General features: G+C 43.9%; 3 protein-coding genes across 7 annotated transcripts in view; 2 read left to right on the top strand and 1 right to left on the bottom strand.

Moving 5' to 3' along the window:
- The first annotated feature begins 2,170 nt into the window (after positions 1 to 2,170).
- On the top strand, positions 2,171 to 134,872 carry LOC121580860 (glypican-1-like). Of its 3 annotated transcripts, none has more exons than XM_041895968.1 (11): positions 2,171 to 2,295; positions 2,404 to 2,923; positions 64,039 to 64,197; positions 81,169 to 81,396; positions 81,644 to 81,807; positions 106,705 to 106,870; positions 108,552 to 108,682; positions 119,807 to 119,932; positions 120,353 to 120,483; positions 120,686 to 120,861; positions 133,828 to 134,872. In XM_041895968.1, exons 2-11 carry the CDS (start codon positions 2,764 to 2,766, stop codon positions 134,034 to 134,036), a joined length of 1,650 nt encoding a protein of 549 aa, XP_041751902.1. In that variant the 5' UTR covers positions 2,171 to 2,295; positions 2,404 to 2,763; the 3' UTR covers positions 134,037 to 134,872. The 3 variants fall into 3 exon arrangements, with proteins under 3 accessions (XP_041751902.1, XP_041751901.1, XP_045080766.1); XM_041895967.1 differs by having other exon boundaries at positions 2,382 to 2,923; XM_045224831.1 differs by having other exon boundaries at positions 2,171 to 2,923.
- A 9,693-nt stretch (positions 134,873 to 144,565) lies between these two features.
- On the bottom strand, positions 144,566 to 159,762 carry LOC121580861 (protein FAM227A). Its single transcript, XM_041895969.1, has 15 exons — positions 159,600 to 159,762; positions 159,278 to 159,345; positions 159,125 to 159,185; positions 158,866 to 158,966; positions 158,278 to 158,421; positions 151,721 to 151,819; positions 151,493 to 151,597; positions 151,191 to 151,320; positions 150,583 to 150,803; positions 150,018 to 150,111; positions 149,714 to 149,796; positions 149,274 to 149,431; positions 147,320 to 147,472; positions 144,942 to 145,014; positions 144,566 to 144,717 (listed from the first exon to the last, which is right to left on the bottom strand). The coding sequence occupies exons 1-15, from the start codon at positions 159,718 to 159,720 to the stop codon at positions 144,622 to 144,624; spliced, it is 1,707 nt and encodes a 568-aa protein (XP_041751903.1). The 5' UTR covers positions 159,721 to 159,762; the 3' UTR covers positions 144,566 to 144,621.
- A 27,060-nt stretch (positions 159,763 to 186,822) lies between these two features.
- The window catches only part of LOC121580862 (ephrin type-B receptor 1), a 345,283-nt gene continuing 286,703 nt past the window's right edge, over positions 186,823 to 245,402 (top strand). For all 3 annotated transcript variants that reach the window (XM_041895973.2, XM_041895971.1, XM_041895970.1), the window contains exon 1: positions 186,823 to 187,070. In XM_041895973.2, the coding sequence (XP_041751907.1) occupies positions 187,007 to 187,070 (64 nt within the window). In that variant the 5' untranslated portion in view covers positions 186,823 to 187,006. The remainder of the gene's footprint in view (positions 187,071 to 245,402) is intronic.

The following is a 245,402-nucleotide window of genomic DNA, read 5'->3' as shown; positions in this document are numbered from 1 at the left end:
TGACACAGAACATCTAACTGTGCTACTAAAGTATAACAATACAATTAGCCACAAGAATGCAGAACAGTTAATATTACAGTACTGTAGCAATGTTATAAAACAGCCGCCATTCATTTCTACTTAGAATAACTATTATGTGTGATAAGAGAGGGTATGAGGGAGTGTGTCTAGATATTTGTGGGTGTACTGTGTGATACGTGAGAGGACAGTAGCTAATCGTAGAAGTGATCTAGTCACATGGAACACCTAATAAGAATAGGGTGACAGTAGCTAATGTATTCATAAACAATATAATGTGATTACAAATAGATGCATGAAGCAGGACGGATATGACTATTTATGACGTATGGCACACTTTCTCTTTCTCTATCGTTCTCTCTCTCTCTTTCTCTACCTCCCTCACCCTCTCTCAATCTTTCCGTCCTTCCTTTAGTTTCCATCTTTCTTCCCCTACCTCACGCTTACTCGTCCTCTCCTCACTCACTCTCTCTCTCTCCCTCTCTCTCTCTCTCTCTCTCTCTCTCTCTCTCTCTCTCTCTCTCTCTCTCTCTCTCTCTCTCTCTCTCTCTCCCCTCTCTCTCTCTCTCTCTCTCTCTCTCTCTTTTGTCCCCACTCCTCTCTATCTAGCCTCCATTCCTCTGTCTCTTGTCCCCTCCTCTCTCTCTCTCTCTCTCCCACTCTCTCTCCCTCGCTCTCTCCCTCTCTCTCTGAGCGAGGGCCAGTTTTCAGACTAGGAACGTTCTAAGCCACATCTCCATCAGGAATTCTGAGATCAAACAAGGAAAAGCATCTTCACATTCAATGATAGACATACACATCATTATACAGTATGCTTCACAGTATGGTTATGTGCCTGTAAGTCAGCAGAGATGCATTTTGTATATAAACCCAGAAAGAAATGTAGGGTTAGTTGAATACAGACAGGCTTTAGAGAGGAAGGTGTTAGAGGAACACAGGACAGGTAAAGAACTGAAGTGTGTGAATACACAGTTGGCTGGTGAGAAAACCAGTGGGATGCTCTGTCACTGACGCATTCGCTCAAATGCCTAGGAAACCATAGCCCATAAAATACAAGGACACCACACTTACAGTACATAGCCACACAAAGGGAAATACCACTTAGAGATGTGCATGAGAAGGACAGAGAGAGAGAGAGAGAGAGAGAGAGAGAGAGAGAGGAGAGAGAGAGAGAGAGAGAGAGAGAGAGAGAGAGAGAAAGAGAAAGAGAAAGAGAAAGAGAAAGAGAAAGAAAGAGAAAGAGAAAGAGAAAGAGAGAAAGAGAGAGAGAGAGGGGAGGGGGATTGGAAAGAAGTACAAATCTGTGACACCCAAATGCACAAGACTCTTCTGTCAGGTGAGTATCCACAACTGGCAATGTTCCAAAGCCCCCCCAACACACGCATGCACGCACGCACACACACACACACGCACGCACGTACGCACGCACACACAAACAAACACACACACACACACACACACACATACACAGCAGAGACAAGGGAGATAGTCAGAAGGGGACAGGACAGATAGACAGTGTTTGGGCAGGTAGCAGCATGCTCCCAGTCTGTAATTGCACCTTGAGGAGTGATGACACAGACAGGCCCATGCACACGGACGCTAGCTGCTGATTGGTGGACTGGTACCTGAGGGCAGCTGCTGATCCACTTGTGACACCTGAGGCCTTCAAGCTGTCAAGACACATTGTACACATTCCTTTAGTATGAAAAAGTATGAAAATGTATGCACTCACAAACTGTAAGTCGCTCTGGATAAGAGTGTCTGCTAAATGACTAAAATGTAAATGTAGACATAATGTATGGATAAGTCCACATGTCTATTGTAGCCTATAAGGTATTTTCAGTGTTGCATTTAATCATTCAAAAGATATTATACTGTGTAAACATCCCTAAAAACAAAATGTATCTAATGAACCAAATTAGACTAGGCAGGTGAGTAAGGTTAGTGTCCCAAGGAACAGCTATAGTCTCTCTCTCTCTCTCTCTCTCTCTCTCTCTCTCTCTCTCTTTCTCTTTCTCTCTCTCTCTCTCTCTCTCTCTCTCTCTCTCTCTCTCTCTCTCTCTCTCTCTCTCTCTCTCTCTCTCTCTCTCTCGTCTTTCTCTTTCTTTCTTTACCCAATTGTTCTTGTCTCTTACATTCTGTCCACCCCCCTTCTCTCTCTCAAGCTCTCTCTCTCTCCGCCTCCTCTTCATTCGACCGAGTGGCAGCGCTGGGAGAGCATCGTTACCTTTACCGCCGTTTTACCGCGCGCTCATCTGCTGACAGCTGCCATCTCCGGTAATACCATACATATACTTTCTTTTTCGTTAATGTTCACCTGTTCATTTTCTGGAATTTTGTAGATTCATGATTTGTCTGCACAGTGTTTCTATTGCCTTTCCTTAGGTGACTGCACAGTGTTTACCGAATCGCCTTCCCAGAGGCGCAGAGAAATTGTGTGAAATTGATACAGTGGTTGATTTATCTACATTGAAACCCAAAAGCCCCTCGAGCTGCCCTGAGAAGAAACGGGACTGCTCTCCCCCTCCACACACACACGCTCCGGGTGCAGCACTGCGCAGAGACCGGACGCAGCGAACCAACAGGAGAGGGGACGTGCACAGCGACAGTAGCGAAGCACAACGTAACTGAGGAGTTTGGACAAAAGGCTGGCATCAGATGAATCCCGTTGTTTAGGACTTAGCTCAATTACACTACACCCCTCTTTCGGATTTGCACTTGGTCGTGTGACGGTAATAGGGTAGGATGGATTTCCCCTTGCTTATGGCTCTGGTGTTTTGCGCGCTGACGGTCCCGGGATTCGGGGATATGGGGAGCGGAAAAGCTCAGAGTTGTTCGGATATCCGACAGTTCTACAACGGCAAGGGATTCAGTCTGAACGGAGTGCCCCAGTCGGAAATATCAGGTAGGCTACTGTGTCTATCACTATAATGCTGCTTTGTGTATCCAATTGACTTTGTGTTCATGGAGATCAGAACTGTATTTGTGTATGAAATAGATGATTACTGTAACACCTGACCCCTTGATAATAGGCTAAACCACTGTAGATTATTTACAGTTCTGAGAATAAGATAGGTAGGCTTGTAAGTAGCCTACCTAACAGATGAAAATTATGTTCCAAAAATATGTTCTTTGCAGCACCGCAAACTCTGCTTCCTCTGCAAATATACTAGGCTACTTAGGTTCACTCAGGTTTGCAGGTTAAACTGATAGTTATTGTGCTTCAGCATTCATTGTCACCCCCTCAGAAACGGTAGGCTATGTTAAACATGCCATGATTTAAAAACGTTGTACTGGTCCTTTACAATTTGTAGCCTACTGCAAAGTTTTTGTAGTGAAGCAGAAAATGTCACTTTCAAGTGGAACCACACCTTGGATTTGAAAAACACTAAGTCAAAAGAACCCATTATTCACTTCTTATTTGTCATCAGCTTGTTGGCTACTTCTAGCCAGTAGTGATCATGCATATCCTTCATGTCTGAGTATCCCGCGCTGCTCTGCCTTTCAACCAGTCTAATAATTCCCCTTGCAGTGAACCTCAGCCCCCCCTCATTCTATTTCTCTCTCTCTCTCTCTCTCTCTCCTCTCTCTCTCTCTCTCTCTCTCTCTCTCTCTCTCTCTCTCTCTCTCTCTCTCTCTCTCTCTCTCTCTCTCTCTCTATCTTTCTCACTCTCTGTCATTCTCTCATTCAACCATGGTGGTTAGTTCAGCCTGATCACTAGAAATAGACTGGGCACTGGGTGCAAACTTGTGATGCTCGGACCACTGAGCCACCACAGTTCACAATGCTCTAGCAAGCCTTGAGACTATTTGATGTATTTGATAGAAAAGTGGTGCGTTGTTTTTAATAATTTTGTTGTAGCCCTTTACTGCAGTCAAGTGACCAAATCGCCCTCTAGTGGCCTCATGGGTGGAATGGTATTAATATTTTTCATTATTTTATAATTCATAAACATTATTTCAAAAAACCCGCCGGAAATCCGATGTTTTTATGTCAAATGGTTTTGTTATATTTCAGTCTTCTGTGATGTATATAAAGTGTAATATTGTGATGCAAACTCAAAATTGAATACATTTCAACTCTATATTTGACATGGCACAGGTGTCTTCTTCTTTTTAAGCCCATAACCGTGTGTGAGGTATATACTTTTGTTTCAAAGTAGATTTGTTTAAGACTACCAAGAAACACTCTGTGTGACCCTGATTTAGCCCACTGCAGTAAGATTAAGCCTTCCCAAAACCATAGCCCTAACCTTAACCACTTGGAATTAATACCTAAACTTAACCCTTTGAGTTGTTTCTGTTTTAACCCTGTAACCACGCATAAATAGCGGTTCATCCATAAAACGTCAAATTTCAAAGGGAAACTATAAGATCTTGTTGGGTTAGTTACTACACTGTGCTGGTTCCCAGTCCGCACTCCAGCACAGTGAGAAAGCAATCACATAGTTACAGTATATAGGCCAGCCAGGTCCCGAAGACGTCAGGAGATGCCTTCAAAACCCTCAGGTAGGGGCAACGGTGAGCACTATTACCATCAAGTAGGCTTGGGTATGCGTTGAGCTCTGTCTCCGAGGGTCGCGGGTTCAGTCCCAGTGCTAGACACTTGTTTTTTATTTGAACCCTATCCCAAACCTTAACCCTTAACATAACCATTTGTAATTAAAGCCTAAATTTAACCAGCCATGAGCCGCCTTTCCAGGAGGCTCAACTGATCGACCCTGGCAACTCAGGGTGTCAAAAACAACTTTGAAATTTGACATTTGGAGTAACTTTGAAATTTGACGTTAGGAGAAACGTAGATAAACGTCAGAATCTGAAGTCAAATTTGTCAAACTGTGAGATCTTGTTGTATAGGCTATAGTCAGCTACCGGAGGGAGCAATACATTCATTTTATGTACGGACCTACTATTTACAATGATATAAGGGCAGAAGAATGGCCATGCGTCATGGCACTTTAGAACAGTAAGGTGCAGGAGACTTGAGTGACTCACTGTGCTGTCAACTGTGTTTTAATTCAACACTGTTCAAGATACTGCAGATACAGTACTGTATATTAAAGAGACAATGTGGTGCAATGCAGGACAATTGCAATAATAATGTAGGCTATTGGCACATACAGTATACAATATACACAGATACCCATAGTTTACGGAAGTGTTAGTATTATAGAAGTAATAGTACAGTATGTACTTTCTTCCCATACTACTATATGTTCAAGCACTACTCTTCCCAAAGACGTCTTTATCACTATGCTCAATCCATAGCCTAATGCTAAAGTTAATCACTATGTGATTGTGATTGCTAAAATGAGTCATGTGATTGCTAAAATGTGATCGACCACCTCGATTCAGTCTTATGTTGCAAAATTTGAAATTGTGTTTTTTACATTGGATAAAAGTAGAGCTACAAAATGATATTTCATACACTGCAGTTGAGGAACCATGGGAAAGTAATTCTGCTTTGAAAGTTGATAAACTTGTAACCCCACTTTTGAGAAAATGGCCCTTGAATGTTTTGGTTTACCTACTGGAGAGCTCTTCTTTGTCTACACCTATTCAGCATCGTTTACACCCTCTTAAGCCTTAGCCCCACCCATCTCTTTAAGGATTCACATGTGAGGCCATGTGCTAAACAGAGTGAGTAAGGTAGTGTAGTAAACAATCAAAGATTTCAAGACTAAAAGTGGTGAAAGTTACTAAAATAAGGAAAAACTCCAGAAAGAAATACACTTTATTTAGTCCTTGGCCTATATCCTAATCCAGGGTTCCCCAATTGGCGGCCCGCAGGCCGAATTTGGCCCGCGGGTGGTTTTATTTGGCCCCCAAGTTTTCTGAGCAAAAAATTGAGAATTTTTTATATTTTTTATTGTTGGACACAATTGACTAAAAACACCAGGAAATCAGCTCCAGAAATTTTAATTTAAGAAATCTGTTCCGAAATATTCCCATTCATAATAGAGAGAAACATGATTGTATCCAAATGTAAGCAAGGTTTGAAATGATTATGTTTTTGTCAAACATTATATCTGTTTGGGCTTCTTGTTGTCAATTTGCCGTCTACAAATGATTTGTAGTTATGTTCCGGCCCCCCGACCATCCGCTCAAGAAAAAATCGGCCCGCGTCTGAATCTAGTTGATGATCCCTGTCCTAATCTGACTTTGGTGCACGTCATGTTGTCCTTCACATTACTGTCTCTGGTAAACACAAACTATTTATAATATAATCTAAGTTTATTTATCACATGCACAGGATACAGAAGGTGTAAACGGTACAGTGAAATGGTTACTTATACATTTGCATAGTAGCAATATAAAAAAATGAAAGTGTCCAGATGATGCTTACCCAGACACACTTTGATGGGTCATGTGAAATAAATGCTATAACCACCCCCAGCCACATCTAGCTAAGTGGATGGGGTCACTATTGTCTAGACATGTACACCTGTTCATGAAATACAATAGATGGCTGTAATTACCCCCAGACACCCCTTGCTAACTTGATGGGTAATGTAACCATCTGGTGAAGTGGAGTCTTTTGTTTAGACATGTAGCTAGCTAGCTAGCTAGCTAAACAATGAACCATAATAGCAACCCATACAGTATTAATACAAACGTATTGTCATAGCTAGCCGTCATGCATGAAATGCTGTAGTATGAATCTGCAGGTAGCTAAAGCTAACCAAATAAGTTCAATGTTAGTTAGCTAGCTAACATTAGGCTATAACTAGCAATGCAAATGGGTTTCTGAGATATTAATAATATTACTACACAGATCATACACGTAACGTTAGCTAGGAGCCAAAAAGCTAACGTTCACTAGCTAGCTAACAGTATGTTTTCACTTGCAATTAAAATGACTTTCTGACAAAAATAGAAATGTATAATATCTGAAAATGTAGCTAGACTCTTACCCGTATACATGGATGAACACTTCACGGCAGACTAGAACCCCTTTAGCTAACTAAGTAAGATGTCCTGTGTCGTTTCCATTTTGTTTGTACAGCTTGTTTGGCCCGCGTTGTGTCAAGTCACTCTGGTTCACACTGACCGTATGCAGAAATTAGCCCACAACTTTTCCCCACTGATCTTTGTCAATAGCGCCTGCTAAATTCAGAGCAGGAATGTTGTGGAGATCAGTAGCTACACTTTTGCAGTTCTCCATGGCTAACGTTATATCTTTCAAAAAAGCTGCGGTAGCAAGGATTATCTACACCTACTGGACAGCTCATGTTATAGACAGAAGCATGCTACATTGCAGACAAATCCGAAATCGTCTCTCGGCATGTCCAGCCAATACATTATCTCAGCCAATCATTGCTAGCGGGAAGGTTCCTGTCTTTTTCCATGGCTAAACCACCTAGGCTCGTAATTTAACAATTGTATTCGTATTTACAGATGGCATACAAGTTTGTTATTAAGGCACATGAAAGTGTACATGTTCCAGAAGGCATTTCTAACAAAAAACACATTTTGATAAATGAATAAAAAAACATTCAAATGCCTCTCCTGTGAAGTAGTGACGTGTGACATATGCCTAGCTTCCTGAAACAGGTCACAAATGTGATTGTGAAGTGTTTGTAAATTACCTGTATTAACATGAGAGAGGGGGATGTAAATGTGATGAAAGTGTCAGGGTCACTAAGTCATACATCATAAACCCGGGAAGTCCCTGTGCTAATGGGACAGTCCTAATCAAATTGATTAACCATACTATATAAATCAATGGGCGGAATTAATGCCAGGGCCAGTCGCAGTGACAACTATTTTTCTTCTAAATGTCTAATCCATTGTGTTGAGAACAAATCTGTCTTCTTTTGACAGTAAATGTTTTCTTTCTTTTTTTTTGGTGCTGTGGACCTTACAAATGTGCAGGGATCATTTCTAAAAGAGACGTTAGTCTCAATATGACTTCCCTATTGAAATAAAGGTAAATAAATAATAATAATAATAATAAATCTGAGGTCAGCGAGAGAGAGAGAGAGAGAGAGAGAGAGAGAGAGAGAGAGAGAGAGAGAGAAAGTAGACAGAGAGAGAGAGAGAGAGAGAGAGAGACAGAGAGAGAGAAAGTACACAGAGAGAGAGAGAAAGTAGACAGAGAGAGAGAGAGAGAAAGAGAGAAAGAGAGAGAGAGACAGAGAGAGACTGTGAGAGAGAGAGAGAGAGACAGAGATTGTGAGAGAGAGAGAGAGAGAGATTGTGTGAGAGAGAGAGAGAGAGAGAGAGAGAGAGAGATTGTGAGAGAGAGAGAAAGTAGACAGAGAGAGAGAGAGAGATTGTGAGAGAGAGAGAAAGTAGACAGAGAGAGACAGAGAGATTGTGAGAGAGAAAGAGAGAAGGAGAGGGAGAGGGACGAGAGGAGAGGACGAGAAAGAAAGGAGAGAGACTGCAACAGAGAGAGTGAAGGGAGAGAAAGAAAGAGACAGAAGAGGAAGAGCGAGAGAGAGAGAGTTTATATCAGTCATATCTCTGTACCCTCTATGCTAACTAACATAAATAACATCTCGGTCTGGCATATTAAACAGCTCAGTGATGTAGCCAACATTTTGATTTATAACTCCCAATTGTGAGACACCTGAATGTTGCATCTGACCTGTGACATTTCTTCCCGATCATTCTTTCTTCCGCTGGAGGGACTGTAAGGACTGTGGGCTTGATCAGACTAATGTATCGGCTGAGACTGGCTCAAGGTTGCATGCCCAGTCCATCATTGTGATTCACTCTGGGAGAGAGAGAGGAGAGTTGGAGGAGTGGTTAGAGGGGCTAGTGGCTAGATCTCAATACAGTAAAATTGACGACTTTGCTTTCATAGTATTTTTGTTTGTCATCATCAGGGCCTTCTGTTTTTCCTGGTCTGGTCAGGTCAGGGGGTGGGGATAGGGAAAACTCCTGGCCTTATTCATAAGCTGGTTGGTGAAGGGACTAGATAGGTTTCCACCATGTTGCTTAGACCTGTCATGTTTTGTCAGATCAGTGATTGTGGAGGAAAGGACAAAATGGAAGGCAGATAGTAAATACTATTGAGACACAGCCGCTTGCATCGTCAGAAGATAGGATAGGCAGCATAGTAATTAGCAGCGGGTTAGCAGAACTCTTATGGATTTCACTTTCCATTACATACCTAGTAAAAACACATATCAATAAATCATACTTAAGTGGGTATTTCCATTGTTATTAGCCTACTGTGTAAGATTTATGTCATGTAAAGTGCACATTGTCATACCTGATAATCATCACAGATTTCCACTGTGTTTACTGTGAGTGGAGGTAATGATTTTGTTTGCATCATACCACATCACATGCGCCTGCACGCACACACACACACACACACACGCACACACACACAGAGACACAGACACACGTTGGTTTTACTATCCAAGTGGGGACCCATAAAATGCATTCCCGTTCAAAATGCTATTTTTCCTAACCCCTAACCCTAACCCTAAACCTAACCCTAACCTTAAACCCACACCCTTAACCCTAAAACTAAACCTAACCCCTAACCCCTAAACCTAACCCTAATCGTAACCCCTAACCCTAATTCTAACCCTAACCCTAATTGTAACCCTGACCTTAAACCTAACCCCTAAGCCTAAAATAGCATTTTTCCTTTTGGGGACTGGTGAAATGTCCCCAATTGATATAATTGTCCTGGTTTTACAACCCTTGTGAGGACCTTTGGAACCCAAAATGATAGTAAAGTTAGACCACACACACACATACACACATACACTCACACATACACACATACACACACACACATACATACACACACATACATACACACACACATACACACACACATACACACATACACACACACACATACACACACACATACATACACACACATACATACATACACACACACATACACAAACACATACACACATACACACACACATACACACACACACACACACACACACACATACACACACATACACACACACACACATACACACACATACACACATACACTCACACATACACACATACACTCACACATACACACATACACTCACACACATACATACACACACACACCCACACACACACAAACACACCCTGCCTCTCCTTCTCATTACCCTCATGATGGCTTAAGGATTGTTTTGTCTTTGACAGGATGACATACACTACCGTTCAAAAGTTTGGGGTCACTTAGAAATGTCCTTGTTTTCGAAAGAAAAGCAATTTTTTTGTCCATTAAAATAACATCAAATTGATCAGAAATACAGTGTAGACATTGTTAATGTTGTAAATGGCTATTGTAGCTGGAAACGGCTGATTGTTAATGGAATATCTACATAGGCGTACATAGGCCCATTATCAGCAATTGTGGGTTCGATTACAGGCTCAAAATGGCCAGAAATAAAGAACTTTCTTCTGAAACTCGTCAGTCTATTCTTGTTCTGAGAAATGAAGGCTATTCCATGCGAGAAATTGCCAAGAAACTGAAGATCTCGTACAATGCTTTGTATTACTCCCTTCACAGAACAGCGCAAACTGGCTCTAACCAGAATAGAAAGAGGTGTGGGAGGCCCCGGTGCACAACTGAGTAAGAGGACAAATAATAATAATATGCCATTTAGCAGTCGCTTTTATCCAAAGCGACATACAGTCATGTGTGCATACAATTTTACGTATGGGTGGTCCCAGGGATCGAACCCACTACCCTGGCGTTACAAGCGCCATGCTCAACCAATTGAGCTACAGAGGACCACATTAGAGTGTCTAGTTTGAGAAACAGGCGCCTCACAGGTCCTCAACTGGCAGCTTAATTAAATAGTACCTGCAAAACACCAGTCTCAACGTCAACAGTGAAGAGGCGACTCCGGGATGCTGACTTTCTAGGCAGAGTTGCAAAGAAAAAGCCATCTTAATCTTTTCTTTTTATTGGCCAGTCTGAGATATAGCTTTTTCTTTGCAACAACAATGGAAATACCCACTTAAGTATGATTTATTGATATGTGTTTTTACTAGGTATGTCATGGAAAGTGAAATCCATAAGAGTTCTGCTAACCCGCTGCTAATTACTATGCTGCCTATCCTATCTTCTGACGATGCAAGCGGCTGTGTCTCAATAGTATTTACTATCTGCCTTCCATTTTGTCCTTTCCTCCACAATCACTGATCTGACAAAACATGACAGGTCTAAGCAACATGGTGGAAACCTATCTAGTCCCTTCACCAACCAGCTTATGAATAAGGCCAGGAGTTTTCCCTATCCCCACCCCCTGACCTGACCAGACCAGGAAAAACAGAAGGCCCTGATGATGACAAACAAAAATACTATGAAAGTATTTAACTAACTGATCGACAGAACCATACTTCAAACCTTGATTCATCAAAGCTTACATTGGGTGTCTGGTCGATGTTGTTTAGCCCTTAGACATTTCTGGTATTTCAAAGACCCTTGATGCAACCTTGTCTTTGCTGTTTTTGTACCATTCTTCAAGCCCTTATTTTATTCAATGACTGTCACTTTAATCAAGAGAGTCTGGTAGGCTTAATACAGTTGTCAGCATTTCAGGATAGCGCCCCCTAGCTGAGATAGTAGCCTTGGTGGTGGTGGTGTGGTGTGTTCGTGCATGCATGTGTGCATGCTTTTGAGTTTGCACGTGTGTGTGCGTGTGAATGCACACTCGCGCACACTTGTCGGTGTGTGTATGTGGCGTGAAACAGAATGCAACTACACAAACGTTCCCAGTGGCTCAATGTCACCTCTTACTGGGGCTAATGATATGCTAATAGTGGCTGTGTATCTGCTGCCCTACACACTGCTTTCAGCCCAGAGGTTAAATACAGACAGACACTTGTTCCCTCCACTGGAACACTAGCACAACACTGAGGACCAGCTGACGACTCAGAGATAGTCAACTATCACATGCTAAGCTATATGGAATGATTTTAAGAAAGTCATACCAAGGATCATTTAGCTGTTTGATTTTGAATTTTAAGACCCCTTGAAGTATCCCCCCCCAAAAAGAAAATGTTTTTCTATTAGCCCATACAAACACATTGAACAACAGATATTCCCCCAAAAAATCTAAAGGAAAATGTGTTAAATGCATGTAATAAAATACAGAAATAAATGTTTCCTGATCTTTCTTATATCTCTGAGACACTTCAGAACAGTCTCCATATACCTCCAATCATTTTTTCAACTGGTACCTTAAGACCAGTATTGTGAGGCCTGTGGGCATCCTAGAGAAAAACAACCAACATGTACAGTACAAGTCAAAAGTTTGGACACACCTACTCATTCAAGGCTTTTTCTTTATTTTTTAAAACTATTTTCTACATTTTAAAATAATAATGAAGACATAAAAACTATGAAATAACACATATGGAATCAAATAGTAAACAAAAAAGTGTTAAACAAAGTGTACTGTATATATATATATATAGTTAACTTTCTCATTTCCTTTCTGTGAGTGAAGATTGCTTTACTTGACTTCAAGATAATGATTAATAAGGATAATTTGTAGGTGTATGTTAGCATATAGCGAAGTGGCTATAGTCATCTGTTGGTGCATGATATTCTGAGATAAAAGGACTGCCTAGTGGGTGATTCCACGCTATCGGGAGTGGAAAATATTTTTGGTATCTCAGATTGCTCTGGCAAGTCTCACATAGAAACTTAATTTGAGAGGAAGGATGTTTCACATGCTTTTTACATTTGTATCACAAACATTTTTCTTTGAAAATCGTGATGAAAGTGGCCATTTTAGGCAATTTTTAGAACAGTACTTGCCTCCTGTAACACTATGATCTGTGAACCATACATGATACGGACAACATCTAGGTGTCATTCTACTCCTTATAGTGTGCTCTAAAATATGCATAAAAAATATCACATTCATTTATTCAACATAAAAAATATGAATATGAATATCTCAAAACTACCCTTTTTGATTTTGCTTATTTTTAGACATATACACTATATATACAAAAGTATGTTGACACCCCTTCAAATTAGTGGATTCGGCTATTTCAGCCAAACCCATTGCTGACAGGTGTATAAAATGGAGTACACAGCCATGCAATCTCCATAGACAAACATTGGCAGTAGAATGGCCTTACTAAAGAGCTCAGTGACTTTCAACGTGGCACCGTCATAGGATGCCATCTTTGCAACAAGTCAGTTCAGAACATTTCTGCCCTGCTAGAGCTGCCCCGATCAACTGTAAGTGCTGTTATTGTTAAGTGGAGCACCCGTACAGAAGCCTAAGATCACCATGCCCTTTGCCAAGCGTTGGCTGGAGTGGTGTAAAACTCTCCGCCGTTGGACTCTGGAGCAGTGGAAACACGTTCTCTAGAGTGATGAATCACACTTCACAATCTGGCAGTCCGACGGACGAATCTGGGTTTGGCAGATGCCAGGAGAATGCTACCAGCCCGAATGCCTAGTGCCAACTGTAAAGTTTGGTGGAGGAGGAATAATGGTCTGGGGCTGTTTTTCATGGTTCGGGCTAGGCCCCTTGGTACCAGTGAAGGGAAATCTTAACGCTACAGCACACAATGACATTCTAGATGATTCTGTGCTTCTAACTTTGTGGCAACAGTTTGGGGAAGGCCCTTTCCTGTTACAGCATGACAATGCCTCCGTGCACAAAGCAAGGTCCATACAGAAATGGTTTGTTGAGATCGGTGTGGAAGAACTTGACTGGCCTGTAAAGAGCCCTGACCTCAACTCCATCGAACATCTTTGGGATGAATTGGAACGCTGACTGCGAGCCAGGCCTAATCACCCAACAGCATTGCCCAACCTCACTTATGCTCTTTTGGCTGAATGGAAGCAAGTCCCTGCAGCAATGTTCCAACATCTGGTTGAAAGCCTTCCCAGAAGAGTGGAGGCTGTTATATCAGCAAAGGAGGGACCAACTGCATATTAATATCACATTTCCAGAGTGAGCTCTCTGGTACTTTTAATGATATGACCCATTTTATACGTAGAATTTGACATCATAGGTCATCATAGCCCTCCTTTAGGATTGCACAGTCAGCAAATCACCAGCAGAGAGAGTTCCCTTAGAATACATTTCCTGTTCACTGTATTGGTGGCGCTCATAAAATGTATCATACCTTCAGAACTAGCAGAGAGCCCACTCTGGAAATGTGATGTACTTGTAGAGTATATTGTTCCAAACAATATGTCTTAAAATAAACAAAATCAAAAAGGGTAGTTTTGAGCTATGAATATTATTAAAGATACACTATGCAGAAATCGCTCCGCCATTTACTGGTTGCTAAAATTCTAATAGTTCACCTAATTTCAGTTTATGTGACAAAACAAGCAAGTGTAGTGTAGATAATCATTGTGCCATCTAAACCGCTGTGAAATATATTTTCCATAACCAAAAATATTGTATTTTCAGCTGTTTGAAGCTGGTGTACAAAACCAAAAGTAACTAAACTTAAAAACTAAACTTAAGAACAGGACGCATAAAAATATCACACATAGAACAGATCTATCGCTTCTTAGACTTGCTTTCAATGAGAAAAACAGATCTGTAACACACATTTCAATGTGAATTTGGTCGGGTCGCCCAAAAAGTTACATATTGCAGCTTTAATATCTTTAATGTTGAATAAGTGAATGTGACATTTTTTATTTCAGAATCTAGACATACTCCATATTTTAGAGCACACTATAAGGAGTATAATGACACCAAGATGTTGTCTGTATCATGTATGGTTCACAGATCATAGGGTCTTACAATAGGCATGTATCGTTATAAAAAGGGCCTAAAATGACCACTTTCTTCATGATTTCCCCAAAATTGTTTGTGATGCAAATGTAAAAAGCATGTTAAACATCCTTCCTCCCAATGAAGTTCCTAAGTGAGAATTGCCACCTAAATCTGAGAAACAGCTGGAGTGGAATCGCCCTAGTGTCTCTGTCTGACTCACTGTCTGAATAGCAATAAATTATTTAGCAGTCTGTGAGTTGTGCATTGATGTGTGTGAGCGTGGGTGGGTGTAGGAGTGTGTGTGTTTGTTTTTGTGTGAGTGAGTGTGAGTGTGTGTGTTGGATCAGAAGTCCCCACAATAATATTAAATGAACAAACATTTAACCAACTGGGGACATTTAGTCAGTCCCCAAAAGGAAAAAGGCTATTTGTAGGGGGTTTATGGTTAAGGTTAGAATTTGTGTTAGTGTTAGAATTAGGGTTAGGGGTTAAAGGGTTAGGCTTTGGAGTTAGGGTTAGGGTTAGGGTTTAGGTTAGGTTTTGGGGTTAGGGTTAAGGTTAAGGTTAAGGTTAGGGTAACGGTTAGGGTTAGGTTTAGGGTTAGGTGGTATTGTGAGTCCCCACAAGGTTAGTTAAACAAGACTGTGTGTGTGTGTGTGTGTGTGTGTGTGTGTGTGTGTGTGTGTGTGTGTGCGCATGTGTGAGTGTGTCTCATCATTAATCCTCAGCAGTTGAAAGTCAGTGTGCTGCTGTGAATTGGTGTGTGTTTATACTGTGTGGTGTACGTTCAGGAGTTGTTATAATGCTGATGTCGGTAGTCAGTCTGTTGAAGCATTAAACCGTGATGGTGTGCCGGGAGCATGAAACAGACTGTGTGTTTGGTCTTCTCCAGAGGGGAACAGAGGAGGTTAGGGAGCTCTGCTCGGCCCTTCAGGTTGGAAAGGCTCTGGCCTGCAGGTTGGGGAAGAGAAGACAGGAGGAAGAGAGGAGAAAGGAGGGATGGAGGAGGATGAACGATGGGGGAGGAGGACGATCCTTGATTGTTCCTGCTCTATGTTCCACATTGGGAAAGAGAGAGGATAGGGATATTCGATGAATAGATAAAGAGGAGGGGTGAAGAAATGCTGTTTGCCGTTATTCTCAGTCAGGTCACCCGAGCGCTGTTACCTTGAAGTAGGTTTTGTTTGCTAGGGTGTTGTGGACGGGGTTAGCGGATAGGTGTTAGCATCTGCCTCTGATTCCTAAGGTTGCAGGTTTGAATCCAGCGATAGAAAGTTGTTTTTGAGATTTTGATTTTAAGCCTATCTCAAACCTTTACCCTTTCCTTAACCATTCAGAGTTAATGCCTAACCTTAAGATTTCGGAGTTAATGCCTAAACTTAAGCTTAAACACTTCGAAATTTGTCGTTTGAGAAACATGGATGAACGTCTAATTCTGACGTGAGACTGTGAGAGTAGTTGATTACTCTGGTGGTTCTTTGACAAAAGAGAGAAGGTATGGAGGTGGTCAACTAACAGACATTGACAGACATTGAATCTCAACATTTATCCTGCACTGTTCAAATATAAGTGCTTTGTAACACTAAAACTAGTGGCATCTGAGCTGCCATCAACTTTAAGGAGACCAAACCTTGACTGTGCTGTTCCAGGCGGGTAACTGTCATAAGGGCTCCTCTGTCTTTTCTGACGACTGGGACTGTCAATTCCTATTCACCCTACTTCTTTTTTCTTATTTTTCCTTCATTCTCATTTTCATTGCCCCCTTTTGCTCTTCAGATGTGAGAGTGGGACTTCACAGATTCGGTTATGACCCCTGCAGATGCAGATACAGATGCAAACAAGCACACACACACACAAGCAATCACGCACACACACACGCACACACGCACACGCACACGCACACACACACACACACACACACACATAAAGCACAGAACAGCCTCCTGGAGGGCCACAACATTTCAGAGGAGTGCTGCCCAGCATGGTTTACTTTGTGTGTGGGTGTCAGTGTGACTGTGACTGTGAATGTGTGTGTGTGTGTGTGTCTGCAGGGGTGGCAATGTGTCTCTGCTTTTGTTTTCAGAGGAATGGGTTCTGTCAAATGCAGAATTGTACCCCCTCATTCCAGCAAGAGGGCTCGACAAAGCCTATTCCCCCTCAGGAGACTGAAAAGATTTGGCATGGGTCCTCAGATCCTCAAAAAGTTATACAGCTACACCATCGAGAGCATCCTGACTGGTTGCATCACCGCCTGGTATGGCAACTGCTCGGCCTCCGACCGCAAGGCACTACAGTGGGTAGTGCGTACGGCCCAGTACATCACTGGGGCCAAGCTTCCTGCCATCCAGGACCTCTATACCAGGCGGTGTCAGAGGAAGGCCCTCAAAATTGTCAAAGACTCCAGCCAACCTAGTCATAGACTGTTCTCTCTGCTACCGCATAGCAAGCGGTACCGGAGCGCCAAGTCTAGGTCCAAAAGGCTTCTCAACAGCTTCTACTCCCAAGCCATAAGACTCCTGAACATCTAATCATGGCTACCCAGACTATTTGCATCACCACCCCATCTTTTTACGCTGCTGCTACTCTGTTAATTATTTATGCAGAGTCACTTTAACTCTACCCACATGTACATATTACCTCAACTACCTCAACTAGCCGGTGCCCCCGCACATTGACTCTGCACCGGTACCCCCCTCTATATAGCCTCCCTACAGTTATTTTATTTTACTTCTGCTCTTTTTTTCTCAACACTTTTTTGTTGTTGTTGTTTTATTTAACTTTTTTATTAAGAAATAAATGCATTGTTGGTTAAGGGCTGTAAGTAAGCATTTCACGGTAATGTCTACACCTGTTGTATTCGGCGCATGTGGCAAATAGATTTTGATTTGATTTGTGTCGACCCTGCTCCTCTCTGCCAGAGAGGTTGTATGTGAGTGTAAGCCAGCCAATGCAATCTTTTTTGGATCATGTCCTTGCTAGCAATATTCTCAGTAGAATAGCTGAAAATCTGAAGTGACAAGAAGTAATATTACTTTTCTCTATGACAGTATGACTTTCCTCTATGACAGTATTACTTTTCTCTATGACAGTATTACTTTTCTCTATGACAGTATTACTTTTCTATTACCTTTCTTTTACTGCTCTGGCATGTGCTCTAGTCCACGATAAACCCTACCTGGTCAACCTTCACATAGTTACTGCTTCCCCCATGTCTAAACTATATGGCAGCAAGTCTTTCCATGGAAAATGTCAGCCCTGAAGGTTGCCTTGGGGGACGTGGCACCCCGCCTTAAACAAGGCTCTAGGGGATACACTGTAAGAGAGCATAGTAGGTCCACAGAGGAGGAGGTGTGTAATTTACGCTCACACACACACACACACACACACACACACACACACACACACACACACACACACAGCAGCAGTGCAGTGACATTGACCATGGTGACCCAGCCTGGCTCGACCCCTCACGTGTGATGCCATGTTTGACGGATCTCCTCCGGATGGTGACAGCCTTCAGGCTCTACGTTTCACTGGAGATGGATACGGCGAGAGAGAGAGGGAAGGAGAGAGAGAGAGAGAGAGAGAGAGAGAGAGAGGGAGATAAATGAAGAAGTAAAAAGCTAGAGGTGGAGACATGGAGACTGTGGTTATAATAGGGTTTGGTCTGTGCTGTGTGATCTGATATCAGACTGCATGGTGTCTGTGGTTATAATAGGGTTTGGTCTGTGCTGTGTGATCTGATATCAGACTGCATGGTGTCTGTGGTTGTAATAGGACGTGTGTCGGCCAAATCCCCCCTCTGTGAATATATGCACACTCTTTACTGGATTAGCCATGTCACCTTAGCTCTACAGACCTCCTTTCTCTCTCTCTCTCTCTCTCTCTCTCTCTCTCTCTCTCTCTCTCTCTCTCTCTCTCTCTCTCTCTCAATTCAATTCAATTTCAATTTAAGGGCTTTATTGGCATGGGAAACGTGTGTTAACATTACCAAAGCAAGTGAAGTAGATAGTAAACAAAAGTGAAATAAACAATAAATATTAACAGTAAACATTACACTCAGAAGTTTCAAAAGAATAAAGACATTTCAAATGTCATATTATGTATATATACAGTGTTGTAACAATGTGCAAATAGTTAAATAAACATAAACATAAATAAACATAAACATAAATATGGGTTGTATTTACAATGGTGTTTGTTCTTCACTGGTTGCCCTTTTCTTGTGGCAACAGGTCACAAATATTGCAGCTGTGATGGCACACTGTGGTTTTTCACCCAGTAGATAAGGGAGTTTATCAAAATTGGGTTTGTTTTCGAATTCTTTGTGGATCGCTGTAATCTGAGGGAAATATGTGTCTCTAATATGGTCATACATTTGGCAGGAGGTTAGGAAGTGCAGCTCAGTTTCCACCTCATTTTGTGGGCAGTGTGCACATAGCCTGTCTTCTCTTGAGAGCCAGGTCTGCCTACGGCGGCCTTTCTCAATAGCAAGGCTATGCTCACTGAGTCTGTACATAGTCAAAGCTTTCCTTAAGTTTGGGTCAGTCACAGTGGTCAGGTATTCTGCCACTGTGTACTCTCTGTTTAGGGCCAAATTGCATTCTAGTTTGCTCTGTTTTTTTGTTTGTTCTTTCCAATGTGTCAAGTAATTCTCTTTTTGTTTTCTCATGATTTGGTTGGGTCTAATTGTGTTGTTGTTGTTGTTGTTGTCCTGGGGCTGTGTGGGGTCTGTTTGTGTTTGTGAACAGAGGCCCAGGACAAGCTTACTTAGGGGACTCTTCTCCAAGTTCATCTCTCTGTAGGTGATGGCTTTGTTATGGAAGGTTTGGGAATCGCTTCCTTTTAAGTGGTTATAGAATTTAACGGCTCTTTTCTGGATTTTGATAATTAGCGGGTATTGGCCTAATTCTGCTCTGCATGCATTATTTGGTGTTTTACGTTGTACACGGAGGATGTTTTTGCAGAATTCTGCATGCAGAGTCTCAATTTGGTGTTTGTCCCATTTTGTGAATTCTCTCTCTCTCTCTCTCTGTCCCGCTCTCTGTCCGTCCCGCTCTCTCTCCCCTCCTCTCTCTGTCCCCTGTTCCCTCTTCAATGCAGACTGATTAACTTGAATCAGATTCTAGTTAATTGTTCTGGGGACAATAATGTTGCCTGTGTGATTGATGATCTAATGTATCCTCTCGCTTCTTATTTTTTTATACCTGTATTGAACACCTTAGGTTGTAGCTACATGAATGAAACAGGGCTAGATTGTTTGTCGGCCTACTACATTTAATGTGTAAATACTGTAAGACTATTGCCATATTCACAACATGTCTCAGAGTAAAAGTGCTGTTCAAGGATCACTTCAGCCTTTTAGATAATAATGAATAAGATTATATGGACAGGGGGGACCTGATCCTAGATCAGCACTCCTACTTTACTTTACCCAACCCCTGTTCCCATAGTCTAGACCAGGGGTGTCAAACATACAGGGTCCAATCCGGCCCGCAGGTGTGGTTTGAGTAAAACAAAAAAGAGGGGGTGAAACGAACTCAATATACTTTAAAATGACTAAAGCCAAATCGAAACTGTGTAGAAATGATAATGGACCTACATTCATATAGTTTCTTGACTGTCCAGCTCGCTAATAATCACTAGCATCGAGAATTCCAGAAACGATGGATAGGTGACAATTTTTAGCAGATTGTAACGGCAAGGAAATATAACCAATTCTCCGGAGCTCGTTGAAGACCGAATGCACCACCGGGGAAAAATGAGTTTGACTCCCCCTGGTCTACACAGAGCATGTATGTAAACTGTCCAATATATAGCTTGTATGTAGACCAAGACCCTGTCTCGACAGATTACATCATACACACACACGCACACACACACACACACACACACACACACACACACACACACACACACACACACACACACACACACACACACACACACACACACACACACACACACACACACACACACACACACACACACACACACACACACACACACACATCATCTCTTCCTTCCTCTAATGGTTTCACAAACCCTCTTAATTAGGCCTCTTCACACATGCAGATGTTCTCCCTCTGTCGTTAGGGAGACAGTGGGGAACGTGTGTGTGTGTGTGTGTGTGTGTGTTGCGAGGGCTGATGAGGCACCTACTGTACCAGTTGTCTCCAGGGTGTACTGAGGAGGCAGTATGAAACAACAGGGTGTTTAACCCCACCTTTATAGAGAAGCACATTTGCTGGCAAACTTTTCTGAAGGGTCACAGTAGCCTACTGGGTCATAGAACCTGAATTCTTAGTCACAAGGGTTAGATAAGGCTACAAATGGCTAATACTGTTATAATAGTGATACAATTGGTGAATATGTAATGAATGCTTCCTCACACACACGCATGCATGCACGCAAAACACACATACACACACACACACACACACACAGCAGCAGTGCAGTGACATTGACCATGGTGACCCAGCCTGGCTCGACCCCTCACGTATGATGCCATGTTTGACAGATCACCTCCAGATTGTGACAGCCTTCAGGCTCTAAGTTTCACTGGAGATAGAGACGGAGAAAGAGAGAGAGAGAGAGAGAGAGAGAGAGAGAGAGAGAGGGAGAAAAAGAGAAAGAGAGAAAGAGGGTGGAGCTACAGAAAGATAGATACGGGGGGGTGAAAGGAGAATGAGATGGAGAGAAAAAGCAAAGGAGAGATAAAATACAGGATGGGAGAGAGAATAAAAACAGAATGAGAGAGAGAGGGAGATAAATGAAGAAGTAAAAAGCTAGAGGTGGAGACATGGAGACTGTGGTTATAATAGGGTTTGGTCTGTGCTGTGTGATCTGATATCAGACTGCATGGTGTCTGTGGTTGTAATAGGACGTGTGTCGGCCAAATCCCCCCTCTGTGAATATATACACACTCTTTACTGGGTTAGCCATGTCACCTTAGCTCTACAGACCTCCTCTCTCTCTCTCTCTCTCTCTCTCTCTCTCTCTCTCTCTCTCTCTCTCTCTCTCTCTCTCTCTCTCTCTCTCTCCGTCCCGCTCTCTGTCCGTCCCGCTCTCTCTCCCCTCCTCTCTCTGTCCCCTGTTCCCTCTTCAATGCAGACTGATTAACTTGAATCAGATTCTAGTTAATTGTTCTGGGGACAATAATGTTGCCTGTGTGATTGATGATCTAATGTATCCTCTCGCTTCTTATTTTTTTATACCTGTATTGAACACCTTAGGTTGTAGCTACATGAATGAAACAGGGCTAGATTGTTTGTCGGCCTACTACATTTAATGTGTAAATACTGTAAGACTATTGCCATATTCACAACATGTCTCAGAGTAAAAGTGCTGTTCAAGGATCACTTCAGCCTTTTAGATAATAATGAATAAGATTATATGGACAGGGGGGACCTGATCCTAGATCAGCACTCCTACTTTACTTTACCCAACCCCTGTTCCCATAGTCTAGACCAGGGGTGTCAAACATACAGGGTCCAATCCGGCCCGCAGGTGTGGTTTGAGTAAAACAAAAAAGAGGGGGTGAAACGAACTCAATATACTTTAAAATGACTAAAGCCAAATCGAAACTGTGTAGAAATGATAATGGACCTACATTCATATAGTTTCTTGACTGTCCAGCTCGCTAATAATCACTAGCATCGAGAATTCCAGAAACGATGGATAGGGGACAATTTTTAGCAGATTGTAACGGCAAGGAAATATAACCAATTCTCCGGAGCTCGTTGAAGACCGAATGCACCACCGGGGCAAAATGAGTTTGACTCCCCCTGGTCTACACAGAGCATGTATGTAAACTGTCCAATATATATCTTGTATGTAGACCAAGACCCTGTCTCGACAGATTACATCATACACACACACGCACACACACACACACACACACACACACACACACACACACACACACACACACACACACACACATCATCTCTTCCTTCCTCTAATGGTTTCACAAACCCTCTTAATTAGGCCTCTTCACACATGCAGATGTTCTCCCTCTGTCGTTAGGGAGACAGTGGGGAACGTGTGTGTGTGTGTGTGTGTGTTGCGAGGGCTGACGAGGCACCTACTGTACCAGTTGTCTCCAGGGTGTACTGAGGAGGCAGTATGAAACAACAGGGTGTTTAACCCCACCTTTATAGAGAAGCACATTTGCTGGCAAACTTTTCTGAAGGGTCACAGTAGCCTACTGGGTCATAGAACCTGAATTCTTAGTCACAAGGGTTAGATAAGGCTACAAATGGCTAATACTGTTATAATAGTGATACAATTGGTGAATATGTAATGAATGCTTCCTCACACACACGCATGCATGCACGCAAAACACACACACACACACACACACACACACACACAGCAGCAGTGCAGTGACATTGACCATGGTGACCCAGCCTGGCTCGACCCCTCACGTATGATGCCATGTTTGACAGATCTCCTCCAGATTGTGACAGCCTTCAGGCTCTAAGTTTCACTGGAGATAGAGACGGAGAGAGAGAGAGAGAGAGAGAGAGAGGGAGAAAAAGAGAAAGAGAGAGGGAGAAAGAGGGTGGAGCTACAGAAAGATAGATACGGGGGGGTGAAAGGAGAATGAGATGGAGAGAAAAAGCAAAGGAGAGATAAAATACAGGATGGGAGAGAGAATAAAAACAGAATGAGGGAGAGAGAGAGATAAAATAAGAAGTAAAAAGCTAGAGGTGGAGACCTGTACATCAGACTGCATGGTGACTGTGTTCGTAAAAGGGTTTGGCCTGTGCTGTGTGATCTGATATCAGACTGCATGGTGTCTGTGGTTGTAATAGGGTTTGGTCTGTGTTGTGTGATCTGATATCAGACTGCATGGTGTCTGTGGTTATAATAGGGTTTGGTCTGTGCTGTGTGATCTGATATCAGACTGCATGGTGTCTGTGGTTGTAATAGGGTTTGGTCTGTGTTGTGTGATCTGATATCAGACTGCATGGTGTCTGTGGTTATAATAGGGTTTGGTCTGTGCTGTGTGATCTGATATCAGACTGCATGGTGTCTGTGGTTGTAATAGGACGTGTGTCGGCCAAATCCCCCCTCTGTGAATGTATACACACTCTTTACTGGGTTAGCCATGTCACCTTAGCTCTACAGACCTCCTTTACAGTGGGGGAAAAAAGTATTTAGTCAGCCACCAATTGTGCAAGTTCTCCCACTTAAAAAGATGAGATAGGCCTGTAATTTTCATCATAGGTACATGTCAACTATGACAGACAAATTGAGAAAGAAAAATCCAGAAAATCACATTGTAGGATTTTTAATGAATTTATTTGCAAATTATGGTGGAAAATAAGTATTTGGTCACCTACAAACAAGCAAGATTTCTGGCTCTCACAGACCTGTAACTTCTTCTTTAAGAGGCTCCTCTGTCCTCCACTCGTTACCTGTATTAATGGCACCTGTTTGAACTTGTTATCAGTATAAAAGACACCTGTCCACAACCTCAAACAGTCACACTCCAAACTCCACTATGGCCAAGACCAAAGAGCTGTCAAAGGACACCAGAAACAAAATTGTAGACCTGCACCAGGCTGGGAAGACTGAATCTGCAATAGGTAAGCAGCTTGGTTTGAAGAAATCAACTGTGGGAGCAATTATTAGGAAATGGAAGACATACAAGACCACTGATAATCTCCCTCGATCTGGGGCTCCACGCAAGATCTCACCCCGTGGGGTCAAAATGATCACAAGAACGGTGAGCAAAAATCCCAGAACCACACGGGGGGACCTAGTGAATGACATGCAGAGAGCTGGGACCAAAGTAACAAAGCCTACCATCAGTAACACACTACGCCGCCAGGGACTCAAATCCTGCAGTGCCAGACGTGTCCCCCTGCTTAAGCCAGTACATGTCCAGGCCCGTCTGAAGTTTGCTAGAGTGCATTTGGATGATCCAGAAGAGGATTGGGAGAATGTCATATGGTCAGATGAAACCAAAATAGAACTTTTGGGTCAAAACTAAACTCGTCGTGTTTGGAGGACAAAGAATGCTGAGTTGCATCCAAAGAACACCATACCTACTGTGAAGCATGGGGGTGGAAACATCATGCTTTGGGGCTGTTTTTCTGCAAAGGGACCAGGACGACTGATCCGTGTAAAGGAAAGAATGAATGGGGCCATGTATCGTGAGATTTTGAGTGAAAACCTCCTTCCATCAGCAAGGGCATTGAAGATGAAACATGGCTGGGTCTTTCAGCATGACAATGATCCCAAACACACCGCCCGGGCAATGAAGGAGTGGCTTCGTAAGAAGCATTTCAAGGTCCTGGAGTGGCCTAGCCAGTCTCCAGATCTCAACCCCATAGAAAATCTTTGGAGGGAGTTGAAAGTCTGTGTTGCCCAGCGACAGCCCCAAAACATCACTGCTCTAGAGGAGATCTGCATGGAGGAATGGGCCAAAATACCAGCAACAGTGTGTGAAAACCTTGTGAAGACTTACAGAAAACGTTTGACCTGTGTCATTGCCAACAAAGGGTATATAACAAAGTATTGAGAAACTTTTGTTATTGACCAAATACTTATTTTCCACCATAATTTGCAAATAAATTCATTAAAAATCCTACAATGTGATTTTCTGGATTTTTTTTTCTAATTTTGTCTGTCATAGTTGACGTGTACCTATGATGAAAATTACAGGCCTCTCTCATCTTTTTAAGTGGGAGAACTTGCACAATTGGTGGCTGACTAAATACTTTTTTCCCCCACTGTATCTCTCTCTCTCTCTCTCTCTCTCTCTCTCTCTCTCTCTCTCTCTCTCTCTCTCTCTCTCTCTTCCTTGCCCTAGAGAACGCCTTAGCTCTCTCTCTCTCTCTCTCTCTCTCTCTCTCTCTCTCTCTCTCTCTCTCTCTCTCTCTCTCTCTCCGTCCCGCTCTCTGTCCGTCCCGCTCTCTCTCCCCTCCTCTCTCTGTCCCCTGTTCCCTCTTCAATGCAGACTGATTAACTTGAATCAGATTCTAGTTAATTGTTCTGGGGACAATAATGTTGCCTGTGTGATTGATGATCTAATGTATCCTCTCGCTTCTTATTTTTTTATACCTGTATTGAACACCTTAGGTTGTAGCTACATGAATGAAACAGGGCTAGATTGTTTGTCGGCCTACTACATTTAATGTGTAAATACTGTAAGACTATTGCCATATTCACAACATGTCTCAGAGTAAAAGTGCTGTTCAAGGATCACTTCAGCCTTTTAGATAATAATGAATAAGATTATATGGACAGGGGGACCTGATCCTAGATCAGCACTCCTACTTTACTTTACCCAACCCCTGTTCCCATAGTCTAGACCAGGGGTGTCAAACATACAGGGTCCAATCCGGCCCGCAGGTGTGGTTTGAGTAAAACAAAAAAGAGGGGGTGAAACGAACTCAATATACTTTAAAATGACTAAAGCCAAATCGAAACTGTGTAGAAATGATAATGGACCTACATTCATATAGTTTCTTGACTGTCCAGCTCGCTAATAATCACTAGCATCGAGAATTCCAGAAACGATGGATAGGGGACAATTTTTAGCAGATTGTAACGGCAAGGAAATATAACCAATTCTCCGGAGCTCGTTGAAGACCGAATGCACCACCGGGGCAAAATGAGTTTGACTCCCCCTGGTCTACACAGAGCATGTGTGGGGCGGCAGGTAGCTTAGTGGGTAAGAGTGTTGTGCCAGTAACCGAAAGGTCGCTGGTTCTAATCCCTGAGCTGACTAGGTGAAAAATCTGTCGATGTGCCCTTAAGCAAGGCACTTAACCCTAATTGCTCATGTAAGTTGCTCTGGATAAGAGCGTCTGCTAAATGACTAAAATGTAAAAATTTAATGTATGTAATCTGTCCAATATATAGCTTGTATGTAGACCAAGACCCTGTCTCGACAGATTACATCACACGCACACAAACACACACACCATCTCTTCCTTCCTCTAATGGTTTCACAAACCCTCTTAATTAGGCCTCTTCAGACATGCAGATGTTCTCCCTCTGTCGTTAGGGAGACAGTGGGGAACGGGTGTGTGTGTGTGTGCGTTAGGGAGACACTGGGGAAAGTGTGTGTGTTGCGAGGGCTGATGAGGCACCTACTGTACCAGTTGTCTCCAGGGTGTACTGAGGAGGCAGTATGAAACAACAGGGTGTTTAACCCCACCTTTATAGCGAAGCACAACTTTTCTGAAGGGTCACAGTAGCCTACTGGGTCATAGAACCTGAATTCTTAGTCACAAGGGTTAGATAAGGCTACAAATGGCTAATACTGTTATAATAGTGATACAATTGGTGAATATGTAATGAATGCTTCCTCACACACACGCATGCACACACGCACACACACACACACACACACACACACACACACACACACACACACACACACACACACACACACACACCATCACTACAGGAGTAAGTAGACTCTCTAAGTTCCTAACTACTGCTTCCTCCCCTAGGAGGACCCAAGTCATTCCCCCAGTCTGAGTCTCCTCACTTTGTTTAGTGTGGTTGTGTATGCCATACCAAGCGGCTCTACTCATTTTATTGAGTGCAGTCAATGTGATCTACTCTCCCTCTTTAATGTTCTCTCTCTCTCTCTCTCTCTCTCTCTCTCTCTCTCTCTCTCTCTCTCTCTCTCTCTCTCTCTCTCTCTCTCTCTCTCTCTCTCTCAATTCAATTCAATTTCAATTTAAGGGCTTTATTGGCATGGGAAACATATGTTTACATTGCCAAAGCAAGTGAAATAGATATTAAACAAAAGTGAAATAAACAATAAAAAATTAACAGTAAACATAACACTCACAAAAGTTCCAAAATAATAAAGACATTTCAAATGTCATATTATGTCTATATACAGTGTTATAATGATGTGCAAATAGTTAAAGTACAAAATGGAAAATAAATAAACATAAATATAGGTTGTATTTACAATTACCACAGTGAATTATTATAATGTTTGTTTATGTGTCAATTAATCCCATAAGGGATGGGTTGCCAGTTGGCGAAACGACACGAAAATAAAATGTCATTCATTCATTCATACAATGGTGGTTGTTCTTCACTGGTTGCCCTTATCTTGTGGCAACAGGTCACACATCTTGCCGCTGTCATTGCACACTAGTATTTCACCCAATAGATATTGGAGTTTATCAAAATTGGATTTGTTTTCGAATTCTTTGTGGTTCTGTGTAATCTGAGGGAAGTATGTGTCTCTAATATGGTCATACATTTGGCAGTAGGTTAGGAAGTTCAGTTTCCACCTCATTTTGTGGGCAGTGGGCACTTAGCCTGTCTTCTCTTGAGAGCCAGGTCTGCCTACGGCGGCCTTTCTCAATAGCAAGGCTATGCTCACTGAGTCTGTACATAGTCAAGGATTTTTTAAATCCCCCTCCCCTTCCCTCCTTCACTCCCTCCTTCCCTCCCTCCCCACCCCTCTCTATTTGCATCTCCTCTCCCCCCTCCTGCAGAGTTGTCTCTCATACATATTTTACATCTCTAAAACCAACCTCCTCAACTCAAGATTTGTGCACAGTTGAATGACTCGTGTGATTTTGGTATCAGTGTGTGTGTGTGTGTGTGTGTGCGTTCGATGTGAATGTGTTGATTTCTACTTCATTTATTTGTATGCCTGTGTGTGCATGTAGTTTGTATGTATCTTTGTGCCACTTCAAGTGTGTATGCAGTGTGTATGCCATAGGCGTAGTGGTAGAGCATCCAGGGAATGTGTGTGCGTGCGTTTGTGTGCATGTGGGCGTGCATGTATACTGTATGTGTGTCTGTGTGTTAGAGGCCTTAACTACATAAAAGCCTGTCTCTGTAAATCTTTCAGGCTCTCGCTGTCTCCCTCCTGAGACACATGGAGCAAGGTAGGAATGGAGGGAGAGAAAGATGGAGATAGAGAAAGAGAGAGGGTTACAGCTCGCGTTACAAAGCCTTCTCTCTTTCTTTCTCTCCATCTTTCCCTATTTTTTCTGTGCCTCTCCCTCTACCCCTCTACCCCTCTCTCCCTCTACCCCTCTCTCCCGCCATCCCTCTACCCCTCTACCCCTCTACCCCTCTCTCCCTCTACCCCTCTCTCTCTCTCTACCCCTCTCTCCCTCTACCCCTCTCTCCCTCTACCCCTCTCTCTCTCTACCCCTCTCTCCCTCTACCCCTCTCTCCCTCTACCCCTCTCTCCCTGTACCCCTCTCTCCCTCTACCCCTCTCTCCCTCTACCCCTCTCTCCCGCTCTCCCTCTACCTCTCTCTCCCCCAACTCTCTCCCTCTACCCCTCTACCCCCCTCTCTCTCTACCCCTCTCTCGCTCTACCCCTCTACCCCCTCTCTCTCTCTACCCCTCTCTCCCTCTACCCCTCTACCCCCTCTCTCTCTACCCCTCTCTCCCTCTACCCCTCTACCCCTCTCTCTCTCTACCCCTCTCTCCCTCTACCCCTCTCTCCCTCTACCCCTCTTTCCCTCTACCCCTCTCTCCCTCTACCCCTCTCTCCCTCTACCCTTCTCCCTCTACCCCTCTCTCCCTCTACCCCTCTCCCTCTACCCCCTCTCTCCCTCTACCCCTCTCTCCCTCAACCCCCTACCCCTCTCTCTCTCTACCCCTCTCTCCCTCTACCCCTCTCTCCCTCTACCCCTCTCCCTCTACCCCTCTCTCCCTCTATCCCTCTCTCCCTGTCTCTCTCATTTTCTCATTCTCCACTCACTCTTGTCTATCACATATCCCCCCATCTTACTCTTTCTCTCTTTCCCTTCTTTTTGTCTCTCACGTTCTGTTCATCCCTCCTCTCACAATCACACCTCACCCTAGAGCTGGGGTGTCAAACTCATTTTGCCCCAGGGGCCCCAACACCCCAACACCACAACCCAACCCATCAGCCCAACACCCAAACACCACAAGCCAACCCAGCAATTTGGCCTGACATCACTCTCTCTTCTTCATGCATTGGACACACAGGTCATTTCCTCCCCAATGACTGCACCGCGTCACAGGGCCAGCCAATGTGTGTGAGTGTGTATGTTTATGTGTGTGTTTGCATGTGTGTGACAGAGTGTATGTGTCTGTGTGTGTGTATGTGTGTGTGTGTTTGTGTCTGAGTGTGTGAGTGTGTGTGGTGTACTCCAGACGTTAAACTCAAATCAATCACATCATCCTTTTTCAAACACGTCTCCTCCCTTCATCGCTTCTGCCTGAGTTGATTATTATCTTTCAGATTTTGGCAGGCCAGTAAAATCAAACACTTATTAAAGTATTGGTATGGGTGGGTAGGTTCAATTTGGCTGGCGCTTCTCTGCTACCGCTGTGTTTTGCCTGTCTCAAATCTTTTAGGCAGTGAGGTGTGTGTGTCTGTGTTTGTGTTTGTGTGTGTGCAATATCCTGTCTCTCCCTCCTCTCTCTCTCCACTTTCCCACCTCCACAGAGGATATTGAAGCATAGATATGCATCAACGGTGTTGGCATATACAGTGCATTCAGACACTTTCACTTTTTCCACATTTTGTTACGTTACAGCCTTATTCTAAATACTTTTTTAACTCATCAATCTACACACAATACCCTATAATGACAAAGGGAAAACAGGTTTTTATAGATTTTTGCTAATGTATTACAAATAAAAAACAGAAATACCTTATTTACATAAGTAATCAGACCCTTTACTATGAGACTCGATATTGAGCTCAGGTGCATTCTGTTTCCATTGATCATCCTTGAGATGTTTCTACAACTTGATTGGAGTCCACCTGTGGTAAATTCAATTGATTGGACATGATTTGGAAATGCACACACCTGTCTATATAAGGTTCCACAGTTGACAGTGCATGTCAGAGCAAAAACCAAGCCATGAGGTCGAAGGAATTCTCAGTAGAGCTCCAAGACAGGATCGTGTCGAGGCACAGATCTGTGGAAGGGTTCCAAAAAATGTCTGCAGCATTGAAAGTCCCCAAGAACACAGTGACCTCCATCAATTTCAACAAGCATTTTGCTACGGCTGGCCATGCTTTCCACCTGGCTACCACTACCCCGGCCACCAGCTCTGCACCCTCCGCTGCAACTTGCCCATGCCCCCCCCGCTTCTCCTTCACACAAATCCAGACAGCTGATGTTCTAAAAGAGCTGCAAAATCTGGACCCCTACAAATCATCTGGGCTAGACAATCTGGACCCGTTCTTTCTAAAACTAGCCGCCGAAATTGTCGCAACCCCTATTACTAGCCTGTTCAACCTCTCTTTCGTAACGTCTGAGATCCCCAGAGATTGGAAAGCTGCCGCGGTCATCCCCCTCTTCAAAGGGGGGTGACACTCTAGATCCAAACTGTTACAGACCCATATCCATCCTGCCCTGCCTTTCAAAAGTTTTTGAAAGCCAAGTCAACAAACAGATCACCGACCATTTCGAATCCCACCGTACCTTCTCCGCTATGCAATCCGGTTTCCGAGCTGGTCATGGGTGCACTTCAGCCACGCTCAAGGTCCTAAACGATATTATAACCACGATCGATAATAGACAGTACTGTGCAGCCGTTTTCATTGACCTGGCCAAGGCTTTCGACTCTGTCAACCACCGCATTCTTATTGGCAGACTAAATAGCCTTGGTTTCTCAAATGACTGCCTCGCCTGGTTCACCAACTACTTCTCAGATAGAGTTCAATGTGTCAAATCGGAGGGCCTGTTGTCTGGACCTATGGCAGTCTCTATGGGGGTGCCACAGGGTTCAATTCTTGGGCCGACTCTTTTCTCTGTGTATATCAATGACGTCGCTCTTGCTGCTGGTGACTCTCAGATCCACCTCTACGCAGACGACACCATTTTATATACATCTGGCCCTTCATTGGACACTGTGTTAACAAACCTCCAAACGAGCTTCAATTCCATACAACACTCCTTCAGTAGCCTCCAACTGCTCTTAAACACTAGTAAAACTAAATGCATGCTCTTCAACCGAACGCTGCTTGCACCCGCCCATCCGACTAGAATCACTACTCTCGACGGGTCTGACCTAGAGTATGTGGACAACTACAAATATCTAGGTGTCTGGTTAGACTGTAAACTCTCCTTCCAGACTCACATTAAGAATCTCCAATCCAAAGTTAAATCTAGAATCGGTTTCCTATTTCGCAACAAAGCCTCCTTCACTCATGCTGCCAAACATGCCCTCGTAAAACTGACTATCCTACCGATCCTTGACTTCGGCGATGTAATTTACAAAATAGCCTCCAACACTCTACTCAGCAAATTGGATGTTGTCTATCACAGTGCCATCCGTTTTGTCTCCAAAGCCCCATATAATACCCACCACTGTGACCTGTACGCTCTTGTTGGCTGGTCCTCACTACATATTCGTCGCCAAACCCACTGGCTCCAGGCCATCTATAAATCACTGCTAGGCAAATCCCTGCCTTATCTTAGCTCATTGGTCACCATAGCAACACCCACCCGTAGTCTGCGCTCCAGCGGGTATATCTCACTGGTCATCCCCAAAGCCAACACCTCCTTTGGCCGCAATTCCTTCCAGTTCTCTGCTGCCAATGACTGGAACAAATTGCAAAAATCTCTGAAGCTGGAGACACTTATCTCCCTCACTAACTTTAAGCATCAGTTGTCAGAGCACCTTACCGATCACTGCACCTGTACACAGCCCATCTGAAATTAGCCCGCCCAACTACCTCATCCCTATATTGTTATTTATTTTGCTCATTTGTACCCCAGTATCTCTATTTGCACATCATCTCTTGCACATCTATCATTCCAGTGTTAATACTAATTGTAATTATTTTGCACTATAGCCTATTTTATTGCCTTACCTCCATAACTTGCTAAATTTGCACACTGTATATTATATGTATTTCTGTTGTATTTTTGACTTTGTTTTGTTTTACCCCATATGTAACTCTGTGTTGTTGTTTTTATCGCACTGCTTTGCTTTATCTTGGCCAGGTCGCAGTTGTAAATGAGAACTTGTTCTCAACTGGTTTACCTGGTTAAATAAAGGTGAAATAAAAAATAAAAAAATTCCTAAATGGAAGAAGTTTGAAACCACCATGACTCTTCCTAGAGCTGGCCGCCCCAGACAAACTGAGCAATCGGGGGAGAAGGGCCTTGGACGGGTGGTGACCAAGAACCCGATGATCACTCTGACAGAGCTCCAGAGTTCCTCTGTGGAGATGGGAGAACCTTCCAGAAGGACAACCATCTCTGCAGCACTCCACCAATCAGACCTTTATGGTAGAGTGGCCAGACGGAAGCCAGTCCTCAGTAAAAGGCCCAACACAGCCCGCTTGGAGTTTCCAAAAGGCACCTAAAGGACTCTCAGACCATGAGAAACAAGATTCTCTGGTCTGATGAAACCAAGATTGAACTCTTTGGCCTGAATGCCAAGCGTCACGTCTAGAGCAGGCACCGCTCATAACCTGGGCAATACCATCCCTACGGTGAAGCATGGTGGTGGCAGCATCATGCTGTGGGGATGTTTTTCAGCGGCAGGGACTGGGAGACCAGTCAGGATCGAGAAAAAGATGAACAGAGCAAAGTACAGAGATCCTTGATGAAAACCTGCTCCAGAGCTCTCAGAACCTAAGTCTGGGGTGAAGGTTCACCTTCCATCAGGACAACAACCCTAAGCACACAGCCAAGACAGCGCAGGAGTGGCTTTGGGACAAGTCTCTGAATGTCCTTGAGTGGCCCAGCCAGAGCCCGGACTTGAACCCGATCGGACATCTCTGGAGAGACCTGAAAATAGCTGTGCAGCGACGCTCCCAATCCAACCCGACAGAGCTTGAGAGGATCTGCAGAGAAGAATGAGAGAAACTCCCCAAATACAGGTGTGCCAAGCTTGTAGCATCATACTGAGTAAAGGGTCTGAATACTTATGTAAATGTGATATTTCAGTGTTTTATTTTGAATACACTACCGGTCAAAAGTTTTAGAACACCTACTAATTCAAGGGTTTTTCTTTATTTTTAATATTTTCTACATTGTAGAATAATAGTAAAGACATAAAAACTACGAAATAACATATATGGAATCATGTAGTAACCAAAAAATATATTTTATATTTGAGATTCTTCAAATAGCCACCATTTGCCTTGATGACAGCTTTGCACACTCTTGGCATTCTCTCAACCAGCTTCTTGTGGTAGCACCTCGAATGCATTTCAATTAATTAATGCCTTCTTAAAAGTTAATTTTGTCAAATTTCTTCCCTTCTTAATACGTTTGAGCCAATCAGTTGTGTTGTGACCAGGGAAGGGTGGTATACAGAAGATAGCCCTTTTTGGTAAAAGACCAAGTCCATATTATGGCAAGAACAGCTCAAATAAGCAAAGAGAAACAACAGTCTGTCATTACTTTAAGACATGAAGGTCAGTCAAACCCGGAAAATGTAAAGAAAGTTTCTTCAAGTGCAGTCGCAAAATCCATCAAGCACTATGATGAAACTGGCTCTCATGAGGACCGCCACAGGAAAGGAAGACCCAGAGTTACATCTGCTGTAGAGGATAAGTTCATTAGAGTTACCAGCCTCAGAAATTGCAGCCCAAATAAATGCTTCACAGAGTTCAAGTAACAGACACATCTCAACATCAACTGTTCAGAGGAGACTGTGTGAATCAGGCCTTCGTGGTCGAATTGCTGCAAGGAATCCACTACTAAAGGACACCAGTAAGAAGAAGAGACTTGCTTGGGCCAAGAAACACGAGCAATGGACATTAGACCAGTGGAAATGTGTCCTTTGGTCTGGAGTCCAAATTTGAGATTTTTGGTTCCAACCGCCGTGGCTTTGTGAGACGCGGTGTGGTTGAACGGATGATCTCTGCATGTGTATTTCCCACCGTAAAGCATGGAGGAGGAGGTGTGATGGTGTGGGGGTGCTTTGCTGGTGACACTGTCTGTGATTTATTTAGAATTCAAGGCACACTTAACCATCATGGCTACCATAGTGAGTGCATACATTTTCATACTATATGTGTTATTTCATCGTTTTGATGTCTTCACTATTATTCTACAATGTAGAAAATAGTAAAAATAAAGAAAAACCCTTGAATGAGTATGTGTTCTAAATCTTTGACCGGTACTGTACATTTGCAAATATTTCTAAAAACCTGTTTTTGCTTTGTCATTTTGGGGTATTATGTGTACATTGATGAAAAAAAAAGAAATATATTACCCATTTTAGAATAAGGTTGTAACGTAACAAAATGTGGAAAAAATGAAGGGGTCTGAATACTTTCCGAATGCACTGTAAGTCAATACATTGCATTCAAGGCAAAAAGGTTGGTGATAGAGCTGCAATGGGTAAACTGGTGAAAAACTCAGACAGACAGACATACAAACAGACAGACAGGTGACATATCTACTCACAGACAGACAGGCAAGCAGGCAGGCAGGCGGGCTTACCAACTCTAAACTCTACCCTAATCCCTAACCCTAACCCTAGCTTCATGTCCACATCCCGGCTCAACCCTAAACCTAGCCGTAATTCTAACCCTAGCCCTCCACATCTGGCTCAGCTCTTAGAGTTAGGGTTGAGCTGGGGGATGTGGACAAGAAGTTAGGGTTTAGCCAAGATGTTGAGATGAAGCGAGGGTTAGGGTTAGGGTTAGGGTTGAGCCGGGAGTTGATAAGAAGCTAGGGTTAGGGTTGAGGCTAGGTTTAGGGTTGAGCTGGAATGTGGACATGAAGCTAGGGTTAGGGATAGAGCCTCAACCCTAGACATAACCCTAACCTTAATCCAATGAACAATTATTGTCTGCATATATGTCTGTCTGTGTCTGTTTGTCTGTCTCTCTGTGTCTGCCTGTCTGTCTGCCTGTCTGTATGTTGGCTTGTCTGTGGGAGAGAGGAGGGAGAGAGATGAGGGAGAGTGAGAGAGAGAGATGAGAGGAGGGGGAGGCAGGGAAAGAAGGAGAGAGAGAATGGACGGGGAGTAGGCAGAGAGAGAAGGGAGAGAGTGAGGGAGGAGGAGAGAGAGAGGGAGAGGGTGAAAGAGGGACAGGGAGAGAGGAGGGAGAGAGAGATGAGAGGATGTGGAGGGAGGGAGGGAGGGAGGGAAAGAAGGAGAGAGAATGGCGGGGGCAGATGGAGAGAGAGTGAGAAGGGGGAGAATAAGGGAGGGGAAGAGGGGGGAGAGAGAGCCGGAGAGGGTGAAAGAGGGGAATGAAGGTGGAGGGGGTGAAAGAAGGGGGAGGGAGAGAGAAGAGAATGAGGGGGGTTACAGAGGAGGTAGAGAGTGAGAAAGAGACAGACATGAGATACACAAGAAAAACGTAAACCCTGTGACTCATCTTTTCCCATTGACTGCAATGTATTGAGAAAAACGTTAGCTACTGTGACATTTTACATTTTTGCAACGTGCCAGGATGACGTTTTCCTATAATATCATGTTGGTAGTACCCTAGTGTTCCTGATCAGGTTACATTACCAGGAAACACTCCTGGCCCTAGTCTGAACCTACTGTTCCTGTGAACAGTCCATAGAACCTGAACCTAAACCACTGAGTGCTGTCTTTCCCATTTACATTACAGTGATTGGTGATGATTACCGTTTGCTGCTTTATCCCATAGTGACTGCTTCTCATTGAGTTTCTGGGTGGGTGTGATCAGCATGCGAATGCCGCAGTGTTGTAGACTAGAGCGTTAGGCTGATAACTCAAAGAGAGCCCTTCCATAAGTAGGACACTGCTGTAAAGGGATGCGAAACCAAACCACTCCAGACATCTAGTGAAGATACACTCAACGACGAACAAGAAACCACTTTTACCTCTCTCTTTCTCCCTACCTCTTTTCACTAATCCTTTCTTTAAAAGCACTGTCTCTCCTCTCTTTCCCTCTCCATCTGCCCACTCTGGTTTCTTAACCGTTTTTAACAGATACAAGTGCTTATTCTATGTGACAGCCTCAGAGTCTCTGTCGACTGTATCTGACAAAAGACACGCTGCATCCGCTGTTAGGAGCGAGAGTGTTGAACGCCGCCCTAGTGCTGCCTCTTCCCACTGTAGGCTTCAATGTGAAGAGACGTCTCATGGGAACACAGCGCCTAATGCATTATTATAGAACTATAAATATAGATACAGCCCCTAGACGACGATTATGCTACTGCCTGTAGATAATGATTTTTTCACAGTCCATACCAATGTTCAATGCTCTTCAGTGCTGTCATGGGCCCACTTTGGCTACTTCCCTCTTGTGTGTGTGTGTGTGTGTGTGTGTGTGTGTGTGTGTGTGTGTGTGTGTGTGTGTGTGTGTGTGTGTGTGTGTGTGAGAGAGAGAGAGAGAGAGAGAGAGATAAAGGGAGAGAGAAAGAGACGGAGAGAGGGAGAGTCTCTCTGAAATTCTCACTGAACTGTCCAACGTCTGATTATTCTCAAAGTTGGACGGCAATGGAAATTGGTTAGTGTTTTTCTTAACTGCCCAAAGGGTGTGTATAGGCTGTTCTCTCCCTTCTTTGACTCCGACCCTCCTACTGAGTACAGCATGTCTACTCTCCAATGAAATGTGTCCTTTCTGTAAAGAGACAGTCAGTGCTGCTGTAAAGGAACTGGGCCTCCTCCACAGGAGGAGCCAAGACATCTGTCTTGGCCTGGATGGTGTAGTAGTTAAAGGACTACTGCTGTTCCAGTGATACAGTGATGCAGAGCTGGTGGGAAGGAAAGTCCCTGTGATGGCTGTACTGTTAATGAGACTGTCCATGGGTTGTGAAAGTTAAAGGAAGCTGTGTTCTTTTTAGTGAGGGATTCTGTGAAAATCTTTCTCTCTTTCTCTCTCTCCCTTTCTCTCTCTCTTTTGGTTTTGATCTCTCTGATTCTCTCTGTATCTGCCTCTGCCTGTGTCTCTCTCTGTCTCTTTTTTTTCTCTCTCCCTCTTTCTACCCCCCCCATCCTCTCTCCCTCTCTCAGTCTGATCTCCATCCCTTCTCTCAGTGCCTCTGCTTCACCACTGTACAAACCCCCTTTTTTTTAAAGCTTACTGGAGGTGGGAACAGACCTGCTCTTTATTGCTGGCCTTCTTGTCATATGAGCACTGCTCAACGCTGTGTTATGGTACTTTTAGTGGTGCTTTTGTGCCCCCAGTGAGTTTTGTACCCTCATTATTTCTGGGCTGCTGGAGAAAAATATACGTAATACTCTGTAGTGGTTACGATTTTGCTAAAACTTTTAAGGGAAAAGTAACACAACAGAGGAAAGTAATGCGAAGCAAAACTTATCTCCTCTCGCATGACTCAACGCAAATACTGTAAAGTTCAACACCTAGGCTGTGTTACAAGGAGATACATTTGAACCAACACAAATTATTTGCTTGACAAATGGCCAGACCTTCCTACTGAATGAATGAATAAATGAATGTTCGTAAATACCCAGAATCCTCTCTGTGTTGTTGTGGATGATTGTGGTGGTCACTGTGTCTCCAGGACCTGTAATTGGTCTTAGTGTGTGCAGACATGCAGGTGTGTCTATTTCTCAGTTGAAACTCAACTCTTAGTACAGTTTCAGCAACATATGTCAAGCTTTCCTCACTTCAAATTGGTATTTGGTATTTTATTAGGATCCCCATTACCTGTTGCAAAAGCAGCAGCTACTCTTCCTGGGGTCCACACAAAACATGAAACATTACATAATACAGAACATTAATAGACAAGAAAAGCTCAAGGACAGAACTACATACAAATGATCCCACTGCGTTTAGTTATTTCATGTAGCCTACAGTAAAGATATGGATGGCATTGATAGAAAGTCTGGCTAGTTAGCAACAAAACATCAGTGAAGTCAGGGTTATGCAATCCAGTCTGGACATGTAGAGAGAGGCTGCAGTTTGAAAAGATTCTCATTACTGTAGACACATAATGTAGCGTTACTACAAAGAGAAACACACTCACACACACACACACGGACACACGCACACACACACATACACGCACACACACATGCACACACACACACACACACATGCATCATTGTGGTGTTCCTGCTTGACTTTCGAACCACCATCCCATCCTTCTCTCCCATAGACTCCCAAAGAAAAAATACCCCTTAAAGATCAAATGTCGCATGACCTGACATGCTCCTTCTGGCATGGCTTGGTTGCATCTGACAGATTAGGAGTTAATTAAAAGTGTTCTTTTGTCCATTCAGTGGCATTCACTGATGCCAGTGTGGCATGATCGCAGGGAGTGACTGGTGAGCCACGGGGGGAGAGCTTGACACATAATGGAGGGCTTTGTGGCAGGCTGTGAGACAGATGAAAGGGTGCGATGATGTCAGAGGGACATTGGCTAATGTGCAGCTACACGTAACCACTCTCACGCCCACTCACACACACTCTCACACACTCTGCCTCTCAGGGAGGGTGGGATGATGATGATGATGATGAAGATTATGGTGATTTCATTATAACAAGGATTAACAAAAGAAAGAGTAGAATACAAATGATGATGATGATGATGATGATGATGATGAGTACGAGAATGATGGTGCTGGTGCTATCACTTTGACAAGGATTAAGAAGAGTAGATGATGATGATGATGATGATGATGATGATGACCAAGAAAATGTAATAATGATCATGCTTACAATAATAGTAAGCTCACAGTAGTGATGCAGTAGTAGTCTACCACTACTACTGTTGCCTCTACTGTTTCTCCTGATGCCACTGACCCCTCTAGTCCTCTCCTGTCCTCTGTGGTCTGACCCTGACTGGCGTCAGGTCTGGAGATAAGACCCTGAGTCACAGACAAGAGAAGAAGAGAGATAACACCACAGAGCCTTCAGTTATTCTCTCTCTCTCTCTCTCTCTCTCTCTCTCTCTCTCTCAATTTCAATTTAAGGGCTGGGAAACATATGTTAACATTGCCAAAGCAAGTGAAGTAGATAGTAAACAAAAGTGAAATAAACAATAAATATTAACAGTAAACATTACACTCAGAAGTTCCAAAAGAATAAGGACATTTCAAATGTCATAATATGTATACAGTTGAAGTCGGAAGTTTACATACACCTTAGCCAAATACATTTAAACTCAGTTTTTCACAATTCCTGACATTTAAACCTAGTAAAAATTCCCTGTTTAGGTCAGTTAGGATCACCACTTTATTTTAAGAATGTGAAATGTCAGAATAATAGTAGAGAGAATGATTCATTTCAGCTTTTATTTCTTTCATCACATTCCCAGTGGGTCAGAAGTTTACATACACTCAATTAGTATTTGGTAGCATTGCCTTTAAATTGTTTAACTTGGGTCAAACATTTCGGGTAGCCTTCCACAAGCTTCGCACAATAAGTTGGGTGAATTTTGGCCCATTCCTCCTGACAGAGCTGGTGTAACTGAGTCAGGTTTGTAGGCCTCCTTGCTCGCACACGCTTTTTCAGTTCTGCCCACAAATGTTCTATACGATTGAGGTCAGGGCTTTGTGATGGCCACTCCAATACCTTGACTTTGTTGTCCTTAAGCCTTTTTGCCACAACTTTGGAAGTATGCTTGGGGTCATTGTCTATTTGGAAGACCCATTTGCGACCAAGCTTTAACTTCCTGACTGATGTCTTGAGATGTCGCTTCAATATATCCATATAATTTTCCTTCCTCATGATGCCATCTATTTTGTGAAGTGCACCAGTCCCTCCTGCAGCAAAGCACCCTCACAGCATGATGCTGCCACCCCCGTGCTTCACGTTGGGATGGTCTTCGGCTTGCAAGGAACCCCCTTTTTCCTCCAAACATAACGGATGGTCATTATGGCCAAACAGTTCTATTTTTGTTTCATCAGACCAGAGGACATTTCTCCAAAAAGTACGATCTTTGTCCCCATGTGGAGTTGCAAACCATAGTCTGGCTTTTTTAATGGCGTTTTTGGAGCAATGGCTTCTTCCTTGCTGAGCGGCCTTTCAGGTTATATCGATATAGGACTCGTTTTACTGTGGATGTAGATACTTTTGTACCTGTTTCCTCCAGCATCTTCACAAGGTCCTTTGCTGTTGTTCTGGGATTGATTTGCACTTTTCACACTAAAGTACGTTAATCTCTAGGAGACAGAACGCGTCTCCTTCCTGAGCGGTATGACGGCTTCGTGGTCCCATGGTGTTTATACTTGCGTACTATTGTTTGTACAGATTAACGTGGTACCTTCAGGCGTTTGGAAATTGCTCCCAAGGATGAACCAGACTTGTGGAGGTCTACAATTGTTTTTCTGAGGTCTTGGCTGATTTGTTTTGATTTTCCCATGATGTCAAGCAAAGAGGCACTGAGTTTGAAGGTAGGCCTTGAAATACATCCACAGGTACACCTCCAATTGACTCAAATTATGTCAATTAGCCTATCAGAAGCTTCTAAAGCCATGACATCATTTTCTGGAATTGTCCATACTGTTTAAAGGCACAGTCAACTTAGTTTATGTAAACTTCTGACCCACTGGAATTGTGATACAGTGAATTATAAGTGAAATAATCTGTCTGTAAACAATTGTTGGAAAAATGACTTGTGTCATGCACAAAGTAGATGTCCTAACCAACCTGCCAAAACTATAGTTTGTTAAAAAGAAATTTGTGGAGTGGTTGAAAAACACATTTTAATGACTCCAACCTAAGTGTATGTAAACTTTCGACTTCAATTGTATATATACAGTGTTGTAACAATGTGCAAATAGTTAAAGTACAAATGGGAAAATAAATAAACATAAATATGGGTTGTATTTACAATGGTGTTTGTTCTTCACTGGTTGCCCTTTTCTTATGGCAACAGGTCACAAATCTTGCTGCTGTGATGGCACACTTTGGTTTTTCACCCAGTAGATAAGGGAGTTTATCAAAATTGGGTTTGTTTTCAAATTCTTTGTGGATTTCTGTAATCTGAGGGAAATATGTGGCTCTAATATGGTCATACATTTGGCAGGAGGTTAGGAAGTGCAGCTCAGTTTCCACCTCATTTTGTGGGCAGTGTGCACATAGCCTGTCTTCTCTTGAGAGCCAGGTCTGCCTACGACTGCCTTTCTCAATAGCAAGGCTATGCTCACTGAGTCTGTACATAGTCAAAGCTTTCCTTAAGTTTGTGTCAGTCACAGTGGTCAGGTATTCTGCCACTGTGTACTCTCTGTTTAGAGCCAAATAGCATTCTAGTTTGCTCAGTTTTTTTGTTAATTCTTTCCAATGTGTCAAGTAATTCTCTTTTTGTTTTCTCATGATTTTGTTGGGTCTAATTGTGTTGTTATTGTTGTCCTGGGGCTCTGTGGGGTCTGTTTGTGTTTGTGAACAGAGCCCCAGGACCAGCTTACTTAGGGGACTCTTCTCCAAGTTAATCTCTTTGTAGGTGATGGCTTTGTTATGGAAGGTTTGGGAATCGCTTCCTTTTAAGTGGTTATAGAATTTAACGGCTCTTTTCTGGATTTTGATAATTAGCGGGTATCGGCCTAATTCTGCTCTGCATGCATTATATGGTGTTTTTCGTTGTACACTGAGGATATTTTTGCAGAATTCTGCATGCAGAGTCTCAATTTGGTGTTTGTCCCATTTTGTGAATTTTTGTTTGGTGAGCAGATCCCAGACCTCACAACCATAAAGGGCAATGGGTTCTATAACTGATTCAAGTATTTTTAGCCAGATCCTAATTGGTATGTCAAATGTTATGTTCCTTTTGATGGCATAGAAGGACTTCTTGCCTTGTCTCTCAGATCATTCACAGCTTTGTGGAAGTTACCTGTGGCGCTGATGTTTAGGCCGAGGTATGTATCATTTTTTGTGTGCTCTAGGGCAACGGTGTCTAGATGGAATTTGTATTTGTGGTCCTGGCAACTGGACCTTTTTTTTAACAGCATTATTTTTGTCTTACTGAGATTTACTATCAGGGCCCAGGTCTGACATAATCTGTGCAGAAGATCTAGGTGCTGCTGTAGGCCGTCCTTGGTTGGTGACAGAAGCACCAGATTATCAGCAAACAGTAGACATTTGACTTCAGATTCTAGTAGGGTGAGGCCGGGTGCTGCAGACTGTTCTAGTGCCCTCGCCAATTCGTTGATATATATGTTGAAGAGGGTGGGGCTTAAACTGCATCCCTGTCTCACCCCACATGTGTGTGTTTTTTGCCAATTTTAACTGCACACTTGTTGTTTGTGTACATGGATTTTACAAGGATTTAATGTTGTATGTTTTTCCCCCAACCCCACTTTCCATCAATTTGTATAGCAGACCCTCATGCCAAATTGAGTCAAAAGCTTTTTTGAAATCAACAAAGCATGAGAAGACTTTGTCTTTGTTTTGGTTTGTTTGTTTGTCAATTAGGGTGCGCATGGTGAATACGTGGTCTGTCATACGGTAATTTGGTAAAAAGCCAATTTGACATTTGCTCAGTACATTGTTTTCACCGAGGAAATTAACTAGCCTGCTGTTAATGATAATGCAGAGGATTTTCCCAAGGTTGCTGTTGACGCATATCCCACAGTAGTTATTGGGGTCAAATTTGTCTACACTTTTGTGGATTGGGGTGATCAGTCCTTGGTTCCAAATATTGGGGAAGATGCCAGAGCTAAGGATGATGTTAAAGAGTTTAAGTATAGCCAATTGGAATTTGTAGTATGTATATTTGATCATTTCATTGAGGATACCATCAACACCACAGGCCTTTTTGGGTTGAAGGGTTTGTATTTTGTCCTGTAGTTCATTCAATGTAATTGGAGAATCCAGTGGGTTCTGGTAGTCTTTAATAGTTGATTGTAAGATTTGCATTTGATCATGTACAGTGGGGAAAAAAGTATTTAGTCAGCCACCAATTGTGCAAGTTGTCCCACTTAAAAAGATGAGAGAGGCCTGTAATTTTCATCATAGGTACACGTCAACTATGACAGACAAAATGAGGAAAAAAAATCCAGAAAATCACATTGTAGGAATTTTAATGAATTTATTTGCAAATTATGGTGGAAAATAAGTATTTGGTCAATAACAAAAGTTTCTCAATACTTTGTTATATACCCTTTGTTGGCAATGACACAGGTCAAACGTTTTCTGTAAGTCTTCACAAGGTTTTCACACACTGTTGCTGTTATTTTGGCCCATTCCTCCATGCAGATCTCCTCTAGAGCAGTGATGTTTTGGGGCTGTCGCTGGGCAACACAGACTTTCAACTCCCTCCAAAGATTTTCTATGGGGTTGAGATCTGGAGACTGGCTAGGCCACTCCAGGACCTTGAAATGCTTCTTACGAAGCCACTCCTTCGTTGCCCGGGCGGTGTGTTTGGGATCATTGTCATGCTGAAAGACCCAGCCACGTTTCATCTTCAATGCCCTTGCTGATGGAAGGAGGTTTTCACTCAAAATCTCACGATACATGGCCCCATTCATTCTTTCCTTTACACGGATCAGTCGTCCTGGTCCCTTTGCAGAAAAAACAGCCCCAAAGCATGATGTTTCCACCCCCATGCTTCACAGTAGGTATGGTGTTCTTTGGATGCAACTCAGCATTCTTTGTCCTCCAAACACGACGAGTTTAGTTTTGACCCAAAAGTTCTATTTTGGTTTCATCTGACCATATGACATTCTCCCAATCCTCTTCTGGATCATCCAAATGCACTCTAGCAAACTTCAGACGGGCCTGGACATGTACTGGCTTAAGCAGGGGGACACGTCTCGCACTGCAGGATTTGAGTCCCTGGCGGCGTAGTGTGTTACTGATGGTAGGCTTTGTTACTTTGGTCCCAGCTCTCTGCAGGTCATTCACTAGGTCCCCCCGTGTGGTTCTGGGATTTTTGCTCACCGTTCTTGTGATCATTTTGACCCCACGGGGTGAGATCTTGCGTGGAGCCCCAGATCGAGGGAGATTATCAGTGGTCTTGTATGTCTTCCATTTCCTAATAATTGCTCCCACAGTTGATTTCTTTAAACCAAGCTGCTTACCTATTGCAGATTCAGTCTTCCCAGCCTGGTGCAGGTCTACAATTTTGTTTCTGGTGTCCTTTGACAGCTCTTTGGTCTTGGCCATAGTGGAGTTTGGAGTGTGACTGTTTGAGGTTGTGGACAGGTGTCTTTTATACTGATAACAAGTTCAAACAGGTGCCATTAATACAGGTAATGAGTGGAGGACAGAGGAGCCTCTTAAAGAAGAAGTTACAGGTCTGTGAGAGCCAGAAATCTTGCTTGTTTGTAGGTGACCAAATACTTATTTTCCACCATAATTTGCAAATAAATTCATAAAAAATCCTACAATGTGATTTTCTGGATTTTTTTCCCTCAATTTGTCTGTCATAGTTGACGTGTACCTATGATGAAAATTACAGGCCTCTCTCATCTTTTTAAGTGGGAGAACTTGCACAATTGGTGGCTGACTAAATACTTTTCCCCCCCACTGTAGGCAGTTATGCAAGCTTATGTAGCTAATGCACCAGATTTGACAATTGGGATGTTATTTAGTCCATATGTATGATAATCTGCCATCGATATCAGGTCATTGAAGTAAGTTATATTTTTCATGAGTTTTACAGGGCTAGAAAAACTCCTGGCTATAGTCAAGTGAAACAAACATAACAGTGGCACATAGATGCCTCTGTTAGCTAGCTAGCTTGCTTCCCACAGTTTTCATCAGGGAACTATTTTCATATGTAGTTCTATTGGGATCAGGATCTGAGTCAGAAAGAAAACCAGACACTTTGACACTGCAGGCGCGTCCTGTGCTTCTGTCTGAACTAGCATCTACTCTGCAGGGGATGGCAGCCACCTGGCTGTCAAAGTGCTAGATCAGACAGCCTGACATTACAATGGGGAAGGGGGAGAGGGGAACGAGGGGGTTAGAGATTGCAAAGCCAAAGAAACCCACAACAAAGGCACAGACATAGAGAATTCTATGTTTGGGACAGATTGACATGAAACAAGCTGGAATAAAGGGATACAGAAAGAGAAAGAAGAGAAAGAGAGAAAGAGAGGAAGGTTAGGAGACAAACATACAACAGGACTAAAAGAGAACTAGAAAGAGAGAAAGAGAGAGAACTAGAACGAGAGAAAGAGAGAGAACTAGAAAGAGAGTGAAGAAAGAGTGTCAAAAGTGAATGAAAGGAATTGTGAACGGGGAGAAAGAGGGAGAGGAACAAGACAGCGAGGGAGAGAGGGAAGAAAGAGAGAGGGAAAGAGCTGTGTTGAGTTCCAGGTTCAGAACAAGAGCAGATTTGACAGCAGCCTTTTTTTTCTTCTATTATTTCATCCTCCTTTTCCGAAAGAGAGCTCTATGAAAAGCTTCCTTTCAGAACGGGGCTGAAAAGGCGTATTAGCAAGAGACCTGGCCAAAGAAAGAGAGAAACATTCTTCTGCACACAATGTGCTTTTACCTGTCAGGTCGTCTCAATAAAGTAGGATTCGCGTGGGCAGAGAATCCAACTCCACAGACTTTTTCAGAGTCTGTTTTTCTATGGTTTGTTTTGAACACGTCTTTCTTTCTGAAGCCTCAGCCTGCTTCTCCCGGTCTCCAAGTTGATGCAGAGGTGTTTTGGACCATGACCCTCGTGAATGTGTGTGTATGTTCTCCTGAATATGAACTAAATGTGTCTCTCCGAGGTTTGGCCCTTTGGCCCTGTGGTTATCTCGATGATGTGGCCCCTGTGGACATCATGCAGAATGATTAGTTGCAGTTACAGCTGATAAATGTGTGAAGAATATTAGGATTGCACTGCGCAGGACATAAATTGTCAAACCGTACATACATTGCAACTGTCCCTTCCAGCGGGATGGTAATTAATTGCCATTCCAGTGAGTGTGTGTGTGTGTGTGTATATGTGTTTGTATGTGTGTGTGTCTGAGTATGCAGAGTTAAGACCACTACTGTGTGTGTGTGTTTGTGTGTGTGTATAATTGCGTAGGTGTGTGTGTGTATGTGCTTGCTGTGGAGTTATTTTTTGTTCTCTCCAGCACTGTATTCTGGTGCATGGACGCATCAGGCCTTGACAAATGGTTGAGTAGTCAGGGCTCGGGGTGATTTTCCCTGTGGAATGTGTGCAGGTCTTTTCTTCCAAGCAGTGCACACTGGTCTGGCTCTGACAGGTCAAAAGAAAGATTAACCACCCCAGTTTGACCTGGTGCTGCTGGGCTGGGCTACTGCTGCTTCCAGGGAGGTGGTTGGAGCTTGTTTTCACTCAAATATAATTACAACACCACAAAAACATTTGGGAGGAGGACTTATGGTCACTGAAGAGATTTCCAAGCAAACGACAAGGTTTCCAAGCAAACAACTGCACTGTACGTGCAGGCTTGGCTTATGTAGGCCTAAACCTGAGTAAGATGAACTACCAAAACAACAGTGACAGTAATGTAACACTGAGTGTACAAAACATTAAGGACACCTGCTCTTTCCATGACATCATAGACTGACCAGGTGAATCCAGATCAAAGCTATGATCCCTTATTGATGTCACTTGTTAAATCCACTTCAATCAGTGTAGATGAAGGGAAGGAGACAGCTTAAAGAATGATCTGTAAGCCTTGAGAAAATTGAGACGTGGATTGTGTATGTGTGCCATTCAGAGGGTGAATGGGCAAGACAAAATACTTAAGTGCCTTTGCATGGGGTATGGTAGTAGGTACCAGGCACAATGGTTTGTGTCAAGAACTGCAACGGTTTCCCGTGTGTATCAAGAATGGTTCACCACCCAAAGGACATCAAGCGAACCTGACACAACTGTGGGAAGCACTGGAGTCAACATGGGCCAGCATCCCTGTGGAACGCTTTCAACACCTTGTAGAGTCCATACCCTGACAAATTGAGGCTGTTCTAGTAAAAAAAGATAGAGGAAGATAAGTGTTTCCAATGACGTCATCTGTGTGCATCGTGTGATTTTAACCAATTATGAGTAGGCATTGCCTACTAATTGACTAATTGTCTACTAATTGGCTTACAATGTCATTGGAAACATTTATCTACCTCTATCTTTTTTACTACAAAACATAGAAACGCACCATTTTCAAATGTGCCCGACCGCCTTCATTCTGTCTTATGTAATAACATTTAAAATAGTGTTTTTTACATTGGATAAAGTAGAGACTCAGAGCTACAAAATGGTATATCATACACTGCACTTGAGGAACAATGGGAAAGTAATTCTGCTTTGAAGGTTGATAAACTTGTAACCCCACTTTCTAAAAAACGGTCCTTGAATGAAAGAAATGCTATAAACACCCCCCAGCCACATCTAGCTAAGTGGATGGGTCACTATTGTCTAGACATGTACACATTTTCATGAAATACAATAAATGGTCGTAATCACCCCCAGACACACCTGTCTAACTTGATGGGTTGTGTAATCATCTGGCGAAGTGGAGTCTTTTGTCTAGACATGCAGCTAAACAATGAACCATAATCCCAACCCATAGCTACAGTACAAACGGATTGTCATAGCTAGCCACCATGCATGAAATGCTGGAGTATGACTCTGCAAGTAGCTGAAGCTAACCAACTAGGTTCAATGTTAGCTAGCTAGCTAACATTAGGCTATAACTAGCAATGCAAATGGCTTTCTGAGATACTAATAATATTACTACACAGATCATACACGTAACGTTAGCTAGTGAGCCAGCAAGCTAGTGTTCGTTAGTTAACGAACAGTACGCTTTAACTTGCAATGAAAACGACTTTCTGACAAAATTAGAAATGTATAATATCTGAAAATGTAGCTAGACTTTTACTCTTATACATGGACGAATGCTTCACGGCAGAGTGTCTTTTCCATTTGGTTTGTAGCTAGCTACAGCTTGTGTGGCCCGTTGTTGTGTCAAGTCACTCCGGTTCACACTGATCGTGTGCAGAAAAAAGTCAATCACGGCCTCCCGAGTCGTGCAGCGGTCTAAGGCACTGCATCGCAGGGCTTGAGGCATCACTACAGACCCGGGTTCGATCCCAGGCTGTGTCACAGCTAGCCTTGACCAGGAGACCCATGAAGCGGTGCACAATTGGCCCAGTGTCATCTGGATTAGGGGAGGGTTTGGCCGGCCGGGATTTCCTTGTCCCATTGCGCTCTTGCAAGTCCTTGTGGCGGGCTGGGCACCTGCAAGCTGACTTTGGTTGCCAGCTGGATGGTGTTTCCTCTGACACATTGGTGTGGCTGGCTTCCAGGTTAAGCGAGCAGTGTGTCAAGAAGGCAGTACGGCTTGGCAGGGTCGTAATTCAGAGAACACATGGCTCTCGACCTTCGCCTCTTCTGTAGGTGAGTTGTACCAATGGGACAAGCTGTAACTATCATTTGGATATCACAAAAAAGAGGTAAAAGTATAAATAAAAATAGTAGTCCATCACAACATTTCCCCACTGATCTTTGTCGATAGCGCCGGGTAAATTCTCGGCAACAATGTTGTTGAGAGCAATAGCAACCCTTTTGCAGTTGTCCATGGCTAATATTATATCTTTCAAAAAAGCTGTGGTAGCAAGGATTATCTATACATACTGAGCAGCTCATGTTATAGACAGAAGCGTGCTACATGGTAGACCAATCCGAACTCATCTCTCGGCATGTCCAGCCCATCCATTATCTCAGCCAATCATGGCTAGCGGGAAGGTTCCTGTTTTTTTCCGTGGCTAAGCCAACTAGGCTCATAATTTAACAATAGCATTCCTATATACAGATGGCACACAAGTTTGTTATTAAGGCACATGAAAGTTTACATTTTCCAGAAGGCATTTCTGAAAAAAATTTGCATTTTGATTTAAAAAAGAATTACGTTCAAATGCCTCTCCTGTGAAGTAGTGATGCGCGCCATACGCCAAGTTTCCTGAAACTAGTCACATATGTTGATGTTGGGGTGGTGCTGGAGATGATGAATATGAAGTTGAACATTTTAAAAATGTCCCTATGCTTTTGGGAAACTAGGCCCTGGACAATAAATTATGTGAGACAAAACACATATATATTTTTTACATCATTTGAAGTGCAAATAACATTTTTGAATAACACCTTTTGCATGTGAAAATGTTGTATCATTTTGTATAATCACCTTCCGGTGTAAAAACCATGGAGGTGCTCCTACAATAATATGATTTGTACCGCATACAAGTTAAAGTATTGTATTCTTCACACACAACAATAATCCCATTCCACTACCTTTTCAAACTTTTTTTTATAAGCTTTACTTTTATACTTACAAAACCATCATACTTGATTAAGTGAGCTGTTTTGTCTTATAGTCATGTGGTGCCTGCCTGTATTTCCTTAAACCTTTACTTTAGCAATACATGTCAATACATTTTAATTTTTTGGTCAGTAGGTGCCCAACATAACAATAGGTGGTGGTGTGTTGGACAGAGTCACTCATATCCAGTGTATTGGGAAAGTATTCAGACCCTTTCACTTTTTCCACATTTTGTTACATTACAGCCTTAGTCTAAAATTGATGAAATATAATTTTTCCCTCGTCGATCTACACAGTTAACCTGGAATCTCTATTATGACAAAGCAAAAACAGGTTTTTAGAAATGTTAGCAAATAAAAAAAAACGGAAATATCATATTTACATATACGTTTTCAGACCCTTTACACAGTAATTTGTTGAAGCACTTCTGGCAACAATTACAGCCTCAAATCTTCTTGGGTATAACACTACAAGCTTGGCACACCTGTATTTGGGGAGTTTCTCCCATTCTTCTCTGCAGATCCTCTCAAGCTCTGTCAGGTTGTATGGGGAACATCGCTGCACAGCTATTTTTAGGTCTCTCCAGAGATATTCGATCGGGTTCAAGTCCAGGCTCTGGCAGGGCCACTCAAGGACATTCAAAGACTTGTCCCAAAGCCACTCCTGCGTTGTCTTGGCTGTGTGCTTAGGGTCGTTGTCCTGTTGGAAGGTGAACCTTCGCCCCCAGTCTTAGGTCCCTAGCGCTCTGGAGCAGGTTTTCATCAAGGATCTCTCTGTACTTTTCTCCGTTCATCTTTCCCTCGATCCTGACTAGTCTCCCAGTCCCTGCCACTGAAAAACATCCCCACAGCTTGATGCTGCCACCACCATGCTTCACCGTAGGGATGGTATTGGCCAGGTGATGAGCGGTGCCTGGTTTTCTCCAGATGTGACGCTTGGCATTCAGGCCAAAGAGTTCAATCTTGGTTTCATCAGACCAGAGAATCTTATTTCTCATGGTCTGAGAGTCCTTTAGGTGCCTTTTGGAAAACTCCAAGCGGGCTGTCATGTGCCTTTTACTGAGGACTGGCTTCCGTCTGGTCACTCTACAATAAAGGTCTGATTGGTGGAGTGCTGCAGAGATGGTTGTCCTTCTGGAAGGTTCTCCCATCTCCACAGAGGAACTCTGGAGCTCTGTCAGAGTGACCATCAAGTTCTTGGTCACCTCCCGTCCAAGGCCCTTCTCCCCCAGTTGCTCAGTTTGGCCTGGCGGCCAGCTCTAGGAAGAGTCTTGGTGGTTCCAAACTTCTTCCATTTAAGAATGATGGAGGCCACTGTGTTCTTGGGGACCTTCAATGCTGCAGAAATGTTTTGGTACCCTTCCCCAGATCTGTGCCTGGACACAATCCTGTTTCGGAGCTCTACGGACCATTCCTTCGACCTCATGGCTTGGTTTTTGCTCTGACATGCACTGTCAACTGTGGGACCTTATATAGACAGGTGTGTGCCTTTCCAAATCATGTCCAATCAATTGAATTTACCACAGGTGGACTCCAATCAAGTTGTAGAACATCTCAAGGATGATCAATGGAAACAGGATGCACCTGAGCTCAATTTTGAGTCTCATAGCAAAGGGTCTGAATATTTATGTAAATAAGGTCTGTGAGCATTTCTCCTTTTCCTTTGCCAAGATAATCCATCCACCTGACAGGTGTGGCATATCAAGAAGCTGATTAAACCGCATGATCATTACACAGGTGCACCTTGTGCTGGGGACAATGATAGGCCACTGTAAAATATGCAGTTTTGTCACACAACACAATGCCACAGATGTCCCAAGTTATAAGGGAGTATGCAATTGGCATGCTGCAGAAATGTCCACTAGAGCTGTTGCCAGATAAATTTATGTTCATTTCTCTACCATAAGCCGCCTCCCTCATCATTTTAGTGCATTTGTCAGTACGCCCCTGCCCAATCATGTGAAATCCATAGATTAGGGCCTAATTAATTTATTTCAATTGACTGATATCCTTATATTAACTGTAACTCAGTAAAATCGTTGAAATTGTTGTGTGTTGCTATTATATTTTTGTTCAGTATACATAAAACCTAATGTCACTTGTTAAATCCACTTCAATTAGTGTAGATGAAGGGAAGGAGACAGCTTAAAGAAGGATTTTAGGAAGGTGTTCTTAATGTTTTGTTCACTCAGCGTATATGTTGAAGAGGGTGCTGCTCAAGTTGCCTCAGGAAAGAAATCTGTGTGTTTATTGCCAAATTTAACTACACACTTGTTGTTTGTGTACATTTATTTTTTAATGTCACATGTTTTTTCCCGAACACCGCTTTCCAACTATTTGTATAGCAGACCCTCATGCCAAATTGAATCAAAAGCTTTTTTGAAATCAACAAAGCATGAGAAGACTTTGCTTTTATTTTGCTTTTTTGTTTTGTCAATAAGGTTGTGCAGGGTGTTTATGTGGTCTGTCGTATGGTATTTTGTTAAGAATACAATTTGACATTTGCTCAGGACATTGTTTTCAGAGATTGCTGTTGATGCAGATTCCACTGTAATTATTGGGGTCAAATTTGTCTCCACTTTTATTGATTGGGTTGATCAGTCCTTGGTTCCAAATATTGGGGAAGATGCCAGAGCTAAGGATGATGTTAAAGAGTTTAAGCTAATTGGAATTTGTGGTCTGTATGTTTTATAATTTCACTTAGGATACCATCAACACCACAGGCCTTTTTGGGTTGGAGGGTTTGTATTTTGTCCTGTAGCTCATTCAATGTAAATGGAGAATCCAGTGGGTGCTGGTAATATTTAATAGCTGATTCTAAGATTTGTAGTTGATCATGTATATGCTTTTGCTGTTGGTTCTTTGTTATAGTGCTGAAATGTTTTGAGAAGTTGTTTATCTGTTTGTTCTCCATTTTGGATAGGTAGCTCTTCATGTTGTTGTTGATTTAGTGTGTTCCAGTTTTCCCAGAAGTGGTTAGTTAGATTCTATGGATTCTTCAATTACATTGAGCTGATTTCTGACGGGCTGTTCCTTCTTTTTTCTTAGTGTGTTTCTGTATTGTTTTAGTGTTTCACCATAGTGAAGGCGTAGGCTCAGGTTTTCTGGGTCTCTGTGTTTTTGGTTGGATATTTCTCCATTTCTTTCTTAGGGTTTTGCATACTTCATCAAACCATTTGTCATTGTTGTTACTTTTATTTGGGTGTCTGCTTGACATTTTTAGATTTGATAGGGAAGCTGTAAGGTCAAATATACAGTTTAGGCTTTCTATGGGGCATATTTGGGAGGGAATGCTGTCACCTCCAGGTCCTCCTGTGTGCTGAGAATATCGGGCTCTTGTCCAGTTCTGGCTTGTAGGTCAGCACAGACTAGTATGTGTCCCTGGGCGTGGAAATGATTGACCTCTCCCTCTAGGATGGAGAAGCTGTCTTCGTTCAAATATGAGGATGCTAGTTGGGGGATATAGGTAGCACATAGGAGGACATTTTTCTCTGTTGAGATCATTTCTTTTTGAATCTCTCTCTCTCTCTCTCTCTCTCTCTCTCTCTCTCTCTCTCTCTCTGACTCTGACTATCTCTCTCACTCTCTCTTTTCTTTCCTCCTCTACCTGTCACCCCTTCTCTCTAACTACCCTTATCTCTCTCCTTTCCCTCTCACCCCTGCTTCACCCCCCACCTCTCCCCACCTCTCTCCCCCTCTCTGTGGCTTGGCCCTGGGTGAAGTTATAACTCCAGGCCCAGGCCTGGCAGCTTTGACGGGCCCTGACAGCAGCAGCAACAGCAACCTCTGGTTCTCCCTCTGGTCTGTCAGCCTGTGGTGTATCTGCCCTACAGCTCACCTAGCAGAGCAGAGCAGGGATGGGTGTTCTCTCTACTCAGCCAGACAGGTCTTTCTGAGCACGCTCGGGCTCAAGGAACCCACATGCACGCACGTATGCGCACACAGAGATGTATACGCGCACACACATGCATTAATTTAACTTAATTGATTTTAACTTTTATTTAGACAGAGGGGTCACTATTGAGACTAGGGGCTCTTTCTCCAGGGAGCCCTGTGAACATGAACACACAATTCAATACAACATAAAGCAAAATGACAACATCAACACAATACAATAAATACAACAAGATTAATCAAAACAAACTATCACATATTATCGCCTTCAAAATTGATCTAAACTGTCCAATGGGGACCAGCGAGTCCAGCTGTTGGCCTGAATGCTATTCCCTGAGCTGGGGGCATACCAACTAAAAGTATTTTCCCAGGTCAGTGGAGACACACGGGACCTCCAGAACCAGCCAGTCCAGAGAGCGGGTCTGAAAATTGCTGGATCTCCAATTAATAAGTGAGCTGAGGTAGTGGGGGTCTCTGAAGAACCGCTTTATATACAAAAAAAGTAGCCAATGTTGGGCCCTTCTGGTACTCAGAGACTCCCAGCCAACAGAACTATTAAAAATGTAATGAGGTGTATGAACATTTTCCCCAGTGATAAAACGCAGAGCTGAGTGATCGACTCTAAAGGTTTTAAAACAGAGGCTGCTGCATACATGTAGATTATATCACCATAATCAAGTACTGGGAGAAGCGTTGCTTGAACAATCTTACTTCTACTTTCCAAAGTGAGGCAGGATTTATTTCTATAAAATATCTTAATTCTCAGCTTTAATTCTCTGCTTTTTTGTCATATGCGCACACACACGTATTATGCACGCACGCACACACACACAAGTTTTATGCACACACGCACGCACACACACACACACACACACACACACACACACACACACACACACACACACACACACACACACACACACACACATACACACACACACATACACACACACACACACACTGTGACAGTGCTATGGTTGTACTGCTCTGGGACTGGTGCTGCCTGATGGTGATGTTCACGGTCCCACCTAATACACTCATTGGTTATTTGTTCAGTGACATTGCCACTGGGTTGTGTGTGTGTGTGTGTGTGTGTGTGTGTGTGTGTGTGTGTGTGTGTCTGTCACTTGCCTGTCATGGAAGGCAGCCATGCATGTTTCTGAGGGCTACAGCAACGTAATTACAAAACCTGTTGTAATCCATCATGTCCCTGATCATTCTTCCTCATGTGTTTGAGCCAGTCCAGCACATCCTCTCGCTGTGTCTGTCTGTCTGTCTGTCTGTCCGTCTGTGTCTCAAGATGTTGGTGGCTATCTAATGTTTGAGGATCCTGTGGAAGTCTCAGCCCCTCAAATAGGCTGGTACCCAATGGCAGGGCTCAGGGCTGTGTGTGTGTGTGTGTCTGTGTGTGTTCCAGTAAGTGGTGTGTGTGTGTGTGTGTGTGTTCCAGTAAGTGGTGTGTGTGTGTCTGTGTGTTCCAGTAAGTGGTATGTGTGTTCCAGTAAGTGGTATGTGTGTGCCCTGTGAGGAGGTGGATAGGTTTAGGAAGCATAACCCAGAGGCCAGCCAGCCAGCCAGCCAGCCAGCCAGCCAGCCAGCCACCAGTAGTAAGGTGTTATGGCCTGCTGCTCTAGCTGCTGGAGGGAGGAAGTTATTTATGTTGCCAGCCTCTAGATCACATTTCATGACCAACCTGATGATCAGACCACGCACCAAGGGGATATTATTACGGCCTGGGTGGGCCGTAGTCGGAGGGGTGTGTGTGTAAGAGAGGGAGAGGGAGAGAGAGAGAGGGTGGGGCTTAAACTGCATCCCTGGGGTGACACAGGGACGCAGTTTAAGCCTCACACTCTTCAACATAAATATCAACGAATTGGCGAGGGCACCAGAACAGTCTAGAGCACCCGGGCTCACCCTACTAGAATCTGAAGTCAAATGTCTACTGTTTGCTGATGATCTGGTATTTCTGTCACCAACCAAGGAGGGCCTACAGCAGCACGTAGCTCTTCTGCACAGATTCTGTCAGACCTGGGCCCAGTAAGACAAAAATAATGGTGTTCCAAAAAAGGTCCAGTTGCCAGGACCACAAATACAAATTCCATCTAGACACCGTTGCCCTAGAGCACACAAAAAAACTATACATACCTCGGCCTAAACATCAGCGCCACAGGTAACTTCCACAAAGCTGTGAACGATCTGAGAGACAAGGCAAGATGGGCCTTCTATGCCATCAAAAGGAACATCAAATTTGACATACCAATTAGGATCTGGCTACAAATACTTGAATCAGTTATAGAACCCATTGCCCTTTATGGTTGTGAGGTCTGGGGTCCACTCACCAACCAAGAATTCACAAAATGAGACAAACACCAAATTGAGACTCTGCATGCAGAATTCTGCTAAAATATCCTCTGTGTACAATGAAAAACACCAAATAATGCATGCAGAGCAGAATTAGGCCGATACCCGCTAATTATCAAAATCCAGAAAAGAGCCTTTAAATTCTACAGTCACCTAAAAGGAAGCGATTCCCAAACCTTCCATTACAAAGCCATCACCTACAGAGAGATGAACCTGTAGAAGGGTCCCCTAAGCAAGCTGGTCCTGGGGCTCTGTTCACAAACACAAACAGACCCCACAGAGCCCCAGGACAGCAACACAATTAGACCCAACCAAATCATGACAAAACAAAAAGATAATTACTTGACACATTGGAAAGAATAAAACAGAGCAAACTAGAATGCTATTTGGCCCTAAACAGAGAGTACACAGTGGCAGAATACCTGACCACTGTGACTGACCCAAACTTAAGGAAAGCTTTGACTATGTACAGACTCAGTGAGCATAGCCTTGCTATTGAGAAAGGCAGTCGTAGGCAGACCTGGCTCTCAAGAGAAGACAGGCTATGTGCACACTGCCCACAAAATGAGGTGGAAACTGAGCTGCACTTCCTAACCTCCTGCCAAATGTATGACCATATTAGAGACACATATTTCCCTCAGATTACACAGTTCCACAAAGTATTAATTAATTTTGATAAACTCCCTTATCTGCTGGGTGAAATACCACAGTGTGCCATCACAGCAGCAAGACTTGTGACCTTTTGCCACAAGAAAAGGGCAACCAGTGAAGAACAAACACCATTGTAAATACAATCGATATTTATTTTCCCATTTGTACTTTAACTATTTGCACATTGTTACAACACTGTATATACATTTACATTTTAGTCATTTAGCAGATGCTCTTATCCAGAGGGACTTACAGTTAGTGAGTGCATACATTTTTCATACTGGCCCTCTGTGGGAAACGAACCCACAACCCTAGCGTTGCAAGCGCCATGCTCTACCAACTGAGCTACAGGGGACTACATAATATGACATTTTAAATGTCTTTATTATTTTGGAACTTTTGTGAGTGTAATGTTTACTGTTCATTTTTATTGTTTATTTCACTTTTGTTTACTATCTACTTCACTTGCTTTGGCAATGTAAACATACGTTTCCCATGCCAATAAAGCCCTTAAATTGAAATTAAATTGAAATTGAATTGAGAGAGAGAGAGAGAGGGAGAGAGAGAGAGAGAGAGGGAGAGAGAGAGAGAACAAGAGTGAGAAGGGGGAGAGATAAACAGAGAGAGAGAGAGAGAGAGAGAGAGAGAGAGAGAGAGAGAGAGAGAGAGAGAGAGAGAGAGAGAGAGAGAGAGAGAGAGAGAGAGAAAGAGAGAGAGAAAGAGAGAGAGAAGTGGAGAGAGAGAAACAGAGAAAGCGAGAACAACATAAATAAAGAAAGAAAGAAAAAGTCCCCTAACCTCGACTGTATCCTGGTGATATCCCAAAATGGTAACTCTGAACCCAGTTATGGGTGACAGCCAGTCTCTCTCAGGCCTAAGGACTGGGTTTTGGTTAGTATTTCTATTCACTGGGTCACAGCCACATAGTTATTGGACAGTCTTTAGGTAGGTCACAGGATTATTGGACCGTCTTTAGATAAATCCCAGGATTATTGGAGATAATAAATGCTAAAAGTTTAGTGACCACTGCTTTAGTTTTCTAATCCTCAGTAGGACAATAGTAACGTCGTCATTATCTCATCCCTAGTGATTTGGGTAGTTACATTTGACATTTTAGTCATTTAGCAGACGCTCTTATCCAAAGCAATTTACAATTAGTGAGTGCATAAATGTTTTCATACTGGTCCCCCGTGGGAATCGAACCCACAACCCTGGCGTTGCAAGCGCCCTGCTCTACCAACTGAGCTACACGGGACTAGTTCCCTTAGCACTGACGTCAATCTCTCCAGCTGTGGAATATACACACTTTGGCACAACTCCCTGGATTAGGATTATAATCCATGAGGGCATCAGAGCCCCCATGCACACACCACTGTAATCTGAAAGTGAATGATGCAATAGCAATCTGAGATTACCAGAGACAATCAGACCAGTGTGTCATCACATCAGTGAGGGTTACTTGTTAGAGATGAGGAAATATACGATCACGATGTCGACAGGTGTGTGCAATACACTTCTGTGGTATACTTTTTAGACGTTGTCATTAACCTTGTTGATATGGAAAACTTGACCTGTTATAATGCCTTATTGTGCCTTCTTAACCATATACCAAACCTCAGTTTATGAACCCTGATTTATCATGATGAGTCTGTTTTGAGTCTTTGTCAGGCCTTGATCAACTAAGATTATCTTCAGGTGAATTTGTGAGCAATGTGTTCCCATGGTGTTTTTTGTACCCTGTATTGCATTTGTGACCTTTATAGTTGTGGGTATGGGGGCAAAACTCTGGTAACTTTCCCAAAATTCCCAGATTTTCCAGAAATCCTGTTGGGAGGATGAATTTCCTTCTTTTCCCCTTAAAATTCCAGGAATCTTACAAACCAATATTCCAATCTTCCATTTCTAGAAAACCGGGGACGTTTTGGGAATGTTACCAGAATTTTGCAATTCTAGTTGTTGGTACAGCTCAGAGAGCTGTCCTTCAACGAGGCCAAAGCTTTTCTCCGGTAATCAGTATCTGTGACAGCCCGTTTCTATGGCAACAGGTTGTTCTTTTGTAAATCTCAGAGTAATTTGTCATGATGGGGCATCAGAGATATGGCACACTGAAGGACAAATCTGACAGATTGCTTTTCCTGTTATTTGTAGATTCTTTGTAAAAAGGTAGACTGATTTTTTAAATGTTTGTCGAGAAGAGACACATCCATTTTCAAATGTATGGACACTATCACTCCTTCAGCTATTCAGTGTCTGGAGGTTACAATAATGTAGGCAATTTGCATAAGTGGTTAAATATTGTAGCACTATATTTACAATTACTGTTAAAATAGTTTTTAGACAACCTACTTGACTGGCCGTCTTAGGTGGTCCTTTCAAATATCAACATTACTTCATTGTGCAGTTCTCTTGGGCTCTGCCCCCTCGCTTTTCTCTCTACCCCTTTGTCTTCTGTTCCTCCCTCTCTTTTTTCCCCTGACTCTTGTGTTAACCTCTGTCACAACGGCCCAGACCGATAATTGAGAGAATCCGTCAATGAACCCCTTTGAGTCTCTCTTTTTTCCTCTCTTTTATTTCTCCCCACATCCTCCTTTTCTTTAAAAGCCCTGCCTGTCTGTTTCTGGCCAGGGTTTATCTGAGTGTGCACAACCTTATTCAGCTTCCCCCTATTGGCTTTTAATAGGAATCTTCCTCCTGGTGGCCTGTGATAAAATAATGGCTTGAGAATTGCTCCCTGTTGAGAGGCTCTGTCAGTGTGTGTATGTGTCGAAGGAGGGAGTGACTAGGGGGAACACGGGAAAATGGGGGGCGTAAGTGCTTCATAAATTCCCTCCCTCTTGCTCACGCCCCCTCACGTCCTCTCTCAGGGGGTTAAGGGGGAGACATAAGGACATGATAGACTGCTCTGCTGGGGTGTGAGTTGGGCTGATGCTGGTTAGGGTGTGAGTTGGGCTGATACTGGTTAGGGTGTGAGTTGGGCTGATGCTGGTTAGGGTGTGAGTTGGGCTGATACTGGTTAGGGTGTGAGTTGGGCTGATGCTGGTTAGGGTGTGAGTTGGGCTGATGCTGGTTAGGGTGTGAGTTGGGCTGATGCTGGTTAGGGTGTGAGTTGGGCTGATGCTGGATAGGGTGTGAGTTGGGCTGATGCTGGTTAGGGTGTGAGTTGGGCTGATGCTGGTTAGGGTGTGAGTTGGGCTGATGCTGGATAGGGTGTGAGTTGGGCTGATGCTGGTTAGGGTGTGAGTTGGGCTGATGCTGGTTAGGGTGTGAGTTGGGCTGATGCTGGTTAGGGTGTGAGTTGGGCTGATGCTGGATAGGGTGTGAGTTGGGCTGATGCTGGTTAGGGTGTGAGTTGGGCTGATGCTGGTTAGGGTGTGAGTTGGGCTGATGCTGGTTAGGGTGTGAGTTGGGCTGATACTGGTTAGGGTGTGAGTTGGGCTGATGCTGGTTAGGGTGTGAGTTGGGCTGATGCTGGTTAGGGTGTGAGTTGGGCTGATGCTGGTTAGGGTGTGAGTTGGGCTGATGCTGGTTAGGGTGTGAGTTGGGCTGATGCTGGTTAGGGGGTGTAAGTTAGGTTAGACTTAGGTAGACGTGGTGAGCTGCAGCCTTTTCGAAGTTGTTACAAACGTCAAATTTCAAAGTGTTTAATGGTACGTTTACGCATTAACTCCACTTTTTTAAGGTTAGGGTTAGGCATTAACTCCGAATGGTTAAGGTAAGGGTTAAGGTTTGAGATAGGCTTAAAACAAAAATATCCAAAACAACTTTCTATCACTGGATTTGAACATGTAACCTTTGGAATCAGAGGCTTACGCCTATCCACCATCCACAATACCCTAGCAAAACCCAAACCTACTTGAAGGTAACTGTGCTCACTGTTGCCCCTAGTGGCCGGTTTCCACGTCATGTCCCGACGTCCTCAGACATGGATGGACGTGGAATACTGATTTGTTTCACGGGTGACCTGGCTGGAGCTGCAGCCTCTCAGCAGTGTGTGTGTGTTTTGTTGTTGTTGTCACTGGAAACATAAATAATGTACACAGCTGGCACAACATCTTTGTGATTGTTCCTCCAAACCTTTAAATATTTAAGGAGTGAAGTCAGTTCCTTTGGAACTCTCCTTTATAGCGTCATACCATATCCCCTTGTTCTCTTTTTCCCTGTGCTTTCTGAAAAAGTAATACCGCAGCTTCCAAAATTATATGACCTACCCACTAACAGAGAGCTCTACCAATACCTCCAACTCTGTGGTCCTCTGTAGCTCAGCTGGTAGAGCACGGCGCTTGTAACGCCAAGGTAGTGGGTTCGATCCCCGGGACCACCCATACACAAAAATGTATGCACGCACGACTGTAAGTCGCTTTGGATAAAAGCGTCTGCTAAATGGCATATTATTATTAGAAAGGTAATAATGTCCATAGGATAATATTATAAGAGTATAGACTATTGATACCATCTGAAAGGTGATTCTACTAGAGTAATGTATGTGTTCTTCAGTTAGAAGACTGTGTGAGTGATGACTGGCGAGGAGGGGACGAAGAGTACCGTTAAGGAACGCTGTTCCCTCAATCTGCTCTATCGTCTGATTGAAAGTGATTTGGCTGGCTCACACACACACACAGGCACGTACAAATGGCACACTCACACTCATGGACCCACACACACAGATTGATGCAGTACACATGTACAAACACACACATATTGATTAATGGCAGGCTAGTTAAATGAGGCAAAATGCTTGGCTTTAACAGTTGAGGTCCTGCACAGCAGATGAATATCTTTGATCTGTAAAACTGTTGGGCTGTTATTCTCCTCCATATTCCCCTCTGTGGGTAAACATACACACCCTTCTAAACACACACCATGTGCATTCTAAATGGACACTATTGGACGCCTGAAAGAAAATCACTACAACTAGCACTCTGTATGTTCACTGCATCATATTCACTGTTTAACACTGTGTAATAGACTATCATTGATCAGTGAGCAGCCAGGTGTTACGCAATCGACGAGCAGTCTCTGTTTCTCAGACCCAGTGTGTGTGTGTGTATTTGTGTGCCAGCTCACTTAGCTCAGATGTCCTTCAGACAGCAGGCAGCAGGCACACTGAGCTGGTAGAGATGGCTGACCCAGGCAGGTATTTAGAAAGACTGTCCCAGAGGCTGACAGATTGCAGCCGACCAAGCACACAACCCCACCCCACCTCCACCACCACACACACAACCCTCCCTTCACACACTCATGCGTCAGAGAGATGAGTGTATGAGTCTGTTGTGGTCTTGATGTAATTGCGGCGACATGGTAAGATGAGGGCTGCTCAATGTCACTGTACCATCCACATTGACATGTTCTCCTCTCCCTCAAATGGAAAGTCCTGGCTAGTAGACACACTGACATAGGACTGATGAGTCACTTCACCACCATTTACACACACTGTGGCAACAACACACACACACACACACACACACTCAGAGATACTCAATGATATATACTTGCCAACACATTGCTCACATGGACACACAAGTCATACTCACACACACACATACACACACACACACACTCACGGATCCACACACATAGATCAATGCAGTGCACACCACACACAGACACAAATGTACAAACACCCAGAAACACACATATTGATTAATGGCAGGCTACAATTAAATGAGGGCAAAATGCTTGGCTTTAACAGTTGAGGTCCTGCACAGCAGATCAATATCTTTGATCTGTAAAACTGTTGGGCTGTTATTCTCCTCCATATTCCCCTCTGTGGGTAAACATACACACCCTTCTAAACACACACCATGTGCATTCTAAATGGACACTATTGGACGCCTGAAAGAAAATCACTACAACTAGCACTCTGTGTGTTCACTGCATCATATTCACTGTTTAACACTGTGTAATAGACTATCATTGATCAGTGAGCAGCCAGGTGTTACGCAATCGACGAGCAGTCTCTGCCCCAGTCCCAGAGCAGTACAATCATAGCACTGTCACAGTGTGTGTGTGTGTGTGTAGAGCTTTCTGTATACACACTGAGTTCTAGAACATTCCCTTCTGAAAAGGACATTGAATAAGATGTCTAGTCATTTAAGAGTTGGTCAGTCTGCAGTCAGACCTCTCTCTCCCCAAGAGAGAGAGCAGCAATAGGATCTTTGTTTGTTACCGCCCACGCACTCCATCTCACCTTGGCAGGGATAGAGCAGCCATCGAAGTGTGTGTGTGCGAGAGAGAGCAAGAGTGAGAGCGAGAGAGTGAGAGAGATAGTGTGTGTGTGTGTCAGAGGCTTAACACTGCCTCTTAAAAAGGAAAATGTAATTAAACAGTGAAAGGACGTTGGCATGCTCCATCTGACTGTACGCGTAGTGTGTGTGGGTAGACGTGAAGATGTTCAGAATGCGATAAAAGATCTCTTCAGAATCTATTCAGTTGAATCGTTAAAATATTCTCTCTATTTTAAATTGGCTGATAACTATTCACCATCTCCACACTGTGTGAGGCCTATGTGTGAATGTTTGCAGAAGGTTTATTGCCTAATGCCAAATAGCAACAAGGTGTATGATACGTCATCTACGTCAAAACTAGTTCTGGTAAAGAACAATGCATTCATTTCAAGGCTATAGTTGAGATTTTCCTTCCATGTCTGTGGGAGTCATCATTAAAGTTGCATGTGGCTGATTCCCCCTCTCGCTCTGATGCTTCCTGAGGTGTAGCCTTACCTCACCGCCTCTCTACTCACTGTACTGTGCACACTATACTGCACATACAGGCCCAGTATCCACACAGAGGATGAGGAACGCTCTATGATCAGTTTAGCCTTTAAGATCATAATTAATAATATTATATGGACAGATCCTAGATCAGTACTCCTACACTGAGATTCTTTGTGGGTACGGGCCCTGATCTTGGTATTTTGTATGATCTTCATGCTTCATTGTTTAGGACTCGTCAATAGTGTATGTACATTACTTCAATGTAACTCACTGTCCTTTCAATAAGACGGACATTCTGGGTTAGGGTGGACATATTGAACCATTGAAATAGAATGTGGTTCTGAGGTTTGAACTTTAAAATACAGAGACAAATAAATGCTGTACCCTTGTTTGACCGCATTGATGTAATATATACAAGATGGCAAAAGGAAAGCAACATTCTGTATTTCCTTAGATACTGTATAACGGAAATGTTTTGTGTTGATCTGTGGACTGTATCAGATAGTATCAGTGATGCTGACAAGACTAAGCAACAAAATAAATTGGCCAAACCTTACCTGTCAACACTGTGCTGCTAAGTAACCTACTGCATAGTGTTAACTGACTATCTCCTCTCTCGCCCTCCTCTAGGAGAGCATCTGAGGATCTGTCCCCAAGGCTACACGTGTTGCACTAGTGTCATGGAGGACAGCCTATCCAATCTGAGTCGCACAGAGATGGAGGGCCTGATCAGAGACGCTGGACGAGCCCTGCAAGCCTCCCTCAATGGACAGTACAAGGTCTTCGACGGTGAGTGGGGGATTGAGGAAGGGAGGGAGGGGGACGGATGGAGGGGGAAGAAAGAGAGGGGAGACAGAGAGCGAGAGATGGAAGGCCAGGTCACAGATGCTGGACGAGCCCTGCAAGCCTCCCTCAACGGACAGTACAAGGCCTGTGATGAAGAGTACTGTAGGACAGAGGGAGGAATGGAGGGAGGGAGGCAGGCAGGGAGACAGAGGGAGGGAGAGAGACCGATGGAGGGTCCAGTATCCCTCATTACAAGGCCTTTGACGCTGAGTAGGAGAGAGGGAGGGACAGAGATTGAGAGGAAGAGAAAGAGGAAACCCTCTGTCTCTTTCCCTCCCTCCTCATCTACATTAGGTCTAACAGTCCTGTGTAAACTCTGTTCTCATTCATTAGTTTCTCCATCAGTCTGATTGGTGCTGGCTCTGATCAGTGCGTATTGGTTAACCAAGAAGAGGTCGAAAGGTCTGTGTGTGTGTGTGTGTGTGTGTGTGTGTGTGTGTGTGTGTGTGTGTGTGTGTATGACAGTAATAGAGAGAAGAGAGAGGACTGTTGTGGGTGTTTGAAGGCATGTATATGTGTGCATGTGTATGCACGTATGTGTGTGATAGCTTGCATTCATGTGCCTGTAAGTCTGTTTACGTGTCTGTATACGAATACAACCAGTACATCACTGTGAGCTATTTACTGTGAAACCATAGTGTCAGAAGTCACTTTATTTCAGGGAGAGTGTTTTTCCTAGCGCACGCTGCAAGTAGTCCAGACAGGACAGCTGGGCTGTCTCCAACTCCACTCCCTCCATCCCTCCGTTCCAACCCTCTCTCCGTACACAACACACTCGACACGTTATCCCTTGCTTTTTCCTCTACTCCACCAAGTCTCTCTCAACCATCAGTCTCAAGTCCCTGAGTATGTCTAACTCCAGTCTCTCTCAGCCATCAGTCTCAAGTCCCTGAGTATGTCTAACTCCAGTCTCTCTCAGCCATCAGTCTCAAGTTCCTGAGTATCTCTAACTCCAGTCTCTCTCAGCCATCAGTCTCAAGTCCCTGAGAATGTCTAATAATCTTCTTGTGTTCTGTGGAGGGAAATCCACGTCTCTAAGACGTGAAGGATCACACATGCGCACACACACACACACACTCCAGAGTACTCCTAGTGAGTGGTCCAGCTTCAGAGTGTGTGTGAGAAGAAAATATTGCTTTAATCCTTCTTGATTGATGAGGAATCTCACACACATATAGTGTAGAGTATAGAGGTTACTTAACATTAAGCTCCCTAAATTACACACTGTACAGAGAGAGAGAGAGAGAGAGAGAGAGAGAGAGAGAGAGAGAGAGAGAGAGAGAGAGAGAGAGAGAGAAGCCTGGGCAGTATCAATATACTGTAATGTCATAACCACTCACAATTTCTGTTTGAGAAGTGGGGGTCTGTTTGTGTAGCATGAACAGTATACATACCAATGTATGATATCATGCCATTATAATATTAAATACATTGATATCATACCATGTTATATACATTCATGATTACTGTATGTGTAATGTACAGTTCTGTATTTATTTTTAGTGAGGGTGAAAGTTAAGTTGTTCTGTGACTCAGGACATAGGGGTCAGACTGATCCCAGATTTAAGTGATTAGAATATGCAGTGATTGGAACATTGATGATTATGTATGTTTAATGATACACTACAGTCTGTTCCAGTCGATATGGGGTGACTAAGCATCTGTCTCTGTGCTCTACTTGTTCCCCTAGCTGATTGAGCTGTCATCTGGATCTGTGATCTGTTTGTCAGCCTGACCTTTCTGGCCTCATACTGATTAGAGGCTGAGTGACGTCTATTTACTGTACAATCTGCTATCATTCTCTCTCTGCCCATTCTACCCAGAGCGTTGAAGCAATGCCAGAGCAGCATTGGGCTCATTTCAAAGACAACCTGTCCAAAACACACAAATACACACACACACACACACACGGCCCGTCCAAGACACACAAATACACACACACACACACGGCCCGTCCAAGACACACAAACACCTTCTCTGTGTTTATGTGCTTTAGAAGTATATGGAAGGCACAGCTCATTCACAGTCACACAGTGGTAATTAACAACAGAGAGCACACAGAAACGCTCCATCAAGCATCACTCACTCAGCTACGTAAACACACTAACGATGTGCTTCAAACAGACACACACACACCCAAGCATGGATGCACACTCACACAGATGCCCAACCACACATACACGCACGCACGCACACACACACACTCAAAATTGATGCATCGCAATTTTTATACTTTAAGATGCACTATGCAGAAATCGCTCTGCCATTTCCTGGTTGCTAAAATTCTAATAGCACACATAGAACAGATCTACCGCTTCTTAGACTTGCTTTCAACTGGAATGAAAGATCTATAACTCACATTCTATGATAATTTGGTCGGGTCGCCCAAAAAGTTATACATTGTAGCTTTAAAATATGATTTATTTGTATTGATTTAAAATAGACAACAACCTACACGTATCAAACTTACTATACTTACCGATCCTATCTTATTCTTCTTATCGTAATACTACTTCTACTAAATACATCAGAGATTTCCAGGAAGTCCATCTCTGCAGCCAACTCCACCTTGCGCCTCATATCCATGTGCTTGTGGAACAGACGTCGTTTCTCCTGCTCAGGCAGGTGCCAGTTGTGGTAGCAAGATCTCTGAGCAACTTGGGAGGACCTGACCTAAAGTCACACATAAACCCAGTTCTACTGTAGATGTACCTAAATGCATTCTAAACATGGATTCTTGAGAACTACACCAAATTAAGCAATTAACTTTTTGATTCTTACCATTGGTGACGACAGGAAGATACTGATGTGGCTGTGCCATCCATGGTAGAGACTGGCGAAATTGCTTGAAGAAGCTCATTATTGATAAATTTACAATCTTGGATAGCAGAAGCAAGTCACATGACTAGTGTTGGGGTTGTTCCCACAAAACTGAGTTTCAAATCAATATTGCCTACAGTGACTTTCAACCAAACATGCTAAAGATTCTACTAAAGTTGCTATTTTTAATTGTGATGTCATCATTTTCAAATGTAAGTGTATTCTTATGAATTGAATCACCATGGAAAAGAAAAATAATGGGTTTTAAATCAACGTTATTGTCTTATCAACCAAAACATTCTGAATTCAAACATTCTACCAACTTTTGCTTTGGTTGATTTTGTATTTGTATGATTCAGAATTACCATGACAATGAAAAAGAGTGAAAATAATCAGTGTGATGTGCATCATCATGTAAAATCACTTTTACATTGAATCCACCATATAAATATTTTGAATTCTAATTTTATGGTAGCCACTAACACATTAACACAGAGCTCTATTTGAAGTCCACTCAAGCGATCAGTACGTCAAAGCAGCAGCATCAAGTCAGTGTTAGTTGAAGTTGATTTCATATGGGGATTGCAGTCTATACACCAGATGAATGATGGATGTCAGAATTTGGTTGTTTGTTGTGGTCTGCAGGTCAAATGAAGGTTGTTTTCTTTGAATTGATTGTTTTTGTATCATGTTCTTTCAAAGTTCATGTTTGTTAGCATGCCTGGAACCCCCCTGTGTAAAGCCCTGTCCATTCTCTCTTGTGACCTCCAGTCATGCCTTCTCTCACTTTCTGTGAGTCCTCTCTCTCCTTTTCTCTGCCTAAGTGCTTTTTGCATCCATGGATTGTGTGTGCGTGTCACTATTCTCAACATTCAAATGCATCATTCCTAGATATCCTCAACCTCCCTCACCTTTCTCCTCTCTCCTTCCTTATTATTATTATTCATTCCTAACCACCATACTTCTCCCATTCTGTAAAAACAAGTGTTTAACCCCACCTGATCCTAAACATTGACCAGTCACCCCTATCTCCTCCCTCCCCCTTCCTTCACCTCACATCACTGAGCATCAGATGGAGACAGCAGGATAAGAGACAGAGGGATGAGAAAGAGAGAGGGAGGGAGGGAGGGGTGTAAGACGGTTAGATGCAAACCATCTGTTGATGAGCATCTGTTATTAAGACGGAGAAGTGGAGCGATGGAGGGCTGTTAATTGGAGGGTGATACGCCACATTAAATACAATATCACAGCTCACCATAGTTACCACTGTGGACGTATTAGACTGTCTGGATGGACATGTCCAGACTTATCCAGCTGTACCCTCACATTATTGGACTGTCTATTGGAATGGACAGAGTGGTAGCTGTACCTTCCAATTACAACTAAAGACGTATTTGGATGTGCAGAGGGTATGAATTAGCCTGTTCCCAGATCTGTGTGTGCTGTCTTAACTCCTATGGTCATTGTCAAGTTGTTGAATGTATTGTGAAATGCATACATTTTGTGGGTTTCAGTGATTTTCACTTTTGGGCGTTTTGTATAGCTTGTAGTAGAGTTGATCACTTGCTTGCTGTGGTGCTGGTTAGGTGGTTAAACAGATACTGTGATATTCTGCAGTTGTGCCGCTGTTCTACTTACCCATGAGTCAGTTGAAGTTGTGGACATACAAATGATCTCCACGAGTTCAACTGACTCTGGGTGATCTTGCAGTATCCTTTTAAGTTGCAGGAGTGTTGATGGAGAAGTGTACAAGTGCGTAAGTGTTCAAGTGTACTAGTCAGTGTGTATGTGACTTGTGCCCTACTAGTCCCCTCAGCTGGAGTCTCTCCCATCTACATCTGGGTGTGTTTAGCTGGGTGCGGGCCTGTACAATGTGGCTAAGTGTAGGGTGTTACTGTCCCAACCGGGGAAGGCAGGCAGGCCTTTATAGACCCAGGGACTGTGGAAGCTGTAACTCACAGTTAAGAGTGGGTTAAGAGTATTAACTCACTAAGTTTAGGAGAACTGTACATGTAAAATATTATGTGTGTGTCTCTTTGTGTGTCTCTGTGTGTGTCTCTGTGTGTGTGTTTAACAACCAACAAGCACCTGGCCAAGGACAACATTTTAAAATAAACATGTTAAGAGCTCACGTGTGTGTTTACAGCACACGTCCATCCCCCTTTTTTATCTCTATAAACACAAATCGAGAGACATATGATTTGTCAGGCCAGGACACAGATATCTGTTGAATAGATCTGCACTGAAGCCTGAGCTTAGCCAAACCTCTAATTCTTCATAATTGAGGGGTTTATCATATTTTCCCTTTACAACCCTCCATGACTCCTCATATTTTCTACTGGAAAAGCATATTTTCTGTCTGGTCTGATGGGGAAAAAAAGATTGTGGAGACAGAGGAGTGTGTGTGTGTGTGTGTGTGGACTGAGGAGTCGGCACTACCAGCTGTGGGAAGGGAAGGACAGTAGGGGTCAGCTTCTACTGCCCACTGAAAGAGGTGGAGCTATGTGAGGAACCAAAGGAAGACAAGGAGAGACAAAGAAAGAGAAAAATTGATTATGAAAGTGTGTGTGTGAGAAAATGAGACTGAGTCAGAGTGACAGTGAAGGCCGTATGACAAACACCGGAAGAGTTGATAAGAGTTTGAGAGGAGAGAGAGACAGGGATAACAGAGAGCGAGGGAGAGAGATATATATATGTTTTAGAGAGAGAGATAAAGAAAGGGACAGAGAAAGGGAAAGAGAGAGAGCGAGAGAGAGAGAGAGAGAGAGAGAGAGAGAGAGAGAGAGAGAGAGAGAGAGAGATAAAGAGATAGAGAGCGAGAGAGAGAGAGAGAGAGAGAGAGAGAGAGAGGAGGAAGGGTAGATGTCATAGAGAACGTTAAGTAATGACACCTGAGGTATAAGTGTTGGATGGCAGGCAGGTGTGCCAGACAGAAGGTGCCATTATCCTGACAGGTGGTGGAAGGGCTAATGGTGTCATGCCTGCCCACTGGGTACAGACGTCAATTCAACATCTATTCCACATTGGTTTAACGTAATTTCATTGAAATGACGTGGAAACAACATTGATTCAACCAGTGTGTGGCATCTGGATGGCACCGTGTGTGTGTGTGCGTGTCTGAGAGAGCGCGCATGCATGTGGCCCTGGCACTCTGAACAGAAGCACTTCATACACATACACTCGACACACACACACACACACTCACCAGTATCACTAGCCAGGGGGTTATTGCCTTGTGTATGTCAGCCTATTTTTGTCTGCGAGGCAAATTACTCCTCATGGACTTGAATTAGATTTGAACACAGAGCTCTGGCTGACGGGCACACTCAGTTCTAGATGACCAAGCAACACACTCTTATTTATTAATTGAATTAAGACTTTTTCTTTTTTAAATTACCCAGCTGGTCTGTTAAAGGGATACTGCGAGATTCTGTCATTTGTGTGTTTACAGCACACGTCCATCCCCCTATTTATCTCTATAAACACAAATCGAGAGACAAACACTTGCGTAAATGAGAGATACAAAGTATATTGAAAGCAGGTGCTTCCACACAGGTGTGGTTCCTGAGTTAATTAAACAATTAACATCCCATCAGGCTTAGGGTCATGTATAAAAATGCCCATTATTTTGACTACCATGTCTAGAAGAGAGGGAAAACCAGAGAGAGAAAAAAAAACAGATTATAAAAGAGTGTGTGTGAGAAAATGAGTCAGTCAGAGAGTGACAGTATGACAAATACCAGAAGAGTAGATAAGGAGTTTGAGAGAAGGAGAGACAGGGAAAAAAGAGAGCGAGAAAGAGAGCGAGAGCGAAAGAGAGAGAGAGATTATGTCATTCTACTTGCCCAGAGTCAGATGAACATGTGGATAAAAAATGTATGTCTGTGTGTGCAGTATGAAGGAAGTTAGCGGTAGTTTTGCGAGCCAATGCTACTAGCGTTAGCGCAATGACTGGAAGTCTACAGGTAAGTTAGCATTATGCTAACACTAGTTAGCATTGGCTTGCAAACTACTGCTAACTTCCGCTAAGTTCATTCAGAATCTCGCAGTATCCCTTTAAGTAAATGCATTTCAAACTGAGTTGGCTGCGATTGACTGTCCCTAAGAAGAAGTTGTTTTCAAAGTTGTCTGGACAAAACAGTAGGCTTTTCATCTAATAACTGAATTATTATACAGCGTTAGGCTTATACTACCTGAAACCAGAAAGTATAATATCATACTGTATCTTAATCTGTTATGATGTACACTCTTAGAAAAAAGGGTTCCAAAAGGGTTCTTCGGCTGCCCCCATAGGATAACCTTTTTTGGTTCCAGGTAGAACCCTTTTGGGTTCCATGTAAAACCCTCTGTAGAAAGGGTTCTGCATGTAACCCAAAGGGGTTATTGAAAGGGTTATTCTATGGGGACAGCTGAAGAACCCTTTATGGTTCTAGATAGCACCTTTTTTCTAAGTGTATAAGCAGTTGAATTCATGAATTAAACCTCATTGAAGTATCTTGGGACCATCAGTAAACATTAGGATTGTCCACATAACATTAAAGCGTTTTCCAATTAGATCCAGCATACACCCAGCATGGCGTTCATTTTGTTGCTAACTCTTCCCAATTATAGACCACATATTTGATTCATTCTCAGACTAATTTCCTGCTTTCAGGGTCACCTCTGTTGATGTCATAAATGCCAAGGACATCTGCGCCATTGTGCCGCCTGATTGGCTCGTGGTCTCGGCATGCAAATCATGTTGGGCGGGAGCCAGAGTTACAGCGTCCTAAACGCCAAACACATTACTCACTGTGAAGAGAGGGTGGAGGGAGAGAGAGGAGGGATGTTGGGAGGAGACAAAGAGAGGGAACGATGTAGAGAGATGGAGGGAGAGTAGAGAGAGGGAAGGGAGAAGGGTGGAAGGAGAAGAGGGAAGAATGGAGAGAGAGGAGAGAGAGAGGGAAAGAGAAAGACGGAAGGAGAAGAGTGAAGGGGGAGAGAAGGAGATTGAACAATGAGGGGTGAGAGAGATGGAAAAATATTACATTTGGGAGAGGAACAGTGAGAGAAAGAGGGAGAGCTACAACCAACAGGGAGAGGGGAAGGAGAACCAGATGGAAACTGATGGAGAGAAAGAGGAGGGAGTGGCGAGAGGGTCAATCGTGCATAAGACAGAGAAAAACAGAAAAAGAGAGAAAAGAGAGAGAGAGAGAGAGAGAGAGAGAGAGAGAGAGAGAGAGAGAGAGAGAGAGAGAGAGAGAGACAGGTATCGGAGTGTTTGTGTGTCAGAACACAACACTCTCTATCCATCACAACACTTATCAGCGGTGTGGTTAGCGCTGTTAGCCCGAGGAGCGCCATGGCCCCTTAGAAAGCATTTAGACTCCATTAAAAGACCACTATATTAAACAGACACACACACACGCTGAGAGACACCATTCATCAACTGATGTATGCAGGCTCTCTCTCTCTCTCTCTGACCACAACATCCTCTCCCACTGTCTGACTATGGCCTTGGGAATGTGGTCCATTGTTTGGGCAATGGGCATATACAGCTGGAGGTAGTTGAGACTCATTGAGATGTATGATTTGACAGATTTTTTTTTGCATTGAAGTATCAATTGTCATTATGGTGTAAATCTAATCTAATTGTATTCGTCACGTACACAGTTTACAGCAGGTAAAGGTGCAGAGAAAGGTGATGGAGTGTTATGTAACAGAATAGGTTACTGTTGGACTCTTTTTGGCCCTCACCAAACCCAGAGTAGATTTGTTGGTTGTGTTTGTTTGTGTATTCTGCATGTGACAGGGAGTGCCAGGAGTGAAGACAGAGAGTGAAGGAGAGAAAGAGAAAAATAGAGAGAGGAAAGAGAGGGACAGCCATAGAGGAAGGGCAGAGAACCATCTGCTGTTGAGTGGACTGGGGCTGGTTCATCCATGAATGACCAAGATAGCCAGGTCTAAAACAACCACATCAGCACAATGCATCCCTTCCAACTCTCCCTCTTCCTCCTCCTCCTTTTCCTCTCTCTCTCCTCGCTGACTCACTCACTCCATCTCCCTCTCTTTCCTCCTCCATCTCCCTCCCTCCCTCAGTCAAGGAGCGTTCTGTTAACCCGATCATTCGCCACTTGTCAAACTGGACAAATACAATTAGGAGGATTGGATACATCGGCGCCGAATCCACCACGGTTCACTCCTCCCTCCTCCTCCTCCTCCTCCTCCTCCTCCTCTCCATCTCTCTCTCTCTCTCACTCTCTCTCACTCTCTCTGTGTCTCTCCATCTCCCACCTCACCACAAATTAATACACAGGCTATTTGTGTCCAGAACATTACAGAGCTATTACAGTGTGCGTGTGTGTGTGTCCAACTGCGTTTATGTGTGTGTGGGGTTTGAGGAAGAACAGAAGGTGAAGGAGAGGTAGAAGATTACCAAGGTGTCAGGCCGTGTCTTCATTAGTGGTGTTCTGTATAGAACACAGTGAGGGGAGGGCCTAACAACCGATACAACTAGTCTGTCTTTTATCCTGCTCTGACCTGGTCATGACCCAAGAGGATAGCATGCCTTGTCCTGTCCTCTTTTGACTCGAGATTACACACACGCAAGCATGTATGCATAAAGGCACATACATAAACGCGCGCACACACACACACACACACACACACACACACACACACACACACACCCTTACACTTAGTGTATATGGGGCACTCTGAGCCCTCTGTGTCATAAACTGATTCAAGATCAGTTGTTGGTAGCCAGTCCCACAGTAAGCCCTCAGAGGGAGAAACTGATTCAGGATCAGCATGTAATGAGTATCAGTGGTACATCCGCCACTGAGCCCTCTGTCAGAGACTGATTCAGGATCAGGGCACAATGAACAGAGGTGGTACAAGGTAGGCCAAGTAAGCTTCCAGTTGGAGTTATTGGCAGTGGGAGGAAGATCAATGTCAACTCTTAAACACAGAGGCACAGAATCCCACATCAATGCCAGGGCTTATCAGAGAGAGGGGTGAGAGAGAGAGAGAGAGCGAGAGAGGGGGGGGGTGAGGGTATGGAGGAGTGAAAAAGAGAACCAACATGATTATTGAGAAATATTGAGAACACTATGTGTGTGTGTGTGTGTGTGTGTGTGTGTGTGTGTGTGTGTGTGTGTGTGTGTGTGTGTGTGTGTGTTGTGTGTGTGTGTGTGTGTGTACGTGTACGTGTACGTGTACGTGTGTGTTTTTGTGGATTGAGTAAAGTGGCTGGTACTGAGACAAGGGTGGGAGTGTATGGATTTCAGCAGGCATGTATGAAGGGTGAATATTTCAAACACAGAAAGGGAATTAGGGAGTCAGAATCAGCCAGAGACATGTCAAGGTGTTCCGCTTGTTAAAATCCATTATAAATGGAACCATTCATATTCTCTTCTCGCTGCTGGAGAAAGTAATTAGAACACAGACACCAGGCTTATCACAGGTTCACTGTGTGTGTGTGCGTGTGTATGTGTGGCATTTGTGTGTGTGTGTGAGAGAGAGAGAGAGAGAGGGTGCATGCTTGTGCGTGCATGTGTGTGTGAACGAGAGAGAAATTGTATTTTATTTCACCTTTATTTTGACAGGAAGTCATGTTGAGACCAACGTCTCTTTCACAAATGAGCCCTGTAATTACAAAGATACACATCAAATACAAATACGAAATGCAAAACAGGATCATAGAATACAAACACATTCTTCCTCAAAAAGGTACTCAAATCAGCAGTCTGAACTGGCCTAGAGGTACCAAAACAGAGTACGTAGAAGTGTGTGTTATTAAATGCATGTGAAAGATTATTACTAATATAACATTAGGCCTGGGTTATCGTGTTAGCATATGCCCAGTATAGAGTAGTCTATAGCCCTAGTGTGCATACTGTATAGCCACCTGTAGGCCCTCTCCTATCCCCCAGGTCACCCCAACCTGAAGCTCTGTCACTGGGGATGTTCAGCCCTCAACCCCCCCTCCAGCTGGAGGTCATGGTGCTGATGAGGGGATGGGGATGAGGAGGGAGAGGGGGATGAGGGGAGGTTGAAGCGTTAGATTGTGGTCCCTCTGGGTCCCCTGAGAGACTAAATGGAAGAGCAAGGTCATATACACGCACACACATTTGCACGCACGCATACGTGTCATGTTACTGATCATCATTAGTCACCAGAGCTGAAGGGCATAGAGGGGACTGTTTGCCCTATGGTACAGGAAGAGATGAATAAACACTCACCCACTCAGCCTGTTCTAAAGCTCTAGGATTTCTAACATATCCATGTGTGAATCTTATCTAAAGGGATAACATGCATTAGCTGAATGATATCAAATCAAATCAAATTGTATTGGTCACATACACATCGTTAAGCAGATGTTATTGTGGGTGTAGCGAAATGCTTGTGTTCCTAGCTCCAACAGTGCAGTAGTATCTAACAATTCACAACAATACACACATCTAAAAGTAAAATAATGGAATTAAGAAATATATAAATATTAGGAAGAGCAATGTCTTAGTGGCATAGACTAAAATACAGTAGAATAGAATACAGTATATACAGTGAAGGAAAAAAGTATTTGATCCCCTGCTGATTTTGTATGTTTGCCCACTGACAAAGAAATTATCAGTCTATAATTTTAATGGTAGGTTTAATTGAACAGTGAGAGACAGAATAACAAAAAAAAAAATCTCAAGGCAGCTGGGACCATAGTCACCAAGAAAACTATTGGTAAAACACTACGCCGTGAAGGACTGAAATCCTGCAGCGCCCGCAAGGTCCCCCTGCTCAAGTAAGCACATATACATGCCCGTCTGAAGTTTGCCAATGAACATCTGAATGATTCAGAGGAGAACTGGGTGAAAGTGTTGTGGTCAGATGAGACCAAAATCGAGCTCTTTGGCATCAACTCAACTCGCCGTGTTTGGAGGAGGAGGAATGCTGCCTATGACCCCAAGAACACCATCCCCACCGTCAAACATGGAGGTGGAAACATTATGCTTTGGGGGTGTTTTTCTGCTAAGGGGACAGGACAACTTCACCGCATCAAAGGGACGATGGACGGGGCCATGTACCATCAAATCTTGGGTGAGAACCTCCTTCCCTCAGCCATTGAAAATGGGTCGTGGATGGATATTTCAGCATGACAATGACCCAAAACACACAGCCAAGGCAACAAAGGAGTGGCTCAAGAAGAAGCACATTAAGGTCCTGGAGTGGCCTAGCCAGTCTCCAGACCTTAATCCCATAGAAAATCTGTGGAGGGAGCTGAAGGTTCGAGTTGCCAAATGTCAGCCTCGAAATCTTAATGACTTGGAGAAGATCTGCAAAGAGGAATGGGACAAAATCCCTCCTGAGATGTGTGCAAACCTGGTGGGTGCCAACTACAAGAAATGTCTGACCTCTGTGATTGCCAACAAGGGTTTTGCCACCAAGTACTAAGTCATGTTTTGCAGAGGGGTCAAATACTTATTTCCCTCATTAAAATGCAAATCAATTTATAACATTTTTGACATGCGTTTTTCTGGATTTTTTTGTTGTTATTCTGTCTCTCACTGTTCAAATAAACCTACCATTAAAATTATAGACCGATCATTTCTTTGTCAGTGGGCAAACGTACAAAATCAGCAGGGGATCAAATACTTTTTTCCCTCACTGTACATGAAATGAGTAAAACAGTATGTAAACATTATTAAACATTATTCACGCTGTTGTACTGTATGCTTAAAAATATGCATGACTGTTAGCCAAAGCATGAATTTTCAGTCTCTTTCCGACTCTATTTTAGCCAATTTTAGGCTGGGATTCAATTTGATCATTCTTTTTTTGGCTATGCACCATTAAAAGACAATGTTACCGCGGCCGCGGAGATCACATTCAAAGTCAACGCTGCAGATGTCGGCTCAATGGTAAAATTACCTTTAAATGTCAACCGCGCTACATTGCATCCTGGCCTGTCTTCCAACCCAGTTAAGACAACAGTATGGCCCAAGCAACAGTCTGCTCCTGTCATAGGCTGTCAACCCAGTTAAGACAACAGTATGGCCCCAGCAACAGTCTGCTCCTGTCATAGGCTGTCAACCCAGTTAAGACAACAGTATGGCCCCAGCAACAGTCTGCTCCTGTCATAGGCTGTCAACCCAGTTAAGACAACAGTATGGCCCAAGCAACAGTCTGCTCCTGTCATAGGCTGTCAACCCAGTTAAGACAACAGTATGGCCCCAGCAACAGTCTGCTCCTGTCATAGGCTGTCAACCCAGCTAAGACAACAGTATGGCCCCAGCAACAGTCTGCTCCTGTCATAGGCTGTCAACCCAGTTAAGACAACAGTATGGCCCCAGCAACAGTCTGCTCCTGTCATAGGCTGTCAACCCAGCTAAGACAACAGTATGGCCCCAGCAACAGTCTGCTCCTGTCATAGGCTGTCAACCCAGTTAAGACAACAGTATGGCCCCAGCAACAGTCTGCTCCTGTCATAGGCTGTCAACCCAGTTAAGACAACAGTATGGCCCCAGCAACAGTCTGCTCCTGTCATAGGCTGTCAACCCAGTTAAGACAACAGTATGGCCCCAGCAACAGTCTGCTCCTGTCATAGGCTGTCAACCCAGTTAAGACAACAGTATGGCCCCAGCAACAGTCTGCTCCTGTCATAGGCTGTCAACCCAGTTAAGACAACAGTATGGCCCAAGCAACAGTCTGCTCCTGTCATAGGCTGTCAACCCAGCTAAGACAACAGTATGGCCCCAGCAACAGTCTGCTCCTGTCATAGGCTGTCAACCCAGTTAAGACAACAGTATGGCCCCAGCAACAGTCTGCTCCTGTCATAGGCTGTCAACCCAGTTAAGACAACAGTATGGCCCCAGCAACAGTCTGCTCCTGTCATAGGCTGTCAACCCAGTTAAGACAACAGTATGGCCCCAGCAACAGTCTGCTCCTGTCATAGGCTGTCAACCCAGTTAAGACAACAGTATGGCCCCAGCAACAGTCTGCTCCTGTCATAGGCTGTCAACCCAGTTAAGACAACAGTATGGCCCCAGCAACAGTCTGCTCCTGTCATAGGCTGTCAACCCAGCTCTTAGTCTATTAGTGCTGTTACCCTAGAGCAAACACCTCTCTAAGAGTTTAGAGAGAGAGAGAAAGAGAGAGAGGTGTGTGTGTGTGTGTGTCTGTTCGTGTGATTGTGCGTGTCTATGTGAGTGTGTACACTATATGGCCAAAAGTATGTGGACACCCCTTCAAATGAGTGGATTAGGCTATTTCAGCCACACCCATTGCTGACAGGTGTATAAATTTGAGCATACAGCCATGCAATCTCCATAGACAAACATTGGCAGTAGAATGGCCCATACTGAAGACCTCAGTGACTTTCAACGTGGCACCGTCATAGGATGCCACCTTTCCAACAAGTCAGTTCGTCATATTTCTGCCCTGCTAGAGCTGCCCCGGTCAACTGTAAGTGCTATTATTGTTAAGTGGAAACGTCTAGGAGCAACAACGGTTCAGCCGCAATGTGGTAGGCCACACAAGCTCACAGACAGTGGTGTAAAGTACTCAAGTAAAAATACTTTAAAGTACTACTTAAGTCGTTTTTGGGGGTATCTGTACTTTACTATTGATATTTTTGACTACTTTTACTCCACTACATTCCTAAAGAAAATAATGTACTTTTTACTCCATACAGTTTCCCTGACACCCAAAAGTACTCTTTACGTTTTGAATGCTTAGCAGGACAAGAAAATTGTCCAATTCACACACTTATCAAGAGAACATCCTTGGTCATGCCTACTGCCTCTGATCTGGCGGACTCACTAAACACAAATGCTTAGTTTGTAAATTATGTTTGAGTGTGTGAGTATGCCCCTGGCTATCCGTACATTTAGAAAACAAGAAAATATAAGGAATGTGAAATTATTATTACTTTTACTTTTACTTTTACTTTTGATACTTAAGTATATTTTAGCAATTAAATGTACTTTTGATACTTAAGTATATTTAAAACCAAATACTTTTAGACTTTTACTCAAGTAGTATTTTAATGGGTGACTTTCACTTTTACTTGAGTCATTTTCTATTAAGGTATCTTCACTTTTACTCAAGTATGTATATATTGACGGTCCCTAACAAGCCCCAGAGATACGCTTTCCAAAGTCAAACCAACTTTGCCACGGTCACACACCAGCCGGCTAAAGGTAATTGGCAAAATAAGTTGGCTAGCTTGCTAGTTAGTTTAGGCTACTTCCAGACACAAGACCTGGTTAGACGGTTTCAAGTTATTTAGAATGGTGAGTGACTGTAACTGTGTACTGTTTTGGCCAAGTGAAAGTACAAACGCTTCCCACGTTCGAACACACACACACACAACAGACACCCACATAAAGCACGCCTCCAAGACCCAAATCTCGTTCTCAGTCACATTTCCTAATGAGGAGAATTGAAACCGAGGCTAAATCAGAAAGTTCCTTTAATCGAGCACCTGACCAATTATGCAAGACTTCAGCTCTGGGTTAACCGAGATTATATAAACACTTAGTCTCCCAGCTAGCCCTAGTTTGAAACTTCACCATAACAAAGCCGATTATCAGTAAAGGCTTTCAGTAATTCACTACTGTAGCTCAGCTGGTAGTCCTCTGTAGCTCAGCTGGTAGAGCACGGCACTTGTAACGCCAAGGTAGTGGGTTCGATCCCCGGGACCACCTATACACAAAAATTTATGCACGCATGACTGTAAGTCGCTTTGGATAAAAGCGTCTGCTAAATGGCTTATTATTATTACTTTCATTAAACACTTGCTTCCTTCGCCTCTAGTCATTATTTCTAGTAGTGTTGGCTTTAACTAGGAGTCTTTCTTTCTGTAATGTTTCACAATCAGTCCCCAGAAACACAGCAGATATTCATGTCTTATTCCTCTCCTCTCTGATAAGAATTTGACGGTTCGTTATTATTATTTTTCATTCATTGGTTTTAGAATAGTGACATCATCAGACAAAGCCCTGCTTAGATAATGCAGTGCAGTTGGGTCAGGGTGAGCTTTAACATTATATTACGTAACATATTCAACACTGTCGGATCGTCTTCAGGCAGTGTGTCTGCGTGTGTGGGTGTACTGGATGTGTGTTGTGAATGTGGAGAATGTTTGCTGGGAGTGTGTATGTGTGTGGTTGAGTGTGTTCAAATCCTTTTTTTCAAGTCTCTGTTTGTTTGTTTGTGTGTGTGTGTGAGTGAGTGAGTGAGTGAGTGAGTGAGTGAGTGAGTGAGAGAGAGCGAGAGAGAGAGAGCGCGAGACAGAGAGAGCGCAAGACAGAGAGAGAGAGAGGTGCATGTTAGGCAGGAAGGAGATAAGAATGTCTTCAAAGAAAACACTGCACACACACATTAAAGACGACACAGTGAAAATGTATTCTTGAAAAGTGCAGTCGCGGCCCAGCCTGTTATTGTGTGGTGTGTTTTTGGCCAGAGCCATGGTACTGACTGACCAGAGAGTCCTATTCCAGCAGGACTGGGTGTGTCTGCTGTTTATGTTGCTCTCTGTGTGTGTGTGTGTGTGTGTGTGTGTGTGTGTGTGTGTGTGTGTGTGTGTGTGTGTGTCTCTGCAGGCCTGTGTCTGTTTGTGTTAGGGTTTGAGTGTGTGTGTCTGCACAACGTGAGTGTATGAGAATCTCTCTATATCCCACTCAGTGCATTTTATGTGGGTGGCAACATTATCTTCCACTGCACATCCTATCCTGCCTCAGAATACATTTAAACACTTCCTCTCTGGGTTCATCTCTGTGGCATCTTTCATATGCAGTACAAAGCAATGAGATGCAGAGAGATAAGTAGTGTAATGTTACTGAGAAGTCAGTGCAGAGCCCCAGTCCTCACAGTTAAACTAAACGTCAGGGAGCTGTATCATAGGCAACAGCGCTGCTGTTGTTTGTCGCACAAACATTTTTTATAACAAAAAAAAAACACATTAAAGGGAAATTATACTCTTACATTTTTGCATTTTGTTTGCTTCCCCTGGAGATGAATCCATTTTTATAATAACAATTACATGAAAACAAAACATCTGAATTTACCTAAATTGAACTGTTTAACACTGTTTAACACGTCCTGTTTCCTGTCTCATTCCAGGTTACCTCCTGGAGCTGCTGAACCATTCCGAGGGTGTCCTGCAGGAGTCCTATCCCCCGGTGCTGGGTTCCCTGTACACCCAGAACACCCGCGTGTTCTCTGACCTGTACACGGAGCTGAGACGGTACTACCGTGGTTCCAACGTCAACATAGAGGAGGCTCTCAACGAGTTCTGGGCCCGCCTGTTGGAGAGGCTGTTCAAGGGAGCCAACGGACGGTATCTCATAGGTACGTAAACATTACACATTGAATTTAAATCTGTTATTTGAAACATTAAACTTTTAAAATCTCAATTGAAAATAAATGCCACTTTTTCCAAACTCTTGCATTGAAATTGATTTCACCCCAACCCTGGTAAATATTATTGTTTGGTTTCAACTTTTATTCTTTACTATGTGAGGCCGTTATATTGCTTTAGCCATCACTTGTGTATTGTATGAAGAGCGTTTTACTAATAAAATTATTATGATTGTAGGTGATGACTACCTGGAGTGTGTGTCCAAGCAGTCGGAGACGCTGCGACCCTTTGGTGACACGCCCCGCGACCTCAAGTTGAAGGTGACGCGTACATTTGTGGCAGCACGCTCCTTTGTCCAGGGACTGGTGATCAGCGGGGAGGTGGTTCGCAAGGTGTCACAGGTAAGACTGACCCATCTTTCTCCCTCTATCTTTGTCAGTGTCGTTTATCTCCTCTCTCTACTATTTTCTCTCTCTTCCCCCCCTCTCTCTCTTCTATTTATTTTCGCATCCTGTCAATCAAACCTGCTGTACATCAATCTGGCACTTCGACCACCATGAAACGTTAAAACATATTTGGAGCTTTGAGATACAAGCATTCTATCAAACTAATGTTACGGCATGAGAGAAGAATCCCTGGTGCCACTTTTTCTAATGTAAACAAACCACCTACAATACAAGCATCTAAATGGATGGCTGAAATGTTCTACGGATCCTACAACATCCAGCATTTATTTTGTCTTGTCATGTTGTCTGTGGCTCCAGACAGTCCTTTATAGCACTGTGTGTCACACTGTGTACAGTAGTCCTCCAGCGGCTCTATACTGCTTCTCTAGAACAGTGTGTGGTCAACACAGTCACTGGGCCCAATAACAGGCTATAAACAGTGCCGGTCATCTCATTGCAGGCCAATCAATCTCTGATGGAGTTACAGAGGAGGGAGAAATCTAAGAGCATAACACCAGGTTGTTTACACATAAAGTGTGCACAGGAGAGAAGGGACAGAGTGAGCCACAGCTCTGGACAGTGTCAATAGAGTGACCTGAGGGAGAGAAAGGGGAGGCGAGGAGAGCGGAATGGTGAGGATAGAGGAGGAGAGAGATAAGGAGGAAGAAGAGAGGAGATAAGGAGGAATGGAGTAGTGGAGAGAGGAAGAGAGGAAGGTATAAGAGGGGAAATGGAGGAATTGAGGAGAGAGGGGAGATGTATGCCTCATGTGGAGTCTGGAGTCTGATTAGACCAGCCAGGGGGGCAGCGGGCTGAGTGGAATGCTAGAAGGCATGCTGGGATATGGGTACCCTCTCTCCCTCCCTCCCTCCCTTCTCCCTGTGGTTCTAATCAGACTGTAATAGGGATTGTGGTGGATTGTGTTGTTAGGAGAAAGTGAAATGGAAAGAGCGAGAGAGAGAGAGAGAGAGAGAGAGAGAGAGAGAGAGAGAGAGAGAGAGAGAGAGAGAGAGAGAGAGAGAGAGAGAGAGAGAGAGAGAGAGAGAGAGAGAGAGAGAGAGAGAGAGAGAGAGAGAGAGAGAGAGAGAGAGAGAGAGAGAGAGAGAGAGAGAGAGAGAGAGAGAGAGAGAGAGAGAGAGAGACAGAGAGAGTGAGAGAGAGAAAGAAAGAGACAGAGAGAGGGAAAGTACAGTAGAGAGGGTTTGGGTGAGGTAGAGAGGAAGGAGTGAATGGAAGAGAAAGGGTAACTGAGGGAGAGAGAGCATCGAGAGAGTGGAAGTGAGAGAAAGGAGTGAGTGGAAGGGACACTCATTTACACACATGTTGACCTTGACGAGAGATCACTGTGAGATGTACACCTACTCCTCGCCCCGCCCCTCCCCTGCCAATCAAATCATACCGTACCACATAAAGTAGACCCACGACAGCTCTATCATTTGTATGTGTGCATGTGTGAATGTGCCCAAGAGTACACCCTGACCTCATTGAGAATGGCAGCGGTTGCCAGCACCCTGGCATTAGTGCAGGGATGACATTTAGTCATTTTGTAAAAGCCGCACTAATTACTTACATATTTTCCCCAGCCGACCTCATTTAATGAACACATCGCTCAATGTCCTTCAGCAGCAGCAAAACGGCAGCAGTCAGGAAATATGGATCAGATCAAGTAGCTCTGGGGAGAGAAGGGAGGAGAAGGAAGGAGAATAAGAGGTGTGTGTGTGTGTGTGTGTGTGGGGTGGGGGATAATGTGTGTGTGTGTAAGTGTGTGTGTGAGATAGCTAGCAACTGCTTATCAGGCTGGCACCCCGCAGGCTGGCAGTGCTCTGTAGTCCTATAAGCCAATCAACTGGTCTGGAGGGCAGACCCAGAGGGCATACGTCATGAATAGAAATGCCAGCTAACCATGTCAACCAATGCTAATACTCCTCCTTGTTCCCCTGCTACAGTATGCCTGCGGCTAGGCTACACTAACTGTTGCCATGCTAATGCCTGGCGTTATTCCCATACGTCCATGCTAATTCTAATGCTTGTTCCCCTGTCACAGAAGCCTATGCCTGTGGCTAGGCTAGCTAGGCTACGCTAACCGTTGCCATGCTTTCCCTTATTCCCTCAGCTACGCTAGGCTACACTATGCTAGCTGTGGCCATTGCTATTCTGGGCCTTATTCCCTCATGCTCGTGGCTACACTAGGCTTCGCTACCTTTGGTATTGGTAATTCTAGGCTTTATTCCCTTATGCTTGCAGCTAGGCTACGCTATGCTATGCTGTGTGTGCTTAATTGAGCCATCCCAAGGTGTGGGCTGCATGTCTTGTCTCCTCTACAGGGACACACAGAGAGACTGAGGCTGGGATAGATGCATCACGCTAACATTCTAACGTCACATCAGCACAATACTGTTAACCCTTACCTTGCCTGACAGACAGACCATTTCTGTGGTGTACACATTGTTAGTATACTTTCACTTATGGCTATTAGAAATATTTGGGTACTAACAGTTGATATTAACCCTTCTCTTTCCTTTTTTCATAAAGGATAGTGTGAACAGCATTTTTCTCTATTGTAGCAATATCAATCTTTCCCTAGAGAGTAAGGGAAAATATTTCATTGGTGGGCTGATTTTAACACTCCCCTTGCCCTGTGCGTGATGGGGGACATTTTTCACCAGCTCACCAATATTGACCCCCTACATAAGAGTGGATATTTCTCAGTAGTAGTGATCTGATTTTAACCTTACTCTTATGTGGAGGGGGCCATTTCTCATGGGTGTGCTGACATGAACAATCCCCACAGCCAGGGGGGACATTTTTCAGCGGCGTGCTGACATTAACTGCTATAGCAGGAGTTGATTGCCTGAGCCCCTGGCTGTGCATTATGGTGCCTCTCCTTTCCAAAAGCTTCAATCTGATAACAACGCCTTTTTACTGCCCAGCTCCATACACGCCTGCCTGCAGATGTGTGTGTGTGTGTGTGTGTGTGTGTGTGTGCGCGAGTCTGTGCGGGTCCGATTTCTTCATCCCGCCCGCACCCGCAGCTTTTCATACCGCACCCGCCCGCTCCCGCTGGTTTTCTGTCCGATTCCCACCCGCTCCCACAAGAACTGGTCCCGAACCCAACCGCAGTCCCGCAATGTTATTTTAGGCGTATCAAATCAAATTTTATTGGCCACATGCGCCGAATACAACAGGTGCAGACATTACAGTGAAATGCTTACAGCCCTTAACCAACAGTGCATTTATTTTTAACAAAAAAGTAAAAATAAAACAACAACAAAAAAAGTGTTGAGAAAAAAAGAGCAGAAGTAAAATAAAATAACAGTAGGGAGGCTATATATACAGGGTGTCACGATCGTTTACGGACGAGAAGGACCAAGGCGCAGTGTGATATGCATTCATATTTAGTTACGGCTTAACACATGACAAAACAACAAACGAAACGTGAAGTCCAAGGTAGCATACAAACAACATACCTTACACGGAACAAGATCCCACAACCCACTAGTGCCAACAGGCTACCTAAGTATGATCCCCAATCAGAGACAACGAGCTACAGCTGCCTCTGATTGGGAACCACCCTGGCCAACATAGATCTAAACGATCTAGAAACTAAACATAGAAAACACAACATAGAAACTACACACCCTGGCTCAACATTTAAGAGTCCCCAGAGCCAGGGCGTGACAGTACCCCCCCCCCCCCCAAAGGTGCGGACTCCGACCGCGCAACCTAAACATAACAGGGTAGGGGCCGGGTGGGCATTCCGCCTCGGAGGCGGATCCGGCTCCGGGCGTGACCACCACCTATTATCCGCCTCCCTGTTGCGCCCCTGGTCTGGTCTGGAACCGCTGACTGGAGCTGGACCCGACGACGGTGGATCGAACTGCTCTGGCTCCGGAGTGGAGCCGCTGACCGGAGCTGGATCAGGCACCGGTGAAGCGGACTGCTCTGGCTCCGGAGTGGAGCCGCTGACCGGAGCTGGACTGGACCCCGGTGGAGCGGATTGCTCTGGCTCCGGAGTGGAGCAGCTGAAACAGGCACGGGCCGTGCCGGACTGGACACACGCACCACTGGCTTGGTGCGGGGAGTAGGAACGGGCCGGACCTGGCTGATGACGTGCACCCCTGGCTTGGTGCGGGGAGCAGGAACGGACCGGACTGGGCTGACGACGCGCACCACTGGCTTGGTGCGGGGAGCAGGAACGGGCCGTACCAGACTGGCGACGCGCACCACTGGCCTGGTGCGGGGAGCAGGAACAGGCCGGGCCGGGCTGGCGACGCGCACCACTGGCTTGGTGCGAGGGACATGCACAGGTCGGACCGGGCTGGTGACGCGCACCACTGGCTTGGTGCGAGGGGCAGGAACAGGCCGGGCCGGGCTGGCGACGCGCCCCACTGACTTGGTGCGAGGGACAGGAACAGGTCGGACCGGGCTGGCGACGCGCACCACTGGCTTGGTGCGAGGGGCAGGAACAGGCCGGGCCGGGCTGGCGACGCGCACCACTGGCTTGATGCGAGGAGCAGGAACGGGCCGAACCGTACTGGGAACACACACCACTGGCTTAGTGCGGGAAGCAGGAACGGGCCGGACCGGACTGGCAACACGCACCACTTGATTGGTGCGAGGAGCGGGACTGGGTTCCTTCATTAACCCCCGCTCCTTCTGCTGCCTAACCAGCTCCTCTTGCCGTGCCTCTACACTTTCCTTCTGCTCCCTCTGAACCAATGACCCCCCTAATCTGGTGGCCTCCTCTGCTAAACAGCGGAACCGCTCTATCGCGGCCTCCTGCTGCCTCGTCGTCCACGGCGTGAGCCCCCCCCTAATTTTTGGGGGGGGATTGTCTCTCCCCCGTGATCATGGCCTCCATCCCTCTTGCCAGACTCTCGCTCATCTCCTCCCAAGTCCATCCTCTCTCCTCGTCACGCTGCTTGATCCAGGATTGGTGAGATATTCTGTCACGAACGTTTACGGACGAGAAGGACCAAGGCGCAGCGTGATATGCATTCATATTTATTTACGGCTTAACACACGACAAAACAACAAACGAAACGTGAAGTCCAAGGTAGCATACAAACAACATACCTTACACGGAACAAGATCCCACAACCCACTAGTGCCAACAGGCTACCTAAGTATGGTCCCCAATCAGAGACAACGAGCTACAGCTGCCTCTGATTGGGAACCACCCTGGCCAACATAGATCAAAACGATCTAGAAACTAAACATAGAAAACACAACATAGAAACTACACACCCTGGCTCAACATTTAAGAGTCCCCAGAGCCAGGGCGTGACACAGGGGGGTACCGGTGCAGAGTCAATGTGCGGGGGCACCGGCTAGTTGAGGTATGTGACGCAGCTCGCTTGCCAGCCATGGTCCCAGCAATTTTGCGGCCTATAGGCAATATCAAAATGCGCAAAAATAACCTACGAAATTGGTTAAATTACCAGAGATTCTCACTTGACCCATTATATTAGGCTATCGGTATTACTGGGATATATCAGCCAATAGGCTAGACGTAGTTTGAAGAGAGCAGAGTTGGAGAGAGAGCGGACACTTGCACTTTCTATTGAGCTACGTTCTGCATATAGGATATAGCCTACATTTTAGGAGTGGGACGATTTACCGGCAGAATTTCAATGTGTGTTTTTCTGGGTCTGGGGATCGGTAGCTTAAGTCTCAGGTGGGCGGTTGTATACTGAGTACAGAGAGCATGAATACAAATACAGAAAAGTATGCATACAAATTAAAATGTTGGGAGAGATAAGTTAGAGGGGGTGAAGAGAGTGATAAAACAAATGAAAAGAACAAAGGATGAGATAGAGATGAACAAGTCCAGAGAAATAGAAACCAGAGAGATTGACTCAGATTCCATGAAAGTGGGGGACAGAAAGGGCAAATATAGAGTCAGGGATATAGCACTAGGATATAGGACTAGTAATAGGACTAGGATATAGGACTAGTAATAGGACTAGGATATAGGACTAGTAATATGACTAGGATATAGGAGTAGTAATAAGACTAGGATATAGAACTAGGATATAGGACTAGGATATAGAACTAGGATATAGGACTAGGATATAAGACTAGTAATATGACTAGGATATAGGACTAGTAATAAGACTAGGATATAGGACTAGGATATAAGACTAGTAATATGACTTGGATATAGGACTAGTAATAGGACTAGGATATAGTACTAGGATTTAGGACTAGTAAATAGGACTAGGATATAGGACTAGGATATATAACTAGTAATAAGACTAGGATATAGGACTAGTAATAGGACTAAGATATAAGACTAGTAATAGGATTAGGATATAGGACTAGTAATAGGACTAGGATATAGGACTAGTAATAGGACTAGGATATAGGACTAGTAATAGAACTAGGATATAGGACTAGGATATAGCACTAGTAATAGCAAAGAAAATGAAAAAGGGATGGGAGAGAGAGAGAGATCAAGCGAGAGAGTGATTTATGCAACAAGAAAATTCCCTACCTTCCAACATCATCACCAGTTTACCGGGACACTCTCTCCATTCCATAGACTACATCATCTCTCCATTCCATAGACAACATCATCTCTCCATTCCACAGACAACATCATCTCTCCATTCCATAGACAACATTATCTCTCCATTCCATAGACATCATCTCTCCATTCCATAGACATCATCTCTCCATTCCATAGACAACATCATCTCTCCATTCCATAGACAACATCATCTCTCCATTCCATAGACAAAATAATCTCTCCATTCCATAGACAACATCATCTCTCCATTTCATAGAGAACATCATCTCTCCATTCCATAGACATCATCTCTCCATTCCATATAGAACATCATCTCTCTATTCCATAGACAACATCATCTCTCCATTCCATAGATGATGGTACAGTACAGCAGGAAGTAGATCACATATATCACTCCAGAGGCTGGGAGTCTAGTACGTCTAACGCCCGAGGAAGAGGCCACTCATATATCCTCACTAATTACACAATACTGGAGAAAAAGAGATGGGGGTGAGAGAAAGCGAGAGAGACAAACTGATAGAGAGATGAGGGAGAGGAGAGATAGAGAGAGAGATGAAAATAGAGAATTCAGTGGAAAGACATACACTACAAGTATGTGGACAACTGCTCGTCCAACATATCATTCCAAAATCATGGGCATTAATATGGAGTTGGTCCCCCCTTTGCTGCTATAACAGCCTCCACTCTTCTGGGAAGGCTTTCCACTAGATGTTGGAACATTGCTGTGGGTACTTGCTTCCATTCTGCCACGAGCATTAGTGAGATCGGGCAATGATGTTGGGCGATTAGGCCTGGCTCGCAGTCGGCGCTCCAATTCATCCCAAAGGTGATCGATGGGTTTGAGGTCAGGGCTCTGTGCAGGCCAGTCAAGTTCTTCCACACCGATCTCGACAAACCATTTCTGTATGGACCTAGATTTGTGCACGGGGGCATTGTCATGCTGAAACAGGAAAGGGCCTTCCCCAAACTGTTGCCACAAAGTTGGTTGCACAGAAAAGTCTAGAATGTCATTGTATGCTGTAGCGTTAAGACTTCCCTTCACTGGAACTAAGGGGCCTAGCCCGAACCATGAAAAACACCCCCTGACCATTATTCCTCCTCCTTTTTTTTTTTTTTTCCGGGGGGAATGGATCAGCTTAATATTGCAGATAGATTGTATCTTCTATCAATGTAACTGTCTGCATCACTTCCAATCCCCCATGTTTTTTTATATATATACTCCCCTTTATTACTTTTCAACCCCACCATCCTTTCCCTACTTGGAGTAAATTAGTGAACAACAATGCCCAGGCCTCTACTTCCGGTCTATACTTACTATCTACACCTTATGGACAGAGTTAATTTTACAATAATTATATTATATATATATATATATATATATATATATATATATATATATATATATATATATATATATATATATATTATTATTTATTTATTTATTTTTTTGCTCCTGAACTTCTTCTACTCTCAACCTCTCCGATCATTTTCATGATGTCCATCCGGTTTGCTTCTATATGCCATATCTTTCTAACTGTGCTCTTTCCCAAAAGCTCCCAACATACAACCTATATACTTATTATGGACACAGTATGCTTACATTATTAGCTATCTTTGTTATTATTTGTTGTTATTTGTTATTAGTCCCATCCTTCAACTCTATTCAATACCTCCCATCTATCTCTTAACACCATCCATATAGGATTTCTATTTGCCATATATATTTCAACCGTACTGTGATGTTTTACAAAAGTTCTGAACCTTTCTATTCTCATTGCTTCTACAGATTGTGAATTAAAAATAAACATTTTTGCTAAAAGTATTATTATATTATTGATTGATTGACTATGACTTTTCAGATCACCCAGTAATGCTATCTGCAAGGTTAGCTCCAGGTAAATATTGCAATCCTTTAGCCATTCCTGGACCTGTGTCCAAAAACAAGCTACAAATGGACAGAACCAAAACAAATGATCTAATGATTCTGTCTCTTCACAGCAAAATCTGCAGAGCTGGGAAGATTGTATCCCCCATATAAATAACATTCTATTGGTAGCAAGAATTGTATATAATAATTTAAATTGAAAGATTCACATTTTTGAATCCGGTGTCGTTTTGCGTGTCAGTTCATAAACACTATGCCATGGGATCGGTACGTCAAAGATCTCTTCCCAACTATTTTGCAATTTATATGGGACGGCTGTCAATCCTTTGGTCCTTAAGTGAAACTGATATACTTTTCTATTTATCACAGTTTTCCTTAACCAATTATGTTATTTAATGCAAGGCCGACAGACAAGTTCCTTACTTTCTCCCCCTTCCACTTTCCTCTTCCACTTTTGCGGTAAGGCTGCAATTATTTGGTTGTAATTTTGGGTAGAGCAGACATTTCCATATGTTTTTGTTAGCTGCATGTGCGACATAACTCCACCAGTCCTACCGATGATATCATTTACGAAGATTATACCTTTTTTAAACATTCTGTCAAAAAATAAAGGTTTTTTGTCAATTAGTATATTTGAATTTAACTACAATATTTGTTGCATTATTTGTTCTGTCGTTTCTGGAGGATTAAATTGAAATTGCAACCAACTTTCTATGGCTTGTTTTAGAAATAGTGATACTTGGGAGATTATTTCCTTTTCAAATAACTGAAAGTGAGAGGTTGTAATCTGAATAAAGGGAAAAAGGCCTTTCTTGAACATTGGGTGAGACAATCTTACTAATTTGCTTGAGAACCAGTTCAGATTTAAGTATAACTTTTGTATGACTGAAGCTTTTAGTGATAGGTCTAATGCTTTAATATTTAATAATTTCTGTCCTCCGAATTCATATTCATTATATAAATATGCCCTTTTAATTTTGTCTGGCTTGCCGCTCCAAATAAAATTGAATATTTTTTTCTCATATAATTTAAAAAACTGTTCGCTAGGCGTAGGCAAGACCATAAGCAAATAGGTAAACTGGGATAATACTAAAGAGTTAATCAGGGTGATTTTTCCACAAATTGACAGGTATTTTCCTTTCCATGGTAGTAAGATCTTATCTATTTTTGCTAACTTTCTATAAAAATGTATTGAAGTGAGATCATTTATTTCCTTTGGGATATGTATTCCGAGTATATCCACATCACCATCAGACCATTTTATTGGTAAACTACATGGTAATGTAACATTTTTATTTTTTAGTGATCCAATACGTAATATAGTACATTTGTCATAATTTGGTTGTAATCCAGAGAGGTTAGAAAATGTATCTAGATCCTCTATGAGGCTGTGGAGGGATTCTAGTTGTGGATTTAAAAGAAAACATGAATCATCAGCGTACAATGACACCTTTGTTTTTAAGCCCTGTATTTCTAATCCTCTGATATTATTATTGGATCTGATTTTAATAGCTAACATCTCGATGGCCACAATAAATAGATATGCCGATAGTGGACAACCTTGTTTCACTCCTCTTGACAGTTTAAAACTTTCTGAGAAATAGCCATTATTTACTATTTTACACCTAGGGTTACTATACATGATTTTGACCCATTTTATAAGAGATTCTCCAAAATTGAAATGCTCCAGGCATTTATATATAAACCCCAGTCGAACTTCATCAAATGCCTTTTCGAAGTCTGCTATGAATAGCAGGCCTGGTTTCCCATATTTTCCATAGTGTTCTATTGTTTCCAATACTTGCCTTATATTATCTCCAATGTATCTTCCATGTAAAAAACCTGTCTGATTAGAATGAATAATATCCGACAATACCTTTTTAATTCTATGCGCTATACATTTTTTACACGCTATGCGCTTCAGCACTAGGCGATCCCGTTCTGTGAGCTTGTTTGGCCTACCACTTTGCGGCTTAGCCATTGTTGCTCCTAGACGTTTCCACTTCACAATAACAGCACTTACAGTTGATTGGGGCAGCTCTAGCAGGGCAGAAATTTGACGAACTGACTTGTTCGAAAGGTGGCATCCTATGACGTTGCCACGTTGAAAGTCACTGAGGTCTTCAGTAAGGCCATTCTACTGCCAATGTTTGTCTATGGAGATTGCATGGCTGTGTGCTCGACTTTATACACCTGTCAGGAATGGATGTGGTTGAAATAGCCGAATCCACTCATTTGAAGGGGTGTCCACAAACACTTTTGTATATATAGTGAATATGTTGCCTGAAGAAAAGAGTAGAACACGTAACTGCTGACATGCAAAACATTTTGGGATTGTATCAACAGTGGACTGATGAAAAAAATGAAAAAATTAAAGTTTTTGAGGGGTTTTTACCTTTAATGTTGACAACCTCTCTGGAATTCTTTGGAGGCGCACCAAGCAGAGAGAGGGAGGCTGGGCCTGGCTAAGTGATATGACTGATACAGACACAAACTACAGTGCCTCCAGAAAGTATTCATATCCCTTGACGTATTCCACATTGTGTTGTTTTATAGCCTGAAATCATTATTTTTCTCTCCTATCTACACACAATACCCCATAATGACAAAGTGAAAACATATTTTTAGAAATGTTCTCACATTTATTGAAAATGAAATACAGAAATATCTCATTTACATAAGTATTCACACCCCTGAGTCAATACATGTTAGAATCACCTTTGGCAGCAATTACAGCTGTTTGTCTTTCTGGGTAAGTCTCTAAGACCTTTTTACACCTGGATTGTACATTATTTGCCCATTGTTCTTTTCAAGATTCTTCAAGCTCTGTCAAATTGGTTGTTGATCATTGCTAGACAACCATTTTCAAGTCTTGCCATACATTTTCAAGTAGATTTAAGTCAAAACTGTAACTAGGTCACTCAGGAACATTCAATGTCATCTTATTTTTACCCATCTACCAATAGGTGCCCTTCTTTGCGAGGCATTGGAAAACCTCCCTGCCCTTTGTGGTTGAATCTCTGTTTGAAATTCACTGCTCGACTGAGGGAGCTTACAGATAATTGTATGTGTGGGGTACAAAAATCTAGTTAAACACTATTATTGCACACAGAGTGAGTCCATACAACTTATTACAGTGAGGAAAAATATATTTGATCCCCTGCTGATATTGTACGTTTGCCCACTGACAAAGAAATGATCAGTCTATAATTTTAATGGTAGGTTTATTTGAACAGTGAGAGACAGAACAACAACAAAATAATCCAGAAAAACGCATGTCAAAAATGTTATAAATTGATTTGCATTTTAATGAGGGAAATAAGTATTTGACCCCCTCTCAATCAGAAAGATTTCTGGCTCCCAGGTGTCTTTTATACAGGTAACGAGCTGAGATTAGGAGCACACTCATAAAGGGAGTGCTCCTAATCTCAGTTTGTTACCTGTATAAAATACACCTGTCCACAGAAGCAATCAATCAATCAGATTCCAAACTCTCCACCATGGCCAAGACCAAAGAGCTCTCCAAGGATGTCAGGGACAAGATTGTAGACCTACACAAGGCTGGAATGGGCTACAAAACCATCGCCAAGCAGCTTGGTGAGAAGGTGACAACAGTTGGTGTGATTATTCGCAAATGGAAGAAACACAAAATAACTGTCAATCTCCCTCGGCCTGGGGCTCCATGCAAGATCTCACCTCGTGGAGTTGCAATGATCATGAGAACGGTGAGGAATCAGCCCAGAACTACACGGGAGGATCTTGTCAATGATCTCAAGGCAGCTGGGACCATAGTCACCAAGAAAACAATAGGTAACACACTACGCCGTGAATGATTGAAATCCTGCAGCGCCCGCAAGGTCCCCCTGCTCAAGAAAGCACATATACATGCCCGTCTGAAGTTTGCCAATGAACATCTGAATGATTCAGAGGAGAACTGGGTGAAAGTGTTGTGGTCAGATGAGACCAAAATGGAGCTCTTTGGCATCAACTCAACTCGCCGTGTTTGGAGGAGGAGGAATGCTGCCTATGACCCCAAGAACACCATCCCCACCGTCAAACATGGAGGTGGAAACATTATGCTTTTTCTGCTAAGGGGACAGGACAACTTCACTGCATCAAAGGGATGATGGACGGGGCCTTGTGCCGTCAAATCTTGGGTGAGAACATTCTTCCCTCAGCCAGGGCATTGAAAATGGGTCGTGGATGGGTAATCCAGCATGACAATGACCCAAAACACACGGCCAAGGCAACAAAGGAGTGGCTCAAGAAGAAGCACATTAAGGTCCTGGAGTGGCCTAGCCAGTCTCCAGACCTTAATCCCATAGAAAATCTGTGGAGGGAGCTGAAGGTTCGAGTTGCCAAACATCAGCCTCGAAATCTTAATGACTTGGAGAAGATCTGCAAAGAGGAGTGGGACAAAATCCCTCCTGAGATGTGTGCAAACCTGGTGGCCAACTACAAGAAACGTCTGACCTCTGTGATTGCCAACAAGGGTTTTGCCACCAAGTACTAAGTCATGTTTTGCAGAGGGGTCAAATAATTATTTCCTTCATTAAAATGCTAATCAATTTTTAACATTTTTGACATGCGTTTTTCTGGATTCACTGTTCCAATAAACCTACCATTAAAATTATGGACTGATCATTTCTTTGTCAGTGGGCAAACGTACAAAATCAGCAGGGGATCAAATACTTTTTTCCCTCACTGTATGTGACTTTTTAAGCAATGTTTTACTCCTGAACTTATTTAAGCTTGCCATAACAAAGGGGTTGAATACTTGAATACTGACTCGAGACATTTATTATTATTTAATTTTTTTCTATTTCAAAAAACATAATTCCACTTTGAATCCATTTTAAATTAAGGCTGTAACACAACAAAATGTGGAAAAAGTCAAGGTGTCACGCCCTGGCTCTGGGGACTCTTAAATGTTGAGCCAAGGTGTGTAGTTTCTATGTTTAGTTTTCTATGTTTGAGTTTCTAGATCGTGTAGATCTATGTTGGCCAGGGTGGTTCCCAATCAGAGGCAGCTGTAGTTCGTTGTCTCTGATTGGGGACCATCCTTAGGCAGCCGTTTGGCACCAGTCTGTGTGGGATCTTGTTCCGTATAGGTATGTTATTAGTCTACCTTGGACTTCACGTATCGTTTGTTTGTTGTTTTGTTCGTGTTCAGGACTTTAATAAATATGTATGCTTATCACGCTGCGCCTTGGTCCGTCTCATCCGTAAACGATTGTGACAGAAGATCCCACCAAATGAGGACCAAGCAGCGTGCCCAGGAAGAGAGAATAGCGATGTCTCAGGTGGGCAAATGGTGGTCATGGGAGGAGATATTCACGGGGAAAGGGCCATGGGCGAAGGTAAATGCCCAGGCAGGAGAGGAGAAACGGCGCCAACCGTGCCGACGACGGACACCCGAGAGGCAACCCCAAGAAACATTTTTTTGGGGGGGGGCACACGGCGTGGACGACGAGGCAGCAGGAGGCAGCGACAGGGCGAATCTGCAGACTAGGAGAGGAGGCCAACAGGTTACGGGGGCTATTGGTCCAGAGGGAGCAGGACTTAATTGGTCAGAGGGAGGAGCTACAGGAGGCGATGGGGGAGAAGGAGAGTGTAGAGGCACGGCGAGAGGAGCTGGTTAGGCAGCAGAAGGAGGGGGGGTTTATAAGGGAACCCAGTCCCGCTCCTCGCACCAAGCAAGTGGTGTGTGTCGCCAGTCCGGTCCGGCCCGTTCCTGATCCCCGCACTAAGCCAGTGGTACGTGTTCCCAGTACGGCCCGACCCATTCCTGCTTCCCGCACAAGGCCAGTGGTGTGTGTTCCCAGTACAGTCCGGCCCGTTCCTGCTACCCGCACCAAGCCAGTGGTGCGTGTTCCCAGTCCGGCCCGGCCCGTTCCTGCTCCCCACACCAAGCCAGTGGTGCGCGTCGCCAGCCCGGTCCGGCCTGTTCCTGCCCCTCGCACCAAGCCAGTGGCGCGCGTCGCCAGGCCGGTCCGGCCTGTTCCTGCCCCTCGCACCAAGCCAGTGGTGCGCGTCGCCAGCCCGGTCTGTTCCTGCCCCTCGCACCAAGCCAGTGGTGCGGGTCGCCAGCCCGGTCCGGCCTGTTCCTGCCCCTCGCACCAAGCCAGTGGTGCGCGTCGCCAGCCCGGTCCGTTCCTGCTCCCCTCGCCAAGCCAGTGGTGCGCGTCGTCAGCCCGGTCCGGCCCGTTCCTGCTCCCCGCACCAAGCCAGTGGTGCGCGTCGTCAGCCCGGTCCGGCCCGTTCCTGCTCCCCGCACCAAGCCAGTGGTGCGTGTGTCCAGTCCGGCACGGCCCGTGCCTGTTCCACCGGTGCCTGGTCCGGCACCGGTCAGCTGCTCCACTCCGGAGCCAGAGCAATCCGCTCCACCGGGGTCCGGTCCAACTCCAGTCAGCGGATCCACTCCGGAGCCAGAGCAATCCGCTCCACCGGTGCCCAGTCCAGCTCCGGCCAGTGGCTCCAGTCCGGAGCCTGTACAGTTCGTTCCACCGTCGTCGGGTCCAGCTCCAGTCAGCGGTGCCAGACCAGACCAGGGGCGCAACAGGGAGGTGGACAGAAGGTGGTGGTTACGCCCGGAGCCGGATCCGCCTCCGGATCCGCCTCCGAGGCGGAATGCCCACCCGGCCCCTACCCTGTTATGTTTATGGGGCGCGGTCGGAGTCCGCACCTTTGGGGGGGGGGGGGTACTGTCACGCCCTGGCTCTGGGGACTCTTAAATGTTGAGCCAGGGTGTGTAGTTTCTATGTTTCGTTTTCTATGTTTGAGTTTCTAGATCGTGTAGATCTATGTTGGCCAGGGTGGTTCCCAATCAGAGGCAGCTGTAGTTCGTTGTCTCTGATTGGGGTCCATACTTAGGCAGCCGTTTGGCACCAGTCTGTGTGGGATCTTGTTCCGTATAGGTATGTTATTAGTCTAACTTGGACTTCACGTATCGTTTGTTTGTTGTTTTGTTCGTGTTCAGGACTTTAATAAATATGTACGCTTATCACGCTGCGCCTTGGTCCGTCTCATCCGTAAACGATCGTGACACAAGGGGTGTGAATACTTTCCAAAGACACTGTACACAGCTCTACACCGTGACCTTACACTGACCCTACACACTGACCTTACACTAGGTAACATTAAGTGTGTGCATGTTACATAACCACCATGACAGTAGCACTACTATATGTATGATTCACTCGTAGCACTGTGAGCCTGACCTCATCTCTCTCTCTCTCTCTCTCTCTCTCTCTCTCTCTCTCTCTCTCTCTCTCTCTCTCTCTCTCTCTCTCTCTCTCTCTCTCTCTCTCTCTCTCTCTCTCTCTCTCTCTCTCTCTCTCATCAAAACACTGATTGTCTGACTTATTCTCTTTCCTATCAAGTGGAGCAGTAGGCGGAGGAGAAGGGGAGGAGAGGAGGGTGGACACGGGGCATGCTGTAGAGTCATGATGACAAACGGACACTATTTCATGTAATCACCAGACCCTTCAATGAATTGACTTTTTCCTAATCAATAGATATTCACTGCCTGTTCTCAACATCCAAACCTTGTTGATATCATCAATAGTTTATAGATGTAAACTGAACTGTGTCCTGGTACGATATCAATAGCAGGTTAACAATATATATAGAAGAACCTAGCTTATCAGTGCCATCATTGCCAGGCATCATTAGAAGAAGCTGCTAGACTGGCTCCTGGCCATGGTTCTGAGACCATGTTATTTTGTCTTTGACTGTATGTTTCTGCTAACTAGGCTTTGTCTGACTTGGGTATGACAAGGGTTGAAGATTCCAGGAAAAGCATCAGACTGCCCCAGATTGGTTTAGTGGAGTTGTGTATACCGAGCTGAGCCCTCAGTCTCTCACACACACACTACACACACACACACACACTCACTTATACTGTAGTTTTGTATGCGTAGCAGGGGGTCTCTTGCGAGCAGGGCTTACTGGTATTAACCCAGTTCCAGTTTTAACGGACCAAGGCCTGAGGGAACAGCCCAGTGGGATAGAGAGAGAGAGCGAGAAAGAGAGAGCGAGAGAGAGAGAAGGAAGAGGAGAAGAAGGATAGAGGGAGAAAAGTGCAGATGGCGGTGTCAGGGACCTTGTCGTGCACACAAAGCAAATTCTTTCGGACGTTTGGTTTCCACGGTAACCAGGCAGAATAAAAGCTAAAACCACGGCGCTAGCGTAAAAGAATGGCCATGGGAAGTGACCTCCCGCTGTATTGTGTGTGTCTCGTTTGTTCGCCCACCACCAAGGAAACTCACACATTCAAAGGACCTTAAGCTTTTCTTCCTTCCACATATCCTTCAAAGAGTTCTATTTTCATGTAATCTGACCATAGCACTGGTTCCAATTCAAGTGCCAATGCCGTTTATCAAACTCCAGGCAATGCAATGGTCAGATGACATGAAAATAGAGCTCTTTGGCCACGCACAGCAATGGTGGGTTTGACATTGCAAAAAGGAAGCATATGCGGAAAAGTACCTCATACCCACTGTAAAATATGGTGGTGGATATCTGATGTTATGGGGCTATTTTCCTTCCACTGATTCTGGGGCCCTTGTTGAGGTCAATGGCATCATGAACTTTACAGGAAACTTTTGGCCAAAACCTGATTGCCTCTGACGGAAGGTTGACACTTGGCTGCAAGACAATAACGGCAAGCACACATGAAAATACAAAAATAAATTGTTAAATGACCACAAAATCGGGGTTCAGTCTCTGGACTTGAACCCCTTTGAAAACCTGTGGTTTGAATTGAAGAGGGCAGTCCATAAGCGCAGATGAAAGATATCAAATGAAATATTAGGACGAGCAATGTTAGAGTCTGGAGTATAAATATAAATACAGTATATATACAGTGGGGAAAAAAAGTATTTAGTCAGCCACCAATTGTGCAAGTTCTCCCACTTAAAAAGATGAGAGAGGCCTGTAATTTTCATCATAGGTACACGTCAACTATGACAGACAAATTGAGAAAAAAAATCCAGAAAATCACATTGTAGGATGTTTTATGAATTTATTTGCAAATTATGGTGGAAAATAAGTATTTGGTCACCTACAAACAAGCAAGATTTCTGGCTCTCACAGACCTGTAACTTCTTCTTTAAGAGGCTCCTCTGTCCTCCACTCGTTACCTGTATTAATGGCACCTGTTTGAACTTGTTATCAGTATAAAAGACACCTGTCCACAACCTCAAACAGTCACACTCCAAACTCCACTATGGCCAAGACCAAAGAGCTGTCAAAGGACACCAGAAACAGAATTGTAGACCTGCACCAGGCTGGGAAGACTGAATCTGCAATAGGTAAGCAGCTTGGTTTGAAGAAATCAACTGTGGGAGCAATTATTAGGAAATGGAAGACATACAAGACCACTGATAATCTCCCTCGATCTGGGGCTCCACGCAAGATCTCACCCCGTGGGGTCAAAATGATCACAAGAACGGTGAGCAAAAATCCCAGAACCACACGGGGGGACCTAGTGAATGACCTGCAGAGAGCTGGGACCAAAGTAACAAAGCCTATCATCAGTAACACACTACGCCGCCAGGGACTCAAATCCTGCAGTGCCAGACGTGTCCCCTGCTTAAGCCAGTACATGTCCAGGCCCGTCTGAAGTTTGCTAAAGTGCATTTGGATGATCCAGAAGAGGATTGGGAGAATGTCATATGGTCAGATGAAACCAAAATATAACTTTTGGTAAAAACTCAACTCGTCGTGTTTGGAGGACAAAGAATGCTGAGTTGCATCCAAAGAACACCATACCTACTGTGAAGCATGGGGTGGAAACATCATGCTTTGGGGCTGTTTTCTGCAAAGGGTCCAGGGACGACTGATCCGTGTAAAGGAAAGAATGATTGGGGCCATGTATCATGAGATTTTGAGTGAAAACCTCCTTCCATCAGCAAGGGCATTGAAGATGAAACGTGGCTGGGTCTTTCAGCATGACAATGATCCCAAACACACCGCCGAGCAACGAAGGAGTGGCTTCGTAAGAAGCATTTCAAGGTCCTGGAGTGGCCTAGCCAGTCTCCAGATCTCAACCCCATAGAAAATCTTTGGAGGGAGTTGAAAGTTCGTGTTGCCCAGCGACAGCCCCAAAACATCACTGCTCTAGAGGGAGATCTGCATGGAGAAATGGGCCAAAATACCAGCAACAGTGTGTGAAAACCTTGTGAAGACTTACAGAAAACGTTTGACCTGTGTCATTGCCAACAAAGGGTATATAACAAAGTATTGAGAAACTTTTGTTATTGACCAAATACTTATTTTCCACCATAATTTGCAAATAAATTCATAAAAAATCCTACAATGTGATTTTCTGGATTTTTTTTCTCATTTTGTCTGTCATAGTTGACGTGTACCTATGATGAAAATGACAGGCCTCTCTCATCTTTTTAAGTGGGAGAACTTGCACAATTGGTGGCTGACTAAATACTTTTTTCCCCCACTGTATATATATATACAGTGGGGAAAAAAAGTATTTAGTCAGCCACCAATTGTGCAAGTTCTCCCACTTAAAAAGATGAGAGAGGCCTGTAATTTTCATCATAGGTACACGTCAACTATGACAGACAAAATGAGGAAAAAAATCCAGAAAATCACATTGTATGATTTTTTTATGAATTTATTTGCAAATTATGGTGGAAAATAAGTATTTGGTCAATAACAAAAGTTTCTCAATACTTTGTTATATACCCTTTGTTGGCAATGAAACAGGTCAAACGTTTTCTGTAAGTCTTCACAAGGTTTTCACACACTGTTGCTGGTATTTTGGCCCATTCCTCCATGCAGATCTCCTCTAGAGCAGTGATGTTTTGGGGGCTGTCGCTGGGCAACACGGACTTTCAACTCCCTCCAAAGATTTTCTATGGGGTTGAGATCTGGAGACTGGCTAGGCCATTCCAGGACCTTGAAATGCTTCTTACGAAGCCACCCTTCGTTGCCCGGGCGGTGTGTTTGGGATCATTGTCATGCTGAAAGACCCAGCCACGTTTCATCTTCAATGCCCTTGCTGATGGAAGGAGGTTTTCACTCAAAATCACATGATACATGGCCCCATTCATTCTTTCCTTTACACGGATCAGTCGTCTGGTCCCTTTGCAGAAAAACAGCCCCAAAGCATGATGTTTCCACCCCCATGCTTCACAGTAGGTATGGTGTTCTTTGGATGCAACTCAGCATTCTTTGTCCTCCAAACACGACAAGTTCTATTTTGGTTTCATCTGACCATATGACATATGACATTCTCCCAATCCTCTTCTGGATCATCCAAATGCACTCTAGCAAACTTCAGACGGGCCTGGACATGTACTGGCTTAAGCAGGGGGACACGTCTGCACTGCAGGATTTGAGTCCCTGGCGGCGAGTGTGTTACTGATGGTAGGCTTTGTTACTTTGGTCCCAGCTCTCTGCAGGTCATTCACTAGGTCCCCCGTGTGGTTCTGGGATTTTTGCTCACCGTTCTTGGGATCATTTTGACCCCACGGGGTGAGATCTTGCGTGGAGCCCCAGATCGAGGGAGATTATAAGTGGTCTTGTATGTCTTCCATTTCCTAATAATTGCTCCCACAGTTGATTTCTTCAAACCAAGCTGCTTACCTATTGCAGATTCAGTCTTCCCAGCCTGGTGCAGGTCTACAATTTTGTTTCTGGTGTCCTTTGACAGCTCTTTGGTCTTGGCCATAGTGGAGTTTGGAGGTGACTGTTTGAGGTTGTGGACAGGTGTCTTTTATACTGATAACAAGTTCAAACAGGTGCCATTAATACAGGTAACGAGTGGAGGACAGAGAAAACTCTTAAAGAAGAAGTTACAGGTCTGTGAGAGCCAGAAATCTTGCTTGTTTGTAGGTGACCAAATACTTATTTTCCACCATAATTTGCAAATAAATTCATTAAAAATCCTACAATGTGATTTTCTGGATTTTTTTTCCTCATTTTGTCTGTCATAGTTGACGTGTACCTATGATGAAAATGACAGGCCTCTCTCATCTTTTTAAGTGGGAGAACTTGCACAATTGGTGGCTGACTAAATACATTTTTTCCCCACTGTATATATATACACAGCTGCGTAAAAAATTAATAGACCACGGCAAAATTATCAGTTTCTCTGGTTTTACAATTTATATGTATGTGTTTGGGTAAAAATAACATTTTTGTTTTATTCTATAAACTACTGAAAACATTTCTCCCAAATTCCAAATAAAAATATTGTCATTTAGAGCATTTATTTGCAGAAAATGACAACTGGTCAAAAGAACAAAAAAGATGCAGTGTTGTCAGACCTCGAATAATGCAAAGAAAATAAGTTCATGTTAATTTTTAAACAACACAATAGTAATGTTTTAAGTTAGGAAGAGTTCAGAAATCAATATTTGGTGGAATAACCCTGATTTTCAATCACAGCTTTCATGCGTCTTGGCATGCTCTCCACCAGTCTTTCACATTGATGTTGGGTGACTTTATGCCACTCCTGGTGCAAAAATTCAAGCAGCTCGGCTTTGTTTGATGGCTTGTGACCATCCATCTTCCTCTTGATCACATTCCAGAAGTTTTCAATGGGGTTCAGGTCTGGAGATTGGGCTGGCCATGACAGGGTCTTGATCTGGTGGTCCTCCATCCATACCTTGATTGACCTGGCTGTGTGGCATGGCGCATTGTCCTGCTGGAAAAACCAATCCTCAGAGTTGGGGAACAATGTCAGAGCAAAAGGAAGCACGTTTTCTTCCAGGACAACCTTGTACGTGGCTTGATTCATGCGTCCTTCACAAAGACAAATCTTCCCGATTCCAGCCTTGCTGAAGCACCCCCAGATCATCACCGATCCTCCACCAAATTTCACAGTTGGTGCGAGACACTGTGGCTTGTAGGCCTCTCCAGGTCTCCGTCTAACCATTAGACGACCAGGTGTTGGGCAAAGCTGAAAATTGGACTCATCAGAGAAGATTACCTTACTCCAGTCCTCTACGGTCCAATCCTTATGGTCTTTTGCAAACCTCAGCCTGGCTCTTCTTTGCTTCTCATTGATGAAGGGCTTTTTTCTAGCTTTGCACGACTTCAGCCCTGCCCCTAGGAGCCTGTTTCGTACCGTCCTCGCCGTGCATTTCACCCCAGCTGCCATTTGCCTTTCTTTTTGTAGGTCACTTGATGTCATCCTACGGTTGTTGAGTGACATTCGAATGAGTTGGCGGTCATCCCGGTCAGTAGAGAGTCGTTTTCGCCCTCTGCTGGTCTGTAGCTTTGTTGTCCCCAATGTCTGCTGCTTGACCTTGTTCTTATAAACCGCCGTCTTTGACTTTTTAAGGATGGAAGCAACCTGACGCTCACTGTATCCCTCTGCCAGTAAAGCCAGAATTGAACCCTTCTTTTCCTCACTCAAAACTTTTGGCATGGTCAATAGTTATTTTTTGATTAATATTACTTTTGAGGTACTGTTTTTGCCATCCAGCAGGTCCTATTACAAGAGGATAGTGATGACCACAGCAGTGGTTTTGATACTTTTCCTCGTTAAATGAGATTTGGTTCATGTGATCACCTAATCAGTACCTAATTCAGTAGAATGAGGTGTGCCTGTGTTAGAATTCAACAGACACTGGACTGGAATGGCTGTCATACAGGTAGAGATGCTGATTTAAGAAACATTTGCAGTGGTCTCTTAATTTTTTCCACAGCTGTATATACAGTACCAGTCAAAAGTTTGGACACACCTACTCATTCAAGGGTTTGTAGAATAATAGTGAAGACATCAAAACTATGAAATAACACATATGGAATCATGTAGTAACCAAAAAAGTGTTAAACAAATCAAAATATTATTTTATATTTGAGATTCTTCAAATAGCCACCCTTTGCCTTTATGACAGCTTTGCACACTTTTGGCATTCTCTCAACCAGCTTCACCTGGAATGCTTTTCCAACAGTCTTGAAGGAGTTCCCACATATGCTTAGCACTTGTTGGCTGCTTTTCCTTCACTCTGCCGTCCGACTCATCCCAAACCATCTCAATTGGGTTGAGGTCGGGGGATTGTGGAGGCCAGGTCATCTGATGCAGCACTCCATCACTCTCCTTCTTTGTAAAATAGCCCTTACACAGCCTGGAGGTGTGTTGGGTCATTGTCCTGTTGAAAAACAAATGATAGTTCCACTAAGCCCAAACCAGATGGGATGGTGTATCGCTGCACCAGCAAAGCACCCCCATGTAAGGGTTGGTGTGAGGTGTGACCCAGGTGCGGTGCAGAATAAACAGTAGGCAGTAGGCAGAGATGGTGAAACATGTTCTTTACTGGTGGTCCCGAAGCCAGGATACAAAATAACGGACTTATCACGATAAAAGAAAGGTTGAGCAAATAAGTCTCCAAAAACAGGCTGACAGCCAAAATACGAAATACTAACTACGACTGAAACAAATAAAGAAACAGGGAGAACACTTCTCAAGTACCTGTAAATATGTCTCCAATCAGACACTGATTAGTACTGCTGGGCATAGAGAAACTAGAAGAGAAAACTGAGCAAGGGAATGCAGGGAAGTGAGGGCATAAATACAAAGGTGAACAGTTAGACACAGGTGACACCAATAGGATCATGATTAGTCCAGACTGTGAGTGAGGAGGTGCCTAAAGTTGTCGGATGAGGACACCTAGTGGGTCGCTCCGGAACTGCGACCCCCTCCTGTAACACCCCTACACCATAACACCTCCTCCTCCATGCTTTACGGTGGGAACTACACATGCGGAGATCATCCGTTCACCCACACCACGTCTCACAAAGACACGGCGGTTGGAACCAAAAATCTCCAATTTGGACTCCAGACCAAAGGACACATTTCCACCGGTCTCATGTCCATTGCTAGTGTTTCTTGGCCCAAGCACGTCTCTTCTTATTATTGGTGTCCTTTAGTAGTGGTTTCTTTGCAGCAATTCGACCATGAAGCCATATCTCAGACTGGCCAATAAAAAGAAAAGATTAAGATGGGCAAAAGAACACAGACACTGGACTTCTTTGCAACTCTGCCTAGAAGGTCAGCATCCCGGAGTCGCCTCTTCACTGTTGACGTTGAGACTGGTGTTTTGCGGGTACTATTTAATGAAGCTGCCAGTTGAGGACCTGTGAGGCGTCTGTTTCTCAAACTAGACACTAATGTATTTGTCCTCTTGCTCAGTTGTGCACCGGGGCCTCCCACTCCTCCTTCTATTCTGGTTAGAGCCAGTTTGCGCTGTTCTGTGAAGGGAGTATTACACAGCGTTGTACGAGATCTTCAGTTTCTTGGCAATTTCTCGCATGGAATAGCCTTCATTTTTATTTATTTAACCTTTATTTAACTAGGTAAGTCAGTTAAGAACAAATTCTTATTTACAATGACGGCCTACACCGGCCAAACCCGGTTGTCCGTAGCTAATGCCTGCCCCACACCATAACCATACTGCCGCCTTGGGGCACTCTGTTCACAATGTTGCAAACTGCTCGCCCACACGACGCCACAGATTAATCCGTGAAGAGCACACTTCACCAGCGTGCCAGTAGCCATCGAAGGTGAGCATTTGCCCACTGAAGTCGCCGAACTGCAGTCAGGTCAAGACCCTGGTGAGGACGACGAGCATGCAGATGAGCTTCCTTGACAGTTTGTGCAGAAATTATTTGGTTGTGCAAACCCACAGTTTCATCAGCTGTCCGAGTGGCTCTTCTCAGACCATCCCGCAGGTGAAGAAGCCGGATGTGGAGATCCTGGGATGGCATGGTTATACGTGGTCTGCGGTTGTGAGTCCGGTTGGACGCACTGCCACATTCTCTAAAACGACGTTGGAGGCGGCTTATAGTAGAGAAATTATCTGGCAACATTCCTGCAGTCAGCATGCCAATTGCATGCTCCCTCAAAACATGAGACATCTGTGGCATTGTGTTGTGTGACAAAACTGCACATTTTAGAGTGGCCTTTTATTGTCCCCAGCACAAGGTGCACCTTTGTAATGATCATGCTGTTTAATTCGCTTATTGATATGCCACACCTGTCAGGTGGATGGATTATCTTGGCAAAGGAGAAATGGTCACTAACAGGGATGTAAAGAAATATGTGCACAACATTTTAGATAAATAAGGTTTTTGTGCATATGGAAACTTTCTGGGATCTTTTATTTCAGCTCATTAAACATGGGACCAACTCTTTATATGTTGCGTTTATATTTTTGTTCAGTGTATTTATTTTATACAATATTTTTTGCTCATCTTTATCAAGCGGGGCCAATATTTTGGACCTGACTGTATATATTTATGATATATGATTTTGAAGTAATAGGAGGGATAGGGAAGCGAACCCAGGTCGCTGGCGTGAAAGGCATCCTACACATCGCACCAATAGGATTAACCCACTTGGTGGGAATTGTAATGTGGCTCATATAGTATCGCTATAATATTGCTGTCTCTCCTCTCCCAGGTGCCCCTGAGCCCAGAGTGCATGCGTGCCATCATGAAGATGACGTACTGTCCCCACTGCCGTGGAGTGCCCTCTGCCAGGCCCTGTGCCAACTACTGTGCCAACGTGCTGAAGGGCTGCCTCGCTAACCAGGCTGACCTGGACACAGAGTGGAGGAACTTGGCTGGTGAGACATATAAAACACACACGCGCATGACACATGCACACACACACGCACACATGACACATACACACACGCACACATTTGCACACTAATTTCATTTGAATGCCTACAGTGACTTCAGAAAGTATTCATACCCTTTGACTTTTTCCACAATTTGTTGTGTTACAGCCTGAATTTAATGTGTCACTATGTGATTTTGTGTCACTGGCCTACACACAATACCCCATCATGTCAATGTGAAATTATGTTTTTAGATAATTTTTTGTATGAATTAAAACTGTAAAGCTGAAATATTTTGAGTCAATAAGTATTCAACCCCTTTGCTATGGCAAGCCTAAATAAGTTCAGGAGTACAAATGTGCTTAACAAGTCACATAATACGTTGCATGGACACTAATAAAGTTTAACATGATTTTTGAATGACTACCTCATCTCTGTACCCCACACATGCAATTATCTGTAAGGTCACTCAGTCGAGCAGTGAATTTCAAACACAGATTCAACCACAAAGACCAGGGAGGTTTTCCAATGCCTATCAAAGAAGGGCATCTATTGGTAGATGGGGGGAAAAAAAGCAAACATTGAATATCCCTTTGAGCATTGTGAAGTTATTAATTACACTTTGGATGGTGTATCAATACACCCAGTCACTACAAAGATACAGGTGTCCTTCCTAACTCAGTTGCCTTAGACGAAGGAAATCGCTCAACGATTCCACCATGAGGCCAATGGTGACTTTAAAACAGTGACAGTTAATGGATGTGATAGGAGAAAATTGAGGATAGATCAACGACATTGTACTCCACAGTACTAACCTAAATGACAGAGTGAAAAGAAAGAAACCTATACAGAATACAATATTCCAAAACAAGCACTAAAGTAAAACTGCAAAAAAGTTGGCAAAGAAATGAACTTTATGTCCTGAACACAAACCATTATGTTTGGGGCAAATCCAACACAACACATCACTGAGAACCACTCTTCATATTTTCAAGCATGGTGCTGGCTGCATCATTTTATGGGTATGCTTGTCATCGGCAAGGACTATGGAGTTTTTTAGGATAGAGCTAAGCACAGGAAAACCTGGTTCAGTCTACTTTCCAACAGACACTGGGAGACAAATTCACCTTTCAGCAGGAGAATACCCTAAAACACAAGACCAAATATACACTGGAGTTGGCTACCAAGACAACATTGAATGTTCCTGAGTGGCCTAGTTACAGTTTTGACTTAAATTGGCTTGAAAAGCTATGGCAAGACTTGAAAATGGCTGTCTAGTAATGATCAACAACCAACTTGACAGAGCTTGAAGAATAATGTGCAAATATTGTACAATCCAGTTGTGCAAAGTTCTTCGAGACTTACCCAGAAAGACTCGCAGCTGTAATCGCTGCCAAAGGTGATTGTAACATGTCAGGGGTGTGAATACTTATGTAATAATTACAGTATGTTCATTTTCAATACATTTGCAAAAACACTCTAAAAACATGTTTTCACTTTGTCATTATGGGATATTGTAGGTAGATGGGTGAGAAAAAATATTACATTGAATCCATTTTGAATTCAGGCTGTAACACAACAAAATGTGGGATAAGTCAAGGGTATGAATACTTTTTGAAGGCACTGTATAAGCATGTATTCCCATTTAAAATATTGTATCCCCTCCCTCTCGCTCTCTCTGTAGATGCCATGCTGCAGGTGGCTAACAGGTTTGAGGGTGCGTCCAGTGTGGATGTGGTGTTCCGCTCTCTACCCACACACATGTCAGAGGCTATCACCACCATGATGGACAACATAGACACGTTTAACAACAAGGTCAGAACAGCAGTCAGCACATGCACGCACGCACACATACTGATGCACGCAAACACATTTGCCACACACACACACTCACACATGCACATACAGATATGCTAGCGCCAGTTCACACATTCAAATATTATTATCGATCACTGATAGTGTTGATCAGGGCTCATAACACATATTCATAACCTGATGTTGATCCCTGTACTGATTTAATGTAATAATGTTCCACAGACCAGGGGCCTCATTTATAAATTGTGCGTACATACAATGTATACCCCAAAATGTACGTGCGCCAGTTTTCACGCAAAAGTTGGCATTTATAAAAACTGAACTTGACGTGGGAATGTGCTTAGCTTCCCGCAAACTTTAGGCCATGCGTACGCACAGTTTCTAGTGGTTGAAGTATTGCTTTGCAAGCAGGCAAGTAGCCTAGTATTTTGTGCAAATGGGGGATATGATGACACGCTTATTCAAAACAAACAAAAGCAGGTAAATATAATAACAAGATGCAATCATTTGCCGTTAGTGAGAAGAGCGAAGATAAACAATTTTTTTGCATCTTTGCATTCTAAAATAGTTACAAATAGGCATCTATTTTGTATTTGATTTCCATGAGAATTGCAGAATAAATTCCTAATCTTTTCTGACTGTGATGGTTTCATACTAGCGAAGTAGCTTATAGGTCTACAACATCCCATCTCTTATTTAACTGGACCCACTTGACAGTAGTAAATAGATCAACTATACTGTATTCAAGTATTTTGCTCTATGGTAGAACAGACGGTTCAACTTTTTTATTTACGTTTTTTTTTGGGATACTGTACGTCTGAATAGCCTACTGTAATTTCAAATGTCTCAAGTAAATATAAACATAATACAGTGGGGAAAAAATGTATTTAGTCAGCCACCAATTGTGCAAGTTCTCCCACTTAAAAAGATGAGAGAGGCCTGTAATTTTCATCATAGGTACACGTCAACTATGACAGACAAAATGAGGGAAAAAAATCCAGAAAATCACATTGTAGGATTTTTTATGAATTTATTTGCAAATCATGGTGGAAAATAAGTATTTGGTCAATAACAAAAGTTTCTCAATACTTTGTTATATACCCTTTGTTGGCAATGACACAGGTCAAACGTTTTCTGTAAGTCTTCACAAGGTTTTCACACACTGTTGCTGGTATTTTGGCCCATTCCTCCATGCAGATCTCCTCTAGAGCAGTGATGTTTTGGGGCTGTCGCTGGGCAACACGGACTTTCAACTCCCCTCCAAAGATTTTCTATGGGGTTGAGATCTGGAGACTGGCTAGGCCACTCCAGGACCTTGAAATGCTTCTTCCGAAGCCACTCCTTCGTTGCCCGGGCGGTGTGTTTGGGATCATTTTCATGCTGAAAGACCCAGCCACGTTTCATCTTCAATGCCCTTGCTGATGGAAGGAGGTTTTCACTCAAAATCTCACGATACATGGCCCCATTCATTCTTTCCTTTACACGGATCAGTCGTCCTGGTCCCTTTGCAGAAAAACAGCCCCAAAGCATGATGTTTCCACCCCCATGCTTCACAGTAGGTATGGTGTTCTTTGGATGCAACTCAGCATTCTTTGTCCTCCAAACACGACGAGTTGAGTTTTTACCAAAAAGTTATATTTTGGTTTCATCTGACCATATGACATTCTCCCAATCCTCTTCTGGATCATCCAAATGAACTCTAGCAAACTTCAGACGGGCCTGGACATGTACTGGCTTAAGCAGGGGGACACGTCTGGAACTGCTCACCGTTCTTGTGATCATTTTGACCCCACGGGGTGAGATCTTGCGTGGAGCCCCAGATCGAGGGAGATTATCAGTGGTCTTGTATGTCTTCCATTTCCTAATAATTGCTCCCACAGTTGATTTCTTCAAACCAAGCTGCTTACCTATTGCAGATTCAGTCTTCCCAGCCTGGTGCAGGTCTACAATTTTGTTTCTGGTGTCCTTTGACAGCTCTTTGGTCTTGGCCATAGTGGAGTTTGGAGTGTGACTGTTTGAGGTTGTGGACAGGTGTCTTTTATACTGATAACAAGTTCAAACAGGTGCCATTAATACAGGTAACGAGTGGAGGACAGAGGAGCCTCTTAAAGAAGAAGTTACAGGTCTGTGAGAGCCAGAAATCTTGCTTGTTTGTAGGTGACCAAATACTTATTTTCCACCATAATTTGCAAATAAATTCATAAAAAATCCTACAATGTGATTTTCTGGATTTTTTTTTCTTAGAGGCCTCTCTCATCTTTTTAAGTGGGAGAACTTGCACAATTGGTGGCTGACTAAATACTTTTTTTCCCCACTGTACATAATACATATTTTCATAACCATTGCAGAATAAATTCCTCACCACCTTTATGGCCATGACGAGTTCATATTCCCGAAGAAGCTTTAGCCTACAACAAATTACCATGTGCATCTCTCATTTAAGTTGGCCTATTATTTTTGCTCTATGCATCCGAAAGGGAGCGCGGTTTATAATACAGAACAATCTACAGTAGAATTTAACAGATGAACAGACAGTTTATATTTTGATTTGACTGCTACCACTGTATAGGCCTACTGATAAAAAAATAAAATAATGTAGACATACTTTACATTGTTTCAGAATTCAATGGCAGTGCAGAATTTTTAGGATCAGGAATAAATCAATGCAAAATATTATTGAATTCGAACGATCTGTTTACAGGTCCACGACAATTTGCAATTATTGTTTTCTTTAACAAACTTTCAGATACAGAAAATGTCACTCTAAAAGTTTTAAACATTCTGCCAAAGCCTCCAGAGACATTTAATCAAGTTCGCCATTGCTATTTCCTTAAGAGACTGCCTTGGCCTAATTCCAATACTTCCAAAGTATAAAGCAAATAAGGGCGTTATTGTCACCATAAAAGGTGAATGATGGGTGTTTTTCAGGCAGAGTTTTAATGCTCGTTCACGTGCGCAGTTTCAGGACAGGTCTGATTTATATAACGGGAAACATGCGTGCGCCAAGTCTATAAATCTCTATATTTTTATTTTTGTACGTGCGCAGTCTTTTCAGAAATTGTGCGCACAGCTATGTAATGTGAAAAGTACACAACAGTTATAAATGAGGCCCCTGAAGAGGGACTGATAACACAGCCTCAAGGCTCACCATTAACTTTTTATTTTAATGGTGTACGAGCACCACTTTTATGTGCCCGTTAAAAAGCATAAGGAGCCATGAAATCTTTATTTTTTGTTTAGTGAAGGTGGAAAAGTATGCAAATAGTGTTGGGGAACAAAGGCTTCTCTGTGCTGCACTGGTGTCGAGGCCAAAGCTGGCCTGGAGCTCTGCCATGACCTGGCAAACCAGACTTCACAACACTAGCCACACTTTGCCCCTTAGGTACTGATCTAGGATCAGAATACTTTGGTCCGATATCCTAAGTTTAACAATAAAGGGAAACTGACCTGAGATCAGCTTCACTTGATCCATTATTGACAGTCTTCTATGATATAAAGTCCTACCAGGTTTAGGAAGTCAGTTTTAGTCTTAAACTGTTTCAACATGCAACTACTGCTAATGCAGCTTCTGGTTTCATTAGTTTTCATAGTTACAGTTTAATGTTAACAGTTAGCATTGGGAGTAGGACAAATGTGTTCTAGATCTGTGGGTAGGGGCACCTTCTACCTCAGGTTGGTACAACAGGGCACAGGTGTGTGTGTAGCAGGTGTGTTTGTGTGTGTTTACTTGTTTTATAGAAAAGTTATTCATGTAGGGGAGGAAGATAGGTAGAAAACCTCAGAGCTATCCAAAACAGATTAAACAAGATGGTAGTTTCTTTGTCTCATACATTAAATCTAGGTAAATGGTATGCCTGAAGGAGCATGGGACGTGTGTGTTCTTGGCATTGAAATTATCCTAGAATATTAAATTACTATATGTGACCTACTATATGTAATATCTGAGTCCTCTGGCGTTGTAAGTAATGTAAACTAAGTGTTGTGTGTCATGTGACATGTCAAGGAGAGCACACACAATGCCGTATTGTTTTGTCATGTATAAGTTGGCTCACCAAACTCCTCCAAATGGAGCATGTGTCTTATAGCTTTACCAATACATACAGTAAGTACTGGGTTTAGAGTTTTCTATTAAGGATGGATGTTGAGGTTATTCTATTTCAACCCTGTCAATAAGGATTATATACTGTAGTAGATTATCAATTTACAGTACAGGAAAGTAGGAGTTTATTGGGCAAAGTTTCATTACAATGCAAGGTTGCATTTTCAGCAACTAGTTTTCGGATGTGACAGGGCTTGCAAACTATCGTGGATTACAAAGGGAAACCCAGTCGCGAGCTAAATGCCTTCTACACTCGCTTCGAAGCAAGCAACACCAAACCATGCATGAGAGCACCAGCTGTTCCGGACGACTGTGGCCTCACACTCTCCATAGCCGATGTGAGTAAGACCTTTAAACAGGTTAACATTCACAAGGCCGCAGGGCCAGACGGATTACCAGGACACCTACTCTTCACTGACATTTTCAACCTCTTCCTGACCCAGTCTGTAATACCTACATGTTTCAAACAGACCACCATAGTCCCTGTGCCCAAGAACACCAAGTTAACCTGTCCAAATGAATCACCCGGTAGCACTCACATCTGTAGCCATGAAATGCTTTGAAAGGCTGGTCATTGCTTACATCAACACCATCATCCCAGACCCACTCCAATGGACCCACTACAATTCGCATACCTCCCCAACAGATCACGCAATCTCTATTGCACTCCACACTGCCCTCTCCCACCTGGACATGAGGAACACCTATGTGAGAATGCTGTTCATTGACTACAGCTCAGCATTCAACACCATAGTGCCCTCCAAGCTCATTACTAAGCTAAGGACCCTGGGACTGAACACCTCTCTCTGCAACTGGATCCTGGACTTCCTGGCGGGCCGCCTCCAGGTGGTGAGGTTAGGCAACAACACATCCGCCATGCTCAACACAGGGGCCCCTCAGGGGTGCGTGCTTAGTCCCCTCCTGTACTCCCAGTTCAACCATGACTGAGTGGCCCCACACGACTCCAACACCATCAATAAGTTTACTGACGACACAACGGTGGTAGGCCTGATCACCGATGACGATGAGACAGCCTATAGGGAGGAGGTCAGAGACCTGGCAGTGTGGTGCCAGGACAACAATCTCTCTCTCAATGTCAGGAAGCCAAAGGAGCTGGTCGTGGACTTCAGGAAACGGAGGGCTGAGCACGCCCCATTCACATCGACGGGGCAGTAGTGGAACGGGTCGAGAGCTTAAAGTTCCTCCAAATGATTTGAGGGAGTGCGCACATGAGGCTATTCTGTGTTGAGCGGTTAACAAAGAAACAGGTACTCCTATATGCTTAATTTAGACGTATTTATGTAACTTTAGTTGTGATACAAATCTTGGGCTATATGATTAGATTTTAATACATTCTAAGGCATGATGCGACTCCAATGATGATTTGAAAAAAGTAGCATGAAAAGCATAAGCTCTGCTTTGTTTTTTGCGCAGGCTGTACACACTTCATCAGTCTCTCAGTCACAATTTGACAAGCATATGCCTCGAATTTCCCGGCGGCATCCCCTTTGTGTGGCCGTAATGCCCCTAAAAAAATCCATGCCTTTTGCGGCCAGTGGCCTTTGTGCCCTTGGGCTGAATATAATAAAATAATTCCCTTCTCCCGGCTTCATGTTCCAAAGCACCTCTCATTCAAATGGCTCTCCGTCACGTGATCAGGTCTTTCTCACAGGCTACATGTGAAGACAGACACATCCGTGGCCGCAACTGCGTGCGTCCTTATCCAATTCCAAGGCGCATATTGAAGATATTGGAAGAACGGTCCACATTTACTTTTCATCAGCCAACAAGATGAGTAGGCCTAACAAACAGCAAAAGCACTAGCCTATGTCAATCTACTATCCCCCATAGTACAAAAGTTTACCTATTCTATTCTGTGTGAGAAATAAATATTCCAAACATTGTCTGTGACAGTTGTGGGATGGGATAGATCACAAATTAATACAACCACTAGCATCAAATAAACATGTTTAAGCTATGAGGCTGACACAACAGATCAGAATGTTTACCTTAAAATGTTGCTAAATTATTAGGCTATTTCTTCACAAAAGTATTCATCCTGTCACGATCGTGGGAAGGAGTAGACCAAGGCGCAGCGTGTGAAACACACATGACTTTAATTAGTTAAAGTTAAATATACAAAACAAGAAACGACTCGTGACGTCCAACGATAACACTGACCGAACACGGAACAAAAACCCACAAACACAAAGTGAAACACCGACAGTTAAATATGGCTCCCAATCAGAGACAACCAGCCGACAGCTGACACTCGTTGCCTCTGATTGGGAGTCACACAGGCAAACATAGAAACAGACAACCTAGAACACCCAACAATGAAACAGAACACATAGAATGAACACACCCTGGCTCAACATAATGAGTCCCAGAGCCAGGGTGTGACAGTACCCCCCCCTAAAGGCGCGGACTGCGACCGCGCCTAAATACGAGCCAAAAACAGGGGAGGGCTGGGTGGGCATACCTCCTCGGCGGTGGTTCTGGCTCCGGCCTTGACCACCACCCTTCAATACACCCCCCAATGCGCCCCTGGTCCAGTCTGGCCCCGCCGGCTGGAGCAGGACTGGACTTAACAGGAGCGGTCCTTACCAGGCTGTCGACTCGCACCCCTGGCTTGGTGCGTGGAGGAGGAACGGGCCTTACCAGGCTGACGACGCGCACCCCTGGCTTGGTGCGTGGAGGAGGAATGGGCCTTACCAGGCTGACGACTCGCACCCCTGGCTTGGTGCGTGGAGGAGGAATGGGCCTTACCAGGCTGACTTCTCGCACCCCTGGCTTAGTGCGAGTGGCAGGAACAGGCCGGACCGGGCTGGCGACGCGCACCGTAGGTTTGGTGCGAGTGGCAGGAACAGGCCGGGTCGGGCTGGCGACACGCACCGTAGGTTTGGTGCGAGTGGCAGGAACAGGCCGGACCGGGCTGGCGACGCGCACCGTAGGTTTGGTGCGAGTGGCAGGAACAGGCCGGGTCGGGCTGGCGACGCGCACCGTAGGTTTGGTGCGAGTGGCAGGAACAGGCCGGGTCGGGCTGGCGACGCGCACCGTAAACTTGGTGCGGGTGGCAGGAACAGGCCGGACCGGGCTGGCGACGCACACCGTAGGCTTGGTGCGTGGAGCAGGGACAGGCCGGGCTGGGCTGTCGACGCACACCGTAGGCTTGGTGCGTGGAGCAGGGACAGGCCGGGCTGGGCTGTCGACGCACACCGTAGGCTTGGTGCGTGGAGCAGGGACAGGCCGGACTGGGCTGGCGACGCACACCGTAGGCTTGGTGCGTGGAGCAGGGACAGGCCGGACTGGGCTGGCGACGCACACCGTAGGCTTGGTGCGTGGAGCAGGGACAGGCCGGACTGGGCTGGCGACGCACACCGTAGGCTTGGTGCGTGGAGCAGGGACAGGCCGGACTGGGCTGGCGACGCACACCGTAGGCTTGGTGCGTGGAGCAGGGACAGGCCGGACTGGGCTGGCGACGCACACCGTAGGCTTGGTGCGTGGAGCAGGGACAGGCCGAACCGGGCTGTGGAGACGGATAGGAGGCCTGGAGTGAAGAGCGGCCACGACCCGTCCTGGCTGAATGCCTACACTCTATGTGAGGCATCCGCACAGGACGTACAGGGCGGTGTACCCCTGGCCTGGTGGCCTTCTGGATCCGCCCCCTTTTCTCCTCCGTCAGCCCCGTCGTCCATGCCGTGTGCCCCCCCCTAAAAATTTTCTGGGGTTGCCTCACGACCGTCCGACGACGACCCTGATCACGCCGTAGCTCCTCTCTACGGCGCCTCTCCACTGTCTCACTCCATGGCCGGCGATCCATCCCGGCCAGGATTTCCCCCCAAGTCCAGGACCCTTTACCGTCCAATATCTCATCCCATGTCCAGGCTGCCTGCTCCTGGACACGCTGCTCCTCTTTCGCCAGGGCCTTTCCCGGCGCTTCCTCCCATGTCCACCCCAAGGGCTGCCCCTGGACACGCTGCTTGGTCGTTGCATGGTGGGTTTTTCTGTCACGATCGTGGGAAGGAGTAGACCAAGGCGCAGCGTGTGAAACACACATGACTTTAATTAGTTAAAGTTAAATATACAAAACAAGAAACGACTCGTGACGTCCAACGATAACACTGACCGAACACGGAACAAAAACCCACAAACACAAAGTGAAACACCGACAGTTAAATATGGCTCCCAATCAGAGACAACCAGCCGACAGCTGACACTCGTTGCCTCTGATTGGGAGTCACACAGGCAAACATAGAAACAGACAACCTAGAACACCCAACAATGAAACAGAACACATAGAATGAACACACCCTGGCTCAACATAATGAGTCCCAGAGCCAGGGGTGTGACAGTACCCCCTAAAGGCGCGGACTGCGACCGCGCCTAAATACGAGCCAAAAACAGGGGAGGGCTGGGTGGGCATACCTCCTCGGCGGTGGTTCTGGCTCCGGCCTTGACCACCACCCTTCAATACACCCAGCCCTCCCCTGTTTTTGGCACACATGTGGAGGAAGGGGCACCACCAAGCAAGCGACACCATGAAGACCAAGGAGCTCTCCAAACAGGTCAGGGACAAAGTTGTGGAGAAGTACAGATCAGGGTTGGGTTTAAAAAAAATATCTGAAACTTTGAACATCCCACAGAGCACAATTAAATCCATTATTAAAAAATGGAAAGAATATGGCACCACAACAAACCTGCCAAGAGAGGGCCGCCCACCAGAACTCACGGACCAGGCAAGGAGGGCATTAATCAGAGAGGCAACAAAGAGACCAAAGATAACCCTGAAGGAGCTGCAAAGCTCCACAGCGGAGATTGGAGTATCTGTCCATAGGACCACTTTAAGCCGTACACTCCACAAAGCTGGGCTTTACGGAAGAGTGGCCAGAAAAAAGCCATTGCTTAAAGAAAAAAATAGGCAAACACGTTTGGTGTTCGCCAAAAGGCATGTGGGAGACTCCCCAAACATATGGAAGAAGGTACTCTGGTCAGATGAGACTAAAATTGAGCTTTCTGGCCATCAAGGAAAATGCTATGTCTGGCGCAAACCCAACACCTCTCATCACCCGAGAACACCATCCCCAAAGTGAAGCATGTTGGTGGCAGCATCATGCTGTGGGGATGTTTTTAATCGGCAGGGACTGGTCAGAATTGAAGGAATGATGGATGGCGCTAAATACAGGGAAATTCTTAAGGGAAACCTGTTTCAGTCTTCCAGATATTTGAGACTGGGATGGACATTCACCTTCCAGCAGGACAATGACCCAAAGAATACAGCTAAAGCAACACTCGAGTGGTTTAAGGGGAAACATTTAAATGTCTTGGAATGGCCTAGTCAAAGCCCAGACCTCAATCCAATTGAGAATCTGTGGTATGACTTAAAGATTGCTGTACACCAGCAGAACCCATCCAACTTGAAGGAACTGGAGCAGTTTTGCCTTGAAGAATGGGCAAAAATCCCAGTGGCTAGATGTGCCAAGCTTATAGAGACATACCCCAAGAGACTTGCAGCTGTAATTGCTGCAAAAGGTGGCTCTACAAAGTATTGACTTTTGGGGGGGGTGAATAGTTATGCACGCTCAAGTTTTCTGTTTTTTTTGTCTTGTTTCTTGTTTGTTTCACAATAAAACATATTTTGCATCTTCAAAGTTGTAGGCATGTTGTGTAAATCAAATGATACAAACCCCCCCAAAATCAATTTAATTCCAGGTTTTAAGGCAACAAAATAGGAAAAATGCCAAGGGGGGTGAATACTTTCGCAAGCCACTGTATAAGCGCAGCAATGCGCACATGGCAGTAGGCTATAAGCGCGAATGTTCCATTCGCAGGAAAACATCATTATCAAAAGTGACCGCAAATGCAATTATGCATGTGATGGTTTTATTATAAAGGTGCATTTTTATGGTGAAAATTATCTTCCCCAAACTTGAAACTCATGTGCTGCGTATGTATGTCAAGTAGGCTCGACACCCGTTGTAAAGCGGATTAATGTGCTTAATTTTAAGAAGTAATTTGGCCACTTTAGTTGCGATACAAACCTTATCAAAACATATAGGCCTATGGGCTAGGCTACATGAGGTGTGCGACTATGATTTGAAAAAGTTGCAGAAAAAGGCATGTGTTTCTTGCCTAACTGCACACAAGTTGGGCATCATTCACAAGTGATAATATATCATTCAGAAGTGATAGGCTAATATTGTCACCAATCAGACTATTTTTGATTTAATCTTGTCTTTACATATACAGTACTAAATAATATATGTGTGAAATTTGTTTTGATTTAGAATGGACCATTATCATGCACCCGTCTCGAAACAGGGGCAGGGGGAAGAAATACATGTAATCTATGCACTTAAATAGCGAATGGAGGACGCTTTTCCCGTGGTTCATGTTCATGCCAGCCAGGTAGGCTGTACTGTTGTTGTAAAGAGAAGCAATGTGCTTACTATTAGGAAAGTTGAGAAATAAATATAGTAGGCCTAGCCTATAGAAAGCTGATCGGATACTCGTCTTTTTATTAGTGGCCATCCCTCTGTTTTCTCCCGCAATTGCATAGCCTATAGAAATGTTGCGCAATATGAGCTCTCATTAAGTGTTTGATTAGATGTTCGAATACATTTGCATTGATGTCATTATGTGTTATTACTTTTCTATTATTTCTCTATTTTCTTTCTCTCTGCATTGTTGGGAAGGCCCCGTAAGTAAGCATGTCACTGTTAGTCTACACCTGTTGTTTACGAAGCATGTGACGAATAAAGTTTGATATGGTTTGTTGTAGTTGTTGATCCGATTGGGGCAAGAGATTTCGTTTGAACACCTCAAGACTCACAAGACTCACTTAAACCCCATGGAGAGTAGCTGCTAATGGTGATCCTAATAAAATACCAAAATTAAACTATTATTTTACAGATTATCTCAAGAGTTGTAGTTTTTGTCCCTAAATAAATGCCTCTCAACTTAATCATTTTCTCACCTCCTCCCTCTAACTCCCCCTCTCTCTTTCCCATTCTCTCTATTCTCAGGTGTTCCAGGCATGTGGGAATCCGAGGGAGGGAGGAACCAGCAGCACTGGGTTGGAGGAGGTGAAGAGGAGGGGGAAGGTTACAGTGGAGACCAGCCCAACCTCTGGGGCTAGGCTGGAGAAACTGGTCAGTGTTACTGTCATCATCTCTCCCTCTCTCTCTCTCTCTAACTTGATATACGATACGGATTCTGTTTAGTCGTGTTTACTCTTACTCTGTGAAGAATGCAAAAATAGTAATGCTACAGTCAAGAATGCAATGAGTCAGATGAATATGAAATGTGAGGAAATGGAAACAACCATCATTGTCTCCCAAAAATAAGCACACTGTTGTTGTTTGTTTGTTGCTCATACAGAAGCAATTTGCAGAAAGTGTGAATGCTTGAAACAAACTTGATGTTGAATAGCTTTTGATAGTAGTTTCCAGTACACAGGCTGTATTCATTAGGCACCAAATGAAAGAAAGGGGACTGAAACAGGGAGGGACTATATGAACTTGTCCAATAAGAAATGCTAATTTTCCTTTTCCATTACAAAACGCCCCCAGGTGTCTGATGTGTCGAGTAGGCTGAGGGACATGCAGCCCTACTGGGTCTCGTTACCCAGCACCCTCTGCAGTGACAGGGTGGCCACTAGGACCCAAGCAGACAAGTGCTGGAACGGCATGGCCCGTGCCAGGTAGGACCCCTAAACCACGTCTGTGTGTGTGCATGCATGCTATGTGTGTGTGTGTATGAGTGTGTAATGTCTGCATCTGTGTCTGTGTACGTGCTCGCATGCATGCATATTTGCGTGTGTGCCTCTTTGTGCCTGCATCATGCATGTGTGAGTGTGTGTGTATTTGAGTACCCCCCAGTGATCCTCTCTCCTTGTCTCCCAGGTACCTTCCAGAGGTAATGGGTGACGGCCTGGCTAGTCAGATCAACAACCCTGAGGTAGAGATCGACATCACCAAGCCAGACATGACTATACGCCAACAGATCATGCAGCTCAAAATCATGACCAACCGCCTCAAGAACGCTTTCAATGGCAACGATGTGGACTTTCAGGACACCAGTGAGTATAGATCTAGGATCAGCTCATCCTATGTGAATACTGACTCCAACCATAGAGGGAATATTGAAATATGGACCTTACCTAATCCTACTCCTGAGGGCAAAAGCTGTGTGGACTACAGAGAGGTCTCCCTCATGGTCAAAACACTATGAAAGAGATTGTGTCATATGTTGACATTATATGACTAATGGAAATATTTTATATGTTGTTTTGATTGTCTCCATTATTGTTCCATGTCATTTCAGCAAACCATGACACCCACCATCTCAGATTGTTCTGAAATCGTTTCTGTAGTAGAAATAGATAAGATAAGAATTCCAGAAGCAGTATTTTATTAAATATAATTAGATTAAGCTAATTGATTTATAGGATTAATATAAAATGCAATAATTATAGCTGGACACGCCCTCTTGTTTCTCGCTTCCGCATTGTCTCCGTGCTGCTGTGCTGTTTGCTGCTACTTGGCTACCTGCCAAACTATTCACGTTTTACTTTTAATAAACGTTTAATCAATCTCTGTGTTCAACAAATTTACCAACTTTTTAGTTTTGTCCTCACTCATCTTTTTTCGTTAAACTTTTTCACCCCGGACGTTTTATCCCGAGACAGAAGAGTCATTTTCCTGTGCGTTTTTGCTGCCAACCTTACTTTATTTTCCTTTTTTCCATCGCAACTTTTTTCCCTCATTCAACTTTTTCACTCCGGACGCTTTATCTGGACATGGTTCGTCAACATCTTCAACAGCCGAAGCTAAGTAGTAACATTAACATGATGTCTTCTAATTGCAGTCGCTGTACTCATAATATACAGGAGAACGATCGCCTTACGGCGAGAATAGCTGTGCTACAAGCCCAGCTTCAGACGCAATCGTTAGGCAAGGGTAATTTCAGTGTAGGAAAGGAAGAAACAGCGTCTGTGCCACCAGTAAGTACAGATAGTAACGTTAGTATAAATCCCCCCGCACAGTCCCCGCAGCCGGACAACTTTCTCATGGCTTCTGGAGGGAAATACTGTTGGAATGATCAACCGGTGTCGCTCATTCAGCCGACAGAAACTTTCAACCGGTTTTCCCCATTATGTAGCGAGTCGGAGTCTGAGTCTGAGTCTTCTCTTGTCTCTACTCCTCCCGTTACGGGGTCTGAGACGCCTGAAGGCTCCCACCATTAGCTCTGACAAATTGAAAACCCTAGTCATTGGCGACTCCATTACCCGCAGTATTAGACTTAAACGAATCACCCAGCGATCATACACTGTTTACCAGGGGGCAGGGCTACCGACGTTAAGGCTAATCTAAAGATGGTGCTGGCTAAAGCTAAAACTGGCGAGTGTAGAGAGTATAGAGATATTGTTATCCACGTCGGCACCAACGATGTTAGGATGAAACAGTCAGAGGTCACCAAGTGCAACATAGCTTCAGCGTGTAAATCAGCTAGAAAGATGTGTCGGCATCGAGTAATTGTCTCTGGCCCCCTCCCAGTTAGGGGAGTGACGAGCTCTACAGCAGAGTCTCAGCACTCAATCGCTGGTTGAAAACTGTTTTCTGCCCCTCCCAAAAGATAGAATTTGTAGATAATTGGCCCTCTTTCTGGGACTCACCCACAAACAGGACCAAGCCTGACCTGCTGATGAGGGACGGACTCCATCCTAGCTGGAGGGGTGCTCTCATCTTATCTACCAACATAGATAGGGCTCTAACTCCTCTAGCCCCACAGTGAAATAGGGTGCAGGCCAGGCAGCAGGCTGTTAGCCAACCTGCCAGCTTAGTGGAGTCTGCCAATAGCACAGTCAGTGTAGTCAGCTCAGCCATACCCATTGAGACTGTGTCTGTGCCTCGACCTAGGTTGGGCAAAACTAAACATGGCGGTGTTCACCTTAGCAATCTTATCAGGATAAAGACCTCCTCCATTCCTGCCATTATTGAAAGAGATCGTGATACCTCACATCTCAAAATAGGGTTACTTAATGTTAGATCCCTCACTTCAAAGGCAGTCATAGTCAATGAACTAATCACTGATCAATAATCTTGATGTGATTGGCCTGACTGAAACATGGCTTAAGCCTGATGAATTTGCTGTGTTAAATGAGGCCTCACCTCCTGGTTACACTAGTGACCATATTCCCCGTGCATCCCGCAAAGGCGGAGGTGTTGCTAACATTTACGATAGCAAATTTCAATTTACAAAAAAAAATGGCGTTTTCGTCTTTTGAGCTTCTAGTCATGAAATCTATGCAGCCTACTCAATCACTTTTTATAGCTACTGTTTACAGGCCTCCTGGGCCATATACAGCGTTCCTCTCTGAGTTTCCTGAATTCCTATCAGACCTTGTAGTCATAGCAGATCATATTCTAATTTTTGGTGATTTTAATATTCACATGGAGAAGTCCACAGACCCACTCCAAAAGTCTTTCGGAGCCATCATCGACTCAGTGGGTTTTGTCCAACATGTCTCTGGACCTACTCACTGCCACAGTCATACTCTGGACCTAGTTTTGTCCCATGGAATAAATGTTGTAGATCTTAATGTTTTTCCACAAAATCCTGGACTATCGGACCACCATTTTATTACGTTTGCAATCGCAACAAATAATCTGCTCAGACCCCAACCAAGGAGCATCAAAAGTCGTGCTATAAATTCTCAGACAACACAAAAATTCCTTGATGCCCTTCCAGACTCCTTCTGCCTACCCAAGGACGTCAGAGGACAAAAATCTGTTAACCACTTAACTGAGGAACTCAATTTAACCTTGCGCAATACCCTAGATGCAGTTGCACCCCTAAAAACGAAAAACATTTGTCATAAGAAACTAGCTCCCTGGTATACAGAAAATACCTGAGCTTTGAAGCAAGCTTCCAGGAAATTGGAACGGAAATGGCGCCACACCAAACTGGAAGTCTTCCGACTAGCTTGGAAAGACAGTACCGTGCAGTACCGAAGAGCCCTCACTGCTGCTCGATCATCCTACTTTTCCAACTTAATCGAGGGAAAATAAGAACAATCCAAAATTTCTTTTTGATACTGTTGCAAAGCTAACTAAAAAGCAGCATTCCCCAAGAGAGGATGGCTTTCACTTCAGCAGTAATAAATTCATGAACTTCTTTGAGGAAAAGATCATGACCATTAGAAAGCAAATTACGGACTCCTCTTTGAATCTGCGTATTCCTCCAGGGCTTAGCTGTCCTGGATCTGCACAGCTCTGCGAGGGCCTGGGATCGGGAGAGACACTTAAGTGTTTTAGTACTATATCTCTTGACACAATGATGAAAATAATCATGGCCTCTAAACCTTCAAGCTGCATACTGGATCCTATTCCTACTAAACTGCTGAAGGAGCTGCTTCCTGTGCTTGGCCCTCCTATGTTGAACATAATAAACAGCTCTCTATCCACCGGATGTGTACCAAACTCACTAAAAGTGGCAGTGATAAAGCCTCTCTTGAAAAAGCCAAACCTTGACCCGGAAAATATAAAAAACTATCGGCCTATATCGAATCTTCCATTCCTCTCAAAAATTTTAGAAAAGCTGTTGCGCAGCAACTCACTGCCTTTCTGAAGACAAACAATGTATACGAAATGCTTCAGTCTGGTTTTAGACCCCATCATAGCACTGAGACTGCACTTGTGAAGGTGGTAAATGACCTTTTAATGGCGTCAGACCGAGGCTCTGCATCTGTCCTCGTGCTACTAGACCTTAGTGCTGCCTTTGACACTATCGATCACCACATTCTTTTGGAGAGACTGGAAACCCAAATTGGTCTACACGGACAAGTTCTGGCCTGGTTTAGATCTTACCTGTCGGAAAGATATCAGTTTGTCTCTGTGAATGGTCTGTCCTCCGACAAATCAACTGTACATTTCGGTGTTCCTCAAGGTTCCGTTTTAGGACCACTATTGTTTTCACTATATATTTTACCTCTTGGGGATGTTATTCGAAAACATAATGTTAACTTTCACTGCTATGCGGATGACACACAGCTGTACATTTCAATGAAACATGGTGAAGCCCCAAAATTGCCCTCGCTAGAAGCCTGTGTTTCAGACATAAGGAAGTGGATGGCTGAAAACTTTCTACTTTTAAACTCGGACAAAACAGAGATGCTTGTTCTAGGTCCCAAGAAACAAAGAGATCTTCTGTTAAATCTGACAATTCATCTTGATGGTTGTAAAGTCGTCTCAAATAAAACTGTGAAGGACCTCGGCGTTACTCTTGACCCTGATCTCTCTTTTGACGAACATATCAAGACTGTTTCAAGGACAGCTTTTTTCCATCTACGTAACATTGCAAAAATCAGAAATTTTCTGTCCAAAAATGATGCAGAAAAATTAATCCATGCATTTGTTACTTCTAGGTTAGACTACTGCAATGCTCTACTTTCCGGCTACCCGGATAAAGCACTAAATAAACTTCAGTTAGTGCTAAATACGGCTGCTAGAATCCTGACTAGAACCAAGAAATTTGATCATATTACTCCAGTGCTAGCTTCCCTACACTGGCTTCCTGTTAAGGCAAGGGCTGATTTCAAGGTTTTACTGTTAACCTATAAAGCGTTACATGGGCTTGCTCCTACCTATCTTTCCGAGTTGGTCCTGCCGTACATACCAATACGTACGCTACGGTCACAAGACGCAGGCCTCCTAATTGTCCCTAGAATTTCTAAGCAAACAGCGGGAGGCAGGGCTTTCTCCTATAGATCTCCATTTTTATGGAACAGTTTGCCTACCCATGTGAGAGACGCAGACTCGGTCTCAACCTTTAAGTCTTTACTGAAGACTTATCTCTTCAGTAGGTCATATGATTGAGTGTAGTCTGGCCCAGGAGTGTGAAGGTGAACGGAAAGGCTCTGGAGCAACGAACAGCCCTTGCTGTCTCTGCCAGGCCGGTTCCCCTCTCTCCACTGGGGTTCTCTGCCTCTAACCCTGTTACAGGGGCTGAGTCACTGGCTTGCTGGTGCTCTTTCATGCCGTCCCTAGGAGGGGTGCGTCACTTGAGTGGGTTGAGTTACTGACGTGATCTTCCTGTCTGGGTTGGCGCCCCCCCTTGGTTTGTGCTGTGGTGGAGACCTCTGTGGGCTATACTCGGCCTTGTCTCAGGATTGTAAGTTGGTGGTTGAGGATATCCCTCTGGTGGTGCGGGGGCTGTGCTTTGGCAGAGTGGGTGGGGTTATATCCTTCCTGTTTGGCCCTGTCCGGGGTTTCTTCGGATGGGGCCACAGTGTCTCCGGACCGCTCCTGTCTCAGCCTCCAGTATTTATGCTGCAGTAGTTTATGTGTCGGGGGGGCTGGGGTTAGTTGGTTATACCTGGAGTACTTCTCCTGTCTTATCCAGTGTCCTGTGTGAATTTAAGTATGCTCTCTCTAATTCTCTCGTTCTCTCTTTCTCTCTGAGAACCTGAGCCCTAGGACCATACGTCAGGACTACCGGGCATGCTGACACCTTGCTGTCCCCAGTCCGCCTGGCCTTGCTGCTATTCCAGTTTCAACTGTTCTGCCTGCGGTTACGAAACCCCTACCTGTCCCAGACCTGCTGTTTTCAACTCTTAATGATCGGCTATGAAAAGCCAACTGAGAGACCTGAGCCCTAGGACCATACGTCGGGACTACCGGCCGTGGTGACTCCTTGCTGTCCCCAGTCCGCCTGGCCTTGCTGCTATTCCAGTTTCAACTGTTCTGCCTGCGGTTATGGAACCCCTACCTGTCCCAGACCTGCTGTTTTCAACTCTTAATGATCGGCTATGAAAAGCCAACTGAGATTTATTCCTGATTATTATTTGACCATGCTTGTCACTTATGAACATTTTTGAACATCTTGGCATGGTTCTGTTATAATCTCCACCCGGCACAGCCAGAAGAGGACTGGCCACCCCTCATAGCCTGGTTCCTCTCTAGGTTTCTTCCTAGGTTTTGGCCTTTCTAGGGAGTTTTTCCTAGCCACCGTGCTTCTACACCTGCATTACTAGCTGTTTGGGGTTTTAGGCTGGGTTTCTGTACAGCACTTCGAGATATTAGCTGATGTAAGAAGAGCTATATAAAATAAAATTGATTGATTGATTGATATTGTACCTAACATCCGATTTGGACCAAACATTTTCTAACAATCAGTAAAACATGAATAATCCAAAGAAAAGGTCAAAAGCCATACACGGTCCCCCCACACCAATCCCACCCCAACAACGATCAGTATCATCAGTTCTATATGTTTGACAAGTAGTATGGAGCTGCGGCTCAGAGTATTGTTTCTTCATCCTATGTAATATATTCTTAGTGAATTTGGTGATGTTTTTTTCCCCTGTTCAGAGATATTTGTCATTGAAGTTGTTGGATTTATGTCGCATCCTACATCCTTATAGTACCAGGTTCTGACCACTAGATGGTGCTGTTCCTGTTATTAGGTTATAGTTTTTTTTTAAAGAACCCCCCCCCCCCCATTGTTAAAGGGATAGTTCACCCAAATTACACAATTACATATTGGTTGTCTTACCCTGAAAGCAGTTTGTGGACCAAGTATGACAGCAACCCATGCTTTAGTTTTGTTTACCTGGCCACTGTTTCAAATGCTAAAGTTTTAGCATTTGTGGCACAAATCCAATGCATGTTAATGAAATTAGAAAAATTTGAATTTTTGTGCTTCATATCCAAATCATCTATAAGTAACATCATTGAGTTACACAATACATTTTTAGATACTTTAGGATGATTTGGACATGAAGCATGAAAATGCTAATATAGGTATCATTGACTTGCATTGAATATGTGACACAAATGCTAAAAAGTTAGCATTTGAAACAATGGCTTGGTAAACAAAACCAAAGCATGGGTTGCTGTCATACCAGGGGGGGCAAGCTAGATCTACTCAGGGTTTTCTAAAGCTAACCAGCTTCAGTTAGCTTCACATTCCAGCTCAGGCTTCATCTGTACTACGACGGTGGATATTGCTCGTCCGCCTGCCGCTAACTCTAGCAGGCTTGTAACTGCATGTGCATGTTGCACATGGCTAGTTGAATGCCAAACTCTTCATTGAGGAAATGCTGAAATATCAACCCATGGGCGATTCAGTGCCACATTTTCATTTGTGCCGAAATCAAAATTAAAGAAAAGTTATCTTACAAGTTGCAAATTCAGGGGGCTATGGTGTGAAATAGGCTTTTAAAAGTGCCATCTTTATTGTATTACTTATCGTTAAAGCCGACTTTGGTGTGCTTATCAATGCAATAATTGTATTAAGTTATACAAATCTTTTACTGTGCATGGAGTTTAAAATGCATTCTGTCATTAATAAATGTATAATGTGATATGTTCCATCATTACAATTTTTTTGTACACAACAACATTTGATTAATACAATATTTAAATCAGTCGTCTTTCCCTCCCTCTTTGCAAGAGGGAGGGAATCTGATTTCATTGGTCGTCAACTCATGGCTCAGTCATTTCATTCAGGATAAGTGGAGTTAGCCGTGTGTTAGCCTGCCCCAGAGCAGGTTAGTTCTGAAGGATTTGTTGCCATAGAAATGTAGCTGGCTAAAAGGTGAGCCATTTTTGTGTGATCGGTTATCCCAAGTTAAACTCAGAGTTGACCAAAGTTACCTCGCTAACTCCTCAAATCTGGTTCTTAGGATACCCCTCTGGTCCATAGACAGCTTACAATCTACAGCTGTGGAAAAAATTAAGAGACCACTGCACATTTTTCTTAAATCAGCATCTCTACATGTATGACAGCCATTCCATTCCAGTGTCTGTTGAATTCCAACACAGGCACACCTCATTCTACTGAATTAGGTACTGATTAGGTGATCACATGAACCAAATCTTATTTAATTAGGAAAAGTATAAAAACCACTGCTGTGGTCATCACTATCCTCTTGCAACAGGACCAGCTGGATGGCAAAAACTGTGCTAATAGTACCTCAAAAGTAATATTTATCAAAAACGAACTATTGACCATGCCAAAAGAGTTGAAAAGGAACGTTTTGAGTGAGGAAAAGAGGGGTTCAATTCTGGCTTTACTGGCAGAGGGATACAGTGAGCGTCAGGTTGCTTCCATCCTTAACATTTCAAAGACGGCGGTTCATAAGAACAAGGTCAAGCAGCAGACATTGGGGACAACAAAGCTACAGACCAGCAGAGGGCGAAAATGACTCTCTACTGACCGGGATGACCGCCAACTCATTCGAATGTCACTCAACAACCGAAGGATGACATCAAGTGACCTACAAAAATAATGGCAAACGGCAGCTGGGGTGAAGTGCACGGCGAGTACAAAACAGGCTCCTTGGGGCAGGGCTGAAGTCGTGCAAAGCTAGAAAAAAGCCCTACATCAATGAGAAGCAAAGAAGAGCCAGGCTGAGGTTTGCAAAAGACCATAAGGATTGGACCGTAGAGGACTGGAGTAACGTAATCTTCTCTGATGAGTCCAATTTTCAGCTTTGCCCAACACCTGGTCGTCTAATGGTTAGACGGAGACCTGGAGAGGCCTACAAGCCACAGTGTCTCGCACCCACTGTGAATTTGGTGGAGGATCGGTGATAATCTGGGGGTGCTTTAGCAAGGCTGGAATCGGGCAGATGTGTCTTTGTGTAGGACGCATGAATCAAGCCACGTACAAGGTTGTCCTGGAAGAAAACTTGCTTCCTTTTGTTCTGACATTGTTCCCCAACTCTGAGGATTGGTTTTTCCAGCAGGACAATGTGCCATGCCACACAGCCAGGTCAATCAAGGTGTGGATGGAGGACCACCAGATCAAGACCCTGTCATGGCCAGCCCAATCTCCAGACCTGAACCCCATTAAAAACTTCTGGAATGTGATCAAGAGGAAGATGGATGGTCACAAGCCATCAAACAAAGCCGAGCTGCTTGAATTTTTGCGCCAGGAGTGGCATAAAGTCACCCAACATCAATGTGAAAGACTGGTGGAGAGCATGCCAAGACGCATGAAAGCTGTGATTGAAAATCAGGGTTATTCCACCAAATATTGATTTCTGAACTCTTCCTAAGTTAAAACATTATTATTGTGTTGTTTAAAAATGAACATGAACTTATTTTCTTTGCATTATTCGAGGTCTGACAACACTGCATCTTTTTAGTTATTTTGACCAGTTGTCATTTTCTGCAAATAAATGCTGTAAATGACAATATTTTTATTTGGAATTTGGGAGAAATGTTGTCAGTAGTTTATAGAATAAAACAAAAATGTTATTTTTACCCAAACACATACCTATAAATAGTAAAACCAGAGAAACTGATAATTTTGCAGTGGTCTCTTAATTATTTCCGCAGCTGTATATGTAATTTTGTAATTTGGGTAAACTATCCCTTTAATGATGTGGGGGGGGTGATTCTTAAAAAAAAAAAAAATAACCTAATAGCAGGAACAGCACCATCTAGTGGTCAGAACCTGGTACTATCAGGATGTGGGATGGGACATAAACCCAACAACTTAAATTACAAATTTCTCTGAACAGGGGGGGAAAAAATCATCACCAAATTCACTAAAAATATATTACATAGGATGAAGAAACAATACTCTTGAGCCACAGCTCCATTCTACTTGTCAAACTGATTGATATATTATATACTAATTGTTGGGGTGAGATTGGTGTGGGGTGTGGGGTGTCTAATGGTGGCTTAGAAAAGAGTTTGGTCCAAATCGGATGTTAGGTACTATATTTATTCAATATTACATTAATCTTATAAAATTAAAAATGGCCAATTTGGGTGCAAGCAGTTACGTTAATTTCTCAGAGATTAAAGTATATTTCAACAAAATACAGTGAGGGAAAAAAGTATTTGATCCCCTGCTGATTTTGTACATTTGCCCACTGACAAAGAAATGATCAGTCTATAATTTTAATGGTAGGTTTATTTGAACAGTGAAAGACAGAATAACAACAAAAAAATCCAGAAAAACGCATGTCAATAATGTTATAAATTGATTTGCATTTTAATGAGGGAAATAAGTATTTGACCCCCTCTCAATCAGAAAGATTTCTGGCTCCCAGGTGTCTTTTATACAGGTAACGAGCTGAGATTAGGAGCACACTCTGAAAGGGAGTGCTCCTAATCTCAGTTTATTACCTGTATAAAAGACACCTGTCCACAGAAGCAATCAATCAGATTCCAAACTCTCCACCATGGCCAAGACCAAATAGCTCTCCAAGGATGTCAGGGACAAGATTTTAGACCTACACAAGGCTGATATGGGCTACAAGACCATCGCCAAGCAGCTTGGTGAGAAGGTGACAACAGTTGGTGCGATTATTCGCAAATGGAAGAAACACAAAATAACTGTCAATCTCCCTCGGCCTGGAGCTCCATGCAAGATCTCACCTCGTGGAGTTGCAATGATCATGAGAACGGTGAGGAATCAGCCCAGAACTACACAGGAGGATCTTGTCAATGATCTCAAGGCAGTTGGGACCATAGTCACCAAGAAAACAATTGGTAACACACTATGCCGTGAAGGACTGAAATCCTGAAGCGCCCGCAAGGTCCCCCTGCTCAAGAAAGCACATATACAGGGCCGTCTGAAGTTTGCCAATGAACATCTGAATGATTCAGAGGAGAACTGGGTGAAAGTGTTGTGGTCAGATGAGACCAAAATCGAGCTCTTTGGCATCAACTCAACTCGCCGTGTTTGGAGGAAGAGGAATGCTGCCTATGACCCCAAGAACACCATCCCCACCATCAAACATGGAGGTGGAAACATTATGCTTTGGGGGTGTTTTTCTGTTAAGGGTTGTTAAGGGGACAGGACAACTTCACCGCATCAAAGGGATGATGGACGGGGCCATGTACAGTCAAATCTTGGGTGAGAACCTCATTCCCTCAGCCAGGGCATTGAAAATGGGTCGTGGATGGGTATTACAACATGACAATGACCCAAAACACACAGTCAAGGCAACAAAGGAGTGGCTCAAGAAAAAGCACATTAAGGTCCTTGAGTGGCCTAGCCAGTCTCCAGACCTTAATCCCATAGAAAATCTGTGGAGGGAGCTGAAGGTTCGAGTTGCCAAACATCAGGCTCGAAACCTTAATGAATTGGAGAAGATCAGCAAAGAGGAGTGGGACAAACTCCCTCCTGAGATGTGTGCAAACCTGGTGGCCAACTACAAGAAACGTCTGACCTCTGTGATTGCCAACAAGGGTTTTGCCACCAAGTACTAAGTCATGTTTTGCAGAGGGGTCAAATACTTATTTCCCTCATTAAAATGCAAATCAATTTATAATACTTTTGACCTGCGTTTTTCTGGATTTTTTTGTTGTTATTCTGTCTCTCACTGTTCAAATAAACCTACCATTAAAATTATATGTAAATCATTATGTAAATCATTAAGTAAATCTCATTGTGTGAACACTGGCACAGAAACCCTAATCTGGGGCTTGAACCTGGGAGAGACTATAAGGACACTGCTGACCTGCAAAACAACTAACCAAAATCTAAAACTGAGCCTTACTAGAAACTTGAACCCTAACCTTAACCCATCAAATGCCTGATTCAAACGCTGTTTGTAGTTAAGAATTATAAGGGGATAAGGAATTAGAGAATATAAAGCTTTTGGAGTAGTTTCATAGCTGTGATACTAGCTTGTGACCAGGTTGTGACACAGTACGAGAGACGGGACAGAATCATTGAGTGCATGTACAGTTTAGCAGCATCTGTTGACATTTGAAATTTACCAGGTTGCGTTTTGCTGTTCCATATACTTGTTTTCTTTGTTTTTTGAAGTAAATGTTAGATTCAATAATTATTCCTAAGTATTTAAAATGTGACACCACCTCAATCCTCTGTCCCTTTACGTTACCTCGGGCTGATGGGTCTGTTTCTGATGGAGAAATACATGCAGACAGTTTTTGTTATGTTCAATATTAGACATAAGTGGTCCAACCAGTCAGCTATTTTGGGAGAATGCTGATGGGCCTATAATTGGCCACATCAGTTGGATCTCCAGCCTAGAAGATTGGTGTTATGACAGCAGATTTCCAGTCGTCAGGGAACACTGCTTGTTTAATTGATAGATTTACCAGATGAGTCACTGGAGAGCACAGGGTGATGGAGTTTTTCTTCAGGAGGGCGGAGTCATTTCCATACTAAACGTCTGTGCCTTGGAGTTTTTAAGATTAGTTAGGATTTTCATTATCTCCTGCTCAGGCACTTCAGCTATGTTAAAAACAGGAGAGGTATAGTCAGGTGAAGTGATCACTTTATTTCTATGGCCAAATGTTACTGTCAGGTTCTGTTTAAAGAAATTGTTAAATGTTGAGTTAAAATTCCTTGTATTTTCCTGCTTTGCTTTTACACCTTTTTTGGATAATGTGTTGAGATTTTCCCATAGACGTTTAGTATTTCCTCTAGCTTGGTTGATAAGACCAATAAAAAAGTTGGCTTTGGCCTTTCTAAGCTTGTTGACAACTTTATCCTTAAAACAGATCCTTAAAAAAATCCTCATGTCAGTACTTACACCTGTTTTCAGAGCAGTTTTGAGGACAAAGTCTCAAACGGTATGCTGTAGGAGACCTGCTTTTTGTCTTAATCTCTTTTTGGTTAGCTTCCTGGTAATCAGAGTCAGATTATGATCTGATATTCCTGTAATAAAGTTGAATGATTTTGTAATCCTTTCTGGATTGTTGCTGAAAATAAGATCAATTTGAGTTTTTGAAGAAAGTGTGATTCTAGTTGATCCATTAATCATCTGGGCAAAGTCATATTGACTAGTGACTAGCTTTTTTGTATTTGCTTTATTAGCCCAGTTGAAGTTAAAATCACCAAGTACATGTTTTCACATATGTAGACACTGGTATGGCGGTGGAGATTGAAAAGTGGTGGAATTGCCCTGTGAGATTAACATTCTTACTGATTCTCTTCCACTTCAGTATCACTGGCATAAAAGCCAGAGAAACGTTTTGTTGCTATACCATACAGATCTGATTCTATCTCTAAAAATGTATTTGTTTTTCTTCTCTGTCTCTGTCCCCAGGTGATGATGTCAGTGGTTCAGGAAGTGGGATGTGCACAGATGAAAACTGTCCCCGGGGCCCGCGCCTCATGGCCCCCAGCACAGACAGACCCAAAGTGTATGCCTACCCTCCGGAGAACAAGAAGGTTGTGAAAGCATCAGCTAACCACAACCTCCCATCCATCGCCCTCTACCTGCTCTCATTTGTCATGTTGCTGCTCCGGCGATAATTGACCGGGTATTCCACCAATCGGGACTGAGTTTGGGACATGGGGGGCAGGACGAGGGGTTGGGAAGAGAAGAGAAGACGTCGGGGGGTTACTTACTTACTTTGCCAAAAACAAAACAAAAATAACGAAAACAAAAACGAATGGACTTCCTTTTGGTCTCGGATAAGAACAAAAATAGAGTAATGAGTATTATATTATTCATAGATTTTTTGGTTCTGTTCTTGTCTTTTATTTTATGGTATACGGCACCACTAGAGCTGGTCTTTTCAAATGTTTATTTAGTTTTGTTTTCTGGTGTTTGGGTTCTCTGAGATATATGTACCTAAGACATGTTCAGAGTCAATCTATAGACTATAGAGATATACAGGATGTTAGTGTTGGTTGACGCTGTGTAGGTGGGACTTTTCAGTCGCGCTGAGCCAAACGTTTGTTTTCCCACTCATGTAAACAGCCTTTATGTCTGAGGAGATTATTTATTTATTAAAAACAGAGGAAATAATACCCCCCGGAGCGTCTTTGGGCTCCCCAATATTTATAGAAAAAGTACTTCTATCCCAAATTCAAATGAAATAAACTATTGATGAGTTTTAAGGAGGATAATCTGGCCCCGGGGGTTTCGGTAAGGCCCTGAAAACCTCTTAGCATTAAACCCACACATCACATGGCAACAGTGAGAAAATTAAAACGCTTCACATAAGCAGTTTTTTCTTCTGCTTGATAATGTAAAGCTGTAACAGTAGTGATCATATTCACACAGACATGATCCTTCCATCCCTCTATCCTTCTGTTCTTCCATCCCTCTATCCCTCTGTTCTTCTGTTCTTCCATCCCTCTATCCTTCTGTTCTTCCATCCCTCTATCCTTCTGTTCTTCCATCCCTCTATCCCTCTGTTCTTCCATCCCTCTATCCCTCTATCCCTCTGTTCTTCCATCCCTCTATCCTTCTGTTCTTCCATCCCCCTATCCCTCTGTTCTTCCATCCCTCTATCCCTCTATCCCTCTGTTCTTCCATCCCTCTATCCTTCTGTTCTTCCATCCCTCTATCCTTCTGTTCTTCCATCCCTCTATCCTTCTGTTCTTCCATCCCTCTATCCTTCTGTTCTTCCATCCCTCTATCCTTCTGTTCTTCCATCCCTCTATCCCTCTGTTCTTCCATCCCTCAATACTTCTGTTCTTCCATCCCTCTATCCCTCTGTTCTTCCATCCCTCTATCCCTCTGTTCTTCCATCCCTCTATCCCTCTATCCCTCTGTTCTTCCATCCCTCCTCCCTTCCTTCCATCTTCCCCAGAGCAGATCTGTTTCTCTAGGCTTTGGTGGCTCTATAGGACCAGATGGGAATTTGTTGGAAACATAAAGCACATTACAGTGTTAGTGTGACCACAGTAGTCCTCAGTATTGACACTATATTAACTGTGTATGGCTGTATATGGCAGTATATTGGCAGTATATGGTAGTATATGGGCTGTGTGGGTGTGTACTGCCGTTTGTTCTGTCTCAGTGGAGGCTGGTGGGAGGAGCTTTAGGAGGACGGGCTCATTGTAATGGCTGGACTGGTATTAATGGAACGGAGTCAAACGTGGTTTCCATATGTTTGATGCTGTTACAATTATTCCATTCCAGCCAGTACAATGAGCCCGTCCTCCTATAGCTCCTCCCACCAGCCTACTCTGTTCTGTCTTCAGATAATGGACCTTGGTCGACATAATAATAATAATGTGTTACTTTCTTGCTAATGACAGACATTTTATGGTACCTATGATGAATACTTTTGGACAGAGCCAGCCAGCTACAGTGGAGTGGGTTTTACATACTGCACTAGAACCACTTGTTGTAAAGCAGACTGTGTACGTGTCTCTGACCGACCATTTCTCTGTTTGGACTGGTTGACTTAGGGATTGGAATTCTGTGATGATCACTCAAATAGCTTTTTCTCTCCTCTCCTCTCCCTTTTCTCATCTCATTCTCTTTCTTCTCACCTCCCACCTTCTTTCTCTCACTTCTTCTCACGCAGTGCCTCTCTTCCCACTCCCTCTCTCTCTTCCTCCCAGGCTATTTTTCATGTAATACTATTCATCTGTTATGAAGACCTGCAAATTGTTCTCCAATGCTTTTACATGACAACATGGCATTATGGCAATGACACAGGGCTTCATCATACTGCAACATGATTGGGATATTATGGGAATGTTGTGGAAGGCCTTTGCTGATGAAAAGCTTGTAGCCAGGGAGGAAGGATGTACTTCAACTTAGTTCAAATAATTGTCAAGGCTCTCAGTGTTAGACCACTGTGTGGGAGGGATGGAGGTATGGGACATTGTGTGTGTGTGTGTGTGTGTGTGCGTGTGTGCATGTGTGTCTGTGCGCATGCATGTGTTTGTGTGCGCATGATAAAGAAGGTTTTCTTGGGCTTATTCAACAAGATGGAAACAGATAGAAACGTATTGTATAGAACTGATTCAATGCTTTACTCCACATGATTTTAAAAGCATTGTCTCTTGTACAGCAATAGATTTCTATCCACAATGTTGTGGAAATTTCCCGTAGACTGAATAGGCCCCCTTAGGGACGGATAGAGATGTTTTGATACGGTCTGTGCTCGTCAATAGCCGACATCGAAAGTGCAATCAATGAGGAGATTGTGTAAGAGTCATAGGCTGCAGACTTCTAAGGCCACGAGATTGGAGAGAGATAAGGTCATACACTAGAACTGAGGTCTTCAGCCTATGACTCTTACACTAGAACTGAGGTCTTCAGCCTATGATTGTACTGTAGAACTGAGGTCTTCAGCCTATGACTGTACAGTAGAACTGAGGTCTTCAGCCTATGACTGTACAGTAGAACTGAGGTCTTCAGCCTATGATTGTACTGTAGAACTGAGGTCTTCAGCCTATGACTGTACAGTAGAACTGAGGTCTTCAGCCTATGATTGTACACTAGAATGAGGTAGCAAAGCAACACGCCCATTAGGCCTACACCTTTTGGTTTCTGAGGCAGGAAATTCGAGAAGACACACAGGAACTGACATGATCCCATTCAGAACCATAGAGTTCAGAACACTCAAGTAGGAGGACTGCAGTAGCTATCAAAGCCGGTCCTGGCGGACCCCTTTGTATCCAGGTTTTCCTTCCAACCTTCACACAATTATATTCCATTGATCTGAAATGCACTACATTATTCAATTGGTAGATTGGGTGAAAAACATACAAGAGTCCTCTTGGACCGGCTATGAACCTTGGTCTCAGAACTATTGAATAGGTTACATGTGTGAAAAGGCCTAGAAACAACCATTATGATACATTTTGTGACACAAGGTAGTGCTCTGATAAAGAGCATACCATGTGAGCTTGTGTAGGGGTCCCTGGTTTTAAACTGCCCGTATCTGCTGGTGTGACTGCCCCGCAGTGACATTCCAATGCAAAAAGACAACTAACCACTTTTACTCACGACGACTTCACTCACTTTCAATGGACACACTTCGCAATGCCACCGGACAAAATTTGCACAACCCCCTTACTCCCCCTCGTCTCTCCTCCAACCCCTCTCCCGCTCTCATCTGAATAGTTCAAAGTCCACTGCCTCTTTTTAAATGCTGCACTTTTATGACGTAAGATGCCTAGGTAATCGATAGGATGGCAATCTGCACAAACACAGAGATCAGAGATCACAAGATGGTGGATCAATAGGCGAGTCGACACTCCATATATGTCTATTGATTAGGATTATGCATATGCAGATAGATATGGACCCCTGAGATAGCTGCAGTCTGAGAAGGGTGAAATAGCACAATGTCAGTCTTGGGATGAAATAATATTTGAAATCTTTCAAACACTATGAGCATTTGCTCTAGCCTGCCTGGGGTTTTGCAGATGGGCGTGGTTTGCAGTTATGGGCCTATTATGTTGTCCATTAAGCCAGGCCAGGCCAGCTCAATCAAGCACAGATAAAGTATTTGAAATTATTTCAAATATTATTTGAGCCTAGGTCTGATATAACCAGTGGCCCTGGACACAACTCTTTCCCCTTCACAAGTTGAATGTGGCAGGCATTTCTGAAAGGTGACGATTTGAAAGAAAACCATAGCATTTCTAAAAAAAATTTAAACCTTTGGAGAGTTTGTGTTTATGGTGATGGTAGATGCAAGAAGAAAGAGTTTGAATCAATGTGTAATTTGCTGTTGTTTGAACCTTGTGTCAATTATATACGTTGTAAGATTTTCAAGATGTCCTGTGTTATGTTCATTTCGTGGTGGATTTTTGTGTCAGTGATATTCTATGAATGCATGAATTAATTAACTTTATCGACCCCCAGAGGGGAAATTCCAAGACAAGAGGATGCCTTGACAAACCAGCAGGAGAGTATTAGAGAAAAAAGCAGGGTTCACACAGACACAAAACAAATCGATAAGCTTGTTAGTCAACAATACATTTTAGTCTAGGCCTTTTTCAAGGGAGAAGGCCAGCCTCACTTTTACCTTCTTCACCATCTTCTAGCAGACTGGAATGAGCACCGCAGTAAACATTACAAGAAATGATTTGCTTGGTGCAGGGATTTTGACTGTAACAGGAATCCATAAGTCCTTTCCCAACCTGTCTTTTCTCTCAGTCACTCATCACGTCAGTGTACAGTTTCCATATAATTACAAAACAGCTATTAAACACATTGTTGACAGTAAACTGGATTGGAACGCTGTGTACGTTTCACTGCCTTGGGGTGGTAAACTAATAAAACTGAAACAGTCCGATTTAAATGCACTTTGCCCTTTTGATAGCACTACAGTCCTCACCCATTACATATTTTGATTTCCATAATAAGGTTACAGACATGTATTTTCTTGTATGAGTAGTGATTTATGCAAACTGCAACAGTGTAACACCCCTTGAGGGACTTGAACCCTGGTCTCCCAACGAATATGCAGAACTGCTAACCGTTGCTCCAATAAGGGTTGAAGGATACTTCAGGATTTTGGCAATGATGGCAGTTATCTACTTCTAGCATGCTAGCAGATACCCATAGACTTTCAGTCATTGCGCTAACGCTAGTTAGCAATTGCACTAGCGCTAGTTAGCAACTTCCTTCAAACTGCACACAGAGATATAAAAATGGCATCCACGAGTTCATCTGACTCTGGGGAAGTAGATAAGGGGACTCATTGCCAAAAAGAAAGTTACCATAAACAGTGGGACACGCCAGACAGCCCTTTCCACCAAATGTCTGAGATTACTCCCAGATCGCTTTAAGACACATGACCAGAGAGAGAGAGAGAGAGAGAGAGAGAGAGAGAGAGAGAGAGAGAGAGAGAGAGAGAGAGAGAGAGAGAGAGGGAGAGAGGAACACAGGTCAACCCAACATCCGCTCGACTGCTGATGTCAGAGCTAACATCTGCCATAAGGTCTGTCTGGTCAACAGGGACCAGCCGCTAGCCGGTAGCTACACTGTGTGCTAAGAGGTTTGTCTTGTCTGTGTGGATGGACAGTGCACTAGCCACTAGCTTTCAGTTCATCTCCCAGGGAAGTTTTGGCACATTTTACTCATCGATGATGCTCTGGGAGTTCTAGTTCATAGAACATTTGCTCTCTGTATTCCTCCGAGAACCAAAGAGAAGACGAACTTGTGCTGTTACTCAGTGTATCATTGAAAGCACTTTTATTCAGGATCATAAGCATAGGAACACTGAGTAAGTTTGATGAACAAATGTCTGAATGTAACCTAACCAGCTCTCTCTCTCTCTCCTAGTGAGAAAATGTCAATCCCAGGACAGAGCCACACTGACATTGCTTACAGCAAAAACATTGTTTGATGTCACAACACCAAAGGAATTGAAAAGAGCCAGACAGGCACCAGCTGTGTCTCATTCTGTGGTGTAAATCAATCATTCTAAATGCTTTACACTGAGCTCCATACCCTTTGGTTATTTTTCTCCCAGAGTCATGAGACAACTAGTGTGTGACCCTGGCCAGACCCAAGGGTGCATCAGTAGGTGCTAGACAAGCGTACGGTTGCAAAATTGGGGTAACTTTCCCTAAATTCCCAGGTTTTCCACAAATCCCAGTTGGAACATTCACCAATCAGAAAGGAATAGACAAAAAAAAGGTCTTCTAACCAGGATTTCTGGAGAAGCAGGGAATTTTGGTAAAGTTACCAGAACTTTGCAACCTAGACAAGAGTCAGTTATGAGAAAGGTCAGGCTGAATCTTTTAAAGCCTGCATAGATGATCTGATAAGAATGCATGTGTGCTCAAACCACATTCTGCTACAAAACATGATTAACTGCAGGTTTGTTTATTAGATAGGAAGAAAATATTCAGGTTGCCCTACTGATCATAATACCTCCCCACTGATTCTGTCTAGCAATGTTTAACTGCATATTATGATGATTGGACATTTTGACAGGACTACGCATCCATAAACACACGCACACACATACACAAATGCACAACTAAGGCAGGCACATATGCGTGTGTGCACGCACGCACGTAAACACACATACCACCCTCACACACTCTGTTCTCTGCCGTGCTGAATGGACAGCCTTGCTGGTGCCTTGGCCTATCGTTCAGTGCTTTTAATAGTGACTTCTGACTCACCGCAGTGGTACAGCCTTCATATCTGAAATATCAGCCCTCCAGGCCAAAACACTCGTCAATAGAATCTCTCTCTCTATCAGAGCATGTCTAGGACCCTAGACATGCTCTGATAGACTCAATTGTACTGGAAGTCAAAGAGTGGATTATACCAGTGTACAAGAGGATGAAGGATTCTTCCCTATTAAAGGAGATATTATGTTATGAAAACCAGGTCAACGAGGACAATGATTCGTTTCAAGTACTGTACTTTTCAAAGCAAGGTAAGTACTGTAGTCTACAATGGAGTTTCAAGATGTCGTGCCCACTTATGAACAAGCTATTCCCATTTATGAACAATCTCTCCCTAACTCAGAAGGGCACTGTTCCATTGTAATCATCATTGTTTCGCAACAGGTGCATGGGGGTAAGGCTACAGCTGTGACCTACAGCAGTGGTTCTCAACTGGTTTTGCCTCGGGACCCAAATTGAACCAGGTTGTCTCAGTCATGACCCAATATTCTCATTGCGAAAAATAATTGTCAAAATACAATCTGGAAAACTATTTTTAATGCTATATTGATAGAAAACGTAGCAATTATATGACAAGAGAACTACATTCCCACTTCTTTCATTGTCAATAACTAAATTTTGCCCATATTCTTGATGAAGAATGTTAATAAACTGACTAGTTTGAGACCACAAAATCCACCAAAATAGCGCTGCTAATAGTTCTATATTGAAAATGATGTAATTTGAAGAAAAATGTTTCAAAGATTAAATTCTTTTTTTTAAATAGTTCATTATCAATGCTACACACTTTCTAACTGGTTTAAGTCATTTATGTTCAGAATGGAGTATTTTCTTCATAAAAAAAAGAAAATCTAAATACAGTGGGGAGAACAAGTATTTGATACACTGCCGATTTTGCAGGTTTTTCTACTTACAAAGCATGTAGAGGTCTGTAATTTTTATCATAGGTACACTTCAACTGTGAGAGACGGAATCTAAAACAAAAATCCAGAAAATCACATTGTAATGATTTTTAAATAATTAATTTGCATTTTATTGCATGACATAAGTATTTGATCACCTACCAACCAGTAAGAATTCCGGCTCTCACAGACCTGTTAGTTTTTCTTTAAGAAGCCCTCCTGTTCTCCACTCATTACCTATATTAACTGCACCTGCTTGAACTCGTTACCTGTATAAAAGACACCTGTCCACACACTCAATCAAACAGACTCCAACCTCTCCACAATGGCCAAGACCAGAGAGCTGTGTAAGGACATCAGCGATAAAATTATAGACCTGCACAAGGCTGGGATGGGCTACAGGACAATAGGCAAGCAGCTTGGTGAGAAGGCAACAACTGTTGGCGCAATTATTAGAAAATGGAAGAAGTTCAACATGACAGTCAATCACCCTCGGTCTGGGGCTCCATGCAAGATCTCACCTCGGGGGCATCAATGATCATGAGGAAGGTGAGGAATCAGCCCAGAACTACACGGCAGGACCTGGTCAATGACCTGAAGAGAGCTGGGACCACAGTCTCAAAGAAAACCATTAGTAACACACTACGCCGTCATGGATTAAAATCCTGCAGCGCACGCAAAGTCACCCTGCTCAAGCCAGCGCATGTCCAGGCCCGTCTGAAGTTTGCCAATGACCATCTAGATGATCCAGAGGAGGAATGGGAGAAGGTCATGTGGTCTGATGAGACAAAAATAGAGCTTTTTGGTCTAAACTCCACTCGCCGTGTTTGGAGGAAGAAGAAGGATGAGTACAACCCCAAGAACACCATCCCAACCGTGAAGCATGGAGGTGGAAACATCATTCTTTGGGGATGCTTTTCTGCAAAGGGGACAGGACGACTGCACCGTATTGAGGGGGAGGATGGATGGGGCCATGTATTGCGAGATCTTGGCCAACAACCTCCTTCCCTCAGTAAGAGCATTGAAGATGGGTCGTGGCTGGGTCTTCCAGCATGACAACGACCCGAAACACACAGCCAGGGCAACTAAGGAGTGGCTCCGTAAGAAGCATCTCAAGGTCCTGGAGTGGCCTAGCCAGTCTCCAGACCTGAACCCAATAGAACATCTTTGGAGGGAGCTGAAAGTCCGTATTGCCCAGCGACAGCCCCGAAACCTGAAGGATCTGGAGAAGGTCTGTATGGAGGAGTGGGCCAAAATCCCTGCTGCAGTGTGTGCAAACCTGGTCAAGACCTACAGGAAACGTATGATCTCTGTAATTGAAAACAAAGGTTTCTGTACCAAATATTAAGTTCTGCTTTTCTGATGTATCAAATACTTATGTCATGCAATAAAATGCAAATTAATTACTTAAAAATCATACAATGTGATTTTCTGGATTTTTGTTTTAGATTCCGTCTCTCACATTTGAAGTGTACCTATGATAAAAAATTACAGACCTCTACATGCTTTGTAAGTAGGAAAACCTGCAAAATCGGCAGTGTATCAAATACTTGTTCTCCCCACTGTATATGTTTTTTTTTTTTTACTCAGACACCCGTGACCCATTCAAAACCTCCCGCAACCCAAATTTGGGTCGTGACCTGCCAGTTGAGAATCACTGACCTATAGTATATCAGATAATAAATCATACCATCATCGCCAATTCTCTGATCAGTTTTACTTTTAAAAATCATTATAAATAACATTACATGAGCAGGGGGGACCTGACCCTAGAGCAGCACTCCTACTCTCAGAAGCTCTGTGAATACATGCCCAGAACAATAATCTACATTGTTTGTTATATAAGTTATAAACTCAATTTATTGTTTCAGTCCTTCATTCACACCTGTCTTTGAGGATTACAGTGTAACCAAGCAGCCTTCAACTGTAATACCAGAAAGGCATAGCTGACTGAAAAATCCCCTTAAAGCGGCAATCAGCAGTTGAAACAATAACAAAGCGTTCTACCCACCTGTTTTGGTAAAAAGCTGAGGGATGGGGCTGGAAAAATGTAACCACTCATATCTATAGACAGAGCTATGGATGCAAGGATTGACCATCCATGATATATTTTGAGGCTATATATTATTTGTTTACATTTACTTTGTTTACAAAACAAGCTTATATATTTGATTGTGATGGGTTACAACAGTTGAACTAAGTTCAAGAGACATTTATATGTTATATTCTTCAAGAATCAATGGGTACATATCATTAATTTATAAGCCCAAAAATGTATGTAGCAACAGCAGATTGCCCCTTTAAAATCCACTTTAAAACATTGACTTAAGAATAGCGAGATACGGCCAAAGATACAGAAGCAAAGGAATCAGTGTTGTTCAAACAAATCTCCTTAAATGGCCTGTGGACTCACCCTAGTGTGCCGCTTGGCTCAGAAGTGTGATATTTCTCCTTTTATATGTCATGTAATAAATATTTTACGATAACAAGTTTATATATCACATTCAGGGAATTCCAATGGCCGGCTGTCGATCATTTGGTCTGTCTCCCTCTCTCTTTCTAGATGACACAGATCACGCTGTTAGCTAAGTGTTGTTGATCCAGCCCTCTGTTTGAGCTGGCGTCAGAGAAAAGCAACGTAATTTGTTTTCTTTATCAGTAATTAATGTCGTTGTCCTGTTTCTTACCATGAGTCATCATTTGATCCTCTATGCTTCATGTAATCAATCTACTGTGCTGTCTGTGTTGAGGGGTCTCGTCTGGGAGGTCAATTAAATATTGTCTATCATCAAGCCAAGATCTCTGTCCAAAATCCCAACCTATCCATATTTAATCTTACATGTTACACTCTTCCAGTCTTTGTTTGTAATGAGTTCTCAGAGTCAACACCATTCAGACACTGGTGTTTTTAGCCATGTATATACCGCCACATTGTGCCTGTGGTAGTTCATTACAGCATTCCTGTACCCTGAAGAGCCAAATACAATCAAAGCCAATACAGGTGAAGCATGTGTTTTTATGCATTACCAATATGACGGTAGTCAGGGTTCAGGTTCAGGGTTGACGGGTCACACCGTGGGGGTCAGGGGTCAGACTGTGGGGTCAGGGGTGACTTTGTCCAGCCCAGACACAGCCATTTCGAAGGCGTGCATGACCTCAGAGCTGGTCCTGGTGTCCTCTTCATTCTACAATAAGAATGACAGAACTGTCATTAAAGGGGTATCCAGCTACTGTACTTGTAGCTACTTTATAGCTTATCTACCTTCATTCTACAGTAGTGAGGGCCCTGCCGCCCATTACTGAAATTCATATAGATCAGGTTAAGCCATACACTCTGTAGCACAACACAATAGTACCACCTTTAATACGACAATAGTGAGGACTCACAGGACAGTCATGTAGAACTTACAATGGTCTCTGGGACCAGTAGCTGGCACAGTCGTTTGATAGTTGTCTGCTGGGACAGGATCTTTTTCTGTTTCCTGAGTAAAAGAGAGAGAAAGGAGCGTCACCAATACAGGACAGTATCAAACATGCTTTTGTTCACTTTATGTTCTATTGAAAATACAAAAAAAGCAAAGATACATTCGGGCAGAGAGTACCATATTAAAATATTACACAACATAAAACACTTATTTTCACAGGGGAGAAAACGGTTGAGCCTGAAAAACCCAGCAGGGTTGCAGTTCTCGACACAAACCGTTGCGCCTGGCACCTACTAACATACCCAGTTCAAAGGCACTTACAGAGTGGCGCAGCGGTCTAAGGCATTGCATCTCAGTTGCACCCCTCCTCAAAAAACCTACACTCGATCCCTCCGATGTCAACAACTACAGACCAGTATCCCTTCTTTCTTTTCTCTCCAAAACTCTTGAGTGTGCCGTGCCGTCTCTAGCCAACTCTCCTGCTATCTCTCAGAATGACCTTCTTGATCCAAACCAGTCCGGTTTCAAGACTGGTCATTCAACTGAGACTGCTCTTCTCTGTGTCACGGAGGCTCTCCGCACTGCTAAAGCTAACTCTCTCTCCTCTGCTCTTATCCTTCTAGACCTATCCGCTGCCTTCGATACTGTGAACCATCAGATCCTCCTCTCCACCCTCTTCGAGTTGGGCATCTCCGGCGCTGCTCACTCTTGGATTGCGTCCTACCTGACAGGTCGCTCCTACCAGGTGGCATGGCGAGAATCTGTCTCCGCACCACGTGCTCTCACCACTGGTGTCCCCCAGGGCTCAGTTCTAGGCCCTCTCCTATTCTCTTTATACACCAAGTCACTTGGCTCTGTCATATCCTCACATGGTCTCTCCTATCATTGCTACGCAGACGACACACAATTCATTTTCTCCTTTCCCCCTTCTGATAACCAGGTGGTGAATCGCATCTCTGCATGTCTGGCAGACATATCAGTGTGGATGTCGGATCACCACCTCAAGCTGAACCTCGGCAAGACGGAGCTGCTCTTCCTCCAGGGGAAGGACTGCCCGCTCCATGATCTCGCCATCATGGTTGACAACTCCATTGTGTCCTCCTCCCAAAGTGCAAAGAACCTTGGCGTGACCCTGGACAACACCCTGTCGTTCTCCGCTAACATCAAAGCGGTGACCCGATCCTGCAGGCTCATGCTCTACAACATTCGCAGAGTACGACCCTACCTTACACAGAAAGCGGCACAGGTCCTAATCCAGGCACTTGTCATCTCCCGTCTGGATTACTGCAACTCGCTGTTGGCTGGGCTCCCTACCTGTGCCATTGAACCCCTACAACTTATCCAGAACGCCGCAGCCCGTCTGGTGTTCGACCTTCCCAAGTTCTCTCATGTCACCCACTCCTCCGCACACTCCACTGGCTTCCAGTTGAGGCTCGCATCTACTACAAGACCATGGTGCTTGCCTACGGAGCTGTGAGGGGAACGGCACCTCCTTACCTTCAGGCTCTGATCAGACCCTACACCCAAACGAAGGCATTACGTTCATCCACCTCTGGCCTGCTAGCTCCCCTACCTCTACGGAAGCACAGTTTCCGCTCAGCCCAGTCAAAGCTATTTGCTGCTCTGGCACCCGAATGGTGGAACAAGCTCCCCCACGACGCCAGGACAGCGGAGTCACTGACCATCTTCCGGAGACACTTGAAACCCTACCTCTTTAAGGAATACCTGGAATAGTATAAAGTAATCCCCCCCATAAAAAAATAAAAATAAAGTGGTTGTCCCACTGGCTATCATAAGTTGAATGCACCAATTTGTAAGTCGCTCTGGATAAGAGCGTCTGCTAAATGATGTAAATGTAAATCTCAGTGCTTGAGGCGTCACTACAGACCCCCTGGTTCGATTCCAGGCTGTATCACAACCGGCCCGTGATTGGGAGTCCCATAGGGCAGCGCACAATTGGCCCAGCGTTGTCTGGGTTTGGCCGGTGTAGGCCGTCATTGTAAATAAGAATTTGTTCTTAACTGACTTGCCGAGTTCAATAAAGGTTAAATAAAAATGTTGTCTTGCCCATTCACCCTCTGAATGGCACACATACACAATCCATGTCTCAATTCTGTCAAGGCTTAGAAATCTTTCTTTAACCCGTCTCCTCCCCTTTATCTACACTGATTGAAGTGGATCTAACATGTGACATCAGTAATGGATCATAGCCTTCACCTGCATTCACCTGGTCAGTCTGTCATGGAAAGAGCAGGTGTTCTTTATTTTTTGTATACTCAGTGTATATCTTACAGTGTATATCTTACTACAGTAAGATATACACTGTAGTGTTGGGCTGTGGTGTTGGGAATGTTTACTGTACCTGAAGTTTTCGTAGTGCTCGTCCAGCTTCCTCTGGTTGAGAACATAGAGATCCTTGGAGTATTGGCCCCACATGGTCCTGAGGTCCCTGCGGTGGGCCACAGAACGCTCCTGGGCATGGCTCAGAATGTCCCTGTATGTCACTGACCCAGCCGTGACATCACCATGGGGTCAAGGAAGAAACACTGGCTGTGATGTCATGTACAGTGCCTTCAGAAAGTATTCACACCCCTTGATTTTTTCTGCATTCTGTTGTGTTACAGTATGAATTTAAAATTGATTAAATAGAGATTTTTTTTGTCACTGGCCTACACACAATACCCGATGTCAAAGTGGAATTATATTTTTAGAAATGTTTACAAATTAATAAAAAATGAAAAGCTGAAATGTCTTGAGTCAGTAACTATTCAACACCTTTGTTATGGCAAGCCTAAATGAGTTTAGCAGTAATAATTTGCTCAACAAGTCACATAATAAGTTGCAATAATAGAATTTAACATGATTTTTGAATGACTAGCTCATCTCTGTACCCCACACATACAATTATCTGTAAGGTCCCTCAGTCGAGCAGTGAAGTTCAAACACAGATTCAACCACAAAGACCAGGGAGGTTTTCCAATGCCTCGCAAAGAAAAGTACCAATTGGTAGATGGGTAAATAAAAGCAGACATTGAATATCCCTTTGAGCATGGTGAAGTTATTAACTACACTTTGGATGGAATATCAGTACACCAATCACTACAAAGATACAGTCGTCCTTTCTAACTCAGGAAGGAAACTGCTCAGGGATTTCACCAATGGTGAATTCAAAACAGTTATAGAGTTGAATGGCTGTGATAGGAGAAAACTGAGGATGGATCAACAACATTGTAGTTACTCCATAATACTAACCTAACTGACAGAGTGAAAAGAATGAAGCCTGTACAGAATACAAATATTCCAAAACATGCATCCTGTTTGAAACAAGCCACTAAAGTAATACTGCAAAAAATGTGGCAAAGCAATTCACTTTTTGTCCTGAAAACAAAGTGTTATTTTTGGGGCAAATCCAATACAACACAATACTGAGTCCCACTCTCCACATTTTCAATCATAGTGGTGGCTGCATCATGTTATGGGCATGCTTGTAATCGTTAAGGACTGGGGAGGTTTTCAGGATAAAAAAGATACGGAATGGAGCTAAGCACAGGCAAAATCCTTGAGGAAAATCTTCTTTAGTCTGCTTTCCACCAGACACTGGGAGATTAATTTGCCTTTCAGCAGGACAATAACCTAAAACACAATGCCAAATCTACACTGGAGTTGCTTACCAAGAAGACAGCGAATGTTCCTGAGTGGCCAAGTTACAGTTTTGACTTAAATCTACTTGAAAATCTATGGCAATAGCTGAAAATGGTTGTCTAGCAATGATCAACAATCAATTTGACAGAGCTTGAATATTTGTTTGAAAAAATAATGGGCAAATGTTGCACAATCCAGGTGTTGGAAGCTCTTAGAGACTTACGCAGAAAGACTCACAGCTGTAATCGCTGCCAAAGGTGCTTCTACAAAGTATTGACTCAGGGGTGTGAATACTTATGTAAATGAGATATTTCTGTATTTCATTTTCAATAAATCAGCAACAATGTCTACAAACATGTTTTCACTTTCTCATTACGGGGTATTATGTGTAGATGGGTGAGAGAAAAATATATTTAATCAATTTTGAATTCAGGCTGTAACACAACAAAATGTGGATTAAGTTAAGGGGTATGAATATTTTCTGAAGGCACTGTATGTGGATGAGGGCGGCAGAATGGCAAAAACAGGAGCACCCTAACTTCATGAACAGAATTATCTATGGTGTACATGGACACACACATACACATTTACACACACGCATGAACGCATGCACCCACGCAAGGACGCACACTCATATACACACACACATTCCATTATTATAATTGTGAGGATATGGAGGCAGCTTGCTGATCTCGGTCCTGACCACCAGTACGTCCTGTCCCACCTTAGGGTCCATGTGGAGAACACGCATGTAGTACTGCACCAGAGGACTGTTGCCATACACGTTAAACACACTGCGCTTAAACGCCACACCCGGGTAGGCTACATGGGACTGGGGGAGAGGGGGAGAAACAGTGGGAATGAGAGAGGGATATGAAGGAGAGCGGATGAGAGAGGGGGTGAGAGAAAAAGAGAAAGGTGTGTGAGAGAGAGAGAGAGAGAGAGAGAGAGAGAGAGAGAGAGAGAGAGAGAGAGAGAGAGAGAGAGAGAGAGAGAGAGAGAGAGAGAGAGAGAGAGAGAGAGAGAGAGAGAGAGAGAGAGAGAGAGAGAGAGAGAGAGAGAGAAAAGATAAGAATGAGTATGAATGCTGGACTGTGTGAAGTGCCAGTCTGACCTCTCTGGTAGGTGTCTGGTTGGCCTGTCCAGTCAGGGCCTTCAGGTCTGTCCCTGTGATGTTCACTGAGCCCACGGTCTTCTCTGGAACAACCACAACATCACACACAGCCAACAACAGAGAGACAGGGGAGAAAAGGAGACAAGAAGAGCACACAAATAGCAAGTTGAGTTCTGGTGAAGTCAATATCACCTGCAAAGACATATGCCATGAACCTCAAACTAGAATCTAGTCCATGCAGAGAAACCACTAAACACAGACTACATTTGGACTACTTACGCTTACCAAAGACAGAGAGGTTTACCTTCCGAGCCTGACGTAGTACTGGTTGTGTTAACTGTGCTTTTAGATGGCTGGCTCTCCAGAGTGGTGTGACTACTACTGGTCAGCAATGAGCTCTGAGACACACATATAATGGCATCAGTTCTGATCAAAAGATGTCCCACTGGGCACAGAAGTAATTTCAATGTCTAGTTTTGATTTACATTTGGTTGAGTTGTCAACTAACGTGAATTGAACGTGAAATCAACAAAACATTTCACCATGTCATTGGATTTAGGTTAAATGTTGGGTAAAAAAAGACTAAATTCCCTTACGTTGAAGACTTTTTGCAAACCCAATCAGTTTTCCACGTTGATTCAACATCATCACATTGAATTTTGTTGTTGAAATTATATGGAAACAACTTTGATTCAACCTGTTTTTGCCCATTGGGGTGTTTGTGTGTGTGACTGAGTATTTGTGTGTGTGTGTGTGTGTGTGTGTGTGTGTGTGTGTGTGTGTGTGTGTGTGTGTGTGTGTGTATGCATGCGCATGTAAGTGTGCGTGCTTGCATGCCTGCGTGTGTTTGACAAAATGAAGAGACTGACCGGTTTCTTCCTCAGTAGAGTGGTGGCACTGCTGGTCAATTTACTATGAGAGGGCTCATCAACATAGGCATTGGAGAACATAGTGTCCAGGAGAGACAGACATGAGTCACTCTCTTTCTCATTCCTTTTGCTCCCAGACACAAACTGTACATGAGTGGCCTCCTCTGGCTCCAGAGCCTCAAAGTCCCACTTCTTAAAAACATCAGGGGCAGGACAGATACCTGAGAGAGAGAGAGAGAGAGAGAGAGGGAGGGAGGGAGGGAGAGGGAGAGAGAGAGAGAGAGAGAGAGAGAGAGAGAGAGAGAGAGAGAGAGAGAGAGAGAGAGAGAGAGAGAGAGAGAGAGAGAGAGAGAGAGAGAGAGAGAGAGAGAGAGAGAGAGAGAGAGAGAGAGAGACAGACAGACAGACAGACAGACAGACAGACAGACAGACAGACAGACAGACAGACAGACAGACAGACAGACAGACAGACAGACAGACAGACAGACAGACAGACAGAAAAAAAATAGGGCTAAACAGTGTAAGAGAATACTAAAAGAAAGAGAGAGAGCGGGTTGTGTGATTTACGTGTGTATGTATGTTTTCTCAGTGAGTGTGTGCAGTGTCACCTCCTGTCCACTGGTAGGCAGTAAAGCACAGTGGGATGAGGAAGGTGTCACTGCGGATAGTTCTGCAGGACTGAGGGAAACAACAGCAGAAGCAGCAGTACAGGGTCTGGGCCAGGGTACTGGGGAACTCCTATAGAGGAGGAAAGAGATTAGGAAATAGTTTTGACTATACTCAGTGTGAGATATATGTAAAATATATATACATTTCATCTGTGAGTGCTCAGTTGAATCTTATAATATTGTATGTTATGTGCATGATCAATCTATCAACTTGCACGTGAGTGGAGAAATATAGGCATTACCCTGAGAAACCACTTGCCACTGCGTGATGTTAAACTCTGGGTCAGGATTCGGATGTAATTCTCTGCGATTCGTACAAACAGGCTGTCCTGTATGCGTGTGTCTGGCTGGAGAGCAAAAACATTGCAGCCTTTAATGTAACACCACTTGTGGTTTAAGTCTGTTGGCAACTGCACTGCACTAGAGAATAAACACATATGTGCGTAAATGGGACTTTCTGTCAATCTCACCTGGAAGTGCTGTAGAAACAGCCACCAGAAGGAGTCGATGACAAAGTCCTCCATCATAGAAGAAGACAGAATGCTTTGGAACACTGCCTTGTACCTGGGCTACAGGACAGGATGGGGATGAAATGTTTTCAAACATTAGTCAGATAATTAGAATAGTTTGCTGACAATGTTTGAGATCATATTTGAATTTGAGAATATGTCTGGCTCTGACAAATGTATCTACTTTCACAAGTTCATGTTTATGAGCCATACTCTGTTTCCTTAGCCTGGTCCCATATTTGTTTAACTACATGTTTGGTGTGACAAAGACCATAGTAGTTAGTTACAAAGACCAAACAGATCTGGAACCAGGCTACTGTTTCCTTTCTTCAAAGTGAGTAATGAAAAACAATAAAACACTGATCCCCCCTACCAAATGAAGAAGGCTACAGTATATGCCTTGTAGTCTAGCGGATAAGAACCAAATATAACCGGAGATCGTTCCACTTTATGATACAAGTAGCAAACTTGGTACACTAATACTAGATACCTTAAGAAACATTTTAAAGATTGGAGGCAGTCTGGGAAGCACGTCAGTCAACCAGAGCTTCATGGGGGTCATATTGAGGTCATTTTGACCATAGTCCAGCAAAAATAAAAAATAAAATAAGAAGAAGGACAGAGCCACCAAATTCCACAAACAGCTGGGGCATGTCTAAAGAAGTATTTTTGGCTATAGTGCCATCACAGACTTTGTCCATTACCACCCCTGGCGGCCATTTCCAATATGGCAACCAACAAACTGCATGGGACCTTATTGGACTAGATTCAGTTAGCCATATCTGCATAAATAATTGGCAGTGGTTTAAAGTACTTAAGTATAAATACTTTAAAGTACTACTTAAGTAGTTTTTTTTGAGTATCTGTACCTTACTTTTTATATTTTTTAGCCAATTTTTACTTTTACTTCACTACATTCCTAAGAAAATAATGTACTTTATAACTCCATTCATTTTCCCTGACACCCAAAAGTACTTGTTATATTTTGACAGGAAAATTGTCCAATTCACACACACTTATCAAGAGAACATCCCCGGTAATTCCTACTGCCTCTGATCTGGCGGACTCACTAAACACAAATGCTTCGTTTGTAAATTATGTCTGAGTGTTGGCGTGTGCACCTGCTATCCGTTTCAAGAAAGTAGGTGTACGTCGCGGTTCACAACTTCACAGGAGAGCCAAACATTTTTTAAAAATCTAAATGCGTTTTTTGGCAGAAATGCCTTCTGGAACATGTGAACTTTCATGTGCCTTAATAACAAACTTCTATGCCAATCTGTAAATACGAATACAATTGTTAAATTACGAGCCTAGTTGGTTAAACCACAGAAAAAGACAGCAACCTTCCCACTAGCCATGATTGGTTGAGATAATGAGTGGGCTGGACATGCTGAGAGAGGAGTTCGGATTGGTCTGCCATATAGAAGGCTTCTGTCTATTTGAGCTGGTCAGTATGTGTAGGTAATCCTGTCTAACGCAGCTTTTTAAAAAAATGTATTGTATAGTGGAGCTGCATAAGTGTTGCTCTCCACTTTCTGGAGGATCGAGTTTTGAAATCAGTGGAATTAGAGTATGATAGCTAAAGAGATGGAGAAAACCCCTGTCTCCGGATTACATCTTCAAACTAAGGGCAACCATGGCATTGTGACAGGGAGACGCATCCATCATGCATGATGTATATGGGTAAGATAGTCTAGCTAGCTAAATGTTCAGATATTACATGTTTCTAATTTTTACAGAAAGTGGTTAAAGTGTACTGTACATTTCAAGTTAAAGTGTACTGTTAGCTAGCTAGCTAACGTTAGCTGGCTGGTTCGCTAGCTAACATTACGTGTATGATGTTATTATTTGTATCTCAGAGCCGTTTGCTTTGCTAGTTAGAGCCTAATGTTAGCTAGCTAACATTGAACCTGATTGGTTAGCTACCAGCAGATTCATGCAGGGTAGTAACGTCATGAGTTGGCACTATGGTTAATTGTTTAACTAGCTAACGTTACGTGACGTGTATGATCTTACACGTTGTTTACCTAGCTAGGTTCATTGTTTACCTAGCTAGCTAGCTACATGTCTTAACAAAAGACTCCACTATGCAAGTAACCATTTTGGGTGCATTTGTAAATTCAGTCTGAGTATGCCAGAGCGCAGAATAACTGATGAATTTACGAACGCACAACACCCGTTGAATATAGTAAGCAGGACAATAGAACGAGTCAAAATCCACCCAAGGCTGAAAAACGGCCAAAGAACGTTGGCTGAGCTGGAACACTAGCGCGAGGCCATAGCAAATGAATTTAAACGAACCTTTGCAGAGCCTCTTCTGACTGGAGTGATGCTTAGAATTCCATTTCCCTTAAATGGCACCATTTTTTTTATCCCTTATTATTTTACCACTTCAATATGTTCTTAGGACAAAAAATTATAAAACTTGTGTAGAAAGTAAACATCGACACCTCGATGGTGTCAACTGTGCTTATGTCTGCATAATGAGGAAGTAGGGAAAAAATTACAACTTCTGACTATTTATGGTCTAGTGATCCATGACAACCGAGCTCGCTGCCCAGACTTACATAATTACGAAGAGGAGATTCTCCTGATTAAAATGGTGTCCGACTTGAAAAAATCTAAATATACACATTGTGAGATATTTGGCGAAATAGACAGACCTGTCCTTGTAGAATTTCCCTACAGGGAAACAATGGGGCATCCTCAGAGTTCCAACAGTAATGTGTAATTTCTGACACCTTGAAAGGCTAGGGTTTGATGACAGCAGAGCTCGCTGCCCAACCTTACATCACTACAAAGAGGACATTCTCCTGATTAAAATGGTGTCCGACTTGAAAAAAACTAAATATAAACATTGTGAGATATTTGGCGAAATAGACAGTCATACCCCTATTCCCCCTATAGCAAACAATGGGACGAACTCAGATTTCCATGAGTAAAAATATAATTTTGAAGTTTTAACTACCAGCAATTGATCATAGCATACTATGCTACCGACATTTACATAAATAGAAAGAATAGATTATGCTGAATGAAATGTAGAACTTCAAAACATCAAAATACATCAATTTTGAGTTATTTGGTGAAATACAGACATTGCCATTATGTTGGGGAAATAGGGATGTCTAAAAAGCGCAGTGTTTTATTTAACCAGCTTCCCCAATGTCAAGTGTGTGCTCTGAACAATCCGAGAGCGAAACGAGATGGGTGGGGCTAAAGCTTAAGAGGGTGTGAACGATGCTGAATGGGTGTACACAAAGAAGAGCGCTTCACTAGGTATCAAAACATTCAAAGGCCATTTTCTCAAAAGTGAGATTACAAGTTTATCAACTTTCAAAGCAGAATTACTTTCCCATTGTTCCCTTAAATGCAGTGTATGATATACCATTTTGTAGCTATGTGTCTCTGCTTTTATCCAATGTAAAAAACACAATTTCAAATGTTGCTACTTAAGACCGATTCAAGGTGGTCGGTCACATTTTAGCAATACCATTTACTTTTGCAGAGCCTCTATATTTAAAACCAAATACTTTTAGACTTTTACTCAAGTAGTATTTTACTGGGTGACTTTCACTTTAACTTGAGTCATTTTCTATTAAGGTATCTTTACTTTTACTCAAGTATGATAATTGAGTACTTTGTCCACCACTGATAATTGGTCCATACAGCCCAATAATGGCTTAAAATGTTTGAGGGGAAATAAAATAATTGTTTGGAAAAACACAATAAAATGGCCCAAAAGTGCCATACAGTGAGGGAAAAAAGTATTTGATCCCCTGCTGATTTTGTACGTTTGCCCACTGACAAAGACATGATCAGTCTATAATTTTAATGGTAGGTTTATTTGAACAGTGAGAGACAGAATAACGCATGTCAAAAATGTTAGAAATTGATTTGCATTTTAATGAGGGAAATAAGTATTTGACCCCCTCTCAATCAGAAAGATTTCTGGCTCCCAGGTGTCTTTTATACAGGTAACGAGCTGAGATTAGGAGCACACTCTTAAAGGGAGTGCTCCTAATCTCAGTTTGTTACCAGTATAAAAGACACCTGTCCACAGAAGCAATCAATCAATCAGATTCCAAACTCTCCACCATGGCCAAGACCAAAGAGCTCTCCACGGATGTCAGGGACAAGATTGTAGACCTACACAAGGCTGTCGCCAAGCAGCTTGGTGAGAAGGTGACAACAGTTGGTGCGATTATTCGCAAATGGAAGAAACACAAAATAACTGTCAATCTCCCTCAGCCTGGGGCTCCATGCAAGATCTCACCTCGTGGAGTTGCAATGATCATGAGAACGGTGAGGAATCAGCCCAGAAATACACGGGAGGATGTTGTCAATGATCTCAAGGCAGCTGGGACCATAGTCACCAAGAAAACAATTGGTAACACACTACGCCGTGAAGGACTGAAATCCTGCAGCGCCCGCAAGGTCCCCCTGCTCAAGAAAGCACATATACAGGCCCGTCTGAAGTTTGCCAATGAACATCTGAATGATTCAGAGGAGAACTGGGTGAAAGTGTTGTGGTCAGATGAGACCAAAATCGAGCTCTTTGGCATCAACTCAACTCGCCGTGTTTGGAGGAGGAGGAATGCTGCCTATGACCCCAAGAACACCATCCCCACCGTCAAACATGGAGCTGGAAACATTATGCTTTGGGGGTGTTTTTCTGCTAAGGGGACAGGACAACTGCACCGCATCAAAGGGACGATGGACGGGGCCATGTACCATCAAATCTTGGGTGAGAACCTCCTTCACTGAGCCAGGGCATTGAAAATGGGTCGTGGATGGGTATTCCAGCATGACAATGACCCAAAACACACGGCCAAGGCAACAAAGGAGTGGCTCAAGAAGAAGCACATTAAGGTCCTGGAGTGGCCTAGCCAGTCTCCAGACCTTAATCCCATAGAGAATCTGTGGAGGGAGCTGAAGGTTCGAGTTGCCAAACGTCAGCCTCGAAACCTTAATGACTTGGAGAAGATCTGCAAAGAGGAGTGGAATCCTCCAAAATCCCTCCTGAGATGTGTGCAAACCTGGTGGCCAACTACAAGAAACGTCTGACCTCTGTGATTGCCAACAAGGGTTTTGCCACCAAGTACTAAGTCATGTTTTGCAGAGGGGTCAAATACTTATTTCCCTCATTAAAATGCAAATCAATTTCTAACATTTTTGACATACATGTTTCTGGATTATTTTGTTGTTATTCTGTCTCTCACTGTTCAAATAAACTTACCATTAAAATTATAGACTGATCATGTCTTTGTCAATTGGCAAATGTACAAAATCAGCAGGGGATCAAATACTTTTTTCCCTCACTGTATAATATGATATTCTGTTTTGTGCCAATTTTATGAAACTGACAGGAAACCTGCCCTGTACACGTCACTTTAGGTCAAATCACATAAGAATGCATTATGTCCAGCAGAGAGACAAGTAACCCATTTTAACAAAATAATTTTATGATGAGACCTTTCAGCCTTCACACAAAGTAAGTCAAAGTCAAAAAAATATTTTTAGCTATAGTGCCACTGAGATTTAACCTATTATACTCAGTGGTGTAGTGCTATTTTTTTAGGTGCCTGAGCGCAAAAAAAAAGAAAATGACGTCATTATTTCTCAATCAACGTTTGCACAGAAGCCTGTTGAATAATATCATTTTATATGCATGAAACACATCATTCAAATGCAACGTCTGCCTATACCTACACATTGACTTGAATAAATGTTTGTATATTTAATACCCTCAAACACCAAATTAGGCCTACCTCATTTCAAAATAGGCCATCATCACTGTCAATCGTGAATTATATTTATTCTCGTTTTACGGGTGAAACGTCCAAGCTGCATCTAAATGCCAACCATAACCATTTGATCTCACTCAGTTTCATGAGAATATGCATTTAGATCCTCTTGAGTGATGTGAGTAAATGCATTTCAGAGCAGATGTAACAAGCTACAGACTAGCCTACCTGTATCGTTTCCATTGGGTTTCTTAGCCTATTTTTCAGCGGCCATATTGGAAATGACCGCCAGGGGAGTAATGGACAATCTCTGATGGCACTATAGCCAAAAATACTTATTTAGACATGCCCTAGCTGTGTGTGAAATTTGGTGGCTCTATCACAAAGCCCACAATTTCTTCACATAGCCGCTGGACAATGGTCAAAATGACCTCAATATGACCCCTATTTAGGTCTTAGGAGTACATTATGATCAGAAGTATTGTCCATATTATCTGTGGGGTTTATTTGGAGGATAGATAACATTACAAAGTCATTATGATATTGTTTGGAACGATTCTACCCTATTTTCTTCTAACAGGAAATCCGGATGACAGCCATTTTATTAAAATGGTCACCCTGGTTGACTGACAGGCTTCCCAGACTGCCTCCAATCTTTAAAATGTTCCTTAAGGTATCTAGTATTGGTGTACCAAGGTTTATACTTCTATCATAAAATGGAACAATTATTTCACCTATCCGCTGGACTATTGATACAGTGCTGTTTAATACCTTGTCAGCGAGGTGTGGCTGTGCCCTCACTACGTGGGTGATGATAGTAGAGAAGGTGTTGCTGTGTGGCAGGGGCATGGGCATGTCATCTCTGAACCCTGGGTGCTGATACAGCTCCACCAGCTTGGGCATGCCCACCTCACGCTGACGGTAAGAGAGAGAAAGCAGATAGATACACATTATACCATCTCAGCTGGAACATTTTTGATTTTCCATGCCCACTTCCTCTGCCTGCTGGGATAACACACATTGCTATTTGAACACACACAAAATACCAACATAAAATCCCATTTTAATTGTCAGTTTAAGCTTGGTATGCAGTATCGTCTCTTAATTCAATCAGTAACAAGTCTGTTGAATATGTCATTTACACATGAGTTCAATGCGTCAGAAGAGCCTATTCCAGTAATAACATTATGTATACAGGATAACAATGTGACCAACCAGCTTCAGTGTTCTCAATTAGGACAGATGATTATTGATAAAAACACCATTCACATAATAGGCTGTTGACATTTGAGTTTCACAGGCGATACGTCACACCTCCTCACCACCATCCTCCTCCCTCCATCAATTGTGAGCCCTGACCTTTTCAGCTGGCATGTTGCGCCGGCGATTCTGCAGTGACGTGGACGAGTCCTGCTGGGACGACAGCCGCGTGAACTTTGACCCTGGCTTGTCTTGTCTGTCTGGAGGGAGGAGAGATATCACGATTACTCAACCTTATATCAAACCATTTTAGACCACCACTAAAATTATATTTCCCTTTTCCTATTCCTTGAAGCCATAAGAAGACATAAGGATTGTTTGAAATGTCATGAACTCATAAGAAACCATGTGTCCATACCTTTGCCCTCTGCGATAACAGCTAGGTGAGTATGCAGCGTCGGTCCGGGGTCATAACCCATCTGAAACACACAGCATCCAGGTCATGATACAAAGACTATACTATGAGGTGTGTGTGTGCGTGTGTGTGCGTGCGCATGTGCCCTACACTCACAGAGCTGAAGAGGGGAGGCAAACGGGCGATCCTTGCACTGAGGGTCCCCATGGAACCCACCAAACAGGCTGTCACACCCTCATTAAGGACAAACACAAACTCACACTGTATTATTTCAATATTTATATATCATAACATAACAATGAGGTAATTGGAGAGAAGTGTGTGGGACAGTGGGGGACACTAATGCACATCACCATGATTGTGTAAACAATTTCACTTGTTTGGGGACACTGCATGTTTTCAAAAGGCTAGGCTACTGCATCCCTAATATTAGCTGAGTTTACTAAACTAGAGATACCCTAACATGTGAAAAGCATACAGGCTGGAGTGCGTGAAGACTCTTGTAGGCTCTCCCTCTTGGTTCGCACAGTGACAGGGTTCTCGCTCACGTCCTCCTGGTACACCACGATGGGTGCACACTGCTCACTGATGTCCGCCATTGTTTACCTCTGCCACTACCGCATCTGCCGCCGCAGTAACAAACCTAGGGGACACGACTGCATTCACAAAGATGGCGCATGGAGTCATTTTAAGTTCTCCATAAATTCCAAAGCCTATCAAACACTCTCTATAAGCCTATATCGTATGAATTGAGGAGCAAACTGAATCAGACGAAAAGGAAATCCATTGGAGGCCAGTGGAAATTAATAAAAGCAGTTCTTTATTGATAAAACCAGCGCATTTCGGCCTTTCATCCTTCAGCCTTCATTGGTATTTACAGAAGAAATATGAAGGAGTATTTTATTTCAAATGACCTCCTATGGCTTCCAATTGGTCATTCTATGTCCAAACATAATTGGTCAGATTTTTGCAACCCAATCACATAGTTTTTTTTAGTTTTTTTGTATTCCCATTGATCCTTGAACCCATATGAGGCCATTTTGATATTAGCGTTTTATGCATCAACCAATGGAGATCACGTTTATTATGGGTGTAAGATGGCACGTTGATGCTATCTGTTGGTAAATGTTCATTACTGCAACACCAGTGTTTTACCAGTGTACTTCATATAACCTTGCAATGTGCTGATACAACTGGTTACTTTCATCAATGACTCTGTCTCGTCATTTAACATCCAAACATGACCACCGCAAATCAGAGCAAACTGTTTGGGTTTACAAAAAATTCAACTGAGTAAAATATTGCCGGAATTCACCTTAACTACTGTGAGTTTGCTAGTAAGCAATTAGCTTCAGTGTTGTTAGCATCGGATAGACATGGCTGCTAACAGTCCCCCTCCCGCCATTATGAAGCTCAGCGGAGATTGGAGCACGAACTGGGATGCGTCCAGAGGAGAATGGGAGGACTATGCACCAGCTACTGGACATCTGGAAAAGGATGATGATGCAGTGGCTGCCACTTTGTGGACTATAATGGGCACTGAATGCTGACACATATACAACCACAACCTGAACCTAACAGCAGCTCAGCAAGGTAACGCAACAGCTATTCTTGATGCTCTTGAACACTACTTTAAACCAGCAAAGAATGTTATCTACGAGGGTTATGTTTTCGGCTGTTGCAAACAGGAGGATGGGGAGTCCATTTACAGCTTTGTCACCAGGCTAAGGGAAAAGGCAGCTACACGTGAATATGGTGCTTTAAGAGACGAACTGATCAGCGATAAGATAGTGCTTGGCATAGCTGATGAGGGCACGCGCAGACGTTTGCTGAGCGAACTGGACCTGACACTGGTCTTGGCAGTGAAGACATGCCGTGTGGCAAAGATTACTCCTATACGGATGAGGTCCATGGAGCTAGAAAGGCAGCATATGGACAATGTCAATGCTACATTCAGGCAGCCATCTAGGAAATTCCCCTTTGCCACAGCAAATGCTAATACTACAGCCAACTCCGCAATAGACAGCCCAATACGTGCAGATATTGTGGCATTTCTCACGGACGTGGAAAAGAACACTGCACAGCCTACTGGAAAATGTGTAAAATCCTGTGGCACAGCTAATCACTTCGCCTGAAGAGCAAGAGAAAGGAGGGTAAAGTGCACTCCATTGAAACAGAAACAGATGAAGAGAAAAACAGCACTGAGAATGATGTTTATGCTAGCGAGTGCAAAGTGGTTTGTCACTCTGCAACTTAATAATAAACCACAAAAATGCCAGCTAGATTTGGGGGCCACATGTAACGTTATGAGCCTTAAAGACAAAAGGAGGCTCGCGCCCAGAGACAAACAAACACAGAGTAGCACCAAGCTTAAACTGTATTCAGGCCAGGTGATGACCTGTTTAGGCCTGTTTGTGACAGAGTGTGTTGTGTGTGGCCAGAAACACACCATTGAGTTTGAAATAGTTGAGGCTAGTCAACAGCCATTACTGTCAGGGTCAACATGCAAGCACCTCTGGCTTATTAACTTCACCATCCCAGCAGACCTTAACACAATAGACAAAGTCCAGGCTGGGCCCCTGAGCAATGAGACACTCCTAAGCAAATACCATGATGTCGTCAATGCACCGGTCAAGTCAGTTCCTGGTGAAGTCCACTTTGGACGCAGCAATCCAGCCAGTCCAGTGTGCACCCCGCAAAGTACCAGAGGCCATGAAAGCAGATGGCCACATCACATCCATCACCGAGCCTACAGACTGGATTAGTAATATGGTTATCGTCAAGAAACCAGACAAGCTACAGCTATGCATTGATCCTTAACACCTCAACCGGGCTATGCGATGTTCACATTACATTATGCCCATGTTGGAGGATGTTCTTTACAAGCTCCCAAAGGACAGAGTCTTCACACTCGTGGACGCCAGAGATGCCTTCCTGCAGTGCAAGCTCAACGAGCCCAGCACCTACCTGACCACCTTTTGGACACCCTGGGGCAGAAAGAGGTGGTTGAAGCTCCCGTTTTGGGTCTCTGTGGATCCAGAGGTGTATCAGCGGAAACAGCACAAGCTGCTGGTTGGACTCAGTGGCGTGGAACCCATAGTAGATTACATAATCATAGTGGGCTGTGGGGACAGTGATGAGGAGGCAGACTGTGATCACGACGACCAAGCTGCTGGCCCTGATAGACAGATGCAGACAGGTCAAGCTAAGACTAAGCATAAAAAGCTTCAGTTCAAAGTGCCAGAGGTCCGCTTTCACGGGCACATCTTGCCCTCCACCTGATTGAAGGCCGATTCAGAGAATGTGAAGGCTGGCTTGGACATGTCCCCCCCCCCCCACCCATCTGACGTGAAGGCAGTGCAGCACTTCGTCAGATTCGTCACCTACCTGGTCAAGTTCCTGCCACAGCTCTCTGAGGTGTCTGAGCAACTAAGGAGGCTCATGGACAAGGACACCATTGGCATTGGCTTCCAAAACACGACACAGCGGTAAGGGAAATAAAGTAACTGATCACCCAGACACCTGTCCTGCGATACTACGATGTGTCAAAACCTGTCATGATTCAGAGTGATTTGAGCCAGTATGAACTGGGCTGTTGCGACAAGTAGCCTAGCGGTTAAGAGCGTTGGGCCAGTAACCGAAAGGTCGCTGGATCGAATCCCTGAGCCAGCAAGGTGGAAAAATCTGCCGTTCTGCCCTTGAGCAAGGCAGTTAACCCCCAACAACAACTGCTCCCATGCAGATTACGAGGATTTCGATTAAGGCAGCCCCCCCGTAAGTCTCTGATTCAGAGGGGTTGGGTTAAATGCGGAAGACACATTTCCGTTGAATGCATTCAGTTGTGACTAGACTAGATATCTGACTAGATATCCCCCTTTCCCCTTCCCTTCATTTAGGAGGGCCAGCCTGAGCAATTCACCTCCAGGATACTCACTTCAACAGAGCAGAACTATGCTCAGATAGAGAAGGAGTGCCTCAGAATTGTGTTTGCATGCCAACGCTTCCACCACTACCTGTACGGGCATGACAACACGCCTGCAGAACATGCTACAGGCTCTACAAAGCTACAACCTCAAGGTGGTGTATAAGCCAGGGCCGGAGATGTATGTGAGTGACACGCTCAGCAGGGCTACTGCATCAGACACACACACATGCTCTATGCATGAACAACACACAGTGTACAGCTTACAAACAGAGCAAGTGGATGTTGAACTCATAAACCAGGCTGATTACCTCATTGTTACGGACCAGCACATTGTACAAATCAGACAGAACACAGGCAGTGACGAGCACCTCCAGACATTGAGGTCTGTGATTCTGATGGGCTGGCCCGACTGCAAGGAAGAAACTATCCGTCAGAGAATGTTGACCAGTCAGAGAGGAGCTCAGTGTTCAAAATGGGGTGCTGTTCAAAGGTAAGAGAGTCGATATCCCCCGGTCCCTGCGCCCTGAGATGCTGGCGTGTGTGCACTCAAGTCACATTGGGGGTGAGGCCTATTACAGACAAGCACGTGACACACTGTATTGGCCAGGAATGCAGTGAAATAAAAGACTATGTCAGCAAATGCACAATCTGCAATGAATATTCTATTGAGCAACAGAGAGAGACAATGATGTCCCGCAAGCTACCGTTGCGCCCCTGGCAGATAGTAAGTCTAGATCTCTTTCAGCACAGTGGCAAAGACTTTCACCTGTTAGTTGATCATTACTCAGACTTCTGGGAGATTGACCTCTTCCCCGACCTCTCAGCAGAGTCGACGATCAAACGCTGCAAGGCTCAGTTTTACATTTACATTTACGTCATTTAGCAGACGCTCTTATCCAGAGCAACTTACAAATTGGTGCATTCACCTTATAGCCAGTGGGATAACCACTTTACAATGTTTTTTTTTGTTTTTTTTGGGGGGTAAGGGGGGTAGAAGGATTACTTTATCCTATCCCAGGTATTCCTTAAAGAGGTGGGGTTTCAAATGTCTCCGGAAGGTGGTGAGTGACTCCGCTGTCCTGGCGTCGTGAGGGAGCTTGTTCCACCATTGGGGTGCCAGAGCAGCGAACAGTTTTGACTGGGCTGAGCGGGAACTGTGCTTCCGCAGAGGTAGGGGAGCCAGCAGGCCAGAGGTGGATGAACGCAATGCCCTCGTTTGGGTGTAGGGACTGATCAGAGCCTGAAGGTAAGGAGGTGCCGTTCCCCTCACAGCTCCGTAGGCAAGCACCATGGTCTTGTAGCAGATGCGAGCTTCAACTGGAAGCCAGTGGAGTGTGCGGAGGAGCGTGGTGACGTGAGAGAATTTGGGAAGGTTGAACACCAGACGGGCTGCGGCATTCTGGATGAGTTGTAGGGGTTTAATGGCACAGGCAGGGAGCCCAGCCAACAGCGAGTTGCAGTAATCCAGACGGGAGATGACAAGTGCCTGGATTAGGACCTGTGCCGCTTCCTGTGTAAGGCAGGGTCGTACTCTCCGAATGTTGTAGAGCATGAACCTACAGGATCAGGTCACCGCCTTGATGTTAGCGGGGAACGACAGGGTGTTGTCCAGGGTCACGCCAAGGCTCTTCGCACTCTGGGAGGAGGACACAACTGAGTTGTCAACCGTGATGGCGAGATCATGGAACGGGCAGTCCTTCCCCGGTAGGAAGAGCAGCTCCGTCTTGCCAAGGTTCAGCTTGAGGTGGTGATCCGTCATCCATACTGATATGTCTGCCACATGCAGAGATGCGATTCGCCACCTGGTTATCAGAAGGGGGAAAGGAGAAGATTAGTTGTGTGTCGTCTGCGTAGCAATGATAGGAGAGGCCATGTGAGGATATGACAGAGGCAAGTGACTTGGTGTATAGCGAGAATAGGAGAGGGCCTAGAACTGACCCCTGGGGGACACCAGTGGTGAGAGCACGTGGTGCGGAGACAGCTTCTCGCCACGCCACTTGGTAGGAGCAACCGGTCAGGTAGGACGCAATCCAAGAGTGAGCCACGCCGGAGATGCCCAGCTCGGAGAGGGTGGAGAGCAGGATCTGATGGTTCACAGTATCAAAGGCAGCAGACAGGTCAAGAAGGACAAGAGCAGAGGAGAGAGAGTTAGCTTTAGCAGTGCGGAGAGCCTCCGTGACACAGAGAAGAGCAGTCTCAGTTGAATGACCAGTCTTGAAACCTGACTGGTTTGGATCAAGAAGGTCATTCTGAGAGAGATAGCAAGAGAGTTGGCTAAAGACGGCACGCTCAAGAGTTTTGGAGAGAAAATAAAGAAAGGATACTGGTCTGTAGTTGTTGACATCAGAGGGATCGAGTGTTGTTTTTTTGAGAAGGGGTGCAACTCTCGCTCTCTTGAAGACGGAAGGGACATAGCCAGCGGTCAAGGATGAGTTGATCAGCGAGGTGAGGTAAGGGAGAAGGTCACCGGAGATGGTCTGGAGAAGAGAGGAGGGGATAGGGTCAAGCGGGCAGGTTTTATCACAAGTCGCAAGATTTTATCTGGAGAGAGAGGGGAGAAAGAAGTCAAAGCATAGGGTAGGGCAGTGTGAGCAGGACCAGCAGTGTCATTTGACTTAACAAACGAGGATCGGATGTTGTCAACCTTCTTTTCAAAATGGTTGACGAAGTCATCCACAGAGAGGGAGGGGGGGAGGAGGATTCAGCAGGGAGGAGAAGGTGGCAAAGAGTTTCCAAGGGTTAGAGGCAGATGCTTGGAATTTAGAGTGGTAGAAAGTGGCCTTAGCAGCAGAAACAGATGAAGAAAATGTAGAGAGGAGGGAGTGAAAAGATGCCAGGTCCGCAGGGAGTCTAGTGTTCCTCCATTTCCGCTCGGCTGCCCGGAGTCCTGTTCTGTGAGCTCGCAATGAGTCATCAAGCCACGGAGCTGGAGGGGAGGACCGAGCCGGCCGGGAGGATAGGGGACATAGAGAGTCAAAGGATGCAGAAAGGGAGGAGAGGAGGGTTGAGGAGGCAGAATCAGGAGATTGGAGGGAGAAGGATTGAGCAGAGGGAAGAGATGATAGGATGGAAGAGGAGAGAGTAGCGGGAGAGAGAAAGCGAAGGTTGCGACGGCGCATTACCATCTGAGTAGGGGCAGAGTGAGTAGTGTTGGAGGAGAGCGAGAGAGAAAAGGATACAAAGTAGTGGTCGGAGACATGGAGGGGAGTTGCAGTGAGATTAGTAGAAGAACAGCATCTAGTAAAGATGAGGTCAAGCGTATTGCCTGCCTTGTGAGTAGGGGGGGACGGTGAGAGGGTGAGGTCAAAAGAGGAGAGGAGTGGAAAGAAGGAGGCAGAGAGAAATGAGTCAAAGGTAGACGTAGGGAGGTTGAAGTCCCCCAGAACTGTGAGGGGTGAGCCATCCTCAGGAAAGGAACTTATCAAGGCGTCAAGCTCATTGATGAACTCTCCGAGGGAACCTGGAGGGCGATAAATGACAAGGTTGTTAAGCTTAAATGGGCTAATGACTGTGACAGCATGGAATTCAAATGAGGAGATAGACAGATGGGTCAGGGGAAAAATAGAGAATGTCCACTTGGGAGAGATGAGGATTCCTGTGCCACCACCCCTCTGACCAGATGCTCTCGGGGTATGCGAGAACACATGGTCAGACGAGGAGAGAGCAGTAGGAGTAGCAGTGTTTTCAGTGTTAATCCATGTTTCCGTCAGCGCCAAGAAGTCGAGGGACTGGAGGGTAGCATAGGCTGAGATGAACTCTGCCTTGTTGGCAGCAGAACGGCAGTTCCAGAGGCTGCCTGAGACCTGGAACTCCACGTGGGTGGTGCGTGCAGGGACCACCAGGTTAGAGAGGCAGCAGCCACGCGGTGTGAGGCGTTTGTATAGCCTGTGCGGAGAGGAGAGAACAGGGATAGACAGAGGCATAGTTGACAGGCTACAGAAAATGGCTACAATAATGCAAAGGAGATCGGAATAAAATGAACTAAACATCTGGGAAAGGAGAGAGCGGGGCCTCCCTCACCACAACACCCAAATATAACTCTCCCAACTTCCACCTCAGAAACTATAATTGTTGTAAACTACAGTGGTTCAATGTTTTCTAGGAATAGACTAACTTCATTTATTCAGCTAGCTAACTTGGTACAGTATTCTTCCGTGAAAATCGTCCAGGGCACCTAGTCATAAGACGCCACAGCCAGCTAGCATGCCGGACTCCAACAACACGGTTTAGCACCAATACTCGGCCACAACAAACCACCAGTGTGTCAACACGCCAAGCCAAGTTTTCCCGCTATGGCCAGCCAGATAGGGTCATCTCAGATAATGGACCCCAATTCACTTGCTTTGAGTTCAGGAAATTTGCTGCAGAATGGGAATTCGAGCACCTCCTCGCCACGACACCCAAAAGCTAATGGGAGGGCCGAGTCGGTGGTCAAAATCGCAAAGAACCTCTGCAAAAAAGCTCTGTGAGGGCAAGGATGCCTGGAAAGCGGTCCTACAGCGGTGCAATACCCCAACGGAAGGCCAACCTGATCTCATAGTTTTACATCAGAATTTGACTGAATTGGATGAATGTCTATTTTTTTACACATTAATTCTACATGGCTACAGGGTTAATTCCACATGGTTACAGGGTTAAAACAGAAACAACTCAATTTTATTTATTTTTTAGGTATTAATTCAGAGTGTTTAAGTTTAGGGCTATGGTTTGGGGAAGGTTTAAAACTAAATAATTAAAAACAATGCACTGTTTCCATTAAGCATCATCAAGTACTCTCCCTGCTTGCTAGAGAATTGTGAACTGCCTTGTGAGTTTGAGCCCAGTGCTGTGCCATCACAAAAAAAAGAAAGACTGGGGAGCACCGATGAAGGCATATATCGACGTCCTCAGGACCTTTTCAAACATCCGAAATCGACAGCTCTTTCTTGTGACCAGCCTAGGATAGAAGGTCGGCCCAGCGCTTAAAAACAGCTCTACCAGGAGACTGGACGGGCCTCTGGAGACTCGGATCCTGTGTGCAGAAAGTTGCACCACGCTTCTACTTGGTCGAAGTGAATGGTTCACTGTACCGTCGTAACAGGGTTAATCTCTGGGTTGCTGAGCCAGCACCTACTCAGAACCCAGACGTTCATAGAGGTCGCTAAAACAAATGACGGACAGCAAGTCACGTGGGGCCTGAGGCTCTGGGTGAAGAACAAGGGGATCACAGGGCGGCAGCTCCCTCGCCCATCAACACTCCCCTCAGACAGTCAGGTGACAACCCTGCGCGTGATCCCCGGAGTCCTCACAGAAAAGCCCCCAGTCTTTTCACGCTGTGGACGGCTGTCCCAGCCACCTAAGATACTTAATCTGTAGGTTTCCTATTATGGACTGTTGACAAGAGTAAAAAAATACAGAAATGACAGAAATGCACTGAATATCTTTACTGAGGACTTGACCATCATTGAAGAAAAAGGGGAAAGTGACGAGACTGAGACAAATGGACTCAGTATAATAATTTGTTGTTAATTTTATATCTGAAAAAGCCTAAACTGTTCATGTTGGATAGTATTACTAAGTTTGTTGTGTTAGTGAAATGACAAACACTGTCCTTCTCATAAAAGGGAAGATCTTATGGGTGTAAGATGGCACGTTGATGCCATCTGTTGGTAAATGTTCATTACTGCAACACCCAGTGTTTTACCAGTGTGCTTCATATAATATAATAATATGCCATTTAGCAGATGCTTTTATCCAAAGCGACTTACAGTCATGCCTGCATACATTTATTTTGTATGGGTGGTCCCAGGGATTGAACCCACTACCTTGGCGTTACAAGTGCCGTGCTCTACCAGCTGAGCTACAGAGAACCACATATACCCGGATGTATTGAAATGTGCTGAACAAAACTGGTTACTCGCATCCACGGCCGGCCCGCTCATTAGGCAGGACTAGGCGGCTGCCTATGGCGGCAGATTGACACCTCCAACAACAACACATAAAACCTCACATAATTCTGCCCCAAAACAATGACAATTTGTGGCATAAGGGCTTTTTAGGCAGGGGCGCAAAATATTTTGCTTGTCCATTCCCAGCTCGTCTCTCCAGGGTGCTATTGGAGAGACTCATCGCTGCAGCGCTCCACCAACATTTAGTCAAAAAAATAATGTAACATAAATCATGTAGCAGATATAGGATATGGTAGAAAAAGTATGTGACCTTTTCTGTAGCCTACAGGCTGGAGATAAAATGTATGACAATGTAATGAGACGGACACTTTTTACATCATGCAGGTTTCTCCGATCAAATAGCCTAAACTAAATGGCGCCCAATCAAATAAAAAATGTAATGTTAACAAACAACATATCCTAAAAACAGGACAGGTCAAAGTAAAATGGACAATATGGAATGGACAATAACAACTCCTGGACAACAGTTTCACCCCATTGTCATGATAAGTGGTTTCAAGTTTGTATCCGTCAATTTTTGACAAACTGATCATAGCGGAAAATCAAATACTTCAGCATTTCCCGCTGTGAAAACACACTGAAAATAGACTTGCGATAACTCCTGATAAAGTTGGCCAGCTGATATTCAGAGCTTAAACAGCCAAATGTATTAGTTACAGGAATCAGGACTAATAAATCCAATGCAACTGCCTGTTTTACAAACGGTGGGCCTACCACATGGATGGGCATTCATAAAATTCCATTGCAGGCTGACATGGTAGGCTACACCCCAGTAAGCACGAACTGACGTCTTTTGGACATCTTTCTTTTGGTGTTTTACAAACGGTAGGCTTACCACGTAGATAGGCATTCATAAAAGTTAATTTCAGGCAACTGTAGGCTACACATCAGTAAGCACAGACCAACACTGACACCTTTTGGATGTTTTTTTTATGCAGTCCGGACCGGCCTTGATTTCCACATCGACGGACATTGGTTTTTGGTCCTGTCCGGACCAAATCTGAACCAATCATAGATGGGCGGCAAGGACCCGCCCTGCGCGCGTCATTTAATGTTGCATTCAAAACAACTGGGAACTTGGAAATCTCAGTTCCCAGTTGTTTTGAACGCGGTATAACATCCAAACAGCATTCCCCTGCTCAGACGTTGCATGCATCAACCACTTTCTGACCTGAAGATCACTGACACCATGATTTCAACTCGTTTTCTTAAGAGTTCCCAGTTGTCTTGAAAGCACCATGTATGTGATTAGCTGATATAAAATACCTATGCGCCCAAAACCTCAATTTCCCTGTCTATCTGTATAATCAAATCCAGATAAGACCATAAAAAGGGCCAATGCGGTAGTGTTCTATTGCCCTCTAAGAGTTATGGAATTTGCTCTTCCTTTTTTTAAACCACGCAATGTGCAACTTATTCCATTAAAGTTTAGTGGACGTCAATTTTGGAAAGCAAATCTGTGCAGTGCGCAGGGAAGAAAAACGACTGTCTAATCACGTGAGGTGCTGAAAGCATCTCTTCATTGACGATTTGTTTGATTAAAAGTTACCTACGTCCACTTGCCTGGATGTACGACCCCTGTCAAGTGGTCCTGTCCCCTCGTATTGAATTTCACGCGGCTGTCCCCTTCGATAGCTCTGTGTGTTGAATTCAAGAGCGCGTTACCGAGGAAACCCTGTGACGTCATCCAACACAGAAGTTACAGACAAAGATAGGCGTACTACATTTACATTTTAGTCATTTAGCAGACGCTCTTATCCAGAGCGACTTACAGTTAGTGAGTGCATACATTATTATTTCATACTGGCCCCCCGTGGGAATTGAACCCACAACCCAGGCGTTGCAAACGCCATGCTCTACCAACTGAGCTACATCGCTGCCGGCCATTCCCTACAGTGGACGACGCTGGGCCAATTGTGCGCCGCCCCATGGGTCTCCTGGTCAAGGCCGGCTACAACAGAGCCTGGATTCAAACCAGGATCTCTAGTGCCACAGCTAGCACTGCAATGCTGTGCATTAGACCACTGCGCCACTCGGGAGAGTAACCAGAACCCAGATTCACAAAATTTAAGAAGCTTCTTAAGGAAAAAAATAAGAATTTCATAAGATAGTTCGTAAATGCAATTCCTCAACAATATCTTAAGTTTGAATGATTTTCTTGCAAACTTCTCAAATATCTTTCTTACAAATCTTCTTAAGATGTGTGTTGCTAGGTAACCGTTTTAGCTAGCTATTTAGCTAGAAATGGCAATCATGGTCCTCTGTAGCTCAGCTGGTAGAGCACGGCGCTTGTAACGCCAAGGTAGTTGGTTCGATCCCCGGGACCACCCATACACAAAAAAAAAAAAAATGTATGCACGCATGACTGTAAGTCGCTTTGGATAAAAGCGTCTGCTAAATGGCATATTATTATATTATATATGTTAGCATATTTCTTTTTGTTTTAGTCATTTTAGCAGACGCTCTTATCCAGAGCGACTTACAGTTAGTGAGTGCATACATTTTCATACTTTCTTACTTATAATACTGTTCTAAAACATGTTATTGGGTTTAAAATAATCATTACTGAAACTTTTCTCTCACTGCCCTGAGTTTAAGTCAAGGGTTTAGCTGTCTTGGAATTAAGAGCATTTCCAAAAACGTTTTGCTTAAGGAGAAACATAACAAATAGCACAAGAGAATTTTCAAGAACATTTTTGAGGAATAGCAACTTTGCTTAACTTTCTTCTTAAGTCTATAATTAAGGGAAACATTGCAGTTAAGAAGACATTTCTTCTTAAGAAGGTTTTGTGAATCTGGGCCCAGAGCAATGACTGTATATGAACCAGAGACATGTATTTAGAGAGTTGGGCCAATGTGGTTTCTACATGCATTTACCTGACACTTCAACATTATATTGCAGCCATGTTAGCTCCTCATTAACATTACATGGGGAATATTTAAAAAATACTCTTTTTATTTAACCAGGCAAGTAAGTTAAGAACAAATTCTTATTTACAATGACAGCCTACCCTGCCCAAACCCAGACGACGCTGGGCCAATTGTGCACTTGGCCAATTGTGCACCTGGAATCGAAACCAGGGTCTGTAGTGACGCCTCTAGCACTGAGATGCAGTGCCTTAGACTGCTGCGCCACTCAGGAGCCCTGAGTGTCTAGAATGAGCATTATGTGCATTTACATGACACTACAACAGGGTTTCCCAAACCCGGTTCTCGGGACCCCAAGCGGTGCATGTTTAGATTTTTGCCCTTTCACTACACAGCTGATTCAAATAATCAACTAATCATCAAGCCATGCAACATTTTCAACGATTTTACTGAGTTGCAGTTCATATAAGGAAATCAGTCAATTGAAATAAATTAATTAGGCCCTAATCTATGGATTTCACATGACTGGGCAGGGGCGCAGCCATGGGTGGGCCTGGGAGGGCATAGACCCACCCACTGGGGAGCCAGGCCCAGCCAAACAGAATGAGTTTCTCCCCACAAAAGGGCTTTATTACAGACAGAAATACTCCTCAGTTTCACCAGCTGTCCGGGTGGCTGGTCTCAGATTTACATTTACATTTTTGTCCCGCAGGTAAAGAAGCCGGATGTGGAGGTCATGGGCTGGCGTGATTACACGTGGCCTGCGATTGTGAGGCTGGTTGGACGTACTGCCAGATTCTCAAAAACGACATTGGAGGCGGCTTATGGTAGAGAAATGAAGATAGAATTTTCTGGCAATAGCTCTGGTGGACATTCCTGCAGTCAACATGTCAATTGCACGCTCCCTCAAAACTTGAGACATCTGTGGCATTGTGTTATGTGACAAAACTGCACATTTTAGTGGCCTTTTATTGTCCCCTGTACAGGGTGCACCTGTGTAGTGATCATGATGTTTAATCAGCTTCTTTATATGCCACACCTGTCAGGTGGATGGATTATCTTGGCAAAGGAGAAATGCTCACTAACAGGGATGTAAACAAATTTGTGCACAAAATTAGAGAAATAAGGTTTTTGTGCATATGGAACATTTCTGGGATCTTTAGTTTCAGCTCATGAAACATGGGACCAATACTTTACATGTTGAGTTTATATTTTTGTTCAGTATACATTTCTGTTCTCAATTTGAAATGAAACCTGTGCCTGCTAGATACATTTTGTTCCCTCTGCAGCCACTGGTTTCCTTGGCAACCCAAATTAATTTACCATGGCCCCTGACTGTCTGGTGTTTTAGACAGCTATTGTCTCCAGACAACTTAAATGTGGTCCTGCAGGGTATTGTACTGTGACAGTGTGGAGCCTACAATCGTTCACCTGTGCAGGGACAGTTCAAACTACAAGTTGTCATCTGTGATAGAAAGGGTAATTGTAACTGTTGGGACTGAGTGGTGACTGAGCTTGTGTCACACACACACACACACACACACACACACACACACACACACACACACACACACACACACACACACACACACACACACACACACACACACACACACACACATACACACACACACACACACACACACACACACACAAGAGGGAGCTAGTCTACAGCGGCAGCATTTTTCATCTAACAATACACCTGTACTGCAGCTGTCAGCCATGATTTCAGGAAGCAACAGGGAGTGTTGGAAAACAAGCGTTGTGCACTTGGAAGTGTTGGAAGTGTAGGGACATTTCTATGTAGTATTTTGCAAATCTGGGGGAATTTTTCCCCCACCTGAAGTAGTTTTGTAGGATACATTTGTGGTTTGTAATGACAGCATTTGCGATTCCAAAAATGCATTAAAGAAGGAACATAAATGCATATGATTTAGCCCTGCATGGTTGTGGAAGACTGGCACACGGTGGGACAGAGTTATTTTTTAAATAATCAATCATTTGAGATTACATATTGTAAATCTCTATCAGAATTGTATGGCTTGTATATCAATCTTTCTAAATAAAAAATGGTTAGAGAAGAATAGTACTAAAAAGACGACCTATTGAGATCTTAGAGGAGTGCACATCCTTAGACGTCACCACCAGTGATCTGTCTTTCCATGGATCACAGTTTTGACATTTATAGTTTGACAGGGATGGGGACCAGTGGCGGTTGGTGCCGTTTAAGATGAGGGAGGATGATAATTTTTGGGGGGAACATGGCCTTATTTCTATAATAGCATATTGGATGACTGTCATTCATACTTCATTCACCCAGCTCAATGTAACATCGATAGGTTTAGGCTACTACATGATACTATAATTTTCCCTGTACCCATCATGAGGTTGCTACAACCTAGCCTATGGTTTAAAGTTTACAATGTAGGTGCACAGGTTGAGAGAATTTGGAGTAATCATGGTGACAGACAGTGACACATTCAATACTGCCCTGCACACTCTTGCCTACATCTAGCTGATCTAGGGTATAATCATTAGTCCAACAGTTGCAAACAAGAGTTTCTATTGGACAAATTCAAGTTTATCCCTGTTTCGTTCCGTTTGAGAAACATTTTCAACAGAATCGGTGCAATGAATACACCCCTGATCACATGCCCACACAGTTCATTTTCATAGCAACCACATACAAACAGCTTGTATATATAATTCCTTCTCACATCTATCTACGTGCTCTCCTCCTCTCACCTTTTCCCTTCGCTTGTGGACTTCAGCGCACAACACACCAGCTGTCTGTGACAATGCGAAAAAACCTTTCCATGCCAAACCTTCATATGACCGCTAACCACTACAACACAGCCTACATCGTTGTCACATCATAGTCATCATAGCTACTAGAACTAACGCGTTAGTAAACCCGCTACAATCATGCAGTACAGTGACATTGTACAGTCAGCAGCAAACAGTTTAGCAGTTACACCAGTGGGTCCCGGTGGCAATAAATTAATAAAACCAAAAGCTTACCTTGACTTGGAAGATTTCCAGTGTTGGATAGCCATAGACAGCTAGCTAACATAGCATCCCTCTCTGTTTGAGCCGGGTGTTTGAGTAGGCTAAACTAGCTAAGTAAGTTAAAGTGAAAAAATATATACTATGAAATATAGCTAGCTCTCTCTCTCTCTCTTGCATTTCCTTAATTTTTGAAGAAAATAATTTGTTCAAAACTGTTCAACTTGTCTTTCTCTTTGAGTCAACTACTCACCACATTTTATACACTGCAGTGCTAGCTAGCTGTAGCTCATGCTTCCAGTACTATATTCATTCTCTGATCCTTTAATTAGGTGGACAACATGTCAGTTCATGCTGCAAGAGCTCTGATAGGTTGGAGGATGTCCTCCGGAAGTTGTCATAATTACTGTGTAAGTCTATGGAAGGGGGTGAGAACCATGAGCCTCCTAGGTTTTGTATTGAAGTCAATATACCCAGAGGAGGACAGAAGCTAGCTATCCTCCGGCTACACCATGGTGCTACCCTACAGAGTGCTGCTGAGGCTACTGTAGACCTTCATTGCAAAACAGTGTGTTTTAATCAATTATTTGGTGACATGTGAATATGTTTAGTATAGTTTTATCTAAAAGGATAACTTTTTTAATATTTCACTATTTTTATTTTTATGAAATTCACTGAGGTGGATGGTCCTCCCCTTCCTCGTCTGAGGAGCCTCCACTGATGGGGATGCTCAGGGCCTGCAGTGTGTGTGTGTGTGTTTGTGATTGTGTGTGTGTGTGTGTGTGTATGCTGTCAGGTAGACTGTGACACACCGATAATGGCTTGAGCCATGTCTGAAGGCAATGTTTATTGATGTGATGACGCATGCTGGGAGAGAAGATCGCTCTTAAAGGTCACAGTTAATATCTGAAGGTCAGGGTGTGTGTGTGTGTGTGTGTGGTGATGTGATTTGAAGGACTCAGGCGCAGGAGGGTAAATCATAGAATAACAGGTTTATTCGGTCCATGGCAAGAACACCAACCACTCCCCCGGCCGGTCCTGGCAGTAGGACCGCAGGAACCTACCCACATCTTGATTCACCCGTTCCACCTGTCCATTAGACTCGGGGTGAGACCCAGAGGTCAGGCTGACCGAGACCCCCAGACGTTCCATGAACGCCTTCCAGACCCTGGATGTAAACTGGGGACCCCGGTCAGACACTATGTCCTCTGGCACCCCATAGTGCCGGAAGACGTGAGTAAACAGGGCCTCCGCAGTCTGCAGGGCCGTGGGGAGACCGGGCAGAGGAAGGAGGCGGCAGGCTTTTGAAAACGACGACCAGGATGGTGGTGTTACCCTGAGAGAGGGGAAGATCAGTAAGAAAGTCAATACACAAGTGGGACCATGGCTGTTGTGGAACTGGTAAGGGTTGTAACTTACCCGCTGGGAGGTGCCTAGGTGCCTTACTCTGGGCGCACACCGAGCAGGAGGAGACATGCACCCTCACGTCCTTAGCCAAGGTAGGCCACCTGTACTTTCCGGTCAGGCAGCCACTGTACGGCTGATACCTGGGTGACCAGAGGAGGGGGACGTGTGTGCCCAATAGATCAGACTGTCACGGACAAGAGACGGCACGTACTGCAGTTGGATGTGATTTGAAGGAGTCAGGCACAGGAGGGTAAATCACAGAATCACAGGTTTATTGTTGACACAGTGAACTGAATATTACCTTTAATCTTTCCTTTTAACCCTCATGACCACATCCTTACCCTTATCCATCGAAGAGCAATAATCAAACATGTCAAATGATCAATTTCCTAAACACACAAATACCATAATACCCCAGTCAGTTAATGCAGCTGTCAATGGATACTCAAGCTCTTTGGAGTCAGTCAGGTTCAAAGTGTTTTGTATTCATATCCTGTCCTAATGTTTCATTTGCAGGGTTCTGTTCAGGCCAGCCCATGACAGGAGATCAGTGTCAAGCAGAGAGAAAGGCCAGAGTGACTTGACCTCAGTTTCTCTCTTTCGGTCTGTTTATCTCTCTCTGCCACTAGACTTTTATCCCATCTATGTGACTGGGATAGGGTTGGCGTTTTCTCCACAATGCAGGTTGACTGGCAGGAGACTAGGTGTGTCCCAAGTGGCACCCTTTTCCCTATGGGCCCTGGTCAAAAGTAGTGCACTATATAGGGGATAGGGTGCCATTTGGGACACAGTCCTTGGAGTGAAATGTCACAGGATACAGAGGATATATCAGATTGGATCAGAGAGAAGGGATGTAGCTAGATCATGTTTAGGGGTAAATGGGTAAAGGAGAGAGATCTTAGAAGATGAGATGTCAGAGGAATTTAGGATCTTGTTGAAATGCTGTCGTTGTTGCATTGTTATTTCTTACTCACCTGTTCAGCTCTGAATATTTGTTTTTTTCTTAGAGGTTTATCACTGAGGGAGTTCGATTTAGTGCACCATGCTATGCCCTGTGACGTGTACGGCAAAAGCGGTGAGGGAGGAGCATCCTTCACAAATTGAACAGTAAAATGCGCCGCTCAGAAATCATTCAGAAACATACGTCTTTTTCCATAAAATATAGTTTTCATTGGGAACGCAGATAAAGCCTTTTTATCAAAACCAATCACTTCTGCATGTGAAAACACAGAATCCTACTCATTCTCCTGATGAATGTGTAATGCCTCCCCTGCCCAGGGTTGCTAGCGTTGTTCCTGCTGGGAGATGGTGTGTGTGTGTGCGCGTGCATGTGTGTTAGCAGTGTATTCTCTGTCATAACAAACCCCATGGCAGCTGACTGAGTAGGGCTTAACAGTCAATCATTCTGCAGTGGAGCGAGACACGCACACTGCAGCCAGCTAATGATGCTCTTATTCAGCGTTGAGGAGAGAAGCTTCTCTGTGTTAGTAGGTTGATTAATGGTAATTAGCTGTGGAATCTTGAAACAAATGAAAATGGGCCAATGACTTATTAACCAAACTGTGACACTACAGCAAATAATGGTGCCTCAGCCTCTGTACAAGCATTACATTACATTAATAGTATTGAGGAGCAATGGGGGATATCATCTCTCTGTCTCCTTCTGTCTGTCTCTCTCTCTGTCTCCTCTGTCTCTCTCTCTGTCTCTTACACTGTCGCTCTCTCTGTCTCTTTCTCTGTGTCTCTCTCGTGCTTTCTCTCTTTCTCTCTGTCTGTCTGTCTTTGTCTCGCACACACACACACACACACACACACACACACACACACACACACACACACACACACACACACACACACACACACACACACACACACACACACACACACACACACACACACCTTCCAATAGGTCCTTCCATTTTGTAGACATTGCTCTAGCCTTAGACCAAATCCACATCTGTATTCAGCCCTGTCTCTAACATGGTAGCGTCCCACTGAATATAAATGAACAGGCTGAACAGAACCTACTAACGATTCCATCCCCCCAGGGGCCTGGGTACGAGAGAGACCATCCTCCATTCTCTGTCATCTGAGCCTGTGTGCGTGTATATTTATTGAGTTGGACGTTTCATTTTCACGCATTCATAATGGATCTATCATCATCAGCCCTTGTCTTCGACCCAGCCCCCACTCATTCACACCAGTTCTAGTGCTTTGGTTCTCTCTGCTGCCACACCAGTAGGTTGATTGAATGAAGAGGAATAGAAAGGTCACAGAACATTGGTTTATTTCATGGTGATGTGGACCAACCATGCTGATGTTTACAGGTCAAAAGCATGATAAATGTACAGCCCTCTCACAGAAACACACACAACACACACATCTCACAGAGATCTGAATATGCAACAAACACCAGAACGCACACAACACACACATCTCACAGAGATCTGAACACGCAATAAACACCAGAACACACACATCTCGCAGAGATCTGAACACGCAACAAACACCAGAACACACACATCTCACAGAGATCTGAACACACAACACACAACACACACCAGAACACACACATCTCACAGAGATCTGAACACACAACAAACACTAGAACACACACAACACCCACATCTCACAGAGATCTGAACACGCAACAAACACCAGAACACACACATCTCACAGAGATCTGAACACACAACACACAACACACACCAGAACACACACATCTCACAGAGATCTGAACACACAACAAACACTAGAACACACACAACACCCACATCTCACAGAGATCTGAACACACACCAGATCGAATCAACCCAGACCACTGATCACACATCAAGTGAAAGTGAGGGATTCTGATTTTGTGTTCCTACCTTGTTTCAGTTTAGATGATAGAAACCTAACCCGTACTCTTACCCTAACCCTAACCCTAACCTTAACCCAAAAACCTAACCTTAACCCAAAAACTTAAACCTAACCCTAGCTCCTAACCCTAACCCTAAAACTACCTCTAGCTCCTAACCCTAACCCTTAACGTAATTCTAACCCTAACACTAATTCTAATCTTAACCCTAAACCCCCTAGAAATAGCATTTGACCTCGTTGGGACTAACAAAATGTCCCCAGTGACAAGAATAGTTAAACAAGTCCACACACACACATACACACACACACACACACACACACACACACACACACACACACACACACACACACACACACACACACACACACACACACACACACACACACACACACACACACACACACACACACACACTGGCAAGACTGGCACATTACTCTACTATGACTTTTGTGTAAACCAATGTGCTTTTGCAGTATTGGACTCAAACTCTTGGAGTGGGTGAGTGCTTGTGCTGCTGTATTTTGAATAATTGAAATGCTTACGGGCCCTTCCCAACAATGCAGAGAGAAAAAAAAAGAAATAGAATAATAGAAAATTAATAACAGTAGGAATAAATACATAATGAGTAACGATAACTTGCCTATACTGTATATACGGGGTACCAGTACCAAGTCGATGTGCTGAGGTAATTGAGGTAGATATGTACATATACTATAGGTAGGGATAAAGTGACTAGGCAACAGGATAGATAATAAACAATAACAGCAGCGTATGTGATGAGTCAAAAGTGTTAGTGCAAAAAGGGTCAATGCAGACAGTCAAATAGTTAACCAATAGCTACCCGGACTAACTATTTAGCAATCTTATGGGCGGCGCACAATTGGCCCAGCGTCGTCCAGGGTAGGGGAGGGAATGGCCGGCAGGGATGTAGCTCAGTTGATAGAGCATGGCGTTTGTAACGCCAGGGTTGCGGGTTCGATTCCCACGGGGGGCCAGTATAAAAAAATAATAATAATATATGTATTCACTAACTGTAAGTCGCTCTGGATAAGAGTGTCTGCTAAAATGACTAAAATGTAAATGTAAAAATGTTATGGCTTGGGGGTAGAAGCTGTTCAGGGTCCTGTTGGTTCTAGACTTGGTGCATCGGTACCGCTTGCTGTGCGGTAGCAGAGAGATCAGTCTACGACTTGGGTGCTGGAGTCTTTGGCAATTTTTAGGGTCTTCCTCTGACACCGCCTGGTATAGAAGTCCTGAATGGCAGGGAGCTCGGCCCCAGTGATGTACTGGGCCATACTCACCACCCTCTGTAGTGCCTTGTGGTCGGATGTCAAGCAGTTGCTGTACCAAGCGGTGATGAAGCCAGCCAAGATGCTCTCAGTGGTGCAGCTCTATAACTTTTTGAGGATCTGAGGTCCCATGCCTAATCTTTTCAGCCTCCTGAGGGGGGAGAGGCCTTGTTGTGCCTTCTTCACGACTGTGTTGGCGTGTGTGGACCATGATAATTCCTTAGTGATGTGGACACCGACGATGTGGATGGGGGTGTGCTCGGCCCTCCGTTTCCTGTAGTCCACGATCAGCTCCTTTGTCTTGTGATGTTGAGGGAGAGGTTGTTGTCCTGGCACCACACTGCCAGGTCTCTGACCTCCTCCCTGTAGGCTGTCTCATCAGCGTCGGTGATCAGGCCTACCACCATCGTCTCATCTGCAAACTTAATGATGGTGTTAGAGTCGTGCACGGCCACGCAGCCGTGGGTAAACAGGAAGTATAGGAGGGGACTGAACACGCACCCCTGAGGGGCCACCGTGTTGAGAGTCAGCGTAGTGGATAGGTTGTTGCCTACCCTTACCACCTGGGGGTGGCCCGTCAGGAAGTCCAGGATCCAGTTGCAGAAGGAGGTGTTTATTCCCAGGGTTCTTAGCTCAGTGATGAGCTTGGAAGGCACTATGGTGTTCAACGCTGAGTTGTAGTCAAGGAACAGCATTCTCACATAGGTGTTCTTCTTGTCCAGGTGGGAGAGGGCAGTGTGGAGTGCAATAGAGATTGCGTTATTATTGGATCTGTTGGGGCTGTATGCGAATTGGAGTGAGTCCAGGGTGTCTGGGATGATAGTGTTGATGTGAGCCATGACCAGCCTTTCAAAGCATTTCATATAGTGTGACTCTTTGTGTGGATCTTTGTGTGTGTGTGATTGTGTGTGTGATTTGTGTGTACGTACAAAAGGTGTGTGTGTGTCTACCTACAGTGGGGAGAACAAGTATTTGATACACTGCCGATTTTACAATTCAACTGTGAGAGACGGAATCTAAAACAAAAATCCAGAAAATCACATTGTATGATTTTTAAGTAATTAATTTGCATTTTATTGCATGACATAAGTATTTGATCACCTACCAACCAGTAAGAATTCCGGCTCTCACAGACCTGTTAGTTTTTCTTTAAGAAGCCCTCCTGTTCTCCACTCATTACCTGTATTAACTGCACCTGTTTGAACTCGTTACCTGTATAAAAGACACCTGTCCACACACTCAATCAAACAGACTCCAACCTCTCCACAATGGCCAAGACTATAGAAAATAGAGCTTTTTGGTCTAAACTCCACTCGCCGTGTTTGGAGGAAGAAGAAGGATGAGTACAACCCCAAGTCTAGGTCCAAAAGACTTCTCAACAGCTTCTACCCCCAAGCCATAAGACTCCTGAACAGCTAACCATGGCTACCCGGACTATTTGCACTGCCCCCCCACCCCATCTTTTTACGCTGCTGCTACTCTGTTAATTATTTATGCATAGTCACTTTAACTCTACCCACATGTACATATTACTTCAACTACCTCAACTAGCCGGTGCCCCCACACATTGACTCTGCACCGGTACCCCCCTGTATATATAGCCTCCCTACTGTTATTTTATTTTACTTCTGCTCTTTTTTTCTCAACACTTTTGTGTTGTTGTTTTATTTTACTTTTTTATTTAAAATAAATGAACTGTTGGTTAAGGGCTGTAAGTAAGCATTTCACTGTAATGTCTGCACCTGTTGTATTCGGCGCATGTGGCCAATAAAAATTGATTTGATTTGATTTGATTTTAACACCATCCCAACCGTGAAGCATGGAGGTGGAAACATCATTCTTTGGGGATGCTTTTCTGCGAAGGGGACAGGACGACTGCACCGTATTGAGGGGAGGATGGATGGGGCCATGTATCGCGAGATCTTGGCCAACAACCTCCTTCCCTCAGTAAGAGCATTGAAGATGGGTCGTGGCTGGGTCTTCCAGCATGACAATGACCCGAAACACACAGCCAGGGCTACTAAGGAGTGGCTCCGTAAGAAGCATCTCAAGGTCCTGGAGTGGCCTAGCCAGTATCCAGACCTGAACCCAATAGAAAATCTTTGGAGGGAGCTGAAAGTCCGTATTGCCCAGCGACAGCCCCCGAAACCTGAAGGATCTGGAGAAGGTCTGTATGGAGGAGTGGGCCAAAATCCCTGCTGCAGTGTGTGCAAACCTGGTCAAGACCTACAGGAAACGTATGATCTCTGTAATTGCAAACAAAAGTTTCTGTACCAAATATTAAGTTCTGCTTTTCTGATGTATCAAATACTTATGTCATGCAATAAAATGCAAATTAATTACTTAAAAATCATACAATGTGATTTTCTGGATTTTTGTTTTAGATTCTGTCTCTCACAGTTGAAGTGAACCTATGATAAAAATTACAGACCTCTACATGCTTTGTAAGTAGGAAAACCTGCAAAATCGGCAGTGTATCAAATACTTGTTCTCCCCACTGTATGTATCGGCATGCCTATAGTGTGAGGGTCTGGGGGAGGATGTGCTCCTGCTCCAGCATTATTGTTACCTCCTCTCCTCTCTTCCTTCCCCAGGGTGAGGACAGTAAACAAGGATAGATTGGCTTGGGCTGCAGCCCTCCTCTGGAGCTGGCCCTGGGGGTCAGAGGTGACAGTGCTGGTACTGGGGACCGAGGCATGACAAATAAGAGCTAGGCGGACCTCGTAAATCCACTGTGGCGCACTGGGGCCAAACAGGGTCAAGAGCTCAAAACACTGTCCCACTCCACACCCCACCATTAAAAATGACAAATGGAGCTCTAGTTAACTCAGCTTCAAGAGTCTTTGTACATTGTCATTATGTTTTTAAAGGTTTTCTGCAACGTTTGCTGTGTTGTACTGGCCTAGTTCATTGGAAGCATCTCAGAGGGAAAGGGAGGTTTTGTGCCGTCGTGTCCCTTTTCATTTAGTTTCTGTTCAATATACAGTAGAGTAAAAAGGTAGGGGGGGTATAAGGGAGGATGAAGGGAATGGGGCGATGGAAGAAGGGGGAGAATGGAATGAGGCCCAAGTCCAAGATATACAGGGATGAAGTTGGAAGGCAGAGGTTGAAATAGACTGAACCAGGCCATCCTTGGAAGACCCACCTCCAGGAGAGTGAGCTGGACCATCCAGCCCCAGACAGGTGTTGGGGTTTGGGAGTTATTGATTATCACAACCCCCCTCCTCTTCCAGATCCCGGTCCCCCAGCACATCCCTGGGGAAACAACCTTTTGTGTCCCCCATCTGTTGCAGCACGTGCACTCATGATCTCACAATAGGACGAGGTGGTTAGGAGAGGTTGAAGGTAGACAGTTAAGACAAGAGGATTCTAATATCCCAAAACTTTGAATAAAAGAGGAAGAATTCTAAACTAAGGGACCAGATATGTATTTTATTTTATATTTAACCAGATAAGTAAATTGATAAATAATTATCCTTTACAATGACAACCTTGCCAAGAGGCATAACAATGCAACAGTGAACAGGACAACACACAATACCACAAAAAAATACACTATATGCAGAGGAAAGGTACAAATTCATCAAATATACAACAATGAGACACATTCAGAGCTCGTTAGCAACAGTGCTGGTCCCATGAATCTGTTTATTTTCTAAAGCATCTGCATGGAATCATAACTTGTCCTTACCTGGGTTCAACCCAATTATTTATATATAGGCCTACACTAGATTACCGATAGGGAGTCACCTTGCCTCCAACTTGGAAGCTGTATAAATCAATTTATTAATGTCTACATTCGTTTTTTCCACATGTATTATATTACAGACACCTTAATGCATACTTTAAATTATATTATGTGAGCTAAAAAAAAAAAAAATGAACAAAAACATACTTAAATACATGTAATTCTGTCCTTGAAACATTTCATTGAAATACTGTATAAATCCATTAATTACTATGGAGAACTGCTCCTTCTGGGGAGTGCCAATATGGGGGGTAGAGATCTAACTTCCATTAGGAGATGTATGTGGATCTATTGCCAAGGCTATTGGTCCTCTGTAGCTCAGCTGGTAGAGCACGGCGCTTGTAACGCCAAGGTAGTGGGTTCGATCCCCGGGGCCACCCATACACAAAAATGTATGCACGCATGACTGTAAGTCGCTTTGGATAAAAGCGTCTGCTAAATGGCATATTATATTATTATAAGACTAATATGAATGCAAATGAGGCTTCTTGGGGCTCTGATTAAGATAATAGGGGAGGGAGACTGCCAAGTGATGCGCCAGCCATAAGACACTGGAGTGGGAAGGTAAGGGAGGGGAAGTCTGTGTGAGTGAGAGGAACAGTAGACCAATTCTGTTTTCTACCTGAAATGTGCATTTTGCACTTAAATACTCCCCCTCATATACAGCTGTGGGAAAAATTAAGAGACCACTGCAAATGTTTCTTAAATCACCATCTCTACATGTATGACAGCCATTCCATTCCAGTGTCTGTTGAATTCCAAAACAGGCACACCTCATTCTACTGAATTAGGTACTGATTATGTGATCACCTGAACCAAATCTTATTTAAAAAGGAAAAGTAAAACTGGTAGAGCACGGCGCTTGTAACGCCAAGGTAGTGGGTTCGATCCCCGGGACCACCCATACACAAAAATGTATGCACGCATGACTGTAAGTCGCTTTGGATAAAAGCGTCTGCTAAATGGCATATTATTATTATTATTATTATAAAAAAAACACTGCTGTGGTCATCACTATCCTCTTGCAATAGGACCAGCTGGATTGCAATAACAGTGCTAATAGTACCTCAAAAGTAATATTAATCAAAAAATTGCTATTGACCATGCCAAAAGAGTTGAAAAGGAAAGTTTTGAGTCAGGAAAAGAAGGTTTCAATTCTGGCTTTACTGGCAGAGGGATACAGTGAGCATCAGGTTGCCTCCATCCTTAAAATTTCAAAGACGGCAGTTCATAAGAACAAGGTCAAGCAGCAGACATTGGGGACAACAAAGCTACAGACCAGCAGAGGGCGAAAACGACTCTCTACTGACCGGGATGACCACCAACTCATTTGAATGTCACTCAACAACTGTAGGATGACATCAAGTGACCTACAAAAAGAATGGCAAACGGCAGCTGGGGTGAAGTGCATGGCGAGGACGGTTCGAAACAGGCTCCTAGGGGCAGGGTTGAAGTTGTTCAAAGCTAGAAAAAAGCCCTTCATCAATGAGAAGCAAAGAAGAGCCCGGCTGAGGTTTGCAAAAGACCATAAGAATTGGACTGTAGAGGACTGGAGTGAGGTCATCTTCTCTGATGAGTCCAATTTTCAGCTTTGCCCAACACCTGGTCATCTAATGGTTAGACGGAGACCTTGAGAGGCCTACAAGCCACAGTGTCTCGCACCCACTGTGAAATTTGGTGGAGGATCGGTGATGATCTGGGGGTGCTTCAGCAAGGCTGGAATCGGGCAGATGCTTGAATTTTTGCGCCAGGAGTGGCATAAAGTCCCCCAACATCAATGTGAAAGACTGGTGGAGAGCATGCCAAGACGCATGAAAGCTGTAATTGAGAATCAGGGTTATTCCACCAAATATTGATTTCTGAACTCTTCCAAAGTTAAAACATTGGTATTGTGTTGTTTAAAAATGAACATGAACTTATTTTCTTTGCATTATTCGAGTTCTGATAACACTGCATCTTTTTTGTTATTTTGACCAGTTGTCATTTTCTGCAAATAAATGCTCTAAATGACAATATTTTTATTTGAAATTTGGGAGAAATGTTGTCAGTAGTTTATAGAATAAAACAAAAATGTAATTTTTACCCAAACACATACCAATAAATAGTAAAACCAGAGAAACGGATCATTTTGCAGTGGTCTCTTAATTTTGTCCACAGCTGTATTTGTAAGGAATGGACTGGTGTAAGGAATGTGGTGGGAATTCCCTTCAGCAAAATGCAAACACCAATCCAATGCTTTTTAATCGTTGAAGTGAATGAGTGAATGGGAGTGAAGAAGTGTACACTTATGGGAGTGAATATGTGTACACTTTCATGGGAAAAAGGGGGTAAAAGCAATTGGGGTAGAGATGGGGAGATGAGAGAGAGAGTGCGAGAGATGAGAAATGAGAAATGGAGGTCCTCTATTCATATTTTGGGACCATCTAATAATGTAATACCCAAAACCAGACCAATTGGTGGTGCTATTCTCCTTCCCTGACACGGGCGGCCGCGGTTTCAAATAGGTCAGGGAAAAGTTCTGTGTTTTCACAATGCAGGTGGGAGGAGCAAACCATTGGCGATTGGTTAGCGATTTTCACTTTTAAATCTGTGATTGGCCCTGCCGCTTTAGCGGGGTGTAAAGAGGCTGTGTTTCCCCCTCCTCACTCCCCCTCCTCACTCCCCCTCCATCCCATACACTCGGCGGGGTCCTATACTGGTTGTCACAACACGGGCTTACTGACTGGAATGCATACAACGCTCTGTGACAACCGAAGGGATTTTTTGTGCGCGCGTGCTGCGTGGTTCTCAGTGGATAGGCCTATAGACTGTGTGGACTATACATTTCTGCCATGACTTTGGATTTGTTTGCGGTTTTATTGGTCATCATCACCACCACGGTTTCTGCGATGGAAGGTAAATGATTGGAATGATCATTGCTGTGTTTTGATGGTTTGGAATGACTGCTCCGCGCCAGAACGCACACTGGCTCTCTCGCGCCGCTCTCTCCCATGGAATGGCACGTACACATTGTATCCGTGAGAGCGTGCGCTCTGTGATGTCAATGGAATACAGGGGATGTGATGCACGTTCATCATGTCAAGCCCGTTCCCGTTATTTTATTCTGAATAGGACGGAGTAGGGGTCTCTCTGTGTCGGTGGGTCTGGCAATAGCCTACAATGCACTGGTGATGGTATTTGTTGGTTCTTCTGGGCTGCAAACAGTGCAGCTAGGGCAGCACATCGTCACCAAATTCTATAAACTTCCCTTTGAATAGGTTTTCGTTACACAATTAAAATATAGCCAACATGTGGGAGCCTCCTTTTATTTGTTTCGTTGGGGTGGCTTATTCTTCCATGAGATAATTGTGTGGTGATCTATAGCCTACATCATGTTTGGAACAGTATCTGTTACTTACCCGAGAGAGATGCTCTTCTACCTGCGAGTGTCGTCCTCAGCACCTGGGTGTAGGCTAGCTCTCTACAGAGCGTATGTTATTCGGGTCACTGCCTGACATAGGCTTATAATGTGTTTTTAGCGTCAATTCGGAGCAGCAGTAGGATAAATATCGGGCGATTTTCGATTGGCTGAGGGATTTTATAGATGGCTGCTGGAACTGTTTAGCGACAGTAATGACTCCACCAGATCAAACCATTGTGATGAGGCACCTCCAGATCTGAACTCTCTAGCTACATGTACAATATGATCATTTTCTGGCTGGTCCTTTTTGGCACCCACATGCACAGACAGACAGGCAGACAGACAGACAGACACACACACACACATATACACTGTGTAGGCTAAATCAACAGACAAGTGTGCCATCAGCATTGTTGGCTAATAGCTCATCTTAGAGCTTTAACATGTTCTTCATTTCCTGTGTAGGACCCTAGGGACTAGGGCATTAGACATACTGTATGTGCTGCATGCATATAATGCTTCAGCCTCTTGACTATGGAAGAGTTCTCTCCCTTCACTTTCAACGCTCACACACTCTCCAAAGCAGATGGTCTCTCGTGGTTCTCTGCTTAGCATAAACAAGTGGAATGAATTAAAGACTAGCAAGTGAAGTGGGCGTTACATGATCGTAGTATCTCTGTTTCATATTTTTATTTTCATAATGATTACAACGCTCAGGCTGCCTGGGTAGCTCAGTGTTGCTGTGTAATTCAGTAAAGCACTGCTTGCTTGTTTATATTCATCGTATTCTATCACACACACACACACACACACACACACACACACACACACACACACACACACACACACACACACACACACACACACACACACCAGGGATGAGAGTGATTTCCTTGTTTAGGCTGGTTAATTGAAAGGATATTGTCTCACGGGCAGGTTAAGATGTTAGCTGATCTGATCTACAATCTGTTGCCCTCACTCACTCTCTCTCTCTCTCTCTCTCTCTCTCTCTCTCTCTCTCTCTCTCTCTGTCTGTGTGTGTGCCACAGTGTGTGTGTGTGTGTGTGTGTGTGTGTGTGTGAGAGAGAGAGACAGCATACGGCCCTGGCCACATTATCCCTGCTCAGATCTGTGTCCCCCTTAATCTGATTATCTGTCCCTAATCACCACATCAGCCCCGTAATCACAAACACTGTGTCAGAGATCACCCTGTGTGTGTGTGAGACTGTGTGTGTGAGACGGTGTGTGTGTGTGTGTGTGTGTGTGTGTGTGTGTGTGTGTGTGTGTGTGAGAGACAGTGTGTGAAACTGTGTGTGTGTGTGTGTGTGTGTGTGTGTGTGTGTGAGACTGTGTGTGTGTATGTGTGAGACGGTGTGTGAGTGTGTGTGTGAGACAGTGTGTATGTGTGTGTGAGAGAGACTGTGTGTGTGTGTGAGACTGTGTGTAAATGTGTGTGTGAGACTGTGTGTGTGTGTGTCTGGGGGGGACACTACTGACCATATGGACAGATGGGTGATGAATAGAGAGTAGCCCCCCCCAGGGGGAAGGGCTACTAGTGTGTATGGGGTTCTTCCTAAAAATGTTACTATGGATAAGGTATAGGTTCTATCATGGCGCTAAATTATGGGGCTACAGCTGGACAGACTGTAATACTGCTATAGATTTCACCCATCCATCCATCCATCCATCCATCTAGACTTAAACCTCTAGTTACTGTGGATGTCTCAGTCATGCTCTCTCATCCATATGGCTGCCGTCCGCTCGCGTCTCTCCTCAGCGGAGCGAGGGATGGAGAGAAAGCAGTAGGAGGAGGGGTGGATGGATAGACAGAGCATTGCTGAATAGCAGCAGATGTGTGTATGGATTCATGGCCCTAGGCTGATATGTGGTGGATGGAATGGTAGACACACAGAGACACACAGTGATGTCTGTCTGACTGATGGCAGCCATGGCTTCACTGAAAGGTCATGATGTTAGAGAGACCGGGGCAGAAAACCCTGATCCTATTAACTGTTTATGGGACATTAGGACTGGCTGGCTTGGCCAAGAGAACGATGGTAGAGAGGAGAGAGAAGAGGTATTTGCATTCTCTCTCTCTCCCTCCAAGTGTGTATCATTATTCACAACAATAGTAGTAATTCTTCATTACTTACAGAGCCATTGCTTATTTCTGTTGGCCCTTAAACCAATCAAGGCTGCTTAGCTGACTTCAACTACAGCAGGAAACAGAGAGAAGAGAGAGAGACAGTGAGAGAGAGAGAGAGAGAGAGAGAGAGAGAGAGAGAGAGAGAGAGAGAGAGAGAGAGAGAGAGAGAGAGAGAGAGAGAGAGAGAGAGAGAGAGATGGATGAGGTGACAGGGAAGCACCAAACCCAAACACACTGGAACCAACCAGAAGAGAGAGAGAGACAGTGGGAGAGAGAGAGTGGTGTTGATGGTATCCTAAATGAAATGATAAAATATACAGACCACAAATTCCAATTGGCTATACTTAAACTCTTTAACATCATCCTTAGCTCTGGCATTTTCCCCGATATTTGGAACCAAGGACTGATCACCCCAATCCACAAAAGTGGAGACAAATTTGACCCCAAAAACTACCGTGGGAAAAGCGTCAACAGGAACCTTGGGAAAATCCTCTGCATTATCATTAACAGCAGACTCGTACATATCCTCAGTGAAAACAATGTACTGAGCAAATGTCAAATTGTATTCTTAACAAAATACCATACGACAGACCACATATACACCCTGCACACCCTAATTAACAAAGAAACAAACCAAAATAAAGGCAAAGTCTTCTCATGCTTTGTTGATTTAAAAAAAGCTTTTGACTCAATTTGGCATGAGGGTCTGCTATACAACTTGATGGAAAGTGGTGTTGGGTGAAAAACATAAATACAAACTCTGTATAAACGGGCAGTAATTTATTTGGTAAAAAACCACCAATGTTTCTGCATCACTGTGCCTTCTTCAAGGGGAAAAACATACAACATTCAAATCCATGTACACAAACAACAAAAATGTGCAAATAAAATTGGCAAAATCGACATATTTCTTTCCACAGGGCCGTGGTGTGAGACAGGGATGCAGCTTAAGCCACACCCTCTTCAACATATACATTTGAAGTCGGAAGTTTACATACACCTTAGCCAAATACATTTAAACTCAGTTTTTCACAATTCCTGACATTTAATCCTAGTAAAAATGCCCTGTTTTTAGGTCAGTTAGGATCACCACTTTATTTTAATATAGTGAAATGTCAGAATGATAATAGAGAGAATGATTTATTTCAGCTTTTATTTATTTAATCACATTCCCAGTGGGTCAGAAGTTTACATACACTCAATTAGTATTTGGTAGCATTGCCTTTAAATTGTTTAACTTGGGTCAAACGTTTCGGGTAGCTTTCCACAAGCCCATTCCTCCTGACAGAGCTGGTGTAACTGAGTCAGGTTTGTAGGCCTCCTTCCTCGCACACGCTTTTTCAGTTCTGCCCACAAATGTTCTATAGGATTGAGGTCAGGGCTTTGTGATGGCCACTCCAAAACCTTGACTTTGTTGTCCTTAAGCCATGTTGCCACAACTTTGGAAGTATGCTTGGGGTCATTGTCCATTTGGAAGACCAATTTGCGACCAAGCTTTAACTTCCTGACTGATGTCTTGAGATGTTGCTTCAATATATCCACATAATTTTCCTTCCTCATGATGCTATCTATTTTGTGAAGTGCACCAGTCCCTCCTGCAGCAAAGCACCCCCACAGCATGATGCTGCCACCCCTGTGCTTCACGGTTGAATTGGTGTTCTTCGGCTTGCAAGTTCCACCTTTTTCCTCCAAACATAACGATGGTCATTATGGCCAAACAGTTATATTTTTGTTTCATCAGACCAGAGGACATTTCTCCAAAAAGTACGATCTTTGTCCCCATGTGCAGTTGCAAACCGTAGTCTGGCTTTTTTATGGCGGTTTTGGAGCAGTAGCTTCTTCCTTGCTTAGCGGCCTTTCAGGTTATGTCGATATAGGACTCATTTTACTGTGGATATGGATACTTTTGTACCTGTTTCCTCCAGCATCTTCACAAGGTCATTTGCTGTTGTTCTGGGATTGATTTGCACTTTTCACACCAAAGTACGTTCATCTCTAGGAGACAGAACGCGTCTCCTTCCTGAGTGGTATGATGGCTGCGTGGTCCCATGGTGTTTATACTTGCGTACTATTGTTTGTACAGATGAACGTGGTACCTTCAGGCGTTAGGAAATTGCTCCCAAGGATGAACCAGACTTGTGGAGGTCTACACATTTTTTTCTGAGGTCTTGTCTGATTTCTTTTGATTTTCCCATGATGTTTTTATTTTTTCATTTATTTCACCTTTATTTAACCAGGTAAGCCAGTTGAGAACAAGTTCTCATTTACAACTGCGACCTGGCCAAGATAAAGCAAAGCAGTGCGATAAAAACAACACAGAGTTACATATGGGGTAAAAAACATAAAGTCAAAAATACAACAGAAAATATATATACAGTGTGTGCAAATGTAGCAAGTTATGGAGGTAAGGCAATAAATAGGCTATAGTGCAAAATAATTACAATAGTATTAACACTGGAATGCTAGATGTGCAAGAGATTATGTGCAAATAGAGATACTGGGGTGCAAAAGAGCAAAATAAATAACAATATAGGGATGAGGTAGTTGGGTGGGCTAATTTCAGATGGGCTGTGTACAGGTGCAGTGATCGGTAAGGTGCTCTGACAACTGATGTCAAGCAAAGAGGCACTGAGTTTGAAGGCAGGCCTTGAAGGTAGGCCACACATCCACAGGTACACTTCCAAATGACTCAAATGATGTCAATTAGCCTATCAGAAGCATCTAAAGCCATGACATCATTTTCTGGAATTTTCCAAGCTGTTTAAAGGCACAGTCAACTTAGTGTATGTAAACTTCTGACCCACTGGAATTGGGATACAGTGTATTATAAGTGAAATAATCTGTCTGTAAACAATTGTTGGAAAAATTACTTGTGTCGTGCACAAAGTAGATGTCCTAACCGACTTGCCAAAACTATAGTTTGTTAACAAGAAATCTGTGGAGTTGTTGAAAAACAAGTTTTAATGACTCCAACCTAAGTGTATGTAAACTTCCGACTTCAACTGAAATATGACATTTGAAATGTCTTTATTCTTTTGGAACTTTTATGAGTGTAATGTTTACTGTATATTTTTTATTGTTTATTTCACTTTTGTTTATTATCTATTTCACTTGCTTTGGCAATGTAAACATATGTTTCCCATGCCAATAAAGACCTTAAATTGAAATTTAAATTAAGTGAGGAAAAGAGAGAGAGAGAGAGGGCAGGAGAAAGAGACAGGGTGGGAGAGAGAGAGGGCGGAAGAGAGGACAGGAGAGAGAGAGAGGGCGGGAGAGAGAGAGAGGGCAGGAGAGAGAGAGAGAGCAGGAGAGAGAGAGATAGCAGGAGAGAAGGGAGTGAGAGAGAGGGCAGAAGAAAGAGAGAGGGTGAGAGAGAGAGAGAGGGCGGGAGCAAAGGGAGTGAGAGAGATCAAAAAAGTAAAGAGTGTGTTTGGCAAGGAACAGCCATGATCATGAAATCATCCGTTGTTAAATAGGTACAAGCTGATAGCAAATCCAACAACCTGTGTGTGTGTGTGTGTGAGAGAGAGAGTGAGAGTGAGAGAGGGAGTGAAATCTCCAACCCAGAAGACAACAGGTGTGTGTATAGTAACCAGTACCATAGGAGGAGGCGTTGAATACCAGCGAAACTGTAATAACACCTCCCCAGTGGCACAATGGATTAACAACAATAAAGACTAGTACATGTCCATGCAGTAGCATTAACCACCACATCATCTGCCAGTCAAACCAACACATTCTGTGTCATATCAGTATCTGTATGGTGTCTGAATAAGAAGAGAGCAGCATTAGAGTAGATTCAGCAAACAAAAAGGCTTTCTTGTAATATAATTGACTGTGTTTGTGTGTATGTGTTGTGATAGAGAGAGAGAGAGAGAGAGAGAGAGAGAGAGAGAGAGAGAGAGAGAGAGAGAGAGAGAGAGAGAGACCTTGACCCCATCTGTGATGGAGAGAGAGAAGTCACTAATGGAGGTTTATAAGATCAGTCCTCACCTTTCACTCCCTCTCTCCAAATGGATGAATGTAAAAAGAGAAAGCGAAAACAGCCCTGTTCTGTATGGAAAGGAGGGGTGAAACACAGTCATACATCATACACGTGTGTGTGTGTGTTTGTGTGTGAGTGCTTGTGTGTGTGGGCCTGGATGCACCTTTAGTACAGGGCTAGTGCTGATCTACTGACCTATAATGCTGTGTGAAGTAGAATGCAATTCTACACTTTCTATATCCTGCAGCATCTATAGTGTAGACTTCTAGCCTGTGTTGTGAGCCGTGTGGTACACACAGTGAGAGACTGGGTGGCAGACATGGTGTTATTAACCTGTAATGGGTACATTAGAGTGCCTGGAGAGAAAATAGTTTTCTACTACTCTGAATTGTATGCTGCTGGCCTGGCACCTGCCTTCACAACACTTATGAAATCAAACACTTACCCAAAACATTTTCTAAACCCAGAGGCCTAACATCACGATACTTCCGGGATCGCTTCGCGAAGCAGACTTGGTAGACCAGACCGGGGCTTGGCGTTGGGGAAGTCAATAAGAGAAGTGTAAAATGATTCCTTAGTTGTACATTTTCTCTAAATCTAAAGGCACAACCTAGATTCAAGCTAATGTCTTAAGTAGTTTAACATGTTATTACTCCAACATGGTGAAAGTGACAAACTGACACGTTTTCATTTTCATCAAAAACAACTTTATATCGAAGGAGTGCCTTTGATTTGACGGCCTGCACATGCACAGTTCGGCGTGACGCGACCGTTAGACCCAATAACGTGTTTCTGCACTTGAGCTTTTCTAGCCAACGTCGCCATGCCATCGCCTACGAATTACTACGACAGGTTTTCATCTATCGACAGATATATGCAGTATACAAAAAAGTTAATTGATTTCAATACAATATTGATTTGAGTGATTAATTTGCCCAGGCTTTTGATTACAGTAGAACAAGCTAATCAATTCCAGTCTTGAGTGACCCCTTGGTAAATACTGGTGCGTGTGCCGTTTATAAGGTACTAATTTAGCGAAATACAAGTAATCTGAACACAAGTGTGACACGTGTGTCTAGGGAGTAACCTTTATGTATTGGTCTTCAAAATATCACTACTTGTTTCAGCATATTGATTATGAATTTAAAACCGGTGTTTTGACACTGTGACATAAATCAAAAAGCCATGACCACAGGAAGCATTACAATTCTTATTGTCAATGTATGTTGATACTTTTAACATTATTTTTCAACAGGTAAAAACGACTGAATGAGCCAAAAACGTGCTATGATTTATTGATTTGATGATATTAGTGAAATCGTGAAAATATGTTTGTCCTGGCTACTATAAGCTCTAAAGGCTTTGTGATAGTGGTGGCCCCCCAGTCTGCCTCTAGCCCAGCCACTGTTCACAGCCTGACTGAGGAAGTTGGCCCATCCGCCATTCTGATGACTGAGACCATGATGACTGAGACCATGATGACTGAGACCATGATGACTGAAAACATGATGACTGAGAACATGATGACAGACCATGACAGACCACAGAGGGGCATTAGGGCTGTTATGTCTCAGTGAAGCCAGTCTTCCATGGCTCTAACCCCCCACAGAACGCACACACACACACACACAATCCCCCTCAGAGCTCACCTTACCCCAGAGACATCCGAGCCTCAAAACCGCCAGATGGTGGATAGGAGGTGGTGTTGGGGAGGAGATTGAGTGGAATGTGATTTGTGTGTGTGTGTTGTCAGTGAGAGAGTGTGCGTGTTTATGTCTGTGTGTTTCTGTTTGTGTGACTGCCTGTGTGTGTGTGTGTGTTCACAGTCTACTGTGTGTTTGTGTATACGTGTGTGTGTGTGTCTGTGTGTGTCCATTTGCGTATGTGTGTATTCATGTGTGCACTTGCATGGGAATAGACACCCTTGTCTTCACTAGCATTACATGTTAGTTGTCTTGTCCTGACTGTCACAGGCTCCTGCGTTCTGATTCGCTGTAGAGATTCTATCTCTGTGGAATGTTGTGTTTTACTGGTCTCGCTTCACGCTCTCCTGCTATCACCATGCAGCCCAGGTGGATGATAACATTAGATAGACTGCCTTATCTAACCATTTACACATCCAAACACTGGATAGACTGCCTAATCTAACCAATCACACATCTAAGCACTGGATAGACTGCCTTATCTTACCAATCACACGTCCAAACACTGGAAGACTGCTTTATCTAACCAATCACACGTCTAAGCGCTGGATTGACTTCCTTATCTAACCAATCACAAGTCCAAACACTGGATATACCAGCTTATATAACCAATCACACTAGAGCTGGGCGATAAATCGAATGACAGTTCTCGATTGCTTGAGCACATTTGTCCAAACAATTAACACCCAGCACCAAACTGAAACACGTTGGCCAAAATGACACTTTTATTTTGCAGAAAGCATTAAAACTCTCAAAACATGAAATACTGTACAAGACACAAAATCAGCTACCTCCATCTAAACATACAACTTGTTATCTAATGAAAAGTTATTTTAAATCAATCGTTACACAATGGCCCAATAAATACTAAGTAGGCCTACAACTATCAATATACCCTAACACGGTTAACCCTCTTTTATATGTCTGGGCCATTTGTTTATACTATAATTATAGTATACACCATAAAAGGCAAGAAAACATATTATCACAGCATGGGCTGTATAATTTTTTACCAAAATTATTTTACCAAAGATGACTAATGCAGAAATGTCACTCAAGAGCATGAATATCCAGAAACAAACGGCTTTATTTTACCTTTTTCCATTTTAACTGAGAGCTGAACTATCTTCCTCTATGGGCCCCTCTACCTCTCCTTTGTCCTTGCCTTCGACCTCTTACTTGATCCATTCATGCTAACAGCAACTCAGAGGAGACCTCTTTTATGCATTAATAAGGACTGATTGCTGATTGAACATGTAATGAATACTCAGGGAGGAAAAGGTGTAGATTCAGGTGTTTATTTCGCCTTCGCAAAAGGCAGGAATCGTGGTCACAGGCAGGCAACGGTCATACACAGGTAAGCAAACAGGCAGGAGAATCAAAAACTAGGACTGAAGGCTATAACTGGTTCTCACAAACGAGCTAGGAAAAGGCTTAGTAGAGTCAAAACGAACAATACCTCACAAGGCACAAACAGAATGACCTGAACTAAATAAGGAGATGATGAGACCAGGTGAGTAACAAACACAGGTGAAATCAATGAACAAAAATGAAAGACAGGGCTATGTTCAAAAACACAAAGAAACAGGGCTACGTTCAAGAACACAAGGTTGACTAAGAAAATAAATACAGAACCTTACAGAACAATTGTGCAAATTAAGTTTTGCACATGTGCAGAAGAGGTTCACATTCATGGGAGTTATTTGTATCAGCTGTGACCCAATGTTTTAATTTTGTTTGTCATGATTTACTCAACTGAGTTTTGCATCTTTTGTAGAGAGTTGTGTTTACTGTTTTGCAAAAATGTGTTTAGCATTTGCATTGTGTGTGAAAGCAATGAGAAATGACTTAGTTTTGCTAAAAATGTTACTGTTGTGCTAATTAGGTTATGATGGAGATCAAGTGGACCCCGGTTTTCTTGTAAAAATGTTTTAGCAATCTAGAAAAACTGTAATTCGATTAATTCGAATTGATGTTTTTCTGTGATATTCCAAATGCCTGTATCGCAAGACTCAATTTTTATTATATTTTTTGCTTTTGTGAGAATTTATGTCCGCTTGTTTCATGTTGTCTTTTTGGTCTCGTCTCATTCTCTCCTTCTGTGCTGTGTTCACCTTCCCATTTACACCAGGATCTGTATATAATGACGAGATGCTCATGTATCCACCCAAACAATGGGAGTCGTCCCAAAGTTGGGAAGGCAGGCGACAAGCTTAGGTCCAAAAAAAAGCCCATAGAATCGCATTGGGCTTATTTTGTAGAGTGAAACTTCTCGCTTCTTCCTCTCTGTTTACACACACACACACACCAAGCCCCTCCCCCGCCACTCACAACAACAAAGATGAGAGATCACTTCTTCCTCTCTTACAAGCGGTTTCAACTCGCTATTTGCATTTGAGGTTTGGTCCAATAGAATTGGTCATATGGACACCGAAACACATTGAGACGTTATTTTACTGTGATAGAGGTGAAGTTAACCTTTCTAACGATACCCTTTTTATGTCTCAACTACTCAAATTGCACACAGAGCACTACTTAAATGGGAGTATCAATGAACATTGATTCTGGAAAATGAATGCTCAGTTTGTCGCACACTGCATTGCAGTACCACATGCCGTTAGCAGAATTTTTGCCAAATACTGTTATTCTGGCTGTCTAGTCCACTTGATTTCAACATCTGAACAAAGTGGACAAGCTAGCATGCTGTTCAAACAGTTGGAGATGGACAGAAAGGTGTGTTCATAACAATTCAACTGTTCTGCCTTGTTAGCTATCAAATAGATCCAAGTTGGCTAAACTTAAAATATAAAGATTAGTTGGCTACTTACTAGCACGTGGGCTAGTGCTCGCGAGATCGTTTATGAGACCTGTGTTAATTTTATATGATGCCTGCTACAAGAAGTTAGTCATTATTAGTGAATGTGCATAATGCATGTTCCTGGTAAAAATTTGTAACAAAAAGGGCATTTTCATAGACTGACTTGAAAGCCAGATCAGTGATTATTTCTAAAACACAAGTTAAACTAATTTGATAAAATAATTAAATTATTAGTGGGTCTTATGGTTGTGGAAGGTTTATATTTAGCCTAGGTATAACTTCACAAGCCATGAATTCAGTAGATTATTGCTGAATGTTTGAAATTCAGTCTATTTGACCTTTAATTGTACCTCAAGCTTATTTAGAGAAAACTTGAAAAAAATAAAGATATACAGTACCAGTCAAAAGTTTGGACACACCTACTCATTCAAAGTTTTTTTTTATTTTTTTAACAATTTTTTACATTGTAGAATAATAGTGAAGACATCAAAACTATGAAATAACACATATGGAATCATGTAGTAACCAAACAAGTGTTAAACAATTCAAAATATATTTTATATTTGAGATTCTTCAAATAGTCACCCTTTGCCTTGATGAAAAAATAAATGTATGCACTCACTAACTGTAAGTCGCTCTGGATAAGAGTGTCTGCTAAATGACAAAAAATGTAAAAAAAATGTAAATGAGAGCTTTGCACACTCTTGGTATTCTCTCAACCTGCTTCACCTGGAATGCTTTTCCAACAGTCTTGAAGGAGTTCCCACATATGCTGAGCACCTGTTGGCTGCTTTTCCTTCACTCTGCCGTCCGACTCATCCCAAACCATCTCAATTGGGTTGAGGTCGGGGGATTGTGGAGGCCAGGTCATCTGATGCAGCACTCCATCACTCTCCTTCTTGGTAAAATAGCCCTTACACAGCCTGGAGGTGTGTTGGGTCATTGTCCTGTTGAAAAACAAATTATAGTCCCACTAAGGGCAAACCAGATGGGATGGCGTATCGCTGCAGAATGCTGTGGCAGCCATGCTGGTTAAGCGTGCCTTGAATTCTAAATAAATCACAGACAGTGTCACCAGCAAAGCACCCCCACACATTAGCACCTCCTCCTCCATGCTTTACGGTGGGAACTACAAATGCAGAGATCATCAGTTCACCCACACCGCGTCTCACAAAGCCACAGCGGTTTGAACCAAACATCTCAAATTTGGACTCAAGACCAAAGGACACATTTCCACCGGTCTAATGACCATCACTCGTGTTTCTTGGCCCAAGCAGGTCTCTTCTTCTTATTGGTGTCCTTTATTAGTGGTTTCTTTGCAGCAATTCGACCATGAAGGCCTGATTCACACAGTCCCCTCTGAACAGTTGAAGTTGAGATGTCTGTATACAGTTGAAGTCGGAAGTTTGCATACACTTAGGTTGGAGTCATTAAAACTCGTTTTTCAACCACTCCACAAAGTTCTTGCTAACAAACTATACTTTTGGCAAGTCGGTTAGGACATCTACTTTGTGCATGACACAAGTAATTTTTCCAACAATTGTTTACAAATAGATTATTTCACTTATAATTCCCTGTATAACAATTCCAGTGGGTCAGAAGTTTACATACAGTGGGGAAAAAAAAGTATTTAGTCAGCCACCAATTGTGCAAGTTCTCCCACTTAAAAAGATGAGAGAGGCCTGTAATTTTCATCATAGGTACACGTCAACTATGACAGACAAATTGAGAAAAAAAAATCCTAGAAAATCACATTGTAGGATTTTCAATGAATTTATTTGCAAATAATGGTGGAAAATAAGTATTTGGTCACCTACAAACAAGCAAGATTTCTGGCTCTCACAGACCTGTAACTTCTTCTTTAAGAGGCTCCTCTGTCCTCCACTCGTTACCTGTATTAATGGCACCTGTTTGAACTTGTTATCAGTATAAAAGACACCTGTCCACAACCTCAAACAGTCACACTCCAAACTCCACTATGGCCAAGACCAAAGAGCTGTCAAAGGACACCAGAAACAAAATTGTAGACCTGCACCAGGCTGGGAAGACTGAATCTGCAATAGGTAAGCAGCTTGGTTTGAAGAAATCAACTGTGGGAGCAATTATTAGGAAATGGAAGACATACAAGACCACTGATAATCTCCCTCGATCTGGGGCTCCACGCAAGATCTCACCCCGTGGGGTCAAAATGATCACAAGAACGGTGAGCAAAAATCCCAGAACCACACGGGGGGACCTAGTGAATGACCTGCAGAGAGCTGGGACCAAAGTAACAAAGCCTACCATCAGTAACATACTACGCCGCCAGGGACTCAAATCCTGCAGTGCCAGACGTGTCCCCCTGCTTAAGCCAGTACATGTCCAGGCCCGTCTGAAGTTTGCTAGAGTGCATTTGGATGATCCAGAAGAGGATTGGGAGAATGTCATATGGTCAGATGAAACTCAACTCGTCGTGTTTGGAGGACAAAGAATGCTGAGTTGACACCAAAGAACACCATACCTACTGTGAAGCATGGGGATGGAAACATCATGCTTTGGGGCTGTTTTTCTGCAAAGGGACCAGGACGACTGATCCGTGTAAAGGAAAGAATGAATGGGGCCATGTATCGTGAGATTTTGAGTGAAAACCTCCTTCCATCAGCAAGGGCATTGAAGATGAAAGGTGGCTGGGTCTTTCAGCATGACAATGATCCCAAACACATTGCCCGGTCAACGAAGGAGTGGCTTCGTAAGAAGCATTTCAAGGTCCTGGAGTGGCCTAGCCAGTCTCCAGATCTCAACCCCATAGAAAATGTTTGGAGGGAGTTGAAAGTCTGTGTTGCCCAGCGACAGCCCCAAAACATCACTGCTCTAGAGGAGATCTTGTGAAGACTTACAGAAAACGTTTGACCTGTGTCATTGCCAACAAAGGGTATATAACAAAGTATTGAGAAACTGAAGTATTGACGTGTACCTATGATGATAATTACAGGCCTCTCTCATCTTTTTAAGTGGGAGAACTTGCACAATTGGTGGCTGACTAAATACTTTTTTTCTCCACTGTACACTAAGTTGACTGTGCCTTTAAACAGCTTTTCAATTCCAGAAATGATGTCATGGCTTTAGAAGCATCTGATAGGCTAATTGACAGCATTTGAGTCAACTGGAGGTGTACCTGTGGATGTATTTCAAGGCCTACCTTCAAACTCAGTGCCTCTTTGCTTGACATCATAGGAAAATCAAAAGAAATTAGCCAAGACCTCCGAAAAAAAATTGTAGACCTCCACAAGTCTGGTTCATCCTTGGGAGCAATTTCCAAACGCCTGAAGGTACCACGTTCATCTATACAAAACAATAGTATGCAAGTATAAACACCATGGGACCACGCAGCCGTCATACCACTCAGGAAGGAGACGCGTTCTGTCTCCTAAAAAAAGTGCAAATCAATCCCAGAACAACAGCAAAGGACCTTGTGAAGATGCTGGAGGAAACAGGTACAAAAGTATCTATATCCACAGTAAAACGAGTCCTATATCGACATAACCTGAAAGGCAGCTCAGCAAGGAAGAAGCCACTGCTCCAAAACCGCCATAAAAAAAGCCAGACTACGGTTTGCAACTGCACATGGGGACAAAGATCGTACTTTTTGGAGAATGTCCTCTGGTCTGATGAAACAAAAATAGAACTGTTTGGCCATAATTACCATCATTATGTTTGCAGGAAAAAGGGGGTGCTTGCAAGCCGAAGAACACCATCCCAACCGTGAAGCACGGGGGTGGCAGCATCATGCTGTGGGGTTGCTTTCCTGCAGGAGGGACTGGTGCACTTCACAAAATAGATGGCATCATGAGGAAGGAAAATTATGTGGATATATTGAAGCAACATCTCAAGACATCAGTCAGGAAGTTAAAGCTTGGTCGTAAATGGGTCTTCCAATTGGACAATGACCCCAAGCATACTTCCAAAGTTGTGGCAAAATGGCTTAAGGACAACAAAGTCAAGGTATTGGAGTGACCATCACAAAGCCCTGACCTCAATCCTATAGAAAATATGTGGGCAGAACTGAAAAAGTGTGTGCGAGCAAGGAGGCCTACAAACCTGACTCAGTTACACCAGCTCTGTCAGGAGGAATGGGCCAAAATTCACCCAACTTATTGTGGGAAGCTTATGGAAGGCTACCCAAAACATTTGACCCACGTTAAACAATTTAAAGACAATGCTACCAAATACTAATTGAGTGTATGTAAATGTTTGACCCACTGGGAATGTGATGAAAGAAATAAATAATTCTCTCTACTATTATTCTGACATTTCACATTCTTAAAATAAAGTGGTGATCCTAACTGACCTAAGACAGGGAATCTTTACTAGGATTAAATGCCAGGAATTGTGAAAAACTGAGTTTAAATGTATTTGGCTAAGGTGTATGTAAACTTCCGACTTCAACTGTATATATTGTGAATCATCCATAAGTTTGAAAAAATTTAGATATGATTTTTAGGCCATATCGCCCAGCCCTAAATCACACGCCTAAGCACTGGATAGACCAGCTTATCCAACCAATCACACGTCTCAACATTCATTTGACGCTGGACCAGACCTTTGTGACTCAACCTCAAACACTCTGAATCACCGTTATCCCTCGTCCCGGTGAATCTGTTTCTCAGAACAGAAACTCGTCAAATGTGAAAATGCGAGATGTGGAAATGTGAGTTTTTGACATCAGCAATTACCTGTCTTTCTCTGAAACGGGTTAGCAATGTGAAAAGAGGAACAGAGAGGTTATTTTGTCTGGCATGATTTCTGCCATTACCTGTTCTGACTTGGGGGGATAGGGTTACAAACAGCCAGTCAGCAGTAAAGGGGAGCCTCTTCGATATTAGCCGAGGAGAGATTGGAGAGAAGAGAGAAAGAGGGAGATTGGAAAGAAAGACTGAAAGAAAGAGAGATAGGGGGACAGAGAGAGAGCGAGAGAGAGTTTGAGTTTTTATAAAACCTTTATTTTATACTCAAGTGTTAACATAAATAATGGCACAATGCCTTTTCAGAAATTAAACAACAAATGTAATTCCTAAATAAAATAAATTAAATTAAAATACAAAAGAACATATACATTCAACTCATTTCATCAACAAAAAAAATTGTTTCCCCTCCTCCACAAAACAAACCGCTCCTTCGTTAGCCCACTTCTCCTCAAACAATGGGAGATCTTTTACAGCTGAGAAGAACTCAAAATCCACTTTTATTCTTGCTTTCACTAATCCTTTAAAAACACATCTTACATCCTGCCCATATCCCGTTTCTATCTTATGTTTCCTACTCAGAAAAATGGACATCTTAGCTTGTCCCAAAATAACATTTAACAGTTTACATTTTCTTTTCTGTTGCTTACTATATTGAAACCCCAAAATAAAAACAGTGTTATTGAAAATCTCCCCTACAGCTTTAAACAAAGACTCCAGCATTTCCAAGAGAGGTTTTATCCTCTCACACTCCATAAAACAGTGAAAAATGGTTTCTCTTATATTACAAAAAGGACATCCATCTCCAACATCTGAGTTAATAACAGATACAAAAGCATTAACTGCAATGATGCCATGCAAAACCCTCCATTGCATATCCCCAGTACCCTTTTGTAACGGTGGCTTGTAAAGTGCTCTCCATGCTGGCTTTACCTTATCATCAATGCCCAATTTTACCCTCCATGGAGTGTCTTTTCTATTTTTAAATTTATCTTTATTCAACACCTTGACACACCCCCTATATAAGTCTTTCCCATTCACCTCATCCAAACCCACCTCTTCCAACCCTCTCAAATCCAGTAATAACGCCTTTCTTTCTGACTCTGGGATATTGGGTGTAATCCCTAGTCTTGGAAATGAGACGTTTTCATTTTGTACCTTCTTCTTGTGACTATTCAGCATACCCCACTCTTCTGCTGACAGAGCCTTCCTGCAGCTTCCCAGCAGTTGTCCGACAATCCTTTCCGACCTCACCCCCAAATGTTCAGCCACCCATCTTCCATCCATTAAGGCGGGCCCAGCCATGGCCATTAACTGTTTTAAGGTGATGATTTTGCCCTTCACCAGAATCTTGGAGAAATGTGGAACAGCTGCAGTTGTACAATCCAGTCTTGCCCCATACACCAGAGGTTCCTCCAACAGCCAATGCACTGACTCCGGTGACATTCGTCTGGACACCTTCATAATGCTCCACAACCTTAGAAGGCCTCTGTAAAACGGAGGTACTCCCTCCCTAGAAATCTGGCTACTATCAACCAAAAATAAAGCCTTCTTTAAACCTAATCCCCCAACCTGCTGTAATACAAGACCTGCCACCCCTCTCCAATCCACATTTTCCGGTCCATAAAGCAACCTTTGAATAAACTGAAACCGGAAAGCAGCAGCCCTACTAGCAAGATGTACAAGACCTTGTCCCCCCTCCTCTTTTGACAAATACAAAACACTTTGTTGAACCCAGTGATATTTATCCCAAAATAAATCCACAATAATTGCCTGTATCTTAGCCAGAAGGCCAGATGGTGGCTCTAAAACTGACAACCGATGCCACAGTGCAGAGGCAATCACATTGTTAACTATAATAGTGCGCCCCCTATATGACTATATGACATACGAGATAACAACCAACGCCATCTCCTCATCCTTCCTTCCACCATTTCAACCACCCCAATCCAATTTTTTTCCATTGCCACCGGCCTCCAATTCTTCACCTCCCTAGGGTCACCCGTTTTGGGCAGTAGGGTGAGGACAGCCCTTCTGCAGCTTATTGGGAGATCTCACATGCGCCCAGGTGTACTGTCTCGTGCCTCCATGTTGACTCCGCCAAATATCACACAGTTCATGTGTTACAATGAGGCGTTTTAAAAAAGTCATTGAGGCTATATGAGGTTCTTTGTGATTTCTATCTAAATCACTGACTGCAGTTAAAATCCCCAGCAATAAATAAATAATCTTAATTATTACATTTCTCAATGGTATTTTATAATGTCTCTAAAAAACATACATACCCTCTCAACTGACTCAACTGCCACCACTGGGTGGCACTGATGTTTTCATACCTTGCTCTAACTTTTAATAACCTCCCCTCAACTACCTCTTCAACCTCATATGACAAAGGCAAAAACCCTTTTGAGAACAAGATGGCCACACCCCCACTTTTTAAGTTTTTATGACTACACACCACTGTCCCCTCCCCCCACTCATGTTGCCACATGCGTTTCTTGTAGAACATTTATGTAACTTCCCTTTCCCCTAATTAACTCATACACTATGGCTCTTTTTTTAACGTCTCTTGCCCCATTTACATTTAAAGAAGAAATCTTAAAACTGCTCATGGATTAAAACAATTCAGAGGAAGACACAGAAACCACATCTCTTTACAGAGTTAAGGCTGCGACTGAACTCTTTCATTTTCTTTAGAATTTACAGTGGGGAAAAAAAGTATTTAGTCAGCCACCAATTGTGCAAGTTCTCCCACTTAAAAAGATGAGAGAGGCCTGTAAAAATCCAGAAAATCACATTGTAGGATTTCTAATGAATTTATTTGCATATTATGGTGGAAAATAAGTATTTGGTCAATAACAAAAGTTTCTCAATACTTTGTTATGTACCCTTTGTTGGCAATGACACAGGTCTAACGTTTTCTGTAAGTCTTCACAAGGTTTTCACACACTGTTGCTGGTATTTTGGCCCATTCCTCCATGCAGATCTCCTCTAGAGCAGTGATGTTTTGGGGCTGTCGCTGGCCAACACAGACTTTCAACTCCCTCCAAAGATTTTCTATGGGGTTGAGATCTGGAGACTGGCTAGGCCACTCCAGGACCTTGAAATGCTTCTTACGAAGCCACTCCTTCGTTGCCCGGGCGGTGTGTTTGGGATCATTGTCATGCTGAAAGACCCAGCCACGTTTCATCTTCAATGCCCTTGCTGATGGAAGGAGGTTTTCACTCAAAATCTCACGATACATGGCCCCATTCATTCTTTCCTTTACACGGATCAGTCGTCCTGGTCCCTTTGCAGAAAAACAGCCCCAAAGCATGATGTTTCCACCCCCATGCTTCACAGTAGGTATGGTGTTCTTTGGATGCAACTCAGCATTCTTTGTCCTCCAAACACGATGAGTTGAGTTTTTACCAAAAAGTTATATTTTGGTTTCATCTGACCATATGACATTCTCCCAATCCTCTTCTGGATCATCCAAATGCACTCTAGCAAACTTCAGACGGGCCTGGACATGTACTGGCTTAAGCAGGGGGGCACGTCTGGCACTGCAGGATTTGAGTCCCTGGCGGCGTAGTGTGTTACTGATGGTAGGCTTTGTTACTTTGGTCCCAGCTCTCTGCAGGTCATTCACTAGGTCCCCCCATGTGGTTCTGGGATTTTTGCTCACCGTTCTTGTGATCATTTTGACCCCATGGGGTGAGATCTTGCGTGGAGCCCCAGATCGAGGGAGATTATCAGTGGTCTTGTATGTCTTCCATTTCCTAATAATTGCTCCTACAGTTGATTTCTTCAAACCAAGCTGCTTACCTATTGCAGATTCAGTCTTCCCAGCCTGGTGCAGGTCTACAATTTTGTTTCTGGTGTCCTTTGACAGCTCTTTGGTCTTGGCCATAGTGGAGTTTGGAGTGTGACTGTTTGAGGTTGTGGACAGGTGTCTTTTATACTGATAACAAGTTCAAACAGGTGCCATTAATACAGGTAACGAGTGGAGGACAGAGGAGCCTCTTAAAGAAGAAGTTACAGGTCTGTGAGAGCCAGAAATCTTGCTTGTTTGTAGGTGACCAAATACTTATTTTCCACCATAATTTGCAAATAAATTCATAAAAAATCCTACAATGTGATTTTCTGGATTTCTTTTTCTCAATTTGTCTGTCATAGTTGACGTGTACCTATGATGAAAATTACAGGCCTCTCTCATCTTTTTAAGCGGGAGAACTTGCACAATTGGTGGCTGACTAAATACTTTTTTTCCCCACTGTACATCACTTATCACTCTCGTGACCACTTTCTTGAGTCTAGCAATTTCAGTGCTTGTCAAACCTCCTCCTGTTATTTTTGACATCAGAAACTTTGCTGATTCAATAAACAATTCACTTTCAGGGAAAAAATATGTTACATTATAATCCTGCATATATTTCTTCCCTTTTGTCAACTTCAGAAATTGACGTACTTTCTCAATCCCATACCTCCCTTCCACCCCATTTATCTCACTATTTTGTTGTGACGCATCAGATGACTCACTCTCGTTATCCTCCCGAGAAGAAAACTCCACCATCTCTACAACCTGTTTATCTTCAACTGATTTATCAATCTCTACCTTCCTCTTGGAATTAGACCCTTCACCACCCCTTAAATTCTTCCTCTTACTCCTCGGTACTTTGAAAACAGCTGCTTCCTTTTCCATTATTTCAATCTCCTCTTGACCTCCAATTTCATTTTCCAGCACCACCTCAGCAACGGCAGTCGCAATCTCACCGACTTTTTCCCCTCCTTCTTTGTTCTGATCTACCACAATTGCCCCCGTATCCACACTACCTTCCTCTCCTACTTTTCCTACCACATCTGCCCACCTTCTCCCTTCCCCTGCACCCTTAGCATGTTCATCCCTTTGCGGTGGTGCATTAGCTGCACCAGCACTAGAGCTGCTACCAGGCTCTGCGTGCTTGTTCTAGGGACAATTACGTACCAAATGCCCCTCTCTTCCACAGCCAAAGCATTTCATTGATTCAGTAGAAGCGTAGAAGACATAATCAAATCCATCAATCTTAAAACTAAATGCTAAATTCAGTTCATCAATGTCCTTTTTTTAAATCATATGCACTTGTCTCCTATGAGACACGACATGTTTCAGCAACGGAGATTTGCATCCAAAAAGAATCTTCTTTATTGTAGATACAATTTGACCATGACGAGATAACTCTCGCTCCAACACTTCATCTCTAACAAATGGTGGCACGTTAGAAAGTATAACTTTCTTCGCTGGATTCATAAGCGGAAATTCCGGCGTCTGTGTCTCCCGCAACACAACACCACTCTCAACTATCTTATTCACCTTTTCAATGGAATCTAAAAATATCACTACAGCGCTATTCATCCTTGAGGCTGATTTGATGCTATCATACCCAATGATAGCACCCACTGCCAAGCTACATTCTTCCACTGAACACCCGGCCGCAGCAGGAATCTTTACTCCATGTCGCCGACTAAGTTTTTCAAACTCCAAACCTCCGCGAGTGGCCATTGCAACCAGCCTCACACGCTGGTTGTGCCCTCGCGAAAACCAACCTCAACGATCCCACCACCCCTATACGTGCTTAGTGATAGTTAGACAAGATATCCTTAAAACAACTAAACTAATCAATATATATATATATATACACACCAAAACCCAATAGAGTGAAAATAATTCCAGTCGCTCTCACAATCACTCCTGCTTCACGACTCACTCCCGACTCACACTCACTCCGACTCACATGCACTCCAACGAGAGAGCGAGAGAGAGAGAGAGAGAGAGAGAGAGCGAGAGGGACAGAGAGAGAGAGAAAAGCAAAGCAGAAAGTATTGATTATCGAGTCCTGTTTCTCCTGATTCCTACAGCGTCCCTACTCCTGGGACGCTGTAGGATTTTTAATTAAAACTTGAAACAGCAGCCAAACCAGCAGCAGAGGCAGACTTTTTCTCCTCTCTCAACCTCCAACCTTGGAATAATTGGTTGTGTACCTCCTCCCCTCATCCTTCCCTCCATCCCCTGTTTTCTCTCTTTCGGTTAAATTTACATTTGACATTTTAGTAATTTAACACCTTCTTATCCAGAGCGACTTACAGTTAGTGCATTTCTCTTAAGATAGCCAGGTGGGACAACCACATATCTCAGTCATTGTAGTACTTTTTGTTTTTAGGATAGCCTGAAAGGGAAGGGAAGGTTCTGGAGAAGTTGCACGGGTTTGATGGCAAAAGCGGCGATCCCAGCCAACAGCTCCGTCTTGGAGCAGGCAGGCCTTCCCTGGGAGGGAGAGCAGCTCCGTCTTGTTGAGGTTGAGCTTGAGCTGGTGGGCCAACATCCAAGTTGAGATATCTGCCAGGCACGCAGAGATGTGTGTCGCCACCTGGTTGTCAGAAGGGTGGAAGGAGAAAAGTAGTTGAGTGTCATCCGCATAGCAATGATAGGAGAGACCATGTGAGGATATGACGGAGCCGAGTGACTTGGTGTATAGAGAGAAGAGGAGAGGGCCTAGAACCAAGCCCTGGGGGACACCAGTAGTGAGAGTACGTGGTGCAGACACAGATCCTCTCCACGTCACCTGGTAGGAGCAGTCTGCCAAGTAGGATGCAATCCAAGAGTGTGCAGAGTTTGAGATGCCCAGCCCTGAGAGGGTGGAAAGGAGGATCTGATGGTTCACGGTGTCAAAGGCAGTGGATAGATCTAGGAGGATGAGAACAGAGGAGGGAGAGTCAGCTTTGGCAGTGCAGCGAGCCTCCATGACACAGAGGAGAGCGATCTCGGTTGAGTCACCCATCTTGAAGCCTGACTGGTTAGGGTCAAGAAGATAGTTCTGAGGGAGATAACGATAGAGTTGGTCAGAGACAGCACACTCAAGTGTTTTGGATAGAAAATAAAGAAGGGATACTGGTCTGTAGTTTTTGACGTCAGAGGGGTAGAGTGTTGGTTTCTTGAGGAGGGGAGGGACTCTGTTCATTTTGAAGTCAGAGGGGACGCAGCCAGTGGTCAGGGATGAGTTGATGAGGGAAGTAATGAATGGGAGAAGGCCTCCAGAGATGGTCTGGAGAAGGTGGAGGGGGGAATGGGGTCGAGCTAGCAGGTTGCTGGGCGGCCGGACCTCTGTGCTGTGTGCACCTTCCTATTTACACCAGAGATCTGTATATAATGACGAGATGCACGTCTCCACCCTAACAATGGGAGTCGTTGTCCCAAAGGCGGGAAGTCAGGCGACAAGCTTAGATCCAAAATAAGTCCATACACACCCTATTTCTTGAACTGCATTGTGGGTTAAGGGCTTGTAAGTAAGCATTTCACGGTAAGGTCTAAACCTGTTGTATTCGGCGCATGTGACAAATGAAATTTGATTTGATTTGATTTGAAACACATTGGCCTTATTTTGGACATACAGTGAGGGAAAAAAGTATTTGATCCCCTGCTGATTTTGTACGTTTGCCCACTGACAAAGACATGATCAGTCTATAATATTAATGGTAGGTTTATTTGAACAGTGAGAGACAGAATAACAACAAAAAAACCAGAAAAACGCATGTCAAAAATGTTATAAATTGATATGCATTTTAATGAGGGAAATAAGTATTTGACCCCTCTGCAAAACATGACTTAGTACTTGGTGGCAAAACCCTTGTTGGCAATCACAGAGGTCAGACGTTTCTTGTAGTTGGCCACCAGGTTTGCACACATCTTAGGAGGGATTTTATCCCACTCCTCTTTGCAGATCTTCTCCAAGTCATTAAGGTTTCGAGCCTGACGTTTGGCAACTCGAACCTTCAGCTCCCTCCACAGATTTTCTATGGGATTAAGGTCTGGAGACTGGCTAGGCCACTCCAGGACCTTAATGTCCTTCTTCTTGAGCCACTCCTTTGTTGCCTTGGCCGTGTATTTTGGGTCATTGTCATGCTGGAATACGCATTCACAACCCATTTTTAATGCCCTGGCTGAGGGAAGGAGGTTCTCACCCAAGATTTGACGGTACATGGCCCCGTCCATCGTCCCTTTGATGCGGTGAAGTTGTCCTGTCCCCTTAGCAGAAAAACACCCCCAAAGCATAATGTTTCCACCTCCATGTTTGATGGTGGGGATGGTGTTCTTGGGGTCATAGGCAGCATTCCTCCTCCTCCAAACACGGCGAGTTGAGTTGATGCCAAAGAGCTCGATTTTGGTCTTATCTGACCACAACTGATCACCCAGTTCTCCTCTGAATCATTCAGATGTTCATTCGCAAACTTAAGACAGGCCTGTATATGTGCTTTCTTGAGCAGGAGGACCTTGCGGGCGCTGCAGGATTTCAGTCCTTCACGGCGTAGTGTGTTACCAATTGTTTTCTTGGTGACTATGGTCCCAGCTGCTTTGAGATCATTGACAAGATCCTCCCGTGTAGTTCTGGGCTGATTCCTCACTGTTCTCATGATCATTGCAACTCCACGAGTTGAGATCTTGCATGGAGCCCCGGGCCGAGGGAGATTGACAGTTCTTTTGTGTTTCTTCCATTTGCGAATAATCGCACCAACTGTTGTCACCTTCTCACCAAGCTGCTTGGCGATGGTCTTGTAGCCCCTTCCAGCCTTGTGTAGGTCTACAATCTTGTCCCTGATATCCTTGGAGAGCTCTTTGGTCTTGGCCATGGTGGAGAGTTTGGAATCTGATTGATTGATTGCTTCTGTGGACAGGTGTCTTTTATACAGGTAACAAGCTGAGATTAGGAGCACTCCCTTTATGAGTGTGCTCCTAATCTCTGCTCGTTACCTGCATAAAAGACACCTGGGAGCCAGAAATCTTTCTGATTGAGAGGGGGTCAAATACTTATTTCCCTCATTAAAATGCAAATCAATGTATAACATTTTTGACATGCGTTTTTCTGGATTTTTTGTTGTTGTTATTCTGTCTCTCACTGTTCAAATAAACCTACCATTAAAATTATAGACTGATCATTTCTTTGTCAGTGGGCAAACGTACAAAATCAGCAGGGGATCAAATACTTTTTTCCCTCACTGTACTGTATTTTAGCGAGAGTGAAACCTCTCGCTTCTTCCTCTATGGGTTACACACACACCAAGCCCCTCCCTTTGCCTCTCACGCCAACAAAGTTGAGAGAACACATCGTCCTCTCTGACATACGGTTTCAACTCGCTATTTGCATTCGAGGTTTGGTCCAACAGAATCTGTCATATGGACACCAAAACACATTGAGACATTATTTTACTGTAATAAAACTTTTCTAACAATACCCTTTTTATTTCTCAACTACTCAAATAGCACCCGAAGCAGACACTACTTAAATGAGAGTATCAATGAACATTGATTCTGGAAAATGAATGCTCTGTTTGTCACGCGCGGGACTGGGGTACCACGTACCGCTAGCAGCATTTTAGCCAAAGACTGTTATACCAGCTGTCTAGTCTGTGTTTTATAAATGTGCAATACGCATAAAACACAATTATATAAGGACCAGGCAACTCATTCTCATTCTGAGAAATAAGGTAGGCCACTCTGAACAAAGTGGACAGGCTAACAAGCTTTTCAAACAACTGGAGACAGACAGAAGGGTGTGTTCATAACAATTCAACTGTTCAACCTTGTTAGCTAGCAAATAGATCAAAGTTGGCTGAATTTGAAATATAAAGATTAGCTGGCTAATCACTAGCACGTGGGCTTGAGAGATTGTTGATGAGACCTTTGTTAATTTTCTATTGCCTAATGCTTGCTACAAGAAGTTAATCATTATTAGTGAATGTGGATTATGCACGGTTCTAGTAAATTTTTTAACAAGAAAGGGCATTTTCATAGACAGACTTGAAAGCCAGATCAGTGATTATTGCAAAAACACAAGTTAAACTATTTTGATAAAATTATTACATTATTAGTGGGTCTTATTTAGCCTAGGTATAATTTCACAAGCCTTGAATTCATTAGATTATTTCTGACTGTTTGAAATGCAGTGTATTTGACCTTTAATTGTACAACAACGCTTATTTAGAGAAAATATTTTTTTAAATAAAGAGAAATACAGTATATTGTTAATTGCCCATAAGTTTGAAAAAAACGAGATCTGATTTTTAGGCCATATCGCCCAGCTCTACCCCCCCTTCCAGCCCTCCCTCCATTCTTCCCTTCTTCCCTCTATCCCTTGTTTGCTCTCTCTTTCCCTCAAAATTCTCTCTTTCTTCTCCCCCAAAAGTGAAATATGAATCCGTTTGGGTATTGACACAGGCAGCGGACACAGGCTTGCCAGGGGAAAAACAGAAGAAAAAAATGGAGGTAAGGAACAAAGGAGTGCATTTATTTTTCTGTTAATGAAATGGTGGTTGAAGGCAAGGCCATAATGATGATTTGATTTGACAGCTAAGCCCCAAGGCTTAGTCCTGGGGGTCCAGGAAGGGCCCGGGGGGGGGAATAAAGAGAGTGTTGAGGGGAAGGAGAGAGGGGGGCCTGGGGGAGTTTGGGTCTGCTTAAGGGGTATGGAGCAGAGTTACTGTTGTATAGCACACTGTATTACTTATACAACTAATATAAGGACAGGACATGAGACGGGAGTAGAAATTAACGTGGGCATTGTTTTAATGCGTTTCACAGGAAGAACATTCCAAGCATTTCAACGTAGGTAAGCAAAGGGGGGGTTACAGGTGCCCTAAAGGGACAAAACTAGAATATCAATACACAACATATCCCTCCCTGTCACAAGCTGGGCTAGAACTCCGGTCTCAGATGTGGGGAGCTGGGGGTTCTACCCCTTAGCCACAGAGGAGGTATAGTTGGACCCAAATGAAACACCCAAGGCAATACTCCAGGTAAGTAGATTTAATGTAACAAAAAGGTTCTTTGCACTTCAAAAATAGTCCAACAAAAGTTCTTCTCAGAAAGAGGTATATTAACAGAGGTAGAGTAACAAAACAGGAGGCAAAACAAAATAACTCCACGAGGGGAGAAAACAAACTAAAGATAACTTAGAAAAGCTTACTTGGAAAGACACGGTGGGACAAAGCAGGAGACACATAGCCAGGACTCAAAACCAAGTGAGGAACAGGGGAAAAAACACAGCTAAAATACTCTAGGTGAAACAAGGCACAGGTGACCTGGATCAAGCTAATAAGGACACACGAGGAAGAACTAAGGCAGAGGGGAACACAGATGACCTCTAGAGGCCCAGAGACAAACAGGAGGCAGGAAGCTGACAGGACCCCCTCCTCTAGGAACGACTCCTGACGTTCCTTCCAGAACACCCTGGCCTCAGGGTGCGAAACTCTCGGATCAAACCTGGGTCCAGGATGTCCTTGGCTGGAACCCAGGAGCGCTCCCTCTGGCCCGTAGCCCTCCCAGTCCACCAGATACTGCAGAGAGTTCTGGACCCTCCGGGAGTCCAGTATCCGGCGGACTGTGTAGGCTGGCTGGCCGTCAATGATCCTGGGAGGTGGCGGGGGTCTGCGTGGGGGGGCAAAGGGAGAAGACAAGACAGGTTTAAGTAGTGAAACATGGAAAGTGGGGTTAATTCTAAGGGAGCGAGGAGAACCAAACGATACGAAACAGGGTTAACCTTTCTTGCAATGCGGAAAGGGCCGATGTATTTCTGGGAAAGCTTCTTGGATTCGACCCGGAGGGGCAGGTTCTTAGTGGCCAACCAAACTCTCTGACCAGCTCGGAAACTAGGGGCCGTCCGGCGGCGGCGATTAGCCTGACTTTGGTATCTCTGGGAGGTCCGAAGGAGGGTACGCCTGGCCTTCTTCCAGGTCCGCCTACAGCGTTGGACAAAGCGCTGGGCCGAGGAACACCCACTTGCGCCTCTTCCTCTGGAAATAATGGAGGGGTGTAACCGAACTGGCATTCGAAGGGGGACAATCCGGTGGCTGAGGACTGGAGGGTGTTGTGGGCATATTCAGCCCAAATGATATAGGTGGCCCAAGACGTGGGATTACTGGCCGCCATACACCGCAGGATGGTCTCCAGATCCTGATTAATCCGTTCCGTTTGGCCATTAGACTCTGGATGGAACCCCGACGATAGGCTGGCAGTGGCCCCAATAAGCCTGCAGAAGGCCCCCCAAAACCGGGACGAGAATTGGGGACCTCGGTCGGAGACCACGTCCAGGGGAATACCAAATATCCGGAAGACATGGTTCATGAGGAGCTCAGCAGTCTCCTTAGCCGAGGGCAGCTTGGGCAGGGGAATAAACCGGGGCAGCCTTAGAGAACCGGTCTACCACCACTAGGATGACGGTGTTGCCCTGGGATGGAGGAAGTCCCGTAACAAAGTCCAGAGAAAGGTGTGACCATGGCCTTCGAGGAACAGGTAAGGGATGGAGCAGTCCCTGGGGTCGCTGGCGTGTCGACTTTCCCTGGTTGCACACAGGGCAGGCCTCAACATAGACCTGTACGTCCTTCTTGATGGACGGCCACCAAAACCGCCGTCGGAGGAATTCCAGTGTGCGAGCACTGCCTGGATGGCATGTCAAGGGCGACTCATGACCCCACTGCAAGACGCGGGCCCGAACAGAGAGAGGAACGTACAGGCGACCGGCAGGACCACCGCCTGGATCGGGCTCATGGACAAGGGCCTCTCGTACCCCTCTTTCAAGTTCCCACTGAAGAGGTGCGACGATCCTAGACCTCGGAATAATCGATGCCAAGGGCTTCTCTTGTACCTCGGGAGAATAGGCTCGAGACAGGGCATCCGGCTTGACGTTCTTGGTGCCAGGTCGGTAAGACAGGAGGAACTGGAATCGATTAAAGAAAAGGGACCATCGTGCTTGCCGAGGGTTCATCCGCTTAGCCTGTTGGAGATATTCCAGGTTCTTGTGGTCTGTGAGAACCTGGAAAGGATGCTGAGCCCCTCAAGCCAATGGCGCCACTCTTCCAAGGCCAGCTTAACCGCAAGCAACTCTCGATCCCCCACGTGGTAGTTGCGCTCGGCCTCAGACAGGCGGCGAGACATGAAGGCACAAGGGTGTAACCTCCCATCCTCACCCCTCTGTGACAGGACGGCTCCCACCCCCACCTCTGAGGCGTCCACCTCCACCACGAAAGGTCTTTCTGGGTCAGGGATCACCAGAATCGGAGCAGAAGTGAAGCGGCGCTTGAGATCCTCGAAGGCCCCTGCTGCTTCCGGACCCCAGTGAATCTTGGTCCCTCCTCCCTTGGTAAGCGTCGTCAAAGGGGCTACCACAGAGCTGAAATTCTTAATGAACTTCCGATAGAAGTTGGAAAAGCCAATGAACCGTTGAACCTCCTTGACCGTGGCAGGTGTGGGCCAGCTGTGGACCGCTTTGACCTTCTTGGGATCCATCTCTAGGTGGCCGGGAGTGACAATAAACCCGAGAAACTGAGTCTGAGAAACATGAAACTCACACTTCTCAGGTTTAACGTAGAGGTGATTGTCAAGGAGCCTCTGGAGAACCCTGCTAACATGCCCCTCATGCTCCTTCAGTGACCTCGAGAAGATGAGGATATCGTCCAGGTACACGAAGACGAACAGATTAAGCATATCCCGGAGAACATCATTAATCAGGGCTTGGAATACTGCGGGGGCATTGGTGAGCCCGAACGGCATCACCCGATATTCATAGTGCCCCGTGGGCGTGTTGAAACGCCGTCTTCCATTCGTCCCCTTGCCGGATCCGCACGAGATGGTAAGCATTGCGGAGATCCAGTTTAGTAAAAATGGAAGCCCCTTGAAGCAGCTCAAAAGCAGTGGCCATGAGAGGAAGGGGGTATCGATTCCGAACCGTGATCTTGTTGAGTCCCCGGTAATCAACACAAGGCCTAAGACCCCCGTCTTTCTTTTCAACAAAAAGAAGCCCGCCCCAGCCGGGGAAGTAGAGGCACAGATGAGGCCGGCTGCCAAGGACTCCTTAATGTAGGTGTCCATAGCTGCTTGCTCGGGGAGGATAAGGAAAAGATCCGACCTCTAGGAGGGCAGCAACCAGGGAGTAGATCAATGGCACAGTCATACGTGCGATGAGGCGGTAAGGAAGTAGCCAGGGCCTTGCTGAACACTGCCTTGAACCGATGGTAAACACTGGGGACTCGGGAGACGTCAACAGACTCTTGAAACTGGGTACTAGGGGCTGAGGGACTCTGAAGCATGCAGGTGAGTTGGCAAGTGGAACCCCAGTTTAGAATGGTGCCAGTAGGCCAGTCGATCTGGGGATTATGTCTGCATAGCCAAGGGTGACCCAGGATAATAGGATACTCGGGAGAGTCAATGAGATAGAAGGTCTCCTCCTGCTGGTGTTGAGAGATAGTAAGTCGCAGGGACTGAGTCGCCTCAGTAACCTTTCCTGGTTCCAGAGGTCTGCCATCTAAGGCTGTAACTGCCTGGGGTTGAGGAAGTAGTTGGGTAGGGATCTTGAGTTCCTTAGCCAAGGTTACATCCATGAAATCACCTGCGGCACCGGAATCGATCATAGCCTGGACCCGATGCTGGTGGCCCTCCCAGGACAGAGTGGCTGGAATAGCTAGGACAGCGTTAGTAGGAGGAGCTCTAATTTTCCCCATCACAACCCTCCTGTAGCTGGGCGGGGACAGGCGTTTCCCGAAAGCTCGGGGCAAGTGGAGCGGAAGTGGCCGGCAACCCCGCAGTAGAGGCACCGACGCTCCCTCATGCGACGTTCCCTTTCGTTGGGAGAAAGCCTGGAACGGCCTAACTGCATGCTCTCCGGGGAATCCTGGAGCAGTTCAGGAGCCGGGGAAGCTCTGAATGACGGAGTCCAAACAGGAGAAACAGAGCTGCTCAGAGGAACCTGGGACTGAGACACCTGGCGGCGAGCCGTTCTCCGCTCTCTTAGACGATTGTCCAGGCGGATGGCCAAGGCTATGAGGGACTCGAGATCTCCAGCTGGTTCTCGGGTGGCTAACTCATCTTGAAGGGGGCTCAGATAACCCTCCCTGAAAACAGACCCTCAGCGCTTCATCATTCCATCCGCTCCTTGCTGCTATGGTCCGGAATTCAATGGCAAAATCTGCCGTGCTTCGGGACCCTGACGGAGAGACAGTAGGCGCTTGGAAGCCTCCCCGCCCACTGACAGGATGATCGAACACCCGCTTGAACTCTTCTACAAATGCAGCGTAGGAGTCACAACAGGCCTCCTGGGACTGCCACACCGCAGAGGCCCAGGCGAGCGCCTTGTCTGAAAGAAGGGTAATGATGTAGGCAATCTTGGAACGGTCTGTGGGAAAACTTGAGGGTTGGAGCTCGAAGGTGAGGGAGCATTGGGTGAGGAAACCCTGGCAAGAGCTTGGATCCCCAGAAAAGGGCTTGGGAGGTGGTAGTCGGGGCTCCGCCACTGGAGAAGGCCTGTCGTCACTGGGGGGTGACCTGGAGGAAGGGAGAGGACCAGGGAGGCGTTCAAAGAGCTGGTGGAGGGAACTCATCATTTCGGCCAGGAGTTGAGAATGACTAGCCATCAGCTCTTCTTGTCGGCTGAGAACGGCTTCATGGCGCTGGAAAGATGCCTCATGTCGAGTGATCACCGCCAACAGGTCCTGGGAACTGAGTGTTTCTGGGTCCATGATTGACTTGGTTTTTCTGTCACAAGCTGGGCTAGAACTCCGGTCTCAGATGTGGGGAGCTGGGGGTTCTACCCTTAGCCACAGAGGAGGTATAGTTGGACCCAAATGAAACACCCAAGGCAATACTCCAGGTAAGTAGATTTAATGTAACAAAAAGGTTCTTTGCACTTCAAAAATAGTCCAACAAAAGTTCTTCTCAGAAAGAGGTATATTAACAGAGGTAGAGTAACAAAACAGGAGGCAAAACAAAATAACTCCACGAGGGGAGAAAAACAAACTAAAGATAACTTAGAAAAGCTTACTTGGAAAGACACGGTGGGACAAAGCAGGAGACACATAGCCAGGACTCAAAAACCAAGTGAGGAACAGGGGAAAAAACACAGCTAAAATACTCTAGGTGAAACAAGGCACAGGTGACCTGGATCAAGCTAATAAGGACACACGAGGAAGAACTAAGGCAGAGGGGAACACAGATGACCTCTAGAGGCCCAGAGACAAACAGGAGGCAGGAAGCTGACACTCCCCCTTTACCTTTGATGACTCATAAGGAAAAAGTAATTATTCACTGTTTTGCCTATTGTTTTCTTAATGTAAATAAATGTGAACTTTTCAGAATAACCTTTTCTAAACTAGGGATAGAGGGTAGACTGCCTCAGTCCCCAGACTTAACCCTGGGGTGTATTCTGCCCCAATGTCGGAGGTTAGTCTGAACTAAATAGTCAACCTGTCAGGGGGTCGTCTTTCTCTTGCAGGGTAATGACGACGTACAGGTGAGTCTACAGTCACATTATCTCTGAGTCTGAGTGGTGATGGTGTATGCCCAGACTGGGGTGCAGCTACTTTGGCTAGTTCAGGTGAGTCTGGAGAACTTTCCACATTGGTAGGTTGCTGCAGTGGATGTTCAGGTGATAGCTCGTAGTCATGGTAGGTCTCCAGTAGCTGATCTTGGTTTGTCACTTGACAGGAGTCATCTCTGAGGTTGGTTCCTGGCAACAGTTGATCCTCCAGATGATGTTTTCCGGTGTGTGAACTGTGTAGGACACAGGCCCTGTTTGTGCAACCACTGTGGCTGGTAACCACTTTGGACCTTTGCAGTAGTTTCGAGCAAGAACTCTCTCTCCAGCTATGAAGCTTCTGTCTTTTGCTTTGCTCTGTCTCTCCACCTGTGCTCTCTGTTGCGTCTGTACAACCTGTCTCGTCTTTGGAGGTCTCAGGAGGTCGAGTCGTGTGCGAAGCTGTCTTTTCATCATGGCTGACGCGGGTGCCACTTTGGTTGTAGCGTGGGGAGTGTTTCTGTAGGTTAACAGGAAGGTGTTTAGATGCCTATTGAGGGAGCCGTTCCCTTGTGATGATTTTAAAGCTTGCGTCATCGTTTGGACAAACCTTTCAGCGAGGCCGTTCGTTGCAGGGTGATGCGGCGCTGACTTGATGTGCTGAATTCCATTTGCTTCCATGAATGACCGGAACTCATCAGACACCAGTTGGGGGCCATTATCACTAACGTGTTGCGTTGGCAAGCCGAAGCGACTGAAAATTGACCATAGCTCTTCGATGGTTCTCTTCGCTGAGGTGCTCTTCATCACTGTGACCTCAGGCCATTTGCTGTGTGCGTCAACTACGACTAAGAACATACGATCCTCCAGTGGGCCTGCATAGTCTATGTGGACTCGCTGCCAAGGCTCCTCTGGGAAGTCCCATGGGTGTAGTGGCGCTAGCTGAGGCATGTTCCTCATCTTTTGACATGCAGAACATGACTTGACCTTGTCTTCGATAGCTGCATCCAGACCTGGCCACCAAAAGTAGCTGCGTGCAATCTCCTTCATTCGCACCATGCCACAGTGCCCTGAATGGAGTTCTTCAAGCACCTGCCTTCTCAGTGGCGGCGGTATAATGACTCGAAAACCCCATAGCAAGCATCCAAACTGAACTGTGAGCTCGTTTCTTCTCACTAGGTAAGGTTGTAGGCTGTCCGACATCTCTCCTTCTTTTCCACGAGTGACAATGTCCACGACCTCAGACATCACTGGATCAGTGTGGGTGAACTTTTTCACTTGGACAGATGTAACTGGGGCGTTCGCCACTTCCTTGAAGTAGTAGATTTCAGCCTGGGAGTGCTCAGTGTGTGCGACAGGTAAGGGAAGCCTTGAGAGGCCATCTGCATTGCAGTGCTGCTCAGACCTTCTGTACTTGATATCGTACTGGTGAGCAGATAACAATAACGCCCATCGCTGCATGCGGCTGGCTGCAAGCGACGGAATTCGGGTGTGGGGACCAAAGATGGAGGTGAGGGGTCTATGGTCCGTCAGCAGTGTGAATCGTCGGCCAAACAGAAACTGATTAAATTTCTTAACTCCAAACACAATGGCGAGTGCTTCACGCTCTATCTGTGCATAATTGCTCTCGGCTTTACTGAAGGTCTGTGATGCGAAAGCAATTGGCCTTTCTTCACCTGATGGCATGATGTGTGAGACAACCGCACCAACGCCATAAGGCGATGCATTTGTCCTTCCGGACCCTCAGACCGTACTCCTCCAATCTCTGTAGTGTAGCGTTCAGGTTTCTCAGGTGCTCCTGTTCGTCTTTGCCGGTGATGAGTAGATCATCGAGGTAACATTGGACCCCAGTGAGCCCGCTCAGTATCTGGTCCATAGCTCTCTGAAACAAGGCCGGAGCTGAGGTGATTCCAAAAGGAAGCCTCCGGTACCTGTACAGTCCTTTGTGAGTCACTATGGTCAACAGTTCTTGTGACTCTTGGTCCACATGCATCTGTAGATAGGCCTGACATAAGTCTATCTTACTGAATTTTTGTCCTCCAGCTAAACCAGATAGAGGCCGTCAATGAGGGGTAGTGGATATTTTTCAGCAGTCAAGACTGGGTTAATGGTGACTTTGAAATCACCACACAGTCTGAGTGATCCATCTTTTTTTATGACTGGAACAACGGGTGTAGCCCATTCACTAACATTCACTGGATCCAATACTCCACTCTCGACTAGTCTGTTTAGCTCAATTTCAACTTTTGGTTTTATGGCGTATGGGACAGGTCTAGCTTTGAAGCATTTTGGCTTGCTGTCTGGTTTCACGGTCAGTTTAACTGTTATGTCCTTCATACTGCCAAGTTCTCCTTTGAACACATCCGCGTGTTTCCTCAAAATCCCTTGTAGGTTTGTGTCCTCTTTTGCAACCATGTGAATTTCCTGCCAGTTTAGTTTGATCTTTTCCAGCCATGTGCGTCCTAGCAATGCTGGATGGTTGCCTTTCACAATGTAGAGTGGTAGCTTTACCTTCTGTTTGTTGAGCTCCACTGTAACAATCACGCTTCCTCTCACTGGAACAATCTCACCGGTGTATGTTTTCAGCGTCATCTTCTTGGGCTGTAGTGTGAGGTGATGTAGTTTCTCCTTGTATACAGCCTCAGACAGCAAAGATATGGCTGCTCCAGTGTCCACTTGCATCCCTACTGCGTTTCCATCCAGTAGCGGTGTCACCCAGTACCCGTATCCATTGTCTGAAATTGACATAACATGCAAAGATTATTCCCCTTCAGACAGGGTATCACTTTGTTCATCCTCTGTGTGCTCCATTTTATGCACTTTCTTTTTGTACTTCCTGAAGTCGCTTTTCCTTTGTTCAGTACTTTTGTTTGATTGTGTCTTTTTGTTTTTACATGCATGTTCGTTGTGACCCTTTTTACCACAACTTCTGCAGTCTAAGTCTTTGCACCAACACTACTCTGCCTGGTGACCTGGTTTCCCATAGCGATAGCATGGCTTCCCACCTCCTGCCTTGTTTTTTAAAACTCCATAGACACCTTATGCACTTTGGTCGATGCACTTAGCTGTTGTGCGTCTTTATTTGCCATTTCCATTGACGTACTCACTTCTATTGCTCTCTGCAATGTTAAGTTACTTTCAGTCAAAAGGCGTTGCTGAATTGCCTCGCTGTGCATGCCACACACTAACCGATCACGTATAGTGTCACTCATTGATCGCCCAAATTCATAGTGTTCAGATAACTGTTTCAATACAGCCACAAACTGTGAGATTGATTCCCCCTCCTCTTGATTTCACTTATGAAACCGGAATCTCTCTGCGATTATCAGTGGTTTTGGAGAATAATGTCCTTTTAAGGTAGCCACAATTTCATCATATGATTTATCACCAGGTTTTTCAGGCGTTACTAGGCTGCGCAGTAGATTGAATGTTTTTCCTCCCATAACAGTCAAAAATGTTGGCACAACGACTTCAGCTTTAATTCCATTTGCCAACACAAAGTACTCAAAACGTTCTGTGTAAGAACTCCATTGTTCCACAGATTCATCAAATGTTCCTATATTTCCAATCAATGCAGACATTTTCGGTTTATTTTTCTTTCTTTTAACTCACTATGACTTCACTTTCTCCCGCAGTGAAACTCTTCCTATCCCTCGAGGCTCTCGTTGCCGTGACATCAAAGGCTAGCTAGCATCACTCGACTGGCTAGCTCCACGTTACGTTTGCGTCTTTCTACAGTGAGAAAAATAAATAAATAACTAATTTAACTCAGACTTTCTGTCGAAGACGATGAGCACAAACGTGAGAAAGTTTCTTCCTCGTCGCCAGTTTTGTTGTATAGCACACTGTATTACTTATACAACTAATATAAGGACAGGACATGAGACGGGAGTAGAAATTAACGTGGGCATTGTTTTAATGCGTTTCACAGGAAGAACATTCCAAGCATTTCAACGTAGGTAAGCAAAGGGGGGGTTACAGGTGCCCTAAAGGTACAAAACTAGAATATCAATACACAACAGTTACTTTTCGTGATAAAACGTCTTTATTGGTTTATGAGTGAAGATATTGTCTCCTTACATGAACTTTTCTTTGCTAGAAAAATATGTTTTGCACTCCACTGAGTAGGCTAAAACAGTTGATTAGTGCTGATTTGCCATCTGGTGCACACTTCCCACTAGTGTACTACATAGTGTCGACTCCTTATTCGACCTTAGTACAGAGGACAACTTTGTGTCCCATCACCTCCCCTAACTGTGTTTGTGTACATTCAAGTCCACTTCAGTACAGGTTACTATTGCAGTCTCTAGTTAAAGTTACCTTCTAGTATTCAATGTCCCTCAGCAGCCCAAAATATGCTGTTTTCCCAGCACTCAATGAAATTAAAGCCTGTCCATTAATGTTACTGCAATTAAACCCCAGGCCTGGGAGCACACTGCTCACCATTTGATTAAATAACATTTGTTCTTCCGCCAGTGGCTTTTTCTCATTGGGAAATGCAGTCTTGGCCTTTGTCCCACTCCCAAATGTCACCCTATTCCCTATATAGTGCACTACTAGAGCCCTATGGGCCATGGTCAAAAGTAGTGAACTATTTAGGGAATAGGGTGCCATTTAAGACACACCCTCGGTCCCTCCTTTGATGTGTGTGTGGTAAATGAGTGTAGGCAAAGAGCTGATGATCTAGTGGTGTGGCCTGTCCTATTATTAATGACTTACTGACTGATCTGGGATCAGCACGTAGATACATATTTCACCAGCAGTGGACACATATCTCCATGCTATTCTCTTCCCTTCTCCTCCTCACCATAAATGCAATCTCTTATTAAAGATAGGAGGATTGGCTGGGGAGGGGGAAGGGAAATTAAGGTGTGCGTGTGTGTGTGGGGGAATTCATGTGTGTATGTGTATGTGCGTGCATGTGTGTGTGAGACTGAGCGTGTGTCCCTATGTGTGTGTGTGTGTATATGTAAATTAACGTTAATCTGTTATATGTGTGTGTGCGTGTCTGTGGGTCCATGTGTGTGGGCATCAGCAAACTCTGAAAGAAACATTGATGGTCCTGTGAGTGGGAGAGAGAAGGGGTTGTGGCTTTTGCTGTGTGACCTTGCGTGATGCTCAGACCCTTCTCCAGGCGGACGGCAGTGCCCTGTCAGGTCTGGGTGAGAAGAGAGCCTTTTAGAGGTAATTAACTATCGATTCTAACCAGAGAGGCTAATGGGAAATGAGCGAACGCTACCCTGATGAGACCGAGACGCCTGATTGGTTGAGCTCCAACAGGAAGAGGAACTGGGTGGGGAAGTGGAAGGAACTTATTCTAAAGGTTAAAGGTCAAGGTGACTTCCGAGATTCCTTCTTTCCATTCATTATCTTACAGTAGCAGCCAGATTACTTAGTATGTGCCTCAAATACTTGCTGTTTGTCTTTGGTACACCTTATCTTACAATTATAGTATTTTACATCAGCAAAGGAGTTGAGTAGCTCTGAGAAGATGGTTTGAGACAATCAAGAACTGGATAAAGTTAAGTTAGTATGAGTGGGAGCTGCTTGTCAACAGCACAGTATTACAAGTAGCCCTTCAGGATAGTGAGTATAAAGTTCACATATCATCAGTCATTATCGCTGTATAATGATGTGTATCCTCCTACTGTATGGTCACTGTCAAATGTTGATCTTAGCAGGCAGTGAGACAAGCTGAACAAGTCCTGTTTCCTATTGTTCCAAGGGAGGGGTGGACGAATGGAGAGGTGGAGGGATGGAGGGGTGGGAGAATGGAGAGATTGGAGGGATGGAGGGGTGGGAGAAGAAGGGAAGCACAGCAGAGATGGGTGGAGGGGTCTGATTCTTGAGGTCTGATGATAGTTATGCATCTCTCCCCCATGCGTTCTGTCTTTTTCCCCCCTCCTTTCTGAAAGCTATTAAAAACCCTGTCCCTTTGATCAGGGCTTCACACATTGTTAGACACCTCCTCATCTCCCTTCACTGCAATGCCTGTAAATGAGAGTGTGTGTGTGTGTGTGTGTGTGTGTGTGTGTGTGTGTGTGTGTGTCTCTAGGTGGAGTCTGGCCCTACGTCCTGTATTCCTGGAGAGCCTTGGTAATGAGGCCCTGTTAGAGAAGGAGCTTGCTGAGTCTTTACATCTCTCTGTTCTAGAAAGGAGGAAATTACTGCTAGGAAGGCATCCTGTTAAGACTAACATAATGAAGTGGAGTGTGTGTGTGTGTGTGTGTGTGTGTGTGTACGTGTTCAACTATTCTTGTGGGGACCAGATGTCCCCACAAGAATAGTAAACTAACAAACATTTGACAAAAGGTCAAATGCTATTTCTAAGGGGTGCAGGGTTAAGGTTAGAATTAGTGTTAGGGTTAGAATTACATTAAGTGTTAGGGTTAGGAGATAGGGTTCGTTTTAGGTTTAGGGTTAAGGTTAGGGTTAGGGTTGAGGTTAGGGTTAGGGTTAGGGTAAGAGTACAGGTTAGGGTTAGGGTTAGGTTTAGGGTTAGGGGTTAGGGAAAATAGGATTTTTAATGGAATTGAATTGTGTGTACCCATAAGGTTATCTGTACAAGACTGTGTGTGGTTGTGTGTCTATTTGTGTGAGGTTGTGTGTCTATGTGTGTGTGTGTGTGGTTGTGTGTCTATTTGTGTGAGGTTGTGTGTCTATGCGTGTGTGTGTGTGTGTGTGTCTATGTGTGTGTGTGTGTGTCTGTGTGTATGTGTGTGTGTGATTGTGTGTGTGTGTGTGTGTGTGTGTGTGTGTGTGTGTGTGTGTGTGTGTGTGTGTGTGTGTGTGTGCGTCAGAGTATATCAGGTGAGCAGAGTCTGAGGTGTCTGCTATTCCTTTTTTTGTGACCAAATCTTTATTAATTTTCTTGTTGGAGGGGGGCTACATGCACAATAAATGAATTCATATAATTTAATAGTTAGCTCGCATCCCCCCGTGGGCTGCCACTCAAAAATAAGAAAAACATTTAAAAAAGGTACACAAATAAAAAACATTGATCACCATGATCATAACACAGAGACAAAAAGTTGCCTGACATTTAGTATGAAAAAGAGAAAAAATACATGTACATATTACATATTAAGCATTTCACGGTAAGTTCTACACCTGTTGTATTCGGCGCATGTGACAAATAAAATTAGATTTTGATTTGATTTTGAAGTGAGCCTCTGTGTGTGTGTGTGTGTGTGTGAGAGTGTGTGTGTGTGTGAGAGAGTGAGAGTATGGGTAGTGTATTGTAGCTTAGGCTAAGTCTGGTTCTGTTTAAACAGTAAGTGGACCTTGTCTGGGTCTGTGTTCCCCCAGGCCCAAACTGTGCTGAGGCTGTTTTCCACTGGTGTTACTTGAGCATGGCCAAATGTGTGTGTGTGTGTGTGTGTGTGTGTGTGTGTGTGTGTGTGTGTGTGTGTGTGTGTGTAAAGGAGGGCGGGTATGTGTGTGTGTGTGTGTGTGTGTGTGTGTGTGTGTGTGTATATGTGAAGGAGGGGGGAGGGTATATGTGTGTGTTTGTGTGTGGTGTGTTACCAGAGCATATCCCTGTGTGTGGAGTGTGACCGTGTGTGTGTGTTAGAGAGTGTGTGTGTGAACATTAACCACTGGAGTAGGGTAATACCTGCAGAGAGTCTCCACCACGCTGAGGTTAGCCTGTCAACACTACTCCATGTCTACACTAGTCCAACCTGGTGGGAACTATCTAGGGGAAAATAGCTTCAACTCACAAGAATGACTAAACGTAACCTTTTCCCTTCCTAATTCCCGTTCATTTCCATATGATGAATTGAAGCATCTAAGACCAGGAGTTTTCCCAACCACATGACCTGATGTGGAAAAACTCTGGGCCCTATATTACATATCTGATGGATGTGGTACCCATGTGGTGTGTGATCTGGTCTGTGTGGTACCCATGTGGTGTGTGATCTGGTCTGTGTGAGTATTCAACACCAGACTACATTGAGATATCAGCAAACCATATGGTGTGTGATTTGAACTGTTAACCACTTTGATACTATGTTTCATTGACGGGCTTTATAGAGGAGTATAGTTTTATATGGAGATGTCTGATATTCTGTTGTGTTTGTGAGTTGTCTTGGATTCTTGTTTTGGATTTACTGTTAGATGCTCTCACATACACAGACACACGGCAGATGACAAATCTACCTTAAATCTGCAATATACTGTACAACGCCATCCAACACACACACACACACACACACACACACACACACACACACACACACACACACACACACACACACACACACACACACACACACACACACACACACACACACACTCATCACCACCTTCTTAACAGAGAGAGAGAGAGAGAGAGAGAGAGAGAGAGAGAGAGAGAGAGAGAGAGAGAGAGAGAGAGAGAGAGAGAGAGAGAGAGAGAGAGCTTTTCAGATTGAAGTTTTTCTCTTCCTAAGTCTGTTTATCCATCATGGTTTTGGATACGGCCGTGTGATGTTTATCAAAGGAAGCACATTTCACATTGTTACCTGAGCTGCAATGCAATTGATTGAGACAATCTGTAGAGATATGCAGGCCCACTTTTCCTCACTTTAAACCATCGATGCTAGAGGAGGAGTGGTATCTGCTTTCAGCCAATCATTGACAGGTGTCTGAGAAGCCTATACTCCTTATGTCCAGCTCAGCGATTTCACCCCCGGATATTAACGCACACACACATGCACACACACAACCACGTACGTGCACAAGGGCGTGAACAAGCACACACGCACACGCACACAACCCCCACCACTCTCATCTCTATGACATCAACATCACATGACCAAGGACATATACACCAAACCCTTTGTTTCACTGTGAGATCTCTATATCGAGTGTCTCTATAAGTGTTTTCATAAGTGTCCATATGGGTGTATTTTAGCCTAGTTTGAAATAGAAAAGTTGTAAGCGTGATATTGATCTCAGAGTGGATGGGTGGGAGGTCTAGCCAAGCCAGTGCTGTTCAGTACAGCACAGCAGTGGAGAGAAGCTGAAGCCAGGTGGGTTGTTAAGTTTTTAATGGAGGCCCTTTATAAGTTTTATAATGGCCTCCATTTAAAGGTATACAGATGTAGGATCTTAATTGGATCGCCCTGTTGCAGGAGAACTTTCCTGCAATGCAGGGAATGTAAAATGTGTCATGTTATTGAGGTTTAAAAATGCTTCTGAAGTTTGTAATTTCCACTTTGAAATTTCAGACTTGATTTTCCCTTACAAAAAAATGTATCACCCTCTACAAAAATGTCCATCAATTATAATCCACAAAATATTTCACATTTCCTGTTGCTGCAGGATTATTTTCCTGCTGTAGCAAACTGGCTTAAATTAAGAACCTACATCTGTAGGAGCTCTTGTGAAGGAGGACTTAAACTGTCTGTCTGTCTGGCTGGTGGACTGTCTGTGTCTGTCTGCACTACCCTCTAGTACTCTATACTCACAGCATTGCTGATGGAACTGAGGAATCCATAGAGATCAAACTATCATCGGTTTTGGGTTGCAAAGAAATGCAGACCTCCAACCACCAGACCTGTGTTCAAATACTACTTTAAGTAATTTCAAACACTTTATCTGGGCTTGATTAAGCTTGCCTTACACAATAGAACCAATGGAATACTCACAAAACTGCAAACCCTTCCCATCTGGTACTCCAGGCAGGCTAGATAAAATGCTGAAAATATGTGAAAGGTTTCAAATAGTATTTGAACCCAGGTCTGCTAACCACGGCTGGGGTTTAATGGTACAGTGCCTTCAGAAAGTATTCATACCCCTTGACTTATTCCACATGTTGTTGTGTTACAGCCTGAATTCAAAATGGATTAAATAAATACAAAATCACCCATCTACAAACAATACCCCATAATGACAAAGTAAAAACATGTTAGCTAATTTATTGAAAATGAAATGCAGAAATATCGAATTTACATAAGTATTCACACCCTTGAGTCAATACTTTGTAGAAGCACCTTTGACAGTGATTACAGCTGTGAGTCTTTCTGGGTAAATCTCTAAGAGCTTTCCACACCTGGATTGTGCACCATTTGACCATTATTCTTTTAAAAAAAAATGAAAGCTCTGTCAAATTGGTGGTTGATCATTGCTAGACAACCATTTTCAGCTATTGCCATAGATGTTCAAGCAGATTTAAGTCAAAACTGTAACTCGGCCACTCAGAAACATTCACTGTCTTCTTGGTAAGCAACTCCAGTGTAGATTTGGCGTTATGTTTTAGGTTATTGTCCTGCTGAAAGGTGAATTCATCTCCCAGTGTCTGGTGGAAAGCAGACTGAACCAGGTTTTCCTCTAGGATTTTGCCTGTGCTTAGCTCCATTCCATTTCTTTTTTATCCTGAAAAACTCCCCAGTTCTTAGCGATTACAAGCATACCCATAACATGATGCAGCCACCACTATGCTTGAAAATATGGAGAGTGATACTCAGTAATGTGTTGTATTGGATTTGCCCCAAACATAACACTTTGTATTTAGGACAAAAAGTTAATTGCGTTGCCACATTTTCTGCAGTATTACTTTAGTGCAAACAGGATGCATATTTGTATTATGTACAGGCTTCCTCATTTTCACTCTGTCAATTAGGTTAGTATTGTGGAGTAACTACACTGTTGTTTATCCATCCTCAGTTTTCTCCTATCACCACCATTGGCCTCATGATGAAATCACTGAGCAGTTTCCTTCCTCTCCGGCAACGGAATTAGGAAGGATGCCTGTATCTTTGTAGTGACTGGGTGTATTGATACACCATCCAAAAGTGTAATTAATAACTTGACCATGCTCAAAGGTATATTCAATGTCACATTTATTTATTTTTTAAATCTACAAATCCATCACATCCTGCCTTGCGTTTGTCGTAGGAATAAAATGCGGACACTGCAAACAGTGAGCTGCTTTAACGGTGTGCTCAATATTATGTGCAAAAACATAAAGAAAATAGATGGAGGTGCAGAATATGGACTTAATATGAAATAATAATGATAATATGAATGATATGTTTGGTTTCTGTCATGGGAGGACGCAGATGTAATATTGGAGTTCAATTTGTATGGCCTGATGCCCCGGGTGGGTGGAGATTTCACTTCAGGACCAATGGAATGGTCTAAAATAATTCCGCCCATCCGGGACACCGGGCCATATAAAACAAACTCGCCCATGGTCTCACATGCTGAATGCTCATTGGCTATTGACAGAAGTCCTTGCCGAATCGTGTCGTAGCACTGCTCATTCTACAAGATGCACGACCCAAATTTCTGACATGTCAGAAAATTATCAGAACTTCCTACAGAGGTCTGGAGAATGGAACAGCCATCATTGGTGCGTCCTTTGACCCACTCAAACTACGCGAGTCCCGACGTACTGATCCTAGCCCAAGTTCATATGATTTCACCTCAATCATGAAAATTCGTCTGGGACGGCTAAAACGTGCCGGATTTGTGTCAAAATCGTGTAGTGTATGCCTGGCATAGTGCAGTAATGGGACCTTTTTTAGGTGGGTTACCCATATGGGATTTTTGGCTCTCATTCATTCACACACAGTTATGTATATCTGGGCCCAGACCGCCCCGATGCAGGTAAATCTAGCTTAATAGCTGTGTGAGAAATGTCAAGAGCAATGTAAGAACAGTCCAATTCAATGTAAAAAGTAAATGTCATTCAATGCATTGCCTCAATCTCTGAATTGAATTTGATGTGGTCCATTGGGTTTTAGTTAGCAAAACTAAAAGTTGCACTTTAAAAAGAAATGACATATGCACACACACACACACACACACACACACACACACACACACACACACACACACACACACACACACACCCCAACCCCTTGGACATGGACAGTGGATCAGATCATTGGTATGGACCACCATTTCCTCTCTAACAGCTTTTGATTGCCAAGACTTTTTCCATCCCGATGACATCAGCACATTTCTAATTGACACATAATTGGAATAATCGGCTGTCCAATTAAAGGAGCCTGCCTGGCCCTGCAGCATGCCATTCCCTTCAAGAAGCCTGTGTTGTTATTTTCTGTTGGCGGAATAGCTCCTTTAGAGATAAGAGCCTTGCTGTTGTAAGGGATCAGGGCCGGCTCCAGGCATAAGCGACATAAGCGGTCGCTTAGGGCACCTGACCGCTAGGGGGCCCCCTATCAAAAACAACCGTTTATTTATTTAATTTTTTGGGAACTCAGTCAGAGTCTCAACTTACTATTGAGAGTAAGAATAGTAGAATACACCAGGTGCAATTTAGAAAATTGGTTGTGCATCAGAATTGTTTGTTATGTCAGTCACTCAATTAGCTGACAATTAGCCATGTCAATTTTTAGATAGCCGGCTATCTAAACTTGTAGTAATCATGGCCGAATACCGACCAGGGGCCCTGACCTCCAGGGGGCCCCCATTGATTTTGTTAGTCATTCTCACTCAGATATCATATTAACATGACATAAGTAATGGCAAAATGTGTAGACATTTTGCCATTACTCAAAACTGCAACAAAAAAAACTCCATGCACCACATGGAATAATGTGTAGAATTGCAGGAAATAGCAATTGCTAATAACCCATCCGCAACCGCCCAACTATCTGTGATAAAGCACCCAACCCTAACCCGCTAATATAGAAATGTGCTGTAGGCTGTAGTCAGAGATGGCGGAATAATTTTTTGACATGTAGGATTTTTTTTTGCCAGATTTAAATATGTTTCTGCTTATGATTTCCGACATTTTGGTAAGCTATTTGTTTGTCAACTTGTCTACTGTATAATTAGAAACATGCAGATTCTCTTCTGTGATTATATGTTGCCCTAGAAGATGAAATAAACCCTTGCTCACCAGAATAATGTCATAAATTGATAGAATGAATGCTTCAATATAGTTGACATCGGTAAAGTTTTCTCGGTCATCGTTGCTTCTTTCGCGGAGCAAAGACATTTAGGGACCGGGGAGAAAATGCTAAACTCTAAAATAAACTGTAAAGATTTTCTGTGTAAACTGTCCAAATGTCATCAGTTTGACCGGTTGTAAGGAAATAGAAAGCTGTGAAAACGACTCCAACATGTTTCTGATAATATTTCAGTTCGGCTTGGATGCATAACCTATTTTATGTGGTTGAAATACTATCAGCTTTTATGATGCTGATAAAGATAGGACCTCTACAGACAGTATCTAACTGCATTCTCTCAAGACGCTGAAAGAAATAAATCATATTTCTCCACTCCTGTTCCTGAGTAAAAATGTTGCCTACATTTGGTGTATCATTTTACTGCAAGAAATGCTTAATTCTGCAGGAAGTAATATTAAGGCTATGCGAAAGGTCATAGAACTACACTCAGTGTTCAGATATCAATTTGAACAGTAGGCTACAGTTCCCTTGACGTGCTATAGGCGTATTTGAAGTCCCCGTCTTGTGACTGTCAATTTTGTATAGCGCCTCACAATCATCACACATAACATAGCTGACACTGCTATCATCCTCTTTTACCACTTCACCAAATCATTCCCAAACATTACTTTTCTAGCCCTCCCTTCTCTTTATTTTCAACTCTCCATTTTGCAGCTTTTCTCTTATTTAATTCAACTCCGTCATTGTCCTTTTTGCCTCTGTGGATAGATGTAAACTTTTTTTGCCCATTCCCAAAAGCATTTGGAGATTGGTGTGTAGGCTATTTGGCGTGTGTACAGTTAGGCCCTAAAGCTTAGGCTTAAGCACTAATGCCAGATAACCTAAAATAATGAATGAAAAACCTCAATGTAGCCTGTAGATCACAGCAGGTTGGTGGCACCTTAATTGGGGAGGATGGGCTCGTGGTAATGACTGGAGCGGAATTAGTGGAATTGGTATCAAATACATCAAACACATAGTTTGATGCCATTCCATTTGCGCCATTCCAGCCATTATTATGAGCCGTCCTCTCCTCAGCATCCTCCACTGCTATAGATATAAATTGAATTTTTTTTAAGGTATTGTTTTCTCTTTTCACCCTTCATCCAGCCAATATTTCATTACTCTAAACCCGCCCACTCCGCAAAAATAACGCGGGGACTGCGGGTTATGAGTCAACCCGTGCATCACTATTGTGTGTATGTCCATGAGTGTGTGGGTGCTTAAATCACTCCAAAAATTATAATGTACAAAAATATATGTTGTTTTTACATCATCATTTTGGGGATGGTAAAACGTTTTTCAGTGTGAACCTAAATGACTAAAACCAGATATGAAGTATGTAGAAAAGATAATGGAGCAACATATTTTTAAATAAGATCGTATTTGAGAACTAACAACGACCAGAATAAAAACGAGATAGTTGGGGAGAATCTAAAATTCAAAAAATGTCATGGCATTTGATTTTGTTATTATGTTTGAGTCACTCAGATAGCATAAGACCAAGGCATAAGCCATGGCAAAATGTGTAGAATTGCAGGAAATGTACTTTAAAACAACAAAATGTGATCTTTGCAGCGAAGAGGAGGGCCTCAACATTTCTGGGCCGGAGGCCATGCCATTGTCTGTGCAATTGGCCATACCCACGCCCACTACCACGCCCCCCTTCTGAAGTTTGTAATTTCCACTTTGAAATTTCAGACTTGATCCATCTCTACAAAAATGTCCTTTAATTGTAATCCACGTAAAATTAACATTTCCTTTTGCCGCAGGATTCTTTTCCTGCTGTAGCAAACTGGCTCAAATTAAGATCCTACATCTGTATGCGGATGTGTGGTTCACTTGTGTACTTTGGGTCAGTGGAAGCGCCGGTTGGCTCTAACTCTGAGACAGAAACACTGAAACATAATATTCATATCCTCTCCATTCTACCATGAAATTACCCCTAATACCCCCTCGAAGCTCCATTACCTCCTGGTCCTAGACAACACAATGACAAGGTAAAGTGGAATAGTTCTGGGATACTAGAGGGAATATTCTGGAATTTCAGCAGTAGATTTAGGGAAGCAAATTCGTTTTTTTCTCTGCAGAGCGATGCTCTTAATTATGCTTATCTCCTAATTCTACCCTGTTGGTTTAGGACTTCCAATTGGCAGTCCTGTGAGTGTGTGTGCATAATCCTGTGAGACAGCGAGAGTGTGTGTTTGTGTGTAGGGGGTGTTATTGGAACCCTGCCCAGCCAGTTGTTGCGTCTCATTAGCTTGTCAGTCAGATGACGAGATCATTAGAGGTGTCACAGTGAAATCTGTCCCCCCCTCTGGTGTGTAGGAGGTGTCAGATGTTACAGTGAAATCTGTCCCCCTCTCTGGGGCATAGGGAGGTGTTAGGTGACCTGTTAATGATCACTCTCTCATCACCCTGCCATTAGCTGCCACTGGAGGCATGTGTACGCTACTGCCATGTCCCCATGGACCACAAGCCCCATAAGACCACATCACAGACGACTGTGAAGACAACAAAACTGACCTTTTCAGCCAGCACATGGTGGACTCCTCTATGGCTCCATTCTAGATTCTTTCAGGCCAGTCACTGGCTTCCATATGGACGCCATCTTGGTTCCATGCCGTTCTCCAGTGACAGGGGTGGGCAATTAGCACTATGCTAGCTGAGATTGAGACCTGTCACCCCCGCTTCACTGCTCTGTCTTTGAAGGTGTGTGGTTTGTGTGTGTGTGTGTGTGTGTGGTTTGTGTGTGTGGTTTGTGTGTATGTGTGTGTGTGTGTGTATCACAGCCCGACACCTGCTTCGCCACAGGGGGAGACACCAGGCCCCACCGAGTGGAGAATGTGTGTGTGTGTGTGTTTGTCTGGTGTAGTGATGGCACGTTCAGTGGTAGAGCAGCTTCACTAGGAATTTGGATATTCATAATCTCTAGGGATATCTTAATGTATTCTAATCCTTCATATTTATGCTTAGTTGCTTACCACCAAAACATGCTGTCAGAAAATAGGACTTTAGCACAGAATAATATTAATATAACAAATATTATACCCAACTACAGAAGTATGTAGACGTCTGGGGCCGTATTCATAAAGCATCTTAGAGTAGGAGTGCTGATCTAGGATCAGGTCCCCCACTGTCCATTTAATCTTATTTATTATGATCTACATGGCAAAACTGATCCTAGATCAGCATTCCTACTCATAGATGCTTTATGAATATGGGCTCTGGAATTATTATCTTCATACTATTGGAGAAAATGACTTGCACTAAATCTCTTAAACATATGGGCTCTTCAGTGGCAATCATTGTATCAGCAGTCTGATTACACACATTTGATCAGAGTCTGAAAGGTGCTTTTATCTCCGCAGTGGGATTGATGTGACACAAAATGGAGGACAGGGCATTGAGTCTGCATGCCCCCTGGGAATAGCATCAGCTTGTCCCTGCTATCAAAGCCTTCCCATGTCAGAACACCTGTGTTTGATCAAGCTTCATATTACATCCCCCCTAGTCTCTCGCACTGTCTGAAATATGTAACTTGTGTGTGTGTGTGTGTGTGTATATGTGTGCGTGTGTGTCTTTGGGATGTGAATGGCTGTAGTCTTGAGTTTCCCTGACCTTGTCTCTCTGCCTCTCTCTGCCTCTCTCTCTGCCTCTCTATCTCTCTGCCGCTCTCTCTCTCTCTCTCACTCTCTGCCTCTCTCTCGCTCTCTGCCTCTCTCTGCCTCTATCTCTGCCTCTCTCTCTCTCTCTCTCTCTCTCTCTCTCTCTCTCTCTCTCTCTCTCTCTCTCTCTCTCTCTCTCTCTCTCTCTCTCTCTCTCTCTCTCTCTCTCTCTCTCTCTCTCTCTCTCTCTCTCTCTCTCTCTCTCTCTCTGCCTCTCTCTCTCTGCCTCTCTCTCTGCCTCTCTCTCTCTCTCTGCCTCTCTCTCTCTCTCTGCCTCTATTTCTGCCTCTCTCTCTCTCTCTCTCTCTCTCTCTCTCTCTCTCTGCCTCTCACTCTGTCTCTGCCTCTCTCTGCCTCTCTCTGCCTCTATCTCTGCCCCTCTCTCTCTCTCTCTCTCTCTCTCTCTCTCTCTCTCTCTATCTCTCTCATTGGAGTGCATGCTGGGAGTGAGTCGTGAAGCAGGAGTGATTGTGAGAGCGACTGGAATTATTTTCACTCTATTGAGTTTTGGTGTGTGTATATATATATATATATATTGATTAGTTTAGTTGTTTTAAGGTTATCTTGTCTAACTATCACTAAGCACTATAGGGGTAGTGGGATCGTTGAGGTTGTTTTTTGTTTTCTGTTTTTTGTTTTTTGTTTTTTGAGGTTGAAGTTTGGAGTTTAAGAAACTTAGTCGGCGGCACGGAGTAAAGATTCCTGCTGCGGCCGGGTGTTCAGTGGAAGAATGTAGCTTGGCAGTGGGTGCTATCATTGGGTATGATAGCATCAAATCAGCCTGAAGGATGAATAGCACTGTAGTGATATTCTTAGATTCCATTGAAAAGGTGAATACAATAGTTGAGAGTGGTGTTGTGTTGCGGGAGACTCAGACGTCGGTATTTCCTCTTATGAATCCGGCGAAGAAAGTTATTATTTCTAATGTTCCACCATTTGTTAGAGATGAAGTGTTGGAGCGAGAGTTATCTCGTCATGGTCAAATTGTATCTACAATAAAGAAGGTTATTTTTGGATGCAAATCTCCTTTGCTGAAACATGTCGTGTCTCATAGGAGACAAGTGCATATGATTTTAAAGAAGGACACTGATGAACTGAATTTAGCATTCAATTTTAAGATTGATGGATTTGATTATGTCTTCTACGCTTCTACTGAATCAATGAAATGCTTTGGCTGTGGAAGAGAGGGGCATTTGGTACGTAATTGTCCCTAGAACAAGCGCGCAGAGCCTGGTAGCAGCTCTAGTGCTGGTGCAGCTAATGCACCACCGCAAAGGGATGAACATGCTAAGGGTGCAGGGGAAGGGAGAAGGTGGGCAGATGTGGTTGGAAAAGTAGGAAAGGAAAGCAGTGTGGATACAGGGGCAATTGTGGTAGATCAGAACAAAGAGGGAGGGGAAACAGTCGATGAGATGGCGACTGCGGTCGCTGAGGTGGTGCTGGAAAATGAAATTGGAGGTCAAGAGGAGATTGAAATAATGGAAAAGGAAGCAGCTGTTTTCAAAGTACCGAGGGGTAAGAGGAAGAATTTAAGGGGTGGTGAAGGGTCTAATTCCAAGAGGAAGGTAGAGATTGATAAATCAGATGAGGATGAAGATGGTGGAGAGATGGTGGAGTTTTCTTCTGGGGAGGATAACGAGAGTGTGTCATCTGACGTGTCACAACAAAATAGTGAGATAAATGGGGTGGAAGGGAGGTATGGGATTGAGAAGGTACGTCAATTTCTGAAGTTGACAAAAGGGAAGAAATATATGCAGGATTATAATGTAACAGATTTTTTTCCTGAAAGTGAATTGTTTATTGAATCAACAAAGTTTCTGATGTGAAAAATAACAGGAGGTTTGACAAGCCCTGAAATTGCTAGACTCAAGAAAGTGGTCACGAGAGTGATAAGTGATGTAAATTCTAAAGAAAATGAAAGAGTTCAGTCGCAGCCTTAACTCTGTAAAGAGATGTGGTTTCTGTGTCTTCCTCTGAATTTAATCCATGAGCAGTTTTAAGATTTCTTCTTTAAACGTAAATGGGGCGAGAGACGCTAAAAAAAGAGCCATAGTGTATGAGTTAATTAGGGGAAAGGGAAGTGACATACGTTTTCTACAAGAAACGCATATTAATTTATAAAATTAAGTTATGTGGCAACAGGAGTGTGGGGTGGGGGGGTGGGGGGGTGGGGGGGGCTCACGACAGTGGTGTGTAGTCATAAAAACTCAAAAAGTTGGGGTGTGGCCATCTTGCTCTCAAAAGGGTTTTTGCCTTTGTCATATGCGGTTGAAGAGGTAGTTGAGGGGAGGTTATTACAAGTTAGAGCGAGGTATGAAAACATCACTATGTGTCTGATAAATGTATATGCCCCAGTGGTGGCAGTTGAGAGGGTATGTTTTTTAGAGACATTATCAAATACCATTGAGAAATGTAATAATGAAGATTATTTATTTATTGCTGGGGATTTTAACTGCACAGTCAGTGATTTAGATAGAAATCACAAAGAACCTAATATAGCCTCAAGGACTTTTTTAAAACACCTCATTGTAACACATGAACTGTGTGATATTTGGCGGAGTCAACATGGAGGCACGAGACAGTACACCTGGGCGCATGTGAGAGAGAACACCATCTCTATGGCCAGGTTAGATAGGTTTTATTGTTTTGAGCATCAATCTCAAGTGTGATAACCCCAGTGGGATTTTCTGATCATTGTTGAATAACAGAGGTGGTGTTCATTAACGATGTAAAACCCAAAAGCGCATACTAGCATTTTAATATAACTTTATTGAATGATGCTCACATCAGGAAATGTTTACTTTTTTTCTGGGAGAGGTGGAGGTCTCAAAAGGCCAGTTTTGTATCCCTTCAACAGTGGTGGGATATAGGGAAAATCCAGATTCAACAATTCTGTAATCAATACACAGGGAATGTCACCAAGGATATCACCAGATCAATGAAAGCCCTAGAGACTGAATTAGTGGAACTCATGACGTTGGTTGAGACCACAGGAGATCGAGGCCATACTCAGGCCCTCGAGGAAAAAAGCTGCATTGGCAGACCTGCTGGGTATCAGAGCACAGGGGGCATTGGTGAGAAGTAAGTTTCAGGGAATCTCTGAAATGGATGCCTCATCCACATTTTTCTTTGGTTTAGAGAACAAGAATGGACAAAGAATAATTATTAATTGTCTCAAATCAGTTGTTGGACAGGAGCTCACTAGCCCTAGTGAAATTAGAAAGAGGGCAGTATAGTTCTATGCTGAGCTCTACAAGTGTGAGTACAATGAGGATAAAACAGTGACAGAGCAGTTCCTTGATGGGCTCCCACAGGTGGCTGCAGAAGCTCAGGTTGAGCTAGAGCAACCATTGTCTTTGCAGGAGCTATACACTGCATTAAAAGGCATGGAAAATGGAAGGGCACCAGGCATTGATGGGCTTCCCGTTGAATTTTTAAAGTATTTTTGGGCTATGTTGGGAGAGGATTGGCTAGCAGTAGTTAATGATAGTATAACCGGAGGGTTACTACCAATAAGCTGCAGAAGGGCTGTCCTCACCCTACTGTCCAAAAAGGGTGACCCTAGGGAGGTGAAGAACTGGAGGCCGGTGGCTTTATTGTGCACTGATTATAAGATCCTGTCAAAGGCTTTGTCCAACAGGCTGAGGGAGGTGATGGGGCAAATTATACATACGGACCAGTCCTACTGTGTTCCTGGCAGGCAGATAGGGGATAACATTTCTCTGATTCAGGATTTTTTGGACGTCTCTAGGGCTATTGGGTTGGTCCTCTGTAGCTCAATTGGTAGAGCATGGCGCTTATAACGCCAGGGTAGTGGGTTCGATCCCCGGGACCACCCATACATAAAAAAATTATGCACACATGACTGTAAGTCGCTTTGGATAAAAGTGTCTGCTAAATGGCTTATTAATATTAATTTAATATTTAATTAATAATAATCATACTATTAATGCTGGTCTAATTTCAATTGATCAGGAAAAGGCATTTGACCGAGTTGAACATCAATACTTATGGCACACTTTTGAGTCGTTTGGTTTCAGCTCTGGTTTTATTGCCATGATAAAGGTGATATATGGTGACATTGAAAGTGTATTGAAAGTTAACGGTGATTTGAGTGCTCCTTTTAAAGTGTGTAGAGGTATTAGGCAGGGATGTTCTTTGTCGGGAATGTTATATGCCATTGCTATAGAGCCACTACTAAATAGCATTAGAAGTCGCATTGAAGGGGTGTACCTTTCAGAGGATATTCCTCCTATTCGTCTCTCAGCCTATGCTGATGATGTAGTTATTTTAGTGAAAAATCAAGCGGAGGTGGATAGTTTGAGTCTAATGGTTGATCGTTTTAGGGGAATGTCCTCTGCAAAGGTAAATTGGGAAAAAGATTGTGCTTTACAGATTGGAGAATGGTCTGGAGGGATCATGGCTTTGCCAGGGGGGCTGGAATGGTGTAAGGGAGGTTTTAAGTATCTTGGAGTGTACCTAGGAGATGAGGGGACAATGGAAAACAATTGGATTGGGGTGGTTGAAATGTTGGAAGGGAGGATGAGGAGATGGCATTGGTTGTTATCTCATATGTCATATAGGGGGCGCACTATTCTAGTTAACAATGTGATTGCCTCTGCACTGTGGCATCGGTTGTCAGTTTTAGAGCCACCATCTGGCCTTCTGGCTAAGATACAGGCGATTATTGTAGATTTATTTTGGGATAAATATCATTGGGTTCCACAAAGTGTTTTGTATTTGTCAAAAGAGGAGGGGGGACAAGGTCTTGTACATCTTGCTAGTAGGGCTGCTGCTTTCCGGTTTCAGTTTATTCAAAGGTTGCTTTATGGACTGGAAAATGTGGTTTGGAGAGGGGTGGGAGGTCTTGTATTACAGCAGGTTGGGGATTAGGTTTAAAGAAGGCTTTATTTTTGGTTGATAGTAGCCAGATTTCTAGGGAGGAGGTACCTCCGTTTTACAGAGGCCTTCTTAGGGTGTGGAGCATAATGAAGGTGTCCAGAGGCACTTCAGCAGAGTCAGTGCATTGGCTGTTGGTGGAAGCTCTGGTGTATGGGGCAAGACTGGATTGTACAACTGCAGCTGTTCCACATTTCTCCAAGATTCTGGTGAAGGGCAAAATCATCACCTTAAAACAGTTAATGGCCATGGCTGGGCCCGCCTTAATGGATGGAAGACGGGTGGCTGAACATTTGGGGGTGAGGTCGGAAAGGATTGTCGGACAACTGCTTGGAAGCTGCAGGAAGGCTCTGTCAGCAGAAGAGTGGGGTATGCTGAATAGTCACAAGAAGAAGGTACAAGATGAAAACCTCTCATTTCCAAGACTAGGGATTACACCCAATATCCCAGAGTCAGAAAGAAAGGCGTTATTACTGGATTTGATAGGGTTGGATGAGGTGAATGGGAAAGACTTATATAGGGAGTATGTCAAGGTGTTGAATAAAGATACATTGAAAAATAGAAAAGACACTCCATGGATGGTAAAATTGGGCATTGATGACAAGGTAAAGCCAGCATGGAGAGCACTGTACAAGCCACCGTTACAAAAGGGCACTGGTGATATGCAATGGAGGGTTTTGCATGGCATCATTGCAGTTAATGCTTTTGTATCTGTTATTAACTCAGATGTTGGAGATGGATGCCCTTTTTGTAATATAAGAGAAACAATTTTTCACTGTTTTATGGAGTGTGAGAGGATAAAACCTTTCTTGGAAATGGTGGAGTCTTTGTTTAAAGCTGTAGGGGAGATTTTCAATAACACTGTTTTTATTTCTAAAAGAAAATGTCAACTGTTCAATTTTATTTTGGGACAAGCTAAGATGTAAATTTTTCTGAGTAGGAAACATAACATAGAAACGGGATATGGGCAGGATGTAAGATGTGTTTTTAAAGGATTAGTGAAAGCGAGAATAAAAGTGGATTTTGAGTTCTTCTCGGCTGTAAAAGATCTCCCATTGTTTGAGGAGAAGTGGTCTTACGAAGGAGCGGTTTGTTTTGTGGAGGAGGGGAAACTATTTTTTGTTGATGAAATTAGTTGAATGTTTTTGTTAAATTTTTTATTTAGGAATGACATTTGTTGTTTCATTTCTGAAAAGGCAGTGTGCCATTAGTTGTGTTAACGTTTGAGTATAAAGGTTTTATAAAAACTCAAACTCTCTCTCTCTCTGCCTCTATCGCTCTGCCACTTTCTCTCTCTCTGCCTCTCTCTCTCAGCCTCTCTCTGCCTCTCTCGCTCTCTGCCCCTCTCTCTCTCTCTCTCTTTCTCTCTGCCTCTCTCTCTGCCTCTCTCTGCCTCTCTCTCTGCCTCCCTCTCTCTACCTCTCTTGCTCTCTGCCTCCCTCTCTCTGCCTCTCTCTCTCTGCCTCTTTCTCTCTGCCTCTCTCTCTCTCTCTGCCTCTCTCTCTCTGCCCCTCTCTCTCCCACTCTCTCTGCCTCTCTCTCTCTCTCTCTCTCTCTCTCTCTCTCTCTCTCTCTCTCTCTCTCTTTCTGCCTTTCTCTCTCTCTCTCTGCCTCTATTTATCTCTCTCTGCCTCTCTCTCTCTCTCTCTTTCTCTCACCCTCTCCCTCGCCTGTACATTATCAGTCAGACAGAGATGCCAGTGTAATGTATTACAGGTGAGCGGAAGCCTCTTGTCTGACGAGCAGCAGCTGATGACTGTTAACAGTAGCCCACGTTCCTTAAACAAGCCCTGCTGTGTGTGTGTGTGTGTATGTGTGTGTGTGCACACATGCACATGTGTGTGTGTGTGTGTGTCTTGTGTGAGCTGATGAGTACTGACAGAGACCCATGTTGCTTAAATTAGCCTAGCATCTAGCCCAGGGATGGATGGATGTATGGATATGGAAGCACACAGTGAGGGGCTTAGCAGTAACTGAATCCCTGTGTCTTCCCATAGCATTCCCTATCCCAATCCCTCCAGAGACACTGTTGGATAACCCCACACATGGCAGACAGCATAGGAATGGGCCCAATGCCAGTTTACCCTGTGCCATGTTTATCATGGAAAATTGATTCCTGTTTTAGTCTTTGAAGAGTCTTGCTAAAAGACATAAATATACATGCTTTGACTGTTCTATTGTTTTAGCTACTTTAGCTATAATGGTTTCTACTGGCGCTTTGTGATAGGGTGTTGTTGAGCCCTGTTGAGCCCCACAGGGGTCAATTCCATTCCGTTTTCCACAGTCCAATGGCTTTTCTCATTAGAATGGTTGTTTGTGAGTATTAAGCTTCCTGTGTCGTTCGTCACTTTTAATTGGCTGAACTTTTCTCTCTATAACATCGACGTACATGTAACTGCCAAAATAAAGGAAACACGTGTGTAATTGAGAGATACCAAGTATATTGAAAGCAGGTGCTTCCACACAGGCGTGGTTCCTGAGTTAATTAAGCAGTTAACATCCCATAATGTTTAAAAATGTATACAAATGCCCAGTTGCCCAATATTTTGGCTACCATGGCTAGAACAAGTGATCTCAGTGACTTTTGAAAGATGGGTCTCAAAGGAGCATAGGGGGTTTAAAGGGTGTGTGTGCGTGTGCGTGTGTGTCAGTCACCAGATCTCAACCCAATTGAAGACTTATGGCAGATTCTGAAGCGGCGTCTGAGACAGTGTTTTCCACTACCAACAGCAAAACACCAAATTATGGAATTTCTTGTGGAAGAATGTTGTCGCATCCCTCCAGTAGAGTTCCAGACACTTTTAAAATATATGCCAAGGCGCATTGAAGCTGTTCTGGTGGCTCGTGGCGACCCAATGCCCTATTAAGACACTTTATGTTGGTGTTTCCTTTATTTTGGCAGATACCTGTAGATCTACAATAGTGCATTCACAGGCCAGTCATTTTGGAGGGTTTTCTATGCAATTGAAATGTGAATATGTTCTAGGCTTTCTATTTCTGTGCAGTGAACCTTGGTTTGGTTTGCTGGTGAGAACCAGTGTTGTGTGCGAGTGTGTGTGTCAGTCAGTCGGAACGGAGGGATGAAGGATGAAAGGATCCCCATGTGGGCTTGCCTTTATTGGCAGAAACAGAAGCTAAAGACATTTCAAATGTCATATTATGTGCAAATAGTTAAAGTACAAAAGGGAAAATAAATAAACATAAATATGGGTTGTATTTACAATGGTGTTTGTTCTTCACTGATTGCCCTTTTCTTGTAGCAACAGGTCACAAATCTTGCTGCTGTAATGGCACATTGTGGTATTTCACCCAATAGATATGGGAGTTTATCAAAATTGGGTTTGTTTTCGAATTCTTTGTGAGTCTGTGTAATCTGAGGGAAATATGTGTCTCTAATATGGTCATACATTTGACAGGAGAAGTGCAGTTCAGTTTCCCCCTCATTTTGTGGGCAGTGTGCACATAGCCTGTCTTCTCCTGAGAGCCATGTCTGCCTACGGCGGCCTTTCTCAACAGCAAGGCTATGCTCACTGAGTCTGTACATAGTCAAAGCTTTCCTTAAGTTTGGGTCAGTCACAGTGGTCAGGTATTCTGCCACTGTGTACTCTCTGTTTAGGGCCAAATAGCATTCTAGTTTGCTCAGTTTTTTGTTAATTCTTTCAAGTGTGTCAAGTAATTATATTTTTGTTTTGTCATGATTTGGTTGGGTCTAATTGTGTTGCTGTCCTGGGGCTCTGTGGGGTCTGTTTGTGTTTGTGAACAGAGCCCCAGGACCAGCTTGCTTAGGGGACTCTTCTCCAGGTGTCACACTCTGGTTCTAGGACTTTATGTGTTTAGTCAGGGTGTGTAGATTTCCGTGTGTTGTGTACTGTGGGTAGTGTCTAGGTGTTCGCGTTCTATGTTTGGTCAGTGACTCCCAATCGGAGGTAACGAGTGTCAGCTGTCGGCTCGTTATCTCTGATTGGGAGCCATATTTAAATGTCTGTGTTCACCTTGTGGTTGTGGGTTTTTGTTCTTTATTCAGTCGGTGTAACTGAGGACGTCACGGATCGTGTTTTGTTTTGTCGTGTGTTTCAAAATTAAAATCATCATGTTCACTCCCAACGCTGCGCTTTGGTCATACTTCATTGGCGATCGAGACAGAAAAACCCACCACAACGAGACCAAGCAGCAGTTGGATAACGAGTGGTGGAGCCAGAAGAGCGAAGGTTGGGAGAGGACTATGGAGGCCTGGTCCACCGAGAGGAGAGACCCCCAGAAAATTTTTAGGGGGGGGCTCACGACGTCGGGGCAGAAGGTGTACGGCCCGGAGGAGTGCAAGAGGTTGGCAGATATGGCCGCCAGTTTAAGGGGGCCACTGGTTACGAAGGGGATGGAAAGTGTGGAGGCACGGCGAGAGGTACTGGGGGTGTTTCCAGTCCGGTCCGGCCCGTTCCTGATCCCCGTGTAGGGCCAGGGGTGTGTGTCCCCAGTGCGGTTCTGTCTGTCCCTGCTCAACGCACCAAGCCTACGGGGTGCGTCGCCAGCCCAGCTCGGCCTGTTCCTGCGCCCCCGCACCAAGTCTGTGGTGCGTTTCGCCAGCCCAGCCCGGCCTGTCCCTGCTCAACGCACCGAGCCTACGGGGTGCGTCGTCAGCCCTGTCCAGCCAGAGCCGTCCGCCAGACAGGATCAGCCAGAGCCTTCCGCCAGA

The sequence above is a fragment of the Coregonus clupeaformis genome, chromosome 14 (assembly GCF_020615455.1).
Source record: "Coregonus clupeaformis isolate EN_2021a chromosome 14, ASM2061545v1, whole genome shotgun sequence".
Taxonomy (NCBI): Eukaryota; Metazoa; Chordata; class Actinopteri; order Salmoniformes; family Salmonidae; genus Coregonus; species Coregonus clupeaformis.
Note: the sequence above shows the minus strand (reverse complement) of the source record. Positions and strands in the feature narration are given on the sequence as shown.

Coding starts and splice junctions, on each gene's coding strand:
- LOC121580860 (XM_041895968.1), top strand. CDS start 2,764: ATGGATTTCCCCTTGCTTATGGCTCTGGTGTTTTGCGCGCTGACGGTC. Junction 2,924..64,038: donor GCCCCAGTCGGAAATATCAG/GTAGGCTACTGT, acceptor GCCCTCCTCTAG/GAGAGCATCTGAGGATCTGT. Junction 120,862..133,827: donor TGTGGACTTTCAGGACACCA/GTGAGTATAGAT, acceptor CTCTGTCCCCAG/GTGATGATGTCAGTGGTTCA.
- LOC121580861 (XM_041895969.1), bottom strand. CDS start 159,720: ATGGCGGACATCAGTGAGCAGTGTGCACCCATCGTGGTGTACCAGGAG. Junction 151,820..158,277: donor AGCCACACCTCGCTGACAAG/GTATTAAACAGC, acceptor CCTGTCCTGTAG/CCCAGGTACAAGGCAGTGTT. Junction 151,598..151,720: donor TGTTTCTACAGCACTTCCAG/GTGAGATTGACA, acceptor TTTGCTCTCCAG/CCAGACACACGCATACAGGA.